This window comes from Scyliorhinus torazame, chromosome 5, assembly GCF_047496885.1.
Source record: "Scyliorhinus torazame isolate Kashiwa2021f chromosome 5, sScyTor2.1, whole genome shotgun sequence".
In the NCBI taxonomy this organism is placed as follows: domain Eukaryota; kingdom Metazoa; phylum Chordata; class Chondrichthyes; order Carcharhiniformes; family Scyliorhinidae; genus Scyliorhinus; species Scyliorhinus torazame.
The window spans coordinates 218,749,127-219,037,484 of record NC_092711.1 but is presented as its reverse complement, the minus strand read 5'-3'; the positions used below and the strand labels follow the sequence as shown (position 1 = coordinate 219,037,484).

Here is a 288,358-nt window from a genome sequence, read left to right as displayed (position 1 = left end):
AGACGGGTTCCTCTGAATTGGCGTCTGGGACAGTACCAAGTCTCTGCGGGCAAGTTCTCAGAGGTTTCGGCCGAAAGGACGTGGGGCTGTGGGATAAAAAAAATTCCGGTCTGACATACATTTAACAGTACAAGTACAAACAACATCAAACATGCTGCAGGTTCCATCAGAAAGAACACCATTTTCTCCCAAGCGGTTCCTTTTAAAACATCATCTGGACACCTCAGTTATCGGTTGCGAACAGGGTCACAAAGGGGTTCTCGTTTTTTGGAGTATTGCGTACAGTTCTGGTCGCCGCATTATAGGAAGGACGTGGAGGCTTTGGAGCGGGTGCAGAGGAGATTTACCAGGATGTTGCCTGGTATGGAGGGAAAATCTTATGAGGAAAGGCTGATGGACTTGAGGTTGTTTTCGTTGGAGAGAAGAAGGTTAAGAGGAGACTTAATAGAGGCATACAAAATGATCAGGGGGTTGGATAGGGTGGACAGTGAGAGCCTTCTCCCGTGGATGGAAATGGCTGGCACGAGGGGACATAACTTTAAACTGAGGGGTAATAGATATAGGACAGAGGTCAGAGGTAGGTTCTTTACGCAAAGAGTAGTGAGGCCGTGGAATGCCCTACCTGCTACAGTAGTGAACTCGCCAACATTGAGGGCATTTAAAAGTTTATTGGATAAACATATGGATGATAATGGTATAGTGTAGGTTAGATGACTTTTGTTTCGGTGCAACATCGTGGGCCGAAGGGCCTGTACTGCGCTGTATTGTTCTATGTTCTATGTTCTATCTTCTACCAGATGCCAAACTCTCGAGTGTATCAGGGCTGATAAGGCTGCTTGGTATGATCTGGGATCGCTCTCGTCATTCCGGACGAGTCTGTACGAATTATCTCTGTGCCAATAGGTGGTGTCTAGTTCTGTGGGGACGCAATCGGGGTCGTCATGGTAGGCCGGTGGTCGGTGGTGGGGTTTGTTCAGGAAAGTGATCATGAAGGGATCACTCGAATCGTGTTCAGATTCACTGGGTGTGGGTCCTGTTGCATGGGGACAGTAGGGAGGTGTGCTGTGGCTATCGTCCGAGTCACAGTCGCTGTCTCTGCTGCTGCAGTCTGTGGGCGTTCCGGGGCGGAGTCTGTAGTTTGGGGGTGGAGTCAAGGTTGAGTCCGTGGCTGGACTGGACGTGTTGGGGAGGGTAGGGTTACATTGGCTGTGGGCGGGGCATGGTCTGCTGCGTCGAGCATGACGTGGTGGGCGTGGTTAGACTGTGTTCCATATGCCTTCAGCTGGTTGATGTGGAACCACGCAGTCTTTCCATTGGGGTACTTTATCTTGTAGACGGAAGGGCTTACTTTGTCCGCAATGGAGTACGGACCCGAGTACTTAGGTGACAGGAATGTGCTGGGGTTGTATACGGAGAGCATGACTTGCTGTCCTACACTGAACTGTCGCATGCACTGTCTTATCGAAACAGGCCTTGCTCTGTTTCTTTCTTGTGCCCAATTTCACTGTGGCTGCTAGCTGAGCCGTTTTAACATTTTCCACTAATTGCTCTACTGCTTTCTCGTGTGTGAGGGCCGTCACTTCGGGGCTGGTCAAGTCCAAACCTAATAAATATTCTGTGCCTTTCATGGGGCGTCCGGTCATGAGAGGGTGTGAGGTGTAACCTGTAGAAGTAGAAATTGTATTAGGCAAAAACATCAGCGCAAAAGGGAGGACTGAGTCCCAAGTGGTGTTGTTTTGCTGGACCATTTCTCTGAGGGTGGATTTTAGGGTCCGATTCATGCGCTCCACGATACCACTTGACTGGGGGTGGTATGCTATGTGGAATTTTTGGGTAATGCCAAATATCGTGAGGACGTTCTTCATAACACGTCCCGTAAAATGGGAACCTTGGTTGGATTCAATGCTGCGGGGGAGTCCCCATCTCGTAAAGATGTGGTGGGTTAGGATCTTGGCTGTGGTCTTTGCCGTGTTAGTTCTGGATGGGAATGCTTCCACCCATTTTGTAAACGTGTCTATCATCACGAGTACATATTTATAACCATTCCTGCAAGGGGGCAATGGTCCTATGAAATCGATTTGGGGTTAGTCCAGGGGCCATTAACGGGTCGGGTGTGACTGAGTTGAGCCTTCTTGGCATATCTGTCCGGATTATTCTGCGCACAGATAAGACAATTCTCAACGTAGTGAGTCACATCTTCCTTCAAACTCGGCCACCAACAGAGCTGCCTGAGGTGGGCTGAAGTGGGATTGATTCCCTGATGTCCATGACTGTAATGGAACAAACAAATCAGTTGATTCCTGTCCTGTTCAGGAACCACATAAAGGGTGTCTTTTAACACCGCACCGTCATGTGTGGTCAGAGCATTTTTAAACCTCTCGTATGGTGCTGGATAGTTTCCTTTTAAATTCTCCTTGAGATTGCTGTCCTGCTTCTGGACCGGCACTAAATCCTCGATATTAGTTTGCAAGACCTGAACTGCATTCACTGGTGCGCTTTTGGGGGGTGTCCAGAAATATCCGTGCCTGGAACCTGCTTTCGCCAGTACGTCGGCTTTTACATTTCCAGGGGGGGTAGGAACGATGGTGACTTCGAACTTTGACTATCCCAAAGGTCCTGTTCTGTGCTCTCTCTAAAATGTGACGGAGTAATGGGGCTGAGGGAAGGGGTTTTCTGTCTGCGGGAACAAATCCTCTTTCTTTCCACAGAGGTAGGAATTCTGTAAGGCTGTTGCAGACATAGAGGCTGTCCGAATATATGTCTGCTGGGCTGGGGAAGGAATCTGGGTGTTCCACTATGTATGCGATGGTCGCAAGTTCTGCTGCCTGCGTGCCTAAGTGTCATGGAAGTTTTATTGCTATTTCTTCTAGGGCGCGTCCCTGCGCGTCCTCAACATAAATACCGCATCCTGTTATGCGCTTCATCCATCCACATATATCTTTATGGGTTCGCACGTGTCTGTGTGCTTGGGGCTCTGGATTGAACTACCTACCTTTCTGGGGGGTGTTTTCACAATAAAGGGGCCTGTGTTGTGGTGTGGAGAGATAATTTCACATTCATGGGGGGTTCCGGGGTACTGTAGGTTGTCGGCTAAAAAAGTGTGGGTCTTTGTCCTTTTAACAGTGATGTCCCGTCGCTGCAAAAGAAGGGTCCATCTAGCTGCTCTAATCTGACTGACTGTACCGTCCTTGAGTCGTCCGTCCAGTAAAAGTTGGGTGGGGGTGTGTTCTGTGAGGATTGTGATGGGGTTCAGTCCGGTAATGTACGAAAAATACTGTACTGCCCAGAATACTGCGAGCAGGTGCCTCTCACAGGCTGAAAATCCCTGCTCCACAGCATCTAAAACTCTGGAGGCGTAAGCCAAGGGCCTTAACTGTTCGTGCCGTTCCTGAAGGAGCACGGCCGAAAGGGTGCGGTCTGTGCTTGCTACCTCTATAGCGTAAGGGGAAAGCGGGTCTGGAACTTGTAGTGTGGGGGCTGCTATGAGTGCTTGTTCCAAAGAGTCCACAGCATCCGTATGCTGCGGAAGCCATTCGCATGAGGCACCCTTGCAGAAATGCTAGACGCGATCGGGTGTATTTAACTGAATTTCCCTTCAGCCTTTGCTGTTCTCCATTTTAAATCGGCAGTTGGCCAACTCAGGTGGCTACACTACCATTAAGTTTTTAGAATTGGATTAAAATTAAAAGAACAGCACTTCCTATGGTGTCTATTTTGGAAAAATCAGGGAGATGCATTATCTGCCAAGAGCATGTGATGGAATGTATTACTTGTTTCCAAAGAGAGGTGCATTCAAAGCTAAATGTCAAATCTCAGCTTTCCGCAGATAGAATTAACATTATGCCGATTTAGATTTAGGCTGACAATTTGTACCAGGCAGTTTAATTTAGATTAGCCGTTGCTTAGCCATGTCTGTGCAAATGTCGACCAATTGTTCATTTTTGCTCATTTTGTTGTATTTTTTTGAGTTACGTCACTTGTTAAAGCCTAACCACCCGCACATGCTATGCACAGGTTGTACTATCAATCTCCCCACCCCACACATACACACCAGCCCCACCACATTTTCGCCCCTCCCCCACCCCCACCCCCACCACTACTCAACCCCATGGAGTGGCAACATAAAAGGAAAAGGCCGGAGGTCAATGTCGGAAACGAAGTCAGTAAATATCAGGGAAGGGAAATAAATGCGAGCCTTGCCAATGACAGTCACATCCTGCGCATGAAAAAAAAATCATATACCGCCTCGTAGTGTGAATGATTCACGAAGATGGCACAGATTTGTTTGCAAAGGGTCGGTGACCAGTTTTTAACATTCAAATATGCAAGATGTAGTGCTTTTCCTTCCAAGGCAGCTATGGGTGTCTGACATGGTGGACATGAGATACCACATATTTATGTACTCCACTACACACATTGGTGAATGCTTATTTTATAGCACTAATGTATGATGTTATAACAACCCACTGTATCCTAGAACCATGCACAATTGTATTTCTGAAGTGCTGACACAGACTGTCATACTACTACCTGAATGCAGGTAGCGTGAACTGCGGGCACAGTGTTAAAAGTACCCCCTCCAATACAGAGCTGGCAAGAAGGCAGGCAGAACGAGAATGTGGACCACCACTGGATCATTTATTGATCCCAAAAGTCCATACATAGAATCATAGAATAGACTCATAGAATCCCTACAGTGGCCCATCGAGTCTGCACCAGCCCTTGCTCTGATAGAGCACCCTTCCCAGACCCCCACTTCTATCCATGTAACCCTACCAAACCTTTTGGACAATATTAGCATGGCCAATTCACCAAACCTGCACGTCTTTGGACTGTGGGAGGAAACCGGAGCACCTGGAGGAAAACCCGCAGACACGCGGAGAAAGGGCAAACTCCACACAGACAGTCACCCGACGTCAGAATCGAACCCGGGTCCCTGGTGTTGTGAGGCGGCAGTGCTAACCACTGTGCCACCGTGGGGCCTATATTGAGAGTGTTTGAGAGGGGGAACCTATATTAATAAGATTAAGACCCGCCCATTGAGCTAGATGATTTAAACATTTGAAAACATAAATTGTGACCTAAGACATTACAAAACATTAGGAGCAATCTAGATTGTGAGAACATAAATACACAAAACCACAGATAACATAAAATACATTGAATTACTATATATATTCAAAAAATAACTAAAATTATAACAATATCCCACTTCGCCCCCACCTTCGTAAATTAAAACCCATTGCACAAGTGTCAATTTCAGGTTTCATTTACTCACAGGCAGGTTAACAACCCTCTATATGCGTAACCATTTTCCCCACTTTGGATCCAAGCCATAGCTCACGAACAACAACACTCAGTGTTCCTCTTATGTCCTTTTGTCCTAAAACAATTGAAAGAAAAAAATGGTAAGCAAACAAGATGGATACTGTGGCACAGGTCGGCCTTTGCAAAGTCAACGCCCAATAATATATATTAAGAACTTTTGTGTAACTAAACAAGATGTTTATACTTTACTTTGGTCAGTGTGTGGGTGAAAGGTCTTTGTGATGGGACTCTCTGTCACACTGATAAATAAACAATTTCACTCACGCACTGCAGTGTCTTATTTCTAATCGTTTTGGCTAGAAACATGGAAAATCCTACGGTCTGGAAAACCACTGGCCCGTCAAGTTCCCTTTCCTGCTGTCCTCTCAGGTGTCACCCACCAATGAACGGCTCTTCAAAATGCTTGCTCATTTGACCTTAAATAGATCTGAGCTACTTGCCTCTCTCGTGCACGCTTGATAAGTTGTTCTGTGAAGCTATGCTGTCAAAAGCCCTGCCTAAATATACCTACATTTCAGCTTGCACTCGCAGTCCCCAGCTATCCCAGGTCAAATCAAATAGCCGTAATTATTTTTTTAAATTCATTTTTGCGGGATGTGGGCATTGCTAGCTAAGCCAACATTTATTCCCCATCTCTGATTGCCCTCGAGAAGGTTGTAGTGAGCTTCTTTCTGGAAACACTCACCTTGGTACACTCGCACTGTTGTCAGGGAGGAAGTTCCAGGGTTTTGACCCAGAATTTTGAAAGAAGGGCGATACATTTCCAAGTCGGGATGGTGAGTGGCCTGGAAGAGAACTTCCAGATGGTGGTGTTCCCATGTGTCTGCTGCCCTTGTCCTTTCAGATGGTAGCAGTCGTGGGTTTGGAAGCTGCTGCCTGCGGAGACTTGGTGAGTTCCTGCAATGGCCCTCTCTCTCCCCCTCATCAGCCACGCCGCCTGTTTCACAATTTTTAAAGCACAAGTGAACCTCGCCATTGGGAATTCCCCCTTGGTTGACGCGGAGAATACTGGGTCAGGCCCGCTAATGATATGCCAACAGTGCTTACGTGCAGAGTGGAATGCATTAACGCCGCTATCGATGCACCAGAGAATTTCTTGTTGGCGTGAACCCGGTGCCCGCCATGATTTCAGCATCAAAACCGATTCTCCGCCCAATCGCCTTTCCTGATTTTGGCATCGGATAACGGAATATCCTGCCCATGATGTTTGTTCCTTCTCCTAGTTTTCAAGTTGAGTGGAAAAAGACTGCATACTCTGTCAAACTGGAGTGAATTCTAGCCTAACCCGAGACTGGGAATCCTGTGGGATCAAGTCGAACACTGATTTTGCACCCTGCCTGATTAGTAAAATCAATGTAAAATCACGGTTGCACTCAATCGCCCCAATTTCCAGAAGGACAGAGTAGATTAAAATTAACCCCACAGTGACCCTGAACTTGAAAGGGTTTTATGAAATACTGCAATTGAGAGATGCAGTCAGTGTTCAGCTGGAGTTCATAGAATCATAGAATGGACAGTGCAAAAGGAGGCCATTCGGCCCATCGTGTCTGCACCGGCCCTTGGAAAGAGCAACCCACGTAAGCCCACGCCTCCACCCTATCCCTGTAATTCAGTAACCCCACCCAACCTTTTTGGACGCTGAGGCCAATTTATCATGGCCAATCCACTTAATCTGCACATCTTTGGACTGTGAATGTTTCAGAGTTCGAGTCAACAACCTAATGTGAGGCAAAAGAATTCATCTCGATCTACAGCCCAAGAGAACAACACTATTGAATTCCGTACCATAAACTGACTCTCAATTCAACAGAAGATCAGTGATATTCAATTTAGTGAATTATGCCGTCAGTCTGCCCTCGTCTTGTCGATTCTTGTTCTATAAGGTTGAAAGGAAAAGTGAGATCCAAATGTTTTTAAAGGTCTCGCTATTCCATGACAACAAGTGACTTGAATATTGCATGATGTGGAGATGCCGGCGTTGGACTGGGGTGAGCACAGTACGAAGTCTTACAACATGTTGTCACTCTTAGCAGAATGCTCCTGGGGGTCAACCTACCCTACAGTGTTATTCCTCTCTGCAGCTTGGTCTGGGGTCACCGCTGGGGCCTCCTTGAAATATCTGGATCCCCTTTGATCCAGCTCCACCACAAGAGCACTTGTGCTGGCCATTGGCTCCAACTGTTCCGAGATTGGTGCTATGGTCCCCCGGCTTCTCATGTGGTCTCAGTGTTTCCTTACTGTGTTGCCATCCAAGTCCACGACATACGAGACTGGCCTGGCTTGGATACAAGTTGGCCTGGTAACCATAGTGAGGAAAGGTTTCTGACAAGGACAAGGTCACCTACTTAGAAAGGTCTGTCACATTTTGTGGGCAGCAAGGTAGCATAGTGGTTAGCAATGTGGCTTCACAGCGCCAGGTTCGATTCCCAGCTTGGGTCACTGAATGTGCGGGGTCTACACGTTCTCCCCGTGTCTGCGTGGGTTTCCTCCGGGTGCTATCATTTCCTCCCACAAGTCCTGAAAAACACATTGTTAGGTAATTTGGACATTCTGAATTCTCCCTCTGTGTACCTTAACAGGCTCCGGAATGTGACAACTAGGGGCGTTTCACAGTAACTTCATTGCAGTGTTAATGTAAGCCTACTTGTGACAATAAAGATTATTATTATAAAAGTATGTCATTTTCTGTGGTAGGCCACCGTGCCTTCACCCTCCCCACCAAATTTGGGGAACCCAAGTCAAACCGGATTCTTAACCGACGGCCCGTCAGTAGATCTGCCGATGAGGTGTCTGTAGCATCATGGGTTAGCATTGTAGGACAAAGGAAAGTTGGTCAACCTAAGATGTAGTGGTCCACTGGACTGCTTCTTGATAGCTGCCTGGACAATTTGTGCAGTTCTCTCCATGAACCCGTTTGTGGCAGGATGATCGGGGACCATTCTGGTTCAAGAATGGCATTCGTCTTGAGAAAGTGCTGAAAGTCCTCACCAGTCAAAGGGGTACAGTTCTCCAAAATTATCACTTCAGGGAGGCCATGTGTAGCAAACACTCACCGAGGTAATTGTTCCCATCTCCTCAACTCCCAACCACTTTGTATGGGGGCTGACCAAAACGAGGAAATGACCAGGAAAGTCCACATGTAACCTCGTCCATGGGCTTATTAAAAGATGCCCAGGCTGCAGCATTCACCACCATCACTGGGATGCCCAAGGTCCCTGGGCCATCAATGGCACGCATGTCATTGTGCAAGCACCGGGGCAACAGGAAGTGCCCTATATTAACAGGAAGGGGCTCTACTCCCTGAATATACAGATCTTGGGTAATCACGGCCTCAGGGTCATGCATGTGCGTGCCCACTACTCTGGGAGTGTGCATGCCAGCTACATCCTGAGATCCCCGGTGTCTTCGAGGACCACCCAGGGTGACAGGTTGGCTCATGACGGACAAGGGATACCCGCTGAGGTCATGATGATGCCAGTGCGGAAGCCTGAGACCGAGTTGGAGACCTGAGACATTGAGGCCCACGTAACCACCCATGCTGTCAATGAGCGGTGCATCAGGCTGCTAAATATGCGGTTCCGCTGCCTGGTTCACTCTGCCCTGCAGCACACACCCCCAGAGGGGCTCCTGCTTTGTGGTGGTCAGGTCTGCCCTCCACAACATGACACAACATGGGGCAACATGCTGGACAAGGAGGAGGAAAGGGAACATGCAACCTCCTCTGAGGGGAGGCGGAGGACCAGGAGCGCCTTGAAGATGAGCCCAAGGAGGACCCAGAGGAAGGAGAACAGGCAGCGGCAAGGGCCCATCATGCCAAGAGAACCAGGGAGACCCTCATAGTCTCCAGATTCACATGTGTGTCCGTCAACTCTACACCCTGTCATGATATTCAAACACACACATCATGATAGACACACCAACAGACAAATCAGAACACACAACACCACAACCAATGACAGAAAGATATAAAAGCACAGACACGACCCCCGGTGGTCAGTATTAGCTGCAGAGGAAAACCAGGACACATCTGTTGCCAAACACACTTAGGGAGACAGCACGTGCAGAGTATCCAGAACGAACTGTATTATAAGAGTTATAATAAAATAGAGTTGTACCATATACAACTGTGTTGGCTCATCTGTGCACCAGAGCACCCAACACCACATGGTACAGGAGTGGATCGATACCTGCCGGCATACCTCCATGTACACAGACAACCAGCAGTGCCCAGGCATGATGTATGAGCTCCCGGTTCCGCAGCCGCTCCAGTGCCACGGCGACCTCCGCGAAAACTGGCGGCGATTCCGGCAAATGTTCGAATTGTTCCTGGTGGCAGCTGAACTCAAAGACCTGGATGATAGGGAAAAAATTGAATTTCTCCTCACCATCGCCGGTGCAAGGGCAAGAGAAATATTCAGAAGGTTCAGGTTCTTCAGGAGGCAGCAAAGGTACGATTACCAGGCAGTCCTGGGCAAATTCTCCAAGTACTGTGAAGAAAACGCAATCCAATCGGCACATAAAGGTAAGAAAAGCTGCAGTACTCACCTCGTGGCTGGGATCCCGGAGCCCGAATTCCCAGAGGCCGAAATCCCGGGCCTGAGAGAAGGCTGGGTCGAGGTCGGCGGCCATCTTGCTAAAGGTATAACGCTAGCACAGTTGCGCGAGAAGTGCGCAGAACCGGAAGTTTTGTTTGCGCATGCGCGAGATGCTGCGCATGCGCAGTCAAGAAAACGGCCATCGGTAAAGGAACAGCGATCTGAGCATGCGCAGTCGCTTCCTACGTGCTACATACCGAGCGTCAGGATGTCAGAGGCCCCAGACTGCACCAATTTAAAAGGGAAATGTCCCAAATCCAATTTAAAAGGGAAACGTCCCAAATCAAAAAAACAAAAATCTGTTAAAGCTGTAAAACAACCTTCCCTCACCTGGAATGACAGCACAGTGCCGCAAATTGACCCAGGAGATGAATTTGACCTCCGAAGAACCCTCCGACAAGCAGTTACCTACGCACAAGCCGATGATTCCGACCTTGAATACTTGGATGACGATCTTTACAGTGTTTCCGGACCTCGCGAGCCCAATGATAGCTCCGTGGTCCTATATGACTATGACTCGGACGAACCTTTCGTGTTGCACATTGGCGGCCCCCACATTGAATCCGACGCAGATGCGGATTCATTTTTCGGATTTGAGGATCTTCAATCCAGCAGATATGACGTTCCAACTTATCAGTACCGGATGATGCTGCAGCCTGACATTAACAGACAGGGAGCGGTGCAAGCACACGGAGAGTGCCCTGCTGCCACACAGAGCGTGGTCCACGTCCCGCTCAACGTTCCCGACTCTATGAAAGAAGACATGCAAGACTCCAGAGTGCAGTCCTCGCATGAACCAGAAGTGACTCCAGTGTCACAAGCTTCCACAGCAAGCTCGTGGACAGACTCCACAATTGCAGAAATGCAAGACTCCAGAGCGCAGTCCTTGCACGAACAAGAAGTGACTCCAGTGTCACAAGCCTCCACAGAGAGCTCGTGGACAGCCTCCACGATAGAAGCAACGCAAGACTCCAGAGCGCAGTCCTTGCACGAACAAGAAGTGACTCCAGTGTCACAAGCCTCCACAGAGACCTCGTGGACAGCCTCCACGATAGAAGCAACGCAAGACTCCAGAGCGCAGTCCTTGCACGAACAAGAAGTGACTCCAGTGTCACAAGCCTCCACAGAGAGCTCGTGGACGGACTCCACGATGGAAGGAGCGCAAGACTCCAGAGCGCAGTCCTTGCAGGAACAAGACCATGAGGGTCTAGCAACCTCTCCTGACCAACCAGCGGCAGACGATGCAAGTCTGCCATGCTCACGTGAACAGCAAGAAGGCTACAACAGCCTACCATGCTCCACTACACAGCAGCATGAACATGACGGTCTCTCATGCTACAATGAAGGGCACAGCGCTGAAGACTGTTCAAGCCCAACTGAAGACAAGCCAAAGGAATCGCCTCGTCCAAGCCCGAAGAAAAAAGGTTTATGCGCTGACCTTCAGGATCATTATAGCCGAACAGAGATTAATAATGCTGCACGGCCACAGAAGGATGCTGAGGATTTGCTAACGAAATTAATTGAATGTTTAACTTGCAAGGAGCAGACTGAGAATTGCCAGTGTTTTAGTACGGATCGAAAAAATGGACAAGACATTGATCCTCAGGGAATGGAAATAACACAACCTGAATCATATCTACAGCAGGGACAAATGTCTCCCTTCAACACAACACCGCAAAATCCCAACTTCGGAGACCAGCAGTTAGTCAGTAATGACTCTTCAAACCTTGAGGGGAACATTAATTGCATTGAACCTATACACGCTCCACTGATTATTGAGCAGAACATTGGAGCAAGAATCCTGAGGACACCGACATCGAGTAGCCAGATAACGAATTTAAAACCCACAGCAGTGTCAAGTGAACCAAGTGTGCTTTCCACTAATGGTGAAGATGCAGATAAGGTCGACCCGATTATCCATTGTACCACACTAACCCCAGTGATTAAGCAGTTATGTATGGGGAGTATAAGGTGGGCAATTGAGAACAGTAAAAGAGAGACTGTGACCATGCCAGTCCCAGCAAAATCAGACCCAGAGACCATGAAGGCATGTACATTAGACAAAGATACACATGAGGCACCTGAGAAGAAAAGTGAAACGGAATGTTCTTTGGAAAATAGTACAATGTCGATAGAAACATTGGATCCTATATTCGAGACCATACCTATGGGAGAATTTGGGGGTAATAAACAAGGCTCTGCAATGTCTGGGGGAAGATTTAAAATTCCAAAGAAGAAAAGCCCAAATGAAGGACAACGGCAAGACAATGACAGTCCACCGACATGGTGTGCACCACCAGATGAAAACTCTGACAATTTACCCAACCCTAGTGAACAGCAAGCTGCTAATGAGGATCTATCCACGGGATGTGAGACGAGTGACGACAGCATCCCACTTCCCATGCAAAAGGTGCAAGGTGACAGACCTCGCCTAGTGCGTACCGAGGCACTCGACGATCACGGTGGGACCACTGACGACTGCGGTGGCAGCGCACCGCTTCCACCCTCGATGGCTCGACCCTCTCCACTGGTTGGTGCATTCCTGCATGTTCCGACTCCAGAAGTGCAGCTTCAGGGAATCTCGGCTGCCTCCAGTGAACCTGTTGGGACTCCGGACGGGGGGCATCGACGGAAGGCAGACCGGACTCCAGATGGGGAGCAGCCAAGCGCCGACTCTGATTCGCGCACGCCAGACCTTGCTCCGGACGGGCGGTGTCGCGGCCTCGGAGATGGCACGCTCAGGGTGACGGCGGATGCCACGGCGACAGGGAATGGATCGCGTGGCAGTCCCACTGGGTCGGCAGTGGCAACCAGCACCGGCGGTCCAAGATGGACACACCAATTCGCGCCATCGCCAGACGTTGATGCGAGCAACAATTCTCTCTCCAAGGCGACATGCTTCGACGTTTCTCTGCGGAGTCGCCCTTCCGGCACAGCAGGTGGCCGGAACCAGCGTACACGGTCTCGGCCAACTTCCACATCTGGCACAGTCATCGCCTTGCATGATATTAGTGATGGTGCTACTTCGATGGCAACGACCCATCGGCTACAAGATGCCGTCCACCACAAACATAAAAAGAAAAAGACTCCACCTTGTTCCTGGCATGCAGGGCGGATGGATTGGTGCGTAGGCGCAATCAGCGAGCTTTGCGCCGCCTTCCACGCTCGCAACTGAACCGTACGCACACGCCGGATCCTCCACTGGTTCCCAAGGATGACTTCGTGGAGATGCCACGGATCATGCCCCTTCCATCGCCACCAGAACCAAATCTCCACAGCTGAACCGGCTTGAGGACCAGCCCATTCTTGAGGCGGTCACCCATTAGACTGGACTTATAACGCTGTTCATACGTTCAAAAAGTCAAACACTTCTGTATTATAACCTGTTGTTGTTTATTGTTCCAGATATCGTCTGACCAGACCAATGTTCAAGTTTTTTTTTTCTCTCGCATCCAAGTTTTGTTATGGTACAACCTTGTTAGTGTGACGCACCCGACATCGCCCCATGTAAATAGTTACGTCATATACACACGCTGTACATAACACACACACACACTCTTCGATGCACTCACGACACAATTATATTTATAACCACGTAGGCACATATCTTTGTAAAAAGGGGGGATGTCATGATATTCAAACACACACATCATGATAGACACACCAACAGACAAATCAGAACACACAACACCACAACCAATGACAGAAAGATATAAAAGCACAGACACGACCCCCGGTGGTCAGTATTAGCTGCAGAGGAAAACCAGGACACATCTGTTGCCAAACACACTTAGGGAGACAGCACGTGCAGAGTATCCAGAACGAACTGTATTATAAGAGTTATAATAAAATAGAGTTGTACCACATACAACTGTGTTGGCTCATCTGTGCACCAGAGCACCCAACACCACACACCCCTCCCCCTCCATCACAATGCCCCTTCCCTGATCTCCCTGTTCCCCCTTTTCCCCCTTCAATATCTCCCTGTCATCTCCTCCCCCCCTCCAAGGGTCTATGTTACATCACAGCAAGGTGATGGCCCTGTGTTAGCACAGTCAGTGGGTCACTATTCAATGTAAGAGGGTGATGGCCACTCACTGTGAGCAAAGCCGTGGTGCGCGTCAGGTTCTGATTCAGTCAGACTTCTGTCTTTCTGCTGGCAGCTGACTCCCATCCTCATGACAGTGACTGCATCAGGAGCTATTTGTTTTGGGCCACTGTGGTGGGGGGTGGTGCATGGGGGGTGGGTCATGGGGCTTGCAGTCCAGGATGTCTGTCACTGTGGGTTTCCTAGGCTCTCACTGGTTCTCTTTCGTGAGGGCCTGTAACAGAAAGCGACTCCAGATAGGGAGGGAGACCCACACTGTTATGAATAATAAAATACAGAGGGGATGTGTGTTTCAGGTGTGAATGTTTTACTGGTGAATATTTTAATGTGACAGATTTCCATTCCCCCTCTCTACAGATAGTGACCTCACCAGTGCCCACTCAGTGCTCCTCACTCTTCTGAATCGTCCGTGGTATCCTGCTACGTATAGGCATGCCCCAGGATGCACATCAGAGTTGGAGGCAGCCGGCTGCCTTCCGTGCTCTGTGGCCTTTGATGCCCTTGGCAAACGTCCTCTGGAGGGCCAAGAGCTGAGTGCCCCAGCCAGCTTACCGGTGTCACAGGTATCACCATGCCACTCGGTTCTGCATGCTGCCCTTGAGATGCACCAATGTCAGGCGGAGGGGATCCGGAAGGACTGGAGGCTGCCTGGGTCTCCTTGGTGGCAGGCCCCAGTGCTTCCTCCTACCTGAGGGCCCTGGATGACTCCATGTGACGGATGAGCGGCTGGAGTGAGCTGCAGAAGTCTCTGAGTCATCTGGCCCTGCCTGTCCTGGAGGACCCCCATTGTCTGTGCCATGGTGTCGACGCCCTCAGGGATGGTTCTCAGTGACTTGGTCGTGCTCTGGAGTGCCTCGGCAATGTCCACCTGTGTTTGGGGCACGTCCCTCAGCGAATGGGACATAATGTCAAGGCCCTCAGCCATGGTCGTCAGAGACTGAGCCATGCCTTGGACACGACCATTCATGACTCGGATGTCATGTTCCAGGCTTTCCACTGCGGTTGCCACCCTAGCAGTGTTGGCCTGGGTGCCACGCAATGCCAGCACCATCTCCTGGGCCTGAAGCCTTTGCGACTCCTCCAATCGGCCTTGCAGTCACAGGAATATCGCTGACACCTCCTTCTGAATCTTATGGCATGGGCTTATCATCTTCATCAGCTCAGGGAGAACCTTGTCCAGAGGCCTGGCATCTGACTGGGAACACTGCTGAGGGTCCCAGCAGACCCTCTGGGATCCAGCAGACCTCCGACTGCTGTCTCCCTTCGATGTACCTGACTTGCATCAATAGCTGTGTGGTGCTCACCAGATAGTGACCCAGAGGCCTGTCTGCTAATCCCGCTCACCGAGGTGTGTGTCTCTGCGATGGTGGAATGTGAGGTGATAGCCCTGATGCATTGTCAGTGTTTTCCTCAGAGCTCTCTCATCCTTGGATGGCAGGGGCAGCAGGGAAGGATAATTGTCTGGGACATTAACAATTCCCTTGAGACAGATCATCTGACTGAAAGAGCAGTGGATCCTCACTTTTCTGGCGCAGGTCGCCCTCACTGTCGGTCACTGCTCTCTCCTCGAGCCAAACTGTGAGGTGAATCGCGCCTTTGGGGTGAAAATCTCCATCCCACCGCACCTGTTTTCGGGTACAGCGTACCCCTGCCGGCAGCGGGATCCTCAGTCCCGTCAGCCGGTCAATGGGTTTTCCCATTATGGGCACCCCCAGGCCGATGGGAAATCTGTGTACGTGAGTGTGCTGCCGGCGAAGCGGAGGATCACGCCGACGGAGAACCCCGCCACTGGTCTTTACTCCTTGGCTCCCGGGTCCACCGTGACTGGGGGCTATCCCCCATTGGCTAGGCATTGCACACTTGCGCACGATAGGCCCCGGGCAGGTCACGTGCCCCGTGAATGACCACCCCTTTAAGGGGCCACTCTAAAACAGGATTCATCTTCACATTAGGGGCAGAATGTATGAAATCAACCAAACATACTGAACCATTGAATAAATGCATGACTGCATGCATGAATGCGTGCTGCACAGTGACACAGTGGTTGGCACTGCTGTATCACAGCTCCAGGGTTCCAGGTTCAATTCCGGCCTGGGTCGACTGTCTGTGTCGAGTTTGCACTTTCTCCCCGTGTCTGCGTGGGTTTCCTCCGGGTGCTCCGGTTTCCTCCCATAGTCCAAAAATGTGCAGGCTAGGTGGATTGGCCATGCTAAATTGCCCCTTAGTGTCCAAAAGCTTAGGTCGGTTTACTGGGTTACAGGGATAATAATAATCTTTATTGTCACAAGTAGGGTTACATGTACACTGTAATGAAGTTACTGTGAAAAGCCCCTAGTTGCCACACTCCGGAGCTTAGGGTGGAAGCCTGGGCTTAAATTGGGTGCTCTTTCCAAGGGCCAGTGCAGACTCGATAGGCCGAATGGCCTCCTTCCGCACTATACATTCTATGAAATCTATGAAATCTATGCAATAAGAGGGTTTACTAAACATGAACTAATTTTTCTGAAGATGAGTCCCTTGCTCCACTTGGCTTCACACAGAACAAGTGACCCTTAGAACAAGTGAAAATGCTGAACAGAAAAGAATATTAATCAGCAGTGGAGCTGGTACAAGTGCTGAGATATGGAGCAACTACGGAAATAAACTCAGGCATGAGAATGTGAGAGCGTCCGGACATGGCAAATGTACAGATGATAAGTAATAGCAAATTGAACTTCAATGCTTTTATATTTAAATACATTGGGTAATTAAGACAGGGCAGAAACAAGCAGCTTGATGAGTCACCCCAGTCCTTTGCTTCAGAAGATGACATGAGTTGAATACAGATCCCAGATTATATTTTTGAGAATATTCAGAAAAGGCACTTATTGTGATAATGACAGGATGAGAATGAAGGAGCTGAATGACTTTGGTGATGAGCAGTGGTTAGTTTTCTCCCTAAACGATAACTCGCGCCTTTAACATATTGAAAAAACTTGCCTCACAGGAATATTCTCAAACAGCATTTGACACCAAGTCGATATTAGTAGAACTGGCAAAAATCTTAGACCAAGAAACATCTTAAAGAAAGAGCAAGAGATATTCAGGTGATATTCCGGAGCTTAGGGCCTTGTCATAGAATCATAGAATTTACTGTGCGGAAGGAGGCCATTTGGCCCATCGAGTCTGCATCGGCCCTTAGAAAGAGCACCCTACCCAAGTCCACACCTCCGTCATCTTAAGGTACAGTCACTGATTGTGGAACAATGACTATTGGGGATGCTTACTCAGGTGTCCAGAATTAGAGGAGCAGATTATGGAGAGTGTGACAGAGATATGGAGGGGCAAGGCCATGAAAGGATTTCAAAATAAGGCTGGGAATTTTAAAATCAAAGTTGCAGAAGCCAATGTAGGTCAATTTTACACAGCCTCCTTTTAATTGTTGTGCAAGAGGGCCAACCCTATGGAGTTTGGTGGTCTTCACTTAGAACATTTTTTATTAAGGATGGGTGTTTATGGCCTGAGCACTTAAAACATCCTTTGGAGCAGATTCTAGCCATTATTATTTGGGGGGGAAATCAATAGAATGAAAGTCAGGCAATTTTGAGATGGATTCTAAGATTCTTTCCTTTCTGTTGGATTATTCCCCGACTGGCAAAGAGGAAACATTCCCCCACCCCCTTATGGCTAAAGGAGGTATTACCCCTCACTTGCCCCCTTAGGGTTAAAGGAGATATTACACCTCACTTCCCCCCTTAGGGTTAAAGGAGATATTACACCTCACTTCCCCCCTTAGGGTTAAAGGAGATATTACAACTCACTTCCCCCCTTCGGGTTAAAGGAGATATTACAACTCACTTCTCCCCTTATGGTTAAAGGAGATATTGCACCTCACTTCTCCCTTTATTGTTAAAGGAGCTATTACACATCACTTCCCCCCTTATGGTTGAAGGAGATATTACAACTCACTTCCCCTTAGGGTTAAAGGAGATATTACATGTCACATCTCCCTTTATGGTCAAAGGAGCTATTACACCTCACTTCCCCCCTTATGGTTAAAGGAGATATTACAACTCACTTCCCCCTAAGGGTTAAAGGAGATATTACACGTCACATCTCCCTTTATGGTTAAAGGAGATATTACACATCACATCTCCCTTTATGGTTAAAGGAGATATTACACCTCACTTCCCCCCTTATGGTTAAAGGAGATATTACACGTCACATCTCCCCTGATGGTTAAAGGAGATATTACACCTCACTTCCTCCCTTCGGGTTAAAGGAGATATTACACCTTACTTCTCCCTTTATGGTTAAAGGAGATATTACACATCATTTCCACCCTGATGGTTAAAGGAGATATTACACCTCACTTCTTCCTTTATGGTTAAAGGAGATATTATACCTCACTTCTCCCTTTATAGTTAAAGGAGATATTACACATCACTTCTCTCATAACGGCTAAAGGGGATATTACCCCTCACTTTCCCCCTCAAGGTTAAAGGAGATATTACACCTCACTTCCCTCATAATGGTTAGAGATATTGGGCTGGCTTCTCCATTTTTACGACTAAATATTGACACCAATGGTGAATCTGTGGACTTTTACCACAGGAAAATTGGAGCCGCACCTGCACCGATTCCACTACCTGTGAGGGGCTAGCACCGGTACCGCGTGGAACACCATTGATTCCCATGAAAAACGGTGCAGGATTCACTCACAGGGCTGACAAGCTGCAGGCGTGCATAAACATACTCTCCCCAAACACACACACTTCCCAAAGCCAAAAAGATGGTTGTGCTGGAGTGTCCATACAGCTGATGGGTCATCTGGGGCCAGAGTGCACCCGGGGGGGAAGCCTAATGGGTCACCTGTACGACCCAGGGCACCAGGATTAAAGCGGACTGTCAGCGACATGCGCAGCTGCATGGCTGCTTTGCCGACTGCGGGAATGATGTTGTGTACCCATCCACCCCAACCCCACAGCCCACCTCCTGGCCACCCCCCACTACTCCCCCCTGGCCCTGGCAGAAGTCCGCCAGCCAGCGGCACGACTGTCGGCCAAGTATGTCGATGCTGGACACTGTCTGTGCGCCCTCTCTCTCTCTCTCTCTCTCTCAGCAGCCACCACGCCAGGTTCACGACTTTTGAGAGCACACATGGACCGCGCCATTGGGAACTCGGCCCATCGGAGGTGGAGAATCGCGGTTGGGCCCAGTAATGATATGCAAACGGTTTTTAAAATATGCGCAGTGTGCATCGCATTGATGCCGCTTTCGAAGTGACGGAACTTCGCAATTTGGCGTCAAACCGGTGCCTGCCGTGATTTTGACTTCGGAAGATATTCTCCACCCAATCGCACACCCCGATTTCAGAGTCGGCTAACGGAGAATCCCGCCCATTACCCGTTGCTTTCCCCCTTATGGCTAAAGGATATATTACACCTCACTTATCTCCTTATGGTTGAAGGAGACATTACATCTCACTTCCCCCCTTATGGTTGAAGGAGATATTACACCTCACTCCCCCTTATGGTTAAAGGAGATATTACACCTCACTCCCCCCTTATGGTTAAAGGAGATATTGCACCTCACTTCCTCCCTCATGGTTAAAGGAGATATTGCACCTCACTTCCTCCCTCATGGTTAAAGGAGATATTGCACCTCACTTCCTCCCTCATGGTTAAAGGAGATATTGCACCTCACTTCCTCCCTCATGGTTAAAGGAGATATTACACACTTTCCATGGAATGGTGTCATGGAAATGTATGAAAGAAAAAAGTGTGACAGGCTTCGAATGATTCTCTCACTATCCATTTGAATTATGTGGCATCCAATTAGAACAGTAAATTCTGATGTTTTTGCTTCACACAATCATCTTATTGCCTGCTTATTTTCCCTGTAAAACAGCAGTAATAATATTTCAGTAAATAATCATTCTTGGTGAAATGCATTGAAGCATCCTGCAATTGTGGAAGGAGCCCTGCCCCTTTACTCGCTCTTTCTGCTTTCCCATAAACCTTGATTGCTGAAAAGAATCCCATGCCAAGCTGGTTTGTGCCCCGGTTGCCCCTGTGTCATCTGGCTCTGCCAGCCCAGGCAGCTTTCCAATGTCTGACGGCCTGGCCGATGCTCCTCAGTGATTGGGCCATACTCTGCAGTGACTCGGCAATGCCCACCTGAGACCGGGACATGTCTCACAGAACCTCGTCAAGGTCAGCCTGGTACTCGGTGACGTCCCCCATCGGGTTGGACAGTCTACCGAGGTCCTCAGCCATGCCCGTCACCGACTGCGCGACACCTTGGACACCTTCACTCATACTAATGACATTGTGTACCAGGCTCGCCACTGCTGTTGCTACCCTAGCAGTGTTGGCCTCAGTGCCACGAATTGCCGCCGCCATCCCCTCCGCCTCTGGGACTCCTCCAATCAACTATGGACCTGCTGGAGTGCCACTGACATCTCCCTCTGGATGTCCCGGATGCTTCCTAATGTCTACATCAGTTCCCGGTAAACCTGTTCCAGAGGCTCAGCATCTGACTGGGATCCAGCTAGGTCCTGGGATCCAGCACTGCTGTCTCGCCTGGGGGTTCCTGCCTCCACCTGATGTACATCAGCAAATGTGTGGTGCTCGCAAGAACGTGCCCCAGAAGCCTGTTCATTAACGTTTCCCTCTGAGGTGCGCATATCTGCACTGTGGAGGGTGGGGAAGACAGCTGTGATACATCGACTGTGCCATCCTTGGAGCTCTCCTCCGAGGTGGTCTCAGCGGAGGCAGAGGAGGGGTCCACCCCAGATGGGCCATCGTCTTCAGCTGGAGGATCTGCGGGGGAATGAACATGTGGTCAGTGGGAGGGATGGGTCAGTCTGTATGGCAATAACAGCTCACGTTTGACAATCCATCCGAGTGGGGCCTGGTGGATCCTCACATTTCCAGCATTCGTCGACCTCCACATTGGTGACCGCTCTGTCCTCGGTCATCCCTGTCACCTCCAGGGCCTGTTCCTCGAAGATCGTGAGGATTCATATGTCCGGCACCCCCTCCGCCTGTCTGGGCCCTCTCCCTGCAATTGTGGGAGAGCTTCTCCTGCGGAGGCACAGAGAGGGTATCATTAGCTACCGGTGTGGTTCATAGTGATAGAAGGGTTGGGGTGAAGGGAGAGGGGTGTGAAGGGTGGGTTGGAGGTGGCGGACAGAGTATTGGCGGGGGGTGGTTGGTCGTATTGGGGGGGGAAGGGGGGGGGAAGGTTTCATTTCGGGGAGGGGTGTGGTGTGAACTCACCCACGTTGCCGGTTGCTGGCCTTCTTGTGGCATAGGAGGCCAGTGGGGGGTCTGCATGTTCTCCCCGTGTCTGTGTGGGTTTCCTCCGGAGGCTCCGGTTTCCTCCCACAGTCCAAAAACGGATTGGCCATGCTAGATTCCCCTTAATGTCCAAAAAGATTAGGTGGAGTTAATGGGTTAGAGGGACAGGGTGGAACTGTGGGCTTACATAGGGCCGGTGCAGACTCGATGGGCTGAATGGCCTCCTTCTGCACTGTAAATTCTATGAGGACATCCCTCCTGCGCATCTAGGAGCCTCCACAGGTCCGTGTCTCCAAACCTTGGGGCCAGTCGTGCCGGCACCATGGTGGCGAGCTATGCGGGGTTTGCTGTGCAAGAACTGTTTAATTGCTGCTCGACTTTGTTAGTGGTGAGCACGATCCCAGCGAGTCGGCTGGAGAATCTTCATTTGTGAAGTGAAGCCTTGTTAAGCGGACCAATTGCCATTGAACAGCATTGCCGGACTCGTCGGGCTGAGCGTCAGGAAGCTTGTGGCAGTTCCCACTCACTGCCACACTTAGAAATCTTTCTGGAGAATCGCGGCCATAAACTTCAAACAATGATACGCAAACCCAATCGTTTTCGAGTCAAAGTTGGTCTTTGTTGGGCACCAATTTTCGCCACATTGTACAACACAGTGAATTAGGATACCTCGCAGCTTCGGAATATGGTGACGTTTTGTCTTATCACTCCATTTTGTTTGTATCCATCCTTCTTTCCCACCTTCTGCCTTCCATATTAGTGGTTGCCTTGGAGACGCTACAAAACATCTGTCATCAACTTAACCAATTCCATCCTCTCATCCACCCAGCCTCTGCCATTCCAACCTTCCCATCGCATCCCTTGGGTGAGATCCTCACCCTCCCACTCCTCCCATGCTATTCCAATCTCATTCCATCCCCATTCCAGATTTCCATATTGATCCTCACCTTCTCCCCGGCCTCCAATGAGCTCCCTGCAGCAGTTCCTTGGTTAACATTTCTTAACTTACCTGATCAAAGTTCAACAGATTTAGGGCAGAAATACTGGAAGCTGAGGTTTCCTGAATATCCCACAATTTTTAACTGCAGGGCTCCTATGAATTTTATTCCATCAGGCTCGAGAGATGTGCCAGTGAGGTGGATTGGGCATGCTAAATTACCTCTTTGTGTCCAAAGATATGCAGTATAGGTGGAGTTATGGGGGTAGAGCAGGGGATTGGGCCTAGATAGGGTGCTCTTTCGCAGGTCCGGTGCAGACCCATTGGGTGAAATGGCCTCCTTCGGCACTAGGGGCTGCTTTAGCACAGGGCTAAATAGCTGGCTTTTAAAGCAGACCATGGCAGGCCAGCAGCACGGGTTCAATTCCCATACCGGCCTCCCCGAACAGGCGCTGGAATGTGGCGACGAGGGGCTTTTCACAGTAGCTTCATTTGAAGCCTACTTGTGACAATAAGTAATTTTCATTTCATTTTTCATTTTAGGGTAGGATTCTATGCTAGAGGTCTGCCTGGCAGGAAACCTGTTTTACAAGGCCGAAGAGCTCAAGGAGGTGTAGTCAGGGCAAGAAGACGATTATTTGTGATTGGGATGGTGGGGAGTGATAGTCGTTGGGGGCAGGCGGTGGTCAGGGGACGTCCGGTGGCCGTTTGGGGTGGGAGCATATAGCGATTGAGGCGGCAGATCGTCTGGGAGAATGTGAATGGTGCGCAGGGTGTAGATTGTCAAGAGCCAGCATTCTCCTCCAAGATGCATTGTCAGGTACATGTGAAATCATCGTGATATGGTTACCAAAGCCAATTCTACACTGTCTGCAAACTAATCAATACCCTACCTTAGTGCAGAGTTTGGAGAGTCACAGCTCCATTGCTGCTTGTGGCTCTTTAATATCTTACTTATGGCCCAAATATTTCCAGTCAGATCCCATTATCATCTTAGGAAAATGTTTTTGAAAGATTTTCCGAGTTAAAAAAGTTTTCCGCCCCTGGCTTAGTGAAAAAACATCACTAAAGCTGAAGTTATTTAAAGGCCTCTATCGGGAACAGTTCATTGGGGTCGAATTCTGAACCTTGAGAAAAAATTGTTTTGTGAAGTAGAATGGGGTCCCTTTAAATAGAAGCATTTGAATCATAACAGAAGGAGGTAATTCAGCCCACCGTGTCTGCACCCCCCCCCCCCCCCCCCCCAAAAGAGCACTCGACCTAGGACCACACCCCAGCCCTAGCCCCGTAACCCCAACTAACTTTTTGGACACTAAGGGTCAACTTAACGCGGCTAATCCACCTAACCTTCACATCTTTGGACTGTGGGAGGAAACCGGAGCACCTGGAAGAAACCCACGTAGACATGGGGAGAACGTGCAAACTCCTAACAGACAGTCACCCAAGGTGGGAATCGAATCCATGTCCCTGGTGTTGTGAGGCAGCAGCGCTAACCACTGTGCCACCGAGGAGGCTGGAACCATTTGGTTAAATAAAAGACTAGTTTCTAATTGCCTTCAGCTTATTGAAACCTCTAAGCGAGTGTGCAAACACTTGGGATTACGTGTTTCAGCAGTCTTCAAAGTCAATTCAATAGCAGTCACTCCAGATCAGCTGTAGGCCAGAGTCAGTCTCCTCAAGCCTGCACCACCTCAGAATGAGGGTACATTAGCTTCACTTCAGCGTGCATGTGACTTTTCTGTCATCCTGCTCTAGTTATTTTTTTTTTTGTCATTAATTCTCAGTGGCTTTTTGACATATAACAGATGTTCACGTTTAATGCCCAGCTAAGCACCTGGAAATATTTCTGACGCATTTGGCTGTCAGCTTCTCCGCGAGTTCCTTCAAAGTGTGTAAGATTAGAATCAGCTCTCTGCTCCAGCAATTTAAAGAAATGCAACCAAGAATGGACCATCTACTCTAACTATCATGGGGGAGAACATTGAAGGAGCAGTATTTCTTAATTGGATTTTAAACCAATAGGGTCAGGAACATGGCAGTTCTGCAACCAACATATATATTTTACCTAAAATCGGCTTCTGCAACTGCTGCTATCCTGCTGGAGCTAACCTTTCAGGTGGACTGAGAAAACCACAGCTGATTGTTCCTGTCACCCTTCATCATGAACCTGTTTGACTGTAGATGAAAGGCGGATCGTACTCAGAATGATCTCGGTACTTGACGCCATTCATTTGTGCGAAGAATTATTGTAAGTGTGAGGGAACCCAGCCATTCAGGAGCTGTCAATTTAGACAATATAACAGTGACCACACTTCAACATGGTCTTTCATTGGGTGCACATAAAGTGCTTTTGAGAGTGTCTGAGGTTACGCAAAGCACAATGTAAAATGCACACACCTTCCTTTTCTTAATTTCCCAACTTTCTTGCAGGCACTTTAAGACGTAAACTCTGAAGAGGTATTTGTCCTTTTTAATCCGACCACTTTCTGTTCAAGAGTTCACTGATCTTCAAATAACAAACTGCTTTATTCATCCAACCAACCTGCTGCTGAAGATTAAGAATTAAATTTCATTCAGAAGTCCAAACTAGTTTCACCCAAAATAGAACTCCTTTCAGTAATGACTCAGCCAGATATAATGAAGACTTAATGCAATAATCGTAGGTTGCTAAGAACTTGAGAATTGTTGAATTAAAGACATGGGGCTGGATTTTCCATTCCGGAGATTAATGGTGGAATTTTCCCAAAAGAGAACAAAGTCCCCTAGCGAGCGTGTTTAGCCACCTATTTCCCAGCACTCGCAGTGCCGAGTAACGCATGACTATTCAATGCGCGGCCTGAACGGGGAACGCACGGCCGAGGCTGCACATAGCCCCGTTTTGTACAGTGGGGAGCTCCGCTCGCCGGAACTCCCCATTGTAGCAAGATCGCCAAGAACCTCAAAACAATCCCTGACGTTCGCCCCCCCCACCCAAGCCTGAATGCAATATGGGAGGGTTCCCGCCCCAACAAGGCAACCCCGGCCCGATCACATACATGCAAAAAAATGCCAGCTTGCCACCCCCAAGCACTGCCAGAGTGGCCAGGTGACACACAGTGCCAGGGCACCACCGTGCCCAAAGAGCATGCAGCTGAGGGCCTCCGATCCCTTTGGAGACCCCGCATGAGTACCATTCTGTCTAGTACCCGTATGTGGGGATCAGTGCTAAATGGCCCTCGCCCAAGGTCTCTGAGGCAAAGGGATTGAATCCCAAAGCCTCAGGTACCTCGGGAATCTAGCGATCTTGCTCTAATATGCAGACTTGCTAAAAGGTGATCCCTCCCATTGTGGGTGATACTCACATCACAATGACCCGTGAGATTGCGTTGAATCTCGCGAGGCTTTGCGAGCCGGGTAGATCCCGGAAAGGGGGTCTCCCGTCTTTCAACGGTCATGCTGAGCTGTGGCGAGCTGCTTTTCCGGCGCGGCGTGGCTGTTGGATCGCGCCCTAAGTGCTGCCGCCGGTGGGGAATCACACTAACTGCGCGTTGCCATTAGGAATAGGAACGGCAGCCAGGAGCGATTCAGGTCATGCAAATTGACCAGCACACACCCGACATGCAGCCCAACCGATTCCCAGTCCCACTGCTATCTGATTCACTGGGTCCGGGAATCGCATTCAGAGCCTGGCAAGCTGAAGCAGCTTTAAAACACTCCTCAGACTGTCATTCCAGCCAAGAAGATGACTGCGAAAAGACCAGCCCCAAAGTTCCTCGGAGATTGACCGAACGTCGGTCGCCGCTGAGGAGAGGAGGGACATCCTCTTCCCCAGGGTGGGGCAGTGAGAGGGTAGTTGCTGCAATTGAGTTTGACACCAAACAAGTGAGAGTCCAATGCAACACAGATGTCCCTATAGCAAGTGAATCACCCCTCTCCCACAGACCAGGACTTCCCAGGTTCTTATCCCATGTCGTTTGTCTTGCAGGGTACCCTTTACGTGAAGCCGGGCCGTCCGGGGTCGCTGCTCCTCATCCAGACCCTCAGACACCCCGGAGTGGTGACGTCTTGGCACTGCACCATCCACCTTCTCAGAGACTCACCTTGGTGAATAATGTTAGTGATCAAGCTCCAGGGTCACCCTCTGGTGAGCCCCACACATGTGTTGCAGCACATCAGGGACTCCCAAGGGAGCGAATGGCTGGAGCGCTCTCTGATCCCAGGGACCAGCTGTCCCCCAGACAGCTGTTGTGGTTCTAGAAAAGATGATCCCAACTCTGCAGAAGCAGAGCCAGAATGCACAGGAGGGGGTGACAGCAACTTTCCAGTGCCTGCAGGTTGCAGCCTGCAGGGCCTGCCCATGCACCACGCCCAGATCCTCCTGGGCACCATCCTCCTCGTGAGATGAGACCTGCCATTCTTCCTCCTTCTCCAGCATGTCGCACCTCTGCTGCGCAATGATATGAAGGACACGATGCTCAAGATCCTCTGGGGGCTGCACAGGAGAGCCCCATCAGAGCGGTCCAGGCATTGGAAGTGCAACTTTGTGCACGCCACTGCATGCTCGATGAAGCTCCTGGTTGCTGAGTGAGCGTCATTATAATGGTTCTCAACCTTAGTGTGCGACTTACACACAGGCATCACTAGCCTTGACCTCAGCAGATTACCCTTGTGGCCCACTAGCCAACCCCCCTGAGGGAGCGCCTCAAAGGTGCTGCATGCTGCCTGGATATGGGGCATAGAGGTGCATGATGTGCAGCTGGTGGTCGCACACCAACTCCATATTCATGGTTGGAAGCCGTTCCTATTGATGAAGGGCACCCCAATTCAAACTGGTACTCGAAGGGTGACAATTGCCCTCTGGACCTTGGGAATGCCAGTGACGGCTGAGAATCCTGTTGCCCGGCATTGCTGTTGGGCCTGGTCCAGGTTGAATGTGACATAGTCTGATGCATGGAGACATAGGGCATCCGTGACAATGAGGATTGTGTTCAGACATTTGCTAGTGCCCACATAGGTTCCCGCTCGAACCCTGGAATGAGCCTGGAATGAACCAGAGACATAAATGTTCTGGGTTCCCGTCACCTTGACTGCCACCTGGGGCTGGTGTCATTCTCCAAGGTCCCATGGTGCCAGGTGCACCACCTTCTGGCACAGGTGGCGCACTGTCTCCCTGGCGAGCCGGAGTTGTCGGTGGCAATTTGGTCCAGCATCTCCTCAAAGGACACATGCCAACGGTATATGCATGGCCTGATGCAGCGCTTCTCCTCCTCGGACTGGTGAATGGCCAATACTTGAAACTCAGCGGCTGGCCCCTGCTTTTCTGAGGCTGGTTGCTCTTATGCAGGGTCCTCCCTGGGCTGGCCCTGGTGCTCGCGCCACCCTGATTCCATACTGGCACCAGCGGCCATGTAAATTGCGAGAATAGCTGCCTGTAGTCTGAAATCTACGTCTCTGCGGGGAGAGGGGGAGAGACAAAGAATATCTGAAAGATGAGCATTCCTTTGACCATCCCATGTCACCAGGTTACATGGTTAGCCCGAGTTGCACTGCTGTGCAACACGCACACACCCCACCCCTCCCCGGATCCTTTGAGACAATGTTGTCCGCGCTGCATCCCTGTGCCCACCAATGACTGGCACCCAGCCTGTGATGTGGGAAGCCTCCATCCTCGCCACATGCCCATGCCAACAGTGGCTGCCACAACCGGTGTTAGCGATAGGCTCTGTCCTGTCCTGTTTCTCCCAGTCCGCTCTCCTGTGGGTCTCCTCACTGGGTGTGCCTTGTACTCTCCCACCAGGAGGCTAATAACTGGTTGTGTGGTGAACTTATTTATACTCTGCAGTCATTAGTCTACATGCTACGAGCCGGGTGTGTGAGAAGGTCCACCAGATGGGGATGAGCGAGGGATATGTGAGTATGCTGGGACTTTAGCTGAAGTGTTATGTGGAGCCTGGGTTCTACACACATTGTGACAGGGAGCTGGTCAGGTTTCCTGACCAGCGGCATGATGGATGGGATGAGGGGCGCGGAGGACAGGCAGGGCTTGGAGACATCTCGTGATCCTCAGGGGTGGGCTAGCAGATAGTGTCACTGGTGATGCTTTTACTCCGAGAGGGGCGATGTGGCAGGGGGGTTCCAGCAGCTTCATTATATATGTTCTTTGTTTGGGGTGAGATCTGCTTATCCCTGCTTCTTCTGCTGTGCGACGATGCTTCTGAAGAGTTTACTGAGGTGTGCTAACATCTGGCGAGCCGGAGATTTAGCATGGCCACACCCATGATACTGCCACAGTCTGGATGATACTGCTGGGGTATGAGGGTTTCCAGATGGCCAGAAGACCTCAGAGAATTTGCAACAAGTGTCAACAGTCTCAACAGCCAGGAGCCTGTGAGTTGCAGCTAGTGGTTGGGCTTAAATGAATTAATACAGCATTGGGTATCTCAGCCAAGGCTCCCCGATCCTGAGGGGAACACCCCGAATCCACACATTTGTCACCAAATGGTGGGGGCTCCGAGCATCAGAACAGGATTGGCACCCGGCACCGATCCCGTTTTTCGGCTCCATTCCTCACCCAATCGGGAAAACCACTACCGGCATCGGGCAATGGAGAACGTTTTGCCGTGCCTCATCGGGACAATTCACAGGAATACCAAATTTATACGGAACAACAATTTATACTGCATGAGAAGAGAGTGCTGATTGGTTGGAGAGTGGGCCCTGTTTATTGGAGGCATTACCATCGAGATTAAACAAATCAATACAATGACAAAGAGTAAAAATGTGCGATTTATTGGAATGCTGAGGGGCACGGTGGCGAGGTGGTTGAGAATCTACAATTCAGCTTTTGATCCTTTTTTTTTTTGTTGGCTTACCCAGGTGGGACAGGAATGCCCACCCTGTGCACTGAAGGCTATGCATAGTCCCATAAACTCTCTAATTCTAACTCTTCTGGGTCTAGGATCTTAGTCCTATTTATGTTAATACTTTTTGTTATGGATGTGAGACTTTATAAGATGGTTATGTTTTAAACTGTCTCTTAATTTAAGGTAAAACAGAATGTCCTGAAAGGTGGAGTTTATGCTAATCATACTGAACGCTGCCTGGAAACAAGCCCATGTTATTTGGTTGCCATGGGTTCAGAGCTGCAGGTTGAAGCTCATAGAAAGAAATACCGGTTTTCTCATCTTGATATGAAAGGTGGGTGGATAACTTTGCGAGCACAGACTTGTGGGGCTGGATTCTCCCAAAATGAGACTATGTCCCCACGCCGGCGTAAAAACGGTGGAGTTTTACTCCAGAAATTCCTACCTGAAAGTTGAACGAATTCTCAGCCCTGCAGGGACCTGGAATGATTCTCGCAGCTTTAGCTGCGGGTACGGGCCCCCGCACTTCCAGTTCCAAGTCCGCGCATACGCACAGCGGCCACGCCGAGTGCCATGGAGGACTTGGACCGTGGACCAACACGGACGATGTAGGCCATCCCGATTGGCCGCATTCCGCGGCATCGGACCGGCCCGATCGCTGCCCCGGCCTCCCATAAAGCCCCTCCCGCACCCCCGGGTGCTCAATCCCCCACCCCCCACCAGGGCGGCCGTGGACTCAGTCCGCAGCCACCGTGCGAGAATCACGACCGGCCTTACCACATTAGTTCCATGCCGTCGGCAACTCAGCTAGCCGGGAGCGGAGTATCGCTGGGAGGGCTTCTGGCAATGTCCCCCCCAGCCACGCGGCGTAATTCGCAGGCGATCGATTCTCCGGGGCCCGGAGAATCGTGGGAGCGGAGTCGGGCCCGATCCGGTCGGGAACTTCGATTCTCTGCCCCTGCGCCAAACCCAATTTCGGTGCAGGGCTGCGGAGAATCCAGTCCGTGTTCTCTGTCAAACACAAACCCCAGTGGAAGAGGGAACACAGTAGCTGCCAGAGAGTTGCTACTGGAAATCGATTCAATTACACCCAGGAGATTGAGGAGATTTCAAAGGATTCTGGAAGTGGGGTCGGGAGAAAGAAGTCTGTTGAATTGTTGGGAAGAATCTGGGATTTTCAGAGGGCTACATATTAATTAGTTAATGGGGGGGGGTACCACTTTTTGTTGCTTGGTGTATTAGTTACCTACTAGGTAACAGTTAGTTGATGCTAATTTTACATTGTTGTAGTAAAAATCTTAATGTGGGAATTTGTCATGTGATTCTTGGTGGTAAATGGAGGATTCATATTTCTTTTAAAAAGTTATTGGTTTCCATGGGGATTGTTACACTTTTTCTAATTGCAGGTTTGGCCTTTTTAGAATTTTCAATTCAGATGTTTGGTAAGGGCCGTTTTAGTGCCACCAGCCCAAGATTTGTCAGTAATCGCAACCTGAGGTCTATGTAAATTGATGAATGAACCTTCATTTGTCCACCGCACAAAAACGGCTAAAGCTCAAATGCCTCTGTCCAGAATCACCTTGCTGAGGCTACTGCAGAAGGATCTTGGTAAACCCGTCAGACTGACAGACCTGTGGATTACTATGCAGTGTTGTAGCTGCCACAGTCACCAGTATTTTATTAAGGGCAGACCAGTCAGAACCAATTTTTGAGAGTTGCAATGTTGACGTGTTTAGCTGGTGCACGTTGATGAGAAGCTGTCAGGCATAAGAAAATGCTGGCAGTGACGAACAATGAAACTGATGGGTTGAGATAGGAGAACATCATTACACCCTGCACCTTGAGCAGTGTTTCTAGCCCCTAAGGACGAGTGGGGGAGGGATCAACTTCTGATTTGCCTTGTATTGATTGCTTCAAAAGACCGAGGTAGACGATTGAGGGGATGTTGTCACTGCCCCTGTGGGTAAATGACAAATGAGGGATTCACAAATTGGTGGAAGGAAATGTAAAATATTTGGTATTAGTCATTCACAAAATAATACTTAAATACATTTTTAATGACAGGTTTCAGACCTTTTTGAAAGGTCTTGAACACACTTTGGTTTGTGTTCATCATCCAACATCTATTAGCCTCAGTTCATCAAACAGGTAAGTACATCATTGTGAGCTTTCAGTATTGTAGCCATATCATTCTTCCCATTCTCAAGTAATGTTTCATGTTGTCACCATGTTCTGGTGAGGTTTACAGTTACTATGTCTTATTGGCTTTCCGAGAGTTTGCTTATTCGATGATTGAATTGAGATAGTCGGTATATACTTTTTCTTGAAACTAAAGATCTCCGCATAAGCACACGGATTCTGAGACCGACTGTTCTGCGTCTTGGTCATCTGAAACTTGACATTATGTTTACATCATTAATATTATCGTGGCCTTATTAACATGACCATTCCTAGGAACGGTATCATGGACACAGCCTCAGCTGTTTGCTGATGGGAGGCTAAAAGAGTAATCATAGGAAACAGTAAAAATAATGGCCTCCATTCAGCAGATTCAAGTTAAAAAGGCCACTGATCGGAGATTTAGTGGGATGTTTCTTGGTAGCTGCAGCACTGAGAAACACCTTGCTATCCAATGACACTTTGCCATTATAGTCGGCATCAGGGCGCTTCTTCGCGCCAAGGCCCTTCAGCAGGAAAGGCTCCTCACAGATCGGGGGGCCATTTTGTCTGGCAGGCCCGATGTTTCTTTTCTTCCCCCCCCCCACCTCGCCAAGGCCTGCTCCCACTCTTTTCACTTCACAATCCACCCACCCTTGGGGAGGCCCCTGGTAACCCCCCCCCCCCCCCCCACCCCTCTGCCTGTCTGTTGGACACTCTGGCAGTGCCAGCTGGGCACCCTGGGAGTTTCCAATGGACTAGGAGACCCACCCAGGTGCCGTTTCGACTGGTTCATGATTGCGTGGACCAGTATTAAATGGCGCCCAGTCTAGGTCTCTGCAAGGCTCATTTAAATATTCAGATCCGGATCTCGCCCAGCAAGGGAATTGAGTGCAGCCGTGCCCAGTGGTGGTAATCTTTGGAGTGTCGGACTTGCCGGGGCTGCAGGGGGGGAGGAAGGTGATGTCTTGGCTTTCGCCTCTCTCATAGCCTGGAGGCGAGTCTTGCTCGGATGGAGGGCACCGGAGCCACCTAAGGCTTCAGAGTGGTTGGGAGATTTGTCGGAATTCCTGTATTTGGGAAAAAAGTAAGTACGCAATTCGGGGATCAGTGGAGGGGTTCTGCTCGAGGTGGCTGTTGTAGGCTATTCTGTATGCGATAACTGAATTTTTTTTTGAAAATTAATAGGAGACCACGCCCAATAAAAACTGCCAGTCTACCTGGGCCTTCCCGGGATGGGGATAAAAGAGCAGTTGGGGCAGGATGAGGTACTTAAATGTCCTTCAATTGATCACTTGAGCGGCTAAATAGGCCAAAAGGTGGGCAGGCCACCCGACTGCCTCCATTGCCCCCATAAAATGGGAGACAGGCCATGGCCAGGTGACTAGGAGACAGGCAGGCCTTGCATTGTATTTTGAGAGACACCCGCCCTCCAAAACCACTGGCAGAGAAGCGTAAAATCAAGCCCCTAATTTTTAAGCTGTGCAACCTTTGTTCTAGATTGCCCTAGAGGGGAAACCTCCTCCTGGCATCTACCCTGCCAGGCCCGCCTCAATCTTGTATGTTTCAATAAGATAACCTCTCATTCCTGTTAACTTCAATGAGTACAGGCCCAACTGGCTCACCATTGCTGAGGGTCATTTATGGTGCATATTTACAAGAGGTACCTGTACAGACTGCTTGCCACGATGGTGCTGCCCCTCCTTTCTAATGGCTGGCAAATGCGGTGCCCACTTATCAAATATCCTGCCTCTTTTCAGTGCTGGGTCAGTGACAGGTTCGCACTTATGGTTGGTTCTCCCTGCAGAGACTAAAAGAGATGAATGTTAGGAGGGGGAGTGCCTCAGAAATGTAAATAGGATTGGTGGCTGCACAATGTTGTAAATGGGTCTCTGCTCTTGTGTCAAACACCAAGTGGCGGTTCAAAGAGTGAGCCCACTGTCACAGTCTTAAATGCATTGGTAGAGCGGCAACGACCTCCTTATAACAATTCTGCACAGGGCTCCTTGAATACACAGGGATTACACTCCTCACCACAGCTGGTCTCACAACTCTGCAAAGTGACTGCCTAATTGTGAACCTATTCCACTTCTGTAATAACGGCCTTCAGGAATTTCGAGATAAAAGTGCCCATTTTGCAAGTTGGAAAGGTGTTAACAGCAGCTGTGACGACAAACTGGAAACAAGGCGTTTTGTTTGAGATAGAATTCGCACTTCATTTCCAGCACTTCATTTCCAGTACTGTATTTGCCACCGACGGGAAATAATAAAAGTGTATAAATGCAAAGGAAATTCAGTCCATAAAGGATGAGGAAAACATCGTTCTGGTGAGGCTATATACATGCAGAGTATGGTTGTTGACTTAAAAAGCAAATCCTTGGATTGAAATGTAAATTATCCTGAAATTATAACAGATTCTTTGTCACTGGAGACATGACAAAAAAACGTGACTAAATCTCTATTGATGCCTAATTGCTTATCAGCAGGGAAAATACAGTCAGTGATAAATACACTGGTAATGAGCAAGCACCAATGCCATAGTCACCCTCGGCGCTCCATCAGTTCATTGTTGAGTAGTCCAAAATCAATGCTAAATTAAGAGTTTTGAAGGTGTTGGCCAAAATTGATTATAGAAGCTTGTTGTAGAATGTTAGCCACTAATTGTAAAATGTTCCTAAGAGGATTAATTTTGTTCATATTGTAATGGGGAAAAAAGAATCACCCCCTTGATTAACTAGCTAGTAATTTTAACCTATTCTCTCTCTATAATCAGCAAAATTGCTTAACGACGCCATCATTATAGCCTATTTGTTGAGGAAAAAAATAGATATCTCAACAATGGTAGTCAGTAAACTGCCTGACTAAGCAGCCCTCCAGCTGGGAACTGTTCTTCGTACTCGAGCCCGGATAATGAATGCCAGCTGTTCAACACTGCGGGGCTTCACAGACAAGCCCAAACCTGTCTTCCGAAAGCGCACACCACAAAGAGATGCTGCTGGGCTCCAGTGAGGACTGGAAATCTGGGCTGATTTTCTCCCTTTTTTGCTGGCTGAGGCATTGAGGTCAGTCATGCTGCTAACCTTATGGTCAGGGTGGGCTAGGTAAACCTGCACAGGTGAGAGAGAAACACTCAGGCTTTCAGGTGGCTCCATAACACACTAGGCAGAGGAGCTAGTCACTTAGTCACTGGGTAGCAGTTGAATTTACAGTTCTGGAATTGAATGCTATTCAGCAAATCACACTAATGGTACCAACTCCCTTGTTACTTTAGCAAAAGACCCTTTCTGGATCAAAGTTTCCAAATGATTCACCAGCTGCACTTCCAATTTACCAATAGATTTCTCAGCTGGTTGACGGCATTATTAAAAATCAGGACTTTCCTTTTTACAGCAAGGAAGCTGTTGGGGAGAGGTCTTTGTTCCATCTGCTGGAAAATGAATTATTTTATGTCCCTGACTATTCTCGGGCCAGTTTCGCAATAGACACTCAGGAGGCTGACAGGCTGCAGCTGCATATACACACTTCACTCCCCACACACACCATCCCAGCCAACAAGATGGCAGCGAGGAGAGCAGCCCTAAGATTCACAGATGCAGAGCTGGAGACCCTCCTTGTCGTGGTGGAGGGGAGGAGGATGACCCTGTACCCGGCTGGGGAAGAATGCTGCAGCCGGTGGTGTTCACCATGCCTGGGCGCAACACCATCCGGACCATGACGGCAGTACCAGAAAAGGCTACATGGCTTCCACAGGGCGGCCTGGGTGGGTAGGCAGCAGTCCCCCCCCCCGTCCCCCCCAACACACCCGTAACCCTACACCCCTCCCCCCACCCGGACTGCGGGCAAACCCCCACTCTGCACGCCATACTGGCACCCATACCGGCCGCCATGGCCGGATGCCTTGGCCACTGAGGCCACCAGCTACCCACCCCCTGGCTGCTTGTGTCGGACTGTCAAACATTGTTGTTTTCTGTTCCCCCCCCCCCCCCCCGCTCCGCCCCAGGAGAAGGCTGCGCACAACCGGCGGAAGCGGGAGAAGCCAGGAGGGGGACTGTCGGATCTGCGGCCCCTCACAGTGGCAGAGCAGAGGGCCCAGGGCGTGGTCGGTAGTCTGGAGGTAAGGGAGGTCGCCGGGGTGGAGTTCGGTTTCGGGTGAGGAAGTGAGAGCCCGCTGAGTTGCGATTCCCCGTGACATGTGTATCAACATGTTGTGCTGAACATTTGCACTGAGTGCTGAATTTGGTGCATTTGAGTGCTATAGTGAGAGTTTGGTGACGGAGGTAGTATAAGGCTTCATTTTTATCTAAAGTCTAGTCTTTCTTTTATTTAGTTAATTAACTTAAAAGTTGCTGTTTGGTTTAGAAGAAGGTGAATTTTCAATCAGCTTTAAACAAAGGTTCTACATGTAGGCACTTGCAGCTGGAGCTTGTTAATTAATTAATTGGATTAGGCCAGTTTTCAGAGGCTAGATTCACAGTATAAAAGTGATCCCTCAACAGTGCAGACTTTGTTTGCAGTGAGTGCTATAGTGAGAGTTTGGTGACTGAGGGAGTGCTGAATTTGGTGCATTTGAGTGCTATAGTGAGAGTTTGGTGACTGAGGGAGTTAGGTGAGGAGGGAGTAAGGTGCTCTTTTCATTTTGTTTCCTACATTTCCGCAAAGAGTGAGAAGAGAGCCAGGAGTTTACAGAGAGTGTAGCTGACTGGGAGCAGAGTCGGAGGGCGGAGATCCAGTTGGTCCACAGGGCAGCTATATTCTGTAAGGTAAGAGGGGATGAAGGCTAGGCCAGTTGCATGCTCCTCCTGTAGGATGTGGGTGGTGAGGGATACCACCGGTGTCCCCGCTGACTATACCTGCGGGAAGTGCACCCAACTCCAGCTCCGCAAAGATCGTGTTAGGGAACTGGAGCTGAAGCTGGATGAACTTCGGATCATCTGGGAGGCAGAGGGGGTGATAGGAGTTACAGGGAGATAACCACACCCAAGGTACAGGACAAGAATAGCTGGGTTACAGTCAGGGGAAACAGAACAAACAGGCAGACAGTGCAGGGATCCCTCGTGGCCGTTCCCCTTCAAAACAAGTATACCGTTTTGGATGCTGTTGGGGGGGAATGACCTACCGGGGGAAGGCCTTAGCGGCCAGGTCTCTGGCACTGAGTCTGGCTCTGGCGCTCAGAAGGGAAGGGGGGAGAATAGAAAAGCAATAGTTGTGGGAGATTCAATGGTTAGGGGAATAGATAGGAGATTCTGTGGTCGCGAGCGAGACTCCCGGAAGGTATGTTGCCTCCCGGGTGCCAGGGCCAGGGATGTCTCGGATCGTGTCTTCAGGATCCTTAAGGGGGAGGGGGAGCAGCCAGAAGTCGTGGTGCACATTGGTACCAACGACGTAGGTAGGAAAAGGGGTGTGGAGGTAATAAACAAGTTTAGGGAGTTAGGCTGGAAGTTAAAAGCCAGGACAGACAGAGTTGTCATCTCTGGTTTGTTGCCGGTGCCACGTGATAGCGAGGCTAGGAATAGGGAGAGAGTGCAGCTGAACACGTGGCTGCAGGAATGGTGTAGGAGGGAGGGCTTCAGGTATTTGGATAATTGGAGCGCATTCTGGGGAAGGTGGGACCTGTACAAGCAGGACGGGTTGCATCTGAACCAGAGGGGCACCAATATCCTGGGAGGGAGGTTTTCTAGTCCTCTTCGGGAGGGTTTAAACTAATTTGGCAGGGGAATGGGAACCGGATTTGTAGTCCAGCAACTGAGGTAACTGATATTCAGGACGCCAAAGCGTGTAATGAGGCAGTGGGGAAGGGAACACTGACAAAGGAGAGTACTTGTAGGCACGGAGATGGGTTGAAGTGTGTATATTTCAACGCAAGAAGCATCAGGAATAAGGTGGGTGAACTTAAGGCATGGATCGGTACTTGGGACTACGATGTGGTGGCCATCCCAGAAACTTGGATAGAAGAGGGGCAGAAATGGTTGTTGGAGGTCCCTGGTTATAGATGTTTCAATACGATTAGGGAGGGTGGTAAAAGAGGTGGGAGGGTGGCATTGTTAATTAGAGATAGTATAACAGCTGCAGAAAGGCAGTTTGAGGAGTATCACCCTATTGAGGTAGTATGGGTTGAAGTCAGAAATAGGAAAGGAGCAGTCACCTTGTTAGGAGTTTTCTATAGGCCCCCCAATAATAGCAGAGATGTGGAGGAACAGATTGGGAAACAGATTTTGGAAAGGTGCAGAAGTCATAGGGTAGTAGTCATGGGTGACTTCAACTTCCCAAACATTGAGTGGAAACTCTTTAGATCAATTAGTTTGGATGGGGTGGTGTTTGTGCAGCGTGTCCAGGAAGCTTTTCTAACACAGTATGTAGATTGTCCGACCAGAGGAGGGGCAATATTGGATTTAGTACTTGGTAATGAACCAGGGCAAATGATAGATTTGTTAGTGGGGGAGCATTTTGGAGATAGTGACCACAATTCTGTGACTTTCACTTTAGTAATGGAGAGGGATAGGTGCGTGCAACAGGGCAAAGTTTACAATTGGGGGAAGGGTAAATACGATGTTGTCAGACAAGAATTGAAGTGCATAAGTTGGGAACATAGGCTGTCAGGGAAGGACACAAGTGAAATGGGGAACTTGTTCAAGGAACAGGTACTACGTGTCCTTGATATGTATGTCCCTGTCAGGCAGGGAAGAGATGGTCGAGTGAGGGAACCATGGTTGACAAGAGAGGTTGAATGTCTTGTTAAGAGGAAAAAGGAGACTTATGTAAGGCTGAGGAAACAAGGTTCATACAGGGCGCTGAAGGGATACAAGATAGCCAGGAGGGAACTGAAGAAAGGGATTAAGAGAGCTAAGAGAGGGCTTGAACAATCTTTGGCGGGTAGGATCAAGGAAAACCCCAAGGCCTTTTACACATATGTGAGAAATATGAGAATGACTAGAGCGAGGGTAGGTCCGATCAAGGACAGTAGCGGGTGATTGTGTATTGAGTCTGAAGAGTTAGGAGAGGTCTTGAACGAGTACTTTTCTTCTGTATTTACAAATGAGAGGGGCCATTTTGTTGGAGAGGACAGTGTGAAACAGACTGGTAAGCTCGAAGAAATATTTGTTAGGAAGGAAGATGTGTTGGGCATTTTGAAAAACTTGAGGATAGACAAGTCCCCCGGGCCTGACGGGATATATCCAATGATTATATGGGAAGCAAGAGATGAAATTGCAGAGCCGTTGGCAATGATCTTTTCGTCCTCACTGTCAACAAGGGTGATACCAGGGGATTGGAGAGTGGCGAATGTCGTGCCCCTGTTCAAAAAAGGGACTAGGGATAACCCTGGGAATTACAGGCCAGTTAGTCTTACTTCGGTGGTAGGCAAAGTCATGGAAAGGGTACTGAAGGATAGGATTTCTGAGCATCTGGAAAGACACTGCTTGATTAGGGATAGTCAGCATGGATTTGTGAGGGGTAGGTCTTGCCTTACAAGTCTTATTGAATTCTTTGATGAGGTGACCAAGCATGTGGATGAAGGTAAAGCAGTACATGGATTTTAGTAAGGCATTTGATAAGCCTCCCATTGTAGGCTTATGCAGAAAGTAAGGAGGCATGGGATAATGGGTAATTTGGCCAGTTGGATAACGAACTGGCTAACCGATAGAAGTCAGAGAGTGGTGGTGGATGGCAAATATTCAGCCTGGATCCCAGTTACCAGTGGCGTACCACAGGGATCAGTTCTTGGTCCTCTGCTGTTTGTGATTTTCATTAATGACTTGGATGAGGGAGTTGAAGGGTGGGTCAATAAATTTGCAGACGATACGAAGATTGGTGGCGTTGTGGATAGTGAGGAGGGCAGTTGTCGGCTGCAAAGAGACATAGATAGTATGCAGAGCTGGGCTGAGAAGTGGCAGATGGAGTTTAACCCTGAAAAGTGTGAGGTTGTCCATTTTGGAAGGACCAATATGAATGCGGAATACAGGGTTAACGGTAGAGTTCTTGGCAATGTGGAGGAGCAGAGAGATCTTGAGGTCTATGTTCATACATCTTTGAAAGTTGCCACTCAAGTGGATAGTGAAGAAGGCCTATGGTGTGCTAGTGTTCATTAACAGAGGGATTGAATTTAAGAGCCGTGAGGTGATGATGCTGCTGTACAAAACTTTGTTAAGGCCACATTTGGAGTACTGTGTACAGTTCTGGTCGCCTCATTTTAGGAAGGATGTGGAAGCTTTGGAAAAGGTGCAAAGGAGATTTACCAGGAAGTTGCCTGGAATGGAGAGTAGGTCTTACGAGGAAAGATGGAGGGTGCTAGGCCTTTTCTCATTAGAACGGAGAAGGATGAGGGGAGACTTGATAGAGGTTTATAAGATGATCAGGGGAATAGATAGAGTAGACAGTCAGAGACTTTTTCCCCGGGTGGAACAAACCATTACAAGGGGACATAAATTTAAGGGGAAAGGTGGAAGATATAGGGGGGATGTCAGAGGTAGGTTCTTTACCCAGAGAGTAGTGGGGGCATGGAATGCACTGCCTGTGGAAGTAGTTGAGTCGGAAACATTAGGGACCTTCAAGCAGCTATTGGATAGGTACATGGATTACGGTAAAATGATATAGTGTAGATTTATTTGTTCTTAAGGGCAGCACGGTAGCATTGTGGATAGCACAATTGCTTCACAGCTCCAGGGTCTCAGGTTCGATTCCGGCTTGGGTCACTGTCTGTGCGGAGTCTGCACATCCTCCCCGTGTCTGCGTGGGTTTCCTCCGGGTGCTCCGGTTTCCTCCCACAGTCCAAAGATGTGCAGGTTAGGTGGATTGGCCATGATAAATTGCCCTTAGTGTCCAAAATTGCCCTTGGTGTTGGGTGGAGGTGTTGACTTTGGGTAGGGTGCTCTTTCTAAGAGCCGGTGCAGACTCAATGGGCCGAATGGCCTCCTTCTGCACTGTAAATTCAATGATAATCTATGATTAATCTAGGACAAAGGTTCGGCAAAACATCGTGGGCCGAAGGGCCTGTTCTGTGCTGTATTTTTCTATGTTCTATGTTCTAACCACCCTCACCCTCCACCACCCCTCCCCCTCACCCTACAGCACCCCACCCTCACTACCATGCTCACCCCCCATCACCCCCGGCCTGCGGTCTAATCATGCGTTTTGTCTTGTGTCTTGCAGGAGCTGCTGTAGATGGGGCAGGTCTATCCAGTGCCCCTCTCCCCCAGTCAGTGCCACAGCTGGGACCCCCTCCCCGTGAGCCGAGCAGCAATGAGAGGAGCTTGTATACCAGCCCTCTACCCGGGACTCGGGACACAACCGGAGCTCGGGTTGGAGGATGACAATGATTTCCCGTCACAGCTGTCTCCAACACCCTCCACCATCCCAGAGACACTGACCTCGGTTGGGCAATTTAGTGAAGAGGCTCCAGGGACACTGTCGGGTGCTCACCACACAGCTGATCCGGTACAGCAGGTGGAGGCAGGAGCACCCAAGGAGGTGGACGGCGGAGGCCAGGTCAGCCACAGGGACAAGCTGCCGCCCAGACAGCTTTAGGGCTTCTGGAACGGACAGTCCCATCAATCGTGGAGATGCAGTCACAGAGCCAGGGACTATAGGAACATTCAGTCCCTGCAGGTACAGTTGGAGGAGTCCAACCACATGCAGCAGCAGGAGGTAGTGCCAACAAATGCGTGCCGCCCCAGCCAACACCGTATGGGTGACATCCACGGTGGAGGCATTGGGGGCGACGGTTTTAGCTATGGATCAGCATGTCCAAGGCCTGGGGCACTCTGTGCAGGTGCTGGCCGAGGCCCAGGGTAGGGTTGCAGCCTCACAGACTACCATGTGCCAGAGCTAATTGGAAATCGCAGCGGTCCTCCTGAGCATGGCCCAGTCACAGCAGGCCATGTCTGGGAACACCAGCAGCAATGCCCAAGCACTGGGTGACATGGCGCAGACACAGAGGGAGGTGGCCCAGTCCCAAAGGGAGGTGGCGCAGTCACTGGCTGATGTAACACAGATCCAGAAGGTGGTGGCACAGTCAATGGGTGATGAGGCGCAGTCCCAGACGGAGATGGTCTGGTCCCTGTGCTTCATGTCTGCAAGTGTGCAGACCCTTTCCAAGTCCAGAGCGGGCCTCCAGGACTGGCAGCGCTGACTCCCCTGCCACCCAGCAGGTGGCAGGGGAGCCTCAGGGTGTAGCTCCGCTCGCATTCCCGTCACATGGAGTAGCCATGGAGTAGCCCGGGGGCCATCGGGTACCCTGAGGGAGGGGGAGGTGAGAAAAGAAACACGACTCACAGTCCGATAATTATTGAGTAAATTAATTGCATTCATAAATACTGTTACAAGCACTGATTACAAGCAGCAGAGTACAGGTCAATGAGTAAAATCAATTTAAACGGGTCTTCGAGTCTTCCCATTTCTAATCGAGCAAAAAAATGGTTTTTGAAGTTAGTTATTTAGCACATTTAATATTCAATACAAATTTAATTAAGTGTAAGCGTCAATATTTTGTTTTAATAATTTACGGGATGTGGGCGTCGCTGGTTAGGCCAGCATTTTTTGCCCATCCCTAGTTGTCCTTCAGAAGGTGGTGGTGATTTGCCTTCTTGAACCGTTGCAGTCCTTGATGTGTAGGTACACCCACAGTGCTGTTAGGGAGGGAGTTCCAGGATGTTGCGTCAGCGACAGTAAAGAAACGGCAATATATTTCCAAGTCAGGGTGGGGTTCGCAGGTATCTGCTGCTCTTGTCCATCAACATGGTAGTTGTGGGTTTGGAAGGTGCTGTCCAAGGAACCTTGGTGAGTTACTGCAGTGAATCTTGTCGATGGTACACATGGCTGCCACTGTTTGTTGGTGATGGAGGGTTTGAATGTTTATGGAAAGGGAGAAATCAAGCAGACTGCTTTGTCCTGGATGGTGTTGAGCGTCTTGAGTGATTTTGGAGCTGCCTTGGTAGCTCGTATTAATATGGCTAGTCCAGCTCAGTTTCTGATCAATGGTAACCCCCAGGATGTTGAATATGGGGGATTCAGCAATGGCAATGCCATTGAATGTCAAGGGGCGGTGGTTGGATCTTCTCTTGTAGGAGATGGTCCTTGCACGGTACTTGTGTGGCGCAAATGTACCTTGCCACTTTTACGCCCAAGCCTAGATATTGCCCAGGTCTTGCTGCATTTGGACATGAACTGCCTCATTATCTGAGGAGCCATGAATGGTGCTGAACATTGTGCAGTCATCCGTAAACATCCCCACTTCTGACCTTCTGATGGAAGGGAGGTCATTGATGAAGCAACAGAAGATGGTTGGGCCTAGGACACCACCCTGAGGAACTCCTGCAGTGATGTCCTGGAGCTCTGATGATTGACCTCCAACCACCACAACCATTGTCCTTTGTGCCAGGTATAACTCCAAACAGCAGAGAGCTTACCCCCTGATTCCCATTGACTCCAGTTTAGCTAGGGGTCCTTGAAGCCATACTTGGTCAAATGCTGCCTTGATGTCAAGGGCAGTCACTCTCACCTCACCTCTGACATTCAGCTCTTTTGTTAATGTTTGAACCAAGGCTGTAATGATGTCAGGAGCTGAGTGACCCTGGCGGAACACAAACTGTGCGCCCGTGAGTAGGTTATTGCTGAGTAAGTGCTGTTTGATAGCACTGTTGATGACTCATTCCATCACGTTGCTGATGATGGAGAGTAGACTGATAGGATGGTAATTGGCTGGGTTGGAATTGTCCTGTTACAATTTTCCTGGGCAATTTTCCACTTTGCCGGGTAGATGCCAGTGTTGTAGCTGTACTGGAACAGCTTGACCAGGGGTGCGGCAAGCTCTGGAGCACAAATCTTCAGTACTATTGCTGGGATATTGTCAGGGCCCATAGCCTTTCCAGTATCCAGTGCCTTCAGCCGTTTCTTGATATCACGTGCAGTAAATTGTCAAAGCTGAATACTGACATCTGTGATGCTGGGGACCTCCGGAGGAGACCGTGATAGATCATCCACTTCTGGCTGAAGATTGTTGCGAATGCCTCAGCCTTGTCTTTTGCACATACATGCTGGACTCCTCCATCATTGAGGATGAGGGGGGTGAGGGTGCAGCACACTAACGCAGTGGTTTTCACTGCTGCCTCACAGAGTCGAGGATCCCGGATCAATCCAAGGCAAGGGCCACAGTCCGTGTGGAGTGTGCACATTCTCCTCGTGTCTGCATGGGTCTCACCTCCATAACCCAAAAAGATGTGCAGGATAGGTGGACTGATCATGCTAAATTGCCCCTTAATTGAAAATTAAGAATTGGGTACTCTCCATTTTCAAAAACTCATTGAGGATGAGGATATTTGTGGAGCCTCCTCCTCCAGTGAGTTGTTTAATTGTCCACCATCATTCATGGCAGGATGTGACAGGAGTACAGAGCTTAGATCTGATCTGTTGGTTGTTGAACCGCTTAGCTCTGTCTATTACTTGCTGCTTATGCTGTTTGGCACTCAGGTGTTGTAGCTTCACCACGTTGACACCTCATTTTTCGGTATGCCTGGTGTTGCTCCTGGCATGCCCTCCTGCACGCTTCATTGGATTAGATTTTGTTTATTGTCACGTGTACCAAGATACAGTGAAAAGTATTTTTCTGCGAGCAGCTCAACAGAACATTAAGTAAAAGAAAAGGAAATAAAAGAAAATACATAATAGGTCAACACAAGGTACACAATGTAACTACATAAACACCGATATCGGGTGAAGCATTCAGGGGTGTAGTGTTAATCAGGTCAGTCCATAAGAGGGTCATTTAGGAATCTGGTGACAGTGGGGAAGAAGCTGATTTTGAGTCTGTTCGTGCGTGTTCTCAGACTTTTGTATTTCCTGCCCGATGGAAGAAGTTGGAAGAGTGAATTAGCCGGGTGGGAGGGGTCTTTGATTATGCTGCCCGCTTTCCCCAGGCAGCGGGAGGTGTAGATGGAGTCAGTGGATGGGAGGCAGGTTCGTGTGATGGACTGGGCGGTGTTCACGACTCTGAAATTTCTTGCGGTCCTGGGCCGAGCAGTTGCCATACCAGGCTGTGATGCAGCCAGATAGGATGCATTCTATGGTGCATCTGTAAAAGTTGGTAAGAGTTAATGTGGACATGCCGAATTTCCTTAGTTTCCTGAGGAAGTATAGGCGCAGTTGTGCTTTCTTGGTGGTAGCATTGACGTGGGTGGACCAGGACAGATTTTTGGAGATGTGAGCCCTTAGGAATTTGAAACTGCTAACCATCTCCACCTTGGCCCCGTTGATGCTGACAGGGGTGTGTACAGTACTTTGTTTCCTGAAGTCAATGACCAGCTCTTTAGTTTTGCTGGCATTGAGGGATAGATTGTTGTCGCTGCACCACTCCACTAAGTTCTCTATCTCCCTCCTGTATTCTGATTTATCGTTATTCGAGATCCGGTCCACTATGGTCGTATCGTCAGCAAACCTGTAGATGGAGTTGGAACCAAATTTTGCCACGCAGTCGTGTGTGTACAGTGAGTATAATAGGGGGCTAAGTACGCAGCCTTGGGGGGCCCCTGTATTGAGGACTAATGTGGAGGAGGTGTTGTTGTTTATTCCTACTGATTGTGGTCTGTGGGTCAGAAAGTCGAGGATCCAGTTTCAGAGTGAGGAGCCAAGTCCAAGATTTTGGAACTTTGATATGAGTTTGGCTGGGATTATGGTATTGAACGCGGAGCTGTAGTCAATAAATAGGCATCTGATGTAGGGTCCTTGTTGTCTAGATGCTCTTGGGATGAGTGTAGCGCCACGGAGATGGCGTCTGCTGTGGACCGGTTGTGGCGGTATGCGAATTGCAGTGGATCAAGGCGTTCTGGGAGTATGGAGGGGATGCGCTTCATAACCAACCTCTCGAAGCACTTCATTACGATGAAGTCAGCACCCCGGACAGTAGTCATTGAGGCACATTCGTGGTTCTTCTTTAGCACCGGTATGATGATGGTCTTCTTGAAGCAGGTGGGGACCTCAGAGCGAAGTAGGGACAGGATAAAGATGTCCACGAACACATCTGCCAGCTGGTTTGAGTGCTGGCTTGAGTGCTGGCTTTGAGTGCACGATCAATGATCCTGTCCGGACCCGTCGCCTTCCGAGGGTTCACTTTCAGGAATGCCGATCTGACTTCAGAAGCTGTGATGGTGGGTATGGGAGTGTTATGGGCTGCTGGGGCACTCGACAGCGGATCGCTGGCTTCCTGCTCAAACCGAGCATAGAATGCATTGAGTTCATCGGGGAGGGGTGCGCTGCTGCTGGAGATACTGCTTGGCTTCGCTTTGTAGTCCGTTATGTTGTTTAGGCCTTGCCACAACCAACGAGAGTCTGTAACACTAGTCTGTGACTCTAGCTTGGTCTGATATCCCCTCTTGGCATCTCGGATGGCTTTGCGAAGGTCGTACCTGGATTTCCTGGGTAGGTCAGGGTCGCCTGACTTGAACGCCTCAGACCTGTCCTTTAGTAGGGAGTCAATCTCGCGATTGAGCAATGGTTTCCGGTTGGGGAACGTACGTACTGCTTTCTTTGGCACGCAGCCGTCCACACATTTGCTGATGAACTTGTGACAGTGGTGGCATACTCATTTAAGTTGGTCGCTGAGTTCTTAAATATGGACCAGTCCACTGTCTCTAAGCAGTCACATAGGAGTTCTTCTGTCTCCTCGGACCAGCACTGCATGAACCTATTAGCTGGATTCTCCCGCTTGAGTTTCTGCTTGTGTGCCGGGAGAAGGAGTCTGATTTAATTGAACCAGGGTTGATCCCCTGGCTTGGTGGTGATGGTAGAGTGGGGGCTATGCTGGGTCATGAGCTTGCAGATTGTGTTTGAATACAATTCTGCTGCTGCTGATGGCCCACAGCACCTCATGGATGCCCAGTCGAGTTGCTGGACCTATCCTATTTAGCATGGTGGTATATAATAATAAGAAAAACACAAAACCTTGAGGCTTTGCCAGCAGGTCAACATGTCTTTGAGGGATTTATTCCCAGGTTGGGGTCGGTGAACTTTCACCTGGATGCACTGACATTGCCATGGTTTTAAACTACATAAATTTCTGTCAATTTGGGCCCCAAATCTGAAGCGGGAAAAACCACAAAAAATTACCAGAACTGTTTAAATCTAAGATTAAGCAATTGCTTGGTTGGGGCGGCGGGTGGCGGGGGGGGGGGGGGGGGGGGGGGGGGGACACGAGTGTCAAATGCTATTCTCTCTTTACTTTACATTTGGTCAGTCAGAATGCAGCTCTTTCTCAGTCACGTAGCTTTCGCTTTGCGTTGATGAGTAGGTCTTTCTTGGTGTGTTGCTCCCTCTTGATTAGTGTGCAGTCTATCTTTCTCTCTCTCTTCCTGAAGCACCCACTCTCTCTTTCAATGTGCAGCTAGCTTTCTTGGTTGTCATGTAGCTCTCTCTCTCTGACCAGTGTGTAACTCTCCAGTGAGCATGTAAATTTTGACAAGCCCAGATCGACTAGATTGGATTATTTGTTCAAAATTTCTACATCTTTTTCAAAGGGCAGGGCTTCCTACGAGAGGCAGAACCACAGAATGGTTACAGCACAGAAGGAGGCCACTCCCATGGTCATGCCCATGCTGACTCTCCAAGTATAACTCACCTCGCCTTTTCCCCATGACCCTGCTAATCTTTATCACCTTTTGAAAGCCGTAGTTGATGCTGTCTCCAACACATGCTCAGGTCGTACACTGCAGATCCAAACCACTCACTGGGAAGAAAGGTTTTTCCTCATGTCGCTTCTATTGTAATACCTTAAATCTGTGCCCCCTGGTAATTGATCCTTCCGCCAATGCAAACAGTTTCTCTCTAACAACTTCATCTAGACCCCCCATGATGTTGAACATCTCTGTCAAATCTCCTCTTAATAATCTCCTGTCCAAGGAGAACAGCCCCAGCTTCTCCAATCTATCGAGGTAACCGCGACCCTGGAACCATTCTCGTGAATCTTTTCTGCCCCGTTTTGGATACTTTCACAAACCAACCAGTCATGTGGTGCCCAGAACTGGACACATTATTCCAGTTGAGGCTGAATCAGTTTTTAGTAGAGGTTTACCAGAGCTCCCTTGCATTCATAGTTTATATCTCCATTGAAACACAATACAGGCACCTGAGTGTATTAACCTCTTTCCCAACCTGCCCCATCACCTTCAATGATTTGTGCACATAAAACCAACTACAAGTCACTCTTTAACCCTTTTATTTTGTATTGCCTCTGGATGTACATGTGCGTAAGTCATTCAAGGTGGAAAGACAGGTGGAGAGAGATTTAGTGAAGTTGAGGATACTGTATGCTTAGAGTACAAGAGCGAGGAGATAATGCTGAACTTCTATAAGACCTCAGTTAGACTTCAGTTGGGCACAACACTTTAGGAAGGATGTGAATGCATTGGAGAAAGTGCCAAAAAGGTTTACAAGAATGGTTCCAGGGATGAGAAACTTCAGTGGTGAAGATAGAATGGAGAAACTGGGACTGTGCTCCTTGGAGACAAAAAAGGCTAAGAGATTTGGTGGAGGTGATCAAAATCATGTGGGGGCTGATGGGGAGAAACATTGCTTGCTCATAAAAGGATGAAGAGTGAGAGATTTAGTGACTTACAAAAGAAGCAAACCTTTTCACATAGCGAGTGGTTCAGCGCTGGAATGTGCTACCTGGAAGTGTAGTGGAGGCAGGTTCTATTGAGGCATTCAAGAGGGTATTGGATGATTAGGAACAACATGTAGGGTTATGGCGAAAAGGATGGGGAATGGCACTAAGTTATAGTGTTCATTTGGAGAACCAGTGCAGAAACGATAGGCCAAGGATGGCACGATGGCAGAGGTTAGCATTCTTGCCTAAGGCGCTGAGGACCCAGGTTCGATCCTGGCTCTGGGTCACTATCCGTGTGGAGTTTGCACATTCTCCTCGTGTCTGTGTGGGTTTCGCCCCCACAATCCAAAGATGTGCATGATAGGTGGATTGGCCACGCTAAATTACCCCTGTGTGTTTCTCTAAGTCAAGCCAATCAAGTAAACTACAAGTGAGTCTTTTGTATACAAATGGTAAAAGTGCACTATTCTCTGACTTTATTTTCCTCATGGTGAAGAGAGAGCGAGTGAGAGCACTCTTGTTAGTTTTTCAGGATGAACACGTGAATAAAAAAATAAATCCACAAAAACCTTGCAGCTGGTTATTCAGGTAGTTAACACACCCAGGGGCTAAGAAACCCACATCTTCCTTTTCAAAACATACCTTGATGAAGGACAATAAGGGACGGGAACAGGGATTTCAATTTTTCTTTCATCCCTGTCCATAATAGGATGCGGTGACATTGGAGGCAATTCAGAGGAGGTTCGCCAGATTGATTCCGGGGATGAAAGGGTTGAAATGTGAGGAAAGGTTAAACAGTTTGGACTTATCTGGAGTTTGGAAGGATGAGAGCAGATCTGATTTAGAAAATACTATAATTCGTTGATAAAGTAAACATAGACCAAATGTTCCCAAATGTGGGGCAATCTAGATCGAGCGGTCACATATATAGATTGAGAGGAGGTATATTTAGAACTGAAATGAGGAGGAACTACTTTTCGCAGAGGGGTGGTGAATTTGTGGAAGTTGCTGCCTCATAGTGCGGTGAAATCTGAATCATTAAATGATTTCAAGGCGATAGATATATTTGTGATTAAAAAACAGGTTAGGGCGGCATGTGGCGCGGTGATTAGCACTGGGACTGTGGCGCTGAGGACCTGGGTTTGAATCCCGGCCCTGGGTCACTGTCCGTGTGGGGTTTGCACATTCTCCTCATGTCTGCGTGGGTTTCACCCCCACAACCCAAAGATGTGCAGGTTAGGTGGATTGGCCAAGCTAAATTGCCCCTTAATTGGAGAAAAAATAATTGGGTACTCTTAAATTTATTTTAAAAGACGGGTCAAAGGGATAGCTCAGTGGGCTAGACAGCTGGTTTGTGATGCAGAACAAGGCCAGCAGCGCGGGTTCAATTCCCGTACCAGCTTACCCGAACAGGCGCCGGAATGTGGTGACTACGGGCTTTTCACAGTAACTTCATACTTGTGACAATAAAAGGTTATTATTATAGGGAACAGGAAGGGAGGTGGATTTGAGACCAGGAAGAGATCAGCTATGATCTGATTTAATGGAGGAGCAGGCTCAAAAGGCTGAATTGCCTACTTCTGTTCTTAATTCCTGTGTTGGGCCTTAACTTTCTTAACAAACCTGATATATGGCACTTTATCAAATATGTTGTGCAACTCTATGTACACCACATTAATTGTTTCTGCTACCTCATCAAACTGTTCACGAGAGAAACACCTTAAAGTTGATTCTGATTAAAGTTCTGCGCAGTAGCGCCCTTAGCCCAATTTTGTTTGCTGCCAAAATTGAGTCAAATAATAAAAGAAAATACACAGATCTGAATTTGAGCCATCATATGAAATTATCACTGCTCCAGATGAAAAAGTCTAACTCACAGTCTGAATTATATCGTTTGGTATCAATGAGCCAGCCACCCATAGCAATCTGTAAAGAAGAAGATTTGGGCTTCAAATAAGCCAGAGGTGAGATAACACGGTTGGGTTAATGACACAGAACCTCCTGAATGTTTTTTAAGACATGAGATTTAAAAGAAAAACACCCTGGAGCTGCAGAACAGATTTTATTGGAAAATACCTTCGGAATTGTAGAAGAAATCACACTTAGTGGCCTCTCTTGAATGTTCAGCCCAGAGATAGTCCTCAGTGGTCGCATAAATCATCCAAGACAAATCGTTAGGATGTTTGCACCAAAAACCTGAATAAATGATTGGAGAAGTCAATTTGGTGACTGCTGAAATGGCCTGCTTTCAGCCTGTCTGCTGCCACAGGACGTGGCTTTTGATGAGAAACAGAGAATGGAACCTGGCACACTCTTTCTGGACACCAAAATCCTTGTACCCAAGAAGGTTCCTCTCCATAATAGTTAGCAGCCAAGATGTTTAATAAAATAATTCAAATTTCTCTGGAGGCAGCACAAACTGTTCTAATCAGTTATCTTACATAACCTCTATGATTATTGAGGAGTACGTTCGATCTCTGGACAATATTGCCAATCATGGATTAATTGATATGGATTCCCGTCCTTCATATCCTCAGACCTCTGGCCTGGTTGATGTGGAATATGTCCATCTTCCAAGAAATACCACTTCTAAACTGCAGCTGATGAATGCTGGAGATTTCAAGCTTCTCGAGGGCCCCCTGTTGGAAATTTCTGGTTTGAGGAGCTACTTACAAAGTCAAAACTAACTTCTTAATCACTTTGCTGCATCCTGTAAAGTTCAGAATTCCAGTCTACTTTCCTCATACGGATATTGTCCAAGGAATTTAAAACAGGGAAACGAGCCACTCAACGTTCAAAACCACGTTTGCAATTATTTCCGAGGAAGGTTTCCCAATTGTTATGGTATGTATCGCGTATATAACAGTAGGCAGACTTGATTGTGTATAATGGAATGAAAAACGTGTTTCTATTCAAACAGATGATCAAGTAATTATATTCTCAGAAAAGGTAATAAATCAAACATCATTGCATAAGACCCCATGATTCATTGTGATGCACTTTGACACCTTTATTTGCAGACACCTTTAGTCAGACATGATAGGGCTCCTTTTAAATGTGTGTTACCTTTAATTAGCAGTGTTTTGACACATGCATCGCCCGATGTCTATGTTGATGTATTTATGATGTCTATGTTTATGTATTTATCATATATTCTGTTTTCATGAATGGAGCGATCTGCCTGGATTGTACACAGAACAATACTTTTCACCGTACCTCGGTACACGTGACAATAAATCTAAATCTAACATGCTTTTCCACAAACTGACTCTTTGGAGTTCAAAATAGAAGGGAAGTTTCTCAAAAAGCGCAGATAAAATTAACAACACTTTCTATAAGATTCACTTCAGTATCTAGGAGACAAGTTTAAACAAGCCAGAAGTGTTTCAAAAACACCAACTCCCAAAAAAGAACTCAACGATGTCTTGATCTCTTGTGCATTTATTTCAACGATCACTGTGTAGGATCTGAAGGACTAATACATTGTAATCCACGTAAAGAACGCCTAATGAAGTTCAGCAAAAGGATTTGTTACAATCGTGGCAGATTCATATTCCTATTCATTATGTTGTTTCTCAGGTCTCATGCTGCCTCCTTGTGTCAAGATATAAAACAGCATTACAAAATGTTATGCATATTTTGGCTTGCAAAGAAGCAAGGTGATTTGGGCGAACAGCTTTATGCCATCATTAATGCACCACACAAGCATGTGCCTGCCCTTCTTCATCTGGCCCCATTAATATATCCGACCAATCTGGGAACGAGTTGATTACAGGGGGGTAGGTTACACTGTGGGAAGGCGGAGAAGGGTAAGAAAGAGAGGCTGATTACAGGGTGTGCCTGTTTGCATGGTGAGAAGAGCTTCACTGGGCTTTCTGTCAGCAGGAAATATGGAGAGCTTTGCTGAAACCTGTGACCAATAACTTTGGAGGGGTGGGGGGGGAAGAGAGAGAGAGAGAGAGAGGAAATAGATAGTAACATAGTGGTAATGTCACTGGATTAGTAATACGAGGCCTAGCTAATGCTTTTTGGGATATGGATTCAAAACCCACCATGGCAGATGGTGACTTTAACTTCAAATTATTAAATCTGGTATATAAAGCTCTCAGCAATAGTGACCATGAAACTATCATTGATTGTTGTAAGATCTCAGGGCTGGTTTAGCTCAGTAGGCTAGACAGCTGGTTTATAATGCAGAACAAGGCCAGCTGTGCGGGTTCAATTCCTGTACCAGCTGAGAATTCTGAATTCTCCGTGTACCTGAACAGGTGCCGGAATGTGGCGACTGGGGCTTTTCACAGTAACTTTATTGTAATGTTAATGTGAGCCTACTTGTGACAACAAAGATTATTTATTTCTAAGAACTCATCTGGTTCAGAGAAGGAATTCTACCATCCTTACCAGGTCTTGCCTACATGTGACTCCAGACCCATAGCAATTGTTTAAGGGCAATCTGGGATGGCAACAAATGCTGGCCTTTCCAGCGACCACCCATGTCTCCAGGTTATGTTCTATGCCTGTTCAGAATCACACCACTTTTCTCATTGAGGCAGGCCCGGGTTTGGAGAAACATGGTTCCACGTTCAGGTAATTACTTACCTTGTGAATTAACTCCATTTTATTTTAAACCTGCATTATGTATAGCAGAATCTACAGTGAAACTGCAGCCTCTCGGACTATGAATATTATTTTTGTCTCATTTGAAATCCTCAGCAGAAAATAAAGTTTATTTGACTCTTTGTCACATTAAAATCGATTATGTCACCGTGGCCTTTAAGGATGCTTGGTGTGATATTGTTATAGGTCAGTTATGCTGAATGTAAATCTCAATAGTATCTGCTGCTTCCTGGCCAAGAACCTGGAGCTGGAGTGGCTAAGCTGAATTATTCACTGGTGAATACATTAAAATATTTTTATATTTATATGATGTAATTGATATTATTTATGTTGATCTTGTATACAAACTTTAATAATTGTGTACCTTAATGTTACCATGTTGCTTTATTGCTGTTTAGTTTTGTTGGCATCAAGGAGCATGTCAATTTTCCAAGTGTTAGGGGCAGCACAGTGGTGAGCACTGCTGCCTCACAGAGCCAGAGACCCAAGTTCAATTCCAGCCTTAGGTGACTGTGTGTGTGTGGAGTTTGCACTTTCTCCCCTATCTGCCTGGGTTTCCTTCCGGAGCTCCCATTTCCTCCGTCAGCTAGATTGGCTATGCTACAATTTTGACCCTTACTGTCCAAAGATATACGAGTTACGGACATAGGACAGGGGAGTGACCCTAGGTAGCGTACTCTTTCAGAGGGTCGGCGCAGACTCAATGGGCTGATTGACCTCATTCTGCACTGTAGGAATTCTATAATAAGAGGGTCATAATAGTTTGGGAAACACTGCCCCTGGTAGCAAATTCTACATTTTACCATCGACTGGGAACAGAATTTTCTCCCGAGTATCCTATGCATGTTCTAGCTACCTTGGGTTTAAAACCCCTCACCTGGTCTCGCCATCAAATGGAAACATCTTCACTGCATCTCTCCAGTACTTTCATTATCTTAGATCCTTAATAAGGTAATGCATTTTGGAAGGTCTAATAAAGGTAGGGAATATACAGTGAATGGTAGAACGGTATTGATAGTCAGAGAGATCTTGCTGTACAGATTCACAGGTCACTGAAAGGGGCAACACAGGTGGAAAGTGTAGTCAAGAAGGCATACGGCATGCTTGCCTTCATTGGTCGGGGCATGGAGTATAAAAATTGGCAAGTCATGTTGCAGCTGTATAGAACCTTAGTTAGGCCACACTTGGAGTATAGTGTTCAATTCTGGTCGCCACACTATCAGAAGGATGTGGAGGCTTTAGAGAGTGCAGAAGAGATTTACCAGGATGTTGCCTGGTATGGAGGGCATTAGCTACGAGGAGAGGTTGAATAAAATTGGTTTGTTCGCACTGGAACGACGGAGGTTGAGGGGCGAACTGATAGAGGTCTACAAAATTATGAGGGGCATAGACAGAGTTGATAGTCAGAGACTTTTTCCCAGGGTAGAGGGGTAAATTACTAGGGGGCATAGGTTTAAAGTGCGAGGGGCAAGATTTAGAGATGTACGAGGTAAGTTTTTTTACACCGAGGGTAGTGGGTCCCTGCAACTCGCTGCCGGAGGAGGTGGTGGAAGCAGGGACTATAGTGACGTTTAAGGGGCATCTTGACAAATACATGAACAGGATGGGAACAGAGGGATAAGGACCCCGGAAGTGTAGAAGATTTGTTTAGACGGGCAGCATGGTCGGTGCAGGCTTGGAGGGCCGAAGGGACTGTTCCTGTGCTGTACTTTCTTTGTTTAGTCCTCCCCTGGTCTTTTAAGATAAAACAGATCTAGCTTACTCGTCTTTCTTGATAGGTGCAATATGCCAGGTCTGATATCATTCTAATTTATTTTAAAACACCTTTTCAAGTACATCTATGTCTTTTTTAATAGCATGGAGACCATAACTGTTCACAGTACTCCAGTATGCTCTCACCAATGTTCGATGCAAATTTAACACCAATTTCCCGGTTTTCAGTTTTATTCATTTAGAAATGAACTCCATTACTTTGCTTTATTTTTATTATTCAAATATTCTGCATCACTATTTTTAGCAATTTGTGTATCTGTAGCCCAGGGGTCTCTCTGATCCGCTACCCTATTAATTTCCAAGGACTATATATCTCCTTAACTTCCTACCAAAATGTACCACTTCTATGGGCAGCACAATGGTTAGCGCTGCTGTAGCACAGCACCAGGGTTCCGGGTTCTATTACTGCTTGGGTCACTGTCTCTGTGGCGTCTGCACATTCTCCCCATGTCTTCATGGATTTCCTCCTGGTGCTCCGGTTTCCTCCCACAAGTCCCGAAAAATGTGCTTGTTAGGTGAATTGGACATTCTGAATTCACCCTCAAGTGTACCCGAACAGGTGCCGGAATATGGCGACTAGGGGATTTCTCAGTAACTTCATTGCAGTGTTAATGTAAGCCTACTTGTGACATTAATAAAGATTATTACATGTTCATTTGTTCGCAGTCCTCCTCCTTTATCCAGAAAAAATTTAAAGCTGAGCTAGCAGAATTTGGGTGTCTCAGGGAATAGAGGAGTGGGTGAGAAAGTGCAATTGACCCTATGAAGATTAGCCATAATCATATTCAATGGAGGAGCAGGCACTATGATCTACACTCACGCCTATTAATATTCCCATATGAAGGGCATCCTCCAATTATATTCTTATATTAAGGGCACCCTCCAATTTGGTGTCATCCACAAATTTTGAAGTTGTAATTCCACTCCCAAGGTCAAATTGCTTGTGCAAATGGTGAACCCAGTAGGCCCAGCACCAATCCTCTGGAAAACCCCTGCCCTTCATTTGCCAAGTTCATTAACCACCTCAAAACTTTTATACTCGGTTTTCTGCTTTATGGCCAGTTTACTATTCATTCTGCTACTTTTCCCCTCACTCCATATGTTCTGACCATCATCATACATCTACAGCACTTCTCTGAAGGACAAACATCGCAGGTACTAGATTATGCTTACCTACCCTTACCCTTTTCAGTTACATCCACTAAGAAGTCCATAAGCTTTTGCTGACTGTTGATTAATTCGCAATTTGTAGGTATTCTTCTGTTCCATCACTGGGTAGGGATTTCACAATCTTTCCTGTGACTGATGTTAATCTAACTAGTTTATAATTCACTGGATGTGTTCTCTCTCCCTTTTATGCATAAGAATCATGTCCTTTGGCATGTCTGCCTTTTCTAATAAAGATATGCAAGAGTTCCTCTGCTATCTCTTCCCTAGCTTTTTGTATTGCACTGATGCAATCTATCTGGACTTATCCTTTTTCATGTTTTATTAGTCAATAATGAATTATTTCCCCTTTTATCATAAATACTTTTTGATTACTTCAAATATCATGTCCATTATATTGGCCTCCTTAGTGAACACGGAGGCAAAGAAATTATTTAATATCTACACCAATTTGCTATCACTACTTGGCAATTTAGCATGAATATTCCTTGGTTGTCCTACCTCTATGACTATGATCAATTTTAGGAATCTGAAAACCTAGGTATTTATTAAAGAATGAAACTCCAAGTTTCATGATTTAGAATCAAACTAATTCCACCACACAAAAATGAAAGAACATGAATACTATTTCAATGTAGTTGACATGGCTGACTTTAAAAGTACAATAAACTCAGTTACTATTATTTTAAATTAAGCTCCTTAAAACGTCTTTCCTTTTACAGCAACCAGTAGAAATACACACCTAATAAAACTTCAAAAATTGGAAGATTAACAGCTTGGTCTGAATACTGTTTCAAAGATTCATACAGCCTGAGATTTCTTGGGACTTCCATTTACTTCTGGCAAGGCTGTTCCTTCAGCTATATGTGGCCTCTTAAGGTGAGAACTCTTGGTTCTAATATTCTTTAACATCGAAAACTCTGGGGTGGCACAGTGGTTAGCACTGCTACACATAGCACTGAGGAAACGGGTTTGGCTCCGGGTCATTATCCGTGTGGAATTTGCAATTCCTCCCAGTGTCTGCGTGGGTCTCACCCCCAAATCCAAAGATGTGCAGGGTAGGTGGCTTGGCCACATTAAATTGCCCCTTGCTTGGAAAAAAAATAAGAGTACTCACTCTAAATTTATTTTAAAAACACATCCAATACGCTCTCTTTTCATCATGGCTATACCAGAAGTCCAAATTATGTTTGGTGTCCTTAAGTTAACAAGAGTTTTAAACTATTTTAGCCAACACAACTGAATTCTTCAAGATTTCCTTCACTCAACCTTGTCCTAAACTAAAAGAAAATCCCTGCATGATCACAAAACTGCATACACACACAGGAGGGGGCAGGGGGGGGGGGGGGGGGGGGAGGAGAGGTGAGGGCGGAGGGGAAGAGGGAGAGAGGAGCGGGGGGAGAGGAGGGGGGGGGGGGGGGGAGGAAGAGAGAGAATTAACGGCCTTCTTTTAACATTGGGTGGCCCTGAAATATCTGGCCATTGTCGGTGCTTCCTCCACTCCTGGCATCTCCACTAACTCCCACCCCAGGCCTCACCTCCTTTGCCTGCTCCAACATCCCCAAAACATGCCTGGTCCCGGACTCCTGGGAGATTCTGGCAACCGCATTCAATCTGTCATGTCCACTGTAGCTTCTGGGACTAGAGAACTGCTGGCCAATCAGATTAGCTGGTAGCTTTCTAACCGAGTCAGAGGCAGAAGTCCTGCCTCCAGTCACTTTATGGGGAAAATGGTGGCATAGTGGTTAGCATTGCGTCCTCACAGCTCCAGAGACACCGGTTCAATTCTGGCCTCGGGTAACTGTCTGTAAGGAGTTTGCATTTTCTCCCCGTTCCTGCATGGACTTCCTCCAGATGCTCCGGTTTCCTCCCACAGGCAAAGATGTGCAGGTTTGTTGGATTGACCATTCTAAATTGCCCCTTAATGACCAAAAGGTTAGGTGGGGTTACTGTGATAATGTGGAGTCGTGGGCTTAAGTAGGGTGCTCTTTCTAAGGGCCAAATGGCCTCCTACTGCACTGCAAATTCTATGATCTATATATAATTAACATTTGTTGGCAGGTTAGATGGCTACAGGGCAAAATATATTTGGCAAAGCGTTCGTCACCAACTCCACAAATAGCAAGGAAAGGAAGCTCTGCAATCTGGAAAATGCTGGCCATAGATTTCCCCCCCTAAAAGTGTATGGGGCATCACACTATCCTGATTTTTCATTCACGTGTATGGAGAAAACTTCACTTTATGCTTCTTTAAGAAATTAATTTGTTTCTTTATGTATTCCTGATTCCTAACAATTTCAAATTCCCTTTCGTCCTCCTTGGTCATCTACATACGTTGCACATGCATGTCTCCAACTTCACATTCTCTGTTTTAGCTGTTCCACCAATCCTCAGATTCCAAGGCCCTAAACTGTACAATTCCTCCCCTCAACCTCTCTTCCTCTTTCTTCACCTCCTTTAATATACTCCCTAAAACCGGGACTAAACTTTTAGTTTACGGCCCAAATATCTCATGCGATTCAGTGTCAAAGGATTCAGTGTCATTTACTGAATGCATATTAAAGTCACACATCAATGGTACTTTGGCAACAATACATGTAATGGTATCTCTCACCAATGTCTCATCAAAACTTCGCATTGTTGGATTGATGAGATAGCCCTTACTGTTGAACTTTACCTGAAGCAAGCTCAAGAAAACAAATGGGATGGGAATGGTGACCAATCCTAAGGTAAAGTCTAAAGTGGAGTTCCAGCTGTTTGTGGGGACAGGAAAAGGGGAAGGAAACAAAAGCACATGTGGGTAGGACGTTTTGTGAATGAAACTGGTCCTTTGATGAGTTAAACTCAAAAAGTCACAAATACTGAACAAACAGAAGACCTCCCACATAAATGAAGTAAAAATATCCCACTGATGATACACGTAAATAACATGTCACATTTGCAATGTTTATACTCAGTTTAGTTGGTATAACCTAACTGTTGATCTGTATATTCACCTTGTGAAATTTCAATTCAGAGCTTGGTCTACTTTCATAGTGATTGAAGCAGTATGTGTGGAAAAGCATATGTTTGTCAAATCACAATAGAATCAATATTCTCCAAGAGAAAAATAATCTTTGCTTCAGATGGGTGTTTCCAGTACCTGGCTCCCCTTTAAACCTTACTGCCACAAATCATAGAATCCCTGCAGTGCAGAAGGAGGTCATTTGGCTCATCAAGTCTGTACCTGCCCCTGCTCTGATAGAGCATCTACCTAGGCCTAATACCCCACCCCCCCACCTTTAGAAACTAGGTGGCAATTTAGTTCAAGGCTTTTACTGTAGCTTCATTCAGGCCTCAGTAGTTTTAGAAGTACAATACTCACAGCCTTTCTGGAGAAAGAGAGAGAGAGAGAGAGAGAGAGAGAGAGAGAGAGAGAGAGAGAGAGAGAGAGAGAGAGAGGGGGAGGTCTTGCCTTTGTCTGCAGCCTGTAATGGTTTTCCTGTAGATTAATTCATCCAGCATCTCTGCAGCTTCAGGAATACAACCCTCACAATCTTTGAGGGGGGTGAAAAAACAGGTCCTTGCCTGTGTGTCCAGATATCAAAATGAAACTCCTTGGGACTTTGCAAATCATCCCACTGGGATATGATCCACCCACCATCTGTTACCGGTCAGAATACCGCCTTTTGCACCAATTAATTGCCCTCCAGTTCTTCCTTATGGAAACCACAATTTCACACAGTATTCCAGGTTCTTTGTCCAGAGAAATGTGTTAAGCTGCATCACACTGGGAGACTGGAGACAAAGACAAGGGGGGTGAACCCAAAAATGGGTTGGGCCAGTTGCTAAAATTTTACAATCCCCAATAATATCAGCTAGAAAAAATTCTGAATACAAGATAATTCTGGGGAAAATAATTCACAAACGCAAGAACTCACACCATTGTGAAGACAAGTATAGTAACTATTTTATAATCAAACAGCTTACAGATGTACACTTTTTACAGTATAAAAATTGTCAAATGTAACTCACAGTAAATCATTGCATATCAACATTACATTTGGTCTGCCATGTGGCAAGAAAAATCCCTGAAATGCTGACTTAAAATATATTTATATGTGTACATATATAAAAAGGGACAGTCACCAAGATTAAGGATTTGACGAAATGATGTCCCCTAAAAGTAAATTTATTGATGCCATCTGGTCCATTTTTAAATCACCTACCTGGAAATTTTGGCTCAAATTGACAGCAAGGACTGAAAGGAGTTAATACATTGCTTCTTCACAAATTAGAAAATGTGCTGCATGATTTTATGGAGAGGACAGGGTGCACACAGTACTTTCCTACCACAAATCTTTGGAGAATAATCAATAAGGCATTTCACTAGAGTTGCGATTCAATACTTGCTGTGAGCAATATATTGTAAATGTATTTCTTAAGATTGAATGTTTGATTGTGCAGACATGATTAGAACATTTACAAAAAAAACCCCAAAATAATTTTCAAAGATTTGTGTAATTTGTACAAATAATTAATCAATGTGCTCAATGTACACATTCTGTAGAAAAATAAGCAGGACCACAGATTTGTCCCGTACAACTTTGATTACATATATGTTACCGTTCCTCAAGCAACTTTAGTGAAACACTTTGCATTACAAAAGCATTGTTTCAACAATTTTATAGCACCATCATGCTAATGTCACATGCAAACTGCAGGGAGAAACTCATTAGTATAATTTGCTAAAGATGTAGTCACATACACTGATAACATCGCGATTTTCTCAGAAAATCTTGCAATCAACTTTTTTCCTACAGAACATTCCTATCATAATACAGCTGGTTCTCTGTATATAAACAAACTGATGTTTTAGGTATGAACCTCCCAGTATTCAAATACATATGAGCAGAAAATGATGAGTCAAATATGGACAGAAACCAGCCATAAAATAAATACAAATTATAATGTTTTAAAGTGTACTTAGCTTTGTTTAAAAAAAAACTTAAAGCGCGACTTTTTTAAAAATTAAGGGGCAATTTAGCATGGCCAATCCACCTACCCTGCACATCTTTTTGGGCTGTGGGGGTGAAACCCACGCAAACACGGGGAGAATGTGCAAACTCCACACGGACAGTGACCCAGAGCAGGGATCAAACCTGGACCTCAGTGCCGTGAGGCAGCAATGCTATTAAAGCGCAGACTTACGTTTTAATTGAAGAAAGAATTTCCCTTGGGGAGAAGAGGTCAGATTCAAGCCCCACATGCACTTCTTGACTGGTGAAAGCCACAAGTCCAATTTCCCATGTAATTCCAACAATCCCAATATTAAATTCTAATGCAATTTTGTATTTGGTTCAATTCTTGGGGGCAGGGGTCTGAAATGAACAAGAAAGAAAAACGGTTGTGCAGACACCGCAAATCATCTCACTTTACACCGACAAATGCCATACAAGGTAAGCATACACCGACTTCAGAACTTTACACTGCTGATTAAGCAGTTTGAAGCCAAAGCAAAGTTCTTAGACAAAACCATATTAGCTACCCATAGAGCTTCCAGATATTGCAAGACTCTCCATCTGACAGGTGATATTAAATCAGATGTCTCTTGTCGTCAAGATCTGTTGGGATGATCACGTCCAGCACTGTCAGCAGCAAAAAGGCAATTATTATCTTGATTTTCTTTGTTGAAGGAAGACAGTGTAAAAATGATGGGTGGAAAAGACAATTATAATAATAGGATTTTTAAAACTAAAACACAAATGAAAAGAGACATTTTTAAATGTTGCAATGTTGGTGGGTGTAAACATTTGAAAAGCATTTCAGAATGCTTTGAAATTCATATTCCTCAATTTATACAGAGTTAATGCAAACATCAAATATCACTCAAGTATTTAAATTAAATCAGCACATTTACAAAGGCACCAACCATTATTTGCTCATTATCTCCAACACTGGTGAAGTATCTCCACCAGTGAAGTAAAATTCAACGTCAAAATATAAACAGGTTAACGTATAACATATATTACAATTCAATCCTAAATTTAAAAAAGCTAGTGCAGATCAAATAAGTCATAAACTTAATTAGTGGAAAGGATATTCATGCTGTAAACCTTTAATGGCTGCCATTAAGACTGGAAGAACTGTGCAAAAACTCTAACAGGCTTATTACTGTATGGTAAGAAGTTATGGCGAGGTCTAAATAAATTCTACCGCGAGTTCAAACTAAGGTAGATCAGGAACACTGCCTAGATATGCTAAAATTTGTCATGGTAAATAAGACAGATATTTGTTTACATAACTGTTATTTGCTTTGAAGCCACTGATGCACAGAGATATTTTTGAATACATTAAGGCTACACCGCCTTTAAGGTTGGATTCAGCAGTTGGTAAGCAATGGTTTGGAAGACCGAAGTGCATTTTGAGAACCGGATCAGCACCACTACAAAAAAAAAGTAAAGATCCTCCCCAACCCACCCACATAAATTAGTAAAAGTAATGTGCATATCGAATCCCTGCAGTACAAATGTAATAAGTTCAGTTAAAAAAGTTCCCAGCTTCAACGATCAGTGACTCCATCCTATTAAATGACTTGCCTTAGCCTTTTCTGTCATTCGGCGCATTCTTCCTGACCTCGACATTCCAAGGTTTAGAGGTTCACCAGCTGGTACAAAGCCATCATCATCAGAGTCATCATTATATAAAACTGTCCTTCTACCTTGGTTTCTAGTTCTAATTGTAGAGCATTTATTCAATCGATCAACACACAATTCATCTTCATCAAACCAGTCATCCAATAACCTTGCTCGTTTATATTTGTTTGTTGGTGTGGAAAATCTGAAGCGTTTCCTCCTCCGCCTCTTCCTTCTTACTCCTACCCGGTCTTTTATATTTCCTTTTCCTGTTGTCTTCCTTCTCAAAACCTTGCTATAATCATGATCTCCTTCAATGTGGTCTTTATCTGATCCTGAAGCAGATTCTGACCCACTTTCAGACCCTGGGCCAGATTTGCCTGATGCATCGCTGCCTAACTGGGCAATGTTTTCCATCTCCTCTTTGTTTGGATTCTCCAAACTACTTTCCTCTGAATCACTCATCATCTTCCTCTTTGTAGAAGTACGCATTCCATGACCATTAACTAAATGACCATTAGAGGATGATTGATCTGAAAAGATGCATTTGCAATAACAGGTAAAATATCTATTTAGCATGTTTTAAATGTTTTTCATACCACACCCAGTGCAAAGGACCAGACTCCACTGTTTTGTCTCATTCTTCTCATCTATCATGAGATTGGACATTAGCACTCTACTTTGACAGATCATATGTCTAAGATTATAAACTATGAAACAACTTTATCAAGCATGATTAAGAACAAACCAGTAGATGTCACAAATTGTACAGTACTGATTTTTCAGTACTTTAGTTTTCCCCAAAAAAATAATGATTATTCGAGGAACATGTCTGAGACAATGTTTGTATGTGAATTGAGATATTCAGAGTTGCTCCTACAAATTCTAATTGATTAAACTTCCTGACAAAGAAGAAATGTCAACTTTCCATTTTTAAGGAGTCTTTAATGTAGGAAAAACATCCTAAAGCACTACAGAGGTGAAATTATAAAAAAAACAGAGCCAAAGGAGATCTCAGGAAGGGTGATAACCAACTTAGTCAAAATTTTGGATTTTGAAAGAGGGGGAGGCAGATGGATAAATTAAAGAGAGAATTAGCTTGGGCTAAGACAGCTGACAGAAAAGTAATGGAATAACGTGGTGGAGTGAGATCAAAGCCAGAGGGGAAAAAAAGTTTGGTAGGGTTGTCAGGCTGAAAGATGTTACAGAGGTAGGGAAGATTAAAGCTATGAAAAGATTTAAATACAAGCATAGCCATTTTAATTTTGAGGTAATGGGGACCAGAAGCCAAGGTAGGTCAGCAAGGACAGCAGTGATGGAGGAGCATAATTTGCTCGAGTACATTACAAGTATCAGAGTTTTGGCTAAGCTACATTTAAAAAGGTGGACGGGGTTGGGGGCGACCCAGAAAACAGAGAAGATATCTTTTCATGGAGCAAAGTACAAATCGAGGGGTAAATGTTAAGATGGAGAAACTTGTTTAGAGAGTGTAGAACTAACTACCATATTGTATTGCTGTCCCAAGTACTATAGCACATTGAGGCACGTGAAAGCTATATAAATGCACGTGAAAAGATGGTGGGAAGAGCTCCATGTGGAGCATAAATGCCGATGCAGACAGTTCGACTGAATTGCCAATTTCTGAACTATAAATTCTATGTAGAAGAATGGAGTAATAATGGCAGATGAGATGCAAGCATCTACTAACTGGATAATTAGTACATTTCTTTCCTGTTCCAAGATTCAGGGCAGCAGGGTGGCACTGATGCGTCTCAGCGCCAGGGACCCAGGTTCGATTCCGACCTTGGGTGACTGTGTGTGGAGTTTGCACATTCTCTCAATTTCTGCATGGTTTCCTCCGGGTGCTCCATTTCCTTCAGCAGATCTGTAGATTAGGTGGATTGACCATGCCAAATTGCCCCTTAGTGGTTAAATGGGGTTACGGGAATGAGGCGGGGGAGTGGCCCTCTTTCGGAGGGTCGATGCAGACTCGATGGGCCGAATGGCCTCCTTCTGCGCTGTAGGGATTCTATGATTTCACCAGGACCTGCTTATAACAGGAAATCCTTGCATGCAGAGGATCATCCACAAGAGACATTTGCTAGATCTCGCAAGAACTTTAGTCTCACAGATTCTTCGCAAAAAGGATCCCGTCCTCTTTTTAAAAATATCCATTAGCTGGATTTGCAATCATTGATGAACGGAGGCTTCACTCCAGTATATCACAGAACATATGGCAATACCTTAGATGTATCGAGTGCCATGAGTCCAAATCTAATTTCTAGGAACATTCAGATTGCTGCTGCAAAGGCTTTGGGAACAAACCTACAAAATGCTTTCTGGTTTGGATTCAAGATGTTGGGAGTGTGGACTGAGAACCTGGAGGTAGGAATTCACAGGCTTTAATGCAGATATGAAGTTTGTCTGGTGTTGGTACCTTAAGCTGTTTTTTCATAATACCATTTTAAACCAATCTAGCATCTAGGGGCCAATGTTATGCCTGAAGCAGTCAGCCATTGAATCATTTTATGGGCCAACACAAGGGCTACCAAAATGTAACCCCACAAAAAGCCAGGAGAGGACCTTTGAAATCCAAATCAATATGTTACAAATGTAGTGACACCGAGGTGGAAATCTGAAGATGGTTCCTTGCCTAATTGTGTCAAGCCTGTTGTCTGCAGCAATGTGCTATAGTACTTGGGACAGCAATACATTATAGAAAGCATTGACTGGGATATCGACATAAAATTGCATAATTATAAAAAGTACAACATAACTTGCAAGCGCTTATAGATAGAATCGACAAACAACTGTAAGATTCTCATTTTTCTCCTTCACCCTCAAGAAACACCCACATAACTGGCAGTCCTTGAGCAATAAGGAACACATTTATTTTCCATTACCTTGTTTTATAGATGTAGATATGTTTCCGGTTACTCTGGTACAGCCACACTCTGAATCATTTCCAATCTGATTCTGTACATCCCACTCAAGAAGTGATGGCACATTTGGACGCTCAACTTCAGCATTCACTGGTCCCAATGGATCGTCTGTTTCTGAAGCTGGAAAATTAAAAATCGGTGAACTCCCTTGCAAATTCATTAGTGTCATGGGGTATTATTATAATTGGCCTCACTGCAAAATCTAACATTCCCTCTGTCCAGCATCTCCTGCTAGAGATGCATGTGACTCAGCTCGGAAGTGATACATGCAACATCAAATAAGACTGCCTGCACACAATGACAGGGCTTGACATTGAAGGACAATCTCACGATTGTACTTGTAGTCGTGTTCCCAAAAAAGAGTTCATGCCTTCAGGAAAGAAGAGGGCAAAAACTGGCACATTTTTCAGTATGCAAGCAAAATCCAATTGCTCTGGAATGATTTTTCAGTCTTGTGAGGAAGACATTTACCTCCCCTTTGGTTCCTTATTACAATGTTGTTAATGCAGAAGTGTACAAATTATTCACATTCCGATAATAAATAAAATTGCAACTCTGGGCAAATTTTTATTCTCACCTCGCGATGATCTTGATGAACTGGCTTGGACTGAACAGGATGGTGAGGTATTCAAGTCTGCTTTAGGTAGACAGTTTGCTAGTTTCTGATTTAGACTAAAAGGCATGAAAAATAATAGTAAGTTATAATTAAATATAAAGAAAGGATTCTGCAGTGCACATATTATCAATTAGTGTTCAATGCAGTAGAACTGTGAAAAATATTTAAGTACACCGAGCGCTTTATGCCCCACGCCATCCCAAAACAGCATAGATGGTGTGAGAGAGGGGCTGGGAAGAAGTGCTTTTCTTTAACAACTGAGAATTAAATGGAACTTTCATGAGGATTTTGTTAATACTTACAACTCACATGTGCTAACAAGGAACCATTGATGTACTAGTATTTGGATTTCCAGAAGGCATTTGAGAAGATGCCACATCGAAGGTTATTGCCCAAAAGAAAAGCTAATGGTGTAGGTGGTAACATATTGGCATGGACTGAAGATTGGCTAGCTAACAGGAAACAAGGGCGAAATGTACCGGCTATTCACACCAGCGGGATATTCCGGTCCCACCAACAGCACATGGGTTTCCCAGTGATGAGGGGTGCAGTCAACGGGAAATTTCAGGACAACGGAGCGACCATAGAATTTTGCTGGCAGACCGAATCCGCCGCTGAAAAAACACATGGCGGGATGGTTGGTAGAATGTATTGCGTAGTGTGCTACAGCAATCAGTGCTGGGGCCTCAACTTTTCACAAATTATATAAATGATTTGGATGAAGGTAGGGTTGTTAAATTTGTGAAGTAAATTATGAGGACAACGCAAGGAGGCTACAAAAGAACATAGAAAAGTTAAACAAGTGGACTAAAATCTGGCAAATGGGAGTATATAGTGTGGGCAAATATGAAATTGTCTGTTTTGGCAGGAAGAATAAAAAAGTATCTAAATGGTGAGATTGCAAAGCTCCGAAGTGCAGAGCGATCTGGGTGTCCTAGTGCATGAATCACAAAAGACTAGTAATGCAGGTACAGCGAATCATTCGGAATGTTAATGGAATGTTATAATTTATTGTGAGTGGAATTGAATACAAAAGTAGGGAGGTTATGTTTCAATTATGGAGGGCATTGGTGAGATCACCTCTGGAGCAGTGTGTAGAGTATTGTTCTTATTTAAGGAAAGATGTAAATGAATTAGCAGTACAGAAAAGATTAGACTATTTCACGAATGGGCGGGTTGTCTTAAGAGGAAACGGTTGGAGGTTAGGTTCTTTACCCACTTGAGTTTAGAAGAGTAAGAGGAAACTTGATCAAAACCTTTAAGATCCTGAAGGACAATGACAGAGTGGATGTGGCGATGAGGTTTTCTCTCATCAGAGAACCTAGAACTTAAAATCTAGAACTTCGCCATAGAATTCCTGCAGTGCAGAAGGAGGTCGTTTGCCCTATCAAGTCTACACCGACCCTCAAAGAACACCCTATCCAGATCCAGGGTTACTTGTTTAAAAATAAGAGGTCGCTAAGACAGAGATTAGGATAATTTTTTTCTCTGAGGTTCGTGTGTCTCTGGAACTCTCTTCCTCAAAAGGCAGTGGAAGCAGAGTCTTTGAATATTTTTAAGGTGGAGCTAGATAATAATCTTGATTAACAAAGGCTGAGAGGTGGGAGGCAGGACTGTGGGGTTGAGGTTGCAAGATGATCAGCCATGATAATGGCAGAGCAGGCTCAAGAGGTCGAGTGGCCTACTTCTGTTTCTAACCAGCATGTACTCGAGGAACCAAGTACCAAAATCAAAGTGGACACTCCCCAGTGCAGTACTGAGGGAGTGCTGAACAGTTAGATGTGACATTAAACTAAGGCCTCATCTGTCTGCTTGGGATCCCCGACACTATTTTGAAGAAGAGGAAGAGCAAATAATTGCTCTGGCTTGCCTAATATTTATCCCTCAATTAACAATACAGAAACTGATTATCTGGCTATCATTACCTGGCTGTTTGTGGAGGTTGCGGTGTGTATAATGGCTGCCGTAGTTCCTACAGTGTCTACAATTCAATACGAAGTCTTACAACACCAGGTTAAAGTCCAACAGGTTTGTTTCGATGTCACTAGCTTTCGGAGCGCTGCTCCTTCCTCAGGTGAGTGACCTCACCTGAGGAAGGAGCAGCGCTCCGAAAGCTAGTGACATCGAAACAAACCTGTTGGACTTTAACCTGGTGTTGTAAGACTTCGTACTGTGCTCACCCCAGTCCAACGCCGGCATCTCCACATCATGGCTACAATTCAATGGTATTGCATTGGCTGGACGATTGAGAAATCTGGTAATTGTGAAATGCATGTCTTTCTATATTTTTTAAATTTCACAAACCAGTCTTTGTCGTCTTCTTTCAGCTTCTCCCATTTTACTTGGGGTCGGCACAAACAAGTAATCATGTGAAACTCAGAGTACGTGGATCGATTTAAAAATGGCCCAGTCTCCAAACTACACTTAGCTTGAACTGAAATGTTCAAACCTTGGTCGCTGTTTTAACTACTGGTACTGGATAAAATACTGGTCATTATAGTTTTTAATCTTCATAGTATTGTATAATCCACGACCCCATTATATATCCATTAGAATTTTATGTACGCCATTTCCAAACCTTGATTCCCAGAGTCAAAATCTACCACACAAAAGGAACATTTTACATCCAAAGGGCTAAACCTGTTCCAATAAAGGGGAATTATGCATCTTGGGAAATTCAATATAATATTTTCTCGGTTGACAGATCCACAAGTTAGTGACAAATAGGTATAGAATTTGCATAATTTGGTAATAAAAGCCAGTCAAACTGCTCTGGGCACTGTGTTACGAGAAGACAACTGTTGTAAAGCAGAAGCAGGGGAATTGCATCCATCATAAAACCTACTTTCCCCATCCCTACTCTCATACTACAGCAACACAAGATTAAGTATCAATACCACAATGTAGAAAACAGGCAACGATCAAACTTGTGTGTACTGGTACTACATTTGGCATGCTAGTCACACAAAAATTCAGCTGTTTACTTACCAGTATAAAAACATGTCAGGAATCTACCAGTCTCCTTAGAACCGGGGACAAATGTATTTATTGTTTTACCTGGATGCTCTACTGTTGCAACGAGAACTGCTCCTGCTGCTGGACCAAGAACTGCTCCTGTTGCCGGACCGAGACCTGCTCTTGCTGCCGGACCGAGACCTGCTCTTGCTGCCAGACCGAGACCTGCTCTTGCTGCCAGACCGAGATCTGCTCTTGCTGCCAGACCGAGATCTGCTCTTGCTGCCAGACCGAGACCTGCTCTTGCTGCCAGACCGAGACCTGCTCTTGCTGCCAGACCGAGACCTGCTCTTGCTGCCAGACCGAGACCTGCTCTTGCTGCCAGACCGAGACCTGCTCTTGCTGCCAGACCGAGACCTGCTCCTGCTGCCAGACCGAGAACTTCTGCTGCTGCCGGACCGAGAAGTTCTGCTGCTCCCGGACTGAGAACTTCTGCTGCTGCTGGACCGAGAACTTCTGCTGCTGCCGGACCGAGAACTTCTGCTGCTGCCAGACCGAGAACTACTCCTGCTACTACTACTGCTGCTGCTTTTGAACCTCTTTCTATACTTCTGCCTTGGCTTATTCTTCTTTTGGCACTTCAAGACGAACTTGTAGTCCGAAATGATTTTTATAATTTGAGTTTCACATAACGCAGATAACCGGAGGGTCATGCTGTATATCTGTAAGCACAATAATTGTACCAGTAAGCATTCATAATTTATAATGCATGATTCACACAAAATACTGGTTGCATTCTGACAGCATCACCTATTAAACTTCATTTATTCCATTATCTTAAAATATATGTAGAGCATTCTAATTAGTGTATTCAGACTGATGTTTACTTTCTCCCTGTAACCACTTGTTGGAGCAAGTCAAATCTATTGCAGGTTCGAGGCATCGAATAGCTATATGACAAAGTCAGATTTTTTTGTTTTATAAAATTTACAGCAACAGTAATTTTGGTTGTGATTTAAAATCAACGGAACAGCTTTGCCATCCTTTCAGTTGTTCTTTCCAGTAAATGGCCACCTTAAATTAATAAAGTGCAGATTACTTGAAAGAAGTTTTCCAAACAGTTCATATTGCATTTATCAGTCAAGATGCCGGTCACATTAGACCACATTATTTTAATTAGTTGATAAAATGGGATATAAAACTAATCTAATATAGAAACATCAATTCGATCAATAATGAAAATATGAACTTTAACTGTGTACCTTCATCCCCCCAAAAGTTTAAACTGTCCCTCGTTGGTAATGCTTTTTGACAACTAGTCTCCCAGTGAGGAACAGGTCAAAAGTATATCAAATGTCTTACAAACCTTTCCAAAAGAAAGTATTCCTTTTACCCTTGATTTCTTGTTGGGTGTGTAGGCTTTGGCGTTGCTGAATATTAACCGAACATCCTTGCAGAATTCCAGAGGAGTGTCATAATTTCCGTCTTCTAGTGTTTCTTTCACAGTGTTGAAGTCCATTGGAGTATCTATGATATCCCTATAGTCCTACAAAGGGAATTGGAGTGTAAGCACACACATAGCAACAAGTAGCAATATCTGTAGCAAATAAGGAACAGATACTCCCAGTACCAGATATTTTCCCCTCAAACTGTACATCTCTGCAGGAAGAATCACATCCTTACTCAATGGAGAATCAAATTTCTAGAATTAATTTTCTCCAAGATCGATTTTGAAACGAAGTTTAAATAAAAACTCCAGGGTGTAATGATATGTATAATCTGAGTGTAAAGGGTTAACAGGGTGATGTTCATATATATCAACACTAGATGGCATCACTGAGTAGTCTTATAAAATGCTGCGTCTCTAAGCATTCTGGGAGAAGTTGATGAAGAAGGATAGTATGAGTTAGAGTGTAGGTTGTATTCGTGAGTGATAATTACTGTAACAGATTCAATACTATTATTTTGTAGCGGTTATTCAGTATAGAGAGTGTGCGGTCCATTTCAAGTAGTGTAAAATAAACTAGCTTTGGTTTAAACATATGGCTTTATGTTCTTTGTAAGCATTACGACTTTGGCTATCTTGGAGAACATTACAAGGAACATAACATGATACCAGTCGTGGAAATTCAAAGCACAGGTTGAGCTAGGTTTGCTGCATTTACACCATAACAGCAATCTGAATCTGGAATCACATCTCCACCCATCCACCAGCCAGCCAAATGAAAGGAGTAAAATACCTTGGAGTAGTCTAATGCTGCCCTGCTTTGTAATCAGGTCCGGCCTTAATATACAATATCGGTTTAACATGAAGTTGCAACTCGCCTACCATTAGCAAAGCTCCAGGTGCTGATGCCATACTACCTAAACTCATCAAACATAGGAAGTCCCTTCAGCATCTGCACAAACCTCTGTCTCCACTAGAGAGAGAGGGAAGTGCCCTAGGATATGCATGATTCAAAGATTGTGACCCTGTACAGAAACAATGATGACCACACGTAATGTAACTATTGTGGGGAGGCAGTGGTGTTGTCACTCAACTAGTAACTCAGATACCCAGGGTAATTCTCTCGGGACCCAGGTTTAAACAGCAGGTGGTGATATTTGCATTCAATGTTGTCAAGATCCACCTGGTCCACTGATTTCCTATAGGGAAGGAATTCTGCTATCCTTGCCTGGTCTAGCTTAATTGTGACTCCAGATCCACAGCAACGTGGCTGACTCTCAACTGTATGTTCTATGTAAATACCCTCTGAAATGGCCTTGTCCGTCAGTTCAAGGGAAATTACAGATGGAAAATAAATGCTGGCCCCAGCATCCATGAGGCTATTATATGTTACCTTCATTAATCTCACCAAGGCAGACCACCATGCAAGTACAGGTGGCTGTTGGAGAAAATCTGATGAGCAGCTCAAGTGTGATCTGACATGGGCAAGGTCAGTTGTGACTGGCAACAACGGAACCCTTGGAGATTTGCAGTGGGGTAGACAGAGTCGGGTAGTGGTGCAAATACGTTTCCTTTTCTTTGGGATTGCCGTATGTTTCATCTAAGATGTCAGAAGGGTACTAGAAGAGGACATAGAACATTACAGCGCAGTACAGGCCCTTCGGCCTTCGATGTTGCGCCGACCTGTGAAACCACTCTAAAGCCCATCTACACTATTCCCTTATCGTCCATATGCCTATCTAATGACCATTTGAATGCCCTGAGTGTTGGCGAGTCCACTACTGTTACAGGCAGGGCATTCCACGCCCTTACTACTCTCGGAGTAAAGAACCTACCTCTGACATCTACTTACACACCAAAACTGACAGGAAGCTGTCAAGCCTTGCCTGCTGGAGATCCAAGACAAAGTGCAAAAGGTCCTCAGAGTTGTTTGATGTCAATGATGCTACATTAGCATTCCATACTTCGGATTACCTCCCATCAGCAAATGGACAGATTCTCTCATGCCTCGTTGGTTTGAGCATGGACATCAAGACGACAAATGTCATGGTTCCAAGATATCTCAACTCCACAAACTGTCACTTAATGCTGAAATCAATACACGCATTGTAACAGAAAGCTGCAGCTGTTATGTCCAAGCCGAATAAGAATGTGGGAAACAACAGCAACCTGACCAAGAGCACCAAACCGTGAGCCCACAATCAGAGTCCTAAGTGCACTCCTCTACAGTAGTTGTTGAGCAACATATGCTAGGCAGGAGAAAAGGCTGCATAATTTCCACCTTCACTGTTTCAAACATATCCTCAGCACCTCTTGGCAGGACAAGGTCACCAACTCAGAGGTCCTGGAGCATGCTAATTCCATCAGTATACCCTCATTGCTAAGCAATGATTTTTGCATTGACACAGCCACATTCATCAGATATATAATATATATGGAGGCTTCTGTACAATGAAATGACCATGGAATCAAGACTAGCTGGGAGTCCTCATCTCCAATATAAGGACAATTGCCTGCAAGATGTGCAGATGGCACACATTGACAATGATAAATAGGAGAACGTCCTGATAGTTATCCTTTCGATTGATTGTGAAAGGGTTAATGAATCAAATCATAGTGGTTTGTGTATAAAACCTACCTATAAAGTTTTTAAATAAAACCAATGAGTGAAGAAGGGCTTGCTAAAGCTAGTACATTTGTACAGGTAGTAGAGAGCTGTTGCTACAGCAACAGATAAGCATTCAAGGCAGCAAAAATGCGTACACACAAAAATTTGCTTGATGATACAGCTGCCGTGATCATCTTAGAATAAAGGACAATGGGAAGGGACTATGAGAACCAGGCTTATGCGTATAATTAATCTATCATGTCTAGAAGCTTCTGGATAAGTAGAGACACCGACGTGCTTGGCGATTTAAAATACTATGTACAAATCTTGATTATGATTGGTAATTATACTCATATGCACTGCATCATGTAATCCTAATTATGAGTTGTGAATGAACATAGATAATTTCTAAACAAATGTATTCTTTTGATTGCTGTATGTTAGTTACCTGAAAGATAAGATATAATTACCCTGTATTTCCTGTGATTGGGGAGCTGGCAAGCCATCTAGTGGTAGCTGAACTCTCCTGCTATAGTTTAGAATAAAGTTCCTCAACTGAAACTTCAGGGTCGTCTGGTCAGTTGGGGAGTGAAGTATGCTATAGTTGAATAACTAACGGAAGCTCCCGCAACAACTGTTTCGAAGGGCACTGGAAGAGGATATAGAACATTACAGCGCAGTACAGGCCCTTCGGCCCTCGATGTTGCGCCGACCTGTGAAACCACTCTAAAGCCCATCTACACTATTCCCTTATTGTCCATATGTCTATCCAATGACCATTTGAATTCCCTTCAGGTTGGCGAGTCCACTACTGTTGCAGGCAGGGCATTCCACGCCCTTACTACTCTCTGAGTAAAGAACCTACCTCTGGCATCTGTCCTATCTGAAAATGAAATGAAATGATATCTATCTCCCCTCAATTTAAAGCTATGTCCCCTCGTGCTAGACATCACCATCCGAGGAAAAAGACTCTCACTGTCCACCCTATCCAATCCTCTGATCATCTTGTATGCCTCAATTAAGTCACCTCTTAACCTTCTTCTCTCTAACGAAAACAGCCTCAAGTCTCTCAGCCTTTCCTCATAAGATCTTCCCTCCATACCAGGCAACATTCTGGTAAATCTCCTCTGCACTCTTTCCAATGCTTCCACATCCTTCCTATAATGCGGCGACCAGAATTGCACGCAATACTCCAAATGCGGCAGCACCAGTTTTGTACAGCTGCAACATGACCACATGGCTCCGAAACTCAATCCATCTACCAATAAAAGCTAACACACCGTACGCCTTCTTAACAAACCTCTCAACCTGGGTGGCAACTTTCAGGGATCTATGCACATGGGCACTGAGATCTCTCTGCTCATCCACACTGCCAAGAATCTTACCATTAGCCCAGTTCTGTGTCTTCCTGTTTTTCCTTCCAAAATGAATCACCTCACACTTTTCTGCATTAAACTCCATTTGCCACCTCTCAGCCCAGCGCTGCAGCTTATCCATGTCCCTCTGTAACTTGTAACATCCTTCCGCACTGTCCACAACTCCACCAACTTTAGTGTAATCTGCAAATTTACTCACCCATCCTTCTATGCCCTCCTCCAGGTCATTTATAAAAATGACAAACAGCAGTGACCCCCAAAACAGATCCTTGTGGTACACCACTAGTAACTGGACTCCAGTCTGAACATTTCCCATCAACCACCACCCTGGTCTTCTTCCAGCTAGCCAATTTCTGATCTTAACTACTAAATCACCCTGAATCCCATGCCTCAGTATTTTCTGCAGTAGCCTACCGTGGGGAACCTTATCAAACGCTTTACTGAAATCCATATACACCTCATCAACTGCTTTACCCTCATCCACCTGTCTGGTCACCTTCTCAAAGAACTCAATAAGGTTTGTGAGGCACGACCTACCCTTCACAAAACCGTGTTGACTATCTCTAATCAAATTATTCCTTTCCAGATGATTGTACATCCTATCTCTTATAAACCTTTCCAAGACTTTGCCCACAACAGAAGTAAAGCTCACTGGTCTATAGTTACCGGGGTTGTCTCTACTCCCCTTCTTGAACAAGGGGACAACATTTGCCATCCTCCAGTCTGCTGGCACTATTCCTGTAGACAAAGATGACTTAAAGATCAAAGCCAAAGGCTCAGCAATATCCTCCCTAGCTTCCCAGAGAATCCTAGGATAAATCCCATCCGGCCCAGGGGACTTATCTATTTTCACACTTTCCAGAATTGCTAACACCTCCTCCTTATGAACCTCAAGCCCTTCTAGTCTAGTAGCCTGAATCTCAGTATTCTCCTCGACAACATTTGTCTTTTTCCTGTGTGAATACTGACAAAAAATATTCATTTCACATCTCTCCTATCTCCTCGGACTCCAAGCACAACTTCCCACTACTGTCCTTGACTGGCCCTACTCTTACCCTTATCGTTCGTTTATTCCTGACATATCTATAGAAAGCTTTAGGGTTATCCTTGATCCTACCTGCCAAAGACTTCTCATGTCCCCTCCTGGCTCTTCTTAGCTCTCTCTTTAGGTCCATCCTAGCTAACTTGTAACTCTCGAGCACCCGAATTGAACCTTCATCTTTGCATAAGCCTCCTTCTTCCTCTTGACGAGTGTTTCGACTGCTTTAGTAAACCACGGTTCCCTTGCTCAACCACTTCCTCCCTGCCTGACAGGTACATACTTATCAAGGACACGCAGTATCTGTTCCTTGAACAAGCTCCACATTTCCATTGTGCCCATCCCCTGCAGTTTTCCTCTCCATCCGATTCATCCTAAGTCTTGCCTCATTGCATCATAATTGCCTTTCCCCCAGATATAACTCTTGTCCTGCGGTATATACCTATCCCTTTCCATCACTAAAGTAAACGTAATCGAATTGTGGTCACTATCACCAAAGTGCTCACCTACCTTCAAATCGAACACCTGTCCTGGTTCATTACCCAGTATTAAATCCAATATGGCCTCGCCGCTCGTTGGCCTATCTACATACTGTGTCAGGAAACCCTCCTGCACACATTGGACAAAAACGGACCCATCTAAAGTACTCGAACTATAGCGTTCCCAGTCAATATTTGGAAAGTTAAAGTCCCCCACAACAACTACCCTGTTGCTTTCGCTCCTATCCAGATTCATCTTTGCAATCCTTTCCTCTACATCTCTGGAACTTTTCGGAGGCCTATAGAAAACCCCTAACAGGGTGACCTCTCCTTTCCTGTTTCTAACCTCAGCCCATACTACCTCAGTAGATGAGTCCTCATCAAACGTCCTTTCTGCCACCGTAATACTGCCCTTGACTAACAATGCCACCCCACCCCCTCTTTTAACACCTTCCCTGAGCTTACTGAAATATCTAAACACCGGCACCTGCAACAACCATTCCTGTCCCTGCTCTACAGGACAGGAGAAACTGAAAGCTCAGTTGCCTGAGAAGCGGGCCCAGAGAAAAACCATGGTCAGGGAGTACGGTCATGCCAGAGTGGGGCTCCTAAGCCATACTAGGCATTATATACATCGAGTTTACCACAAATCATTGTCTCACTAGACAGAAAACCGTCAAGATAGATAGTTTTACTGCATCTACAGCATTTACACAATAATGGCAATCAGAATCTAGAGTCACACACCATCCAACAGTGAAGCAAAATGAGCAAGGCTTCCTAGAGTCTCGTGCTACTGCTTTGGAATCAGCTCTGGCCGTACTTTTTTATTCTTTCGTAGAATGTGGGCACAGTTGGTTAGGCTAGCATTTGTTCCCATTCCCTAATTGCCCTGGAGAATGACATAATCCACCTCTCTGTACAATAAAGTAAGTTAGCGCAGGCAAGAATAATGTAATGTATATATACACAACAGTTTATAAATGTGAGAAACGCCCAAAAAAAATTCATTAAAAAAATGGCATAATCCAATGTAGATTAACATTAATATTACGTTATAATGCTCACCTTATTGTGTAACCACACCTTAAACAAATCGCTCTACTACACTTGTCATGAGCTTTATTTTAACCCGTAAGATGCCCATTACATCTTTTGAACTACGTTGTTATATTTAATCATTCATTAGGATGGAATTTAACTGTCTGATTAACATAACTGATTTTTCTATTAAACCATTCAGTAAATTTTGAAGCTGCAAACGGAACAACAAATATCCTGAGCCATTGTTAAATCAGAGTATGCACTACTTTGTAAGGAAGATTACACCATATAAAAAATATATCTGTCTTTGTTAAAGTGAAGCATATCCTTTTAAGTGCTGTAGACACATCCTAAAGTAAAAACTAAGAATAGCTAACGTGAACTTAAAAATTGCAATGATTTTTTAAAAATACACCACATACAGGATATGCAAAGAGATCCACAGGCTGTCGAAAGGGTTCAGAGTCCTCGCACTGAAACACGAGATTCAGAAACTCTTTGCACTGGTCTTTCCAAGCATTCATGTCAACACTGAATGCTGGTGTTCTGTTCAACTGCCTTGGGAGCCAATGCTGAAATAAAAAAAGAAATACACCCAATTAACTTTGTTGGGGGTGGAAGGGGGAATTGATTGCAGATAATAAACTATTCAAACAGCTTGGTATCATTTTTAAAAATGCATCATCCTGAGAAATAGGGTGATGCAAAGTCATTGTTACTATCTGTTCACTTTTGGAACCTAGCATTCCTATTCAGGGAAAGTGCCATACAGGGGAAGATGGTGGAGTAGTGGTATTGTCACTGGACTAGTAATCCAAAAATCTAGGCTAATGTCCTGGGACATGGGTTCAGCATACTGGTAGAATTTGAATTTTGTGAATAACATCTGAAATTAGAAGTTAGTTTCAGCAATGGTGACCATGAGGCCATTGTCGATTGTCGGAAAAACAAACCCCTCATCTGGTTCACTAATGCCCTTTAGGGAAGGAACTCTGCCATCCTTACCAGGCCTATGTGACTTCAGACCCACAGTAAGTTGACTCTTAACTGCCCTCAAATACCCAAAGACAATATGGATGGACAACAAATGCTGACCTTGCCAGTGATGCCCACATGCCATGAAATAATTTTAAAAAGTGAAGTCTCTCTGATGGCAAGGGGACAAAGGAGCAGTATGAACATAAAATGAAATTGCATAAGTAGTGACTTCACCATTCTTCCACTTCAAGTGGAGAGCTATCACTGGAAGCACGGGTGAGAATTTTTTAAATAGCAGGATTATAATGAATAAGAGAAAGCGGGAAATTCTTAGGAATAGCGAGGTGACATTATGTCACACGGTTAGGGTGCAACACAGAATACAGAATAAAGACTAACAATCTTCGCATACTGAAATGGATGGACAGGAAAATCAATCTAATAAAGCAGTACAATGACTCAAAGTTTTAAACAGATCTATGTTTTTATACTCACTATCGTGTCCGAGGAGGTACCAGGAGCATCAGAATCCAGTTCTGCAGCTAATTCCTAGTTTTATTTTTAAAAAGTTAAATTAAATTTTTTTTTAAAAAGTGTATCAAGTGAAAAAGTCAATAAAATAGTACATTTTGTAGATTAACTTTACTCAGGCAGTAGGTCGGTTTGCATCTTTTGCTAAATAGTGTACTTCTACCCTGTAACATCAAATGACTGTAAATGAATTTGAAAAAATTACATGGTTTCAGAAGTGCATCATTCGACTGGAAACTTTAAATCAGCCTCAGTCAATTTTCGTCATGGTCAGCAATTTCTACATCTGGTTCAGAACAGATTCTGAACACGGACAGCTAATGCCATGATGACTGGAGCATCATTACAACTTAGAAATTTAAAGCATGGAATGAGGCTGTTTGTCCCATCATGCCCAGGATGATAAGGCACCATTCAACCTAACCCACTTTCTGGCTCTTGGTCTTGTACGTTATGGCACATCCTAGTGCGTATCTTAAGTACTTTTTAAAATGTGAAGGTTTCAGCCTCAGCTACTTTTCAAGCAGGGAACTGCAGATCCCCACCGACCTTTAGGTGAAAAAAAACCTCCCCTCAAATCCAGTCTAAACCTGCTACCCTACATCAATACTCCCTTCCGCCGAAGGGAATAGGGCCTTCTTGTCTACTATCTAGACCCCTCATAACTGTCCAGCTACTTTCAGTGACCTGTGGACATGCACTCCAATCTCATGGATGTCCCTCTTAACCTCTCAGTATTCTACTATTTACTGTGTACTTCCATGCCTTGCTAACCTTCCCCAAATGCACTACTCATTTCTCCAGACTGAGCTCCATTCACCATTGTTCTGCTCATATGACTAGTTCATTAATTATCTTCCTGCAGTTTTTAGCTTTCTTCTTCACAATCAATCATAGTCAATTTTGCCATCAGCTGCAAATTTATTCATCATACCCATAACATTCAAGGAAATCCTTGATATATACCACAAAAAGCAAGGGACTCTGTACTGAGCCCTGCTGAACCTCACTGGAAACAGCCCATCAAACAATACTCTCTGCTTAATAAAAACAGAAAATGCTTGAAAAACCCAGCAGGTCTGGCAGCATTTGTGGAGAGAGAACAGAGTTAATGTTGAGTTTAATATGACACTTCTTTGGAGCTCTTATTGCTCTTTGCTTCCTGCCTCAGAGCTAATTTTCGATCCAGATTGCCATTTTGCCTTGGATCGTATGGGCTTTTACTTCCTTGACCAGTCTGCCATGTGGGACCCATCAACGGCCTTGCTAAATTCCATATAGACTAAACATCAAATTCACAGCCCTCATTGACCTTCTTTGTTACCGCCTCAAAAAAAGTGTTAGCCAAATACGGCCTTCCATAAGAACTAGGAACAGGAGTAGGCCATCCGGCCCCTCGAGCCTGCTCCGCCATTTAATTAGATCATGGCTGATCTTTTGTGGACTCAGCTCCACTTTCCGGCCTGAACACCATAATCCCTTTATTCTTCAAAAAACTATCTATCTTTATCTTAAAAAGATTTAATGAAGGAGCCTCTACTGCTTCACTGGGCAAGGAATTCCATAGATTCACAACCCTTTGGGTGAAGAAGTTCCGCCTAAACTTAGTCCTAAATCCACTTCCCCTTATTTTGAGGTTATGCCCCCTAGTTCTGCTTTCACCCGCCAGTGGAAACAACCTCCCTGCATCTATCCTATGTATTCCCTTCAAAATTTTATATGTTTCTATAAGATCCCCCCTCATCCTTCTAAATTCCAACGAGTACAGTCCCACTCTACTCAACCTCTCCTCGTAATCCAACTCCTTCAGCTCTGGGATTAACCTAGGCAATCTCCTCTGCACACCCTCCAGTGCAAGTACGTCCTTTCTCAAGTAAGGAGACCAAACTGAACACAGTACTCCAGGTGTGGCCTCACTAACACCTAATACAATTGCAGCATAACCTCCCTAGTCTTAAACTCCATCCATCTAGCAATGAAGGACAAAATTCCATTTGCCTTCTTAATCACCTGTTGCACCTGCAAACCAACTTTTTGCGACTCATGCACTTGCACACCCAGGTCTCTCTGCACAGCAGCATGTTTTAATATTTTATCATTTAAATAATAATCCCTTTTGCTGTTATTCCTACCAAAATGGATAACTTCTTATAGTTCCCTTGATAAATCCGTGCGGTCTTTGATTAATACTTCTCTTTCCAAATGAAGATTTATCCCATGTCTCAATTCTTTCCCAATAATTTTCCTAGAACCAAAATTAAGATTAACCAAGACCTGCAATTACTCGGCCTATCCCTTTTTAAACAATGGTTTATTTGTTGTCTCCCCCCCTCTCACCAGCACATCCAGTCCTCTGACACCACCTGTAGATTTGCAAAATTTACAGTCAGAGCCTCCACTATTTCTTCTCTTGCCATTCTTAACAGCCTAGAATACATTTCATCCAAGTCTGGCAATTTATCTACTTTTGCTAAATGTCAAGATGTTGAACTCCGAGTGTTTCATCTATTATTTTGCTCTCTTCCCATAATTGCAATGCTTGTATTATTCCTCTCTTTTGGGAAAACAGATTCAAAATGTTCATTAAGAACCATGTCCATGCCATCCACCTCTACACACGGGTTGTCTTTATGAAAAGTCCTTACTCTTTCTTCGGTTTTTGCTCCATGTATTTTTTTTTTTTTTTTTTTTTATAAACTGTTGGATTTTCCTTAATTTCACTTGACAATATTTTTCGCATTCCCTCGATTGTTTTTCAAATTTCCTTTTTAATTTTGCTCCTACACTTCTTATAGTTCTCTTTCCACTAGTATGAAGTCCTCGGCATTTGAAATCAACGTCCCTTCTTTTCTTTATGCTCTCTAAGCTCCTTCACATCCAAGTACCTCTGGATTTGTTAGTACCGCCCTTTTCTCAAGGAAATATTCTTGCATGAACTCACACTATCCTGATTTATGTCACTGATTTACCTTCAGCAGCTGTTTATAGCCCACTTTAGTTTAATCACATCTCAGCTTCATAAAATTTTGTTTTCCCAATTGAGGACTTTATTCATGGTCTACCTTTTTCATAATACCATAAATCTATCTGAATTTTGATCACTTCTACCAAAATGCCCTCCAACTGATGCACCTTCCATCTGCAAAGCTTCATTCGCTAAAATGAAGTTGAGAACCATTCCTATGCCTCCTCAGTGTTGGGCTTGCTATGTACTAGCTAAAAAAGTTCTCCCTAATGCATTAAGAATTCTTCTCCCTCTATGTGTTTCACACCAATTCTATCGCAGTTAATATATTGAGTATTATTGCACTATTGTTTTTGCACTTCAGATTTGCCTAGGTATGTTTCATTTCCCTCTGGGTTTTTTTTGGGTGGGGGGGGGGGGTCTATAGTATACACCCAGTAGTGTATGGCCCATTCTTAGTTCTTTAGTTTAACCTATATGGCCTCATGTGGTGATCCTTCATCCATATCATGCCTTCTTACAACTAGAACTTTTTAAAATCAGTACTGCGATGTCCTCTTCCTTTTATGTCCCCTCTACCTCATCTGAAAATTCCAACTAAAAGTCCAACAAGGAATGCTGAACTGCTATTCATCCCCTTCTTCGCCACATCGCAACAAAAACTAAATCATATCCCCATATTAATTTGTGCTCTCAGCTAATCTGCCTTATTCCGGATACTTCTTTCACTTAGCACTAGCAAACTCCCCCCGTTTTCTATTGTCTAGTCTTGGTTTCCTGTTTCCTCTGTCTTTCAAGCACATTTGCTAACTTTCTGTTTTTCATTTCCAACTTTGTTTCACTTCATTCTGAATCTATTCTTAGATTTCCATCCCCCTAATTGAAATCCTCACCAACTGCACTAGCAAAACCTCCTGCAAGGATATTTAGTTCCAGCCCTGTTGAGGTGCAACTTGTCCAGCTTGTACACATCCAACTTCCTCAAGAAGCAGCCACAATACTTCAGGAATCTAATGATCTCCGTCCTGCACCATCTCTTCAACTATATGATCATTAGGTCTATCTTCCCATTTCTGTACTCAAGCACATGGCACTTGCGTAATTAAATGCATTAATCGGTGAGCCGCTGGGTGCTAAATTAGCAGTCTGTGGCGATTGTAACTTTTAAGATACTGTAATTGTCAATGCTTGTTACATCGGTTCCTGCCTAGTAACAAGGGTGGGGCATGGATAGGTCAAATTGGACAGTTCTTCTTGAGGCACTTTCAAGGAGTCTGCCAGCCACAAGTACCATATAGAAAGGGACAGGCAGACGTCACAGTTGATTTAAAAAGTTCGAAAAAAGGGACAGAAACAAGTCCCAGTTAAGTTAAATGATAGAATTTACAGTGCTGAAGGAGGTCATTCGGACCATCGAGTCTTCATCGGCCATTGGAAAGAGCACCCTACTTAAGCTCACCCGTAACCCAGCAACCCCACCCAACCTTTACCATGGCCAATTCACCTGACCTTCACATCTTTGGACTGTGTGGGGAACCGGAGCACCCAGAAGAAACCCATACAGACATGGGGAGAATGTGCACACTCCGCATAGACAGTGACCCAAGCTGGGAATTGAACTTGGGAACCTGGAGCTGTGAAGCAACAGTGCTAACCACTGCTATCATGCCGCCCCCAGGAGCAGAGAAACAGGCTCCAGGTTATGGGGAGCTATGGGGAGCAGACTTTAAATAAAGTGGGCCGTTGGGACAAAGGTACCCTTTTTGAAAGTGGCCATAGCTTTGAAAGTATGCTTGCGTTGTGTATACTCCAGGGAGAAGGAATCTCAGAAGGCGAGATTGAAACTCTGCGTAGTGGGTCATCATTGTCATTCAAGTGGGAGAGGTGTTGAGAGAAGACAGGATCTTCAAATGTGTAGATTGAAAGCTCTTGTTGACTCACAAATGTGACACGTTTGGGTGGTATTGAGAAATACATAGAATCAGACTTCATACTTACCCTGAATGTTAAGAGTATACGACATAAGAGTATAAGACAAATTTGTAAATTGCCTCATCTTTCTGAACTAGTTTTGTAAAGTTTGGTTTTGTTTGTTCGAAACACAGAATCTTGTTGCTTTATTCCAAAAGCAGGTTTCTTGACTCTCAACCTTAACCTATTTTTAAACAAAACATTATTGGTCACTAACTGGATTTCCCCCCACATCCCGGTTGCCTGGCCAAGGATTATAACAATGGTTACTACCTCAGAGATCCTTCTTTTCTATCTCTCTCAACATGGTCTTATATTTATATAATGGCCTTAATGTAATACTGTGTTCTACAGGAGGGTTATAAAACAAAACATGATAGAGTTACTTAAGGTGGTATTAGGCCAGATGACCTAAAAGCATGGTGAGAGAAGGTTTTAAGAAGTGACTTAAAGGAGGAAAGGGAAGTAGGAAACAGATGTATTGGGAGGAAATTCAAAGAGGTTAGGGTCTAGATCACTTGTTACCAATTCAATTATTATTTTCAGCTTAAGCTGGAGAAGAATACTTCCGCCCCAGTAGATCCCAAGGTATTCTCTTCAGTTCAGAGTTTGTTTCCTACATTGTAACAGTGGTTTCACTTCAAAAATTCTGTTGGCTGCAAGACCTCTTTCTGTGGCTGGCCCATAAAATAGCCAGGACCTGTACTCAATTCGTGCTCCAACTACGGTTTGTACTGGAATATGGGAAGACTGAGGAACAAGCAGAAGGTGAGAGGGGTGTTCCCCAAAAGAGAGGTGGGCAGGAATTGAGCTTGAAGAGAAATATTTAAGCACTGTAGAATTCTACTTCAAGATAGCAAGTCATGGTGGATGATGTGAAGAGGGAATCATGGCAATACCCAGAGTCTTCAGGCTTGTAGATCTGCCTCAAGGATTTGACTGCATTGAAAGAAGCTGTCATTCAATGTTCAAAGGATTAAACATGGTCAGAAGTTTAAATGTTAAGAAAAGTGGAAGCTGTCTCTAGGCACCCAGTGGCAGAGAATTTGAAATCTATACCGAATTTTGCAGCATAGAGATTGAGTGACAGCCATTCAACCCAGTGTATCTGTATTTTCTTCCACAAAGAGCAGCCAGATTTAGTCCCAAATTCCACTTTTTGCCCATAACATTCTCAAATAATTCAGTTCAGTTTAAAAATTATTTGTGGATTCAGATTTTCCCACCTTATCAGATCATTCCAGATCCTGACAATCCAGAGAAAGAATTCTGCCTGATATCCCCTCAATCTATATGACTACTGAATAGCGACAGAATGCAAATATTAGATTTTCTCCATCAAAACTTCTAACCTCCTTGAAAACCTCTATTAGGTCACCAGATATTTTTCTTTGTTCCAATGAGAACAGTCCTAACTTTTCCAACTTTGCCTCATAACTAAAGTTAAATGTGTCACATAATCACCATCTTCAACTAAAGAGGCAGTCATTCCAATTTCTAAAATCTTCTCTTGGATGAATTTAGCACACTGGGCTAAATAGCTGGCTTTTAAAGCAGACCAAGGCAGGCCAGCAGCACGGTTCAATTCCCGTACCAGCCTCCCCGAACAAGCGCCGGAATGTGGCGACTAGGGGATTTTCACAGTAACTTCATTGAAGCCTACTTGTGACAATAAGCGATTTTCATTCATTTCATTTCATTTGATTTTGACTGGATCCTATCTCTAATCTCTCCGAGAAATTATACCAAGTTTGTTTAATATTTTTGTTGCGAGTTTTGTTAATGATCTAAATCTTTAGGAAAGATCTTTTACCTTGTCATTTTTTTCGTCACTGCTAAGATCCTCGGTCTTAACTTTCTCATAAAGCTCTAATATACTGGTGCAGCTCTGGTCCCTAGAAATACAAAAAATTCAGGTGTTAAACCACGGCATAAAAATCAAACATGAATAACAATGTTTGCTGTGTTTTCTTAAAGTCAAAGGAACCCAACTCACCCTATAAACTGAAGTAATACATCAGTAATTAACTTTGCAGACTTGACAATAGGACTATCAAGCTCATTGAAAGTCCTGGCATTATGTTCAATGTATCTTACTTCCCACATCAAGGCAGAAACAGTCCTATAATTCAGATGTTAAGAAGTTAACAGCACGCCTATTGTCAACCCAACATTAATGTAAAATGCTCCAATTACTTGTTATAAGTACTATTTTTCCACTTTATTGTCATTCATTGACAAGAAATAAACCCAAACATATTGCGATGATACCCACACCACTCAATTGCCAACTTCAGCTAATTTGGTCAATAGCAAGAGAGAAGTGACTTGGAAGAAAGAAGACCGCAGGCAAATCTAGAAAACTCCAGGTGGTAACAAAAGTGTTCACCAAAGTATTGCAAGGATCAAAGTGTAGTGCCAAACAAAACATTCTGCCTACTTTACAACATAATCGTTAAGGAGAAAAACATGACTTCTGGTGATGGGGACGTGCTGAGCTGACGCACAGAAGGTGGCTCTTCTCCTGGGAAATCAAATTTAAGCAATTTTACCTGAAATTAGTCTGCCAGATCTGAGGAAAAAAGCATCCCCTCATCACCCTCTCCAGCACACTAAAGATACCGCCAACAATCAAAATGCCAAGCAGCAGTCGCAAAGAGGCGAGAGGCAACAGGAGCCAAGAGAAGCCAACGGGCGAGACAATGGACCCGCGAGGCAAGAAGAGAGGCACCAGAGAGAGGGACCAATGGACTGTGCAAGGAATTCTCCCTCTCTAGACAACGGCTGGAGGAAACTTCTCACCCGAGAGCTGAAGGAGCTCAAAGAGGGAAGAAGGCTTGAAATTCAGGCGCAGTCAAGGAAGCACTGGCCACCATGCAGGCGGCCCTCGACAAAACGGAGAGGCAACTAGAAGCTCAAGAAAACATGATCAGAGAAATAGAAAAGGCCTCCACAGACCAATGTGACCGGATCGTCGCCTTAGATGCAGACATAGCAAGGTTGGTGGTGATCCAGGGGAGCATGAAGGGGAAGGTGGAGGAGCAGGAAAACCAGCCGAGGTGCCAAAATCTTAGAATAGTGGGGCTACCGGAGAGGATCGAAGGCAGAACGCCCATGGAATATGCGGCCAGGAAACCTAGTGGGAAGGGACAGCTTCCCCAACTGCTAGAGATAGACAGGGCACACAGATCGCCCCAACACAAACCCATGTTGGAGAGCAACCGAGGGCAATAATTAAGATGCACTGACTGGTAGCAAGACCGGGAGATAATCCAGAGATGTGCCAGGCAAACGAAAACCTGCCACTGGGAGGGACAACAGATAAGAATTTATCAAGACATTGGAGCAGACCTGGCCAAGCGCTGGGCTGAATTCAACAAAGCCGAAGGCAGCCCTACTTAAAAGTGGGTTAAAGTTTGGGATGGTTTACCCAGCCAAGCTTTGGGTAACCTACCAGCACAAGGAACACGACTTTACAGAGCCAGCAGAAGTGAATAAGATCATCAAAAAGAAAGGGCTCGGAAAGCAGCAGAAGCAGAGGTGAAGCTATCACCCTGAAAAGACAGAATCGGAGAGACAATTTGTGTGGGACAGTACCGCCTCGGTCTAAAACCGAAAGCCAAGGCACAGGGAGGAGTGGGGGGGGGGGCGAGAGCTGCTGTTGCGCAGAAACAGGGAAGCGAGGGGAAGGAAGAAAAGCAGCAGGCCATGGGAAAACTTTGACCAATCCCAGGAGGGGGGCACCACACTAACCGGAAAGTTAGCGCCAGGAAAGGGACGGGGTGGGGGAAACAGCCAGAACAGGGAGGTCTCACCCTCCACATTCTGGGAAGCACTGAAGGCAGTGATAGGGGTGAAATTATTGCCTATAAAGCACGTCGAGACAGGGAAGAGAGGATGGCTAGGCAACAGCTAGTCGACTCCATACTGGAAGCAGACCAGTGATTCTCTGAGGCCCCAACAGTAGAGCTACTGGCAGAGAGGAAAAAGCTACAAATGGTCTTTGGTCTGCTCTCCACGAGGAAGACGGTGCACCAACTCCACCACGCATGGGGGACCCTGTACAAACACGGAGACAAAGCCAGCTGAGAAAACGAGCAGAATAGCACAAATTAGAGACAACAGGAGTAAACTAAAAGCGGTGCCGGAAAAGGTCAACAACACATTTGAGGCCTTCTACTGGGGACTGTGCACCTTCGAGCCCCCCCAAGGGGACTTGAGGATGAAGCAGTTCCTCGATGGACTGGACATGCTAATCGTGGAGGAGAATCGGAAATGGGGGAGGGGGGGTGGAACACCACTGGAGCTGGGAGAAGTCATGGAGAGCATCAACTCCATGCAGGCGGGGAAGGCACCGGGACCAGATGGATTCCCGATGGACTTCTACAATTTGTGACTGCACTGGCCCCACACCCGCAGGAGATGTTCACGGACTTGCTGGCGAGGTGCACCCTGCCGCCTATGCTAACACAATCCTCAATCTCGTTGATACCCAAGAAGGACAAAGATCCAACAGAATGCGGGTCCAATACACCCATCTTGCTGCTCAATGTAGACACAAACATACTGGCCAAAATCCTAGCCAGGCGACTGGTGAACTTCGTACCAGAGATGGTGGGAGAAGACGAGACGGGTTTTGTTAAGTGTAGGCAACTAACATCGAACATCAGGCGTGATAATAACCCCGCCCAGGGAGAGAACACCAGAGGTGATCATCTTCTTGGATGCAGAAAAGTGTTGAATGGATGTATCTCAGAGGTACTGGAGGGGTTTGGTCTTGGAGCAGGGTTCACTACCTGGGTGAAACTCCTGCACAGCTCTTCCATGGCGAGCATGTGGACAAACACCACCAGCTCTAAATACGTCCAACTGTACAAGGCAGGGTTGCCCACTGTATCCGCTGCTGTTCACTCTGGCAATCGAGCCACCAGCGATCGCTCTCAGAGCTGCAAAGAATTGGAAGGCGATCCAGAGCGCAGACAGAGAGCAGAGTCTCGCTCTATGCAGATGATCTGCTCCTCGACATCTCGGACCCACAAAGCAGCATGGAGGGAATCAAGGCGCTCTTGAAAGACTTTGGAGCCTTCTCGGCTACAAACTCAACCTGAGCAAAAGTGAAATCTTCACAGTGAAGGGGAGGAGAAGAGGAGGAGGCGTGCTGGAGGGAACGCCATTTAAATAAGCCCAAAACAAATTCCTCTACCTGGGGATCCAAATCGGCCACAACTGGAAACAGATCCACAAATTGAATCTGATCAGCCTGGTGGAGGACGTTAAAAGGGACCTGCAGAGGTGGGACACACTCCCATTCTCCCTGGCAGGGAGCGTGCAGATGATCAAGATGAATGTACTGTCCAGGTTCCTCTTCCTGTTCCGATCTACATCCGCAAGGCCTTCTTTAACACAGTAGATAAAACGATTTTGCGGTGGGGACGTCCCTCTGGGTCCTGGCCACGACAGCGCTTCCATCCCCATCGGCCAAGCACTCTACAAGTCCAGTGGCAATAGCCGCGCTCCAGTCGTGGAACCAGCTAAGACAACACATCAGTCTGACTGAAATGTCCATCAAGTCCCCCAACTGCAAACGGTGGAGACAGGACGGGAGGGACACTGAATGTTAGGGACTTCTACATGGACAACAGGCTGACAACACTAGAGGAACTAACAGAGAAACTCCAACTGAATGGGGGTAACAAGCTACAATACATATCAATTAAAAACTTCCTGCGGGTGCCAAAACAATCATTATTAAAAGAACTATTAGACGTGGACAACTTTTTTTTGGGGGGGGGGGGACAAACGCGAACGGTGCCAGGGAGGCCTGGACAACACGCCCACATGTTCTGGGTATGCCCCAGACTGATCAGGTTTTGGACAGTCCCATGGCGATGTCCCAAGGTTGTTGTGATGTGGTTGGAACCGTGCCCGATCGTGGCAGTCTTCAGGGTATCAGAACATCCAGAACTCTTTATGGGAAGGAGAGTCGATGCTCTAGCCTTTGCCTCCCTAATCTGCCGCTGAATAATCCTGCTCGGCTGGTGATTATCATCATAGAATTTACAGTGCAGAAGGAGGCCATTCGGCCCATCGAGTCTGCACCGGCTCTTGGAAAGAGCGCCCTACCCAAGGTCAACACCTCCACCCTATCCCCATAACCCAGTAACCCCACCCAATACTAAGGGCAATTTTGGACACTAAGGGCAATTTATCAAGGTCAATCCACCTAACCTGCACATCTTTGGACTGTGGGAGGAAACCGGAGCACCCGGAGGAAACCCACGCACACACGGGGAGGACGTGCAGACTCCGCACAGACAGTGACCCAAGCCAGAATCGAACCTGGGACCCTGGAGCTGTGAAGCAATTGTGCTATCCACGTGCAGCACCATCTAAAGCTGCGGGCTGGCTGGCTGACCTGCCGGAATTTCTCCAAGTGGAGAAAATCAAATTCACCATCTGGGGGTCGGAAGAGGGGTTCCACAAGATGTGGGAGCCATTCACCAACTTGTTCCAGGACCTGTTTGCAACAGCAGCCAATAGGCCAGGGTGAGTGGGGAGAGTGCCTCAGAGTGACCACAGGCACCAATGAAAAGGGGGCGGGGGAGACAGAGAGGAGAATAGGGAGGCACAGAATCCAACCACACCTCACACGGATTAATGTTTATAAATATAAGAAACTAAATAAGAACCTACCACAATGTCACATATGAATCACTATGTCACCCCAGTATATACAGGAAACAAAGAAAACACGCCAGACAGCACGAAGGGGAGGGGATCTTGGGAAAGTTGGGGTTAGGAGGCTAATTCAAATGCTGGGCAGTTGTAAATTGTAACTGATGTGTATAGATTTGCTTATGTTTATTTTGTTCTGCATAAAAAGAAAAAAAACTCCAATAAAAATTTGTTCAAAAAAGGAGCAAACGCACAAAATTGTTTCATGAAGGGGGAAAAATTGCCAGGAATATTGGCCAAAGACATGAAAAGATATTTTCCTCTTTGTAAAAATCATAGTGACAAATACCATTGGAGGATATGGAAAAAGGAAAACATGGTCCAAGACATGTTTACATGAATGAACAGGTGGGAGAAAAAAAACATTCAAGTGTTTTGAACAGCAAATAATCCCCCCTAAAAAAAATGACCTGACACACTGCAGTACCAAAGAACAGATCTTTGGATTGGCAGGACACTGCTTCAATATCCTCCTTCTGCACACAGTTAATCTCAGCTAAAATAAAAATAATAATCTTTATTATTGTCACAAGTAGGCTTACATTAATACTGCAATGAAGTTACTGTGAAAAGCCCCTAATCGGCACATTCTGTTCAGGTACATAGAGGGAGAATTCAGAACGTCCAAATTACCTAAAGTCTTTCGGGTCTCGTGGGAGGAAGCCGGAGCACACGGAGGAAACCCACGCAGACACTGGGAGAGCGTGCAGACTTCACACAGACAGTGTCCCAAGCCGGGAATCGAACCTGGGACTCTGGAGCAACAGTGCTAACCGTACACTGCTCTTTTGAATGAAGTAGGGTGGGCAATAAATAACAACAAATTTCATCATTCTCAATGACATTGCCACTGGCCTGCAAGTAGGTTCATTTAGCTCCAAATGGTACCTGGGTTAATAAGGAAGCAGAATAATTCTATACGATTGCGAAACTTGGATTATGTGACAATGACAATTTTCCGTGGCTGTGATTACTGATTAACAGTAATCACATCCTAGAGTGTGAGTAAAAGGACGGGCCATCTATGTCTCGGTGCCTGAGGCAATCCGATTTATATATATGGAAATAGGTTGGTTGGAATATTTACATCGATTCTAGAAACCAAATACTTGGCATGAAGTCGATGAAATAGCGTGGCCAAGAATTCTAATACTGTTGCTGAAATGTACATGTATTAACGCGGAGAAATACATTTCAGAGAATATTTATGAAGGGAATCGGCCTCGTCTTTCCCACATTGGATAATTGGGTGAATCTGTTTTGAATATGGAGTATACAATGTGGATTAAAATAAATTAAATTTGTTTTAACTGGCAACAGAATCGTGATCTGTGAATAAAAACACAAGTTTGGTTTTGATAATCAGTTTCTTAAACTTGCATGTAACCACATGAACAATGAGAAACAATATGAACTGTGGTGGAAAGCAAAAAAAACTGGAACCCTGAAATTACAGCATACAAGAATAAATTAATTTTTCCACTAGGACAGTAGATAAGGGAAGTCAGATGAAAATCCTGAGGCAGAAATTCATTCGGGCGGAGATGGCGGGTGTGAAGCAAAACAGAGTGCACTGCCGGATTGGCCAGGTACTCTATGCAGCAATTGATGCTTAACCTACTGACGGAAACAGAATTGAATATCAGGCACGGAGTATAATGTGCGGCAATTTCCATAGTTCCTGGGCGCGATTCTCCACTCCCACGCCGGTTGGGAGAATCGCCTGGGTCGCCAAAATTTCCGGGGACGCCGGCCCGACGCCGATTCTCCCAAGCGGCGGGAACGGCCCGGTCGAAGTTTCGCGGGCCGCAGGCTGGAGAATTGCCGGAGACATGGAAAATGGCGATTCTCCGGCACCCCCGCTATTCTGAGGCCCGGATGGGCCGAGCGGCCAGGCCAAAACGGCGGGTTCCCCCCGGCGCCGTCCACACCTGGTCGCTGCAGTTGTGGGCGGTGCGTGAATGCTGGGGGGGATCCTGGGCGAGGGGGGGATCCTGCACCGGGCTTTACCTGGAATGTGGGGTGGCCCCCGATCGGTGCCCACCGATCGTCGGGCCGTCCTCTCTGAAGGAGGACCTCCTTCCTTCCGCGGCCCCGCAAGAACCGTCCCCCATCTTCTTGCGGGGCGGACTTAGAGAAGACGGCAACCACGCATTGGCGCCGGCCAATCCGCGCATGCGCGGATGACGCCCTTTATGCCGCGCTGGCCGCGTCATCTATGCGGCGCTGCTTTTACGCGGGCGACAAGGCCTGGCACGTGTAGCTGACGCTGCCCCGATCCTGGCCCATTGTCAGGGCCTGAATCAGTCGGGACCGGGGCCGTTCCATGCCGTCGTGAACCTCGACGGCGTTCACGATGGCGCGGCCACTTTGGCGTGGGAGTGGAGAATCCCGCCCCCCGTTTTGCACTACTGCTAGAGACAAATTTCCACCCCTTTAAATGTTTTGTCTGCTAACATTTCGCAGCATAACTTCGGCACATGGGTGCTTACATTCAGAAATTAAAAGTGCACTGGACTTGTATCCTGCGGTCTTACATTCACTTTCCACCCGAGTTAAAAATGCACCTGAAACAGAATTCAATAATCTTTGTAATTTGTTCATTAATGTCCTTCAGGTAAGGAATCTACTACTCTACTCAGTTGCGATTACACGTGATTCTAGTCCCACACTACGTGTTGGAATCTTTAACGACATCGGAAGTTGTTCCAATTGTTAAAAAAAAGTTCTCACCATCGACGTTCACGGTAATTAGGAATGGGGAACAAATGCAAAAGAACTGAAGCAAATTTGGTTTCTGAAGCGGAAATGAAAACCCACCTATAAAACCGGTTTTCCAATTTCTTCATGATGGTGCTTAGGTCAGTTGGATATGCAACCACAGTGCAATACAGCGGGTAGGCACAGAGATCCACAGGGGCACAAAATGCTGCAGCCATTTCTGTCAAATAAATTAAAATTTCTACACTTACTGTTTGTTCAGTTGCTCCAAAACAAGCTTTTAATCTTTCAAACTTCTGAAGTATTGACAACATGTGATTGAAAACGGAATTTTAAACTTCTCTACACAATAGATGGGGTTCACGATTTGAATTAAATTGAAACTTCATTGGACAATTACCAATTGTAAGCAGCTGCTCGATTCCCTGAATGATACGATTGTGTTCTTCATCTGCGGAGCCGGATCCCCATTCACCCTCCTGAGGTTTATATAACAAGTCTTCAAGCTCCTCTGGAGTGACAGGAACACTGGCACCAATGTCAGCAGGGTAGGCAGCTGAAAAAGCACACATTGTAGATCAAAAAAGTAGTTGGTAACCATATTTTTTTTTAAATGCTTATCCTCTTGGATTCCATCAAGCAGATTTTCACTCCTTCATAATCATATTAGTAACCTGCAGTGAAGGTATACTAAATTGCAGTTTTGCAACGATTGCAAGTTCATCTTATTTGTAAGGCAATAAGTTTGAAATAGCCAAACTGCTGTGGCATCATGCATCATAATTCAATAATGCAATTTGGATTGCAATTGCGAATTTCAAAACTTTTGTTATGTGCGAAAACATTATACAATAGCTCCTACAACTTTATTTTCCTGCAATTCCAAACTGCACGTAACAGGAGGAAATTACACAAATTTATTAAAACAAAATTCTTATCAGATATACAAAGTAGTGCAGGGATAGCATGCACAATTAATGCTATTGCTTTATATGTATTTTCAACACTGTACTGTCAAAATTAATTTAAATGTCCTACCATTGTCAGGAATTTGTTCCATGTCCCATGGGCTCATCTTCTCCAACTCATTATTATCCCAGCTAAAAATACAACAGAACAATTTTTTAAAAAAGTTGCAACATGCAACTCAAAGCTTTAAATGATGTGCACAATCACATCATAGTTTAAAAGAGGTGCATCAGAACTAACTGATGCCAAGTGAAGGTTGTTCAAGCGGTGCCATCTTGACTCAGCTATTTTTAAAAAATATTTCATTCAAGGCATTTTCATATAAACAAATAAAAGCAAAACCAAACAACATTAGAAACAACCAGCAACCACCCCTCCCCCCCACCTGCTCCCCTAATATCACCCCCATCTCCCATCCTGCCTTCCCCATTTTAACCCCTTTTGCTGACCCCTGAAACCCCCTTAAAGAAATGAATAAACGGTTTTCACCTCAGAGTAAACCGACCCACCGACTCCCTCAAGACAAACTTGACCTTCTCCAGCCTCAGGAATTCCACCAAGTCACTCACCCACACTCTCGCTTTCAGCGGCTCTTAGTCCCTCCACCCGAGCAAGATCCGTCTCCAGGCCATAAGGGAGGCACAGGCCAAAACATCGACCTCTATTGTCCCCTGCGCTCCCAGATCTTCCAACACCTTGAATATCACTGTTTCTGGACTCGGGGCCACCTCCACCCCCAGCACCTTGGACATCACGTCCGCAAATCCCTGCCAGAACCCTTGGATCTTCGGGCATGCCCAAAATATGTGGACATGTTTCGCGGGCCTCCCGCGCACTGGCCATTCCTATCCTCTACCCTCTCAAAAAACCTACTGTTCTGTATGTGCCCTATGTACTACTATAAACTCAATGCTTACCCTCACACAAAATGAGGACAAATTCACCCTCTACAGGGCCTCTGCCCATGTCCTGGCATCCACATCCCCCCCCCCCCCCTTCCCAGCTCCTCCTCCCACCTGCATTTTATATTCCCCTCCTTCCCAGTCCATCAGAGACCTTCCCAACCCCATCTCTATTGTTGAAGCCCTGTCCTGCAACCCCAGGGGTGGCAGCCCTGGAAAGGACGGCACCTCACTCTTTATAAAATCCTGGACCTGCAGTTACCTAAAACCGACCCCCCTCTTGTGCAGTTCACACTCTTCCTCCAGGTCTTCCGACCTCTCAAATTTACCCCCTATGAACATCCGACCCTTCCGCCACGACCCATTTCCTAACCGCAGTGATATTCACCGCCCAGTAGTATTCATGATGTTCGGCAGCGTCAGCAACCTCACCCCGCCACCTCGCTCCCACACAAGGAAAACCCTCCTAACCCATGGAGTCTTCCGCCCCAACAAACACCCTGAGATCAGCGCCTTAACCTTCTTGAAAATGACTTGGGGTCGAAAATTGAAACACGAACAGAAACTTGGCAGCACCGTCATTTTTACTGTCAACACCCACACCGCCAACAACAGTGGCAGCACATCCCACTTCTTGAAATCCACTTTCATCTGCTCCACCAACCGAGCCAGGTTCAACTTTTTTGTACAGCTGTGCCCAACCTTGAGTCACCTGGATGTCCAAGTATCTATAGCTCGCCCCCACCACCCTGAACGTAGCTCCCCTAATCTCCTCTCCTGCCCTCTAGTCTTAATCGGGAACACCTGGCTCTTTCCCTTAGGCAACTTGTACCTAGAGAACCAACCAAAACTGCCCAACGGGTCGGAGATATACAACAGGTCATCTGAATAAAATTAGGCCCCATGCTCGACCCTCCCCTCAGCAGTCCCTCGACACCCGATGCACCATTGCCAGCTGCTCGGTCACCCCTGCCTTGTCCCCCGATGCAGCCCAAAATATCCCAAACTCACTCAGTTCTTCCGCACACTTGTACGGTAACCGTAAACAGTCCACAAACCTGTGTCCGAACTGCCCCAACACCTCAAACAGATACTCCCACTCCACCCAATTGAACGCCTTCTCTGTGTCCATCGCCACCACTGCCCGTAGGCATCATGATTGCATTAAGCAGCCTCCTCACATTCTCCGTCAACTGTCTCACCTTCACAAACCCCGTTTGGTCCTCGCCCAGCGCCCACAGGACCCAGTCCTCGATTCACGACATCAACATCTTCGCCAACATGCAGTAGCGGTATGACCTACATTGCTCCGGGTTCTTGTCCTTTCTTAATATCTGGGAGATGGAAGTCTCCGACAATGTCGGGGGGAGCTCCCTCTTCTCGCTTGCTTCATTAAACGCCCTCACCAGCAATGGCCCCAGGTCCGCCTCAAACTCATTTAAAACTCCACTGGAACCTGGCCGGACCTGGGGCCTTCTCTGCCTGCATCGCCCCCATACTGTCCATCACCTCCCTCAACCCAATTGACTCCAATCCGTGCACCAGCCCATCTCTATCTTGGGAAACCCCAGCCCGTGCAAAACCTACCGCAACCCCTCCTCCCAGGCTGGGGACTCCGACTCGCATAGCCTTCTGTAGAAAATCTCAAACATGCCATTCACCTCGTCCGGGTCAATCACCACCTTACCTTTGTCATCCCTTACTCTGCTAATCTCGCTCACCACCTCTTGCTTCCTCAACACCTTCTCCCAGTATTCATGTACTGCCCCTATGGCCCTCCGTAGCTGCCACCATCTTCCCCATAGACACTAACCCAACCTCCATCTGAAGCCTCTGCCTCTCCTTCAACAGCACTGCTTCCGGGGCCTCTGAATGCCTCCTGTCCACCCTCCGAATGTCAGCTACCAGCCTCGCCATCTCCGCCCACTCTTTCTCCCTGCATGCACGAATTGAGATACACGCCTCCTTAACCACCGCCTTGAGCGTCTTCCAAAGCGCAGTGGCTCCATCACCGTATTAAAATTCCCCCACCCCCCCATAATCAACCGGTGCGAGTCCAAGTCAGGAATCTTCCCCAACAGCCACCTCGGAAAATCTACATCATCCCTATTATAGGCATAAACGTTTACCAAAGCCAATGGCAACCCATCCAACTTTCCACTGCCACAATGTTCCCCACCTCGAACACCACCTGCTTATTCACCAACACCGCCACCCCCCTCGTCTTCATTGTCCTGAGTGGAATACCTGCCCCATCCATCCCTTTCTCAGCCTCGTCTTCAGGTGCATCTCCTGCAAAAAGGCCACATCCGTCTTCAGAGTCCTCAAGTGTGCGAACTCATATGACTGTTTCACCGACCCATTCAACCCCCTCACATTCCACGAACCAAACCCAACCCCTCTACACATATCTCCTGTCAAACCCCCCACTTCATTCCCGTTAACTAGCCCACCCAGCTAGCATGATGGCCCTCACCCAAGGTCTCCAACCTCCCCCAGCAGCCCTCCTCTTCTCCCCCCCACCCCAACCATACATCTCTAAACAACACATAAAGAGTAATAAAAGATGCACTTGCCCTCAATGCTCCCCCATGAGAAAACCTGCCCTCAAGTAAACCATCGAAAGCTTTTAACAAAAACACACATACTCCTCCAAAGTTCAATGTCCTCCCTCTCCTCCCAGTCCATTATCCCTCAAACTCCATTATCTCCTCTGGTGTGTCAAAATAATACCCTCGCTTCTAGAAAGACAGGCCGGATACAATACTCTGAACTTCATCCCCCTTTTAAACAGGGCAGCCTTGAACCCGGACATCACCTTCACCAGTTCTGCTTCCAGGTCTTGATATACCCACAGCTTGTTCCCTTCCAAGGTACATTTCTTGGTATGCCTCGGCCATCAAAGAATCTTCTTGTCCCGAAAGCATTGGAAGCGCACCATCATCGCCGTCAGCACTCGGTCGACCTCTCCCATCAGCTTCTCGAGAATCTTAGCCAAGTACCTCCCCACCTTCGGGGCAGTCGGGCATTCCCACGGTCCTAAGGTTTTGTTGTCTGGAGCGATTTCCCCAGATCCTCCACCCTCAGCCTCTTTTGGGTCTCCTCCAAGTAGGCTTCAATGAAGTTACAGTGGAGAGCCCCTAGGCGCCACATTCCGGCGCCTGTTCGGGGAGGCCGGTAAGGGAATTGAACATGTGCCGCTGGCATTATTCTGCATTACAAGCCAGCTGTTTAGCCCACTGTGCTAAACCAGCCCCTATATGACAACTGGGGATGGGCAATAAATGCTGGCCTAACCAGCGACGCCCACATCCCAAAATTAATTAAAACAATAGGTGCCAATGTTTATATGAAACTTTAATTTAAGCAGAGACCAAATTCCTGGATCTCTTGACTCAGCCATGGCACCACACAACAGGTTGTTCAACAGGTACCCTAGCCACCATTCAGCACGAGCAAAATGCTAACTGGTCATTCATCTTGCCTCTTACAAAGTGTATGCTGGAATTGCTTATAAACCAGTCACAGAATATCAAAGATTTAATAAAGGTTCTGTACAAGTTCAAGTTTTCTCTTTCTTCACTGAAGTATATATGTAACAGATGCATTTTTTTTCAATTACCTGATAGCCTTATTGAATACCATTTCTCATTATGTTACTCCTAAAAACAACCTCAAATGGTATGCATATACAGTCAACATAATTCACTTAATCCTGTCCAGCAGTTGAAACGAACAGTGCTATGAAGCTGGTACCAGGGATCAAGGTTTTGCTGGGTCCCAACGAGTGACCAAAGCTTCCCGATTGTATCTCCAGTGAATCCAGATGTACCAGGCAAAAACAAACTGGAGCTAGCACTCACAGGTTATTGATATTGATTGACTGGGATCACTGGTGTCACAGTTTGGGTCGGCTAGGAGAATCGTAGCTGAATACTGTTCTGGTCAGCTGCCAGGGACTTTTACCAAGAATTCATCACTCAATAGTGTTGCTACAACATCCCACCATACTGTAACTAGTTCTAATCAATCCTAGTTTATTTTTTTGAGAAGTCAATTTTTGGCCCACCCAGTGCATTAACAATTTCCTCTTTTATTATGACTGTGGCTGAGGGCAGGTACAAAGTGCTCAACCATGAACTTCAGTCTTGCCTTCAGCCTCTATGCATATGTCTCTTCTTTGGTGCCTTATTGACCAACTCCACCCTTACACCATTTATATATTGACTGGATACAGCATAAGCACAGGCGAGTAGCTTCAGGAATAGATGGACACTTTAAAAATGACACATGACTGTTGAAAAACAAAAGGGGTAGATTGTTAATCTATAATTATTAAATTGCCTTGTGCCTTTGTTGTATTTGTAGATTTTAAGCTTGGTTAATTTTTGGGTACCCATGTACTTTAAATCTCTGATTTGCCATTAAGTAATTAAGACATTAACTGAGTTACAAATTTATTAATACATTTCTAATTTTAAAATTCTTCATGGCACTTGACTAGCATTGGTCAAAAAAGTTTCAAATGAGAAAAATAGGGAATGAGAACAAATATAGTGCAGGAGGCCATTTGGCTTTCATATCTGTGCAGACAGCCTGCAAGAATTCAACTAGTCCCACTCACCGGCACTCTCTCCTGTAGTTTTGCAAATTTATGATTATCCAATTCCTTCTTAAAAACCATTCAACCCACTTTGTATCCATGCTGCTAGTGCCCCTTTATTCCAAGAACATGAACTTTGCTGACAAGCGTGTTGTGGGACTTCATTAATATTCCTTTTGGAAGTCCATGCACATCACAACAACATTACCCTAATCAATCCGAGTTTACTTTTTTGATAAGTCAATTTTTGGCCCACCCAGTGCATTAACAATTTCCTCTTTTATTATGACTGTGGCAGCATCTTCTACCTTGCTGAGGGCAGATACAAATTGCTCAACCATGAACTTCAGTCTTGCCTTCAGCCTCTATGCATATGTGGCGTCACGAGGGGTTGGCGGGGTACCTGCAGATTGGTAGGAGGTGGAAAATCGAGAAATGGACTTTGGTCGGAAAGGTCCCCTCGAGCCTCCAGGTCTGCGGAGACCAACCCGGGCTGCCGCCCCGCCGGCCGCTCGGCCCGATCGGGCGCGAATTTCTTCCGATTTTCGCCCTTTTTTTCGGGTTTTCGGCCGGCGTTCCAAACGGCAGCCCGACGCCCCGCCGAGGCCGGGGACGGCTCCCCGACGCGCGAGGGACCGGATCTGACCTCGTCGGCACTGGCATTGCCACCGAACGCTCGGACTTAGCCTGGGGAGGCTGGTCGAGGCAGTGGCAAGATCTCCAGCAGGCAAGGCTTGACAGCTTCCTGTCAGTTTTGGTGTGCAAGTAGATGTCAGAGGTAGGTTCTTTACTCAGAGAGTAGTAAGGGCGTGGAATGCCCTGCCTGTAAACAGTAGTGGACTCGCCAACACTAAGGGCATTCAAATGGTCATTAGATAGGCATATGGACGATAAGGGAATAGTGTAGATGGGCTTTAGAGTGGTTTCACAGGTCGGCGCAACATCGAGGGCCGAAGGGCCTGTACAGCGCTGTAATGTTCTATGTCCTCTATGTCTCTTCTTTGGTGCCTTATTGACCAACTCCACCCTTTATTACTTGTATGCCTATAGCGGATTTTGGATTCCCTTTTATAGTGGCTGCCAACCACTTCTCATACTTTCTCCACTTTTTTCAAAGTTCTGGATTCAGCCTGGTTCTTATCAACTGAAATTTGTCACATGCACCCTATTTTTAGTCATGGTCAGCGAGTTTTATAGCACAGCTGGATTCAATAGATCTTATCCCCTTGTAGGAATTTATTTCAACTATGCCCAAACAAACTCCTCTTTAGAGGCAACTCAGTGTTCTGCTAATCTTCCCATTCTAATTTACCTGGAACAAATCTGTTCTCACAACACTGAAATTAATTGGGAGAGGACCAATTATTTATACTTTGGATTACTCCTTGTCCTTTTCCATAATAGCTGAAACCATATAATAGTATGATTACTGTCCACCGGGGACCGCACCACATTTCTATTTTATCCCGCTGGCGGGATGCTCCGTTACGCCGGCTAGTCACTGGGGTTTCCCATTGTGGGGCAGCCCCACGCCATCGGGAAACCCTCGGGCTGCCAGCTAAGAGGAGCATCCCGCCGGTGGAGAATCCAGCCCGATTTCCCACAACTAGATCTAGCAATGGTTCCTTCCTCGTTGGACTAGAAACATACTGAACAGAACATTCTCCTGAAAACACTTCAGAAACTATTCCCTTTCTCAGCTGCTTACAGTATTAACGCAATCTATATTGGGTTAATTAAAGCTCGTAACAGCTATCATATAGTTTTTGCACTTCTCTAATCTTCTTGCAAATTTGCTTCTCTATATCTTTTGCACCACAGGGCCTGTAGAAGATGCCCAGCAATGCATTGGTACCTCTATTGTTTCTTAGCTCAACCAAATAGAGCCTCTCCTCATCCCCTCCAGGACATCCTCTTCTCCAGCAATGAGCAACCTCAGAGGTCTCATTTAATTTAAAACTAAATTGTTGAGTTGTAAATTAGACTATCTGAAATCTTTTCAAGTGCTCTTAGTTTTAATCCCTATCAGTCATCACAAAATTATTTTACTTTGCATTAAAAAATTCTTACTCCCTGCAGTAGCAGATAAAATATTAAATTTTCCACAGGAAGATCAGTTCCCCATTTGTTATTTTCTGCTTAAATAATAACATGCTTAAATAATTCAATAAATAATTTTAGTCTTAAAAAAGGAATGAAAATATTCTATTTGTAACAAACATTTTTAACAAAGGGGAAGTTGGGGAGTAAGACATAAGTCAATAGCAAGTGGGAAGTCAGCCAATAAGAGGGTGCCAGAGGAGCACTGCAATTTATTTGAAAGTGCTGGATATCTGGAGTAGACAGAATGCATATCCTCATAAATAAATCATTCTATGAATAGCATTCCACTCCATCTCAATCAAATTGAATGTAATAACATCAATGCAAGTTATTAACAACATCCAAAAGATAAGAGTTCCTCACCAAACATTGTAACATTGGAATAAACTGTCAGGATATTCAAGCTGAAAGGGATGCTGACTCTGTACTGATCCAAACCACCAGGCATCGTCTATTATACTGCGAAACTTGTCTCCTGGCAAAACAGCAATAAAACTATTTTTAAAAAATCCCTCAAAGTGCTCAATTGTGATTGCAACATAGCCTCCACCTGATTTCTTTTTCATTTGTTTGTAACTGCTGGAAGTCTGCAGCACTACACAGTAGTTCATTGCAATCATTTATTGAAGTAGCAAAACTATTATTAGATAGCTGTGCAGGCAAAGGCAGAAACTTAAATGCGTTGGAAGAAAGTTACAAATTACATTCATTATGAAGCATGCTGAGCGAGGGAAATCATTATCTGTCTGAACACTAGAAATGCAAAGATTCATCACAATAAATTGCTGCACTTCTTAGGCAATGCCAAACAAATGAACACAAAATAACCTTCAGTACAGGTACGGTATCTCAAATCAGCTATTTGAAAACTGTTGATGTTTTATTGGCACATCGACTAGCTCCTTTTGGCTGCCTTTTGGCTAAGGGGAACGCGAGGTCAGGTATAGTGCCTGGATCTGGTATGACAAAGGGTCACCTGGACTCGAAACGCTAGCTCTTTTCTCTCCCTACAGATGCTGCCAGACCAACTGAGATTTTCTAGCATTTTCGCTCTGGTAGGTCTCTCTTGTGGGGACCATGAATTGGATTCAATTTGAATTGGTTTTTGGAGCAGGAATTAGGGGTTTGCCCCTGTCCACACTCTGAGCTCTGATAAAGTAATAAAGAAAAAAGCTAGCGATTTTGCACACCTGTCTTGTCCCACAATCTGAGCAACCCTAACCCAGCCTGAACTACTCAACCCAATATTGCAAGATCCAGTCCCGAGGTTGCTGGTTTTGAGACACTGTACCTGTATTTTAAGAACATTATCGCTGTTTTCTTAGGTTCAACACTGAAAACATACTTACTCTGTTATTTCTAGCATGTTGTTTATATGCTCTCAAACCAGTTTTAAAGCTCAAGTACCTCCCCAATCAATTATTGCATCCTTGTTCAACATTCACCACCACTGCCTCCAAATACAAGCTTGCTGCTGCAGGCTTTTTCAGCAGTTGCGATTTTAAAACAGTAATAAAGGTTTTGAAATGACAGGAACCGCTCTTACAAAATAATACGAGACAAAAATTCTGAAACAATTGCGATTAGAAAACAAAACAAATCCTCTTCTTTCATTTTACTAATTTAAGGGATGAGGTGTCGCTGGTTAGGCCAACATTTATTGCCCATCCTTAATTGCCCTCAAGAAGATGGTTGTGAGCTGCCTTCTTGAACCACTGCAGTCTCTGTAGAGTAGGTACACCCATACAGTGCCATGAGGCAGGGAGTTCCAGGATTTTGACCCAGTGACAGTGAAGGTATGGGGATATATTTCCAAAACATGGTGAACAACTTGGGAGGTAAATTTCCAGGTGGTGGAGTTCCACGTGTCTGCTGACCTTGTCCTTCTAAAATGGTAGTGGCCATGGGCTTGGAAGGTGCTGTGAATGGAGCTGTGATGAGCTTCTGTATCTTGTAGATGCTGTTCAACGGTGATGGAGGATGTGAATGTTTGTGGTAGGGGTGCCAATCAAACAGGCTGCTGGTGCTGAGCTTAGAGTGTTGTTGTAGCCATACTCATCCAGGCAAGTGGGGAGTATTCCATCACACACCTGATTTGTACCTTATAAATGGTAGACAAGCTTTGGGGAATCAGGTGGCGAGTTACTCGCTGCAGGAATCTTCACCTCTGATCTACTCTTATAGCCACCATATTTATATGGTTAGTCCAGTTCAGTTTCTGGCCAATGGTAACCCCCGCCCCTCCCCCACACAAGATGTTGGTAATGGGGGATTCAACAATGATAATGCCACCGAATGTCAAAGGCAAATGATTTATTCTCTCTTGTTGAAGATGATCATTACCTGGTACCCAGTACCCGTGTGGCACAAATGTTACTTGCCACTTGTCAGCCCAAGCCAGGATCTTGTACAAGTCTTGCTGCTTTTGGACGTGGACTGTTTCAATAACTAAGCTGTTGCAAACGGTGCTGATCATCAGTGAATATCCCCACTTCTGGCCCCATGGTGGAAGGAGGATCACTGAAGCAACAGTTGAAGATTGTTGGGTCTCAGACACTGCCTTGAGGAACAGAGATGATTGACCTCCAACCACCACAACCATTTTTCTTTGTGCCAGGTATGACTTCAACCAGCAGAGGATTTTCCCCCACTTCTCATTGACTCCAGTTTTGCGAAGGTCTCTTGCTGCCTTACTCGGTCAAATGCTGCCTTCAGGGCAGTCACTCTCACCTCACCTCTGGAATTCAGCTCTTTTGTCCATGTTTGAACCAAGAGTGTAATGAAGTCAGGAGCTGAATGACCTTGGCAGAATCCAAACTGAGCATCAGGAAGCAGTTGTTGCTAACCAAGTGCAGGAGGCCATTCGGCCCATCAAGTCTGCATCGACCCTCAAAGTGCACCCTACCTAGGCCGAATCCCCCACACTATCACCGTAACTCCACCTAGGAGCAATTTACCATAACCAATCCATCTAACTTGCACATCTTGGGACTGTGGGATAAACCGGAGGAAACCCACGCAGACATGGGACGAATCCACAGTTACGCAAGGTTATAATTGAACCCAGATCTGTGGCGCTGTGAGGCAGTTGTGCTAACCACTGTGCCATCGTTCCACCCTGATGACCGAGAGTAGACTGAGGGAGTGGCAATTGGTCAATTTGACCTGTTGTGTGTACATACCTGGGAAATTTTGCACATTGCTGGGTAGATACCAGTGTTATAGCTGCATCGGCAAGTTCCGGAGTGCACATCTTCAGTAATTTTGCTGGAATATCGTCAGGGCCTTTGCAGTATCCAGTGTCTTTAATTGTTATCACATGGAGGGAATCGAACTGGCTAAATACTGGAATCTGTGATACTGGCATCCAATTAATGGTTTAATTCATGACTGGATGTGGCAGGACTTCAGATCTTAGATATAATCCGTTGGTTGTGGAATTGCTTAGTTCTTTCTATCACTTGCTGCGTTTTACTCAAATGATCCTGCGTTCGTTGAACCAGGGTGACATCTCATTTTTAGACATGCATGGTGTTGCTCCTGGCATGCCCACCTGCGCTTTTTACGGAATCAGGGTTGATTCCCTGGCTTGGTGACAACGGTGGAGGTGGGGCGATGCCGAGCGGCGGTGTATAATTCTGTTGCTGCTGCTCCACAGCGCCTCATGAACGTCCCGTCTTGAGTTGCTAGATCTGTTCAAGGTCTATCTCATTTAGCATGGCAGTAGTGCCACACAACGCGAGTATCCTCAAAGTGAAGATTGCACTTCATCTTCACAAGGAATGTGAAATGGTCACTCCTCCCGAAACAGGCATGGACAGGTGTATCTATGGCAGGCAGGTTGGTGAGGATGAGTTAAAGTATATTTTTCTCTCTTGGTGGTTCTCTCATCACCTGTCGAAGACCCATTCTAGCAGCTATGTCCTTTAGGACCTGGCCAGCTTGGATGTGGCGGTGCTACCAAGCCACTCTTGGTGATGGACACTGAAGTCCCCCACCCAGAGAGTACATTCTGCACTCTCGTCACCCTCAATGTTTCCTCCAAGTGTTGTTTTGGTATCATATTTGTATTATAGTGGTCTTGTTAAAGCACCTTGGCACATTATATTTATACAGCACCTTTACCATAAAAGTCACTGATGTTAGCAGACACTTCAAGCTCTCAGCCTTACTTCCTGTGTCATGCTAATAAAATTCATATTAGAAAAAGGACAGACTGGATTTAATAAGAGCCTGTCACTCTAGGGACCATGGCAGCAAGGCCAACTTATCACAGGAGAGGCTCCACATCAGTCTACTGGTGGCAGGAAAACGTACCCTGATCAAGTTGAAGGGCGTAGGGAATAGACGCAGGATTTCTGGCTGGTGTAATGATGTCAATTAGGCTTATTAATGAGATAATTGGCTTGCATTATTCCCAAAGTTCCCCAGGTGGCCACACGTTCCCAAGGCCTCGGAAGGGCAAACCCTCTTGGCGGTGGTTGTGGTCCTTAATTATCAGGCACTCTTGTGCCTAACTGAGGGCTCTGGCATTGGCAAGGAGAGGCCACTGAAAGCCACCCACCTGCCCTTGTCTGTGAACCCCCTGACCTCTCTCCCACAATGCCCATTCCCACCCTCTTTCACCTTTCAACTGGGGTCCCATGATATTCCTGGGCCTCTGGTGGATGCATTGCTGCCACCACTTCTACTGACGACAATGGACAGCTGTCAACCTCTGGTGGCCAGTAAACATCTCTTACCTCAATCATGAGGAATGCCCCACGGTAGCCAATTGGGCTCCCCGCTGGTTCTCCAATTGTGGATGAGACGGTCATCAGTCTGCTCTGCCAGCTTTCACTAGTTACTTTGATCTACCAAATCATTCAAATTTCTTCGATTTCTAATATCTAAATATGGTCTTAATGATTATACATTTTACAATAACTTAAATTGTCAACTGTATTTTAAATCTCTTTTATTATCTTCATTAAAGCTTTTACTTGAAGACACCAAGCTTCTCCCAAAAGCTGAGTTTTCAACTTTATATCCCAAAAGCTGAGTTTTCAACTTTATATTTATTGTCCACAACTATAGGTCCTACATTGACATGTAGTCTATTCAACATTCTCCAGAACGTATCAGTACCAAAAAAAATTAAATTTAGTGTTCTTTTACTTCTTTCCTCTTTACCCCAGTCTATTATCATGCCTCCTTTCACTTATCTCCTCAGATATTTTGTCGTCCTGATTCCCTACCCTCAACCCATCTAAAATCCAACATTCTTGCTCTCTTGCTGCTGTCTCAGGCTTTACTCACACAGCTTCCTGTGACTCCCTCCACATCCTCCAAAGGGCACATCAAGGCACTCACACTGGATCATTGTGGGTAGCAACGCCACTGACTCTCTTGCCAACCTTCCCACCCAGTGCATCCGTTATTTAACATGATCGCATTGACATCATGGCCTTATTTTGATGACAGTCTCCCAAAATGAATCCACCGCCCCAGGTTATGCTTTCCATCATTTACCCGCACAAAATTGCTACAGGACACACCTTGGCTTGAAGCCCTGCTCCTCCAGCACTTTCTCCTCAGCTGAGCATCTCACCTTGTTTCATCCCTCATGGACAAGATGAACTTGTAGAGGTATGGGGAAAAAGGAGACAGACTAGAGAAAGATGTTCTGGGCTAGGGGCAGGGAGAGCTCATCCTCTACCACTCTCCAAGTATGATCAACATTTTCACACCAAATTCCTCCCTCAGCCTCTGCGTCAATGATTTCCAATCGTGGTTTCAACCTCTACCTTGTTTATCTTTCCTCTCTTCACAGTTCATTACTCTCTTAACATCCAGAAATCTTCCCCCTCCGTGTAAACTCCCAAACTATATTGACAGCCATCTTCCATGGTACAGCCTTCATGTCTGCTCCCTTAAGTTCAGGGGGCATGGAGGCTTATGGAGGACAACTGGTTTAACCATCCACCCCGTAGACCGAATTGAAGCATATAACGCACTATACATCCTCTCTGCTAAAACCACTCACTATCTTTGAATGCAAATATAGCCCCAGGCTTCTTTCTCCAATGAAAAGTCTTTCTTAAACCCTTCTTTCACTTGTCTCCTCCACTCTCGTCTCCTCCACTCTCACCTCCAACAAGAAGTGCAAGGAGTCCATGGACCTATGACCAAGATCAAGATTATCCCATCAGCTACCTCGGCCATCTCCTTCCCATCCACAAGCCAAACTTTCTTTAAAGCTCTCCCTGCCCCAGCCTGAACATCTTTCTCTAGTTTGTCTCCTATATCCCCATACCTCCACAAGTTCATCTTGTCCATGAGGTCCACCTCTTGCTTCCTCTATACTGTCAACTAAACTCCTAACTATCAACTTCACTTCTCCAGCCCATGCATTGTTAACAGTTTTCTCCAGGCACTGTGCTCCTCTCCTTTAAACTACTGTTACCACCCTCTTTTCTCAATAAGCCAACACCACTATTGGGTCAAGCATTTGGTCATCTGACTATTAATGAAATTAATATTTGTAATTTCATAGAAAGTTACATATTAATATGCCATGCCTGGCACATCCCCTCCCACCAGTGCCCACATGCCCCTCCACCTACCCCTTTGTCAACAGACACCAGGAAGCAAACTCTCACTGCTCCCCTGGATCTAAGATCCCAAGATCCAAACTCCAAGATCCCCTCCAAATTTACAATTGAAACACAGACAGTCGATTCTCTGACCTGAGACTAAGTGTTGACCCCAGGGCACAATTCCTGGACTTTCACAACAACAAAACTGGTGCCGTACCTGGACTGATTCAGTGACCGAGGGGCTAGCACCAGCGCCACGGAGAACACAATCGATTCCAATGAGAATAAGGGTGTCGGATGCGCCAGGTCCATGTTGGCACTCAGGAGGCTGACAAGCTGCAGCCGCATATACACACTTCACTCCCCACACACTATCCCAGCCAACAAGATTGTAGCAAGAGGCGTAGCCCCACAGTTAACAGACGTGGAACTGGAGATCTAGAATCACAGAATTTACAGAGCAGAAGGAGGTCATTCAGCCCATTGAGTCTGCACCGGCTCTTGGAAGAGAACCCTACTTACTTAAGCCTACACCTCCACACTATCCCCATAGCCCCATAGCCCCATCTAACCCAAGGGCAATTTAGCATGGCCAATCCACCTAACCTGCACATCTTTGGACAGTGGGAGGAAATCGGAGCACCCGGAGGAAACCCACGCAGACACGAGGAGGGCCATGCTAACCACTGTGCTATCGTACCATGGAGGAGAGGCGGGCGACCCCACACAGAATCACCAAATTACTACAGTGCTGAAGAGGCATTTCGGCCCATCGATTACCCTGAGAGGAGAAGACTGGAGGGGGACCACTGGACTTGCTGCCCATCACAGCAGCAGAGCAGAGGACACTGGACTTGGGTCGGCGGGCCCGTGGTCGGCATGTGGAGAGGAAGTGAGACCCAACTGAGTTGCAGTTCCCTATGGCACTGCAAGAGGGTACGGGGAACGGGCAGACATTCACACTCTCCCCACCTCCACTACCCCAGGGTTCGATGGGATCATGTGCTCGAATGGTCAGCTCGCATGCAGGGATCACCTAGATGAACAGTGGATAGTGCTACCATGGGCAGGAGTCAGATGTTGTCAACAGATGCGGTGCCAGAGCTCACCCCAGAGCAGGTTGTCATCATCCCCCATCCCATGGACCATACCCGGTTATTGCCAACCCAGGGCCCACACTCTGTAGTGCGCAGGGAAACATCACGGAGTGGGCTGCAGGCAGAGGGGCATGTGGGATGCGGTGTCCGTACTCCTGCCTAGTTCTCTCATGTTCTCTTTTTCTCTCTCTCTCTCCCCCTCTTCAGTCCCCCCCCCGGCAGTGTCGACCTGGGGACGATCAGAGTTTGCAGCCTCCCTTGCCTGCCTGGGCCCCATGTCCTGGCCATCCTCCCCCCACACCCTCCTCGTCGGGTGATGATGGACGTTCATTCTCCTCCTCCTCCTCCAATATGTCGTCCCTCTGCTGCACTATGTTGTGGAGGATGCAGCAGGCCTCCCTGAGCTAAACTGGAGGGCTCCAGAGCAGAACCACATCTTCAGGATGCTGAGGCACCATTAGATCACGCACCTGGGAGTCATTGTAGTGGGTCTCACCATCTGTCTGTGGCCTCTGAGTAGGAGCCATCAGCCACGATCGCAGCGAATAACCCCCATCGCCCATGAACCAACGTCCCACCCCACCTCCGAAGGCGTCATGCACTGCTCAGTTATCGGGCACAGACGTGTATGATGCGCATCTGATGGTCACACCAGCTGCACATGCAACGAGTGGAACCGATGTGAAGATCACCCAGTCATCTGAAGGTGCCGCAGGGTGACATGCAGCCCATCGGTCACCCCCTGGACCCGGGGCATCTTGCCGATGGCAGCGAACCTTGCTGCCCAGGCATCCTGGTAGGCTTGGTCCACATTGAAATGGATGTACTGTGCTGACTGTGCATATTGGGCCTCTGTGAAGGCGCGGATACACCTGTGCACTGAGCTCAGAGATTCCAGACAGATCCTCACTCAGCACCTGGAAGGGCCCCGTGGCGTAGATGTTCAGAGCGACCGTTACTTTGACAGCCACCGGAAGCAGGTGTCGTTCCCCATTCCCCCACAGTGCTAGGTGCACCATGATCCCGCAGATATGTCGCTCTATTCCCCCGCTCAGCCGGAGTCCTCGACACATGATCGGTCCGACAGGTCCTCTAATAACGGGTGCTGCCAGTACGGGCACTGCCAGTACACAGTAGGCTTCATACAGCGCCTCCTTTGCACCGCCTCCGTCTCAGCATGTTGGGCACTCCATCCTCAGCGGCTGTCTCTTCCTCAGGGACAGGCTCTGTGGCCCAGCTTTCTTCTCCTCTAGAAGCTCCAGCTATACAGCCGCAGTGCATCTCCCCCTCCTTCCCGCCCCTCCCCCAGGTTGCAGCGACGAGGAGGAATGCCACCATTTCTGGTTATATTCCAATATCCATAGTCTGCAGAGGATGAAAGGCCAACAGGTTAGCATGCTGCGTACTTCCAACCAGGTCCAATCGGGGCTACATTGTGGCTCCGATTGGCACTGCAGACCCTGCCCCCGCGTGGTCCCCCCCCCACCCAAATGACCCCTCCCCTGGCCCTATCATGCCCAATGCCCCCCTGGGGGCCTTTGGCCCCTGCGCCGTCACTGCTGCAAGGCTGGTGCTGCCCTTGCCAGCGGTACGCTCCGCAGCCCCAGTCCAGCATCCCCCTGCAGGGCTACCGTTAGCACTGCCCATGGGTATGATATCCCGCCAGTGGGTTTGGGGATAGGGGAAGAGGAAGTGGCATGGCTGAGGGTGGGAGCTGGGGTGGCTGGTGGCACTCTGCAGAACCAGAGCCCAAGGTGGGTGGTCAATGGGGTGCGCAGCAAGATGGCTGCCTAGTAGGCCACAGCAATGGCGGTATGCGCCTGGACACCGCCCCAGTCCCGTGGGGGTCACCTGGGCCAAGCGTCCTGTTTCTCTCCCACCCCAGCCCGGTGTCATGACCGGCAGCCCACTGTCGCGGCTCTCCATGCCCTTCCTCCTCTCTCTCACGTATCGGCTTCGCGGTCGGTTTCCAGATTTCAAAAAGCACAAGTGAATTCCCCAGTGGAGGCGGAGAATCACGGAGGCTGCAGCGAATACCGTGTCAGGTATTTTCCTTCTCATGGAATAAACAGCCCCATTATTAAGAGTACCTTCCAATTCACGATCAGCAATATTACTACTGGATATGTCGTTTGTTTCAATGTTATAAGACTACTTAGCTGATTATAGATTCAAATCAGTGCCGTTTTGGAAAAACTGGGACTTTATTGTAACTATCAAAGGTCATTTAAAAAAATGCATTTTTGTAAAGAAAGAAATATGAAATATCTTAAAGCTAGAAAATCCCAAACTAATAATAGGAATCCTAGGGAGGAAAACTCACCAACTTGCCAGTTTCTCTTTTTTGCTTCTTCATAAAATTGCCGCAACACTAAAAAGTCAATGACATCTGGCATATCATGGTATCTGTAAAATTTAAAGATATTTTGTAAGACCACCAAAAGGTCACAACAATCAGACACTTAAAAATTAATCCAAAATAATATTTTTTGTCTAATTCAGAACAATTTAACATCCAAACTGGCTCTACGGAATTGACAATGAATGGGGAACCGAGGGAAGAGAAAGTAGTTGCATCATGAGCTATTGTTCCCTTCCTCTTCCCCAACCTGCTGTCAGACACGACTGCACAAACACATAGGATAAAACTGCGGAAAACAGGATCTGTAGAACCTTTTCGCCACAGTTTAATTCAGGAGTTTAACTTGATCATAGTTAAATTCTAGCTGTTCTTGAGCTATCGTCTTCCCATTGAGCATACCTCCATTGTATTGTATGGCACTACCACCAGATTTAGCAACTCAAAACCGGGCATTCATTTCATGAGGTGCTGTGGGCTTCAGCAGCAGAAATGCATTCAACCACAATCTGTAACCTCTCCTCCACTCTACTATAACCAGCAAGCCAGGGGATCAACCAGGTTCAAGAAGAGTGAAGTAAGGTGAACCTGGTCAAATTCCAACACAGAACCATTTTCATGCCAAACAGAGTGAAGTAGACAGAGCCAAGTGATCCCACGACCAATGGATCAGATCTACACTCTGCATCCAGGTCGTGAATGGTGCCAGACAATTAAACAACTGCTCCACAAATATTCCCAAGGGTTTAAGTATTTGTAACCACCTTCAGCCAGAAGTGCCGGGTGGATAATCCATCTCGGTCTCCTCCTGAAGACCCCAGCATCACAAGATGCCAATCTTCAACCAATTTGATTCACTGAACAGGTTAACAAATGAGCCCTGCAGAGGCTACGGGCCCTGCAGAGGCTACGGTAACAGTACTGAATACTTGTGATCCAGAACTAGCAGTATTCTGAGCCACACTGTTCCAGTACAACATTGGTGTCTACATGCCAATGTAGAAAATTGCCTAGCTATGTCCTGTGCATAAAAAGCAGGACAAATCCAATCTGACCATTTATCACCCAATCTCCTCTTGCTCATCAATGATGATGGACGGGGTCAACCACAGAGCTATCAAGCAGCACTTGCTCACTGATGTTCAGTGTGGTTGCATCAGCGTCGCTCAGCTCCTGATCTCATTATAGCCTTGGTCCAAACATTGACAACAAAGCTGAACTCAATGCAAGGCGAGACTGACTGCCTTTGACATCAAAGCAGAATTTGACTCAGCGTGGCATCAAGGAGCCACAGCAAAACTGGAGTCAATAGGAATCAGGTAGAAAACTCTGTGGTCGAGTCAAAATGTGGTTCAGTCAAAGCTAGCACACATAGTTTTGGAGGTCTCAGTTCCCTGACATCAATGCAGGAATCCGTCAGGGTAGTGTTCCAGGTCCAACCATCTCAGCTGCTTTATCAATGATCTTCCTTTCCATAAGGTCAGAAGTGGGGATGCTCGCTGATAATTGCAAGATGTTGAGCCCTATTTGTGACTCCATAGATACTGAAACAGTGTGTCCAAATGCAGCATTACCTGAACAATATTCTGCATTGAGTTAATAAGTGTAAGTAACATTCATGCCACACAATGGCACATAATGATAATTTACAACTAGAGAACATCTAACCATCTTCCACTGACATTCAAGGACATTGCCATAGCTGGCCCCCCACTAACATCATCCTGGGCTTACTATGGACCAGCTACGTAAATACTGTGGCTACAAGAGTAGATCTGAGGTTGGGAATTTTGCAGAGATGGTTTCACCTCCTGCTCCCCCCCCTCCCAAAGTCTGTCCACGATCTACAAAGCATAAGAGTGTGATGGAATACTCTGAAAATGCCTGAAAGAGTGCAGTTTCAACAATACTCAAAGCATGACATCTTCCAGGACAAAGCAGCTCACTTGCTAGGCACTCCATCCATCTTCTTTAACATTCACTCCCTCCACCACTGGCATACAGAGGCAGCATTGTGCATCAGCCACAAAATGCACTGCAGCAGCTCACCAAGTCTCCTTCAACAGAACCTTCCAAACCGACGACCTTGAGCATCGAGAAGGACAAGGGCAGTAGGTGCGAGGGAACACCATCACTTCTATGATGTGGAGATGCCGGCATTGGACTGGGGTGAGCACAGTAAGAAGTCTTACAACACCAGGTTAAAGTCCAACAGGTTTGTTTCAAACACTAGCTTTCGGAGCACTGCTCACCGGAGGAAGGAGCAGTGCTCCGAAAGCTAGTGTTTGAAACAATCCTGTTGGACTTTAACCTGGTGTTGCAACACCACTTCTAAGTTCACATGACATCCTGATTCGGCACAATACTGCCATTCCTTCCACTGTTGCTGGGTCAAAATGATTGAATTCCCGACCAAACAGCTCTGTGGGTACTACCTACACCACATGGAGTACATTCCCTCATGAACAAATAATTTAAAAATCTGATTGAATTCACCCTCTTATTTAGGTAGCTTGATGTTAATTGGTAATTTAAAAGTACCTTCATATTATACTATCTATGGATAACAACTATTTTTTCTCTTACAGGTTAATTGGGAGATGGCTAAAGGAGTCAAAAGAATGGCTATATTCACTTAATTTCTCCGCAGCCCCATAGATTTTGAACTAGCGGCTAGTTGACATGAAAAAATAGCTTTGGCCACTTCTACATTATCATAACGTAAAACCAATCTGCGGTCACATTCTGAATCTTGCAGCTACTTAAGATGCTGCATTGAATGAAAATCGGAATAATTTTGCAAATTGAAAAACACATAGAAAGAGAATTTATAGAACATACCAGTTCAGAAGGCCATTCAGCCCATCAAGTCTGCACCGACCCACTTCAGCCCTCACTTCCACCTTATCCCCGTAACCTAATAACCCCATCTAACCTTTTTGGGCACTAAGGGCAATTTAGCATGTCCAACCCATCTAACCTGCACGTCTTTGGGCTGTGGGAGGAAACCGGAGCACCTGGAAGAAACCCACGCAGACATGGGGAGAACGTGCAGACTCCGCACAGACAGTGACCCAACGGGGAATCGAACCTGGGACCCTGGCGCTGTGAAGCCATAGGGCTAACCACTGTGCTACCGTGCTGTCCCAAATTTCCCCAGTGGAAATGGTTTAAAAAAGTATTAGTCACAAATTAAATTATTGCAGATAAGTGCAGTTTGTGATGTTTTGATAACAAACACTTAGCATCATGGAGAGAACTATCGTTGCAAACGAACATCCTACAATGCGAAGAGGGCAACATCTCAGTCACAGCTATGTTTTTTTTTAAATTCGTCCATGGGACATGGACGTCGCTGGCTGTGCAAGCATTTGCTGCCCATCCCTAATTGCCCCTGATGGGGCAGTTACGAGTCAACCGCAATGTTGTGGGTCTGGAGTCACATGTAGGCCAGACCAAGCAAGGACGGCAGATTTCCTTCCCTAAAGGACATGAATGAACCATGAACCAAAATGAGATTTTAGGACAATCGGCAATGGTTTCATGATCATCATTAGACTTTAAATTGCAGATTTTTATTTTTATTCAAATTTCACCATCTAGCGGGATTTGAATCTGGGTCCCCAGAGCATTACTCTGGTTCACTAGTCCAGTGACAATACCGTTATGCCACCGCCTCCCCGCAGTCACTCCCTCCTTGCCAAATATAATTGGATATATGCATATGGTTTATTAAAAAAATCACAGCTTCTCCAAAAGAGCTTAATTCCAGAGGTGAATGAGATGAAGTACTGAACATCAAAGCAACATTTGACTAAGTGAGACATCAAGTAGCACTAGTAAAATTGAAGTCAATGGGAATCAGGGGGAAACTCACCAATGGTTGCAGCCACACTCAACACAAAAGGAAGATGGTTGTGTTTGTTGGAGGCCAATCTTTCAGTGCTAGAAGATAAATCGTGTTCCTCAGGATAGTGTCCGAGGCCAACCATCTTCAGCTGCTTCATCAATAAAGGTCAGAAGAGGGGATATTTGCTGATGATTACAGCATTCTCAAACATTCAAAACTCCTCAGACTGCTGTCTATGTTTGCATGCAGTGAAACCTGGACAGCATTCAGGTTTAGGTTGATGAGTGGCAACAAACATTCTCACTACATTCTCAAGTGTCATCATGTGGGTGGGGTGGTTACCACTACCAGAAACGTAACAGCCTAAAATAGGAAGAGCTACTTACTTAACGGAGAATGACTCTCCAGTCATTTTGCCATTGTTGGGGTCTAAAAGAGAAAGCTTCAGACAGCATAATGTAGGTGGCCCAACTTCATACTTGATCCCAACAACTTTTACAATTTCTTGTTCCTATGGATTTTTGAAACAAATATGAAAAATGGACAATTAGCAGAGATAAGCTCCAAGAGTTCAATCAAAAACAGTACTAAAGAAATTTTAGACACCCTATCATTTTTCCTGCAACATCATGAAGATGTATGTGATCATGAAAGGGTAATCTGCTTCTGAAAACATTTCCCTAACTTAAATATATCGTGGGTTTTTAAAAAAAAGCTCTTCAACTTAAAGAAATTGCTGCAATTAGCTCGTCAGAAACTGGTGCCCAAAGAAGGAATCAAGTCATTAAGTATTAACATTTGTTATTTGTAACTTTGTCAAAATATATTTTTGATTGGCAGCTCAAGTTTAAAATTACTGGGTTCTAATGATTGGAAATCATCAACCTGCGACCGTTTCCCCCCCCCCCCCACCCCGATCCCAAAATCACCAAATCTGAAATTTTGAAAGCTCCATAGTTTCTGTAGGTGAATATCACATTAACTAATTGCTGCTGTTAAACCACAAAATACAAGAGAAAAAGGAAAATATAGTTGCGATATCAACCAGCTGATACGAAAGGATAGCTGCTGGTTATAAATAAAAGTTATATCTTAAACTTATGCCACTGATTTCTTTCTTTTTTTTAAAAATAGGTTTAATTGGAGGGGGAAGAACAAGTTGTCTTACACTAGAGTATATATGGCAGCTATTTTTGTAAACAGCCACACTCACCCGGAGTTCTAATTTGATCCATGGTTGCTTCTGAAGGTTTACGCTGTAGACTTTTGCTTTTTTAACAGCCTTCACATATGCTTCATGCCCTTGGCGAAAATAGATAACCTAAAATGACAACCAAAATCTTAAAAACATTGGTTTACACTTTGGGTGGATTTTCTCTTCAAGTAACAATTCTCCCTCTACACTCATATACATTAACTTTCATTTTGACTTATTCATAACATATAGAAAAAAATCTTCCTTTCTGCTGAGTCTTTCAGAAAAGCTCCTGCTTCCTCTCATCATGGTCGATAGGATTAGGTCAGATTTTGATTACAAAAGAACTTGCCAATATTAACAGAACATAGCAGTACACATTTACAACACATAAATATACCATTTAGTCCAACTGGCTCAGGCCAGTGTTGAGACTCCAGATGAGCTTTGTTGCACACTACTTCATCTAGCCCAATCAACACCATCCTCCTACTCCTTTCCCCCTCGTGTTTATATAGTTTCCCTTCAGTGCATCTATGCTAGACTTCTCAACTACTCCTTTTGCTCGCAAGTGCCACATTCTAACACCCTCTGGGTAAAAAAGGCTTCCCCTGTATTTCCATTAGATTTAGTAGCAACCATCTTATATTTATGACACTTAGTTCTGGTCTTGCCTGAAAATGTAATCTTCTCTACCTTTATTCAAATTCTTTCATAACCTTATAGACCTCTTTTAGGTCACCCCAGCCATCTTCTCTTCTCCATATTCTTTCTGAAATACAGCACTCCCAAACGTGGTCTCTACAAGTTGAAAACAGCTTCCCTTTTCAATTCTACCCGAGTATTTTGCTTGATTATGGCCTTACTACACTGCATGACTACTTCTAAGGATTTATGCATCTGCACTGGGATTTATGCATCTGAACCGGAGGTCCCTCTATCTCATTTAGGCACTTATTTTCCCGAAGGACAACGTGGCCTCGTCCTTCCTACGAAATGTACCACCTCACGCTTAACTATACAGAATTATTTTATCACCTATACATAGATTTTGCAAGTTTATTAATATCTTCCTGCATTGTATTGCAGTACCGTGTATTAGCTATAGCCCACCTTCCACCCCCTGCCAATTTGTGCCACCTTCAAATTACTGTACAGTACTTTTGATTCCTGAGTCAGTGGTTTCTGGAAATAGTGACTAGCAATGCTTTGCAACACCAATCCATATGGAACATGAATCACCACCTTTTGCCAATCTCAATAACTACCTTGAATATCATCTGTTTTTTTTTAAATTCTGTGGTCAGTTTACTATCCATTCTGATTCGATAGTTATCGCCTGATGTGGTCAGCTTACTATCCAGTTGGATAGTTATCTCCAGATTTCACATGTTCTGACCATGACTTTGCAATACCGACAATGTAAACTGTTCCCTTCTGAGCAGGGAGAATTCTATTAACTGAAGAACAAATTTGCAACATATAAAGTTTGTTTCATAACCTCGGGGCACCCCAAAGAACTCCGTCCATTAAGGACTTTTGAAATTAATGGCAATGTAATATAGGAAGCATGGCAGCCAAATTACACCCAAACAGCAATGACATGATGACCAAGTAATCTGTTTTAGTAATGCTGGTCAAGAAATAAATGTTGGCACCAGGGTGTTATTCTCCCAGTAATACCATGCCATCTTTCACTTCCTCTGATGGAGCAGAAGGCCTCAGTTTAAACATCTCATCTGAAAGACAGTATTCCTCCATCGAATTGCCAGTATAGGTTTTTGTGCTCAAGTGCTTGGAGTGGACTGGAACCCACAATCTTCTGCGTTAGGAGGATGATTATCAATTGAGCCATGGCTAAGGTCCGATTTTAGTAATCTTTCTATTTTTGAAGATAATACTGCAAAAATGTAGAGATCCATTAGGACTATCCAATGGATGTATGCAAAGTGAAGAGTGCAGTCTGCCAATGAAAATCACTTATTGTCACAAGTAGGCTTCAAATGAAGTTACTGTGAAAAGCCCCAAGTCGCCACATTCCGGCGCCTGTTCAGGGAGGCTGGCTCAAGATGCAGACATGTGTTCTAAGCCTTGACCATAAAATTGCAAATTCCTTTTCAGAGAGGGAAATGGTAGTGATAATGTCACTGGACTAGTAAACCAGAGGCCCATTAATGCTCTGGGCACATGGATTCAAATTCCACCACAGCAGCTGGTGGAATTTGAATTCTGTTAATAAATTAGTCTCAGTAATGGTGACCATCTGCACACACGCATTCTTTAGGAAAGAAAATCTGCCATCCTTCCTGGTCTGGCCTACATGCGACTCCAGGTCCACAGAAATGGACTCCTAACTGCTCTCTGAAATGGTATGGCAGTTAAAGTGCAATTAGAGATGGGCAACAAGTGCTGGCCTTGCCAGCGAATCCCACAATCAATGAGAAAATGAAGAAAATCTTGCAGGTGGACAAGTGGTAAGTAATATTTATGGCTAAACCAGAATTCAACATAGCCTAACAGTTAAACAAACTGAAGCTCTTAAAAAAGGAATTTACACAGATACTTCAGTCAAAGCAAATATCTTCTGCTGTAACCTGTGGGTATAATTCCAGTACTTGCTTCACCTAGGCTACAAAAATATTTTTCTTAAGGCAGCAAAAAAAAAAAAAAAAAAAAAAAAATTTAAAAAATTTTTAATTACTGCTGTAGCTAATGTTGAAATGGAGCTCAACAGCTAAGCCAGTCTGTGACAATCCAGAAGCCATGGGTCTCACTGCCGAGTCCCAGTCATGGCAACCACTTTCTTCTGCAAGATGGCAGTCTTCCTTCGCTCAGTGGCCAACCTTAGAAATGGTCCAACTCCAGGGCGTCCAGGCACAGCATCCTAATCTGATCAGGCCCTCCTTGCTGATAGATTCATCTGAGTGAACCAATTTGCCGCTCTCGGTCATGAGGCTCAGGTTTCTTAGTGAATCTATTTTATGGCTAGATGTCGATAATTTATATTTCCTGTGCCAGGCCTTTGTTGAAGATCTTATTTTGTTACTACCACCCCAACCACCTGTACCAATTCCAGAGCTTTGGTGCCCCAATTCAACTGAAGACATCATCTAACAACACAGCTCTTTTCTTGCCATACTAAATGTCACAATGTCTTTGACTCATATCTAGAGCAAGAGGGTAGCCAGAGAAAGGGTTGGTCCATTCAAGGATATTGGAGGGAATTGATGTATGGAACCAGAGGAAATGGGGAGATGCTAAATAAATACTTTGCCTCCGTATTCACCAAAGGGAAGGACTTGGTGGATGAGTATAGGGTAGTGTGTGTAGATATTCTGAGTCATGTTGATATTAATAAAGAGGAAGTGTTGGACATCTTAAAAAGCATCAAAGTAGATAGGTCCCAGGGCCTGATGGGATATACCCCAGAATACTGCAGGAGGCAAGGGAGGAAATTGCCGTAGCCAATGTTGTTCCAATGTTTAAGAAGGGTAACAGGGATAATCCAGGAAATTATAGGCCGGTGAGCCTTGCATTAGTCGTAGGGAAAGTATTGGAAAAGATTCTTAGAGGCAGGATTTACTCACATTTGGAAACAAATGGACTTTAGTGATGGACAGCATGGTTTTGTGAAGGGGAGCTCGTGCCTCACTAATTTGATCGGGTTTTTCGAGGAAGTGACACAAATGATAGATGAGGGAAAGGTAGTAGATGTTGTATACATGGACTTCAGAAAAGCCTTTGACAAGGTACCTCACGGTAGACTGGTACAAAAGGTGAAGTCACATGGGATACAGAACTGGCTTGGGCACAAAAGGTAGCAGTAGAAGGGTGCTTTTCTGAATGGAAGGCTGTAAATAGCGACGCTCCACAGGGATCAGATCAGGGGCCCTTGTTGTTCGTGGTTGGTCTGATTAGTAAGTTCACAGACGACACAAAAATTGGTGAGAGTTGCGGATAGTGAAGAGGATTGTTAGAGGATACAGCAGGACATAAACTGGTTGGAATCTTGGGCAGAGAAATGGCAGATGGCGTTTAATCCGGACAAATGTGAGGTAATGAACTTTGGAAGGTCTAATGCTTGTAGGAATTACACAATAAATGTGAGTACTGACAGGCAGAGAGATCTGGGCGTGCATGTCCATCGATCACTAAAGTGGCAACGCATGTGGATAAGGTGGGCAAGAAGGCCTACAGCATGCTGGCCTTCATCGGTCAGGGCATTGAATATAAAAATTGGCAAGTCACGTTGCAGCTGTACAGCGCCTTAGTTAGGCCTCATTTGAAATATTGTGTACAATTCTGGTCGCCACACTACCAGAAGGATGTGGATGCTTTGGAGAGGGTACAAAACGATTTATTAGGATGTTTCTTGGTATGGAGGGCATTAGCTATGAGGAGAGGTTAGATAAACTCAGTCCGTTCTCACTGGGATGACGGAGGTTGAGAGGCGACCTGATAGAGGTCTACAAGATAATGGACAAAGTGGATAGTCAGATGTTCTTTCCTTGGATAGGAGAATCAGGTATTATGGGACGTATGATTAAAGTGTGTGGGGAAAAGTTTAGAACAGATGTGCGAGGCAAGTCTTTTTTACACAGTGGTAAATATATGGAACACGCTGCCTGGGGAGGCGGTGGGAGCAGGTACGATAGTGACATTTAGACAAATATATGAAGAGGGTGGCAATGGAAGGATACGGATTACACAAGTGCAGACGGTTTTAGTTTCGGCAGGTGCCATGGTCGGCGCAGGCTTGGAGGGCCAAAGGGCCTGTTCCTGTGCTGTATTGTTCTATGTTCAGAGATGAAAGAGTGTTGTACTAAACGTCACAATGTCTTTGACTCCGATGAAAGAGTGCTCATCAAGATGACAATAATTATTGCAGTTTATAATGTGGCATTTTCTGGGTAGGTCAACACTAAACAGAGTCTGTAGCCCACACAAAGTAACAGATAAAGGGAATACAGGCAATCAAAAAAATAATCAAGCTCATCCCTTCAGTTCGAGGACCAAAAATAGACCAGAGGTCTCAATGAATTGATAACACCATGAGGGTACTAACATCAAACATCTGACCAACATTATCATAGAATTTACAGTGCAGAAGGAGGCCATTCGGCCCATCGAGTCTGCACCAGCTCTTAGAAAGAGCACCCCACCCAAGGTCCACACCTCCACACTATCCCCATAACCCCGTAACTCCACCCAACACGAAGGGCAATTTTGGACACTATGGACAATTTAGCATGGCCAATCCACCTAACCTGCACATCTTTGGACTGTGGGAAGAAACCGGAGCACCCGGAGGAAACCCACGCACACACGGGGAGAATGTTCAGATTCCGCACAGACCGTGACCCAAGCCGGGAATCGAACCTGGGACCCTTGAGCTATGAAGCAATTGTGCTATCCACAATGCTACTGTGCTGCGTATGTGGAGGACTGTGTACAAATGTTTACCGTCAATGTCACCAGAATCTGAAGAGTCAGAAGAACAGAATGCGTTACAGGAATGCAACAAAGGCCACAGCAGATCACAATGCACACAGGGTTGCATCTGACAACTCTTCATATTGCAGATTAGGGTAATTCATTGATAACAGGTGAATAAGAAAAATGGAAGAGACAAAAGATCAATGCATAATTTGTTTTTGCATTAAGTGCTTGGGTCCTTTAAACCTTTTGTGTGCTTGCACATGCGTGATAACTTAAGGAATCTCTGGGTTGCTGCAGTCGTGAAGCTTACGGGAACATTGCCAAAAATAGTTTACTGACACTTGAAATGGTCCACTTAAGTCTTTTTTTTCATGCCTAGTTTTTAAAAAAGGCAAAAAATAAAAAAAAGTCATTTAAAAAGTGGTTCAAAGAACTACATTTACCTAGATAGTCATTAGAGAAATCAAGGTGCCAATAAATTTTTGCATCCAAACAATTTTCAGAAGCAAAATAAATTTGGTAGACTGTGAAAAAAGGTAGACATCCTTTATATTTGATAAGAAATAAACATTCACCTCATCGCCCATTTGTGGTACAAATGGTGACCTGCGTGGTGTTGTATCTCTGATCCAAGATGGAGGAACCCATTCTTCAGAGGGTGAACCTTCCATTGCAAGGAGTTCACTTGGTCTCTAAAAATGGAGAAACTTTTTGTTATACATATGAAAACAAGCTTAGGTTGGAAAGTACCAGTGCTATTCTTAATAATGGAAGTAGGGAATGTAAATAAAAGGTAGAGGCAGTAACCCACACAACATTTAAGAAGCATTTAGATGAGCACTTGAAATGCCATAGCATACAAAGCTACAGACTAAGTGCTGGAAAATGGGATTAGAAGATGTAGGCGCATTATGGCTAGCGCAGACACAATGGGCCAAAGGACCTCTTTTTGTGCTGTAAAACATAGACACTATAAATAGGTTTTACTAGTTCACCATGCGCAAGTAAAGAACAGATCATAGTTACATACTTGACTTCTTGGGCGCAATTTTGTGGCTGCAGTGCGCTCAAGCAAGAGCACAATGCGACCAGTAGATCCTGGGAGGCGCGTCTCGTTGACATCCTGGCAGCCTTCACACCTCATGGGATCTACTCAAGTTCCGCACACGAGGCGTCAGAATCGGAATCCCGCCAGCATGATCAAACGGCACGCGCCTAAGAAGGTTTGAAACCTACTTAGTGGGTTTTAAATCTTCTTGGATAAGCGCCTCCCAGCCTCCCCAGGGAGGCTGCAACAAAGCACCATTAGAACTGGTCCACACAAGCATCGACCAGGCGGAATGGAACCCGGGGGGGGGGGGGGGTGGGGGGGGGGGGGGGGGTGTGTCTCCCGGGCTATCGGAGACACCTGGGTGGTCAGGGACAACGCAGGCACCTTGACACTGCCCAGGTGACACAGCCAAGCTGGCAGAGGCACTGCCCAGGTACCAGTGCAAGGGTGCCTGGGTGGTTCTACGAAGGGTCAGGGCCCGAGGGGGACATGCCCTTGAAAGGAGGGTGGAGGGGTGGTTTGAAGCGTTGGTGGGGGGGGCCTGAAGAGGGGGGAGGTCGAGTGACCCCACAGTGGGGTGATGACATTGCCCATGGGTGGGACTGTGGGGGACCCACAAGCTTACTTCGTGATCGGGGCACCCTTTAAAAATGGCAGCCAAATTGAAGTTTTGTTTGATAGCGGTAGGGAACTCGTCAACAAAGCAGGTGGGAAATTCCCTGAAAAACCCGTCACAAATGAATTTAGAAATGTTTCCATTAAATTCCGACCCTTAATGTAAACCAGCTTATTTGATGCAGAAAAATCATTGATAAGATCGTAATGATAGAAGAGAAGTTTTCCCTCTTCCAAGCAACACAGGCAAGAACAGTAAAAATATAATTCAAGTCAGAAACTTTAATTGATTTGGGTTGAACAATTCAAGAGATATCTGGAACCTGATTTAATTTGATGTATTATTGTCACATGTATTCGTATACAGTGAAAACTGTTGTTTCTTGCATGCAAAACAGACAACGCATACTGTATATAGGGAAGGAAGGAGAGACTACAGGATGTAATGTTACAGTCATAACTGGGAGGTAGGGAAAATGTCAACTTAATACGAGGTAGGTCCATTCAAAAGTCTGATGGCAGCAGGGAAGAAGCTGTCCCTGAGTCGGTTGGTAGGTGACCTCAAACCTTTGTATCTTTTTCCTGACAGAAGGTGGAAGAGAGTATGTCCAGGGTGCATGGGGTCCTTAATTATGCTGGTTGCCTTTCCGAGGCAGCAGGAATAATAGATAGAGTCAGTGGATAGGAGGCTGGTTTGCGTGATGGACTGGGCTACATTCACAACCTTTTGTAGTTTCCTGCAGTCTTGGGCAGAGCAGGAACCATACCAAGCTGTAACCAGAAAGAATGTTTTCAATGGTGCATCTGTAAAAGTTGGTGAGATTCGTATCTCTGAACCCTCTTTGCAGATGTAACCAGATGGAATGCCCAAGGGTAATAAAGTTGTCTCGGATGGTGGCATAAAAATGATGCAATCGGATCACCTGTCAATTGCATGCAACGTTGTGTGCACTGTAACTAAATTCCAGAAATTGTGTACAACAGGTAGCCAATCTGCTAACCCCCCATTTTGCGTCAACGAGGGCGATTAAGTTCTAGCTCCAAAAGGCTTTCAGAACTCATCATCAGCTGTAAACTAGATCTTATATTATTCATTTCCTCAAAACCCTTTCCAGGTTATAGAGGTAAAAGTCACAAAACGTCGCACACATTCTTGTACCTTCAGTTTGGACGGTTTGGACTTCTTGCGTTTTGCAGCCAATCTTTCTCCCAACTTCTCATCTTCAGAGCTACTGATGTTGTGACGTACTATTCGTCTCACCAAACGTTTGGGTGGTTGCAAGTTAATACCTGCATCCGCTGTCCAATCTGAATATTCACTTGACGAATCACTAAATTTAGAATTTTAGAGAAGGGAAATTGAAACTTTAAGATCAACATTCAGCCTTTTGTTTCAGGAGGTTACAGTATGATCAGTTATTTACCATCTCTTACCAGGGCCACTGACTGAAAAGGATTCAAAACAAAAAATGCATCACAGGAGTTATTTTCATGGCACTAGCAGAAGGAAACTCTGGAAGTTGTGAATGCTCAAGTATTTCCCTCTTAAAATGGGACACAATCCTTGCCTTCCTCTCCCTGCAAACAGGACTGTTATCACTAAGCTTCGCTAAGCTCCCTTTGTTCAATGGTGACAGAATTAATTGAGGCTACTTCAACACAGGTATCAGTCGCTGCTTTTAACACTAATTTCATACTGTAATTTTTAGAATCCCCATGGATGTTATTTTCTCTATATTAAAAAAAAATTTAAGATAGGTGAGGGATATGTTTGTGATTTGTTTCAAATGCATCAATAGGAAGAAGATATTCTTACAGGAATTCTCTCATCTGATATCTGAATGGGCCACTTCACTAAACATAAAAGGAATTTAAGATCTGACTTTATTTAAACAATCTACCAGAAACACCATGGTGTTTTATCCAAGAAGTTGCTGAGCCACACACACTTGGAATCTCAGGCACTATATTTGATCCGTGCTGAATTTGCTGGTCTCAGTAAAAATATGGACAACCTACATTGAATCAGTAGCCATTAAAATCTCCTGAAACTACACACGCTTGGACTCCTGATAGTGCATATGCATGGACATTGAGGAAGAACTGAATTGGGCTCAGCTGTGCTGCACTTCAAACCCATTGGTCTAAAAGCCTTACAACACTTAATGAAGTACCAATGTATACCCAACAATGATGGGTGCAGGGAAGGCCACAAATAGACAAATCAATTTGGATAAAGAAAAATCTCACTTGGAAGGTGGTAAGCCTTGATTGGAGGAATGTACTTCGATTTCCAGAGAAAGTCAACTACTAACTGGAAAACTGCTCTTAAATCCTAAAATAATTTATCACAGCCTGTTGAGATCAGTCGATTTAGTATGACGTACGATCAGGCTCAGAAAAGAAAAACGTGAAAAAGTAAAGAATAACAGTGAACTTCCACCAGCATATTGCTCGCATATTATTCCAATCTTAAGGAAATGCAACAGCATTTATGCCTTGATGAAAAGTTACACTGTAAGAGGTTTTATTTAAAAAAAAGATATGGTTTTGTTCAATAAGTTGGAAACTTGATATTGATGCATAGGTAGCATTCTTAAATTCTAGCAGTATAGACTTATCAATGCAGTTCAACATTAAAATGTCTGAAATCCAGCACAGTAAGCATTTTCCTCAGCACAATTCTATCGCTAAAACGTCCAAAATGTTTGAAAGAAATCTTCAAAAGTTGGGAGTATATTAACTTAACTGCATTAACTAAAATATTGTTAATTTCATGTTTGACACAAAAATCTAGATTTTTCTGCAAAATAGGCCAACTGGGTGGGGTGGGAGGATTCAAGAAAGAGTAAACTCAAAAGTGTCAAGAGACGACATCCAGACTGTGTCAGGAGGGGACCGCTTTAACAAAGGTAATGTAGCAGTTAGTCATTGGGGTAACAAAGAAAAAATTAAAGCCAAAGCCACTATATTTGAAAGAATACACACGCATTCATAACAAAACAAACAAATCAACAGGACAAATAGAAATCAATGGGTTAATCTAATAGCCATTATAGAGACGAGGTTGCAAAGTGACCAAGTTTGGAAATCAAATACCTCAGGATACTTGACCCTTAGAAAAGACAAGCAAAATGTAAAAAGAGTTGCCCAATATTAAAAATGAGATAAGGACATTAAGGAGAAAAGATCTTAGCTAATAAAATCAAAGATGTAGAATCTATTTGGATGATTCGACGGTTTAGAAAACACTGGAGAGAATAGATTATAACAGGCTCTCTTAACAGTAGTTGTGGTGATGGAAAAAGTACAATTAGGAAAGTAGAGTGCATGTAACAAGAATATTAAAACAATCATGAGGATTAAAATTTTTATTTGACTGGCCAAACCAACTGACCAAATCAAATTTACAATAATTGCGAATGATGAGTGCATGGAATATATTTAAATTAGATTTCCAGATCAATGCATCAAGGAATCAACTAGAGAGCGTTAGGGCTAGTTTTGTGCAATGAAACAGGATAAATTAATAACCTCATAGTAAGGGAGTCTCTGGGGAACAGTGACCAAAATGTGACAAAAATGATAATGGGTTTGGGTGTTTTGAGTTTAGTACAAATCAGGTCATACTTTGAATAATAATAATAAGCTTATTGTCACAAGTAGGCTTTAATGAAGTTACTATGAAAAGCCCCTTTGTTTGGATGTAGCAAACTATATTTTCTTTCATTAATTCATGGGATATGGGTGTCTAATGCCCATCCCTAATTGCCCATGAATCTGGATTCACATATAGACCAGATCAGGTAAGGATGGCAGAGATTCTTCCCTGGTATTAGTGAACCAGATGTAGCTATGAGTAATAAGTTGGCTAAGGTAGATTGGGAAAAGATTAAGAAAGGATGGTGGTTAAACAATGGCAAACATTTGAAGAATAAATCATAATTTAATAACAATTAAACATTCCCTTAAAGACTAAAAAGTCCTCGAGAAAAAAAGTGGTTCAACCATGGCCAACGAGACAAGTTAAAAATAATGTCAGATTAAAAAAAGTCTATAATGTTGCCAAACTAAATCAGAGGTTTGGGAGAGTTTTTAAAATTCTAAGAGTAAACTTACTGGAGACAAATACAGATTTCATATATGAAAGTTTTTTCAAATCAAGATGTGAGCATAAATGTGAATACCTTGGAGGCAGAGGCAAGGGTAATTATAATGTGCAAAGAGGAGACAGCAGAAACATCAGATGAATACTTTGTATCTGCCTTTCTGGCAGAAGACACAAAAAGCACAAATAATAAAGGGTTTAAGGATGTTAATACAAGCAAAGAACAAAGAAATAGTCACCATCTTTCTCAAACATAGAGGAGCCTAAAACTAGAGGGTTTACAGTAAGAAGGGAGAGATACAAAGAGGGGAGAGATCCAACAGGGTCCAGAGAGGCAATATTTTCACACAGAGGGTGGCAAATGTCTGGAACGACCTGTCAGAGGCAGTAGTAGAGGCGGGTACAATTTTGTCTTTTAAAAAGCATTTAGGTATATGGGAAAGCTGGGTATAGAGGGTTATATGCCAAATGTGGGCAATTGGGACTAGCTTAGTGGTATAAACTGGGCGGCATGGACAAGCTGGGCCGAAGGGCTGTTTTCATGCTGTAAACCTCTATGACTAAATGGTACTGATGAAATGAAAGGGATTAAAAGCTGACAAATCCTTGGACTCAATGGTCCACAAAAAAACCCAGAGGTGGATACAGAGATAATAGATACACTGCTTTAAATCTTCCAGATCTCCATCTGTTCTCGAATGGTCCTATGGACTGGAAGGTAGCAAATATAATGCAGCATCAATGGGGGAAGGTGCTACAATACATATTTTTTTTCGAAAATATTTTATTGAAGCATTTAAAATTTTCAGTTTAACACATTAACATTTCTTAAAACAGTCGCTTGGCTGACACATGTAATATATTAAAAAAAAGGAACCCCCAAAAAACACAATGTCCCCAACTGCCCATGCCCTATTTCCTAGCTAGCAGTATACAGGGTTCCCTGTCCTTATTTAACACTGCCATGCCTATTTCCTCCCCCCCCCCCCCCCCCCTTACTGCTGGCGGTTAATTTTCTTTGAAGAAGTCGATGAACGGTTGCCATCTTTGGGCGAACCCCTGAGTTGATCCTTTCAAGGCAAACTTGATTTTTTTTCCAGGCTGAGATACCCTGCCATATCGCTGACCCACACACCTGATTTTGGGGGCTCTGGGTCCTACCATCCCAGCAAAATCCGTTTCCGGGCCACCAGGGAGGAGAAGGCCAGGACATCGCCACCCACCCCCCCACCTAGCCCCCGGATCATCCAATACCCCAAATATTACCAATTCTGGTTCTCGGGGTTACCCTCACTTCCAGGCCTTCTGACATAACGTCTGCAAATCCCTGCCAGGATCCCCTCAACTTCGGACATGCCCAGAACATATGCACATGGTTAGCCGAACTACTCCCACACCTATCCTCCACCTCCTCAAAGAACCTGCTCATCCGGGCTACCGTCATGTGAACCCTGTGGACCACTTTGAACTGGATCAGGCTAAGTCTGGCACAGGACGAAGATTAATTAACTCTCTTCAAGGCTTTTTCCCCACTTTTCCATTTCCAGCTCTCTTCCCACTTCTGCTTCACCTCCCTGATCGGGGCCCCTTCTCACTCCATCAACTCCTTGTATATCTCTGAAGTCCTCCCTTCTCCAACCCCAGTTTTTGACATCACCTTGTTCTGTAGTCCCCTCAGGGGGAGGTGAGGGAAGCTTGGAACCTGCCTCCGGACAAAGTCCCGGACCTGAAGATATCGAAACCCATTCCCACCCGGTAACTCAAACTCCTCCTCTCGTGCCTCCAAGGTCGGAAAGCCCTCCTAGATAAATAAGTCCCCAAATCTCTTGATCCCTGCCTGCTGCCATCTCCTGACGCCCCCATCCAGCCTCCCCGGGATAAACCGGTGATTGTTACAGATCGGAGACGTCACTGACGCCCCCTCTAATCCCATGTGCTGCCTCCATTGCCCCTACACCCTTAGGGCTGCCACCACCAGAGTTTTTAAGAGTACTGAGACAGCGAAAAACGGCATGGGCGCCGTTAGTAAAGCCTCCAAACTCGTGCCCTTACAGGATGCTGCTTCCACTCGCTCTCAGGCCGACTCCTCCCCCATTACCCACATCCTGACCATTGATATGTTGGCCGCCCAGTAATAATTAATAAAGCTCGGGAGGGCCAGGCCCCCCTCCACGCGGCCCCGCTCCAGAAGTGCCCTCTTTACTCCCGGGGTTTTCCCCGCCCATACGAAACCTGGAATCGCCGCATTTATTTTTCTAAAAAAAGCCTTTGGGACAAAAATCGAAAGGCATTGAAAAAAGAAAAGCAGTCTGTCATCTTCACCGTCTGGACCCTTCCCTCTAACGTCAGCGGGAGCATGTCCCATCTGTGGAAATCCCTTTTCATTTGGTCGACCGCTTTGCCCAGATTTAAGTTGTGGAGCTGCCCCCACTTTTTGGCAACTTGAGTCCCTATTTATCTGAAACTCACCGCCACCACTTGAAAAGATAACGCCCTCAGTCTCCTTTCCAGTCCCCGTGGCTGGATCACAAACGTCTCGCTGTTTCCCATATTCAGCTTGTAGCCTGAAAATCACCCAAATTTTCCCAGTACCTCCATGATTTTGGTCATTCCCCCCCACCAGGTCTGTAACATAGAGCAGCAAGTCATCCGCATAAAGAGAAATCCTGTGCGCCAACCCCCCCCCCTCACTATTCCCCGCCACGCACTCGATGCTTTAAGGGCCATGCTAAAGGTTCTATGGCCAGGGCAAACAGTAATGGGCGAGCGGGCATCCCTGCCTTGTCCCTCCTGAGATTAAAATATTCTGACCGTGTTCAGTTGGTTCTCACATTTGCCACCGGGGCCTGATACAACAGCCGAACCCAGTCAACAAATCCCTGCACGAACCCAAACCTGCCTAAGATATCCCATAGGTACTTCCACTCCACCCGGTGGAAAACCTTCTCCGCGTCCATGGCTAATACCACCTCAGCCTCATGCCCCTCGGCTGGCATCATTATAACATTGAGAAGCCGCCTAATATTAGACGTCAGGTGCCTGCCCTTCACAAACCCAATCTGATCCTCACCTATTACCTCCAGGAGACAACCCTCTATTCTGGTGGCCAAGAACTTTGCCAGTAATTTAGCATCCACGTTCAAAAGGGAAATTGGTCTGTACGTTCAACAGCTCTCCGGGTCCTTGTCTCGCTTCAGGATGGGAGAGATTGATGCATGTGATAGCCTTGGGGGAAGCATTCCTAACTCCTTGAATTTATTGAAAGCCTTGACCAACAGCGGTCCCACTAGCCCCGAAAACCTTTATAAAATTCCACTGGGAATCAGTCAGGTCCCGGGGCCTTACCCGTTTCCATTGCCCCCAATCCGTCAATCAATTCACCGAGCCCAATTGGGCCGACCAAGACTTCCACCAGCTCCTCATCTACCTTCGGGAACTCTAGCCTCCCCAGGAATTGGTTCATTCCCTCCTCTCTCTCTCTCTTCCCCCCCCCCCTCCCCCACCCCCTCCTCCCTCCCTCCCTCCCCCCCCCCCCCTCCTCCACCCCCTCCTCCCTCCACATATCTCCTATCCACACGCAAGATTTCTCCTACTACCCTATCAAAGCTCCACCCATTCAGCCCTCTCCTTATGGGCCTGAATCTAAATATATTCCCCTCCGATGACCGCTTTCGATGCCTCCCACACCAACCCAGTCTCGGTCTCTGTGTCGTTGGTGTTTATATACCCCGAAATGGCCTCCCCCAATTGCTTACATATCTTATCGCCTGCTAACAACCCTGCATCTAGCCTCCACTGTGGGCGCTGAGAGCTTCCCGTGTTCACCTGTAGGTCTAGACAATGTGGCGCATGGTCCGATACTACCATTGCTGACTACTGTGTCCACTACCCCTGCTAATAATATGTTTTGTCCAATATTACAAAAAAAGAAAAAAAAAAAACAATCCTGGAGTACACCTTGTGAACATGGGAGTAGGATAAATATTCCTTACTCCTTGGCTTCTCAAATCTTCACAGATCAGCACCTCCCATGTGCTCCGAACCCTCGCAGCTCTTTTGCCATTGCTGACACTTTCCCCGACCCAGAAATCGACCATCCTAAGACCGTATTAAAATCACCCCCATGATCAACCGGTGAGTCAAGATCCGGATTTTTCCCAGCATCTTCCTAACAAACGCAACGTTGTCCCAACTTGGGGCATATATATTCACCAGCACCACTGCCATTCCCTCCAGTTTCCCATTCACCATGATAAATCTGCCTCCCGGGTCTGTCACCGTTTTTCTAACCTCGAACGCCACCCTTTTGTTAATCAGGATGGCTACCCCCCTTGTTTTGAAGTCGAATCCGGAATGAAACACCTGCCCAACCCATCCCTTTTTCAGTCTAAATTGGATCCCCCAGTTTCAAGTATGTCTCCTGTAACACGGCCATGTCCGCCTTTAACTGTCTCAAGTGTGCGAACACACGGGCCCTTTTGACCGGCCCATTCAGGCGACGAACATTCCACGTAACCAGTCTGGTCAGGGGGGCTCTTGCCTCCCTCCCCCTGTTGATCAGCCATGACCTTTCCAAGGCCAGCCCCTAGCCCATGGCCCGCATCTCCCCAGATCCGTCCATTGGCGGCAACCGCCATCTAGTCTCCATCTCCAGCCTCGTCAGCAGTACCCCCTCTCCCTACCCCTCTCCCCCCTCACCCCCTCTTTCCCCTCCACCCCCTCTTCTCCCCCCCATACCCCCCCACCCCCTCTTCTCCCCCCCATACCCCCCCACCCCCTCTTCTCCCCCCCCATGCCCCCCCACCCACTCTTCCCCCCCGCCCCCCCACCCACTCTTCCCCCCCGCCCCCCCACCCACTCTTCCCCCCCACCCCCTCTTCCCCCCACCCCCTCTTCCCCCCCACCCCATGCCCCCCCACCCCCTCCACCCCCTCTTTCTCCCTCACCCCCTCTTTCTCCCCCCTCACCCCCTCTCCCCCTCTTTCTCCCCCCCTCTCCCCCCCCTCCTTACCCCCTCTCTCCACCCCACCCCCTCTCTCCACCCCCTCTTCCCCTTCCCCCCCATCCCCTCTTCCCCCCCCAACCCACCCCCTCTTCCACTTCCCCCCCCACCCACCCCCCTCTTCCTCCCCCCACCCCCCTCTTCTCCCCCCACCCCCTCTTCTCCCCCCCCCCACCCCCTCCCCACCTCGTCACTTTTCAGCTCACCCCCCACTTCGCTTCCGTGAGTTAAGTCTCACCAGCTAACCTAGCAGCTCCACCTCTAAGTCTACCGGCTGCTGGATCTTTTACACCCCAGCTCTTAACATGGTTTTCAGAACAATAGCACAGAGTGCAAAAAGCAAACACACCCTCCACTTAAGGCCCAAACTCAATGGCCCACCCCTACCCCTTTACAACATCTTATCAATCCCATCACCTTCAAACAGAGCCCCAACCAATAGAAGTGTAAACAAACAGGGTAAATGGAGAGACAGAAAAAATTACGTGTGTAAAAACTCGAACAGATGTCTTTCCCTCCTCGGCCATCTTAATTTGAAAATTTTGAAAACTCTTCTTCTCCCCCCCCTCCATTCTTTTCTTCTCCATTATTATTATTTTCCCTATTTTATTAACACAAACAAAAAGGACGAAACTGTACCTTAGTACATACACTGAAAGGTCAAAGTTAGGTAACTCAAAAAGGAAAAAAAAGCTTCTCTTCCCAGTCATCGCAACTCAAGTTAGAGTGCAGCAGCACTTTGATGTAAATCGCTACCGACCAGTTTTCTCTTTTTATTAAGTCCTTATGGGTCCCCCAGGTTGTTGTCTTTCATAAAGCCCGCTACTTCTTTGGGCGAGCCAAAATACAGTTCCCGTTCCTCGTAGGTTACCCAAAGACGGGCCAGGTAGAGATGTCCAAATGTTATTCCCTTCGCATACAGCGCCGCTTTAACTTTTTTGAGACTCGCCCTCCTCTTAGCAAGTTCTGCTCCCAAGTCCTGGTAGACCCTGATCTCAGCTTCATCCCATACAAACCGTTTTGTCTCCCTATCCCATCTCATGATGTGTTCCCTGTCCAGGAATTGGTGAAGCCTCACCACCAACGCCCTCAGGGGCTCACGACCCTGGGGCTTGCGCACAAGTACCCTGGGGCTTGCGCACAAGTGCCCTGTGACCCCGGTCCACCTCCAAAGGCCTGTCGAACGCCTCTGCCCCCAACATTTTCTCGAACAGCCTCACAACATACGCACCGGCATCCGATCCTTCCTTTCCCTCCGGGAGACCGACGATTAGCATAGCATAGGTTGCCACAAATGGTTAGTACACAAAATTAAAACATAAGGGATAGGGAGCAATATTTTTAAACATTCTTTAGTGGATGGGTGTGTTGCTGGCTAGGCCAGCATTTATTGTCCATTTCTAATTGCCCTTGAGAAGATAGTGGTGAGCCACCATCTTGAACCAATGCAGTCCATGTACCCACAGTGCTGTTAGGGAAGGAGTTCCAGTAATATATTTGCATGGATTGTGAATTGGTTAACAGACAAAAAGCAGTGTCCAGAAATAAAACGGTCATTTTCAGGTTGGCAGATATCAGTGGGCTACCACAGGACCAGTGTTTGGACCTAAGCTGCAAGGAGACTGCGTGCAGAGGAGATTGTATGTAATGTATTTAAAATTTCTGATGGTTCAAGTTAAAAAGAAAATACCGCAAGGAGGATGCAAAGAAGTTGGCAAAGGATTTAGACAGGTTAAATAGTTAGCAAGAACATAATAGATGGAATATAGTGTGAAGAAATATGACAATCAATCCATTATGGTAGGATGAATAAAAAAGTAGAATATTTTTTTTAAATGGCGAGGAACAGTTATTATTCAGTGGAATCTAGGTGGCTTTGTACATGGAAGAGGTGAGAGTGGAGCACAAATACTAGCATGGACTGGTTGGGTCAAACACCTATTCCTGTGTTGCATATCCTACATGATCCTAATCACAAAGTTAACATGCAGGTGCAAGCAAGCAAATAGGTCTGTTGGCCTTATTATAAAAGGATTGGAGTAGAAGAGTAAATAAGTCTTACAGTAATTATAGAGAGACTTGGTAAGGCAGCATCTTGAGCACTCTGTATTTGCTTTGGTCTCCTAACAAAGGAAGGACATACTTGCCTTAGACAAAGCACAAAGGTTCACTAAATGGATTCCTGAGGTATGGGAATTTCCTATGAGGAGTGATTATGTAGGCTAGCCCTTTATTCTTGAGGGTTTAGAAGAATGAGAGGGGATCTTATAAGGGCTAGGAGCTCCAGAACTCAGTCTCAGAATAAGAGGTTGGTCATTCACAATTTGGATGAGGAGAAATTCACTCAAAAGGGCCATGAACCTTTGGATTCAGTGCCTCATGAGCTGTGACTGCTCAGTTGTTTACTTTCAAGTCAGAGGTCGACAGGTTTTGGATTCTAAGGGTATCAAGGGACATGGAAATAATGCAGCTGATGTAGAAGATTGAACATATAGAATGGCAGAGCAGGTTTGATGAACGAATGGCTTCTCCAGCTCCTATTTCTTACTTTCTTAGGTCAGTCATCCTGTCTGATAGGGGAGAACATGATCCGTGCTAATATACAGTACAGGCTCATTCAATTGTGCACATTAATTAGTGTTAATATTTACACTCCAGTGACAGAATTCAGAACAAAGGCCTCTTACCTAGAACAGCTCTCGCTCTGCCATTCCTCTTCAGCCTCATCAGATGATCCTTCACTTCCATCTATTGTTTCCATTTCCTGCTCATCACAGAAAGCATGTATTAAAAAAGACAATATACGAACAGAGTTGAAGTAGCTTTTACTTCCTCGTCTCAGAGGGCTCACTGGCATACAGATACCTGGGCTTTTGCTCACCACCTGTGATGCAAGACTTAAGCCCATGATGGTAAAGGTCAGCACCCCACAATAGCGCACTGTTTAGCACTGTTGTCTCACGCCGTTGAGGACCCAGGTTCGATCCCAGCCCGGATCACTGTGCAAGTGGAGCTTGCACATTCTCAGTGTTTGTGTGGGTCTCACCCCCACAAACCAAAAGATGTGTAGGGTAGGTGGATTAGCCACACTAAATTGTCCCTTAATTGGAAAAAAAAATTGGGTACTCCCTAAATTAAAACAAAAAATGGTAAAGGCCACTACTTAAGATGTTTGATTGTTTTGCCCCAGTCAAAGACAGCATGAAGCTATCCAGTAACGTCTGTCTGTACTGAATTTTCAACTTGTATCTATGTTGCTGGTAGCAACAAGGGAGCAAGGAATTTATCCGTGGGGATTCAGTCGATAATTATTCCTCAATCAACATCACAAAAATAGGTTATCTGGTCATTACTACATTGCTGATTGTAGGACCTTACTATATGCAAACTGACTGCCTAATTTCCCGCAGTACAACAACAAATACACCTCAAAAAGTAATTAATTGTGAGCCCACTGGTGCAGTCCACGATGAAGATATGGAATCAGCGGAGGTATTTTAGGATGGAAGGGATGTCTGTGCTAATGCCGCTGTGCAAGAATCATGGGTTTGAGCCGGGGGGGAGAAAGAGAGAGAGAGAGAGAGAGAGAGAGAGAGAGAGAGAGAGAGAGAGAGAGAGAGAGAGAGAGAGAGAGAGAGAGAGAGAGAGAGAGAGAGAGAGAAGAGAGAATGGAGAATCTATACAGGAGGTGGAGGGAAGTGGGACTGGTCAAGGTGAGAGATTTGTAATTGGAGGAAGGGTTCGCCAGTCTGGAGGAGCAAAGGGAGAGTAGAGTTGCCGAGGGATAGTGAGTTCAGGTATCTGCAAGTTAGGGACTTTGCGCGAAAGGTCTGGAGGGGGTTCCCTAGGTTGCCGGGATACACCCTGCTGGAGCGATTGCTGCTTCCGGATGTGGAAGCGGAGGGAAAAATTAAGGATATATACAAGAGGCTGGGGGAGCAGGGAGGTGAGCAGATGGAGAAGAAAAAGGAGACATGGGAAGTGGAGTTGGCACGGGAGATCAATTGGGGAGTATGGAGTGAGGCACTGCAGTAAACGGGACCTCCTCTTGTGCAAGGATGAGCCTGATACAGTTTAAGGTAGTGCACAGGTTGCATATGACTCGGGCGAGATTGAGTGGGTTCTTTCAGGGGGTAGCAGATGAGTGCGAGAGGTGTGGGTGGGGGCCAGCGAATCACGCGCACATGTTTTGGGGTTGCAAAAAATTGGGAAGATTCTGGGCAGGAGTGTTTGAGGTCTTAGCCAGGATAGTGAAGGAGAAGGTGGACCCGGGCCCCTTAGTGACGATATTTGGGGTTTCAGAGAAGCCGAAGCTTATGGAGGAGAGAAAAGCCAATGTCGTGGCCTTCGCCACGCTGATTGCACGGCAGCGAATTTTGCTGGAGTGGCGGTCGGCATCAGCATCGGGGTAGCGGCATGGTTGGGTGACCTGTACGACTTCCTGCGCTTGGAGAAGATAAAGTATGAGTTAAGGGGAGTCTGAGAAAAGGTGGGGGATGTTTGTGACCATGTTTGAGGAGCTGTTCGTCGCGTGCGCGGAGTGGGGGGGGGGGGGAAGAAGGGGGGGAAAATCTGTACAGACTGTATAATTGATTGTTGGGAAGTATGTCTCCTGGGGTGTTTATTTGCTGTAACCTGCTTTGATACATGTTTGTAATAAAATACATTTTTTTTTTTAAGTAATTCATTGGCTGTGATGCACTTTAGGATGCTGCTGGTTGTGAAAGGCACTATACAAGTTCAACAAAAGTGTTCAACTATATTGTATATGCATTCATTACATAGTAGCTTCAAAGTACAGCAAGTTTTGCATCTGCCAGTTAATCAATGTCAAGTGCATAACTGTTAAGAGCGAAGCAGAATACAGAAAATGAAGAATAACTAAAAAGAAATGAGGGGGCAAAGCGATTGTATGAGAACAGATTACTGTTACTTGCTAAAGTACTTCATACATATATACAAACCACAAATTAATAATCAAAGTGCAGTTGTGTTAGATTAAGGATCAAAAAGGAAACCCTCACATAAAGTAGGATGACCAAGGTTTGAACTGAGTAAAAAAAAGAAAAATGTTGGAAATATTCAGCAGGTCTGGCAGCACACCACGCTATGTTTCAGGCCGATGATCTTATCATGCATTTCTATTTTAATTCCATATTTTGCTTTTTCTGCTAAATTAATGCTTTATACCAATTTTTATTAAGGAATGCTGGAAACGTCACAGTAAAGATGGAGGCAACACAGCAACTGAATAGGATAGAAATAGATTGGAGATATTCAGAACGGCTGCAACATTCCAAAATAGCCATGTTACCCAGCCTGGATAGGATCCTAGGTTGTCAATGGAAACAGTGGAGGCTATGGCAACAGCCCTCCCAGTATACAGAAGGACTGCAGGATTGCAAATACTACAAACTTTCCACAAAAAAAAAGAGAATAAACCAGTTAACTACAGGTCAGTGTGAAAACTTTGAGAGATCAGTCGGGATATCAACTTTTAACTTCACAGCGTGCATCTCGAGTCATATTGAATTGGAGACTGCCTGACTGATCAGCATGGCTTCCAGTCAGGCAGTAAGAAGTCCACAAGAATAGGTAGGTTTGATGGGCAGGGATAGGGGAGGTGGGATGGAGAAGTTCCTCCTGGCCATAAGCAGAGCTTTATAGGGCAATCTATCCAAAGGTGTTCTCATTTCCCTCTAGTTGCTGGGTTTTTAGGGGGCTGGGAAACCCAGTCAGCTGCCGAAAAACCTGCAAAGCTGGTTAAAATCACGAGCAATTTTTGAAAGGGAATTGAACAAGTACATAAAAGGAAAGAATTGCAGGCCTTGGGGGAAAATAAGCAGGAAAGTGGGACGAATGAATAGCCCTTTCAAAAAAACGACAGTCTCTTTGTATCTTAAGGTCCTATGATTTTGAAGTGAAGCAGCAGTGGTTACCACAGGATTTAGAACAGTCAAAATCTAGTTACTGACCTCTGAAGAATTATTAGGTTCTTCTAAGCGACGAACATTACAAGCACGGCGTTCCACAGTTGAACGTGTGTGGTAGAAATGTTGGTTACGACGCTGAGTCCGCCTCCCTGAGCGTTGAAAATAATCCTGAACATCGCTCTACAAAGGAATAAAAATAGTCTTCACATTACACATTATGGTTTAATTAATTGAATATACTATACATAGCCTCAAAACTCCAGCCAGTCACCTCGTTGAGTTTTTTCCCTAAATATCAATACCAGAAACCTAGTTCTGAGCAATGTCACTATTTTAATTCATACCGAAATGCTGTAATGTGCAAATCTCAGGACAATTACATGACCATTCACTTTGCTTCTGTAGTAACTAAGTTAAGAATCACAGCTAAATGTAGGAGAGTCAAGGATTCAATAAATCCATTTTCAACTTTTCTTTTAATAAATAGGCCAGTTTCAATGTGAATATTTCTTGACTCTTTAATATATCAAAATCTCTATGTTCGCTAACACTTCGCTCCCACACTGAAAAGCATCTGCAGACCACTAGTGAAGTGATCAGTTGTGACTTGTTTTGCAAAGCTAGTTTGCTTTAACAAAACATAGACATCGGACGTTATAATACAAATATAAAAATGACAATATTCAGCAGCACAGTAGCATAGTGGGCAGCATTGTTGCTTCACAGCTCTGGGGTCCCAGGTTCGATACAAAGCCTATAGACAGAATTCTTAGATGGAGAGTTTCTGCAACACTTCAATATTTGTATGCCACCCTGTAATTCCAGCAAACTTTGAAGCCTCGTTCTCCTCCACCCTTTTCTTTCCTGTTGCACACAAAACATAGTGAGGTTCCATAGATCTAACCGACTGGTTATTTTGAAATGAGAACATTAATTTTTGCGGGCCATCAAGAGCACTATGGTGTAATGCTTCTCCCCACAGATTTTCAGTTGAGGCTCTCACCCCCGTTTGTTACTAGCTGTTCCCATTGGCCTCCAGCAGCTCACAGCTCATGTGCAAAATGCAACAGTGTCAGCCTCTGGTTTATTTCTGGTCCATTGTGCTCCCAGACTGAACTCCGCAGCCTGGTCTCACTTCTTTGTTCTCTGTGCTCCATTAAAACAATGGAGCTTCTAGTCTATTGCTGGCCACTAATGCCGCCTCACTGGGTAAGATTTCTAAAAAAAAACATCTTGCAGCTGGCATTATCAAATTTCCAGTTTATGTATATTTGCAATAATGTGAATTTCAGAGTTCGGGAGCTAAAAGCACAGCCATTAATGGGGAAAATGATTGACTTCTGGCAAGAGTCATGGAGTGAGTGGTTGCACATAAGGTGGCTCCTGCCTGAGGTATCGCAGGTGAAGAAAGTACTCCCAGTACAGAATAAGATACTCTCCTTTGGTGGGTGATCTTGAGGAATAATTAGACAAGGAGCACATTGAACAAGGAGCGCTCTTGGACCAGGACATGTGTGGTGCAGCAGAGGAAAAGATGGGGAAAGACCTTGCCCGCACAGTGGTCAATAGAGCAGTTGGTCCAATTTCTCTTACCAAATGGGATGGCGGCCTCAAGAGGATTTGGCGAGAGTGGCATAGCTGATTCGGAGAGAGTAGAACAGAGGTTGGAGGCGCAGAATGCATCGCTCCAGACGGTGGAGGAGATGGACAATCAGATTGCTTCCTTGTAGAGGCAGAAATGCTGATGATAACGTAGGAGCATAAGAAGTTGGAAGGTCGGTGGCTTGGAAAATCGCTCAAGGAGGCAAAACTGGAGGATTGTGCTGTCGGAAGGTATTAGACAGCATGAATGCCACGGAATATGTGGCGAGGAGGTTCAGAAAGTTGGGGGGAGGGATGGGGGGGGGGAAAAGAGGGTCTTTGTGCACCCTCCAGAAGTTGATCCATCAGTCTTTGGATAAGGAAAGGATCCGGAGGTAGGCAACGGAGACTTGGAATTGACCTGGGAAGGGCACATGGCGGGCATCTAGCGGAACTTGGGCGCAGAACTGGCCAAGAGAAGGGCCGGGTTTAAGAAGGCCAAGGCTGCTCTTCTCAGGGGCAACGGGTGGTTTGCAAATACGTACTGTGGAACTGTATTCGGAAGGGGATGGATGATCGTTTGTATGTTTTCATGTATTATTGCTACCCACTTTGTATTGTTAATGTGTAACAGAGGAGTTTAGTAATGTTTGCCACCCTGTGTTTGGATCATTGGTAACGGGTATTCACATGTGTAGGATTTGGGAGGGGGGTGAAGGTGGGACAGAGTGTTTGGGAAGGGCAATGTATTCTTTGCCTCGGGTGGGGGCCACCTGGTTAGCAGAAAGGCTAATTCATGGATATGTAGTGGGGGATTGTTTTTTCTGGTTCATTTGGTTTCTGGGTGGGTTAGGACAGTGAGCCTGGGACAATGGAGTTTTCTTTGTTTAGCTTGGGGGAGGGAACGGAGGTGGGTTGCTGACATGGGAGACATGGAAGGTTTCTTTATGGAGTAGTTGGTTAAGGTGGGATGGCGCCGGCTATCTTGGGAGGGCGGGGGGGACCCAAGAGGAGGGCGAGATTTGTATCCTGCTGACAGGGGTGGGGGGCTGGGGCATGCTGCCCCCCAACCAGAGTGGTCTCATGGAATGAGAGGGGACCGAATGGGCCGGTTAAGAGTGATATTCGCCCTTTCAAAAAAAAAGTTTGAAGGTGGACTTGGTTTTTATGCAGGAGATTCGCCTGAAGATTAAAGATCAAATGAGGCTGAGGAAAGGGTGCGTGGGATAAGTGTTCCATTTGAGGTTGAATGTGAAGGAGAGGGAGCAGCGGTGCTGATAAAGAGGGTGGATGTCTCAGCAAGTAACATAGTACGGACCCAGAGGGCAGGTATGTGATGGTTAGTGGAAGGTTAGAGGGAACGTCCGTGGTGTTGTTGAATGTATACACCCCTAACTGGGACAATGTGGGCTTCATGAACAAAGTCCGAGAGAGGATACTGGACTTGGATGCACACGGGTTGATTATGGGGGGTGATTTTAACACTGTTCTTGATCCTAGATTGAATCGGTCATGCCCCCAAGTCCTTGAGGATGGCGGGGATGGAGAAAGAGCGAAAAGGTGCATGAATTTTCTTCCTTTTCATGCATGCATCAGATGAACTCTCAGATTGACTTTTTTTGCTATGGACAAGGCTTTGCTGGCAGGGGTCATGGAGAGTATTCAGCAATTATGGTGTTGGATCATGCGCCCCTTGTTGCGGACTAGTGTGTGGAGAAGGCGGCTGCAGTGGAGGTTGAACATGGGGCTTTGGCGGATAAGGGGGACATGCGACAAAGTGCTGAAATAATAGACAATGACAGTAAACTTGCAAGGAACAAAGCAGACTGTAAAAGCTTCTATAAGTATGCAAAAAGATAAAAGACAAATATAGGTCCCTAATAGAGAACAAAGAAATAGCAGAGCAATTAAACCGCTATAATTCTAACTTCAGAGGAAGACACAATAACTTCCCAGAAATGCTACGCAACCAAGGGTCTATTGAGAAGGAGGAACTGGAAGAAAATTAGTATTACTAAAAAGAAAAGTGCTGGAGAAATTAATGGGGCTGAAAGCTCATAAAATCGCCCACCAGGGACTGATAATCTGTATCCCAGGGTACTAAAGGAGGTGGTCATAGAAATAGTGGATGTGTTGGTTGTCATCTTCCAGAATTTTGGAAGAGTCCTTGAAGATTGGAGGGTGGCAAATGTAACCCTGCAAGGAGGGAGGGAGAAATAGACCCTGACATCAGTAGTGGGGAAAATGCTATCGATGAGATAACAGGGTGGCACAGTGGCTAGCACTGCTGCCTCACAGCTCCAGGGTTCCGGGTGTAATTCTGAGGAATTGAACGAACGAATGGGATATAAAATAGTTAGTTCAAATATTAGTTACAGTAATGTAGATGTGGGCCAGTCTAATAGCAGTGAGTTCACAAAGGACAAAGGAATTCAGAAAACATGGCAAGGTGGGGAAAAGGATGCTGGGTAACAAGAGGCCCAGGGTTAAGGAATGCGAAGTGAGCCAATCAGGATGCATGGCCAGGTCAGGAGGGGTATAGGATGACCTATGGGAATTATGTATGTGAAACTTGATACCATTTGAATGTATTTGCAGAGATCTCTGTGTCTCCGACCTCATTCGTTTCGAGGGGTCCAGGAGATAGCTTTTGTGTTCTGAGTCTCCGTGAAGTGAGTCAGACTTGCAAGTTGGTTAGAAATAAATAATACTATACCTACAAAATCCATCTAGAGTTTTATTGAGACCAGACTGACGGGTAAAGAATTCAATATTGTCATGTGCGGCCTTGGGTGACTTGTCTGTGTGGAGTTTGCACTTTCTCCCAGTGTATAAATGGGTTTCCTTCGCTTTCCTCCCACAGTCAGGATGTGCAGGTTAGGTGGATTGGCCATGATAAAATTGCCCGAGGTGGGATTATGAGGATAGGGCAGGGGAGTGGGCCTGGGTGGCGTACTCTTTCAGAGGGTCGGTGCAGGCATGATTGCCCCCGCTTGTTCAAAAGGTTAGATGGGGTTACTGGGATAGGGTGGAGGCGTGGGCTGAACTAGGGCCAGTGAAGACCCGACAGGCCGAATGGCCTCCTTCTGCACTGTAAATTATCAACGGCCTTAGACAAAGTAAACATGGATTTATGAAAGAGAAATAATGTTTGACAAACCTACTGAAGTTGTTTTTGAGGACATATTCAGCAGAATAGATTAAGGGAGAACCAGTGGGTGTGGTATATTCGGACTTCCAAGAGGTTTTTCAATAGTCATGTGTTAGCGTGCAAAATTAAAGCACATGGGATTGGGCATGGATTGAGAATTTGTTAGCAGACAGGAAGCATAGAGTAGTAATAAATGGGTCTTTTTCAAAGTGGTAGGCAGTAACTAGCAGAGTCCTGCAGGGAACAGCGCTTGAGCCCCAGATATTCACAATATACATGAATGATTTGGATGAGGGAACCAAATGTAATATTCCCAAGTTTGCCGATGACACAAAGCGTGGTGAGAACGATGTTAGGAGGTTTCAAGGCAATTTAAACAAGTGGGAAAATACATGGCGGATGCGCGAGTGGGCAAATACATGGCAGATGCAGTAGAACGTGGCTAAGTGCGAGGTTATCCGCTTCAGTAGGAAAAACAGAATAGCAGAGTATATTTAAATGGTGACAGATTGGGAAATGTTGATGTACAAAAGGGACATGGGTGCCTTCTACACAAATAACTGAAAGCAAGTATACAGGTTCAGCAAGCTGTTAAGGTGGCAAATGGTATGTTGGCCTTCACTGCAAGAGGATTTAAGTACAGGAGCAAGGATGTCTTACTGCAACTGTAGAGAGTTGGTGAGCCCACACCTGGCATATTGTCTGCAGTTTTGGCCTTTGCGCAAGAAAAGATATATTTTCCATAGAGGGAGTGCAGCAAAGTCTCAGCAGACTGATTCCCAAGATGGCAGGATTGACGTAAGAGGAGAGCTTGGGTCCAATTCTCTTTTCACTGGAGTTTAGAAGAATGAGGGGGGATCTAATTGAAACATATGTAATTTTGACAGGCTGGAGGCAGGGATACCGTTTCCCCAGGTTGCAGGATACAGAACAATGGATCACAGTCTCAGGATACAGACTAGGCCATTTAGAACTGTGATGAGGAAATTCTTCTTCACTCAGAGGATGGTGAACATGTGGAATTCTCTACCATAGAAGGCGGTGGAGGCCAAGTCACTAAATATATTTAAAAAGGGAAATGGATAAGATTTCTAGACTCTAAAGTTGTCAAGTCATACGAAGAGAGCGCGGGACTGTGGTGCTGAGATAGGAAGTTCAGCCATGATCATATTGAATGGCAGAGCAGGCTCGTAGGGCCAATTGACCTACACTTGAAAGTGAAAAAAAATTGTAATTTTTAATTTTTGAAATGTCCAACAATTAAATTATTCAGGAAGAAAACTCCACACCGTTAGTACTCAACCTCTCTGACACAACTATTAATAACTAACATTCATCACATTGAGAGGGGAACTTGGATTGAAATGGACACGGCTTAACTTTCTCTTTTTAGTGTGCATATATAGTGTAATTACAGCAAAAACACACCACTTTATCTATTTCAATGGTGAAGCAAGATGCTATTTTCACTAAGCTAATGGTGGAGGAGAGTATCTTGGACTGAGTGGAACCTTTGGATTGTGCTTAACTGGACATCTGATCTTTGCCTGAAGTTGTGATACCATTTACCCATAAATAATAACGGAGCGTTATTAGACCCATCATTACTTGCGACAGCAAATTGTGGCCAATATTTTACACTAACAGTGCTATGCATAAGTTCAATGTGCTGATCTGATTTCTTAAAGTGCTTGACGTTGAAATGCAAGTTTATAAAACACTTACTTTTATCAGTAACTGCCACAAACAAAAGAAATGAAAAAGTTGGAAATTTAAATAAAGATGAAGGATCAATACCCAAACATTTGTCTTTCCCATTTAGCAGCTACTTTACATTTTTATCCACCATATCCCAAATATTTTGGATTCCATCAAAATAAGAACATTCTGAATTGTCAAAAATCAGAGTATTCTGTACAAGGAGGCAATAATGAAGTATTTTCCACCTAACAATATGTGGAAGTATTTGCTCAATTTGAGATAAGAAATGCAATTTGTTGCGCCAGTAAATGCTCACATTTTGAATGTTACATTTTTAAATGCTTCTAACAGGTATTGGGCCACCACCTTAAAATGTCAACTCAAAATACATACTAATTTTGTCCTTCAATTGTTACTTAACATCGTGCTACAAAGGGTGGTATGGTGGCGCAGTGGTTATGACTGTGGCCTCACGCACCGAGGACCCAGGTTTCATCCCGATCCATGTCGTGTGGAGTTTTCACATTCTCTCAGTGTCTGCATGGGTCTCACCCCCACAACCAAAATATGTGCAGTGTAGGTGGATTGGCCAAGCTAAATTGCCCCTTAATTGGAAAAAAAGAATTGGGTACACTAAATGTTTTTTTAAAATCACGCCACAAGAATTTGCAGTTACAGTTGAATATTCCAACTGCACCATAAACAAGATGACCTAAATAAATAGGAAGACCCCGATCGAACTATTGTGCAAATTATTGCTGCCAATTAACATTTTTTTCTGTTTACCTTTGGTTGCAGTGGTTTGCGTTTCTTTTCAGTTGTATATAAGTTAACTTCTCCATCGCCTTTACTTTGCCGAAGTTCCTCCTGAAATCTGAAAGGGACAACATCAGGGGATAATATTTCCCCCCCCTTCCCCCAAGGAATGTTCATAATACCTCAAACCTGTGGAGGCCATAGGTCAAGGATAATCAAACTACTGTTAAATGCAAAATTTGTTGGCTAAACATTAAAATGAAATTGGCATTCAAAACATAAAACGGGATTTTATCGTATGTGAATTGCTCCCTGGGATCAAACAAAATTTCCATATTCTTCATGCTGCATTCAAGCCATTCCAGGATGCTCAGGAGAATTCAAGGAACACCACATTAAAATGGTTTAAGTAATGATATCACAAAGTGTCCCCATCTATCCATCCAATATGTTCATCCTAATAATCTACTAATCTTTTCTAAAAGTAAAATCTTCATTTTTGCACCTACAGAGCTTTGTATCATGGCTAAGTGTGCAGTCCAAAGTTGTGCAGGTTGGATGGAGTGCCAGGCTAAAAATAAATTGCCCCTTAGTGTACTGCAGGTTAGGTGGGGTTATAGGGATAGTAGGGGGAGGAGGGAAGAAAGAGAGAGTGGGCCTTGGTAGGGTACTCTGTCAGAAGGTAGATGCAGACTCAATGGGCCAAATGGCCTCCTTCTGTACTGTAGGAATTCTATGGTTCTATGCAAGATGTAATGGGATGTCTGCATCGTATATGGAGGATTTTTCACATTTCAAGAATAAAAGGTGATCTAGCAAATAAGTCATGAAGACCCTAGAATGAAATCAGGCTGATAAGAGTACCTACTGAATCTCAGGTACATAAGCCTTAATCTAGTACTAAAGAACAAAGGAAAGTACAGCACAGGAACAGGCCCTTCGGCCCTCCAAGCCCGTGCCTACCATGCTGCCCGACTTAACTACAATCTTCTACACTTCCTGGGTCCGTATCCCTCTATTCCCATCCTATTCATGTATTTGTCAAGATGCCCCTTAAATGTCACTATCGTCCCTGCTTCCACCACCTCCTCCGGTAGCGAGTTCCAGGCACACACTCCCCTCTGTGTAAAAAAACTTGCCTCGTACATCTACTCTAAACCTTGCCCCTCGCACCTTAAACCTATGCCCCCTAGTAATTGACCCCTCTACCCTGGGGAAAAGCCTCTGACTATCCACTGTCTATGCCCCTCATAACTTTGTAGACCTCTATCAGGTCGCCCCTCAACCTCCGTCGTTCCAGTGAGAACAAATAGAGTTTATTCAACCGCTCCTCATAGCTAATGCCCTCCATACCAGGCAACATTCTGGTAAATCTCTTCTGCACCCTCTCTAAAGCCTCCACATTCTTCTGGTAGTGTGGCGACCAGAATTGAACACTATACTCCAAGTGTGGCCTAACTAAGGTTCTAGACAGCTGCAACATGACTTGCCAATTCTTATACTCAATGCCCCGGCCAATGAAGGCAAGCATGCCGTATGCCTTCTTGACTACCTTCTCCACCTGTGTTGCCCCTTTCAGTGACCTGTGGACCTGTACACCTAGATCTCTCTGACTTTCAATACTCTTGAGGGTTCTACCATTCACTGTATATTCCCTACCTGCATTAGACCTTCCAAAATGCATTACCTCACATTTCTCCGGATAAAACTCCATCTGCCATCTCTCCACCCAAGTCTCCAAACAATCCAAATCCTGCTGTATCCTCTGACAGTCCCCATCGCTATCCGCAATTCCACCAACCTTTGTGTCGTCTGCAAACTTACTAATCAGACCAGTGTCATTTTCCTCCAAATCATTTATATATACTACAAACAGCAAAGGTCCCAGCACTGATCCCTGTGGAACACCACTAGTCACAGCCCTCCAATTAGAAAAGCATCCTTCCATTGCTACTCTCTGCCTTCTATGACCTAGCTAGTTCTGTATCCACCTTGCCAGCTCACCCCTGATCCTGTGTGACTTCACCTTTTGTACAGGTCTACCATGAGGGACCTTGTCAAAGGCATTACTGAAGTCCAAATAGACAACATCCACTGCCCTACCTGCAGCAATCATCTTTGTGACCTCCTCGAAAAACTCTATCAAGTTAGTGAGACACGACTTCCCCTTCACAAAACCATGCTGCCTCTCACTAATACGTCCATTTGCTTCCAAATGGGAGTAGATCCTGTCTCGAAGAATTCTCTCCAGCAATTTCCCTACCCACTGACGTAAGGCTCACCGGCCTGTAGTTCCCTGGATTATCCTTGCTACCCTTCTTAAACAGAGGAACAACATTGACAATTCTCCAGTCCTCCGGGACATCACCTGAAGACAGTGAGGATCCAAAGATTTGTCAAGGCCTCAGCAATTTCTGTCAAGGCCTTCAGTAAATAGATGAGAATTTGAAATCCACAGCTCACAGATTGATTTCTAGATTTTTCCCACATGTAATAGTTTCAAAATAAGGTTTCTCTTATTTAAGGCAGAAATTAGGAGGAATTTCATCAGTTAGTCTTTGCGAAGAACAGCTAAGGCCGGGCCATTGAATATATTCAAGGCTGAGTGGAAAATTCTTCATCTTCAATGGAGACAAAAGATTATGGGAGGCAAGCAGGAAAGTGGAGTTAAGGCCACAATCAGATTAGCCATGATCTTATTTAATGGCACAACTGGCCCAAGGGTCAAATGGCCGACTCCTGCTCCCATTTCTTAATGTTCTTTACTTTCAATTATACTGCAAATAAAAAGGTACATTCTCAACTGATGAGTAGCACAGGGAAGAGTTAAATGGAAACATACTCTGAATTTATTTTTTTTTTTTAAAAAGGGGAAAAAGACTTGCATTTCTATGTGTTTTTAAAATTATCTTAAAAGGATTACATCGAACTTAAGGAACTGTTCTTATGCAAGTTGATTTTGAAGTGCATTTTGTGATAAAAATATCCAACTTATCTCTACCTGCCAATTCCAGATGGAAGCTCCATGACTACAACTCTTCTGCTCCAAGCCATCAGGTCTCTCTCAGTAGCCATCTGACTCCTAGGGGCATTATTATGCATTTGGCGAACACCTTCTATCTGACCACTCCGTCGAAGTCCAATGTTTGGTCGTGTCAGCAAGGCTAAAACATGAAACACTCCTTTTAAATATATATATTTGAAGTGTACTGAAATTTCCAGTCAGAAATCTACTCAGACGAATTACTATTGAACAACAAGATTGCATCAGTGCATCCATAAAATAATTGTTTAAAATGTTACAAGTTGTCAATTAAAACACTAAATGCCACTTAAATTCCAATGTTCTCACAACCAAAGAAGTGTGTTCTAAGTCTAAAACTAATGACTCTGCAAGCACTATAGCTAACTAACTTGAAACTATAATGACACGGCGGCACAGTGGTTAACATTGCTGCTTCACAGCGCCAGGAACGTGGGTTCAATTCCGGCCTTGGTGACTGAGGGGAGTTTGCACTCTCTCCCAGTGTCTGCATGAGTTTCCTCTGGGTGTTCCAGTTTCCTCCCACAGTCCAAAGATGTGCAGGTTAGGCGGATTGGCCATAATAAAATTGCCCGGGGTGGGGTTATGAGGATAGGGCAGGGGAGTGGGCCTGGGTGGTGTACTCTTTCAGAGGGTCGATGCAGGCATGATGGGCCGAATGGCCTCCATCTGCTCGGTTTGGATTCAATGGCTCTATAACAGTTCACCATTAACAAAATTTCATAATTTTAGCAAGTAACATTTAAATTAACAACCGTGTCACATTATTTCCAGGAAATTGAAAAATATGCTACCACAGAGAAATGCATGTTATTTACCAGTCTCTGAAAGGTACCATCCCCCCCATTAAATTAGAGAAGGCACTGTTGATTTCAACTATAAATCATTATACAAGTAGCTGTAGCCATATACATTGCTTAAAACCTGATCACTTTTAAAATTTGATAAAACTGTGAAACACTTCGTTAAAAACAATCTTATTCTTTCGAGCTGTAAAATCTACACCTCTGCTGATGCAGTAATGCATGGGTTACAATACTGAAGTACCTGCATTGCGTGAAATCAGGAAAAGATATTAAGGGGGTAACAAAAGAAATGCAAACAGGCACAATTGAAAAAATCCAAATATTTTTTAAACTATATTTTAACAACATTTTATATGAAAAAGTTTATAAATGCCAGCAACAACAGTAACATGAACCCAAAAAACAGAAATACCACCCAGAACTATCCTCCCCCACCCCCTCCCCCCCCCGCCACTTGCCCCCACTAACATTGACCAGATCTTTAAAGTGCAAAATAAACAGCTGGTATCTACGACAAAACCCATCGATTAACTCCCCTCACTGTGAACTTGACCTTCGAGGTTCAAGAATTCCATCAGATCAAGCAGCCATGCTTTGGCACTGGGTGGCATTGCCTGCCTCCAGCTCTGCAGCATCTGTCGCCGGGCCAACAGCAATGTAAATTCCGAAGCATCCGCCTCCACCCCCATCCTCAACTCTGGTTGATCCGACACCACAAATACATCAACTAATGAACAGGGCTCAAAGTCAATATTCATGATTGCTGACGTAGTGTGAGAAAGTGACCTCCAAAAACTCACTAGCAGGACCAGAACATGTGCGTATATGGTGAGCAGGCCCTCTCGGGCACCTCTCACACCTATCCTCAACCCCCTCAGAAATAGACTCATCCTGGCAAGATGCACCCCCAAACACCACCTATAGCTGTATAAAGCTCAACTTTGTGCAGGATGACATCGCATTCACCCTACGAAGGGACTCACTCCACAACTCCTCCTCCAAAATGGGTCCCTGCTCCTCCTCCCAGACTTCCTCCACCGAAACGTGCTCTGCCCCCATATATCCCAAACGTGGAGCACTCCTCTGACCCCGCACACGAGAGTATCCTTTCCAGCAAGGTGGCGTTGCCTCCGAGAAAGTATATAATAGTCTTTATTGTCACAAGTAGGCTTACATTAACACTGCAATGAAGTTACTATGAAAAGCCCCTACTCGCCACATTCCGATGCCTGTTCGGGTACATGGAGGGAGAATTCGGAATGTCCAAATTACCCAACACATCTTTCGGGACTTGTGGGAGGAAACCGGAGCACCCGGAGGAAACCCTTAAATGTGTACCAAACACGTCCCGCACCTGGTAAAATCGGAATCTATCCAGTCTCCCAAGCCCAGCTTTCTCCTTCAACTCCTCCCAGCTCGCAAACCACCTCTCCAGAAACAAATCCCTCACCCTCTCCAGCCCCTGGTCTTTCCACCCCCCAGTTTCACCGGCTCAAACAGGTGGTTCCTACGGATTGTAGCCCACCTTGATACAGACCTCGGGTTAAAATGGGAGCTGACTCACCAGGCTTTCCCCAATCTGATCTGGTCCCTCACGCGCAGGGCAATGTGGGAACATCACATCAGCTCCCAGCCGTTTTAAATGGGAAAATAACCCTTGCACTCTTCACAGGGCACTGCCAAGTCCCGGATGTTCCAGGTGATCAACTTCGTTGGGGGTGGGGGCAACATGGTGGTTAGCACTGCTGCCTACGGCGACAAGGACCGGGGTTTGATCCCGGCCCCGGGTCACTGTCTGTCTGGAGTTTGCACATTCTCCGTGGGTTTCACCCCTACAACCCAAATATATGTGCAGGTTAGGTGAACTGGCCACACTAAATTGCTCCTTAATTGGTTACTCTAAATTTTTTTATAAAAAACCTTTGTTAGGTGTCTCACTCCTCGAGTCAGCGATTTGCACCAGTGCAAAATCCCAACCCAAATTCCTGGTTCCAATGCCCATCTAAGATGAGCCATCAGCCTCACCCACTGGGTGACAAAATAAAAAGCCCCTAGTCATTGTTAATTCACCCTCCTCCCCCTCCAGACCCACAGACTGCCTGGCGCCACATCCTCCCCCATCCTCCCTCCACAAAAACACAAAATTATAGCTCGACCTGTTGCGCCTCTCCCAACCTTACCCAAACAGACCACAGCCTCTCTCCTCCCTCGCCCGCCTCCACTCCCATTTGCTCCCCTCTCCCCATCACGAGCAAAGTGGCTCCCAAACAGGTTCCCCTTAACATATACCCTCAAACAGCCAATACATCCCTTCTCCTCCCAACCGTACCCAAACTCCGACAAGATCAACAAACCTCTCTCTATTCCCAAGAGGTAAAAAAAAAAGGAACACCTACCAATCTCCTTTTAAAACCACCTCCTTCCCCAACAGAGCAAAATGAAACAGTGGTTAAAAAAAAATATCACCGTCAGACAAACACCCAGCTTCATACAAAGTCCAAAATAGTCCTCTTCACAGCGGTCCCAATTTGTCATGGACGAAGGCCTCCGCTTGTTCCGGCTTGTAATCCGCGCCAGGTACACCACCCCAAACCTCACGCCATTATAAAACACCACCTTTGCCCTGTAGAAGGCTGCATGCCTCTTTGCCAATTCAGTCCCAATATCTTGATTTATTCGGACTGATTATGGCCCCAGTATTTGGAATCCTTTTCACCCACTCCAAGACCCTCTCCTTCCTCATAATTGTGGAAGCGGATCATCACTACCTGCAGTTGCACGGTAGCATAGTGGTTAGCACAGTTGCTTCACAGCTCCAAGGTCCCAGGTTCGATTCTCGGCTTGGATCACTGTCTGTGCGGAGTCTGCACGTTCTCGGTGTGCGTGGGTTTCCTCCGGGTGCACCGGTTTCCTCCCACAGTCCAACGATGTGCAGGTTAGCTGGATTGGTCATGCTAAATTGCCCTTAGTGTCCAAATTGCCCTTAGTGTTTCATGGGGTACTGGGTTATGGGGATAGGGTGGAGGTGTGACTCTTGGGTTTCCAACAGCCAGTGCAGATGGATCGAATGGCCTCCTTCTGCACTGTAAATTCCATGATTCGGTCTTGGCACTTGCCTGAGCACCCGATGTGCTCTGTCCAATTCCAGAGGGGTAAATACTTCATCCATTCCCACCCACCAGCCAAGAAAACTAAATTGGGAGGAATACTGGGTTGGCTTCAGGCCCTCCGCTCCCTCTGGCAGCCCCACCAACCTGAAGTTTAACTGCCGTGACCTATTCTCGGGGTCCTCAGTCTCAGGCCTTTATTGCTTTCCACTGCCATCAGCAACTCTGCCCCCACCGCAGCAAACTGATGCTCGTCACTCGACAAGACCTCCTCCACCCCTTTTGGCGTCTCACCTTGTGCCTTCGCCACATTCGAAGTTCGCGCCAACAGTTCATGGATCGGGCCCAAAGCGTCTTCAATAGTGGGCTTTAATGATTTCTTAATTTCCTGGCCCTGCCGCTCAAGTGTCCATTTGTTTGCCGAACTTTTCAAGCTCCTGCAGTATTACTATGGCCAACATGTCCAATGTAAAGGGTGCAGCGGCCACCTTTCCTCCTTCATCTTCCTGAAAAGGCTCCCCTCCTGAGCCTTATTAATATGGAGCTTCTTTGTCAATGATTTCAACATTCTACCCCAGTCTGGAGAGTTCACATACTCAACTCACTGGGTTTGGGCACCAACACCCCGGGGGGGAAAAAAAAAAACAGGTAAAAGGGATCAAATACCAAGATCTTGCCGGGAGCTACTTTTTGTGCACCTTGTCTTTACATGAAGTCTCCGGAAGTCCTGAAAATATTCCACATTGACCCGGTCAGTATACTTTTCACAACTGTGCATTGGACAATAAAATGTTACAATCAAACCTTTGACTAATATTACTGGTAGAGGATCTTGGTGGGGTGAGGGGAGAAGGACAGTGTCGTTAGCATAACCTCCCAACTGGGAAATGAACAGTTTGGACATGAGCTTTATAGATGTCCAAATTTAATGACTTTGATGGAGAGCAAATTCAAATAAGAGGTGTACAAGCAGTCAACCCAAGTAATTCCTGTTGGATGGGTTATGTTAACATTAGCCGCATTAGATTTGCAGGTCAATTTTCCCTTTACTGTTGATGTTATTGGGACTCAATGCACACGGCAAAATAAAATTTCTGAAACATTTTAGAATTTTCAAGAATAGATTGCAACTATTTGCAATAGACCAGTATTTGCCTTGAACTGTATTTTATACTGAAGTTGCTGTGGTCTTGTGTTGACAAGGACAGATGTCAGCCTCTATGTTAAACAGGGAACAAAAGAAAATCTGCTCCATTTCAAAATGAAAATTGAAAAGTCTGTGGATCAACCTAATGCTGCAGTCAAGATTAAATTTGTGAGCACATTAGAGCTATTAGGCAATCACAACAAAGATTAAAACAGCTACCTTATAACTACAACAGAGTTTCGTACATTAATTTATATAAAGATATACCATATCTTGCACAAAATAAAAATTACTGCTGAATCTGGAATCGGAAACAAAACTGAAAATACTGGACAATAACATGTATTCTACAAACAGCAGGTCTGACAGCATCTGTGGAGAGAGAAGGAAGCTGAAGATTCGAGTCGAGTTATCCAGACTCAAAACGTTAACCCACATCTTAACATAACTATGAATTTCATTTTTTTTTTATTTATAAATCAACTAATTGATCGGTTTCAGTGAATGAGGCAATATTTTGGGATAGAATCATATCTGCAGTGTGACTCACCACTGTTCAGTAAGTTTGATCTATTGTAAGGGCCAACCGATACTGCTGCTCCTTCGTTGCCCTGCCTCAGGTCATGTTCTCGCTGGAGCTCCCGAATAACGTCATCAAGAATGCTGGGTTCCTGACCAGTCTCATACTGGTCATCTGTCTGTTGGCTAATGACCTGCTCCACAACATCACCATCACCTAGAAGAGAATCATAGCTTTTATCTCTTACATTGCCAACGACACGAAAACCTCCTCCTTCCCCTCCTCCCAAATATTAACTTAGTAAATCAATAATTACAGTTGACTGAAGGTATTGAACATCCAACTTTTGAGAGAAAATTCAACCGAATCAGTGTACATTTTATATTAGGGTCCAGAAAAAAAGGGACTATAATTTACAAATATTTCAGCAGTCTCTTCAATTTCACAAATAGTTACCAAAAATAAAAGTATATACAATTAGGAAGTAGCAACCAGAATTGGGCTAGAAAGTGATTGGGAGGTAGAAGGCAATTGTGAACTTGGGACTCTCGAATTGGGGGAAAAGTGGTAGTGTAACAAAGAACAAAGAAATGTACAGTACAGGAACAGGCCCTTCGGCCCTCCAAGCCCGTGCCGACCATGCTGCCCGACTAAACTACAATCTTCTACACTTCCTGGGTCCGTATCCCTCTATTCCCATCCTATTCATGTATTTGTCAAGATGCCCCTTAAATGTCACTATCGTCCCTGCTTCCACCACCTCCTCCGGTAGCGAGTTCCAGGCACCCACTACCCTCTGCGTAAAAAACTTGCCTCGTACATCTACTCTAAACCTTGCCCCTCTCACCTTAAACCTATGCCCTCTAGTAATTGACCCCTCTACCCCGGGGAAAAGCCTCTGACTATCCACTCTGTCCATGCCCCTCATAATTTTGTAGCCCTCTATCAGGGCTACTCAACCTCTGTCGTTCCAGTGAGAACAAACCAAGTTTATTCAATCGCTCCTCATAGATAATGCCCTCCATACCAGGCAACATTCTGGTAAATCTCTTCTGCACCCTCTCTAAAGCCTCCACATCCTTCTGGTAGTGTGGCGACCAGAATTGAACACTATACTCCAAGTGTGGCCTAACTAAGGTTCTAGACAGCTGCAACATGACTTGCCAATTCTTATACTCAATGCCCCGGCCAATGAAGGCAAGCATGCCGTATGCCTTCTTGACTACCTTCTCCACCTGTGTTGCCCCTTTCAGTGACCTGTGGATCTGTACACCTAGATCTCTCTGACTTTCAATACTCGAGGGTTCTACCATTCACTGTATATTCCCTACCTGCATTAGACCTTCCAAAATGCATTACCTCACATTTGTCCGGATTAAACTCCATCTGCCATCTCTCCGCCCAAGTCTCCAAACAATCTAAATCCTGCTGTATCCTCTGACAGTCCCCATCGCTATCCGCAATTCCATCAACCTTTGTGTCGTCTGCAAACTTACTAATCAGACCAGTTACATTTTCCTCCAAATCATTTATATATACAGCCCTGGGATCTGTTTTAGGCCTTCAACTTTTAAACATATTTACTAAATATTTAAATGAAGGAATAGAGAATGGCATATCCAACTCGGGTGGTAGCAAATTGGGAAGAACAGTACTTAGTGCAAACAGGAAGTAAAAGGACAGTCAGGTTTAAGTTAGCAGCAAATGGAGATCAATGTAGAGAAATGGGAGTTCTGCCACTGGACCCATGAAATAAATTGGAATATTTTGTACATAAAGAAACTAGATATTATAGAGGAACAAAGAGATTAGAGAGTCCCAAGTTCACATTTCATTACCCTATTGGACAGGTACAAAAATCAATCAAAGCGGCTCATGAAATATTTGGCTTTACCTCAAATGGGCTGGATTACAAAGGAAGGGAATTATGTTTTAATTTACAGCGCCATGGTCAGCCTCCATCTGGTTTACTACTGCATTCACTTTTGAGAAAATTTCACAAAAGACCCATTGGTCTTGGAGGGAGTGCAGCAGATTCACCAAAATGATACGGAGGTTTATAAGGTTAAGTAACTCAGCTTGCATTCCCTAGAGTAGAGGATTTAGGGCTTATTTAATTGAGATGTTTAAATGCTCAAAAGGATTTGATAGATTAAGCTAAATACAATAGAAACTATCCCCTCTAGTGGGGCAATCAAGAGTTATGGGGACAAAATCTTCAAATTAGAGACAGGCCATTCAGGAACAAAAGCAGGAAGCATTTTTCTTACAAAGAGTAGAAATCTGATGCCACACTCCCAAAAGGATGTGGATACTCGGTAAATTGGAGTATGCAAGACTGAGATGGGCAATTGTTTGTTCGTTATGGTTATCAAGAGATATGGAGTTCTGGTGGAATAATAATAATCTTTATTCGTGTCACAAGTAGGCTTACATTAACACTGCAATGAAGTTACTGTGAAAATCCCCTCGTCGCCACACTCTGGCGCCTATTCGGGTACAGAGAGGGAGAAATTAGAATGTCCAATTCACCTAACAAGCATGTCTTTGGACTTGTGGGAGGAAATCGGAGCGCCTGGAGGAAACCCACACAGACACGGGGCGAATCTGCAGACTCCGCTCAGACAGTGACTCAAGTGGGAATCGAAGAGCAGGTTATCCATCCTCTAATTAAATAGTGCAGCAGGCTAAATGGCCTACTCCTCTGTTGTTTGATAAGACAAAATTGGCTTTGAACCTTTTAGTCAAAAAAGCAGATCTTTCAATGAGGAACATAGAGAATCAAATTACCTCATACACAAGACGTAACCCCATCATCCCCCATTCAAGGGCAAACGCAAGAGGCATGAAAGCTGAAATTCTTTTGATTAGAAAAAATGCATCCAATTCATGCACCTATGTGTACAAATTTAGACTAAGTTCATATTTATCAAAAGTTATAATTTTATATGGAAGTAAATACAAGCTCCAAGCAGTTAAAAGTTCTTGGTGATCAAGAAAAGTAGTTTTGATATAGGAATTATTTGCATTCTTAATCATTAAATATCATGAACTGATGAACATGAGACCTTGCGCATCCAACCCAAAAAGGTGAGTACTGTCTTGCTTAAATGAACTCAAACTGCCTGATACTATGGCCTCACTGTATGACAAAGCATCCATTAGGATTGGAAACAATTTCACTTAAACAAATGACACCTAAGAAGTACAACACAAGATGTCTCAGACTTAAGAAAGCTGCAATTCCCAAGCACTGCAAGTGCTTACGTTGAGTTTCTCAGCAATTAAACTACTTGCCTAGAACTAAACATGGAATAACTTATTTTTATTTAAAAAGACAGAAAGCTCAGAAAATATTTAGATGCAATATTATATTATAACAGCCATCTCACAGCTCCATTCTCACCATTTGCCATGTACCCCAACTGCGGAACAAGTTGCTCATCCATGCAATTTTCCCGGCCAGGCACCAGCCGTTGATATCGTGTTAAATGGGGGTTTCCATCAACATCAACCAGGAATGGAGGAGGCATGAGATGAGGCGCCTGCTGTGTCTGTTCATCCAGAACATAATTGTTGGAATCACGGATAAGAGGACGGTAGTCAGTGTGAAAAAACATTTGGTCCGGAATCTATTGTGGAGAGAAAAAATGGTTACAATAGAATTTAGCTCATAAGTCCGTCAATGTTTGAATAGCCTTTAATTTTAAATTGCATACATCACCACTTCTCTTTTGAAAAAAAACTTACAAAATATGGTTGCAGTTTTATTCTATGTTTCTTTTTTTTTCCATGTCTTCCTTCCCTGAAGGCAGAGATGTCTTATGAGGAATACAATCCAGTGGCCCCCAGTCACACAGCAACAGCCACCTCACCAAAATGAGCACTCTCATACACGAATTTAGTCGAGTGTGCCAACAAAATATTGGATAGGGCTACTAGTCATACCTAATCATCTTCTGACTCAAAATCCACTTCCAGCAGGAAAAAATAGATCATTTGGGACAGAATGTTTTTCTTAGGAAAATTCTGACCAACCCTTAATGTCCTAGATTATGCTCAACTAAGATAAACTGCCAACACAACTTCAGAATTTCCTTGATCATATGGTTTGCATGCTTGCCTTTTATTTTTACTTAATTCATAGAGCATGGGCATCATTGCCCACTTGCAGTTATTACACTCTCGTAATACTACCAACCATTCTCAGCATCTTCACTTGTAAAGTGATAGATATAATCATAGATGATGGAAGTGCATGAACCATAATGTGCAGATGAAATACTCTCGCTTCCGCACACTTAACCATTTCGGTTCGATCCATATCAAATTTCAGGTCATTCCTTACTCCACATCTTCCCTGACTAACTCCACTCTGCTCCTTTATAAGCAACCAGCGAAGTTAATGGAGCACAGTTCAACTGCTTTTTTGTCTCTCTCTCCCCATCTCCAAAATGGAGGATAGGAGATATAAAAACAAAAAAGTAAATGTTTAATGCTAATGTTAGTTAAGAGTTAACAACTGTTAAATTTAGATTTAACAATGACAAGATAAAATGAGAAAAAAAATAGTAGGACAAAGGCACAATGGTATTTGAAGTGTGTTATGTTTCACATTACATGCTTAAGTTTTCGAGATTAAAATACAATAAAAGGTCTTCCAGACACAGATTACTGTAATATTAGCATTTGTTCCAGCATGATGCACAAATTGAACAACCAGCAAGTTTCAGAAGCTTATTTCCTTGTGCCAGCCAGTCTAAGAGTTCAATTAAGCAAAAGTTATTTTCAAAATATATGCACTCACCAACCTACCTTTTCATTTGATTTACTGCAGCCAAATCCAAAGATCAGCAAATGTCCATGAGAGTCAGTACATGCAAAATGCTGCCCATCTGCAGAGAATTTACAATCAAACACAGCACCATGACCCTGACCTTCAATCTGTAGAAAATAAATAAAATCTCTTTTGGTTACACTGATGGATTGAAAAATGCGTTGCATCTTAAACTCCCGTCGGTCTGACAACCCCAGACCACCCACCATTATTGCAAAATTGCGCTGTTAGTCATCCGTGGAACAAATAGTAATATTGTAAAATAAGTACTAAAATTAAAACAGTAATTGATGGTAGAATGAATGAAACACTTGGCTTTTTCAATTCTAACTGATATTGGTGGGATTATGTTTATTCTATGATGGCTGCAAGGACCCATTATGAAACGGGCTTGATTAAGTACTTAAATGAATTAAGACTATTACAGAATGGCACATCTAGATATTTGACCCAGCTAATGTTTCATTTAAACTAGAGAAATGCTTACCATATTGAAAAAGTTCCGAAGTTTGGCACCTTTTGAAAGGTCCCAGATGAATATGTTGCCATCATGCCCTGCAGACAACATAATCCTGGAGTCAAATGGATGAGCCTCCAGAACAAAAACTTCATCATCATGACCCTACAGAAAAATAATAAACACATTCAAAATCACTAATTTAAAGTCTGATTTACATTTATTGGATCACTGTTTGCACCATTTTTAGCCAAAACCATGACTAACGCACATTAAGCAATGAGTGCCATTGTGACACACTCACGACATTTCAACCGTAAATTTACTGTTGGCAGACAGATCACTCAATATCCTGCACATTTTAATTTGCTCCCTGTCAAATTAGACACTGGAGTTTCTGGTGTAATAACTGTGCCCTCAGCACTGTGCAGGGTTTGCGACTGCAGAATCAGTAGATATCAATAGGTCTCCTGCTTCCAGGACTTTCTGATTCAATTATACATCATTCATTTATAGTACGTTTTGGTTTACCTACCGAAAGGATGTGAAGCAGCTGGCCAGTGTAAGAGTTCCACACTTTCAAATTAAAATTATTCACTGCTGTGATGACTGTGCTGTCACATCGATCCCATGCTACCATGGTAACTTTCAACTTACTGACTTTGTCTTCCATAGCAACTGGATTATTCCTACCACAAGAAAAATCAAAAAATTAGACATATGCCACCACACTTCTCATTTAAACATTTGTGCTCATACAGAAGGGGTTAAACAAGCTAAAGAATTGAAATATGCATCACTTTCTGTAGTTGATATATATTGTAAAATGTCCTTAAGATTACAACATTAAATGCAATGCTGTGTTCAGTATATAGAAATTTTGAAACACGTACAACCTTTTCATGTGAACATTCACTTAGGGATCTGGCTAAATGTGCAGAATGATTACATCACTAAAGTAATTAACCCATTAACTGATTATATTTCAAGCTTTACAAGGACATGACTTATACATGAATTGTTCATGTATGTCAATGTTTTTCCAAGCTAAGGAAGTGAAGTGTGAAAAAGAAAAATCTACATTCATAGTCTGTCTTTCACATCCTTAGAACATCCTAAAATGCTTTACAGCCCAGGAAGGTAGTGTGTGTTCATATTGGCTGTCTTGTCAGCCTACAAACAATAAGTTTCCAAAAAACAAATCAACTTTCTGCTGAGATGTTGGTTGAGGGATAAATGTTGGCCACAATCCAGGAAAACTCATGTTTTTCAAATAATGCCACGGAATAATCTGCATCCACTTTAGAGGCCTTAGTTTAATCCCATCTGAAAATCTTCACTACCGAGAATGCAATACACCCTTGGTACTTCACTGGTCCGTAGGCTATATTACTTGCTTAAAACCTGGGGGAGAATGATTCTACTTAGCCAAGGTTTTGTTTCAAGGGTGATCCAAACCATTAGAAGTTAATTTTCAATAACATTTAAAACAATAATCTAAGCACACATATGCAATCACCATTTTCAAACCAGAAGCTCACATTGAGAACTTCACACATTGAATGTCAATAAAGTAAAATCCAAAAAAAGTAGGGAGAACAAGTTCTCAATGCACCACATATATCAGCCAGAAAAAAAGAGATTTCCATTTTTGACAAGGGAAACCATTGTACAAGTGGTGAGCAAAATGGAGGTCGATTGCCAAAAACGAATTTGTCTCCCCCACTTTGGTGCAGGAGAATTAAAATTCAGAAATAAATGCCATCTTTGCCAGCCATGCATACATTCAATAAATCAATAAAACACCAATATTGAGATTCCAAACTTGTCAATAATAAATAATGGAAAGCTAAAATGATGGCTGGAACAAAACACAAATCTTTTAAAGCCAAACAATCATGGAACAAACTGCAGGTACATCTACTTCAGTATTCCGCAACAAAATAGGTGCTGTTATTGTACAGGAAATAAGTTACAAATACCAAAGTCACATCAGCTTGTTAATTGTCGTGTTGGGTGTTCTGGTCTACGAACAGGTCAACACGGCTGGAGATGGTGTAACTCTATATTATTAACAACTCAACTGCAATAACACTAAGCTTGGGTGCGTGCATTACCAGCTTATCTGTGGACCCTGTCCTATCACTATCTAGGTGAGGCACTCAGCACATGGTGAATGTCTGAGAGGCAGGCTGTGAGCTCTGTGCTCTGAGCTGGCTGCTGCTAGAATGAGCGGGAACTCTGGTGCTCCCTGTCTTCATAGTGCGTGTGCTCTCACTGGTGATTGGCTGCGATGTTGTGTATGCTGGTTGGTCCTACTGTATGTCCATCAGTGTGTCAGTGTGTGTGTGATTGCACCATGATATGCTGATGTATATCATGACATGTATTTCTTCCGATGCTGCAAAAAGTCACATTCTCCAAATTATACTTTTGCCACTCAGCTCCAACAATAGGACTTTTAATGCCCACGATCAATAACCATATGAACAGCTTGCTTTAAATTTTCAGTGATGGCGGCGGTAACAAATAGGAAACTCTGCACATCATATTGTGGTATAAAACACTCAATAGATGATACTGTAGTCTTACCCTGGTAATTTTGTAAACATATCCAGAACTATACTCTTCCATTCTTGGTGATGGTACTGCCAGATTCTAGCTGTCCCATCTCGGCTACCACTAACAAATCTCAAACTACCCAGGGTTGGGGAAGAAGCAGAAAGAAAAAGATTTCAAATATTTGGGAAAGTTAACCTTTTACAGTTGCCAGTGCATAAAAGTCAAGAACAGCAAGTTTAAATTTTATTTATTTTCTGACATTCCCCAATTTGCTAGAAAATTTTAAAATAGCAATGTTATCAATTGCAAAAATTAATAAGCAACCAGCAAAAGTAAACAAACAACCCACCGTCACAAAGGCATACTTACCTGTGGCTATTGTTGCAGAACTGAATAGCGATCACTTTATCCTAAAGGAGATTGGAGGGGACAAAAAATATTTTGTTCTTTTCCAACAATTCAATTTAGTTGCGCATTGTTCATGAACAAAAATGAGTTAATGAAACTGTAACGGCTAATGCTCAGCCCCAAGCTAAATCTAAAGGTCTGGCACGTCACGAGGGACACCTCCCCTGAACCAACCATTCTAAAAGTGTTGCATTTTGAATGTCTTTAAATGACATTCTCTTCATTTGAACAGAAAGATTAACCAATTAAAATTTGTGGGTAAGGACGTCTATTAAAATAGCAGACAGGATAGCCATAAGACTATTAAAGACACTTGACCATTGATATGGCCAAAATACTTTCGCTGCTCTATTACATCTTTTAATTTTGCAGTTACTTTTATTTAAAGTAGGTCCAAGAGACACAGCCCAGTGTTCGGTCTCTCTTGGCCCCGGCCTACGCCTAAAACCAAATGTAGCATTATGACCAGAAGACAAGTTCAAGACCAACGATCGCTACCAGACGGATGAGCCCAGCAGAAACGAAGCCACTTCTTCTATCCAGCCACGCAAGATCCGAACAAAGGCCTTGTTCATCTGCAAAGAGCTGGTTGCCCTGAAGCTAAGTATAGGTTATTGCAGTTGTTAGGTGTAGTTTAACTCGTAGTGTTTTATGTTGCATGTCGAAGTAATCCTTGTGTGTAAATAAATTATCTTTGAACTTGAACTGACTAACTGGTTGTTTAGTCTTTGATCGATATCCGGGAGTAAAGCCTTGTGGCGGTATCATTTGATACCTGGCAACTCTGAAAAGCAATATTTTCATTAATAGCTGCCATATATAGTTAATTTGGAAACATTACTGGTGACGCTGGTGGGATAGTATTCCACTCATTAAAAAGAGCAACATTAGTGGCATCTCCGGTGCCGATTGGCAACATCTGACGGGACTCGACCGACCTAGAAGTGATTTTGTCACTCAAGAGAACCCACAAAACTTTGCATTAGAAAACCAATTGAGGAAAAATAAAAGAAACCACAAATGTAAGGCCTGTACCGATCAAATCACCTAGATTCGGAAGTGTGTATTAACCTGCATGCGTTCTAACAGGTATATCAGGTAAACCAGTTAGATTTTGCGTAAAACTATCGGGAGTATCGCGAACAGGAAAATAGCCTAGGCCATAACCGCTGTTCGAATCACCGCCTTATTCCTCCTGTCCCAAACTGACGGTAGGAAAAGAAAAGTTAGAAGCAGAGCAAAAGATAACTTAGAGGTAGGAAAACAGAGATAATAGTAGCAATGGAACGCCTAATGAACCCGCAGGAACCCAAGTTTGCATCGACCAGTGCCCCATATGGGAAGAGGAATTGAGGAAGTATTTGAAGGGGAAAGGATGGCCCCTTTGGTCCGAGTTTTGTACAAATGATGAATCAGGTCCAGGAAGCATAGGACAAACCTGGTGGGACAACCTAACAGAGGTATATAAGAATGCAGCGAATGTTCGTAAGCCGATTGTAATAGTGTCCTGTTTGGCACAGTTGCGAGGCACAGAGGAGGTCGTGAGGATGCTCCGCAGATAGCTAGTTGAGAAAGTGGAGAAGAATGAGGGAAACTATAGTGAATGTGAAAAGATTAATGAGCAACTCCAGGAACAGTTGGCAGCTAAAGATAAAGAGATGGCTTATGTCAAACGGGCACACCAATCTGGTTTAGTTCACCGTAGCAGCTTTCAGACCCTGTACGATAAAGCCTACCAAGATACACAGCGCGCAATCTTGGTTCAAGAGACAGAACAGCAGGTAGCACAGTTAACAAGACAATGCGCAGATTTAAAGGCAGCTTTACAAGCGCTCCATAGCTCCACTACAGAACAAAGACAGAGCACAGTAGATCACGTGAAATGTAGACGACAAAGAGAAGATGCAGTCACTGCTGTCAGTGCAAATCAGATTCAGAGATACCTTTAGACAAGATTTAGATGAGGAGAATGGCCCCAATTGGCAAGAACTAAATGAAACCGCCCATAGATATGTGGAGAATACCGAAAATCACAATAGAGCCCCCCAGACCACGAAAAGGAAAGCACCACCGACTGCACAGGCAGCACACACCCCCATGAATCCAGTCACCACAGCGCAAGTCATCGGATCGGGATGAGCCTGATTTAGTTTACACCACCCCACTGACCATCACCCAATTGAGAGATGCCTGCGCCAAAATTGAACCGTTCGAACCCACCGCAGACCCACATATTTTCTTTGAGAGAGTACGACAGCAAACGGTTTTGTACGGTCTAGACGAAGCGGAGGAAGTTAAGCTTTGTTTATAAGAGATAGGATGTATAATCATCTGGAAAGGAATAATTTGATTAGAGATAGTCAACATGGTTTTGTGAAGGGTAGGTCGTGCCTCACAAACCTTATTGAGTTCTTTGAGAAGGTGACTGAACAGTTAGATGAGGGTAGAGCAGTTGATGTGGTGTATATGGACTTCAGCAAAGCGTTTGATAAGGTTCCCCACGGTAGGCTACTGCAGAAAATACGGAGGCATGGGATTCAGGGTGATTTAGCAGTTTAGATCAGAAATTGGCTAGCTGGAAGAAGACAAGGGTGGTGGTTGATGGGAAATGTTCAGACTGGAGTCCAGTTACTAGTGGTGTACCACAAGAATCTGTTTTGGGGTCACTGCCGTTTGTCATTTTTATAAATGACCTGGAGGGCGCAGAAGGATGGGTGAGTAAATTTGCAGATGACACTAAAGTCGGTGGAGTTGTGGACAGTGCAGAAGGATGTTACAAGTTACAGAGGGACATAGATAAGCTGCAGCACTGGGCTGAGAGGTGGCAAATGGAGTTTAATGCAGAAAAGTGTGAGGTGATTCATTTTGGAAGGAATAACAGGAAGACAGAGAATTGGGCTAATGGTAAGATTCTTGGCAGTATGGATGAGCAGAGAGATATCGGTGTCCATGTGCATAGATCCCTGAAAGTTGCCACTCAGGTTGAGAGGGTTGTTAAGAAGGCGTACGGTGTGTTAGCTTTTATTGGTAGAGGGATTGAGTTTCGGAGCCATGAGGTCATGTTGCAGCTGTACAAAACTCTGGTGTGGCCGCATTTGGAGTACTGCGTGCAATTCTGGTCGCCGCATTATAGGAAGGATGTGGAAGCATTGGAAAGAGTGCAGAGGAGATTTACCAGAATGTTGCCTGGTATGGAGGGAAGATCTTATGAGGAAAGGCTGAGAGACTTAAGGCTGTTTTCGTTAGAGAGAAGGTTAAGAGGTGACTTAATTGGAGGCATACAAGATGATCAGAGGATTGGATAGGGTGGACAGTGAGAGCCTGTTTCCTCGGATGGTGATGTCTAGCACGAGGGGACATAGCTTTAAATTGAGGGGAGATAGATATAAGACAGATGTCAGAGGTAGCTTCTTTACTCCGAGAGTAGTAAGGGCGTGGAATGCCCTGCCTGCAACAGTAGTGGACTCACCAACACCAAGGGCATTCAAATGGTCATTGGATAGACATATGGACGATAAGGGAATAGTGTAGATGGGCTTTAGAGTGGTTTCACAGGTCGGCGCAACATCGAGGGCCGAAGGACCTGTACTGCGCTGTAATGTTCTATGTTCTATAGTCATGAGCCTTGACCCGTCCGTTAGCTCAGCTTTACCAGAACACCAGAACGTAGGAGGAGGAACCCTGCAGGAGATGAAAACGGCTATTTTAGATGCGATTGGGTACAAGGGAGGCCCAGTAGAAGGTTTGAACCGTTGTAGGCAAAAGAAGGCATTTGCAGGTCGCTTTTGGATCCATTTTAAAGCAGTATTTGAGGATTTGAACCACGCACACTTAGATAACGAAGGCACAACTAAATGGGCCGGCACTTTAGTCTCCCACACCACAGAAGCAGGTCAAAAGGCTTGTGTAAATTACGACCTGCAGACGCCACACATAATGAAGTTTGGTTTTTTAGGGACTCTCCAGAGCTTGGGAACAATCCCTACATAGGAAGGCAGATCAGGAACAGGCAGAGGCGAATATGCACCCAATCAGGACCCAGCATGGTAAATGAGGGCAGACATGAAGGACAGCACCCCAGAGCACAAGCACCATGAGGTTGCTATAATTGTGGACACATGGGACATTACGCCCGCGAATGCAGACAAAACTCCCCAAACAGCAACGGCACCAGCAATTGAACGCCCCACCTAGGAACAATGTTAGGCCCATACATAGCATTAGCGCCTGAACCGATAATGCAGTGATTAATAGCAAAGACTGACGGTGTTCGGACTCCCCAATTTGGGTCTGCGACACACTCTGGAACAAATCAGGTAGGCCAGTAGTCACAGGCACAGTCCGGGGACATCCAGTAGAGTTCCTTTGGGGCACAGGAGGATCCCGCACCACTCAACTTCTCCACAATGTTTCAGCCCGACAAATGGCCCACCACAGACACCATCACCCTGGATTTACAGGACATGTACAGCAGGGATACATTACAGCCCCCATAGATATTCAGATAGGAACCATAAACACCAGGCACCCCGCGGTTTTAGTCGACTTGCCCCAAACAGCCGAGCACGTTCTAGGAATCGACTTTGAGCTCCCACAACCTTTCCTTTGACCCCATGACTAGGTGTGTATAGAGAATGGCCAAAGCCATTGGTAGAGCCCCCGCTATGCTCACAGTAGGGGACACACTTAAGCAAGTTTTAGACGGCAACTTCCCAGCCCCCTAAGACAAATTCAAGGACTCACTGAAGGTACAGGTACAAAATTACAAATAATTTTGAGAAATGGAATTTATGTGGTCCCCAACCAGGACAGAAACCAGATAATTTACCAGTTTCATAACAGACACGGACATCAGGGGACAGACAATACCATTGCCCATTTAAGACCTTTGTGCTGGTGGCCCGATTTAAAAGCAGACGTCACGCATTATGTTGAGAATTGTTTAATCTGTGCACAGAACAATCCTGAAAGGTACTCCAAGGACAACTGAGACACACCCGACCTGTTAATGGCCCATGGACAAATTTACAGCTCGTCTACACTGGTTTGCCCCCCTGCAGAAATGGTTTTAAATATGTATTAGTAGTAATCGACACCTTTACAAAATGGGTAGGATTTCCCTCCTGGACGAACAGAGCGAAAGCCACAGCTACGATTTTGACCCATCAGATAATTACATGCTGGGGTCTTCCCCACAACATTGAGTCAGACAAAGGTTCCCATTTCACCGCCAGTCATACAATTATCATAGAATTTACAGTGCAGAAGGAGGCCATTCAGCCCATCGAGTCTGCACCGGCTCTTGGAAAGAGCACGCTTGGGAAGAGTCATGCAAAATGTCCTAACGATTTTTGGAATCAAGCAAAAATTTCACATTGCATATCACCCCCAATCCAGCGGCATTGTTGAACGAATGAATCGCACCTTGAAAGCGACCATTAGAAAAATGGTGCAGCAGCATAACACCACATGGAACACAGTCCTCCCATCCGCCCTTAGGTTTATTAGGAACACAGTATCCAGTTCCACAGGTTTCACTCCCCTCACTCCCATGACCGGACAGCCCATGAAATGAACTGAATATTTATTAGGTCTCGATTTGGCAAGCCCCACAGTCACTGCCCTCACCCATGAAAAAGCAGTCCAATAAGTCACGGAAAATATTAAAGCGGCATAGCTCACTGCAGCTGTCCGACTAGGTGCTAGGAAAAAGCAGAGTAAGGCAACAGTCCACCCCGTAGAGTATACAGTCGGTCAGCAAGTGATGGTTTCCCTGTACAATCCCAGTTTGTTCCTCCCCTAAATTTGCAGAACCTACTCCATTTCAGACAAAGTGAGCCCCTATGGTAAACGTACCCCAATGGTAAAACTGGTTGGTTCCACATCAACCAGCTCAAAGTCTATGGAACCCAATGTAGCCATTCCCACCTCATTTCCCTGGCAATAGCAGAGCATGCCACCCCACCCATCGACAACCTAGTCCAACCCTCCCCCAGCCATGACAGCACGTCCACGCACACAGACCCGACCGTGTCTGCAGCCACAAGTACGACTTTCCACCTTGAGCTCGATTCAGACGATAGCGCCAGTCTCCCCGAATTGACCACGATCACTGACCACTGGTATAACCTCCCCGGCTCCAGTCAGTCCAGCCCCTGGAATCACGACCAGGACATGTTTGGCCCCCAATACCTCTTCCACAGCCAGAGCCACCGCCCGACAATAGTAATTTACCCTTCACTGCCACCGCCCCTACGCCTCATGACAAACGAACCCCTTTTTGGCACCGCGACAACTCTTGTAGCCTGGTAAGACATGACGATTCGAACTCCACAACGGCCCACGCAGCCACGAGCATGGCAACCGGGAGATGGTGACGATTCAGAGTCTGACTCCCATTACGGTAACCCTTTTACAACACTTTTCGATACAGAACCCGGAGGTGTCCAGATGAGGAGAAAAAGTAGCCGCATAAGAATTACGGTGTCCTATTTACTGATGGCGCCTGCCCGCCTTCTTTCTTTCTTATTACTACATGGTTTTAATTAATGTCGGCCTGACACCCAATTACTTGATAGTCATAGTTACTCTTCCGACGCCATTTACTGACCAATGGCCGTTAAAGGAACAATTGTTGGATCTCACATGTGTTACAAATTCTTTCCACTAGTTATGGTCACCCAGGTAGAGAGCAATGGCACTAATCCCCACCCTGCCCAAGGACCCCAAATGCATCCGGTCAGCTAAGCTCGGGTAGTGGAGCAACGGCACTGATCACCCCCCTACCCAGGAATCCCACCCATTCTTGCCCTGCCGCGGCCCATACGCACCTCATGTTCCGTCACTTTGAGTACTCTGGAATGGTTCTTTACACTTTTCACTGTCTTTGGCAGGTCTTAGCTTTCCCTTCTCTGCTTTTCACTGTGGTTTAAAGAATGTCCTTTGCCACAGTCTGTACACTCAACTCTTTACCTTCCGCGACTCTTTGGTCGCTTCCCCACCTGCTATTTACATGTTTGACACACTTGGTTGCCACATATATGCTGCTATACGCGAACTACCTCTGGACCCTGGGACGAAGAAACTGTATAAAACCGGCCGCCGTAAAATTCGGCTAGTTAAGATAAGCCTCAACCTCCCATGGTTGTGATTTTAAAAAGACTGCACGGTGAAATTGTCTGCCCACTCCCTGCATCGACCACAAGCTGCAAGTCTCGGTGCTTTAAAAATTTGCATTTCTCGTCTCTCCAAATGGTATTTCAAAAAACAAAACAAAAAATGAGGGAGTTACACATGGTGACGATTCTAATGGGTAATTGAAGTTAACGAGAGAAAGCCCAACAAAACGAGATGTCAACCAATGATAATAACAGATATAATGCTTGCACCCCCAGGAATATACGAAGAACAGAAGACAAGATGAAGACAGGACTGATGACCTCCATTGTGATCATTGCTGGACTCGTACAACTGCGCGCGTTATAAGCTTTTGTACCCCACACCACACCAGCCCCGAACATGACCACACAATATGATACCCCTAGCCCGGACACCACACCACACAGAAATAAACACTGATACCCCCACTTGGTGCAAAAACATTATTAAATGGTATTCCCTTTCCTACACAGTAGAGGCCCTTCTGGTGATAGCGATAATCTGTGGTGTCATCCAGACACTTAAGACTCTGCAAATGGCGAAAAAGGGCCTCCCGCTCCCCAATATATACACTCCCAGCCCACTGCTTCGGAATTCACCCAACCCAACAAACAATGTAACCACCGATAAAAATGAAGATTGTATATCAACGTTACACCTGTAATGTTGAAAAGTTAAGTAGAAATGTGATGCTGCCGTTGGTTTAAAAATTTTGTATTGTACACAAGTTCCTTTTTATATTTTCCATCAGCACAAGAGTAGCTTAGATAATGATAGTTAGATATTCCCTTGTGCGATTAAGTTAAATGTGTAATAGTTAAATGTTTTATAGTGACCCCTTAGAGATTATGAATGCATGATGTGTTAATAAAATGGAGGTAAATGCTCCAAAACACATGACAGAGTAGTGTAGAACCTGCCTTGACCAGGGGTAACCGGCACACCAAGGACAGATGAGGGATCAACAGTATTATCCACCACACTTCGCGTTCAGGATCAAGAAAGACGGGATCTCAGACCATGCAAAGGACCATGGGAATTATGGCCAACCCAGGACTCAGACAAACTCCGAGCTTGTGCGTGCATTTGCAACCCAGATAGCTAGACCCCGCTCGTTTGCATTCTAATGGCCCATTTCCCCAGAACAAAAGGACTGTACTCAGGTGACCGATACAGATGCAAACTAACCGGCGCCACTCCCTTTGCTAAGAAAGCCCAAACAGCCATGGTCAATGACTGCTCAGGACACGCCCAGCCATCAAGTCACCCGCCCCTTTATTGGCCAAAATCAAAGGCAGTGATCGGAGCCTGTCGAATTATTGGGTCCAAAGCGAAGGACCGCCCCAAAGAGCGCGAAATCCCAGAGGGATAAAAAGAGACACAGCCCAGTGTTCGGTCTCTCTTGGCCCCGGCCTACGCCTAAAACCAAGTGGAGCATTACGACCAGAAGACAAGTTCAAGACCAACGATCGCTACCAGACAGACGAGTCCAGCAGAAACGAAGCCACTTCTTCTACTCAGCCATGCAAGATCCGAACAAAGGCCTTGTTCATCTGCAAAGAGCCGGTTGCCCTGAAGCCAAGTATAGGTTATTGTAGTTGTTAGGTGCAGTTTAACTCGTAGTGTTTTATGTTGCATGTCGAAGTAATCCTTGTGTGTAAATAAATTATCTTTGAACTTGAACTGACTAACTGGTTGTTTGGTCTTTGCTCGATATCCGGTAAAGCCTTGTGGTGGTATCATTTGATACCTGGCAGCTCTGAAAAACAATATTTTCATTAATAACGGCCATATCTAGTTAATTTGGCAACATTATTGGTGACGCTGGTGGGATAGTATTTCACTCATTAAAAAGAAGAACATTATTGGCATCTCCGGTGCCGATTGGCAACACGGTTTAGTAGGATGCAGCAATGCCAGTTTTTTCATACCTTTTGAGTTTATTTTTATTTCAGATGTATTGAGTTTATTTTTATTTCAGATGTATATGGGGAGAAAAGGAGATTCCAAAAAAAAAAAAAACAGAACCATAATACCACTTAGTTATGTATTACGACACCAGACCAGATACCAACAGTGGCTAGGATACTGGACAGAAACCCCAATAGGTTATTTTGATTTTATGAGACTGTGAGGAAAGGATATTTTTCACCAGGTGTGATTGCACAAAGAAATAGGGATATGGTATATTAAAACAAACTTTATTACAAACACAGTATTAAAATCTTTATCACACCAGAAAATAGCTTACAATTACCCCTTAAACAATATACAATTACCCCTTAAACAATACTCTTAATTGCTATCTTTATTCCCACTAAAATAAACATCTCAGCTCTCAATCCACCTTAAATAACAACAGCACAGAGGAATACTTGCTTTACAGAGTTTTTCTCTAGGGAAAGAGACCTCCGACACTGCTTTACAGAAAAGATCAAACTCCGGACCAATGCAAAAACTTTGGCTTTGTCTTCAAAAGCTTTCAACTTGCTTGTTTCAGCTCCCCCTTGTCCCCAGACAAATCTTCACTGCTTTAAATGCAGTTAATCGCTTAACTAACTTGTAGTGAGAGCGGAACTATTTCACTGCGCACAGTTTCAGTTAGATCAGACCGGAACTGAAAATGCTTTCTCAAAAAGCAATGGCATAATCTCCCCAGGCTGAAAATGAATCATCGCCCCAGGGAATCGCCTAATCAGAACAAAATTGCAATAGGCCAAGCCTTTTACAATGGTTAATTGCATCTCTGGCACCTAAAAGCTTTGTTGTCTTTCAACCCAAGAATCTTTTAAAACATGATTTCAGCAGTCAACCACACTAACCCAGGTTTTTATCCTTTCCTTCACCAGATACTAATCATACAATATAGCTGGAATTCCCATTCATCACATATGGAACTGGCACAGACAGGCCTCAAATTTTCTATCAGTGACCAGTGTGCCAGTTTGTCAGAATGCTCCTTTTGCAGGGCCATTTTAGAAACTGATCATTGGGGCACAAGGGACAAATTAAAACCTTTAATGGATCCAAGGGCACAGTGCAAATGCCATATGGAATTTTTGAATAGATGCGTTTCCGACATTAGACCAGTTTTTGGGGATGGTTTGGGGTTGTGTGTAGGGGGCAAAAAAGAGGATGGACATCATTTGAGGCCTGTCTGCCTGTGGCAGTTCCATATGTGATGAATTGGAATTTCAGCAATATTGTATGATAAGTATCTGGTGAAGGAAAGGATAAAAACCTGGGTTAGTGTGGTTGACTGCTGAAATCATGGTTTAAAATATGTGGAGGTGGAAGAGGCTACATGCGGCAGGATTGCTGCACCACAAGGTGCCTTGTGGTGGGGCTCTTCTTCCACAGAAATGGCCTGGCAGCTGCGATCACATTTTTTTTTAATTCTCCTCCTTTTTCACATTTTCTCCCACATTTACACCCATCAACAATAAACAATAATCAGCAAGATATGTCAATCCCCATAATAACAATGATCCCATCCGCCCACCAAAACCCCCAAACCTCAGCCCACATGTTTACATAAACAAATGACAAAGGAATCAGGGATTACCCATAGACACCCTTAATCTACACAGCCCCCCCTCTCAACTAATGTTCGATGTTATCCAGTTCTTGAAAGTGCATAATAAATAGTGCCCATGACTCGTAGAACCCCTCCGAGCTTCCCCTCAGTTCAAACCTAACCTTCTCAAGGGTCAAGTATTCCAACAGGTCCCCCCGCCACGCCAGGGCACTGGGTGGAGAGGCTGCTCTCCATCCCCGGAGGATCCGCCTTCGGGCGATCAACGAGGCGAAGGGTATGATATCTGCCTCCGCTCCCGTTTCCAACCCTGGCTGGTCCGACACCCCGAATATGGCCTCCTGGGGACCCGGGTCCAGTTTCACACGCACCACCTTGGAAATTACCCGAAACACCTCCTTCCAGTACTCCCCTAGCTTTGGACAGGACCAAAACATATGAACGTGATTCACGCCCCCGCCCCCCCCCCCCCCCCCCGCAACGCTCACACACATCCTCTACTCCTTCAAAAAATCGGCTCATCCTCGCCCTCGTGAGGTGCGCTCTATATACCACCTTCAGCTGGATCAGCCCCAACCTCGTACATGAGGTGGAGGCATTCACTCTCCGGAGCACCTCACACCAGACCCCCTCCTCTATAACCTCTCCCAGCTCTTCCTCCCACTTTGCTTTGATCCCTTCCAGTGGTGCCTTATCCTCTTCCAGAATAGCTCCGTACACCGCTGACACTGCCCCCTTCTCCAGTCCTCTTGTCGTCAACACCTCCTCCAGCAATGTGAAGGCCGGTTCCTCTGGGAAGCTCTGTATCTCCTTCCTGGCAAAATCCCGAACCTGCATGTACCTAAACCCTTCTCCCTGCTCTAGCCCATACTTCGCTTCCAGCTCCCTCAATCCTGCAAACCGACCCCGAAGAAACAAATCTTTTAGCGTCTTAATCCCCTTCTCTTCCCATTTCCGAAAACTTCCATCCCACCTCCCTGGCTCAAATCTGTGGTTCCCCCGAATCGGCATTTCCCTTGACCCTAAACCCAACCCGAAGTGTTGGCGAAACTGCCTCCAGATTTTCAATGAAGCTATTATTACCGGACTCCCTGAATATTTCCCCGGAGCTATCGGGAGCGGCGCTGTTGCAAGTGCCTTCAGCCCCGACCCCCTGCACAAACTCTCCTCCATTCTGACCCACTGAGAATCCACCCCTCTGACCCAGCTCCGCACTTTCTCCACATTCGCCGCCCAGTAGTAGTACAAGTAGTTCGGGAGACCCAAACCCCCTGCCTGCCTTCCCCTCTGTAGCAGCACCTTTCTCACTCTAGCCACCTTCCCTCCCCATATGAATGAGGTAATCCTTCCCTCAATCTCCCTGAAAAAAGTCTTTGGCAGGAAAATCGGTAGGCATTGAAAAATCAGCAGGAATCGCGGCAACACATTCATTTTAACCGCCTGTACCCGACCTGCCAGTGACAGAGGAAGGCCGTCCCACCTTGCCAGATCGGCTTTCACTCTCCCCACCAAACTAGTGATGTTGTACCTGCGAAGCCTCCCCCACTCCCGGGCAACCTGTACCCCCAGATACCTAAAATGAGTCCCTGCTCTACGGAATGGCAGACCCCCCCCCCACCCCCGGCCGAGACACCACAAAGTACTCACTCTTGTCCAGGTTCAACTTGTACCCCGAGAAAGACCCAAATACCCGCAGTAGCTCCAATATTCCTCCTATCGACGCACTCAGCTCCGACACATACAGCAGCAAGTCGTCGGCATATAAGGACACCCTATGCTCTATATCCCCCCCCACCCCCCCCCCCCCCCCCCCCGCACTATTTCTGTCCATGCTCCCGAACTTCTCAATGCGATGGCCAATGGCTCAATCGCAAGTGCAAACAGCAGGGGGGACATAGGACATCCCTGTCTCGTCCCACGGTGGAGAGAGAAATATCTCGAACTGATATTATTTGTGCGGACACTCGCCTTCGGTTCCTTATATAATAGCTTTACCCAGTTCACAAACCTTGGTCCAATCCCAAACTGCTCCAGCACTGCCATCAGGTACCCCCATTCTACCCGATCAAACACCTTCTCGGCGTCCAATGCCACAACTACCTCGGTTTCCTTTCTTTCCGCCGGTGCCATAACAACGTTCAAAACCCTCCTAATGTTCGAAAACAGCTGCCTCCCTTTCACGAACCCCGTCTGATCCTCCCCTATTACCGTCGGAAGGTTCACATTTATTTTTACCTGTTCAAAGCCCCAATGTCCCCATCTGAAGATTTCCTTTCTTTTCTATATGTATCAGTAGCTCCCACACTATAACAGCAATGCTGATAGGTCATCTTTGGAGGGCATCCTACTAGTCCTGTTCTTAGGAACTTGCTCATTCGTAACTGGGTGGTGAGCACACTCTGGCCATAATTGGGGAGCAGGTCAAAAATAGTGAGTGGCCTCAGGCACCAATGTGATGTGAGGGTTGGATCCAGAAATAGTTCCAACCACTGAATAAAAATTCAGGCCAATGAATGCAACATTACTAAATTTTAAAAATATATATTTTGGAACAGTACGGTTGTGTTTGTACTCCCTAATTGTGTGCAGACCTTTAAAGTTGCATTGTAAATCCAAAGTCAATCCTCAGCCTCATCCAAGATTGCTTCAAGAAGGGAGTCTCACTTCATTTCAAAGTCAGGTAATTTATTAACTCTGGACTTATACTAAAACTTAATGTTGCAGTTCAGAACCACAGTTGAGAATCTAATGTAAGGGAATTGAAATGAGATGCAAAACTTAAAGAAACTGTTCCATCTACCCAGTTTGCACATCTACATGTGCTGATTCGATCAATTTAACTCCCTCACAATTATTGTAATCTATTTAAATTATTCTTGAATTACCTTTTAAAACTGCATGTGCTCAAGTTAAATTATTTTCATGATTTGTGCAACGTTTCTTTTTTAAAAAGGGAGCGGAACAGAGCAAGAAGATTCTCTCTTATGCATCTTAGTAAAACAAATTTTTTTGAATCATAAGGCGTGTGCAAATTAGCCCAATGTTCAGCATCTTACCGTATGTGACGACAATTCAGAAATTCTCTCTGGTGAACCAGAACCCAAGTAATAAACCCTAATCACATGATCTGTGCTGCCAGTTGCTATGAACATTCCACCTATAATTGCAATAAAAAAAGGTTTAAAACAAAGCAGTGATGTGAACAAAGATTCTCTTTCGCATTCTAACTCTCGAATAACATTGCTATTGATATAAAATGTTAAATTTTGTCTTCACTTTATACAATTTGAATTATTCCGACTCTTAGTTTCCCTGCCCATTTGTGGAAGTCACAATAATAATCTTTATTAGTGTTACATGTAGGCTTACATTAACACTGCAATGAAGTTACAACAATAACAATAATAGCTTATTGTCACAAGTAGGCTTCAATGAAGTTTCTGTGAAAAGCCCTAGTCGCCACATTCCGGCGCCTGTTCGGGGAAACTGGAACAGGAATTGAACCCGCGCTGGTCTGCATTACAAGCCAGTTGTCTTAGCCCACTGTGCTAAACCAGCTCCATGTGAAATTACTAGTTGGCACACTCCGGCACCTGTTCTGCTACACGGAGGAAGAACGCAGAATGCCCCATTCACTTAACACGCATAGCTTTTGGGACTTATGGGAGGAAACCAGAGTACCCGGAGGAAACCCATGCAGACGCGGGGAGAATGTGCAGATTCCACAGACAGTGACCCAAGCCAGGAATCGGACCCGGGTCCCTGGCGCTGTGGAGCAACAGTACTAACCACGTGCTACCACAAAACACAAGCCATTTTGTTTTGGGTACTGTCACTTCTGATTTGGTAATTAAAAAATTCAGTAATAGATCTCATTCCTCCCTTCTTTTGGCCCAGTCTGTGCCACCCCCTCCGCCATGTTATACGAAAGCTCAATTAAGTTAGACAGCTTGCCAAAGGAAATCCCACAGGCTTGGAATTTTATCTCTGATCTCTCTCTACACAAATGATACTGCATTGCACTTGGCAACCATGCTACAAAGATTTACTTACATTTGGTTTCAGGGCTTATGGTAAGCAGAAAAAGGAATGGCACACAGATAAAACTGCAATGCAGGCACTGTCTTGGGTATCCTCACAAATAATTAGGAATCACTGCAATCAAGATATCAGTAACTCACGAGCCCATTTAGTTTTCTTTTGGCTAGGAAAGGCATAGTTAAAAACAGCTAGCTAGCATACTTCATTCTCAAAAGGCAGAGGGAGGAGAAAATGAGAAATAAGGAGGGTGGGAACTGTTTCATTTATCACAGTTTTAATGGACTGTCGACAGTTTGCTTCTTCTTCAGTTTTCTTCAAGTCTCCCTCAGTCCACATGTTATCCACCCATCCAGTTTTCTCCTGCCTCCTGTATTTTCATCCTCAATTTTGCCGCCAACTGTTTTCAAGACAAGGCTGTCAAGTGTCCAATGTCAGTATCTGGTTACCTTTCTCTAACTGCACTTGGCCACCCTTTCGATTCCTGAACTTCCATTCATGATCTAACCAACATTTGTCTTCCTGTCCATCCAGCTGATTCCGACATCATCAGTCTTACCCATATTTCAACAGATGTCATCCTTCTGTCATTGTCTTTCGTCAGACTCCAATTCTCACATTCAAAGAGTGCCTCCCTTCACACACGTGACTGCACTAGATTTATTTCTCACCTTCATGCTGATGATTTTGTATAAACTTCCAGATGCTACTTAAGTCACCTCTCGTTATGTCCACGTTAACCTGGATTTTATTCTTGGATGCAACTTTGGTCTTTATCATTGAGCCGAGGTACTCGAATTTGTTCACAGGCTCTATCTCAGCACTTTCAATATTCACTTTTCCATTGTCATTTACAGCCACACCATTGTATTTTTCTTCATTTAAGTTCAGTCCAAAAGACTCGATGTCCCTTTGGACTAGGCCCGTTATATAGTCTCTAGTTATTTTGTTCTGGCTGGGAGTCTACTCAATAAAATATATTTTAATCTTCTAGTTTCCCTGAGACACTTACCAGAACTGAAAGAGCAGCAAGAAATTTGATTTCCTGGCCTAGATCTGTCTGTAAACTTCACCGGATGTTCACTGTAAAGTAAGAGCATTAATTTAAATCCAAAGCAAATTCACAGCATTAGCAAATTAAAATCATGAACAAGGAATTCTATGTATTTAGGTACTATGTACGAACAGGTCTTTCAGATGCAACATTAGGCAGAGGCTTCATCTGCCCGTTATGGCGAACATAAAAGATTTATGTATTTGATGAAGAGCTGCTAGCTTCCCAGCGACATTGTGTCTTCATTAACAGCAACTGCAAATTACAATGGTGTGTGAAGCTGAAGATATGATGAAGTGTAATTTTTTATTTTTTATAAAAGTACCATATGTGCAACACTGCTAACCACTGTGCACCAATTGAATACTCGGAGTAATGTTAGACAAGCTCTGTTATTGGCTCCTTGTTGCAGTAACAATTAAAATGCAGTTAATAGTTTAACCAGTAGCGCTTGAAACTAAGGATGCCTACAGTTTGGGTCAGTTTTAATGCAGGAATCTGAAACTATTATTTGAACATGTCTTGGTATTGTTCCAGAGGTGCAGAAAAGTCAGGAAGCTCACAAAAAAATTGATTTAATATTGGGTTTTTAGGCCAGTTTTCCAAAGTAAGCTTATTGGTTACTGACAAGTTTGATTTTTTTCCACCCTCACCATCCATCATTGAAAGAGAGGATGAAATTGGCAACAGCTCATTTTTAATCTCCCCTTATGATGTGCCATATAAATGAGAAGCCAACGCACATGTATAAATAATTTATAAATTAGCCCCAGCAATTCCAGGCCAGTCAGTTTATCAGTGTTGGGCAAGCTTCTAGAAACTACTATTTTGGATAAAATTAGCAATCAAATGTGGGTTGATTCAGGGGAAATAGTGGAGTTTTTTTGAAGATGTAACAGAAATGTCTAATGAGGGTAATCCTGTTGATGTAGTGTGTTGGACTTTCAGAAGGCATTCGATAATAATGCCACACAACAGAAGGGACAGTAGCAATATGGATACAAAATTGGCTGAATAACTGGAAGCAGAAGTATTGGTAATGGATATTTTTCAGTTATATATATTTGTGAAGAGGACAGTGTAGAACTTGAAAATGACATAGGTAAGTTGGTGGAATGGGCAGATAAATTCAATGCAGACAAATGTGAGGTGGTATCTTTTGGTAGAAAGTAGTAAAATAAGGGGTAAAATTCTTAAGAGGGTGCAAGAGCAGAGGGACCGGGGCTATAGTGTGCTTCGATTATTGAACGTGCCAGGACAGGTGGAGAGAGCAGTTACTAAAGCATACAGTATCCTGGGCTTTATTAATAGTGACAGAGTACAAGAAGGTTTTTACACTGGAATATGATGTACAGTTCTGGGTGCCATGTGAACGCATTGGAAAGCGTGTAGAAGAGGCTTACAAGAATGGTTCCAAGGATGAGAAACTTCAGATGTGAGGATAGATTGGAGAGGTCAGGACTGTTCTCCTTGGACAGAAGGCTAAGTAGAGATTTGATAGAGGTGTTCAAAATGATAAGGGGACAGAGTAAATAGGGAGAAACTGTTCCCACTCATAAAAGAATCAAGAATGAAAGAGCAGACAAAGTGATTTGCAACAAAAGCAAATGTGATGCGAGCTAACATTTTAACACAACGCGTGGCTCGGGTCTGGAATGTATTGCCCAGAAGTATGGTGGAGGCTGGTTCAATCGAGGCATTAGATGATTACCAAAAGACATTGTTACCTTAACTCAACAGACCAAGTTATATTCAAAAATGTGCAGCAGTGATAAAAACATGAACTAGAATAAAAACAGTATTTTATATAAATGTATCAAGGAATAACAGAAGTTGCAAATGAGCACCAGCAGATTCATAACGACAAAAGCAGCAACAGATATACTTTGCAAGAAACCTACTTAAATTTGATGGTCTCTGTATTCCATTGCCAAAAGCAGATGGTTCCATCAGCCCCTGTGGACGTCAAGTACCGTGTCCTTCCTCTGGTCCCTGGGCTAAACTAGAGAACAGAAAATGGAATCTTACACAGGGCATTTGAATATCCAAACAAGATACAAGAATTTTTAATTTAAACAAAATCTGCAAATTTGATTTACAAAGTTGAGAGAAATTACTTCCAATCCCCCTTCACACCTCTGCAAACACCAACTCCTTAGTTAGGCATGGATCTACTGCAGCAAACATTTTCATATTCATTACCCAAATAGGTTAGGTATACACACTGCCACATTACTTTAGTCAGTCAATCAATACCATTATGGAAAATGCCAGCACAGTCCCTGATGGTTCAGCAAGTTCATCCGGTAATAGATCTATACAGGCTAGCAAAGTTGTCAGTTTTATCCTCGTTCCGGGATTTGTTGCCAACAAGAGATAGTGGCAGAGGCACTGAAATGAACCTCAGCTCCCAGGCTTTCCAAAGACTAGTGTTCGGAGGGAATAGATCTAACTCACCAGTGATGTTTTACTCAGGCAAGGCAAGAATAATGGGCAAGAGGCATGTGGCAAACTCAAACTTCGCTAATAACAACATTACTAAGACAAGAAATTTAGTCTAAAATTCTGCCTGCTCATTTTCACCCCCACCCCAGTTTGTAATAAGTCCATTTTAACAAGCAAACATAAGAATATGTCACTATGCATCCTTTACTGATGGCTGCTTTTGAAGTTTTGCAAACCACACATCAAGACTGCTGTAAAAAATGAAGTGAAAATGAAATAGATCACATTTAAACCTAATGAGGCTCTGAATTTTACAAGAGATTTTCAATTAAATTAGATTAAAATAGTTTGCTGGTATGAAGAATTATCAAATAAGGGAATTAAATGAGACAAGTAAAGTAAGTTTCAGCAGGAGAGCATTCTGGAACAATGATTGCAATATCAGGTAGTTGCCCTCGCCGGGCATGAACCAGATTTGCATATTTAAATAAGTATTTAAACTCATTGAAATTTGGATTTTGGGGTTATAGCGGGAGTCTCCCGGCTCCCACAATACACTGCCCCGCCACCGCAGCGGGTGGTCGGTGGAAATCGCTACTGGTCTCCATGAACGGAGACCAGACGTGATGACAACACCAGGGCGCTTGGGAGCCAGTGAAACCACCGGGTGGTCGGGGATAGGGCAGCACTGGCAGGGACAACTAAAAAATAAATTAAGAGCAGGAAGAATATTAACACCTCACATAAAAGGAATCAAAACATATTTTACAAACACATAAAAGGTAGCCAAAGGAAGCGTGAAGGCAAACTAGGGACCGATATAAATCTTATGGAGGCAGGAGGCATAGCTGAAATAGTAAGTAAGCGTAATGTATAATCGCCATAGTTCCAGATGCTGCTTTCCCAGGGGAGGGCTGACTGGTAGTGATTTAACCACATCTCAGGTGAGGGGCAAGGTTGAGAAGGCGGGCCTTCGTGAATAACCTCAACCGATACGGGAATTGAACCCACGCTGCAGGCTTCGCTCTGCATCATGAACCAGCTGTCTAGCCAACTGAGCAAAACCGGAGCCCCAACTGAGTTCTCTGCATCTGTCTCACTGAAGAGGATGCTGCTGTAGGAAAATAGATAAGGAGGTAATTAAAGATTGGTAGTGCTCAAAGGAGAGACCCCACCCAGTCCAGATGAACTGCATCCTGGATTGCTACGGAAAGCCAGGATGGAAATTGCAAGTGTCTGGTCACAAACTCTGAATCTCTTAAGTACAAGGTTGGTAGAGGAAGATTGAAGGATTGCAAATGTTACATCTCTGAAGGGGAGGGAGATAAACCTGGCAACTGCAGGCCATCTGTATAATGTAACAGATGAGGGAATATTTAGAGGCATTAACTTTGAATAGAACTAATTGCCATTTGGAAGAACAGGTTTAATAAATTAAAGCCAAATGGCAATTAGTTCTATTCAAAGAGTTTATGAAGGTAGTGCAGTTGTGTGCACTGACTTCAGAATTAATATGGTAAAGTGCCATATTATAGATTTGTTAGCAAATTTGAAGCGTAAAGGATTAAATGGGCAATGGATATAAAATTGTTTTAAACGGACAGAAAGCGCAGTAGTGTGAACAGCTATTTTCAAGCTGGAGAAAAGTGTACAGTGGTATTCCCCAAGGGTCAGGGTTTGATCCATTGCTCTTTTTAACATTTTTAACAATGGATATACAGCCTAGATTTACAACTGACATGAATTTTGGAAATGTAAGGAACAGTGAAGAGGATAGTAAAAGTTTTCAGGAGGATAAACAGACTGGCATAATGGGTAGACACATGGCAGATGATATTTCAAGCAGGGATGTGATTAAGTGATGCATTTTGATGAACAAAATGGTACAATTTTAAAGCAGATATTGGAGATGGCAGTGTACATACAAAAATCATTCAAGATGCAGGACAAGTTGAAAAGGCTGTTCTGAAAGGGGTACAGGATCCTTGGTTTTATAAATAAAGGAATAGTACAAGGGCATTAGCTCACTGGGCTAAATCGCTGGCTTTTAAAGCAGACCAAGGCAGGCCAGCAGCACGGTTCAATTTCCGTACCAGCCTCCCCGAACAGGCGCCAGAATGTGGCGACCAGGGGCTTTTCACAGTAACTTCTTTGAAGCCTACTCGTGACAATAAGCGATTTTCATTTCAAGGGAGTTATGCTGAGCTTTTATAAATGGCTGATTAGACTTCATCTGGAGAACTGTGATCATTTATGGCCACGACACTTTTAGGAAGGATATCAAGGCGTGAAACACTTAGTTATGCGGAGAAACTGGGTTTCCTGTTCTTAGAGCAAAAAAGATCAAAGAAGATTTGACAGCACTGTTCACAATTTTGAATGGTTTGATAGAGTAAATAAAGATGAACTGATTCTAATGACAGAAATGGTGGCAACAAGGGATTTAAGTTGATTGGCAAAAAAGAAAAAAAAAAGAGAGGGCCAAGAGAAACAAAGCCTCTCATCCTCCTTGCCCAAATGTTTCACTACACACATCCATACTTTCTTCATCTGACATGTGGAAAGAAAAATCACAGCAAATTGTCAAAGAATGAGTTATGATAATCTGAAATATTGTGCCAAAAAGATTATGGAACAGATTGAATAATTTGCAAAGGGAATCGAATAAATACTTGAAAAGGGGAAAAAAATACTGCTCTATGGAAAACGAGTAGGAAGTGGGACAGGTTGGCTGGCTCTTTCAAAAAAAGCCAACACATGGATTTAGCTGAATGGCCTCCTGCTGTGCTGTGTCAATGATTCTACGATGTGACGGCATGCTATTGAAGTAGTGCAACACGGCTATTTAGAGCTCATTTCACTTTTAATTGTATAGATTGAAAAGTACATGAAAATCGCTTATTGTCACGAGTAGGCTTCAATGAAGTTACTGTGAAAAGCCCCTAGTCGCCACATTCCGGCGCCTGTTCGGGGAGGCTGGTACGGGAATCGAACCGTGCTGTTAGCCTGCCTTGGTCTGCTTTAAAAGCCAGCGATTTAGCCCAGTGTGCTAAACCAGCCCCTATATGGTGCTGTGTCCAAAAGTAGGCAATTCAGAAAACACAAATACATATGGACAAGAATGCAGTTGCATTACCAATAAAGAGGTTATAGATCCAGTATGCCCTTGTAACACAGCAACAGGAGCACATGTTCGTAAGCACCAAACACGAATCACTTTATCACAACTGCCCGCAGCAATCAATGTGTTCTCATAACTAACAGCCATATCAGAAATCTCAGCTGAATGCCCACGCAGAGTAGATAGGAGTCGTCCATCATCCGTGGCCCAAATCTTCACCAAGCAATCATCTGAACCCTAGAAATAGTACAGTAGATGTAAAAGCACTGGAATAGAAGTTGCATATTGTTTAAGTTTAAATCACATTACATGAATATCCAATTATTTGAACAAACTTCAAAAAATGGTCTTGTAATCTATAGTCACTGCAGCACAAATGTACAGAACTTCAAACTTCTTTAAACATAGATAACATCATGTTCATGTACAATAGACAAAAATTAATACAGCCTGAAGTCAACTGGAAGTTAATTGCTGTTGCTAAAAGTTTGTGTATCCACTGCCAACCGCTTGTAAATTCCCAACACCTTCCTTTGTGAAACAGTCAAACAAAACTAGTAGGCATTTGCTGTTTTTGCTTTGTTCATTAGTAGGTCTATTGCATATTATATAAGACATTTACAATAGTGGCCACTCAGTCCAGAATGCCAATGTGCCCGTGCTTATGTTCCACACAAGCCTCCTCCCACATTACTTCATCCCACTATATCTATGTAATTCCTTTCAACCACTTTGTATGATAGGAAAATACCATATTGTTATTTTAACTATAGATTTAAGTCAAGAAGTTTCAAAAGTGATCATGCATGTGCAACACGACTTCCAGTGGAAGCTATGGTGTGAACGGTCACACATTTGGCAGCTCCCACTCGAGGCCGTTTTCCTTCCGGTCATTTTCCCCATTTGGCGAGTGGATGAGTGGCTAAAAAGGTGTAGGAGGGGTCAGAGGAGAATCGAATTCCACTGGTAGGACTGGTGGATTGATCCAAGGACCAGAAGAGGGTTAAGAAGAATGGAGCAGCTGGAACAGGAGAATCTTTGAACGCCACAGCTTAAGATGGTGGAGGGCGTAGGGCCGGTGCTAATGACCCAATGGTCGATGGGCCAACTGGTGGACTTCTTAAATAAGAAGTTCAGCCAACAGAGAGGCCTGTGAGGACCTTGCCAAGACGGTAGACCTGTTGAAGTCTGGGATTGATCGAGAGTAGCAGAGGCTGGAGTCCCAGGGTCAGGCCATCCGGAAAGTGGAGGAGGCGGTGGGGGAGCAGGAAGAGCAGTTGGCTTCGCTGGCGGCCGAGGTGGGAGCAATGAGAGATAACCAGAGGTGGCTGCAGGAGAAGGTGGGGGACCTTGAGAACTGCTCCCGGAGGCAGAAGAATTGTAGGGATGCCTGAAGGCATCGAGGGAGCGGACGCTGAAATTTTGGAGAATTTGATGGGAGAGAGTATTAACACATAATACTTCTGCAATTTAAATGTTTTTTTAAATTAGACAATCTGTTGCAGCAGTGCACCATGTCGCTGAGCAACAGGATTAGCATTGGACTCCCTACAATAACAGATACCATGCTCTTCATTTATTGCTTCTACAGAATGCTCAGCAGTTTTCTCACCGTGAAAATTCTCCTTCCTGTGCGGTCAAAAGCTACACAATACACAGAGGAAAGGTGCCCAAGTATCCTCTTGTACATTTTCACATGCTGATACACAACAACAGGGAAAACATAGTTGCGCCGTCCACACCCAGTCAGCTGTTTAGAATTGGTGATGTTCACTGAAATAGCAAATAATGAGAAATGTTGAATATCTATATATGGGGTTTCACATGATATCAATCTTCTCAAATTGAAAAGAACCATAGCAATATATGCTTTTGTAAGAGAGGGCAAAACATATTTGCTGAATTTTTAAAAAGTGATTTCTAAATGTGCTCTGGTCCTGAAATTAAGTGCACCCCTTTATTGTATTATGAACCTGCAATAGCCAATTCTATATCATAAAATTAAACTAAAGTTACTTTACGCCTTTGATTATTGAATCAAGCTCAAGAATGATTTATTGCAACCCCTTAAACCAGAACACGAAAATAAGTCTTCGACCAGCTTTTATCTGAACTACAACCTGTTAGTCAGCAATTTAATCAAAGAGTAAAATACCAAGTTTAATTGCTTTATTTCCCTTCCCAACCACTAAGTAAATATTTAATTTACTTTTGTGGACCAAATCGAAAGACAACAGAAAATGGGCCAAGTCATTTTATTTTAACCTTTAAATATCCAGTTTGTAATTTTCATTAATTTCATACATTTTATATGTTCAATATGTAATTTCATTTATGATTCTACTCGTAACTCTTCAGCAGCAGCTTAAAAAATTTTAGTCTGACCAGAAGACCTGTCCAAGAACAATTAATTCCCAACTCGCACAGAAAGCCGCCGGAATTACAACTTGGGATTGTAAAGAGATACTTTAATTTACATACTTAAGTTTTAGCAACGGAATAATACTTATCATATTGTACCAGCAGGATGTATTATACTGAAGCCCCCATTCCATCAATAGTTTTATTTTTCTTTCCACTATCATTTCCCAAATAACCATCATAATTTTCCATGCAAAAACAACAAGGCTATCAGAAGTTGGTGAGGTACTTCTATAGCTTTAATTCTGACTTACCAATACTTGGAGATTTTCCATAGTTTACAGGTGGTTCTGGTGGCCTGCCTCGATGGAGGGCAGCAAAGGCTGAACCTTTCCAGGCTACATGTTTGCAATCTGTAAGAAAAGGTTACTACTAAAGAATGTGAATGGAATTAAAATCGGTGTACTAAATATTTGAAAAGTGACTGAACTATAATTCTTAACAATACTTGGAGCTTCAGCCAAGTTGCCTAATGGTGCAAAATAATTTTCCATTTTTATAATTAAGATCATGAAATGTATGTGTGTTGGATTAAAAGGAGATCTGTTCACCGATTATAGGTTCTCATTAAAGGCATCCTTTCAATAAATGTATATGGCGTTTGTTTTTTTTTAAAAAACGATAAATACTACATTTGTTTCCACAAAATAACTAACATACTTAACATGCAATTCATTTATTTTGTCACACGATAGAAGTTTCAAAATTAGTAGCATGCTTTAAAAAATGCATCTTCCATTTGGTATACCTTTAGTAGTCCGCAATAATGACTGTCGCCCCACTCCCAGTAACGTCTGCACTCCAGGGACACTGGGTGGTATCTCTTTATCCAACAGGGGACCAATTCGCTGACAGATTTGCAGCAAGTGGTCTGAGCACACATGTTTATTAGCTACAACCTAAACAAAAATTTAAAAAGTATTATGTTGGCACACTCATTTTCAGCAAGTCCCTTTCAATCTAATAATTTGCACAATGTTGCAAATCGTTAAGAGGTATAGAAAACTAAATTCAAAATAACTTAGTACATCTTAGACAGCTGCAAAAAATTCAATCTTAAGTTCAATAAACTTAAATTTCTTATCACTACAACTAAAGAAATTGACCCCAAAAAAGGTGACACAATTTTATTTATTTTTGCACAACTTCCTAAGAATAATTAAACATAGACACATTGAAAGCTTGCATTAATTCCCAGATATGTTTTTAGCTCAGTGGGCTAGACAGCTGATTTTGTGATGGAGAACAAGGACAGCAGCGCGGGATCAATTCCTGTACCACCTGAGAATTCGGAATTATCCCTCTGGCTTTTCACCGTAACTTCATTGCAGTGTTAATGTAAACCTATTTGTGACAATAAAGATTATTTATTTATTATTTATACTCAAAGAGCTTACCGAACAGGGATCTTGCATTATTTTGATGGAACACAATCTTTCAAATTAGAGTTGAAGTAAATTAGTTAAGCCTATTTATCAATAAGATTAGGGCGACAAGGTGGCAGTGGTTCGTACTGCTGCCTCAGTACTAGGGACCCGGATTCAATTATGGTCTTGGGTGACTGTGTAGAGTTTTCACATTCTTGCACTGTCTGCGCAGGTTTCCTCCTGGTTCTCCAGTTCACAGATGTGCAGGCTAGGTGGATTGGCCATGCTAAATTGCCCTTTACTGTCCAGGGATGTGCAGGTTAAGTGGCATTACAGGGTTGCAGGGTAGGGCTGGAGACTGCTTAGGGTACTCTTTCAGAGGGATGATGCAGAGTCAATAGGCCAAATGGTCTCCTACACTGCAAGGATTATATCTCAATCTTGCTCAAGTGTCTCTCTCACCCCAAGATCTCAAAGTCCAATTGCCCATAGTACAAATGGGCCACCGACTGCAGCAGCTAAGTTGGCATTAAATCTGTGCCTCCTGTCTGGAGTAAATATGCAGATGTCAGAAAGACAGACCAGAATTATACCGTAGTATATTAACAAAGTTGTAGTGGTAAAAATTGTAAGCCCTACGTAGTCACACGTAGTGAATAAAACATCTGCTGGAAATGCCCGACAACGTCAGATAAATCCCATTTGCTGATTAAATGTTTTGGCAAATTCAATCCAAATATCATTTCTTCTATTCACTGCTTGTAACAAAATGCTATAAGTTTAACCACAAAAAATGACCAGAAGTGCAACTTCCTTTGCAATGTCAATGCAAAATTATTTCATTGTATCATTCATTCAGATTGTACTATAAATTAAGAGACCAAGCCACAAAGTATAGTTTCATGTGTTGCATGACCAGGATCCTATTGAAGGATAATTAACTCTGGGGCATCATAATTCCACAATGTTACAAAACAAAATCAGAACCTTAATGGAATCATTCAAATCTCCCTTGTTCCTGGAATTTATATCTTACAACTATTAATCAACCAGAAGAGAATGGGTGAGATTGGTGATTCAGTAGTAACTTTTAAGCCCAAGTTTGATTCCTTTCCAAGCTGCTGGGACAAACATATTCTTAGTAAAATGCATTGGTCTTAGCCCAGCTCACAATAGAAAATTAACCTAATTCAGATGGGAATTAGTGCTGTAAATAAATATAGTCAGCAATTTAAAAACAAATGATACAGGGACTCATGGAAATCAAGGGGAGTAGCCATTACATACAAGCACTATATTCCTATACTCAACTCCTCGGAACAACCTTGATACAAATTCCATTGTTGTTCAACATAATACTTCTAAGAGGGGTGTGCGACTACAAGTAGCTGGAAAACCCACATTATCATGCAGATGACCACTGCAGTTTCACCCCAAGCTGGAGTCATGCTTCACATGGTACAAAGTTTAGATGCTTTGAGATTACTAGTAAAAGCAATCATGCATATCCTGCCTCTGGTGTCAGATGAAATAATTTCTTACAGAGGAGCAGTTACAATGCTGCCTCAAACAGCTTTTCACAAGACATAAAACATACCTTAAAACAAATTTTTCAGATAATCCATTTTTCAATTGAAACAGTTCTATCACCAAAACAAAACTGATGCTAAATTTCAGCACTTTTGAAAATCCACACTTTATAAAAGCAAAAACCAACCTACATCATTTCTTCAGTGTAAGATTTTTGATCAGCCCACAAAAAGCAACAGTTAAAGCTGAGTTTGTCGCATTTTTGTTTAAACAAGCTTTTAATTGTTAGACCAATTAACATAATGGTAATCAGTCACATTTAGTGCTCAATGAAAACTTGCTATGACTAACATGGTGACACATATGACTAAATTAGTTGTCAAATTGAGGTCTACAAGTATGAAAAAACAAATTCAGATTTCAAGGTCAATGTTGGATTCATAAACTTCAAGCCCATTATTCAAAATTGATACTTATGGCCACAAAAAAGTATTGAACAAAAAAAAAAAAAAAAAAAAAAAAAAAAAAAAAAAAAAAAAACTTAAGAGTACATTTCTACAGCGACTAGAGATTTCTGGCAAGCGGCTGAGAATTTTGTTCAAAACATTCAGTTTAAAATTCAGATTCTGATTGCTCGTCTCTGAATAATGAACAAAAATTATATGTAACTTTACCAACCTTTAAATGAAGAGCCGGTAAACATTTATATCCTGCCAGAATTTACGTTACACGATTAGAAGTCGCTCAGAAATTTTAAAACTGCATATAGTAACAGAATAAGGAAAATACCAAATTAATTGCAGACTTGAGCTACTTTGGATTCACAAGTTAGTGCGTCACAATGTTTTTAAAACTTGGTTAATTTCCACAAATTCAGTACAAAAAAGGATTTGTACCTATCATTTGTGCCAAGTGCTCCATTAATACTTTGTCACATGCCCACTCACCCTTGGCAAGTGATTTCTAATGATGTTTTTTAAAAACCTAATCTAAATTATTTATTTTTTTCTTCCTGGAAGTACAATTTCAACCACTTACAGGTTCTTCTTAGTGACCCCCTGGGCTAGTGCGCAGCCAATTCCAGCCTCACTTGACCCGGAGTTGCAACACAAGTGAAATTAGATGCTCTTTTAAAATACCCAAGGACCTTGGCTGAGCCCAATAAACAGCAGTCATCAGGTTTGTAAATTTAACACAAATAACCTTTTACTATTGAAAAGTAATTTAATTAAACTGGCAAATATGCAACTGACTACCTAATACCTCTTACCTAAGCACCCCCCCCCTTTATAACTCACCCCACTCTATACACACACACACACCACAGAAGAGGGAAAGGATGATGGGGGGGGGGGGGGGGGGGGGGGGGGGGGAAATTACGATAAATTAAGGGATAAAAGATCTCAGCTACTATTATGGTTTTCGGGCAGGGTTTTTCAGGACTGCAAGTTTTCACTTTGATGCTTCTTCTAAGCTTCAGAGGGCTTTCTTTAGCAAGGCTATCAACTTTCTTTGTAGATTCAAGATAATTTCAACTATATAGTAGAAATTTGTCAGGCAATCACTGGTTTTAACAATAAAGCAGTCCTTTACTTCAGCAGAAAGAGAGCAGGAGTTCCTTCTTCATTCACAGTCTAATCACTTCAGACCAGCTCTCAAAAGCATCCCTCGCAGGAACGAATCACGGACAGCCAAAATAACTGTCCCTGACCAATTTACAGGTTGCCAACCAGCCAATTGGACAGACTTCCTTGGTTTTTAAGGTTCCCTCACTGCCGACAAACCTATCCTCCTCGCCAAAAAACAAATCCTGGGACACACGGTCCTGACGAGCAGGCTGCCTCAGTTTGTCCATTGCTTAAAAGGCTCATTTCAATTAAGAGTCCACAGACCAAAAACACAAAAGAAATGGGAACAAAAAAAAAAAAAAAGGGCTCTCCAGCCCCCCGCCCCTTTCGAACAGACATCCATTCATCCTTCCTTTGCCAATACCCAAGTTCCTCCAAGTTTTCCATGTCACTTTTCAACATTTAAACACGTAACAATGCATCCGCAATAATATTGTCCTTGCCAGGAATATGTGCAATTTTAGTATCAAAATGTTGTAACAATAAACTCCAACAGAACAACCTTGCGTTCCGAGTTTTAAAATTTTCCTATAAATGCTAGTGGATTATGGTCCTTATTGACTAAGCTTTGTTTATTGTCATATCGGACATATAATTCAAAATGTTGAAGGGCTAGTAGCAATGCTAAGGCTTCCCTCTTAATGGTGGAGTACTTTCTTCGGCACAGACTTAGTTTTTTGAAACGTATCCCCCCAGCCTCTATTCCTGCCTCGTTGTCCTGTATTGGCAGAGCTCCTACCCCCAGGTCGCTGGCATCCATAGCCATTGTGAAGGGTTTGAAACAATCTGGGGCAACCAACATTGATTTGCTTACCAATAAGGCCCTTAATTTTTTTTAACTGCAATTTGGCATTCCGCAGACCATACTAATTTTGTCGTTTTCGCAATATGTTGGTCCAAGATTATCGCTATGGTACTGGAAGTTGGGTACAAATTTCCGATTGAAACCGCAAATGCTCTGGAACCTCAATCTCCAGTTTGGTTTTGGGAACGGGGTTATCTAGTAAAGCCCTTACTTTGGCTGTTCTGGATACTACTCAATCCTGTCCCACAACATATCCTAAGCAGGTAACGTTAGCTTTGGCAAACTCGTTTTGGGCCAAATAGATGAATCAGCCATCTGCAGTTGTTTGAATAACTCCTCCAATTGTTCTACATGCTCCTTCCACGTGATACTGTAAACTACTACATTGTGCAAATAGACCATACAGTTAGGCACTCTACTTGGTACACGAGTCACTGGAATGCAGTTGGTATGTTTTTGAATCCGACCAGCATTACCTCACAGTGATACACACCTCTGGGAGTCACAAAGGCAGATATCTCCCTTACTCTGGGGCAATTTTGCCAATATCCTTTTAATAGGTCGATTTGACAGGATTGAGATACTGCCTATATTATCGATACAGTTCTCCAACCATGGGGCCGAATACAAATCAATTTCGTGATGGCATTGACTTTCCGGTAGAACCAAGTTATCCCATCCAGCTTAGGTACTAACACAACCGGCAAACTCCAGCTACTCTTACTCAGCTGAATTAAATTATTCTCCAACGTGTATTCGATTTCCGCTTCTAGCTGAGCTAGTTCTGTGGGTTCAGTTGATATGGATGCTGTATTATCGAGTTGGAGTCACCGATGTCTGCACCATGATCAGTTAGTGTAGTGCACCCCGATGTGTCCCTACATATCCTTGTAAGATCTTTTTGTTGCTCTTCTTTTAAACAGGCAAACTCATCTAACTGTTCTAGTATTACCGTATTTGCTAGTCGTACAACAGGAAGTGCTCTCGGTGAACTGTATCACTTCCCCGACCTCACTCTTACCATCTCCGCCGTCTCCCACTACTTCTACCACCTGACAAACTTGTCCCTATGATATTTGTTCAACATGTTTATGTGGTAAAATCAGTCATCCTATGGACTGGAGTATCCATTAGGTGTGTCACTTTACTCACCTTCCGAACTACCTTATAGGGGCATCTGATTTTTGCTTTTAAGAGGTTCGCCCTGCAATAGCAACAATACCAGTACCTCATCTCCAGCTTGAAATGTTCTGGACCAGGCAAGTTTGTCTGCCCACATTTTCATTCTTACTCCCAAAACCTTTAGATGCTCTCGGGCTACCTGACAAGCTCCAGAGAATCTTTCCAGAAACAAGGACAGAGAACCCAACATTGGGGGTTCATCCTTTTGTTTTAGAAACTTCTTTCATCAATTTTAATGGACCCTGAACCCCATGGCCATAAAATAATTCAAATGGCTAAACCTAGTACATTCGTTCTGCAAATCACTGGGGCAAATAGTTAAAAAATCCAATCCCTTGTCCCAACCTTTTGGATATTCATGGCAATAAGCCCTAATCATCAATTTGAGAATCTAATGAAATCACTCCAAGTTTGTGGGTGATAGGCAGTTAACTTTAGTTGCTTGATACCTAAACTACGAATTTTGTCCTGGAAAATTTTAAGATAAAGTTAGAACCATGGTCAAATTGTACATCTAAGGATATGCCATAGCGTGTGAAGAACTGCGTCAACGTCTTCATAACTACCTTAGCTGTATTTGCGTGTAAAAGTATAGTTTCCAGAGATCAGGTTGTCGTATCCGTATCTGTAAGAGTGTACTGATGCCTTACCTTAGTTTTAGGCTACGGTCCTATGCAATCTACTACTACCCAACTAAATGGTTATTCAAACACTGGTATGAGTATCAAAGGTGCTGGCTTAATCTGATGTTGCAGTTTACCCATTAGCCGACAGGTATCCTTATTCAGTCCGTCCAATTGCATTACATCCTTATTCAGTCCTTCCTTCATCAAATGTTCATGCAACACAAGTCAAATGGTCCCACAATTCAATAGACTGATTAGGTGTAACTATGAATGCAAACATTGAAGCTCAGTGTAAATTCTTATATAGGCTAAAGTTTCTTATAATATTCAATACAAATTCCAGCTTTCATATTACATAATACTTTCATAATGTTCTCAAATACATTATCTTTCTTCAGGGATGTGATTTCAATCACGGTATAACCTTGCAAAAGAAATATAGCTACATCAGGAAATCACAAGTTATAATCTAATTTTTTTAAGTCATGGCAAAAGGGAATTTGATTCCCATTGCATTATAAATCTTCAATTGCTGATGTGGTTGTAACATGTCATAATACCCAAGCAATATTGTACGCCATTGAAACTTCATGAACCAACCGTGCTTCTGCTATCCAAGCTCAACTTTCAAAATGAATGAATCATCATTGCACCCAAATTGACTTAAGGATTCACCATGACAATTCACCTCTCCAAATCACTGCTAAGCAATGCCAGCAAGTGCATGCATAGAGAATTTCAAAAGGCCTGAAGCAGGCAAACATATTTTAGTCACTATCAAACTAAATGTTCACTTGAGTAAAGCACAATACTCAATCATCTTACAGCCAGAAGAACTCATATGTAAGAATTTGTAAGACATTTCTTATCTCATACAACAAAATCCTCAACGGCTTTTACTTGGTCACCCATAACCTGGCATTTCCTAACAAGGCCAGCTTGTAGCCAACTGCAAATGCAGGATCCAGGTGGACTAGGCCAGTAGTCTTTGGATTTGCAGTTCAAGAAATCCAAATTGATTAAGAGTTACTGCCTAGATCAGACCTAATGATAACTCATGCCCTGAAAAATGTTGGACCAGTGTCAGGAACTGCAGAAAATATGGTCAATGGGGATTAAAGAATGCTGACTGTAAATGCAGTGAACCATAGATATTGATGCGCGGTTTAGAGAAATTCATAACCAGCTGCTTCCTTGCAAAATTTAATAATCTTTATGACTATATATGTGGCTAGGCAGGCAAAGTTGGTAATATGCTTAAGTAACTGCATTTCCAAGCATCCACAAGATAAATATGCATATTTAAATACTTTTCTGACTTTGAGACAGGCTTTTAATGCCCGTATATATACCACAAATGTACAGTTAATTTGTAAACAAAGGATTTGCATGGTTTATATAAACCGTTTGTTTTTTTAGTATAGGAAATCCATTATAATAAATGAAATAAATAATTAATCCTCCTATACAATAAAGGACATTCCTGAAAAAGCATAAATCTATATGAACAAAAAAAAAAATCACTGAATAATTTCATTTTAGTCACCAAACTGAAAACACAATGCAAAATAGGAACAAAAGGAAAAAGGATGCTGTCAATTTAATTAAAATAATTGCATGTTTTGAAATTTGGAAGGAGATAGGTCAAGAATGAAGAGATATAATTTCTATTTTCCTTCCAAATATCTCTGTACATTTTTTTCATACTATTTTCAAGCTATTATATCTATCTATATATAAATATATAGTCATTCTGGACTATTTCTGAAACAATGAGCAGTGTGACAAAAAGCACACATCATCAAACATTTCATTACATATACAGGAACATCTTTGAAGTGTCGCAACACAATTTGCAAAGTAACAAATTGGAATTGGGGGGGGGGGGGGGGGTAAGTGGTGGTGGAAAAAAAAAGGGGGAAAGACGGCAGACAATGGACTAGTCATGGCTGTAAGATATTCCAGCTGTCTATTATGGGCAGTCAGTATAAAGCAATGCTAATGAATTGGCAGACGTGCTCGACATCAGCTTCCTGTATCAGAGCCTACCGGCCAATCGGGGGAGATGACACACCCCAGCCGGCCCCGGCAACACACGAGAGCGGCTTGTTGATTGGAGGGGCTCCCAATATGCCTACGTCACCTCCACCTCACCCACCACCACCACCAGGTCCCCTCCCCCTCCCCAAACAGTAACCAGTTCTCCACCAAAAAAGCGTTTCGTTCTCAATTGAAGACGTTTGATTTTACTTTTTCTTTTTCAATGTATAAACGCCAACAATTTTCAAATCGATCAGCAGCGTGCCGACTCAATTCGGCAATGAAATGTTCATTTTTTTTTTGAAGTTCCCTTTGGGGGAGGGGGGAGAAGAGTGGAAAGAGAGGAGAAAGCTCTCCTTTTTTTTTTGCGGGAGATTCAATCTGACCGAGGATGGTGGGAGGAGGAGAAATCCCAAAAAATAAATAAACAAAGTTCCACCTTTCGGCCTAAAACTCTCACCAGGCTCTGGAAGCTCCTGCGATGCTCCTTTCCTTCCCAGTCCAGACGCTTCGGGATCAACTGGGGGGGGGGGGGGGGAAATGGATGGAGAAAAAGAATTACAAATAAAATAAATCACGGTGCACGGGTTCGACATTAACGTTAAAATTAACCAGAGAGAGAGGGAGGGAGAGGGAGGTCAAAGGGTGGCGTGGGAGGAGAGTTGAGAGACAAGAGATAGACATGGGCTTTATTTCATTTACCTGATATTCCTCCAGCTCCTGGATCAGGACCTGTAATAAAAGGAGAGACAGTCAGCGAGAGGGAGGTTTTGGGGAGGACACAGGTCCACAGCAAAAGGAGGATCCACTCACCCGTGCCGACTTCTGACAGGGTCCAGACAGGAGGAAGCGAGCGATCAGGTAATACAGCTCTGCCGGGTGAGAGGAGGGAAAGATTTGAGAGAGCGAGTTAACGTTAATTAAAACATCTCGGACATCTCTCCCCCCCCCCCCAAATTTTTTTTAAAAATAATAATCCGTAATACCCACCCCGCTCCAGCTGCGAGACTCGGATGGAGTCGGTTCGCCTCCTCTCCATGTCGCCGGCCGTGCCAGTGGCCGCGGTGTTTGGGCGCCGTGTTATGACGGGGATCTCTCACTGGCCCTCTCTCTCTCCGCCTCTGTCTTTCTCTCCGGCCTCCGTCGCCATTCAGGGCACGGCGGCCTCATCACCACCTTCCCCCGACACCACCTCGCGGCCTCAACCTTCCGCCGCCAAAGTAATCCCCGACTCCTTCCCTCTTTCCCGCCCCCCGTTGTTCCTCAGCCCGTCCACACTCGATGACTACTGAGTTTTGACGGGGTTAAAACAGGGTATTGAAGGCCCCTTGTCGGTTACAAGAAGGGGGGGGGGGGTTGGCTGGGTTAGTGTGGCGGAAGGATACGTTCCCATCGCTCCGTCCTCCTCGGGCGGGCGGAACGTGCAGGGGCGGAGAGCAGGCTGTGAGTGACAGGCGAACTGACCAATACGGAGCGTCGCCGCCCGGGTTTAAAGGCTTTAAAGGGGCGGGCGAGCCAATGGACGAAGAGCCCATGGGCGGGGATTGCGGCTGTGACGTCTGCTGCCGGCGTCGGTTTGGCCGGGGCGGCTGGAGAAGGGGGCCGGTCGCCATTATTGCCCGCCGGGTGGACAAAGGGTCCACATTTTATCCCCAGGTGCCAGGCCAACCGGCGGAACTCGCAAGCTCCGTGGTCTAAGTCTACTGTGGCCGGGCGGTGTCTGGTGGGGGTGAGATCCTGGGAGCTCCCTTCCCCAACACTATCTGAGGAAGAGAGCGACAGGCAACTCTTCCCCACCCGCCATTATCAGCCCAAATCGTAGAATTTACAGTGCAGAATTTGGTCACTCGGCCCATCGAGTCTGCACCGGCCCTTGGAAAGAGCACCCTACTTTTTTGTTAAATTTAAGAGTAACCAATTAATTTTTTTCCAATTAAGGGGCAATTTAGCATGTTCAATCCACTTACCTTACACATCTTTATGTTGTGGGGGTGGAATGCAAACTCCACACGGACAGTGACCCAGAGCTGGCATCGAACCCGAGACCTTGGTGCCGTGAGACTGCTGTGCTGCCCTTATGGTGGAAGAGTTTACAGAGCACCATTGTGTCTGCCAAGACAGAAACAAAACGCCGTCCAGTCAAGCTCTTGGCCTGGAGCCCTGTAGGCCCTCACTGGCACATCCAAACGCGTTCAAAGTGTGACCAGGATTTCTGTCCTTACCACCCTTTCAGGCAGCGAGTTCTAACCTCTGAATTTTTTAACTTAAAGCCCATGCCTCCACCCCACCCCATCACCCAGTAATCCCACCTAACCTTATTGGACATTTAGGACAATTTATCATGGCTAATCCACCTAACCTTCTAACATCTTTGGACTGGGAGGAAACTGGAGCACCCGGAGGAAACCCACGCAGACATGGGAGAACTGCAGACTCCACACAGTGACCCAAGCTGGGAATCGAACCTGGGACCCTGGAACTATAAAGCAACTGCTGCCCCACATCCCACCCCAGCTTAAGAAACCGCCCTGAACATTTTATTCACAAAAAGAGCCAGTCGGCTTAATGCATTACAGGTGATTTTGCTCATGGTGGAAGAGTTTTTAAAAATAAATTTAGATTTTAATTATTTCCAATTAAGGAGCAATTTAGCATGGCCAATCCACCAATCTTTTGGTTTGGACCATAAGACATGGGAGTGGAAGTAAGGCCATTCGGCCCATCGAGTCCATTCCACCATTCAATCATGGCTGATTTCAACTCATTTACCCGCTTTCCATAGCCCTTAATTCCTCGAGAAATCAAGAATTTATCAACTTCTGTCTTAAAGACACTCAATGTCCTGGCCTCCACTGCCCTCTGTGGCAATGAATTCCACAGACCCACCACTCTCTGGCTGAAGAAATTTCTCCTCATCTCTGTTCTAAAGTGACTCCCTTTTATTCTAAGGCTGTGCCCCCGGGTCCTAGTCTCCCCTGCTAATGGAAACAACTTCCCTACATCCACCCTATCTAAGCCATTCATTATCTTGTAAGTTTCTATTAGATCTCCCCTCAACCTCCTAAACTCCAATGAATATAATCCCAGGATCCTCAGACATTCATCGTATGTTAGGCCTACCATTCCTGGGATCATCCGTGTGAATCTCCGCTGGACCCACTCCACTGCCAGTATGTCCTTCCTGCAGTGTGGGGCCCAAAATTGCTCACAGTATTCTAAATGGGGCCTAACTAATGCTTTATAAAGCTTCAGAAGTACATCCCTGCTTTTATATTCCAAGCCACTTGAGATAAATGACAACATTGCATTTGCTTTCTTAATTATGGACTCAACCTGCAAGTTTACCTTTAGGGAATCCTGGGCTAGGACTCCCAAGTCCCTTTGCACTTCAGCATTTTGTCACCGTTTAGAAAATAGTCCATGCCTCTATTCTTTTTTTCCAAAGTGCAAGACCTCGCACTTGCCCACGTTGTATTTCATCAGCCATTTCTTGGACCACTCTCCTAAACTGTCTAAATCTTTCTGCAGCCTCCCCACCTCCTCCATACTACCTGCCCCTCCACCTATCTTTGTATCATCGGCAAACTTAGCCAGAATGCCCCCAGTCCCGTCATCTAGATCGTTAATATATAAAGAGAACAGCTGTGGCCCCAACACTGAACCCTGCGGGACACCACTCGTCACCGGTTGCCATTCCGAAAAAGAACCTTTTATCCCAACTCTCTGCCTGACAGCCAATCGTCAATCCATGTTAGTACCTTGCCTCGAATACCATGGGCCCTTATTTTACTCCGCAGTCTCCCGTGAGGCACCTTATCAAAGGCCTTTTGGAAGTCAAGATAGATAACATCCATTGGCTCTCCATGGTCTAACCTATTTGTTATCTCTTCAAAGAACTCTTAACAGGTTTGTCAGGCATGACCTCCCCTTACTAAATCCATGCTGACTTGTCCTAATCCGACCCTGCACTTCCAAGAATTTAGAAATCTCATCCTTAACAATGGATTCTAGAATCTTGCCAACAACCGAGATTAGGCTAATTGGCCTATAATTTTCCATCTTTTTCCTTGTTCCCTTCTTGAACAGGGGGGTTACAACAGCGATTTTCCAATCCTCTGGGACTTTCCAAGATTCCAGTGACTTGAAAGATCATAACTAACGCCTCCACTATCTCTTCAGCTATCTCCTTTAGAACTCTAGGATGTAGCCCATCTGGGCCCGGAGATTAATCAATTTTTAGACCTCTTAGTTTCTCTAGCACTTTCTCCTTTGTGATGGCTACCATATTCAACTCTGCCCCCTGACTCTCCGGAATTGTTGGGATATTACTCATGTCTTCTACTGTGAAGACTATCGCAAAGTACTTATTTAGTTCCTCAGCTGTTTCCTTGTCTCCCATCACTAGATTACCAGCGTCATTTTGGAGCGGCCCAATGTCTACTTTTGCCTCCCGTTTTTAATGTATTTAAAGAAACTTTTACTATCATTCCTAATGTTACTGGCTCGCCTACCTTCACAATTGATCCTCTCTTTCCTTATTTCTCTCTTTGTTATCCTCTGTTTGTTTTTGTAGCCTTCCCAATCTTCTGACTTCCCACTACTCTGCCACATTATAGGCTTTCTCTTTTGCTTTGATGCATTCCCTAACTTCCTTTGTCAGCCATGGCTGCCTAATCCCCCCCTCTGATAACCTTTCTTTTCTTTGGGATGAACCTCTACTGTGTCCTCAATTACTCCCAGAAACTCCTGCCATTGCTGTTCTACTGTCTTTCCCACTAGGCTCTGATCCCAGTCGATTTTCGTCAGTTCCTCCCTCATGCCCCTGTAGTTACCTTTATTTAAGTAACACCTTTACATCAGATTCTACCTTCTTTCTTTCAAATTGGAGATTGAATTCTACCATATTATGATCACTGCCTCCTAAGTGTTCCCTTACTTTAAGATCTTTAATCAAGTCTGGCTCATTACATAACACTAAGTCCAGAATGGCCTGTTCCCTCGTGGGCTCCATCACAAGCTGTTCAAAAAAGCCCTCCTGTAAACATTCAATTAATTCCCTTTCCTTGGGTCCACTGGCAGCATTATTTACCCAGTCCACCTGCATATTGAAGTCCCCATGATCACTGTGACTTTGCCTTTCTGACATGTACTTTCTATTTTGTGATGCATTTTGTGCCCCTGGTCCTGACCACTGTTCGGAGGCCTGTACATAACTCCCATTATGTTTTTTTTGCCTTTGTGGTTCCTCAACTCTACCCACACAGACTCCACATCATCTGACCCTGTGTCATTTAGTGCTATTGATTTAATTTCATTCCTAATTAACAAGGCAACCCCGCCCCCTCTGCCCACCTCTCTGTCTTTTCGGTAGGTTGTGAATCCCTGGATGTTTAAATGCCAGTCCTGAACCCCCTGCAACCACGTCTCTGTGATGCCTGCCAGTCACAATCTGGGCCACAAGCTCATCTACCTTGTTCCGTACACTGCGCACATTTAAATATAGCACCTTTAATTCTCTATTGGCCGTCCCTTTTTGTTTTCTTAGTGTGGTGGACCTTGGTTTACTGAGCCTTTCCATACAGTGTGTCATATTTTGTGGGATGGGGACTATCGTAACCTCTCCTGAGTTCTGACTTTTCGTGCTTTTGTGTATTCCTAAGCAGCTATGCTTCCCACTGATTACTTCACCTCTTGGTTCCCTGACTTTCCCTTCCCCCCCCAATCTCTAGTTTAAAGTCCTATTGACCACCCTATTTACTCTTTTCGCCAGAACACTGGTCCCAGCTCGGTTCAGGTGGAGACCATCCCAACGGTATAGGTCCCCCCTGTCCCAAAACTGATGCCAGTGTCCCATGAAAAGGAACCCTCTTTCCCACACCACTCTTTCAGCCATGTGTTAACTTCCCTTATTCTTGCCTCCCTATGCCAATTTGCACGTGGCTCGGGCAGTAATTTTGGGAGCCGTTCGGATTACTGCCCGAGCCTAATTGGGACCTGTTTTTTAATTTGAATCCTAGCTCTTTATCATTTCTAAACAGATCCTCTTTTCTAGACTTGCCTATGTTGTTGGTACCGACATGGACCACAACAACTGGATCCTCCCCCTCCCTCTCCAGTATCCTTTCAAGCCAGTCAGAGATGTCCCGCACCCTACCGGGCAGGCAACATACCATGCGGGACTCTTTATCCTGCTCACAAATCTGTCCCTCTGATAATAGAATCCTCTACAACTACAACTTGCCTATTTACTCCCTCCCCTTGAATGGCCTACTGAACCATGGTGCCTTGGTCAGCTGACTCATCCTTCCTGCAGCCCTGTTCGCCATCCACACAGGGAGCAGGTGCCTCATACCTGTTTGACAGGGTCAAGGGCTGAGGCTCCTGAGTTCCTGACTGCTGGTTCCCTTTACCTGCCTGACTTGCAGTCACACCCTGCTGTCCCTGGCCACTGGCAGGATTTAAACTACTTACTCTGACAGGTGTGACTGCCTCCTGAACCACAGTGTCCAGGTAAGTCTCCCCCTCCCGGATGTGCCTCAGTGTTTGAAGCTCAGACTCCAGCTCATCAACTCTGAGCCGGAGCTCTTCAAGCAGCCAACGCTTACTGCAGATGTGGTCGCTGCAGCTCGCAATGAGATCCGCCAGCTGCCACATCAAGCAGCTCAAGCACATCACCTGACCAGCCATCACTAATTAATTAATTAGTTTAATTGAAGTTTACGAGTTTAGCTGGGTTTTTTTTAAATTTGGGGCAGATTTGCTATCAACCAATCAGATCACAGCTTCCCTCTGACGTCACTTTTGGAAAAGAAAACTGGAAAACAGGAAGTTACCGTTAGGTTTTTATACTCACAGAGACTGCTCCTCCTCTTCCGAACGGCTCCCAAAATTAGGCCCGAAGAAAGAGAGAGAACAAAACAGTCGGGATAAAAGCACCTTCTCCCACTCTTCACCGAATTACCTCACTGCACCCAATTACCAAATTCTCACTCTGTCTGTGTCTCCTTGACCAGCGCAACGCTTATTCAGTGCACTTTCTGTCTGTCTTTTATGCAGACTTTAGGATGACTCACTAAAACTTCAAAGAGAAGAATACAATGTGTACCTTTGTGCCCCTTAACAGGCCTCAGGTGACTGCCAGATAACTGCCTCTCAGCAATTAGGGTTTGGAGGGGTGAAACCCACACAGGCACTGGGAGAATGCAAACTCCACATGGACAGAGACCCAGGGCTGGGATTCGAACCCGGGTCCTCAGTGCTGCAGTCCCAGTGCTAACCACTGTGCTGCCCTTATGGTGGAAGAGTTAACAGTATCCCGCTATGTCTGTGCCAAGAACAGAAAAAAAAAGCCGTACAGTCCAATCCAACTCTTGGTCTGGAGCTCTGTAGGCTACTGTGCCTCACGGGCACATCCAAACACGTTACACCCTTTCAGGCAGCGAGCTAAAACTTCGGAATTTTTTTTGGTCAGCTTTCTTTCAATCCTTCCATAATTTCCTCCCACCAAACCCCCCCCCCTCAAGTTATTGACCTCTACTGAGGGAAATGGAAAGGGATGGGAACCTACGCAAGGAGTCCGAGAAAGAGGGAGCAAGGACAAAAGCAAAAGTTGGAAAAGTGATAGGTGGAGAAACCAAGGACAAAATTCAAACGGCAGTAGAGAAAACTATTGGAAGCAAGACAAGCATTGTGAAAAAGACAAACTTAAAGGCTCTGTGCCTTAATGCACGGAGCATTTGCAATAAAGTGGATGAACTAATCGCGCAGATAGATATAAATGGGTATGATATAATTGGGATTACGGAAACATGGCTGCAGGGTGAACAGGGATGGGAACTGAATGTCCCAGGGTTCTCAGTATTTAGGAAGGACAGGCATAAAAGAAAAGGTGGTGGTGTGGCACTGCTGTTTAAAGAGGAAATTAACACAGTCGTGAGAAAGGATATTAGCTCTGACAATGTGGAATCTGGGTAGAGTTGAGAAATACCAAGGGTGGGTGTCATATATAGACCCCCAAACTGCACTGGTGAGGTTGGGAATGGCATTAAACAAGAAATTAGTGATGCATGTAATAAGAGAATATCAGTGATAATGGGTGATTTTAATCTTCACATAGATTGGGGAAATCAAATTGCCACAATGCCGTAAAGGAGGAATTCCTGGAGTGTATACGGGATGGTTTTCTTGACCAATATGTGGAGGAACCAACTAGGGAGCAGGCCATCTTAGACTGGGTACTGTGTATTGAGAAGGGAATTATTGCCAATCTGGCTGTACAACACCCCTTGGGGATGAGCAAGCATAACATGATAGAATTTTTTATCAAGATGGAGAGTGAAGTAGTTGATTCGGAGACTAGGCTGGTAAAACTGATGGGATTGAAGGCAGATAAATCCCCAGGGCCTGAGAATCTGCATCCCAGAGTGCTTAAGGAGGTGGCTCTGGAAATAGTGGATGCATTGGTGGTAATCTTCTGGGATTCTATAGACTCTGGAACTGGCCCTGTAGATTGGAGGGTAGCTCCGATATTCAAAAAGGGAGGTAGAGAGAAAGCAGGGAATTATAGACCAACATATAGCCTAACATCGGTAGTGGGGAAAATGCTTGAATCTATTATCAAGGACTTTATAGCGGAACATTTAGAAAGCAGTGGCAGGATTAGTCAGAGTCAGCATGGATTTATGAAGGGAAAATCATGCTTGACAAATCTGTTGGAACTCTTTGAAGAGGTAACCAGTGCAGTCGACAAGGGGGAGCTAGTCGATGTATATTTGGACTTTCAGAAGGCGTTTAACAAAGTCCCACATAAGAGATTATTGTGCAAAACTAAGCGCATGGGATTGGGGGAAATGTATTGAGGTGGATAGAAAACTGGTTGGAAGAGAGGAAACAACGTGTAGGGATTAATGGGTCCTTTTCAGATTGGCAGCCAGTAACCAGTGGGGTACCACAGGGACCCCAGCTATTCACAATATATATTAATGATTTGGATGAGGGAACAAAATGTAACATCTCAAAGTTTGCAGATGATACCAAATTAGGTGGGAGGGTGAATTGTGACGAGGATGCAGAGATCCTACAGCAAGATCTGGACAGGTTGGGCAAGTGGGCAAACCAATGGCAGATGCAGCATAATTTGGATAAGTGTGAGGTTATTCATTTTGGAAGCAAAAACAGGAAGGCAGATTACTACCTGATGGTTGTAAATTGGGAGAGGGGAGTGTGCAGCGGAACCTGGGTGTCCTTGTGCACCATTCGCTGAAGTTAACCATGCAGGTGCAGCAGGCGGTAAAGAAGGCTAATGGTATGTTGGTCTTCATTGCAAGAGGTTTTGAGTATAGAAGCAGGGATGTATTGTTGCAATTGTACAGTGCCTTGGTGAGGCCACACTTGGAGTATTGTGTGCAGTTTTGGTCTCCTTCTCTGAGGAAGGATGTTCTTGCTCTCGAGGGAGTGCAGCGAAGGTTTACCAGACTGATTCCAGGGATGGCGGGACTGTCATATGAGGAGAGATTAACTAGGTTGGGATTATTCTCGCTGGAGTTCAGAAGAATGAGGGGGGATCTCATAGAGACTTATAAAATTCTAACAAGGGTAGATGCAGGGAAGCTGTTACCAATGATAGATGTGTTCAGAACCAGGGGTCACAGCCTGAGGATTCAGGGTGAACCATTTCGGACAGAGATAAGGAGACACTTCTTCAGACAAAGAGTGGTGAGCCTGTGGAATTCATTGCCACAGGAAGTAGTTGATGCTAAAACTTTGAATATATTCAAGATGCAGCTGGATAGAGCACTTGGGGAGAATGTGATCAAAGGCTATGGGGAGTAAGCAGGATTAGTCTATTGAGTTGGATGATCAGCCATGATCGTGATGAATGGCGGAGCAGGCTCGAATGGCCAAAAGGCCTCCTCCTGCTCCTATCTTCTATGTTTCCATGTATCCACTTTAGGCCTCAGAATTTTATGCACAATTATTCGCATTTTCCACTTTTCCCTCAGTGATTTTTCTACCTTGGACACTGCTGGTCTTTTGATACCTCCCTGGTTATTTTTATGCTATCCGATATCGTTACTGCCTCGTTTACTGCTTAATTGTCAGCGATTATATTGACTTTTAACTGCCTTCTGAAATGACCTACATGCCACTCATTTGTATTCAACCACAAAAAGAAAGCAAAGAGGAATAAAATTGGGTGGACCACCTGACATTACCCTAGGCACTGAAAATGGCAACAGAAAACCCAGCCCTATTGACCTTGCAAAGCCCTTGCTAACATATGGGGGCTCGTGTCAAAATTGGGAGAGCTCTCACAGACGAGAAAAGCAGCAGCCTGACACAGTCATACTCACAGAATCATACCTTACAGATAATATCCCAGATGCCGACATCACCATTCCTGGGTATGTCCTGTCCTACCGATTGGACAGACCCAGCAGAAGTGGCGGCACAGTGGTAGATAGTTGTGAGGATGTTGCCCTGGGAGTCCTGAATATGGACTCTGGACCTCATGAAGTCACATGGCACCAGGTCACACATAGGCAAAGAAACCTGATTACCATGTACCAACACCGCTCTTCCATGTTGAACACCATCTGAAGGAAGCACTGGAGGATGACAAGGATGCAGAATGTAGCTGCAGCGAGACCTGGATAATATCCAGACTTGGACTGACAAGTGGCAAGTAACATCTGTGCCACACAAGTGCCAAGCAATGACCATCTCCAACAAGTGGAGATCTAACCATCACTCCTTCACATTCAATGGCATTGCCATCACTGAACCCCCCCCCCCCCCTCCCGTATCAACATCCTGGGGGTTACCATTGACCAGAACTTAACTAGCCATATAAACACTATGGCTACAAGAGCAGGTTAGAGACTAGGAATCCTGTTACAGGTAAGTCACTTCCTGGCGCCCCCAAAGCCAGTCCACCATCTACAAAGCACAAGTCAGGAGTGCAATGGACTACTTCCAAGTTGCCTGGAACAGTGCAGCTCAAACAACACTGAAGAAACTTGACACCACCCAGGACAAAGCAGCCGGCTTGATTGGTACCCCTGCCACAGACATTTAATCCCTCCACCACTGGTAGCCATGTGTACCATCTACAAGATGCACGGCAGGAACTCACCAAGTCTTTGTCAGCACCTCCCAACCTACAATGCTACCATCTAGAAGAACAAGGGCAGAAGATACGAACACCATCTGGATGTTCCCTTAAACTTACTCACCATTCTGACTTGGAAATAGATCACCATTCTTTCACTGTTGCTGGGTCAAAAACTTAGAACTCCCTCCCTAACAGCACTGTGGATGTATCTACACCTTACAGACTGCAGTGGTTCAGGAAGGCAGCTCACCACCACTTTCTTTTTTTTTAATAAACATTTTATTGAGGTATTTCCTTAGCATTTCAACAACAACAAAATCAACAATAGTAACAATAATAACAAGAAAAATATAAGCGTAGTGCAAATTCCACCTCCCTCTCCCACAGGTCTTGCCATTACTTACCCCCCTAACCTATGCTAATCTAACCCCCTTCTCCCCCATTTCTGCTGACGATTAGTTCTCTGCGAGGAAGTCGACGAATGGTTGCCACCTCTGGGCGAACCCCAGCAGAGACCCTCTCATGGCAAACTTGATTTTCTCCAGGCAGAGGAAGCCAGCCATGTCTGAAAGCCAGGTCTCCAATTTCGGGGGCTTTGAGTCCCTCCATGCCAGCAATATAGGCCTCCGGGCTACCAGGGAAGCAAAGGCCAGAACACCCGCCTCTCCTGGATTCCCGGGTCCTGCGATACGCCAAAAATCGCCACCTCCGGACTCATTGCCACCCTCATATTTAATACTGTGGACATGGCGTCAGCAAACCCCTGCCAAAATCCCCTCAGTTTTGGGCATGCCCAGAACATATGGATATGATTCGCTGGACCCCTCCGTGCATTTCGCACACCTGTCCTCCACCCCAAAGAATCTGCTCATCCGGGCCACTGTCATGTGAGCCCGGTGAACGACCTTGAATTGGATAAGGCTGAGCCTGGCACATGTTGCGGTAGTATTGACTCATCCTAACGCGCCCTCCTCTATCTCTCCCCCCAGCTCCTCCTCCCACTTTCGCTTCAGCTCCTCAGTCTGCGTCTCCTCCGAACCCATAAACTCTTTATATATGTCCGAGACGCTCCCCTCTCCTATCCATCCTCTAGAGACCACCCTATCCTGAATCCCCCTTAGCGGCAGGAGTGGGAAGGTTGGTACATCCGCAAAAAGTCCCATACCTGTAAATATCAGAATTAATTTCCCCCAGCCAATGTAAACTTCTCCTCCAGCGCCCTCATACTCGGGAAGCTACCTTCCAAGACCCCCATCCTCTCAATCCCCGCTCATGCCAAATTCGGAACCCCCCCGTCCATCATCCCCGGGGCAACGCGATGATTGTCACAGATTGGGGACCATACCGATGCCCCCTCTGCTCCCACATGTCTCCTCCACGGCCCCCAGACTCTCAGGGCCGCCACCACCACTGGACTGGTGGAGTACCGCGCCGGCGGGAACAGGGGCACCGACACCAATGCCCCTAAACGTGTGCCCTCACAAGAAGCCGCCTCCATGCGCACCCACGCCAGCTCACCCCCCACCAGCCGCCTCCTAACCATGGCTATATTAGCTGCCCAATAGTATTTACTGAAATTCAGCAGCACCAGCCCACACTCGAGCATTGCCCTCTTTACCCTCAGGGGCTTGCCCCCCACACAAAGCCCACGATAATCTTATTGATCTGCTTAAAAAAGGACCGCGGGATGAAGATGGGGAGGCACTGGAAAACGAATAGGAACCTCGGGAGGACCGTCATTTTTACCGACTGTACCCTACCAGCCAGAGACAATGGGAGCGCATCCCATCTCCGGAATCCTCCTTCATCTGGTCCACCAACCGGGTCAGGTTCAATTTGTGTAGCCCATCCCAATCCCTCGCCACCTGAATACCCAAGTACCTAAAACTGTCCCCTACCACTCTAAACGGCAGTTCTCCCAGTCGCCTCTCTTGACCTCTCGCCTGAACCACAAACAACTCGCCCTTCCCCATGTTAAGCTTGTACCCCGAAAACCTTCCGAATTCCCCTAAGATTCCACTAATTTCCCCCATCCCCTCCATTGGGTCTGAGACATACAACAGTAAGTTATCCGCATACAGCGAGACTCTGTGCTCCACCCGCCACCCCCCCCCCCTCCTCCCACCCCACCCCGGACCAACCCCTTCCAGCCCCTTGATGCCCTCAGAGCAATTGCCAGCGGCTCTATCGCCAGCGCAAACAGCAGTGGGGAGAGGGGACATCCCTGTCTCGTTCCCCCAGTGTAGCCTGAAATATTCCGAAGTCGTCCTGTTTGTCCATACACTAGCTACTGGAGCCCGGTACAGCAACCTAACCCAGTCAACAAAGCCCCTTCCAAACCCGAACCTCTCCAGCACCTCCCATAAGTAATCCCACTTGAGCCGGTCGAAGGCTTTTTCTGCGTCCATCGCCCACCACTTCAACTTCCCTACCTTCCAGGGGCATCATGATCACGTTTAGCAACCTTCTTACATTGGCCACCACCTGCCTACCCTTAACGAACCCTGTCTGGTCCTCCCCTATAACATCCGGTACACAGTCCTCAATCCTAGAGGCCAGAATTTTGGGCAGAAATTTGGCATCCACGTTCAGCAAGGATATCGGCCTATAAGAACCACACAGCTCCAGGTCCTTGTCCCTTTTCAGAATGAGCGAGACCAGGGTCTGTGACGTTGTCTGGGGTAAAACCCCTCTTTCCTTGGCCTCAACGGTACCGGCCCCAATATTCCGGAGAACTTTTTATAGAACTCGACTGGGTACCCGTCCGGTACCGGGGCCTTACCCGACTGCATGGCCTTCAAACCCTCCACTATCTCCTCCAGCCCGATCGGGGCCCCCAGCCCTTCTACCAGCTCCCCATCCACCTTCGGGAAAGTCAACCCATCCAAAAGGTGCCTCATCCCCTCTGGCCCGCAGGGGGTACAACCTACTATAAAAGTCCCGAAAGGTCTTGCTCACCCCCGCCGAGTCCCCAACTAAGTTCCCATTCCCGTCAACAACTTTCCCTATTGCCCTAGCTGCCTCCCTCTTTCTGAGCTGCTATGCAAGCATCCTACTGGCCTTCTACCCATGTGCGTAGATCACCCCCTTCACCTTTCTGAGCTGTTCCATTGCCCTCCCAGTGGTTACTAAACCAAATTCCGCCTGCAGCCTCCGGCGTTACCTTAACAGCCCTGCACCTGGAGCCTCCGCATACCTCTTATCCACTCGTAGAATCTCTTTTACCAGTCGGTCCATTTCTGCCCTATCCATCCTGTCCCTGTGAGCCCGGATCGAGATCAGCTCCCCTCTCACCCCTGCCTTCAGCGCTTCCCAGACCACCGCTGCTGAGACCTCCCCCATGTCGTTTACCTGCAGGGTGTTCAGCATGCACTTCCTCAACCTCTTGCACACCTCTTCGTCCACCAACAGCCCCACATCCAACCTCCATTGTGGGCGCTGCTTGCTATCCTTACTGACCTGCAGGTCCACCCAGTGCGGAGCATGGTCCGAGATCGTAATCGCCGAACACCCCGTGTCCACCATCCCCGCCAACTGAGCCCTGTCTACAACAAAGAAATCTATCCGGGAATACACCTTGTGTACGTGGGAGAAGAAAGAAAATTCCTTGGCCCTCGGCTACCTAAATCTCCATGCCCCCACCCCCCCCCCCCCCCCCCCCCCCCCCGCCATCTGCTCCATGAACCCTTTCAGCTCCTTTGCCATTGCTGGCACCTTGCCCGTTCTCAAGCATGACCGGCCCAAGCCTGGACCAATAACCATGTTGAAATCCCCACCCATAATCACCCTGTGCGAATCCAGGTCCAGAATCTTCCCCAGCACCCTCTTTATAAAATCCCCATCATCCCAATTTGGCGCGTATACGTTAACCAGCACTACCTTCATACCCTGCTTGCCACTAACCATGATATATCGACCTCCCACATCCGAGACTATCCTCCCCACCTCAAATGCCACCCACTTGTTAATCAGAATCACAGCCCCTCTTGTCTTTGAATCCAGCCCCGAGTGGAAAACCTGACTAACCCAACCTTTCCTCAACCTGACCTGATCCACTACTTTAAGATGTGTCTCCTGCAGCATTACCACATCCGCCTTCAGTCTCCTCAGGTGTGCAAACATACGTGCCCTCTTTACCGTCCCATTTAGCCCTCGAACATTCCAGGTGACCAGCCTAGTTGGGGGGCAAAGTGCCCTCCCACCGGTCAGCCATCCCCTATCTTGGGCCCGCCTCTAGCCCATGCGCTGCACCTCCTCCGGCCCGCCCCACGGCAGCCCCCACCCCAGACCCCCTCAGTGACCTTCCATCGAAGTTCCTCCCATGTCAGCAGAAACCCCCCCCCGCCCCCAACAACACTACTCTAAATCCCAACCCAGCTAATAAACTGAGCATATACCCCCCCCCCCCCCCCCCCCCCACTGTGCTTCCATGAGCTAGCTCACCCAGCTAGCTTGGTGACCTCCGGCGCCAAGAAGTCTCCCACCCATTGTTCCCTCGCTCCCCTCCCCCCGCTCCTGTAAACAAGTTCCCTCATCCAACAATCCCCAAACAAACACCCGCAGCAAGAAAACACAAAGAACAAAAGCACCACCCACTGAAACCCAGGCAGGCACGTCTCCATCCCACGAAAGTGCATATCACTAAAAACACACAAGATAGGGGCAGCACGGTGGCACAGTGGTTAGCATTGCTGCGTATGCCGTTGAGGACCCGGGTTCGAATCCCGGCCCTGGGTCACTGTCCGTGTGGAGTTTGCACATTCATCCCGTGACTACGTGGGTTTCACCCCCACAGCCCAAATATGTGCAAGGTAGGTGTGCAAGGCCATGCTAAATTGCCCCTTAATTGGAAAAAAATAATTGGGTACTCTAAATTTATAAATAAAAAACAAAACAAAAAAAAACACACAAGATAAAACACAAAAGGAACATTGCCAACATCTACCCCGAAAAAGAAACAAAAACAAAATGGAAAATCGACCTTGCCCCCCCCCCCCCCCTTTCCTTTTCCCCGAAACAGAGCTCCAAAAAAGACTGACACAGAACAATATGAGAAGGCATAGTCAATTTTAACAACAGAAAAAAAAACCCACCAAAAAAACCAAGGGGGAGAAAAGGAAAACAAACAAAAACCCCTAGAGAAAAACAGAAAAGGAAAAAGGTCCCAATACAGGCCAACATATTGTCACTGAGTCCAAAAGTTCTTAAACTCCCACAGTCCTTTTCTTTTTGCAACATCCAGTGCCTCATCGGGCAACTCAAAATAATGATGTTGTTCTTCATGCCTAACCCACAGACGCGCCGGGTACAGCAGACCAAACTTCACCTGCTTCTTAAAGAAAATCACCTTGACTTGGTTGAAGCCTGCCCTCTTCCTCGCCACCTCCATGCTCAGGTCCTGGTACACCCGCAGGATGCTGTTATCCCACTTGCAACTCCGCTTGCGCTTGGCTCACCGAAGAATGCATTCCTTGTCCAGGAACCTGTGGAATCTCACCACCATCGCCCTTGGAGGGTCCCCCGCCCGTGGCTTCCTGGCAAGCGCCCAGTACGCCCTGTCCACCTCCAGCGGTCGGGGGAATGCCCCCTCCCCCAGCAGCTTTCCAAACATACCCGCCACGTATGCTCCAGCATCTGCTCCCTCAGCTCCCTTCGGGAGCCCGACAAGTCTTAGGTTCTGCCGGCGGACCGGTTCTCAAGGTCCTCCACCTTCTCCCAGAGCCTTTTCTGCTGTTCCCGAAGCATCCCCACCTCCAGCTCCACTGCTGTTTGGTGCTCCTCTTGTTCCAGCAGCGCCTTCTCCACTTTCTGAATTGCCCGGTCCTGGGCGTCCAGTCTACTCTCTTTGGGCGATCAATTGATTCTTTGATCGGGTCCAGGCATTTCCGCTTCTGTCTGGCGAAACCATCCTGAATGGCCTGCATCACTGGGTCCATTGATCGCTGCTGCCACCCCAGGGGTCCGTCCCTCAGCCAAGCTGTCTCCCGTTGCAGCTTCAACACAGCTCGCTGCTGCTGGCTTCTTGTTTCTGCACTTTCGCACACTTCTGATCCTTTTTTCCATAAACCAATGCAAGGAAACAGTGCCCAGCTGCCTCAACCTACAAATTTTTTGTTTAAAACCGGAAACAAGTCTGGGGGAAAGGTCCAAAAGTCTGGCCAGAGCGGGAGCCACCAAATGTGCAACTTACCCCTCCATAGCCGCCACCTGAAGTCCTCACCATCACTTTCTGAAGCGCAGCACAGTAGCACAAGTGGCTAGCACTGTGGCTTCGCAGGGCCAGGGTCTCTGGTTCGATTCCCCGCTGGGTAGCTGTCTGTGCGGAGTCTGCACATTCTCCCCGTGTCTGTGTGGGTTTCCTCCGGGTCTCCAGTTTCCTCCCACAGTCCAAAGATGTGCAGGCTAGGTGGATTGGTCATGATCAATTGCCGTTAGGTTAGGTGGGGTTACTGATTTATGGCGTTAGAACATAGAACATAGAAAATACAGCACAGAACAGGCCCTTCGGCCCACGATGTTGTGCCGAACCTTTGTCCTAGATTAATCATAGATTATCATTGAATTTACAGTGCAGAAGGAGGCCATTCGGCCCTTTGAGTCTGCACCGGCTCTTGGAAAGAGCACCCTACCCAAACTCAACACCTCCACCCAACACCAAGGGCAATTTGGACATTAAGGGCAATTTATCATTGGCCAATTCACCTAACCCGCACATCTTTGGACTGTGGGAGGAAACCGGAGCACCCGGAGGAAACCCACGCAGACACGGGGAGGACGTGCAGACTCCTCACAGACAGTGACCCAAGCCGGAATCAAACCTGGGACCCTGGAGCTGTGAAGCAATTGTGCTATCCACAATGCTACCGTGCTGCCCTTGAGAACAAATAAATCTACACTATATCATTTTACCGTAATCCATGTACCTATCCAATAGCTGCTTGAAGGTCCCTAATGTTTCCGACTCAACTACTTCCACAGGCAGTGCATTCCATGCCCCCACTACTCTCTGGGTAAAGAACCTACCTCTGATATCCCTCCTATATCTTCCACCTTTCACCTTAAATTTATGTCCCCTTGTAATGGTTTGTTCCACCCGGGGAAAAAGTCTCTGACTGTCTACTCTATCTATTCCCCTGATCATCTTATAAACCTCTATCAAGTCGCCCCTCATCCTTCTCCGTTCGAATGAGAAAAGGCCTAGCTCCCTCAACCTTTCCTCGTAAGACCTACTCTCCATTCCAGGCAACATCCTGGTAAATCTTCTTTGCACCTTTTCCAACGCTTCCACATCCTTCCTAAAATGAGGCGACCAGAACTGTACACAGTACTCCAAATGTGGCCTTAACAAAGTTTTGTACAGCTGCATCATCACCTCATGGCTCTTAAATTCAATCCCTCTGTTAATGAACGCGAGCACACCATAGGCCTTCTTCACAGCTCTATCCACTTGAGTGGCAACTTTCAAAGATGTATGAACATAGACCCCAAGATCTCTCTGCTCCTCCACATTGCCAAGAACTCTACCGTTAACCCTGTATTCCGCATTCATATCTGTCCTTCCAAAATGGACAACCTCACACTTTTCAGGGTTAAACTCCATCTGCCACTTCTCAGCCCAGCTCTGCATCCTATCTATGTCTCTTTGCAGCTGACAACAGCCCTCCTTACTATCCACAACTCCACCAATCTTCGTATCGTCTGCAAATTTACTGACCCACCCTTCAACTCCCTCATCCAAGTCATTAATGAAAATCACAAACAGCAGAGGACCCAGAACTGATCCCTGCGGTACACCACTGGTAACTGGGATCCAGGCTGAATATTTGCCATCCACCACCACTCTCTGACTTCTATCGGTTAGCCAGTTCGTTATCCAACTGGCCAAATTTCCCACTATCCCATGCCTCCTTACTTTCTGCATAAGCCTACCATGGGGAACTTTATCAAATGCCTTACTAAAATCCATGTACACTACATCCACTGCTTTACCTTCATCCACATGCTTGGTCACCTCCTCAAAGAATTCAATCAGATTTGTAAGGCAAGACCTACCCCTCACAAATCCGTGCTGACTATCCCTAATCAAGCAGTGTCTTTCCAGATGCTCAGAAATCCTATCCTTCAGTACCCTTTCCATTACTTTGCCTACCACCGAAGTAAGACTAACTGGCCTGTAATTCCCAGGGTTATCCCTAGTCCCTTTTTTGAACAGGGGCACGACATTCGCCACTCCCCAATCCCCTGGTACCACCCCTGTTGACAGTGAGGACGAAAAGATCATTGCCAACGGCTCTGCAATTTCATCTCTTGCTTCCCATAGAATCCTTGGATATATCCCGTCAGGCCCGGGGGACTTGTCTATCCTCAAGTTTTTCAAAATGCCCAACACATCTTCCTTCCTAACAAGTATTTCCTCGAGCTTACCAATCTGTTTCACACTGTCCTCTCCAACAATATCGCCCCTCTCATTTGTAAATACAGAAGAAAAGTACTCGTTCAAGACCTCTCCTATCTCTTCAGACTCAATACACAATCTCCCGCTACTGTCCTTGATCGGACCTACCCTCGCTCTAGTCATTCTCATATTTCTCACATATGTGTAAAAGGCCTTGGGGTTTTCCTTGATCCTACCCGCCAAAGATTGTTCATGCCCTCTCTTAGCTCTCCTAATCCCTTTCTTCAGTTCCCTCCTGGCTATCTTGTATCCCTCCAATGCCCTGTCTGAACCTTGTTTCCTCAGCCTTACATAAGTCACCTTTTTCCTCTTAACAAGACATTCAACCTCTCTTGTCAACCATGGTTCCCTCACTCGACCATCTCTTCCCTGCCTGACAGGGACATACATATCAAGGACACGTAGCACCTGTTCCTTGAACAAGTTCCACATTTCACTTGTGTCCTTCCCTGCCAGCCTATGTTCCCAACTTATGCACTTCAATTCTTGTCTGACAACATCGTATTTACCCTTCCCCCAATTGTAAACCTTGCCCTGTTGCACGTACCTATCCCTCTCCATTACGAAAGTGAAAGTCACAGAATTGTGGTCTCTATCTCCAAAATGCTCCCCCACTAACAAATCTATCACTTGCCCTGGTTCATTACCCAGTACTAAATCCAATATTGCCCCTCCTCTGGTCGGACAATCTACATACTGTGTTAGAAAAGCTTCCTGGACACACTGCACAAACACCACCCCATCCAAACTATTTGATCTGAAGAGTTTCCACTCAATATTTCGGAAGTTAAAGTCGCCCATGACTACTACCCTGCACCTTTCCAAAATCTGTTTCCCAATCTGTTCCTCCACATCTCTGCTACTATTGGGGGGCCTATAGAAAACTCCTAACAAGGTGACTGCTCCTTTCCTATTTCTGACTTCAACCCATACTACCTCAATAGGGTGATACTCCTCGAACTGCCTTTCTGCAGCTGTTATACAATCTCTAATTAATAATGCCACCCCCCCCCCCCCACCTCTTTTACCACCCTCCCTAATCTTATTGAAACATCTATAACCAGGGACCTCCAACAACCATTTCTGCCCCTCTTCTATCCAAGTTTCCGTGATGGCCACCACATCGTAGTCCCAAGTACCGATCCATGCCTTAAGTTCACCCACCTTATTCCTGATGCTTCTTGCGTTGAAGTATACACACCAACCCATCTCCGTGCCTGCAAGTACTCTCCTTTGTCAGTGTTCCCTTCCCCACTGCCTCACTACACGCTTTGGCGTCCTGAATATCGGCTACCTTAGTTGCTGGACTACAAATCCGGTTCCCATTCCCCTGCCAAATTAGTTTAAACCCTCCCGAAGAGTACTAGCAAACCTCCCTCCCAGGATATTGGTGCCCCTTTGGTTCAGATGCAACCCGTCCTGCTTGTACAGGTCCCACCTTCCCCAGAATGCGCTCCAATTATCCAAATACCTGAAGCCCTCCCTCCTACACCATTCCTGCAGCCACGTGTTCAACTGCACTCTCTCCCTATTCCTAGCCTCGCTATCACGTGGCACCGGCAACAAACCAGAGATAACAACTCTGTCTGTCCTGGCTTTTAACTTCAGTTAGGCTGGAGGAGTGGACTTAAGTGGGGTGCTCTTTCCAAGGGCCGGTGCAGACTTGTTGGGCCAAATGGCCTCTTTCTGCACTGTAAATTCTATGGTTAATTCTATTCTATGATTAATCTAGGGATGGACAATAAATGAAGAACAAAATAAAATCTTCAGTGTTCTCAGTATTTTGTTAATCGCTCCTGCAATGAACATTGTCTACTTTTATTAGCCGGCCTTTCACCCATTGGTTTACTTTTCTCTAATCTTTGCATTTTAGTGCAAAAACTTGTTAAGGTGTTTAACAATTCATCTTAACATTTTAAATATATACTGGTATAATGTTTTATGAAATTAATCCATTGAGAATTAACATTTCAACATTTCCAATTCTTCAATTTTAGTTCCCTTGGACAGCACGGTGGCACAGTGGTTCGCACCGCTACCTCACGGCGCCGAGGTCCCAGGTTCGATGCCGGCTCAGGGTCACTGTCCGTATTGGAGTTTGCACATTCACCCCGTGTTTGCGTGGGTTTCGCCCCCACAACCCAAAGATGTGCAGGGTAGGTGGATTGACCACGCTAAATTGCCCCTTAATTGGGAAAAATGAATTGGGTACTCTAAATTTTTTTTTTTTTAAATTTAGTTTCCTTGTTACCTACAGTATTTGGTCATTATTGCATTGCTGTTTGTGGGGATTTGCTAATATGCAATTAAATCCAGGACCGCCCCCTCTCTTGCAGGACCTTCTATGTACTAGCTCAAACATTCTCTTTGATGCATTTTAAGAATTTCACTCCCTCTAAACCTTTTATACAATGAGTAACCCAGTTAATGTTGGGGAAGATGAAATCCCCCATTATCATTACCCTATTACTTTTGAACTTCTCTGAAATTTGCCTACATATCTACTCTTCTATTTCTCTCAGACTGATATTTGGCTTATAGAACACTCGCAGCAATGTAATTGCTCCTTTTTTGGTTCTTAAGTTATACCCATATGGCTTCAGGTGAAGTCTAAAAAGTCAATCGAGAGTCCGTAACAAACTGTGCCAAATGAAGACCTAGACATTCCTGAGAACCTGACAATACCATAAACAACTGGGGAAGACAGGACCACAGTTGAGGTCACTTCAACACTGAGCGAACCTACAAGCACGATGCCGACTCCAGTTTGAGACAACTACGGAACTCGTCCAAACTAAACCAAAAATGCCAGAGGTTGCCGTCAACATGAAAACGCAGACAATTTGGGCTGCATTCTCCGACCCCCGGCCGGGTCGGAGAATCGCCGGGGCCGGGGGGGGGGGGCATAAATCCTGTCCCGCCGCTTCGCACCGGCTGCCGAATTCTCCGGTGCCTGTTTTCGGGTGGGGGCGGGGATCACGCCACGCCAGTCTGGGCCTTTGCCAGTGCCACCGCCCGGCAATTCTCTGGGCCCCAATGGATCGAGGGGCCACCTGTTTTCGGCCAGTCCCGCCGGCGTGAAATGGACATGGTCCATCTCGGCGGGACCTGGCTTGGAGGGCAGCTAGCGGGGTCCTCGGAGGGGGGGGTGTATCCGGCCCCGGGGGGGGCCCCCTCGGTGGCCTGGCCCGCGATAGGGGCCCACTGATCTGCAGGTGGGCCTGTGCCGTGGGGGCACTCTTTCCCTCCGCGCCAGCCTCTGTAAGGCTCTGCCATGGCAGGCGTGGAGAAGAAACCACCTGCACATGCGCAGGAAACACGGCGGCGGTTCTGCGCATGCGGCAACATGTGTGCCCTTCACCGCCAGTTGCCGTGGCTCCAACCCCTCCGGCACCAGCCTAGCTCCCAGAAGTGCGGAGGATTCTGCAACTTCTGGGCGGCCCGACGCTGGAATAGTTCGCGCTGCTCTTGGAGCTGGCGTTGGACCATCCCGCCAAGTGTTGGAGAATCATGCCCCTGAAGTTTGCCGACAACCATGCAGAAATCGACATCCTCCAAAACGCCTAACTTATTGACTGTAGTGTTTCTAAATTATTCATATTGTAAATTTTGATTGTTAACGTTATATTGTTTCATTGCAGGAACCTTTAATGTCAGGGGGAGGAAAATGTTGTATTCATGTTTGTTCCTAGTTGGAACAAGGTCACTTCAATCACGTGATGTACTGATGAGCGTGTTTGACTGCTGCAGCCATGTTTTAATCATCGGCACTTCAGCGGGCTAACAGTCAAGTCTATTCTATCAGCCTGTTAGAAAACACTTTTCGAATAAAGTTCTTGCTTGTTTTGTACCTTCGTGGTCTGCAAGCTTCTCTTTTAAAAATACCACCGTCTGCATGCCATGGTATCTGTCATAGAGGAGTCCATGCAGAGCATGACCACTGAATTTACCTTGAGCACCCAGCCTCCTCTATTGAGAGAGTGATGGCTCTCATCTCCATGAACAGAATCTGAGTTCCTGAGGTCATGCTCAGACCTGCAAGCCCACAGACCAGCTGTGACCTCAGGAGGTCATTACCAATGTGTGAGATGGATGAGGCACCTAATCTCTGTTAGGTGCACATCCATCAGTGCTGAGCATGGAGGTCCAGACACACCTCACACTGGAAGACTGTCATCTCTGTGGGCTCCTTTCACTATCCTCCGAGTGAGAGAGGCAGCTCCTCTGTCCCTCTGCCAGTGACTGTGGAATCTTCTGAGGCCATTACGACTAAGGAGTACCCAGCCATGTCTTTGGTTGCACCCTCCCAGGCAGAGCTTGCGCAAGCCCCGCCAGCCAGAAGACAATTGTGAAAGTCAACAGGGCCGACATGACAGCAGGACCATCAATCTTCCTCCATTGCCATTGCCAGCGAAAGGGGGCACCAAGAAGTAGCACTCGAGTGTGTAAGTTTAAGACACTGTGAGCACAGGATGGAGTTTTCATCGGTGACATGAATTTATTTCATCAGTGCTATTTATTGTCTCTGTGAGCCTTTGGCAACCATATTATGTTTTGTTCCTTGTTTGCAACTCTGGTGAAGATATAAAGCAAAATTTTGTTTCCGTGCCCTCAGTGTTCCAATGATGAATGTAGGAAATTCAGATGTATTGTATTCTAGGTATTTGATGCAGTAATGGTTAAAAGCCTGGGGTAATGTGTTTGACTGCTGCAGCCATGTTTTACAAGACGTTCTAATTTGAAAGCCAAGTATATTTTGGAAGCCAGAGGTGCAATTAAACTATCGTACAAAAGCTTGGACTAATGGAATTTTGTTTTGATTAAGGGCATTCTCTGTGGAGTTAATTAGGTTTTGGCTTGGTAGGGTGATGTCGTCACTGGGTAGAGCTAAGGTATCAGGCATTTTTGAAGGAATAGCAGGTCAGTGCAGTTCTGGGTGAAGCTATGACCACAGGTAAGGCAGCTTGCTCTCTGCAGTTCAGTTGAAAGAGATTGACAGTCTTTAAAGCAGTGTAGATTTGTCTGAGAACTAGGGGGAACTGAAGAAAGCTGATAAACAGATCCTGAAGATATTCAGTCAGAGCTTTTGCATGGGTCTGACAGGAGTCAGATCTTGTCTTTAAAGCAGTATCAAGAGATCTCTCTTTCTCAAAGAACATCTCTGTAAAGCAAGTATTCCTAATGTCATTGGTAGTTACAGTGGATTGAGAGCTGAGATGGATTTTTTTCATGCTGTTTTTGTGGGAATAAAGAAAGCAATTAAGGGACAGTATTCACTGTGTTGAGTACTATTGTTTAAGGTAGTTGTAAGCTATTTTCTCATGTGATGTTAAAGATTTTAATACTGCATTATCAATAAAGTTTAATATACCATATTCCTATTTGTTTGTGTAATCTCCTTGAGCGACGTATCCTTTTGCTCACAGTCTTACAAAATTAAAATAAAATATTGGAGTTTCTGTCCAGTATCCTAGTCACTGTTGGGGCTGGACGGGATCGTAATATTCCTTCGTGTTTCCCATTGGTTCAGGCCTCATCAGCACCTTATGATAGATGGCAGAGGCAGTAAACTATGACAGAGGTTGTGAAGCAACATTGGGGTCATGGCATTGCCTTCTCAGAAATATGGAGGCTGAGGCCTTGCACAGAGATGGAAGCCAAGCCCTGGCAGCCTTCCTGAAGGACCATTTATTCAAGGTCTCTTTAGTCTCCCTGCCTGCCTACCTGAAAGTTCATTAAGTCTGCCTCCTCTTCCTGAACTGGTGCCTGCCCGGACTTCACATCAGATCTATCTGTCGAGTCTTCCTCTGAGCTGTGTGGAGCTGCCTCGGTATCCTCATCCTCATGTGGGTCCCGCTCGCCAGATTTTGCAGAGCGTAGCAGACAATAACGATAAGGGACACGCTCTGTGGGAACCCGCAGAGCCATCCAGCCATCGCCGTCAGTAACCTATTGTCCTCTCAACCATTGCCCTCGTGGAGACATTACTAGGATTCCACCTCTCTTCTGCATCTTTCCTCGGAGTGACATCCCGAGCCACCATTTCAAGAGATCCTCGTTGCTACCCAGTAACCATTTATTGTGAGGGGAATTGATTAAAAGGTAGGGAGGTTATGCTTCAGTTGTATGGGGCATTGATAAGACCATATCTGGAGTACTGTGTTCAGTATTGGTCTCCTTTTTTAAGGAAAAGGATAAATGCTATAGAAGCAGTTCGAAGAAGGTTTACTAGACTAATGTCTCGGATCGTGTTTTCGGGATCCTTAAGTGGGAGGGGGAGCAGCCCCCAGTCGTGGTCCACATAGGTACCAACGACATAGGTAGGAAAAGGGATAGGGATGTAAGACCATAAGACCATAAGACATAGGAGCGGAAGTAAGGCCATTCGGCCCATCGAGTCCACTCCGCCATTCAATCATGGCTGATTTCAACTCCATTTACCCGCTCTCTCTCCCTTAATTCCTTGAGAAATCAAGAATTTATCAACTTCTGTCTTAAAGACACTCAACGTCCCGGCCTCCACCGCCCTCTGTGGCAATGAATTCCACAGACCCACCACCCTCTGGCTGAAGAAATGTCTCCTCATCTCTGTTTTAAAGTGACTCCCTTTTATTCTAAGGCTGTGCCCCCGGGTCCTAGTCTCCTAGTAAGACAGGAATTCAGGGAGCTAGGGTGGAAACTTAGATCTAGAACATACAGAGTTATTATCTCTGGGTTGTTACCCGTGCCACGTGCTAGCGAGACGAGGAACAGGGAGAGAGAACAGTTGAACACCTGGCTACAGGGATGGTGCAGGAGGGAGGGTTTCAGATACCTGCATAACTGGGGCTCATTCTGGGGTAGGTGGGACCTCTACAAACGGGATGGTCTACACCTGGACCAGAGGGGTACCAATATCCTGGGGGGGAAATTTGCTAATGCTCTTCGGGAGGGTTTAAACTATTTCAGGGGATTGGGAACCTGAATTGTAGCTCCAGTATACAGGACGTTGAGAGTAGTGAGGTCCTGAGTAAGGTTTCAAAGCTGCAGGAGTGTACCGGCAGGCAGGAAGGTGGTTTAAAGTGTGTCTACTTCAATGCCAGGAGCATCCGGAATAAGGTGGGTGAACTTGCGGCATGGGTTGGTACCTGGGACTTCGATGTTGTGGCCATTTCGGAGTCATGGATAGAGCAGGGACAGGAATGGTTGTTGCGGGTGCCGGGGTTTAGATATTTCAGTAAGCTCAGGGAAGGTGGTAAAAGAGGGGGAGGGGTAGCATTGTTAGTCAAGGACAGTATTACGGTGGCAGAAAGGACGTTTGATGTGGACCCGTCCGTCTACTGAGGTTAGAAACAGGAACGGAGAGGTCACCCTGTTAGGGGTTTTCTATCGGCCTCCGAAAAGTTCCAGAGATGTTGAGGAAAGGATTGCAAAGATGATTTTGGATAGGAGTGGAAGTAACAGGGTAGTTGTTATGGGGGACTTTAACTTTCCAAATATTGACAGGAAACGCTAAAGTTCGAGTACTTTAGATGGGTCCGTTTTTGTCCAGTGTGCAGGAGGGTTTCCTGACATAGTATGTAGATAGGCCAACGAGAGGCGAGGCCATATTGGATTTGGTACTGGGTAATGAACCAGGACAGGTGTTAGATTTGGAGGTAGGTGAGCACTTTGGTGATAGTGACCACAATTCGATTACGTTTACTTCAGTGATGGAAAGGAATAGGTATATACCACAGGGCAAGAGTTATATCTGGGGGAAAGGCAATTATGATGCGATGAGCCAAGACTTAGGATGCATCGGATGGGCAAAATTGAAATGTGGAGCTTGTTCATGGTACAGCTACTGCATGTCCTTGATAAATATGTACCTGTCAGGCAGGGAAGAAGTGGTCGAGCGAGGGAACCGTGGTTTACTAAAGCAGTCAAAACACTTGTCAAGAGGAAGAAGGAGGCTTATGTAAAGATGAGACGTAAAGGTTCAGTTCGGGCGCTCGAGAGTTACGTTAGCTAGGATGGACCTAAAGAGAGAGCTAAGAAGAGCCAGGAGGGGACATGAGAAGTCTTTGGCAGGTAGGATCAAGGATAACCCTAAAGCTTTCAACAGATAAGTCAGGAATAAAACAATGACTAGGGTAAGAGTAGGGCCAATCAAGGACAGTAGTGGGAAGTTGTGCGTGGAGTCCGAGGAGATAGGAGAGGTGCTAATTGAATATTCTTCGTCAGTATTCACACAGGAAAAAGACAATGTTGTCGAGGAGAATACTGAGATACAGGCTATTAGACGAGAAGGGCTTGAGGTTCATAAGGAGGAGGTGTTAGCAATTCTGGAAAGTGTGAAAATAGATAAGTCCACTGGGCCAGATGGGATTTATCCTAGGATTCTGTGGGAAGCTAGGGAGGAGATTGCTGAGCCTTTGGCTTTGATCTTTATGTCATCATTGTCTACAGGAATAGTGCCAGAAGACTGGGGGATCGCAAATGTTGTCCCCTTGTTCAAGAAGGGGAGTAGAGACAACCCCGGTAACTATAGACCAGTGAGCCTTACTGCTGTTGTGGGCAAAGTCTTGGAAAGGTTTATAACAGATAGGATATATAATCATCTGGAAAGGAATAATTTGATTAGAGATAATCAACACAGTTTTGTGAAGGGTAGGTTGTGCCTCACAAACCTTATTGAGTTCTTTGAGAAGGTGACCAAACAGGTGGATGAGGGTAAAGCAGTTGATGTGGTGTATTTGGATTTCAGTAAAGCGTTTGATAAGGTTTCCCACGGTAGGCTATTGCAGAAAATACAGAGGCATGGGATTCAAGGTGATTTAGCAGTTTGGATCAGAAATTGGCTAGCTGGAAAAAAACAAAGGTTGATGGGAAATGTTCAGACTGGAGTCCAGTTACTAGCGGTGTACCACAAGAATCTGTTTTGGGGCCACTGCTGTTTGTCATTTTTATAAATGACCTGGAGGAGGGCGTAGAAGGATGGGTGAGTAAATTTGCAGATGATACTAAAGTTGGTGGAGTTGTGGACAGTGCGGAAGGATGTTACAAGTTACAGAGGGACATAGATAAGCTGCAGAGCTGGGCTGAGAGGTGGAAAATAGAGTTTAATGCAGAAAAGTGTGAGGTGATTCATTTTGGAAGGAATAACAGGAAGACAGAGTACTGGGCTAATGGTAAGATTCTTGGCAGTGTGGATGAGCAGAGAGATCTCGGTGTCCATGTACATAGATCCCTGAAAGTTGCCACCCAGGTTGAGAGGGTTGTTAAGAAGGCGTATGGTGTGTTGGCTTTTATTGGTAGAGGGATTGAGTTTTGGAGCCATGAGGTCATGTTGCAACTGTACAAAACTCTGGTGCAGCCGCATTTGGAGTATTGCATGCAGTTCTGGTCGCCGCATTATAGGAAGGATGTGGAAGCATTGGAAAGGGTGCAGAGGAGATTTAGCAGGATGTTGCCTGGTATGGAGGGAAGATCTTATGATGGAAGGCTGATGGACTTGAGGCTGTTTTCGTTAGAGAGAAGAAGGTTAAGAGGTGACTGTGGTAGTACCAGGTATTGCGGTACCTAAGAGGCTGATGACCATTGGTTAGACCCTGGAGTCTACCATTGGCTGTTGTACGATACAAAAAGAACGACATGACGCTTCACCTCCAGCGTATTCTTCTCAAGCTCCGGCGATATGACTTCAGGCTGGTATACACCCCAGGCAAAGACCTCATTGCTGACGCCCTCTCCAGGGCAGTCAACACTCCATGTGACCCAGCGGGATTTGTCTGCCAGGTTGACGCCCATGTGGCATTCGCGGCCTCCAATCTACCTGCCTCAGGTGAACGCCTCGTCCAAATTCACCGCGAGACGGCGGCTGACCCCTTGCTGCAGTGTGTCATGCGCCACCTAACGGACGGGTGGCTCAAGGGCCAATGCCCTCAATTCTATAATGTCAGAGATGATCTGGCGGTAATAGATGGGGTTCTTCTAAAACTGGACCGCATTGTCATCCCGCATAGCATGCGCCAGCTTGTCCTGGAACAACTACACAAGGGCCACCTTGGCGTGGAAAAGTGCCGCCGACGGGCCCGAGAGGCAGTGTACTGGCCCGGCATTAATGAGGACATAGCCAACAGTGCTCAACTGCCCCACTTGTCAGCGCTTCCAGCCGGCCCAACCACGTGAGACCCTGCAGCCCCGTGAGTTGGCCACGTCACCATGGACCAAGGTGGGCATCGCCCTGTTCCACGCGCTGGGTAGAGACTATGTCCTGATCATGGACTACTTGTTGAATTACCCGGAGGTGATATGGCTGCACGACCTCACCTCGTCTGCAGTCATTCGTGCATGTAAAAAAACCTTTGCTCGACACGGCATCCCGCTCCCGGTTATGTCGGACAATGGCCCCTGCTTCGCAGCCAAGAATGGTCTAACTTTGCCAGGCGGTACAATTTTGCCCATGTAACATCCAGTCCCCTGTACCCCCAATCCAACGGCAAAGCAGAGAAAGGAGTACATATCATCAAACGGCTCCTATGCAAGGCTTCCGATGCTGGGTCTGATTTCTACCTTGCTTTGCTGGCCTATCGCTCCACCCCACTGTCCACTGGCCTGAGTCGCACCCTGAGAACGACGGTACCGTCCATCCATGTCCCAGACCTCGACCATTTTCCGGTCCTTCGCACAGCACAAGGCGGCTCATGACTCCCGTGCAGCTGATCTCCCTGCTCTGGCTCCAGATGACAACGTCCGTGTCCATCTTCCAGATGGTGGCTGGACTGCAACCGCTGTTGTCCTTCGGCAGGTGGCCCCCCGCTTGTTCCTGGTTCGACTACCGGATGGCTCTATTCTGTGCCGCAATCGACGCACCCTTCGTCTCATTCCATGCTCGCCACGTGATCCTCCACTGTCGCCTCGCCCTCCTGCTGACCCTGCCACGGACTATGCAGAGCTCCCTGTCACTCTGCCTCTCCCTGACTTTGACGCAGTCCAGCCCGCTCCTGAACCGGCGGCTCTCGACCCACCCTTGAGCCGGTCAACCAGAATTCGTTGCCCACCTCAGAGACTAAATTTATGAACTTTTCGAATTTATGGACTCTCTGAATTGTTTTGTTGCTTTGTTTGATCGTTTCCCCGGTTTGTATATAGTGTTGATCTCGTTACTCTTGTTGCATACTGCTTCTCTGCACCAGGCACTTTCCCATGTAAATAGTTTTGTTCTCATGTACGTAGTCCTGTAAATATGCCTTCGCACCCCACACATAGTTAGGAACATTCTCACCACACATTATTTATTGCCACACACATACATTTTTTTATAAAAGGGGGGGATGTCATAATATACACCAGTATATCATGGTGCAGACACACACACTGATGGACACACAGCAAAACCAATCAACACATACAACGCCGCAGCCAATCACCAATTAGAGCACACTCACTATAAAAACAGAGGGCATCAGTGTTCCCGCTCATTCGGGATGCAGCCTCTCAGAAGGACAGAGCTTACAGCTTACAGCACAGATCTTCACCATGTGCTGAGTGCATAGACTGGTTAGGACAGTCATAGGTCTTTAGTTAAATCTAACATCACGTTAACCCACAGTGAAAGTATGTTCAACAGTTTCTAACTTAATAAAATAGTGTTGCACTATTTTTAGTGTTGGTGGCCTGTAAGTGTTCCACGGATCCAGAGCACCCAACACATCAGGTGCAGCACAGCACAACACAGAGTACAGCCTCTCCTGCAGTTGGTGCTCAGACCCAGTCAAGGCCCCCATTGGCGCTCCACCAGCCGCCACTGAGCCAGAGCCGTCTACTGACTTAGCCTCCAGATGGGCCTGCTTCTTGGAGCTTGGCCCTTTCTCCAGCTCCAGGTCGTTCCAACTCCCAGCTGCTTGTCCTTAAGATTGTCTGAGGCTGTTTGGTGAAGGTGAGGGAGTTGCAGGCTCCCCCAAACTGCCAGTCTCCATCTTCCTACAGCTGCTTCCTCACCGTGTGCTGAGCCCTACTCTGTACTTGGTTCAATGTACATTCAGTGCGAATATCTGAGCTGGTGTCTTCGAGTGTCAGATCAAAGTGAAGGGTGCTTCTTAATTAGTGTTGGACTCTCTTCCTCCCTAGGCTGCTGTGGTTGGCTGACAGCAGTTTTTGGGTGTCTGAAAACAAGAAATCAGAAGGGAAAGGTTAGGGTTAGGAATGGAGGGGTGGAAAGCAAAAGGTGCATGGTTATACCATCAGCCGCTTGTCATCATATCAAATAGCAGGAAGAGGGTGAGCTGGGCGTTGTCTAGATGCCTAAGGCAGGATTATACTGTTTTTCTCAGTGCCTCTGCGATGCTGAATTACAGGGGCTCTATTGCAACCAATCCCACAATGCTGAGAGGTATCAGGAAGTGCAGGGTCCCGTGCCACCAGTTCCCATTTATTGTGTGCCACCTTGTCATGTTCACCCAACAACAGCACGGTAGCATAGTGGTTAGCACAATGGCTTCACAGCGCCAGGGTCCCAGATTCGATTCCCGGCTTGTGTCACTGTCTGTGTGAAGTTTGCACGTTCTCCCCGTGTCTGCGTGAGTTTTCTCCGGGTGCTCCGGTTTCCTCCCACAGTCCAAAGATGTGCAGAGGTAGGTGGATTGGCCATGCTAAATTGCCCTTAGTGTCCAAAAAAGGTAAGGTGGGGTTACGGGGATAGGATGGACGTGTGGGGATAGGGTGGAGGTGTGGGCTTAGGTAGGGTGCTCTGTCCCCTACTGCACTGTAAATTCTATTGAGAAACTCCACTAATGCTGTCAGCCACATAATCTTCTCACTGCCTCCACATGTACCTCCAGTTATCCGGCTTTGGCAGGCACCAGTACCATCATTAAATGCATCTTCCTTTTAAGAGGGACAGACTTGGCTTTAGGAGGATCATGCCGACTGCACCTCATGGTACCGGCATAAATTGTTCAGCCCCCTGCAAACTCAGAGGCAGCGGGGAAAGGAAACCGACTGGAGAATGAGATGCTTGACCATATACTACAAATATTCATAATGAGATGGGAGCACCAACTTGTGAGCTTCCCACCTCCCATGACCATGCATCGTGACACCTGCACCCCAAAAACAGGCAGATAAATTTATAGACCTTGGAGACTACAGCTGTCACTCTAATTCGTGGTTTCAGTAACTTCCTTCCGATTTCATAAAAGAAGGTTGAAAACTGTCCCATTAATCACACAGCAAGTCAGGCCACCCTCAGAAAACAAATTCTAGCATGGGATTACGCCCCACATAAGAACTTGCAGGCAACAAGAATTTGCATACTCCAGAGTATGCCCACAATTGCTGCTGAATCTAACAGCTATTCATTCCCTGCACCTTCCTTTCTACTTTACATGCGTTTGTCCATTAGAGGGCGTGCAATGACAGACTTTGAATCACCCGAACAGTCATCAATCTGATTTCCACATGAATCACCATGCGTATCTTCATTTCAGTAATTTCATTGCTTCTGATTTTATAAATAACATTTGCTTTAAATATTAAGAATTGTTCAACCCTATATATATTGCTTTTCATTAAAATAAAAGCAAAATACTGTGGATGTTGGAAATAAATAAAACCAGAAAATGCCAAAAATTGCATTTCACTTTTTTTATAAATGAAAATCCATTTTTATTTTAAACTTGTAGCTACATCACTAGGAGTTTCTTTGCAAGGTGTTATCTTTTAATTCCAATGCTTTCTGCTCACCTTGTTGATATACAGAATTAAATGAATTCATTGCAATCCAGCACAAGGAGAGGAAAATGACAAGAGTGAAACCAAATGCATATGACATATCTTTGATGAATGGCAAAAAAGTTTACTCTGTATGGTACACCATGTATTTCATTAGCACAACAGAGAGAAGTCAATCTAAAGTATTGAAAATTTAGGCTAAAATACACCGCAATACACTTTACACTTTTAAAAATGTGGATGTTACTGATAGAGAGGGTTAGCACACTATCCTTTCACTTTGTGGTTTTGAATTGAGATGTAGCCCAGTCTGGTTAACCAATCCCCTAGTTGAAATTGATTGATTGATTTGATTTATTGTAACATGTACCGAAGTACAGTGAAAAGTATCTTTCTGCGGCCGAGTGAACATAAACAGTACACATATAGAAGACAAAAGAATAATCAACAGAGAACATTGGCAAATGGTACATCTACAAACAGTGATTAGTTACAGTGCGGAACAAGGGCCAAACAAAGCAAATACATGAGCAAGAGCAGAATAGGGCGTCGTGAATAGTGTTCTTACAGATCAGTCCAAGGGGGAGTTGTTGAGAAGTCTTGTAGCTGTGGGGAAGAAGCTGTTTCTATGTCTGCATGTGCGGGTCTTCAGACTTCTGAACCTTCTGCCTGATGGAAGGGTCTGAAGAAGACAATTCCTGGGTGGGAGGGGTCTCTGATAATGCTGTCTGTCTTCCTGAGGCTGCGGGAAATGGCTGAAAAACAATCTTGGGCAGGTTAAGTCTTATTACAAGGGGCGGGATTCTCCGGTTCGGAGAATCGGCGGGGGTCGGTGTGAATCCTGCCCCCGCCGTCTTCCAAATTCTCCGGGCCCCCAAAAATCAGAACGGCGTGAGTTGCGCCGCCCGCCTCGGAGAATGGCGGGGTCCGGCGCGATTCAATGGGCCCGGGGCTGCCCGAATTCTCCGGCCCGTCCGTCTTTTGTCGGTCCCGCTGGCGTAATTTGGAGTAGGTCCCTTACCGGCGGGACCTGGCGGCGCGGACGGCCTCCGGGGTTCCTGGGAGGGTGCGGGGGGATCTGGCCCCGGGAGGTGCCCCCGCGGAGGCCTGGCCTGCGATTGGGGCCCACCAATCCGCGGGCGTGCCTGTGCCGTGGGGGCACTCTATTCGTCCGCACCGGAGGCTGTACCGGTTCGCTATTCCCGATGCGGAAGCGAAGCTCTCTGCGCATGCACGGGGATGACGCCAGCACGTGCTGGCGCTCCCGCACATGCGGCAACTCGCGCCGGCCGGCGGAGGCCTTTGGGCGCCAAGCCCCTTTCCCGCCGGCCGGCGGGGCGCAAACCACTCCGGGGCGGGCCTAGTCCCTGAAGCTGCGGAGGATTCCACACCTTTGGGCGGCCCGACGCCGGAGTGGTTCACGCCACTCCGTCCCGCCGGGATCCCCCGCCCCGCCGGGTACGGGAGAATCCCGCCCATGGTTTCCCAGCACTGCATTTCTTCGAATTTGCTTCTAATAATCTTTTATTAATCTTACATTGAAGTCATTCAGAAGGCTTGAGTCGGCAGTAGAAACAAAATCAGATTGATATTGAGGTAGAAGGGGGAGAAATTGTTTGGGACTGGAGTTTAGATACACTGTTGGCATTACTCCAAGTCCAGTTTGTGTTAAACTTGATCTTGAAATGTTGTTCCAATGTCGGATTCAAAGGGGGTAAATATTTCTTAGTGCTGGTGTTCATTACCTTAAACGGTACAAATTCAACCCTCACCTTTCCTTTAAAAAATTTAAGTGTGGCTTGAACTGAGTGAGAAATTAAGAATTTGGTGAGTGAGGGAGTTCAGGGAAGATGTGGGGGTTGTGGAAGAAGGTGCTCCTTTTCTCTACCTTTTTCTACCTCCAGTAGTTGGTTCTGGGGAGCCTAAAACTAGAGCGCATAGGTTTAAGGTGAGAGGAGAGAGATACAAAAGAGACCAGAGGGGAAATTTCTTCACACAGAAGGTGGTGAGCATCTGGAACGGGCTGCCAGAAGCAGTGGTAGAGGCGGGTACAATTTTGTCTTTGAATAAGCAGTTAGACAGTTACATGGACAGGGTGGATATAGAGGTACATGGGCAAATGCGGGCAAGCGGGACTAGCTTAGTGATAGAAACTGGGTGCATGGAGAAGCTGGGCCGAAGAGCCTGTTTCCATGCTGTAAATATCTAAGACTCTATGACTTCTGTAAAGCAGAAGAAGCTCATTTTGAGTAACCAGTATGCTAATTTACTTATAATAAATCGTGCTGGGGGATGGAATTTTAACAAGAACATGAAGGTGTTTTTGATTTGCTTCCCACTTTATAAGAGGTGGCACATTTCCCAACTCCTCAGTTTTGGTGGGATTAATTTTCTATTAATAACCCCACCGCAACCCGAGATAGGATGAACTCAAAGGGTTAGTTTCTATGCACATGCTCAAAATGTAGGAGGAGGGTCACAACATTGCCACTTTTGCATTCATACAGTAGGAGCGGGATAGAGGAAAAAAAGATCTCCAAGGCAGAGATCATTGAGAAGAGAAATATTGTTTCTTTTGGATACCTGGGGCGGAATTCTCTACAATCGGCGCGATGCCCGCTGACCGGCGCCAAAAACGGCGCGAATCAGTCCGGCATCGCGCCGCCCCAAAGGTGCGGAATCCTCCGCATCTTGAGGGGCTGAGCCCTAACCTTGAGGGGCTAGGCCCGCGCCGGACTGATTTCCGCCCCGCCGGCTGGCGGGAAAGGCCTTTGGTGACAATATGAAGATGCATTCAATCATTGACTACTTGTGTGAGGTCACTGAACCTCTGGCACTGAATTCAGGCCCTTGCTAGATTACTGACATTTACTGTGACGGCCACCTGTTCCCAGTGCCTTTGCAATGTCTAACCGAAGGGAAGTCATGGTCCAGTGAGGGAAGAAGATATCTCTCCCCCTTTTCACCCCTTGCACCAAGGTCTGCAGTGATGCCTTAGAAAAACTTGAGGTACATTCTTTGGCCTATTATGCCATTTCCAAAAATCGCTGCTAAACCTGTTTTTAACCATTGCACACAAAAGCCGCAACCAAAATTCACCTCAACTTTAAGAAGCACAGGCTGGCTTGCAGCAGTGTAGGCTAACTTTAGTGCTGCTACTTTTTCCACAAACTTGGAACCCCGGTTGAAGAGTGCAGGCACTCAGTAGGCAGGGCTCCATGTCACTGCCATTTAAATTGGCAAGCAGCATGAGATTTGCGATCCTGCAATCCCCACAAATCATTGCCCGGGAGTCTCCATTGTGAGCCAGTGCTAATGAGGACGGAGAATTTGGCACTCAGCCAATTCTCCCATTCACTGCAGCGAGACTGGAGGATCTCACTGCCATGAACAGACAGAGAATCCCGCCCCATGTATCATGATCCCTGTGCCCAATTACTGGCCTTATCCAATTTTCCCCCCTTAGTTTCCTGAACTCTAAAACATCAAGAGAGTGCACACAGGACATCACTAGCCCTATATTTTGATATTTAAATGATTCCATTTCCCACCATAATCCAATCAGATACAAGGACTGTATACAAAATGGATAGTGATCCATCAGGGACTTTCTTCTGCTCTGTTGTATCCTCTTAGCCCCTTTTTGAGACATCAGAAAGGTGACAAATGCCAACCAATTCTAGCAATGTCAGTTTCATTTGTTAAGTTAAAGTATGCAGGCTACAGTTTGCTTCTTTAAGTACAAACTTTGTCGCTATTCTACACCATCAGCTGAAGCACCAACAAACGATGCCTGCTGACATTTCAATCCATTCCATTGTACATTTTAAATACAACAATGTGCTGGCCAAAATAACATTTTTAGGCGTATTTGACGCAGTGCAGAAAGTGATTTTTATAAGTCAACTAGTTTTCCGAGTAGAGATGTAAGGCTCATTTTTCAAAGTGTCGGTTCCGGTGAGAAAACCGGTGAGAATCCCACCAATGCCAACAGTGGGAAAATACAGTGTATATTCAACCTCTTTAACAAAAATTATTTTTCCCCATGTGATTTACACCAAGCCCATGGCAGCTAGCTTCGAACTTGCTCGCCCTGAGAAAACAATCTCTGTAATCAATGGGGCGCCCCTTTTAAACGTCTCCCCAGCACTCCTTTGCATTTACCCCAAGTCCAATCAGGGGATGGCTGCCAGGAAGACAGCACCAAGACTTTTGGAATGCGCCCTCACCAAACTCCTGGATGGTGTGGAGAAAGGCGCGACATCCTCTATCCGTGAACGTGCAGACATCCATCAAGTAAGGTCACCACCCCTGCCTGGGAGACGGTGACCACAATAGTGAGTGCCGGTTCACTCCATAGAGGACGGGGTAACAGTGTCGGAAGAAGATGAATGACCTTCGTGCAGCCAGGGTAAGTCTTCATCCTCATGTCTTCTGCTGCATCGCTACACACAGCCATCACACCTCCATGGTGATCTCTCACCCAACCACCTCACGGATTCCCAACACTTGTCATAGCACCCTCCTCCTACTTCTCCCCCCCCCCCCCCCCCATGGTCCCCACAGTAGGTAATCTGCTTCTCACATCCCTGCTCCCACTCACGTCCCACGCATGCCAGCTTTCATCACCACCTGACATGGCAGGACTCCCACCTACACTCTCCCCATCTATTTCAATGCAAGACAAACCTGAGGCCAACTGCAGTTAATGGGCACCATCGGCTGGAGTCATACCTCAACTGAGAACCCTAATGCCCTTTGAGGAGAGAGCCCTCTGCTGGCACTCGAGTAGGACCGCACCTGTACAGAGGGCGAGGCACCATACAAAACTGATAACCCTCAACACATGCAGTCATAGTGAAAACGCCACGCGAGTTAACTTTGTCCTATCAGTCTCCTCAATGATGCACTAATGCCATCTTGCTTTCCTTGCAGGTTAATCATTTGACCAGCCAGAACATCCTTGCACCCTCTAGAGACCATAGACCAGAGTAGCTCCGATGGAGACATCTTGGAGATGAGCATTGCGAAGGCGTCATAGCTGTGACACGCACCCTCCACCAGCGCAGATACTCACACCTCGGTGGGGTTAACTAGGAGGCTTCTGGGACAGTGACTGGTGAGCACCTCACAACTGGTGAGAACCCAGGGATCCAACACTCGGAGGGATGCTGGAGACCAGGACTCTGCTGCTGATGTGCTCCTTGGTCCAGTCATCCAAGAGCTGCTGGAACTGCAAAGGCAGAGTCGCGAGCATCAGGAAGGCATGACAGTATCCCTCCTCGAATGTAAGGCGAACTGGAGGATTCTCATTGCCTTGCATCCACGGATATGGTGCCAACACTGCGAGAGTAGCATCCGCAGTAATAACATTGAGACAGGGCATGCACTCCATGGCGGGGCAAGTCCGCTCCATGATTCAGCTCCTGACGTCTATGGTGCAGGCCATCAACTGCATGGCACAGGCACTATTGGGAATCCACAAGTGTCAGTGCCAGAAGTTGGCTCAACAAAGGGTCACCTGGACTTAAAACGTCAGCTCTTTTCTCTCCCTACAGATGCTGCTAGACTTGCTGAAATTTTCCAGCATTTTCTCTTTTGGTGTGGGGGTACATTCTCACTGTAGTCATCCTCCCCCCACTCCTCTGCCCCACCACCCTATATGAAGGTCTTCAGGCCTCAAGAGGCTGAAAAACACCCTTTCTCTGTTCCCCATTCTACCCATGTAGCCTGGCCTCTTTTGGGACCCCAACCATAAACCTCACAGTCGCCCATAGTGCTGACCCTATGGATTCACCTCCTCCCACCCACTTTCCAGCTGCCATTCTGGAAGAGCAACCCCTCAGCGGTTGCCCAGCAAGAAGTACACGGGGAGTACACTGCCTGCAAACCAACTGCCAGACCCCTTTAAACCTAGAGGCTCAGAGAAAAGAAAGGCCGTGCAAACCTATGGTTGACCCCAGCCCTGAAATGCTGAGGCTGAAACCCCTCTCCTGACCCCGAGTTGAACTTATCTGGGTCTCCCGCATCCTCTCCCCTGCCCCCTCTGGGACTGGCATGGTAATGGCAACTTGAGCGCTTACCTCCAATATCCCCTTCAGAAGTGAGGTTTTTGTTTTGATACAGCTGTTGTAAATCGTACCGCATGCCAGCAACATATGAATATTCAATGAGGGGGAACATCTCAGAATGAGGGCTCACTAATAATATTATAATGTATTAAAATGAGGTTCCTGGCCTTCCACAGCTGATTTCTCATTCGGCTGCCAGTGAGGGACCTGGAACATCGGAAATCATGATCCCACTGGAGAGAATTACATCTTCAGATTCTCACCAAATTTTCTGCCTGCATCGCCGTTCTCATTGGCGACCAACGCAGACTCAAAATTGTCCCCATTAACTGATTAGCAGTGACTTTAACTCTACATCTCGGACAATGAAAACTCACTGATACCTCCCATGGATTCTATAAATGTTACCTGTATTTCAGAAGTGTGTCAGACTTACATCTGCTCAAAATCTAATTGCATCAGTACATCCAGCCCAGGAGGTAACATTACTGGGTCAGACACCACTGAGTTCAGGGGAGTAGGACTTGATCCTTGTTCTACTCCTTGTTGACCAGGTTAAAATTGGGGCTATGAATACCTTAATAATAATAATCTTTATTATTGTCACATGTAGGCTTACATTAACACTGCAATGAAGTTACTGTGAAGTTACTTCCCACACAGGGAGAATTCAGAATGTCCAATTCACCTAACAAGCACGTCTTTTGGGACGTGGGAGGAAACCCAGGCAGACACGGGGAGAACGTGCAGACTCTGCAGACAGTGACCCAAGCGGGAATCGAACTTGGGACCCTGGCACTGTGAAGCAACAGTGCTAACCACTGTGCTACCGTGCCACCCTGTATATAACTCCAACACTGACAGGAGTATGGAACTCTGACAATCTTCAGGAGCCACATCCTCCATTGCTTGTGATGCATCAGTAGCAGCGATATTATACTGCTCCTTACCTTTACAGCACATTCTTTGCCACTGTGCAAGTCGACACAGCTTTGGAACTTGGCGTAGGCTCTTTCTCGATTTGATTTGATTTGATTTTGATTTGATTTATTGTCACATGTACCGAAGTACAGCGAAAAGTATTTTCCTGCGGTCAAGGGTTAGTACACAGTATGTACATAGTAGACAAAAGAATAATCAACAGAGAGCATTGACAAATGGTACATTGACAAACAGTGATTGGTTACACCTAGTTGTTCATCAGTCAGTTTGTACAAATCTTCAATCTTCACACCTATGCAAACTCAGAAGGCCCGAGAAGGTAAGTTAAACAATATTTAATTAGTTAACATAAAGTAAAGGCCGAACACGGCTTACAACTCGAAGGTCCGAGTCAGTGATTTGTTGTGTTGTAGGTGTAACATAAGTGGCTTCCTTGTGGTGCCATTGACAAAGGAAGGTTCAGACGTGGAGATAACTTCAACACGTTTATTAAACTATTTACACTTCCATTACTCGGGTTCGACGCTACTGCTAATCCCACTATAGCTACCCAGACTGACTAACCAGCTGCTGCAATCCAGGTGGTGGGTGTAATATTGAATCAACCCTGTGTCTGTACTCACTGACTGGCTCCGCTGGAAAGAGGCAGATCATGTGTGTGGTGCCCTTTATATATGGGTTGGTGTAATGCCCCCCTGTGGTCGTGTCACCTCCTTGTGTATCGTGAATGTCTATTGGTCCTGTCCTATCTAATTGATCTATTGGTTGAGTGTGTGTGTGTGATGTTTCTGGTGCTCCCTCTAGTGTCTAGCTAACCGACATGCATTTACATTGATGCACAGCACCACTGTCAGGACTAAAGAACGGGCAAATTCTACAAGCCCCGGGGGCAGATCGATCAATGTGGCTCTGTGGGTCTCGTCAGCGCTATTCCTTCCTCCCCCCAAGGCCGAAGATTCCTCTGCAATGGATTGTTGAGGTGGTGTCCTTCACCGTTTTGCCCATGGCTGTGCTTTACCAGCTGTGGGGCCAGATTGGGGGTAAATATCATGACGGTGAGCGCCTTTCTCATGCAGAATGACAAAGGGATGTTGGGGCCCATCTCCAATTGCGACATCCTCCAAGAGCACGGAGGGTTCCGTATCCGTAACCAAGACCGAGTCATCCACGTCCTGGTGGTCTGGACAGCAGACATGGTGGTTGAAGCATAGATTCATCCTGTGTGGCTTCCTGCGGACAGGTTCTCTGCCCTTGAAGTGGTCCATGTGCCTCCGCACGGTCCACTCCCTAGTCTTGACTGTGTATGAAACTGGCCCTGTTTTCTCCACTATAATCCCTGGGACCCATTCGATGCCGTCCCCAAATTTCCGAACATGAACATGTCCCCTGGTTTAAAACCTCTGGCACACATTTGATGATCATTGTATCATTTCTGGAGGTCTTGCTTTATTTCTACCTTCCCGCCAATACTCGGGAAGGTTAAACTCAGGTAGGTCCAAAGGCGTTGGCCTAGTAGCAATGCTGCCACCGCTACCCCGATTGTGATGTGTGGCGTCATTCGGTAGTTGAATAAAAACTGTGCCAGCTTTGTTTCAAGGAAACTCATGTTCTGCTTCCTTAGACCGTGTTTAAACATTTGGACAGCCCGCTTAGCCAAACCATTTGAGGATGGATGGTATGGAGCGGTTTGGACATGTTTCACTCCATTGACACACATAAACGCCTGAAATTCCTCACTGCTAAAGGGGGTTCTATTGGCTGTGTCAAGCACCTCTGGAATTCTATGGGTGCTGAATGATTGGCGCAATTTTTCCACAGTGATCTGCGAGGTGGTGGAAGACATTCAGTGCACATCCTTCCACTTTGAGTTAGCGTATGTAAGGAGCACAAATATTGCCCCCATAAAGGACCCAGAGAAGTCAGCATGGAGGTGCATCCAGGGGTGTACTAGCCGTTCGTAAGGGTGGAGCAAGGCTGAAAGAGAGAGCTTCTGGTGTTCCTGGCAAGCTGCACAGTTCGCTTGATGTCGCCGTCAAAGAAATGTACAGAAATGTACAGCACAGGACGGCCCTCCAAGCCCGTGCTGAGTCTTGGTCACCACACATAACTCCTTGCCAGCATTTTCATCTTGGAAACACCCGGGTGTCCGCTATGCAAATCTTGTAAGATCATGTGCTGAACCGTCTGCAGGACGACCACATGGAGGGGGCCCCAAGGGGGGATGCCATCTCCACACTGTGCTCTTATTTGCATGATAGGCCTCCAGCAGCTCTGGATGTTTCCCTTGTAGCCCACCTTGCAGGAAAACATGGCATAATTCTGTCAGCATAGGGTCCCTTTGGGTCCATGGGCAGATTTGTGTGGGTAGGCTGTCCATGAAATTCAATGTCAACATGACTTTGTCCACTACTGGTAGGGCTGGGTGGGCTTACAGGGAATGGGAGTCGGCTGAGGGCATCTGCATGTGCGATCTGTGCTCCTGGACGATGTTCAAATGTATGCTCATTAGCCACCAACAGCAGTGCCCAGCTCTGGATTCTGGCAGAAGATATTGGTGGAATCATCTTGTCTTATTTAGGCCAAGTAAGGGCTTATGGTCCGTGATCACCGTGAAATGGTGCTCATAGACATACTGCCGAAATATCTTTACTGCGTATATCACAGTCAGTCCTTCTTAATTTGCACACAGCGACCATAAGACATAGGAGCGGCAGTAAGGCCATTCGGCCCATCGAGTCCACTCCACCATTCAATCACCGCATTCAATCAGCGACATTCTGCATCAGCCAGGGTCCTGAACGCTATTGGATATTCCATCCCACCAGTGGGACAACATTTCCCCAATGCCATACAGGGATGTGTGACATGTGAGGACAAGTGGTCTCGATGGATCATAGTGTGTCAACAGTTTACGTGACAAAAATTGCCATTTTGCTCTGGCGAATGCTTCCCTTTGCAGTGCGTCCCATGCCCATATTTGGCAATTCTTCAATAGCGCATGCAGGGGTACCAACACTGTAGCCAGGTTCAGGAAAAACTTCCCATAATAATTTACGAGCCCCACAATCGACCTCATCTCCTTCGTGCTTTCAGGTTTCGGGGCTTCATGACAGCCTGGACTTTTTCCTCAACTGGGCGCAACCCGTCCTTATCGGTGGGGTACCCAAGGTATGTGACTTCTTTCGTCTGGAAGTTGCACTTGCCCCTCTTCAGGTGGACGCCCGCATCAGAGAACCGTCAGAGAACCTCTTCCAAGTTGCCTCGCTAGCTCCTGTCATGAGCACATCGTCTAGGTAGACAGCTACGCTGGGAAGCCATTTTCCACCATCTGTTGAAAAATCACACACTGACAACACCCCAAAGGGAAACTGTGTGTACTTGTACAACCCTCTGTGGGTGTTGATGATGACATGCTTCCATTTTTCTTTTTATTTATTTATTTATTTTTAAATAAAAATTTTAGAGTACCAATTCATTTTTTCCAATTAAGGGGCAATTTAGCGTGGCCAATCCACCTAGCCGGCACATTTTTCGGTTGTGGGGGTGAAACCCACGCAAACACGGGGAGAATGTGCAAACTCCACACGGACAGTGACCCAGAGCCGGGATCGAACCTGGGATCTCTGCGTCGTGAGGCTGCAGAGCTAACCCACTGCGCCACCGTGCTGCCCGGTGACATGCTTCCATGATGCCATGTCTAACTCCAACTGTAGGTACGCCTGGCTCATATTGAACTTTGTGAAAGAGTGGTCCCTGGCAAACTTTGTGAACAGATCTTCTACGGGCGGTATGGGGCACCGGTCTGAACGGGAGGCCCTGTTTACTATCATCTTATAAACACCACACAGGCGGACCTGTCTGGTTTCAGCACTGGGACCACTGGCGGTGCCCGCTCCGCGAACTGGACTGGGCGTATGATGCCCAAGCTCTCTCGCCTCTCACTTCATTGTCTACTTTTGAAAGCAGACTGTATGAGACTGGTCAGGCCCTGAAGTATTTAGGCTGGACCTCTGGGTCAACATAAATGTTTGCTCTGGCTTCCTTTATCTTTCCCAGGTGCTCCTGGAAAACATCCAGAATCTTTCCGAGGACTTCATGCAGACCGCCACTACATATCCAGAAGATCTGTTGCTAGTCCAGGCGGAGTCTTTGTAACCGATCACGGCCTAGAAGACTGGGTCCTGGTACTTCCTCCGCCACCAGTGATAACCTAACTGACAGTTGACCATGGGTGACTGGGGTCACCCTGGCACCGATGATAGTCAACAATTCCCCATTATATGTTGCCAGCCGGGTCTTGGTATCCCTCAAGACCAGGGTCAGAATTGCCAAACGGAACCTACTGAAAGTTTGTTGTCCGATAATAGAAACAGCAGCCCCTGTGTCGATTTCCATTTCTAGGGGGTTACTGTTGACTTGAAGCTTTAACCTAATTGGAGCTATTTCAGGGGCGTGAATGCAATTTAGCTGCATCAGGTCTTCTTCTTCGGCAGGGCGATGCGCAAGGTCCTGGCTCAGGGCGGCTGTATCACCTGGCCTGGGCAACAAATTTGTTGTTGATTCTGGTAGCCTCGACTGGTTCATACACCCACAAGCGCAGCACTGTTGTTGTACACCTCATCGTTCTCCGGGGAGATGTCCCGTCGGACCGTGATGATCCTTGGCCATCGGGTCTGACCGCGATGTTATTTTGGTGGTGGTTGGGTCAGGTGAGCCCTGTCTTTGGGAGGTGCTGCTGTTCGCAATGAGGGTCGCCTAACACTGTGTATGCCGTAATCCACAGAGCCCTGGAGCTTCTGGACCCCCTTATCCGTATTCTCGCAGGAGAGTGAAGATTCAGGTCTAGGGACAGCTCCGCTAATAGCTTTCTCTGGGTCACCATATTGTTGATTTCACACCAAACAATCTCCTAACATCTCGGGGAGGAACAGACCAAAATCACAATGTTATGCCAACTTACGAAGGCGCAACAGAAATTCCATCACCTATTCCCCAAGGGTTCGTCAGGCCATATTGAACCGGTACCTCTACATTATTGAAGTTGGCTTGGGCTCGTAATGATATGCGCCAAGTTCCACAAGCTCGTTGAAGGATCTCGAGCCAGGAGCCAATGGGTAGGTGAGGCTCTTGATTACCCTGAATGTCGGGGTCCTGCAGGCAGTCAGGAGTGTTACCTTCTGTTGCTCACCAACAATACCATTCACTTGGAAAAAATATCGCATTTGTTCGGTATACTGGGTTCAGTCTTTATGCCTGCATCAAAGCCTCTAACCTCCTGAAAAGTGGCATTTTCAAAATCCCGCTAACCTCGCTCCACTGGGGTATTCCGGTGCAGTCAGAACGTCCAAAATCACAGCTCCTGTTTTTTTCCCTCGTCACCAGTATAAAAGCTCAGAAGGGCCGAGAAGGTAAATTAAACAATATTGAATTTGGTTAACATAAAGTAAAGGCCGCCACTTAGCTTACAACTTGAAGATTCCAGTCAGCTCTACCAGACATGCTGGTTACAGTCTGGGCCAACTTTTAAAGGGTGAATTTACGAGCCCAGTCTCCACCCATTAGCAGGGGAGCCCATATTCTACAAGTTCCACAGGGAGATTGATCGATGTGTTCCCGTGGGTCTCATGAGGATTGTTATAATACTCCACCACAAGAGCAGAGATAAGCTACATAGGACTACAACACCCCTCTCTGAAATTCCTCTCCATGCTATTGTAGCTGTTTTATGTTCCTTTACGAACAAATAAAAGCTTTTATGTGCACCGTTTACATTTAATTATTAGTTTTTAAAGTCAGTTTTTAATCAGTTTAAGGAACATTGCTGTAAGAATATAAATAATGTTAATGCTACCGCAAGGGATTTTTGATTCCCTATTTACTTTAAACAAAAATGAGTGACATTGCCTTGCAGTCACATGATTTATCTTTTGTACATTAATAAATACATGTGCAGAAACCATGTTCTCCTGCAGGGGGAATAAAAACACCAGAAAACTCCCTTCTAATCTTGCTGTAGCCAAGAAATACAGGAGAAAAGGGAAATCTGCCTTCATGTTCAATACTTATAGTTCCTTTTGCAGTAAAATAAATATGAATCACAGGGTGTTGTAAAGGAAGGATTGGCGATTACCAGTCAGTATCTGTATTGAATTAAAATGGTTTATTTACAATGGTATTTATTCAGAGTCTTTCACAATGTTATCACTCTTAGCTCTAAGATCTACTCTGGCTGCAAACACCTGTGCTCTGCACCAAGAGCCCCGCGCTTTATTTCCATTGGGTGATGAGGTCACATGTCGTCGTCCCCTCCCCCCATGTACGCCCCTTAAAGGGGCCAGCTACTACAACCCTCCCCCTTTGAGTACCTTACACATGACATGAAATAGTTTAACCATGGACAAAATAGCAGTACCGAGAAACACTTACTGAACACAGTTCATCAAAACTCAGTCTGGCAGGGGTTTTCTCTTCCTCTGGAAGCGACGTAGCTCAATTGGCTGCAGCTCGACAGTCGAGGTAGATTCTGCTGCAATTATCTCACTCAGACTCTCCTGGAATCTGTGTCTCACTTTCTTCAGTTTCAATGGGAGCAGCACTTTGGCCGGTCACTGGCACATCAGCCACGTCATCTCTTGAGTAAACCATCACAGTACCTTTGGACGCAAATGGATTAGTCAGCAGCACTAGCTCGCGGGATGGCTCCCGCCTTCTCAAATAGTCCATGTGCTTCTTCACTAATCTGCCTTGCACTTACATGTTGTACGATAGTGGCCCCATTCTGGCCACCACAACTCCAGGAACCCAATTTGGAATACTTGCAAAATTTTTCATGAGGACTGGGTCATCTATCTCGAATGCCCTCTCTATTTTGATAACTTTGCCTTGTCTCCATCCTCCCAGCCAAATTTGGAATGGCGAAGCTTAATCTGGTCCTTAAGCGACGGCTTAATAACAACTCGGCTGGAGCTATTCCTGTCGTAGTATGCAGGATGGTTCTTTAAGCCAGGAGAAAACGTGCCACTTCGGTCTCATCCCATTTGATGAGGGGTGGTATGGTGCCATGCAAATGTGTTTAATGCTATTGAAGGCCATGGACATTTGGAGCTCATCACTGGTGAATGCTGTGCCATTGTCTGAAACTAGCACCTCTGACACACCATGGGTTGCAAAACATTGATGCAACTTCTCAAGTGTAGCATGCAATGTTGTAGACCTCATTTTGAATGGGCTCCATCAGCAGCAGGAACATTCTGTCATAAATGAGCCAACATAATGGAGGTGGACTCTCACCCATGGCCGACCTAGCCATTCCCAAGGTTGTAAGCGAGCAGTGGCAGGTAATTTCTGTTGTGGTTGGTACTGGCCACACTGTTTTACCATCCATTCTATGTCTGTACCAATCCCAGGCTACCAGACATAGCTCCTCGCTAACATGCTCATCTTTGATATTACCGAATGAGCACAATGTAACTCCACTAGCAACACCTGTCTTCCTGGGTTTGGGCGACCACTCTAGATCACTAAATGATGTCATCATCCCCACAACTAAGCTCATCTTAGGGCTGGTTTAGCACACTGGGCTAAATCGCTGGCTTTGAAAGTAGACCAAGGCAGGCCAGCAGCACGGTTCAATTCCCGTACCAGCCTCCCCGAACAGGTGCCGGAATGTGGCGACTAGGGGCTTTTCACAGTAACTTCATTTGAAGCCTACTTGTGACAATAAGCGATTTTCATTTCATTCATTTCATTTCATTTCATCCTTTCTGAGCTAATACGGCTCTTAAGAAGCTTTCACGTTTTATCAACCGTCATGTACTTGATCCTTGGCAATAAAAAGTCCCTGTAGCCCAGCATTTGACTTGCTGCACTGTGACGAGCAAGGAATCCATAAAGTTGAGGGCCATCACAATCTCTTGTGGTACTAAGGGTGGGGGGGGGTGAGTAGTGTGCTTTCAGGTAATGGAAGCAACTTAAGGCATAATGGCCGATGCTCAAAAGTATACTCATAGGCTGCTAGGAACAACTCCCACCGCTGAATTTGGCCAAAGCGATTGGGGGTACCATCTTGTCTACTTTGGAAAATCCAAAAAGCCGCTGATGGTCTGTAATAATGATGAAGTGGCGGTCATATACATATTGGTGAAGTTTCGTACTCCCATAAATGATTGCCAAGCATTCATATCTATGAATATCTCCGTTCTGCATCAGATAAAGTTCTTGATGCATAATCCGTCTTCCATTACATGGGATAATACTGACCCAACGCCTTACGGTGACGCATCACAAGTAAGCTTTACTTTTTTGCTTTGAACCAAAATGTACTAATAAACTTGAAGATTGAAGCGCTTGTTTCTCTTAATTGAACCTTTATTTTTGTGGATAGTTCCAGTTGCATTTATGGCATTTCTTCAACAACACATGTAACGGAGCCAACAACAGTGATAGGTGAGGAAGGAACTGTCCGTAGTAGTTAACCATTCCCAGGAAAGACCTGAGCTCTGAGATGTTCTCAGAGGTCCGTGCTTCTTTAATACATTTCTTTAATCTTTAAAGTGCTCAATTCTTTTTTTTCCCCAATTAAGGGGCAATTTAGCATGGCCATCCCACCTACATTGCACATCTTTAGGTTGTTGGGGTGAGACCCACGCACACATGGGGAGAATGTGCAAAATCCACACATGCAGTGACCCAGGGCCGGGATCGTACCCGGCCACCGTGCCGCCCATTGGCGCTTCTTTAATAGCTCACTTTATCTTCCATTGGGTACAGCCCTTGAGCATCCAACCTATACGCAAGATAAGCCACCTCATTCTCCTGAACAATGCACGTTTTTCTGTTCAGGCGCACTCCTGCTTCGTGGAACCTCTTAAAACTTCATCCAGCTTTATCAGATGTTCCTCCTTGGCGAACCCTGTAATTAGGGTATTATCCAAGTAAACAAAAATTTGGGCAAATCTTGCAATAAGCTCTCCATAGTCCGCTGGAAGTTGTAAAAGCTGATGAAACTTCAAAGGGTAAATGAGTATATTGATTTAGTCCTTTGTGCGTGCTTATGCTGTCATAAGGCCTCAATGCCTCATCTAATTCTAGTTGTTGGTAGGCATGGCTCTTGTCCAGCTTAGTATATGTCAGGCCCCCAGCCAACTTTACATACAGGTCTTCTATTTTGGGTATGGAGTACCTGTCCAACTTTGCAGCTTGATTCACCGTTAATTTATAATCTCCACAAATTCAGATTGTCTTGCACAGTGGGTGCGGCCCACTTAGCAAATTGTTTGGGTTTGATGAAGCCAAGATTGTCCATGTTCCCTACACTCGATTCCCATTGGGTGATGGGATCACATGACCTTCCCGATGTACACCCCTTAAAGGGGCCAGCTACTACACAGGGTTAACAAAAAAACAGGGATGAATGGATTTACTGAGAATCCTGAAGAAAATCAACACTCAAAGCACCATCTGGCTGGTAAGATCATAATGCCATCTGCCGGGATTCAGTCACTGCTTTGTGTCAGTCAGTATGGCATCTAATAATTGTAAGCTCAGGAGTATGTTTTCACTTTCTTTTAAAACAGAATTGGATATTTGTAGTATGTTAAAATGCTTATATTTATAAAAAGTTGCTATTTTAATTACAGAAATTGCATTTCAATCAAGCAAAAGCTGCCTATTAGTGCCTGTCTTAACTATTACTGTATTTCACAGACCTTCTGAGAAAAAAATGATGTTTCTTAACAAACGGGGCACTTGCATATCCTAAAAACGGCCACTGCAGTCCAAGAAAACATTGCGGTTAATTTGACTTGGAAAGAGAACGAGCCAGCAACCCGTTTTACATTTCTCCCAATATTGAAGTATTATAAATCAGGAGAGGTATAATAAAATGGGCTGGAGTGATTTTTTTTGTCATCCATTTGTATTATTGCACTAAGTCAAAATTCCCCCCCTTGTGTAGATAATTCTACATTAGATATGCATTTAAATGAGAATACACTCCGATTTGCATTGTCCTTTTTAAATAGGTCATTTAACTTAGGGCCTGTTTAATGAGCTGTGATACAGGCCCATGAGCAGATGCAGCTTACTGTTGTGTAGATTAATATGAAATGATATGCACTAAGTTATCAAGATCCAGCTAGCTTTTTGTGAGCTGCCTTGTGATCATGCAGATTAAACAGTGAAAGGACAATGTTATCAATGTTGGTTGAGCTTTACAATTATGGATGATATTGACATTTTTCAATTGCGATTTAGCATTCCTGAATTTAATTGGAACAGTATAATTGCATTATTTATTGATGAACATTATTGACATTTCATTTATATCTTTATGAATCGTTATGAACCTTCACCATAGAAGGGGCCCGTCGGTGCTGATGAAGAAACCCACATTTTGATTATATCCATTTGGCACAGTAACATGCTGAACATGAGAATGAAGACAAATACAATTAACTAATATCAATTAAGATAAATTTAATTTAATATTTCCTGGGTTGTGAGGTCAATTTATGTTGGAGACAGGAGACAGTTCACTAAGGTAACTACTTGTGCAAGTCTTTGTCCCACAAATTAAATTTAGAGCATTGTTAATGGAGGTCCTGTTGTCTAAAAATAATCTTAAATTAACAAATTAGGGGAATATTGATATTGCTGTGTCTGACATCAGAGACTTATTTTTACAGAATTAATCTACCTCCTATATTGATCAGCATTTCAGGCTTTCAACCAAACATATTTTTCATCACAATATGATCAAGATTTTAAATTAGTATTCAGATCCAGTACTGTGGGCAGGATTTGCTGATATGCCCCAGAGATGTAAGTGCATATGCCTTAAGGCATCGTATTCATGGAGTTGATACAGGGATTCCTCTTTCTTTTAAGACGTTTTATATTTAGATTGATCAAATAACTCGAATATTTCTGTTGAATAGTTGCAGCCTACAGAACAAACGTTGAGGGTGTTAAAGATCAAAGTTCTTTTGAAACTGTCATGGAATTTAATTGTAGCCATTGTCATTCAATAGATTAATGAATATCTATAAATAATTGCAAAATTAAACACTCAGTGTAATCATGAAGTAAAATAATTAATCGATGGAAAAATGATACTGCAAGATCGGCCCCACGTGTTAAATTGCACTTACTTCATAGGTGTCTAAACCTGCTGCTGATATAGGAACACAGGAACAAGAGGAGGCCATTTTGCCCCTCAAGCCTGTTCCCGCCTGATCTATGCTCAACTCCCTTTGCTTCAGTATAGCCTGGCCTACCAAAAATCGATCCGTCTAGATTTTAATTTTTTAATTTTTCAATTCACTATTTAGGGGGAGAAGGTGTCAGATCTTACTATCCTTTGTGCTTTCTGACATCACCCCTGTACAACCTAGCTCCAGTTTTAATGCTATGTTTCCTTGAACGAGACTCCCCCATCAAAAGAAATACTTTCTCACTTTCTCTACGTGTAGACATTGATGCACGATCAATTACGATTAAAGACGAGGTAGTAACATAACTGAAGGCTTTAATAGACTAGAACTGTTCCACAGCAGCTTTGGTACAGAATGAGGGCTGCTGGGACGGCACCGGTTCTTATACCCTGCCTGTCAGGGCGGAGCTACATACCAAACAGGCAATGGTAAACTCCTAGGTTTAACCAACGGTCTTCAGCCTCTAGGGTACTGCAATACCTGATAATACCACATTCACCCCCTGTTAAAAAAAGAGTCCGGCGGGGGTGGTGGCCAGTCAGTGGTTACAATTGCATTTAACATGGTATGATCAGATATGGAGGTACCGTGATACCTCCTTACAGAGTTGTCGAGAATATTTACAAGCATGGAAGATATATACATTCAGTGTTCATTTACAGTTACAGTTACACTGAAGCAATCAGTCAGTCAGGTGGCCTGGTCGTCCTGCTGGATCGTCTGAACTTGGGTGGTGATTCTGGTGGGGGTCCGGGCGTCTGCGACTCCGGGAGCGTGGCTTCGGCCTCCACGGCAGCTTTCTCACCCCTAGATGGCGCTAGTGGGGCAAACGGTTGACACAAGAGGGGGGGCGCTTGTAGGGGGCGTTTGTGGGTGGGAGGGCCTAGGCAGGAGCGGCGGGAGGACTGACCCTCCTATGAGGAGCTGTGGACGGGGGCGGGGGGGGGGGGTAATGGTGCAGGTGCGCGTGGGGTTCCGGCGGGCGCCAGGTCCCGAAGGGAGACTGTATCTTGCCGGCCGTCAGGGAATGCCACGTAGGCGTACTGGGGGTCAGCGTGCAGCAGGTGGACCCTCTCGACCAACAGGTCTGACTTGTGCGCCCGCAAGTGCTTCCGGAGCAGGATGGGTCCGGGTGTTGCTAGCCAGGTTGGGAGCGAGGTCTCGGAGGAGGACTTCCTGGGGAAGACAAGGAGACGTTCATGAGGTGTCTGGTTGGTAGTTATACAGAGCAATGACCGGATGGCGTGGAGGGTCTCCTGGAGGACTTCTTGCCAGTGGGAGACTGGGAGATTCCTGGATCATAGGGCCAGTAGAACGGTCTTCCAGACGGTTCCGTTCTCCCTCTCTTCCTTCCCATTTCCCTGTGGTTTGTAACTGGTCATCCTGCTTGAGGCAATGCCCCTGTTGAGCAGGAATTGACGCAGTTCGTTGCTCATAAAGGAGGACCCTCTATCACTGTGTATGTACGCGGGGAAACCGAACAGTGTAAAGATACCCTGGAGGTCCTTGATGACGGTGGTTGCAGTCATGTCTGGGCAGGGGATGGCGAATGGGAACCGGGAGTACTTGTCAATCACGTTCAGGAAGTACGTGATGTAGTCGGTGGAGGGGAGGGGGCCTTTGAAGTCCATGCTGAGGCGTTCAAAGGGACGGGAAGCCTTTATCAGGTACGCCCTCTCTGGCCGGTAGAAGTGCGGTTTGCACTCCGCGCAGATTTGGCAGTCCCTGGTGGCTGTCCTGACCTCCTCGATGGAGTAGGGCAGGTTGCGGGTCTTAATGAAGTGGAAAAAAATGAGTGACCCCCGGGTGGCAGAGGTCCTCGTGGAGGGCTCGGAGGCGGTCCACTTGTGCAGTGGCACATGTGCTGCGGGACAGGGCATCAGGAGGCTCGTTTAGCTTCCCGGGACGATACAAGATCTCGTAGTTATAGGTAGAGAGTTCTATCCTCCACCGCAAGATCTTGTCATTTTTTATCTTGCCCCGCTGTGCATTATCGAACATGAAGCCACCGACCATTGGTCAGTGAGGAGAGTGAATCTCCTGCCGGCCAGGTAATGCCTCCAATGTCGCACAGCTTCTACTATGGCTTGTGCCTCTTTTTCGACCGAGGAATGGTGAATTTCGGAAGCATGGAGGGTACGGGAGAAGAAGGCTACGGGTCTGCCCGCTTGGTTGAGGGTGGCGGCCAGAGCTACGTCGGACGCATCGCTCTCGACATGGAAGGGGCGGGACTCGTCGATGGCACGCATCGTGGCCTTTGCAATGTCTGCTTTGATGCGCTGAAGGCCTGGCGGGCCTTCGTCGACAGAGGGAAAGTTGTGGACTGGATTAGGGGTCGGGCTATGTCCGCATAGTTAGGGACCCACTGGGCGTAATAACTGAAACTCCCGAGGCAGCGCTTCAGGGCCTTGGGGCAGTGAGGGAGGGGAACTCCATAAGGGGGCGCATGCATTCAGGGTCGGGGCCTATAACTCCCTTTCGCACCACGTAGCCTAGAATGGCTAGACGGTCGGTGCTAAACACGCATTTATCCTTATTGTATGTTAGGTTAAAGATTTTCGCGGTCTGGAGACATTTTTGGAGGTTGGTGTCATGGTCCTGCTGGTCATGGCCGCAGATGGTGATGTTATCAAAATACGGGAACGTTGCGTGTAAGCCTACCGGTCAACCATTCGGTCCATCTCGCGTTGGAAGACCTAGACCCCGTTAATGGCGCCAAAGGGAACCCTTACAAAATGATAGAGCCGCCCATCTGCTTCGAAGGCAGTGTATTTGCGGTCACTAGTACGGAGGCGTAGCTGATGGTAGGCGGATTTGAGATCCACTGTGGCGGAGACCTTATATTGCGCGATCCTGTTTACCAGGTCGGATATGCGGGGGAGAGGGTACGTGTCCAGCTGCGTAAACCTGTTGATGGTCTGACTGTAGTCAATGACCATCCTATGTTTCTACCCGGTCTTTACCACCACTACTTGAGCTCTCCAGGGACTGTTGCTAGCTTCAATGACCCCTTCCCTCAGTAGCCTTTGGACCTCTGACCTGATGAAGGTCTGGTCCTGGGCACTGTACCGTCTGCTCCTGGTGGCGACGGGTTTGCAATCCGGGATGAGGTTCACAAACAGGGAAGGCGGGTCGACCTTAAGGGTCGCGAGGCCGCAGACAGTAAGGGGGGGGTATAGGGCCGCCGAATTTGAAGGTCAGGCTTTGCAAGTTACATTGGAAGTCCAACCCCAGGAGTGTAGCCGCGCAGAGGTGTGGCAGGACATAAAGGCAGAACTTGTTGAATTTCCTGCCTTGGACAGTGAGGTTTGCTAGGCAGAACCCCTTTATCTCCACCAAGCGTGACCCGGAGGCCAGGGAGATTCTTTGGTTTACAGGGTGGGTAACAAGTGAACAGCGCCTTACCGTGTTGGGGCTTATAAAGCTTTCCGTGCTCCCAGAGTCGATCAGGCTGAACGTCTCGTGGCCGTTGATGAAGACCGTCGTCGTTGCTGTTGCGTGTGTCCGAGGTCAATTTTGGTCCAGAGTCACCGAGGCCAGATGAAGTAGTTGCGGGTTTTGATCGGGCAGCATGTAGTCGGCCGTGCTGGGGTCCTGGGGCCGCATCCAAGATGGCGTCTTCCATGGGTCGCACATGGTGGTCGGGATGGACAAAATGGCGGCGGGGATGGACAAAATGGCGGCGCCCATCCATCCCCCGTGGTGTCCGAGGGGCAAGTTGGCCGTGCCCGTGGGTCGCACGTGGCGCTAGGATAGAGGGGTGGCGGAGAGTGCTGGCTGCCTGAGGTCGAAGGGGTGGTTGCCGCGGCGGTCCGGAGTCGCTGGAAACCACGGCCACGGCTCGTGCCTGGCAGACCCCCACAAATTGGCCCTTCTTGCCGCACCCTTTGCAGGTGGAGGTGCAGGCCGGGCATTACTGGCGAGGGTGCTTTGCCTGCCCGCAGAAGAAACAGCGGGGCCCGACGGAGTTAGCGGGCCGTCTTACAGCGCAGGCCTGCGGGGACACGGGGAACGTATGTGGGGCTGCCGCTGTGGTCGGGCACGCAGCCCAGGGGGCCGCCGCGTGGTCGGGCACATAGGATTGCGCGTTTCTGGAGGCAACATCCATGGACCCTGCCAGGGCCCGTGCCTCTCTAAGTCGCAGTGTGTCTTTTTCTAAGAGTCTTTGGCGGATCTCTGAGGAGCTCATACCTGCTACGAAGGCATCCCGGATTAGGAGTTCCGTGTGCTCGCTCCCCGAAACTTGCGGGCAGCCACAGTTTCTGCCCAGCACCGGTAGCGCACGGTAGAACTCCTCCAACGATTCCCCGGGGCTTTGCCATCTAGTTGCAAGCAGATGACATGCGTAGACTTGATTTACAGGGCGGATTTAATGTCCTTTTAACAGATCGATCGCAGCATCGAAATCCTCCGCCTCCTTGATGAGGGTGTGGATCCCACGGCTTACCCTTGAGTGCAGGAGATGCAGTTTCTGTTCTCCTGAGGGGGTGCCTCCGGCCGTCTCGAGGTAGCCTTTAAAGCATGCCAGCCAGTGCTTAGATATCGCCGCCGAGTTCTCCGCGTGGGAGCTGAGTTGTAGACACTCCGGCTTGATTTGGAGATCCATCCTTTCAGCTTATGTGTAGTCTATTAAATTGATGCACGATTAATTATGATTAAAGACGAGGTAGTAACATAACTGAAGGCTTTAATAGACTAGAACTGTTCCCCAGCAGCTCCGGTACAGAATGAGGGCTGCTGGGACGGCACCGGTTCTTATACCCCGCCTGTCAGGGTGGAACTACATACCAAACAGCCAATGGTAAACTCCTAGGTTTAACCAATGATCTTCAGCCTCTCGGGTACTGCAATACCTGATAATACCACAGACATTTAACATTTTATGCAAAGTAACTGTGGTGAACCACTGTACTAGGAGATGTAAGGTCGGACCTACACTACAGGTTCGCCGGTAGCTCCTGCCGACTGGCTCCGCCCACGGAGAACTGTATAAATATGCATGACCTCCAGTGCCCTGCCTTTTCGCCAGCTGCAGCAGGAGGCCATGCATCTGACTGTAATAAAGCCACAGTTGTACCCTACTTTAGTCTTTGTGCAATTGATCGTGCATCAGTAACACATTTTAACTAGGGGCTATTAACCTCTGAAACCCTTTTGATCACCTTAAATACCTCAATTTACCCATTATAAAAGCAAAATACTGTGAATACTGGAAATCTGAAATAAAAATAGGCCGTGCAGCCAAAACTGAGCTGGTCTGTCAGTTTCGAAGAAGTGATACATGGGGCGAGATTCTCCGACCCCCCACCGGGTCGGAGAATCGGCGGGGGCTGGCGTGAATCCCGCCCCCGCCGGTAGCCGAATTCTCCAGCACCGGATATTCGGCGGGGGCGGGAATTGGCGGGCCCCCCCCCGTGATTCTCCGGCCCGGATGGGCCGAAGTTCCGCTGCTAGAATGCCTGTCCCGCCAGCGTAGATTAAACCACCTACCTTACCGGCGGGACAAGGTGGCACGGGCGGGCTCCGTGGTCCTGGGGGGTCGCGGGGCGATCTGTCCCCGGGGGGTGCCCCCACAGTGGCCTGGCCCGCGATCGGGGCCCACCAATTCATTTGGGTGGGATCTTCCGGTCTCGCTGACAGCACCCCCCGCCATGGGTTCCCCTGCGGCTGGGGTGGATTTAATGGGAAATTCCATTGACATAGGCAGGACCAGAAGATCCCGTCACCAGCCAACGTCAGACCGTAGGGAGGCCAGAGAATCTTGCCCATCTTATATGCTTAGGGGATCAGAAGACTAGACTGTGCAATCTATCCTCATAACTTAACCCATGTATAATTCTGGTGAATCTGTGCTGTGTCCTGTCCAAGTTCAACATATTCTTTCAAGGCGTGAGGCGTCTAGCAGTCTATGCCAATTAATGATGTTCAATCGCTAACCATTGTGCAATTGTGCAATCTTCATTGTTAAATGTATAATCTATCATATGTTGAGTTCCAGTCTTGTTTGTGCCATCACAGGAAGTTTGAACATTTTTGCAGATACCCTTTGGCCACTGTTTTGTATATCATACTAAACATTAGAAGAACTTTCTGAGAGAAGAGTGGGACAATAAAGTTAAATGAAAATATCCAACACTTGCAATTTCCATGTGTGTTCCCTAGTGGGAGGTTGGTGGAAACATTGAGAAACAGTGTGAAAATGCAAGAAAATTCACAGTACTGTCATGATATCCATATTAACATATCATGGTGCAATCACACACACACACACACTGATGGACAGGTAGACGGACCAACCAACACACACACAACATCACAGCCAATCACCAGTGAGAGCACACGCACTATAAAACAGGGAACACCACAGTTCCCGCTCATTCCAGCAGGATATATCTCAGAGCAGAGCTCACAGCGTGCCACTCAGACATACACCATGTGCTGAGTGCCTCACAAAGATAGTGCAAGGGATGGATCCACAGGTTAGCTGGTAAAGTACGAACCACAGCCAGAAGGTAACAGTTATTATTGTACAGAATAATAAAACAGAGTTGTACCATCCACAACCGTGTTGGTTCGTTTGTGTATCGGAACACCCAACACGACACTAACGTTCACCAGAAGTATCTCAGCACAAGTCTCCAACTGTGTGTATACTGTATATGATATATTTAAGATCACTAGATAATCAATAATGAGGATTTTCTTTCAGCCCATTGTTGCTAACCTTTGTCTCAGTTTAATTGCTCTGTTTTATCACCTTTGCTCTTGAGTCGCCAGGTATCTTTATGATACCGCCACGTGGTTCATGTCCAAGCAATGATCAATAACCCAATACACCGCTTAGTAAGATTTAAATCAAAGCACATTTATTATACACAGTAATCACAACTCATGTACAAATTCTACGTCTAAGCTACTTCTACAGCTAACAGGCCAATACTTAACTTGGAACTGGCCCACCAGGTCAGGGAAACAAATGGCCTTTTGTTCGGGTTCTGAGCCTGCGGGATTCGAAGTTGGTACAGATTGGTAGCTAGGAGCGCCCATCTCGTAGCGAGCGTTGAAGTAAGACTTACAGTTTTGAGCGGCTGTTGAAGAGTTAAGAGAGCTGGAAGCGGTTGAAGAGCTGAAGAGAGCTCCTTGAACTTGGGGCTCAATTCTTATAGTCCCCAGGGGCTTCCCGCCTTTGCTTCCCGCCTTTCGGGGCGGACCCTGTACCTGGTTCCAAGTGATTGGACTTTGTCCCAATCGCTTGGTTCGATTTTCTCCAATGCTGGAGCGGTTCCCTGATCGATGGGCAGTCCTGAGGTGGTCGTTCACCTCCTTTTGTGTAGGCTTCTGCTGGTGCTGAAGAGTCTGGTTTTTCTTTATGTGTCTAAATGTTGCTCATTGTTCCCAGGGATTGCTCATTAGTATGCAGATGGCTGGTGTTTTGTTATGCTGATGGTTGCTGGTATCGATCTTGTCTGGCCTTTCCAGAGGTAAATACACAGTCAACCTTCAGCTGCTCATTTTTGTCCTGTTGGCTGACTTTCCCATCAGACTTTGCCGTTCGCCATTTTAAATCGGGAGTTGGCCAATTTAAGTGGCTACATACCCTCCTTGTGATCCTAACGCGAAGCGTGAAGGATCACATAACTATGTTGCTTTCCATTCCCTGACCTGGGGGGGGGCACTTTCTTCATGGCCTCTGACCATAGCTATGCAAAAACATTTTAACTGACAATTCTAAGGGCGCTATGTCAAACAGGGACATGCATTACAAAGCAATAAACTGGGAACCTCTAACTATCCTGAATACACTACACTCACTTAAACATTTCATTCTCCTAACTTCCTCAACCATACAACAAAATCATAGCAGTTTATACATCAGTCTTCCTGGCTTGGCAGTCAAGCTCAGGATCATACAATTTGCTCATGAACAGTTCTTTACATTTCTTTATTTACAATAAACGAAAGTGAATGCACTTTATTATAGATCGCGGGTGTCGGGGGTCTGGTCGTATCTGAAAATAGGGGATCTGATCCTATATACCGGGGTTCGAGCGCGGTAGGCTCTCCTTCTCCATTTCCGTAGTCGCATAGTCTGCACTATGCAGCAGAGTATCGCTAATACCAGTAAGGTTTCTATTACATAGGACAGGGAGTACCAGGTTATGAACCTGGCACACCAAGATGATGTGGTGTCGCTGGTGACTGGGCTCTGGGTACTGCAGGGAAGTGAAACATTAACGGCTGGGGGCTCGAAGTCATGGGGTTCGCGTTTACACGCAACCAAATGTCCATAAAGATGATGCTGATCCATGTGAAGGAAGTCTTCATCGCTCTTCTCTTTCCTTTTCTTTCTTCTCTTCTCCGGTCCTGGAGCTGCTGGAGTTCTGTGGAAACAAGCATAGTGTCTGTAACTATCTTTGTTTAATATCTCATACGATAGTGTGTGTGTCTGTCATTTAGTGCCAATTACTCCCTTTATAATTGGTCACTATGTGTGACTCCCTCATTTTTTTCCCCCAAAATCGAATTTTTAGGATAAGACACACTTCCCAATAATGAACCAGTGTGAGCCGTCTCGCAGACTGTGCAATTTACCATCCAAATGTTTCAGGATGTAAATAGCATGTGGTTGGCAACCTAAAGGTTACCGAAAACAAAACAAAACTTTTTTAACGAAAAGTGCCAAAATGAGGTGCGTATGGGCCGCGACGGGTAAGAGTTGGATGGAGTCCCCGGGTAGGACGGCTACCAATGCCGTGTCTCTCCTACCCGAGCGTAGTTGACCAGAGGGGGGGTTCCCAGGCAGGGCGGGTCCCAAGACGTTTCCCCACTGCCTGAGCAACCAACAAGAACGGGCAAGAAATGTAGTCATCGTGGTGGGGCTGCCGTAGTGGTTCTACTTTCGAATCAGAAGGGCAGTTATGAGCGGACGTCTGGTTCCTTAACCAGTCTTTGCAGACAAGCTAGTTCCGCTGAACTAGTGTCTGGCAATAGTGAGTCTCTGTAGGCAAGTCCTCAGAGGTTTCGGCCGAATTGGCGTGGGGCAGTGAAAGAAATTCTGCTGTCGGACATATAACATTTAACAAACTTACAAACAACATAAAACATTCTGCAGGTTCCATCAGAAAGGACAACACTTCTCCCAAGCAGTTCCTTTTAAAAAATCATCTGGACACCTCAGTTCTCGGTTGCGAACAGGGTCGCAAAGGGGTTCTCGTTTTCTCGGAGTCAGACCCAAGATCGTCATCTTCTCCCGGGTGCCAAACTCTTGAGTGTATCAGGGCTGCATGGTGTGAGGTGGAGTCGCTCTCGTCGTTGCGGAAGAGTCGGAATGAGTTATTTCGGTGCCAATAGTTGGTGTCTAGTTGTGTGGGGACAGAATCGGGGTCGTCAGTGTAGTTCAGTGGTCGGTGGTGGGGTTTGTTCAGGAAAGTGATCATGAAGGGATCACTCGGATCGTAGTCGGAATCGCTGGGTGTGGGTCCTGTTGCATGGGGATAGTAGGGAGGCGTGCTGTGGCTATCGTCAGAGTCACAGTCGCTGTCTCTGCTGCTGCAGTCTGTGGGCGTTCCGGGGCGGAGTGTATATTTTGGGGGTGGAGTCGAGGTCGAGTCCGTGCCTGGGCTGGAGGTGTTGGGGGATGGTAGATATACATTGGCTGTGGGCGGGGTGTGGTGTGCTGCGTCGGGCATGACATGGTGTGCGTGGTTCGACTGTGTTCCATATGCCTTCAGCTGGTTTATATGGAACCACGCAGTCTTACCGTTGGGGTACTTTATTTTATACACGGAAGGGCTTACTTTATCCGCAATGGAGTATGGACCCGAGTATTTTGGTGACAGGAATGTGCTGGGGTTATATACAGAGAGCATAACTTGCTGTCCTATACTGTACTCAGTCGCATGCACTGTCTTGTCGAAACAAGCCTTGCTCTGTTTCTTTCTGGTGCCCAATTTTACTGCGGCTGCTAGCTGAGCCGTTTTAACATTTTCCACTAATTGCTCTACGGCTTTCTCGTGTGTGAGGGTCGTCACTTCGGGGCTGGTCAAGTCCAAACCTAATAAAAATTCTGTGCCTTTCATGGGGCGTCCAGTCATGAGGGTGTGTGAGGTGTAACCTGTGGAAGTAGAAATTGTGTTACGCAAAAACATCAGCGCAAAAGGGAGAACTGAGTCCCAAGTGGTGTTGTTCTGCTGGACCATTTTTCTGAGGGTGGATTTTAGGGTCCGATTCATGCGCTCCACGATACCACTCGACTGTGGGTGGTATGCTATGTGGAATTTTTGGGTGATGCCAAATATCGTGAGGACGTTCTGCATGACACGTCCCGTAAAATGGGAACCTTGGTCGGATTCAATGCTGTTGGGGAGTCCCCATCTTGTAAAGATGTGGTGGGTCAAAATCTTGGCTGTGGTTTTTGCAGTGTTTGTGTGGGCTGGGAATGCTTCCACCCATTTCGTAAATGTGTCAATTACCACAAGTACATATTTATAGCCATTCCTGCAAGGGGGCAATGGTCCTATAAAATCAATCTGGAGGTTAGTCCAGGGGCCATTAACGGGTCTGGTGTGGCTGAGTTGAGCCTTTTTGGCATATCTGTCCGGATTATTCTGGGCACAGATAAGACAATTCTCGATGTAATGGTTTAAATTCGGCCACCAACAAAGCTGCTTGAGATGGGCTGTAGTGGGATCGATTCCCTGATGTCCATGACCGTCATGGAACAAACAAATCAGTTGATTGCTGTCCTGTTCAGGAACCACATAAAGGGTGTCTTTTAACACAACACCGTCATGTGTGGTCAGAGCATTTTTAAATCTCTCATAGGGAGCTGGATATTTTCCTTTTACAATCTCCTTGAGATTGCTGTCCTGCTTCTGGGCCTCGACTAGATCCTCGATCTTTGTCTGTGAGACCTGAACTGCACTTACTGGTGCTTTCGGGGGGTGTCCAAAGGTATCCATGCCTGGAACCTGCTTTAGCCAGTGCGTCGGCTTTCACATTTCCAGGGGGGATGGAACGATGGTTACTGCGGACTTTGATTATCCCAAAAGTCCTGTTCTGGGCTCTCTCTAAAATGTGACGGAGCAATGGGGCTGAGGGGAGGGGTTTTCCGTCTGCGGAAACAAATCCTCTTGCTTTCCACAGGGGCAGAAATTCCATGAGGCTGTTGCAGACATAGAGGCTGTCCGAGTATATGTCTGCTGGGCTGGGGAAGGAATCTGGGTGTTCCACTATATACGCGATGGCCGCGTGCTCTGCTCCCTGCGCGCCTAAGTGGCCTGGAAGTTTTAACGATATTCCCTCAAGAGCGCGTCCCTGCGCGTCCTCGACATAGACACCGCAACCTGTTATGCGCTTCCCATCCAAGACTGTGGAAGATCCATCCACATAGATCTTTATGGGCTCACACGTATCCGTGTGCTGGGGGCTCTGGGTTGAACTACCTACTTTTCTGGGGGGGGGTTTTAGCAATAAAGGGGCCTGTGTTGTGGTGTGGAGAGATAATCTCACATTCATGGGGGGTTCCGGGGTACTGTAAGTTGTCTGCTAAATAGGTGTGCGTCTTTGTCCTTTTCACAGTGATGTCCCGTCCCTGCAAGAGAAGGGTCCATCTAGCTGCTCTAATCTGGTTGACTGTAACGTCCTTGAGTCGTCCGTCCAGTAAAGTTGGGTGGGGGTATGTTCGGTGAGAATTGTGATGGGGTTCAGTCCGGTAATATATGAAAAATACTGCACTGCCCAAAATACTGCGAGCAGGTGCCTCTCACAGGCTGAAAATCCCTGCTCCACAGCATCTAAAATTCTGGAGGCGTAAGCTACGGGCCTTAACTGGTCTGTGGTCGCTACCTTTATGGCGTAAGGGGAAAGCGGGTCTAGAACTTGTAGTGCGGGGGCTGCTATGATTGCCTGTTTTAAAGAGTCCACAGCATCCGTATGCTGCGGAAGCCATTCCCAGGGGGCTCCTTTCTTTAGGAGGTCTGAGAGGGGTGCTGCCTTGCTGGGAAACCGTCAATGTGGTTTCGGCAGTAGCCAACCAGTCCTAAAAACAACCGGAGGGCTGAAACATTCTGGGGAAGGGGCAATTTAGCAATCGAGTAATCCTTTTATGCTCGATCTCGCGTTTACCATGTGTGATAATTGTTCCCAAATATATCACTTTTTCTTCCAAAACCTGGGTCTTTTTGGGGTTGACTTTACAACCGATTGAGTGTAAGAGTTCCAGGAGTTCGGACAGAAGCTCAATGTGCTCTTCCTTGGTGTCTGTCTGCAGTAGTAGGTCGTCTACATACTGAACGAGACATTCGGGGCGAGAGAATTTGGCTCAACCATTTGCCAGCTGTCGGTGGAAAATGGAGGAGGAGTTGTGGAATCCTTGTGGCAGGCATGTCCACGTGTACTGCTGATTTTTAAAGGTGAAGGCAAATTTGTACTGGCACGCCTTTGCCAATGGAATGGACCAGAATCCATTACTGATGTCCAAAACCGTAAAGAATCAGGAATTGAGTCCCTGCTTGAGCATGGTCTCGGGACTTGTTGCTACTGTGGGGGCTGCTGTGGGGTGACTTTGTTGAGTTCCCGGTAATCGATGGTTAGTCGCCATGATCCATCGGGCTTTCTCACTGGCCAAATCGGGGCATTATTAGTGGAGGCTACTGATCTAAGTACGCCCTGCTCTAATAAGCTTTCTATTACCTTTGAGATTTCTCCCTCTGCCTCTTGGGGAAATCCATACTGTTTTGGGGGTCTAGGGTCAGGTCCTGTTATTTGTACGGAGCCAGTCATCCGTCCACAGTCGTGCTGGTGGGTCGCGAATGCTGCCCTGTTCTTTTGCAGAACTGCTCTAACCTGCTTGTCCGTACTAAGCATGGTCGGGTTGAACCAAAATTCGCCTACTGCGCTAATTTTGTTTGTGTACTCTCCTATGTTGAGGGTTGCGGGGGCTCTTGCGGATTTTGCCATCTCCCAGACACACTGGTTGACTGGATCGAACAAAAGATTATGGGAATTCATGAAATCGATTCCCAGAATGTGTTCTGCTGTGTGGGGCAGGTCAACTAAATCCACGGGGTGCTTGGTGGTGATGTTACCGATTTGAATGGGTACAGGGGCTGTGATGTGTCCCTGCTGTGAGTGGCCTGTAAAGCCGCTGAGGGTGATGGTGGCTGTAGTGGGCCACGTGTCTTTTTGAAACAGGGTGGAGGAATTTATTGTGGTGCGGGACCCTCCTGTGTCCCAGAGAAATTCGATGGGCTCTCCCCGAATTTTCGCTGCAACTACCGGTCGTCCGACCTATCCCAAAGGGTGTCACAGACCCAACTGGGGGAGCCCGTACAGTCAGTCCGTTCCGGTCAAGTCCGTCTGATCTGAACGGTCGCTAACGCTATGAATGGGCTCTGTCTTTTTCTTACTCAGAGTGCCTGTCTGCTGGGCTCTCTGTGGCTTTTAAGGGGCATTGCACTCTCTTGCGAAGTGTCCCAACTGTCCACAGTTGTAACACTCCCGTGGCTTGGGTGGGGGGCTGTTCTTTCCTTCATTCACCCATGCGGGGTTCTGGTGTGTTTTTACTGCCTGCATATCTGCGCCGGCCTGCTTTTCCTCGGTATCCTTAACTGCGGGTTTACTTTGAACAGATTGCTCCCAAGCGCGGGACAATCTTTTCACTACCCACTTCTCGTTATGAGCCTCCTCTGAGGGATCATAACTCGTGCAGGCTTTCTGTCCTGTTTCTGTGGCATGGGAGATAAGGGTGCGGGTCCATATGGCCATGTTGTCTGGGGACAAATGGGCACGGTCTAAGACTCCAAAGACTGCTGCAAAGTGGATCCACAGGCATCCGCCAAACGCTGTGGGGTGCTCGGATTTCTATTGCCTGCATTTGTTGAGGCCATCTACGGGGTCACCCCGGTTATACCCAATTGCATCCAGGATCGCGGTATGCATTTCTGCAAGGGTGCCTCCCCCTACATTCTGTGGGTCGGGAAGGGCTGCTGCAACTGAAGGGTCTAAACTTAAAACTGTGAGCTTTACATGCTCTCGCTCATCCAGGCCGTACATGGTCGCCTGATGCTTAACTGTGGCAAAGAAATGGTGGGGGTCTGAGGTGGGGAGGAACGGTGTGATCTTATCGCACGCGTCCCGTAATTGGGTCACTGTTAAGGGGGTGGAACATAGAAATTCCGCATTGTCCGATGTGGCTGTGCGGTGGGTGGTTACTGGGTTCATTGGAGCTTGAACTATCTGCTGTGTGGGGGGGTTGGGGCGCTTTTCTCTTTTGGGGTTTTCCCTGCGCACATGTTCCCTGAACATATCTCTGCGCTGTTTTGTTCAATTCTTCCCAATCAGGGCCGTCTTCCTGATCTAATTTGTCTCCAAAGGTTTCCTGGAAATCTTTTTGAACTGAAAGCAGCGATTGCAGCTCTGAAATCTGCTTCCGGCACTTTGCGTGGTCTAGTGAGCTTTGTCTTTGTTCTGTGGTGGCAGCATGGAGTGCTCTTAATGCTGCCTTGAGGGCACTACACTGTTTCTGTAATGCCTCTACCTGCTTTTCCGTTTCTTCACGTACCAGGACTGCACGTTGCGTGTCCTGATAGGCCTTTTCGTATTGAGACTGGAAGTTGCTTAGGTGCGCCAGACAAGACTGGTGTGCCCTTTTGGCATCCTCCACCTCTACATCTTTTGCTGCCAACTTCCTTCTCAATTCTAAATTCTCCTTTTCTACCTCGCTTACATCGACCTTACTCATTCGATGTATGCCCTCAACTTCTTTCCGGAGCGTCCTAACGACCTCCTCTATGCCTCGCAATTGTGCCAAGCAGGACATGATTGCCATCGGCTTGCGAGCTTTCCCTGAGCTCTTTTTGTGGTTCTCGCTCAGGGTCTCCCACCAAGTATGTCCTATACTCCCGGGACCTGATTACTCGTTGTCACAGAATTCATTCCAAAGGGGCCATCCTTTCCCTTTGAGATATTTCCTGATCTCTTCCTCCCAAATGGGACATTGTCCCACTCTACTGCTGCTGGTCGCTGCAACCGCAAATTCCTCTGGGTTCATGAGGCGCTGCATTGCCTGTGTTGCCATCTTTCCTATCCGAATGCTGCTCTTCAAATTTCAGGACAGGGGTTTTAATCCGAATGCTGCTCTTCAAATTTGGGACAGGAGTATTAAGGCGGTGCTGTAAATACGGGTACGGCTTTCGCTACTTTCCGAAATACAAACTTCCGACAGTTTTGTCGCAACAAAAAATCTATCAGTTTTACCTTATTGCCCTGTTAGTTACGCATGCATACACACACTTACGAATTATGAGTATTGATCAGAACTGCTTGAACACTTGTGGTCTTCTGTTTCCAATTTGATCTCTAATTCAAATTCTTGGGTTCTCCTGGAGTGGTTTTCCACTTCTAGATCGGGTCCCGTCAGGATGTCGCCAAATAATGTTGCTAACTTTTGCCTTAGTTTAATTGCTCTGTTTTATCACCTTTGCTCTTGAGTCGCCAGGTATCTTTATGATAACGCCACGTGGTTCAAGTCCGAGTAATGATCAATAATCCAATACACCGCTTCGTAAGATTTAAATCAAAGCACATTTATTATACACAGTAATCACTACTCATGTACAAATTCTACGTCTAAGCTACTTCTACAGCTAACAGGCCAATACTTAACTTGGAACTGGCCCACCAAGTCAGGGAAACGAATGGCCTTTCGTTCGGGTTCTGAGCCTGCGGGATTCGAAGTTGGTACAGATTGGTAGCTAGGAGCGCCTATCTCGTAGCGAGCATTGAAGTAAGACTTACAGTTTTGAGCGGCTGTTGAAGAGTTAAGAGAGCTGGAAGCGGTTGAAGAGCTGAAGAGAGCTCCTTGAACTTGGGGCTCAATTCTTATAGTCCCCAGGGGCTTCCCGCCTTTTGGGGCAGACCCTGTACCTGGTTCCAAGTGATTGGACTTTGTCCCAATCGCTTGGTTCAATTTTCTCCAATGCTGGAGCGGTTCCCTGATCGATGGGCGGGCTTGAGGTGGTCGTTCACCTCCTTTTGTGGAGGCTTCTGCTGGCGCCGAAGAGTCTGGTTTTGCTTTGTGTGTCTAAATGTTGCTCATTGTTCCCAGGGATTGCTCATTAGTATGCAGATGGCTGGTGTTTTGTTATGCTGATGGTTGCTGGTATCGATCTTGTCTGGCCTTTCCAGAGGTAAACACACAGTCAACCTGCAGCTGCTCGGTTTTGTCCTGTTGGCTGACTTTCCCATCAGCCTTTGCCGTTCGCCATTTTAAATCGGGAGTTGGCCATTTTAAGTGGCTACACCATCCATTCAAATGACAAGTCATTGCGACCACTGCAGAATCCAAATGTTTTTTATATAATTTCAGGATAGCGGCCTCCACTCTCCTATCCAGGTATCAATCACCTTTTATGTGAAGAAAACTTTCCTAACATCAATTCTGAATTTATCTTTACATGTGTTCAACTCTTGCGAATTCATTTTAAATAACTTTCTGCTTTTGCGCCTTATTTACAATCTTACATCCCTCTTTCAGATCATCTCTCAGACATCTCCTTTCCAGCTCAAAGACCTAAATTGTCTCCAATACTTCCACGTAACTAAGGTCAACTTTGTCGCTCTTCTCTGCAAAACATCCAATGCACAAATAAAGTTTCATCATGACCAACTTGTATCCTACAGTTTTGGCTTATATAGTTCACTATTCTGTTGGTGTTGTTGATTTCTGGCCTGTACTGATTGGACAGATTGTGCGTGAGCTGCCTGTGTCTCTTTTAACTTCACCTTGGGCTATTTCAACAACATTCACAAATTACATTTTTCATATATTTTGCCTTCCTGTGTGACATGCCATAAATTTGGCTGCATCAAATGTTATCTGCCATTGTTCATCCTGCTCATTTATAGATTTTGTGCAATGCATTTCTGAGTTGCCTCCTCCAATTCTACTACCTCTCCAAATTTGCATTGGTTTTCTGAGTCAAATTCATTGATGTGAATTAGAAAGAGTGGTCCAAGACACACTCCTGAGACATTTCACTCTCAGCTTCACCCCTAGCCAAACATAATTTCTCTAATGAGTCCCTGTTGTTTTTATACCCTGCAGCCAATTTCAAGCCCTCAGCCAAAATTTACCCTGAATCCTTACAGCTTTGTGCTTAACTATCCTTTTGTGGGGATTTTGCTAATTAAGTTATTAACTTATAAGAATTCAGCAACATACAATGGTGGTGTGGAATCTGACCATTTCAGTGACCTACAAGTGCTGCAACTACGCCAAAGGCCAAAGATTCATCGTGACCAGAGCTAGGAAGGATTACACCGAGAGGTGTGTATTTAGTTCTTCAGCCCTGTTGTGGGTGTGTTATTTACTTAAAACCAGATTTTTCACAATCTCCACAGGTCTTGTGTCCACGAAGGCACTAAGCTATCACATTAGCCTCGCTCAAACCTTGCATGGGACCATGCCTCATGGGGAGGAGTTTGCTGGTGAAGCTTGTACTTCAGTGCATAATTATAAATAATGATTGTCTCAAGCCGAGCAAATTGCTTGCACATTACACTGTGCCATTCTGTAGAAAAGAGTGATAAACTGCAGCTGAAGTTACACAATGTGTGCATACAATTTCCTAAATATTGTAACAAATCCTTTAGAACTATTGTACAGTAGATTTTCAGTGTTTGTTCAGGATCTGCCAAGAAATATTTTCATGGCACCTAATGCATTCCTTTTGGAATATTATGCTTATGCTTAAGCACTTGTTATGGAAATCTTTTCTGGATAATGTGAAATTATGTTTAGGTTATTCTGTTTTAATGATTTTGAGTGATACTGTTTCATACTTTCTTCTTTCATCCAAATTTTGATTAACTTGAATCTGTTTCATATTTACTTTGTTCATGAAATGATACACAAAGGAGTAGTATTAAGACATTGCTTGGATGGATAGGGTGGACTTTCCTGAACAAGCAACAGGAATCCTAACAGCTCTCTGTGGTGCACCGCATGGTGTTAGCTGGTAATGGTTTCTCAGTAATTATGTGCACAATAGGAATCCCTAAATCCTCTGTCCAACTTAAGAGTGGGCACATTCACTAATGATTGCATAATGTTCAGTACTATTCACAACTCCTCAGATACCAAAGCAGTCCATGTCCATATGCAGCAAGATCTGGACAGCATTCAGACATGAGGTGTGAAGTTTCAGTTGGGGCGATGGATAGTTACAAGGTAGCGAGGAAGGATCTAAAGAGAGAGCTAAGACAAGCAAGGAGGGGACATGAGAAGTATTTGGCAGGTAGGATCAAGGAAAACCCAAAAGCTTTCTATAGGTATGTCAGGAATAAGCGAATGACTAGGGAAAGAGTAGGACCAGTCAAGGACAAGGATGGGAAGTTGTGAGTGGAGTCTGAAGAGATAGGCCAGATACTAAATGAATATTTTTCGTCAGTATTCACTCAGGAAAAAGATAATGTTGTGGAGGAGAATGCTGAGACCCAGGCTAATAGAATAGATGGCATTGAGGTACATAGGGAAGAGGTGTTGGCAATTCTGGACTGGTTGAAAATAGATAAGTCCCCGGGTCCTGATGGGATTTATCCTAGGATTCTCTGGGAGGCCAGGGAAGAGATTGCTGGACCTTTGGCTTTGATTTTTATGTCATCATTGGCTACAGGAATAGTGCCAGAGGACTGGAGGATAGCAAATGTGGTCCCTTTGTTCAAAAAGGGGAGCAGAGACCCCGGCAACTATAGACCGGTGAGCCTCACGTCTGTAGTGGGTAAAGTCTTGGAGGGGATTATAAGAGACAAGATTTATAATCATCTAGATAGGAATAATATGATCAGGGATAGTCAGCATGGCTTTGTGAAGGGTAGGTCATGCCTCACAAACCTTATCGAGTTCTTTGAGAAGGTGACTGAACAGGTAGACGAGGGTAGAGCAGTTGATGTGGTGTATATGGATTTCAGCAAAGCGTTTGATAAGGTTCCCCACGGTAGGCTATTGCAGAAAATACGGAGGCTGGGGATTGAGGGTGATTTAGAGATGTGGATCAGAAATTGGCTAGCTGAAAGAAGACAGAGGGTGGTGGTTGATGGGAAATGTTCAGAATGGAGTTCAGTTACAAGTGGAGTACCACACGGATCTGTTCTGGGGCCGTTGCTGTTTGTCATTTTTATCAATGACCTAGAGGAAGGCGCAGAAGGGTGGGTGAGTAAATTTGCAGACGATACTAAAGTCGGTGGTGTTGTCGATAGTGTGGAAGGATGTAGCAGGTTACAGAGGGATATAGATAAGCTGTAGAGCTGGGCTGTGAGGTGGCGAATTGAGTTTAATGTAGAGAAGTGTGAGGTGATTCACTTTGGAAGGAATAACAGGAATGCGGAATATTTGGCTAATGGTAAAGTTCTTGGAAATGTGGATGAGCAGAGGGATCTAGGTATCCATGTACATAGATCCCTGAAAGTTGCCACCCGGGTTGATAGGGTTGTGAAGAAGGCCTATGGAGTGTTGGCCTTTATTGGTAGAGGGATTGAGTTCCGGAGTCAGGAGGTCATGTTGCAGCTGTACAGAACTCTGGTACGGCCGCATTTGGAGTATTGCGTACAGTTCTGGTCGCCGCATTATAGGAAGGACGTGGAGGCTTTGGAGCGGGTGCAGAGGAGATTTACCAGGATGTTGCCTGGTATGGAGGGAAAATCTTATGAGGAAAGGCTGATGGACTTGAGGTTGTTTTCGTTGGAGAGATGAAGGTTAAGAGGAGACTTAATAGAGGCATACAAAATGATCAGGGGGTTAGATAGGGTGGACAGTGAGAGCCTTCTCCCGCAGATGGAAATGGCTGGCACGAGGGGACATAGCTTTAAACTGAGGGGTAATAGATATAGGACAGAGGTCAGAGGTAGGTTCTTTACGCAAAGAGTAGTGAGGCCGTGGAATGCCCTACCTGCTACAGTAGTGAACTCGCCAACATTGAGGGCATTTAAAAGTTTATTGGATAAACATATGGATGATAATGGCATAGTGTAGGTTAGATGGCTTTTGTTTCGGTGCAACATCGTGGGCCGAAGGGCCTGTACTGCGCTGTATCGTTCTATGTTCTATGTTCTATGGGCTTATAAGTGAGAGTAACATTTGCGCCACACAATAGCCATGCAATGATCATATCCAGGAAGAAGGAATCTTTAACTATCTGCCCTTGACATTCAATTGCATTAACATCACTAAATCCCCCACGACCAACATCCTTGGGGTGACCATAATTATTATATGGCAGGTGGTAACTACCAGGCTGACCAAATCCCAAAGGGAAACTTGATCACACTATTGCAACAATTTGACAGTTGCATTTTATTATGACAAGGTATGGGTACTGAAGTCAGAAGTAAGAATTCCAATGCCACTTTTTGGAGATTTGAAATATTAAGTTAAAACATTTATTAAGAAAAGAAAATGTAAACACACAAGATAGTATACACATAGTTAAAACTGCATACAAACATATGAATTAGGAGCAGGAGTAAGCCACTTGGCCCTTCGAGCCTGCTTCACCAAAGGCTGATCTGATTGTAACCTCAACTACACATTTCTGCCTACCCCAATAACCTTTTACCTCCTTGTTAATTATAGATCTATCTAGCTCTGCCTTAAATATATTCAAAGACTATGCTTCCATTGCCTTTGGAGGCAGAGAGTTCCAGAGACTCTTGACCCTCTGAGAGAAAAGATTTCTCCTCATCTCTGACTTAATGAGTGACCCTTTATTTTTAAACATGACGCTGGTTCTATATTCTCCCACAAGAGGAAACATCCTCTCCATATCCAAACTGTCAGTACCCCACAGGATCTTAAAAGCGTTGATCAAGCCACCTCTTCCTCTTCTAAACGCTAGTAGATACAAATCTAACCTCTCCACCCTTTCCTTATAAGACAGCCTACCCATTGCTGGTATTAGTCTCGTGCACCTTCTCAGAACTGTTTCTGAAGCATTTACACCTATTCTTAAATAAGGAGAGCAGTACTGTACACCATACTACAGATGTGGTCTCACCAATGCCCTCTACAACTGACACATAACCTCCCTACTTTTGTGATCAATTCCCCTCACAAAAAACAATAACATTCTATTAGCTTTCCAAATTACTCACTGTATCTGTATACCAGCCTTTTGGGATTCACGTACTGGGATACCCAAACCTTTCTGCACCTCAGAGCTGTGCAAACTCTCACCATTTAGATAATAAACTTCAATTTTATTCTTCTTGCTAAAATGAACAGTTTCACATTTGTCCATATTATAATCCATTTGCTAGATCTTTGTCCACCTCAGTCCCTTAGCAACCTCCTTACATCCTCTTCCCAGTTTACCTTCCTACCTATCATTGTGTCGACAACAAATTTAGCAATCATACCATCAGGCCCTTTTTCTAAGTCATTTATATAAATTGTAAAGAGGCCCGAGCGATGATCCCTGTGGCAATTAGTCTTACAAATATTTCGCAAATAATTCCTATATAGTCAGACTCAACAAATCAACGCCCTTTTTCAGAAAACAGTTCCAATCAATTCATAACCTATAAATAATTCAGTAATATTATCATTTTGCCAAAGGGGGAGGTATTTTCACAGGGCTTCTCCCTCTCACTCGACAACGCATATCCAAAGTTGTAACAAAACCATGCCTTCTGGAACCAAAGAATTATCTGGGAATGGCATGAGGTTGCTTACTTCACAGGTCTGTCCAGCACCATATCACGTGGCCTGTCCTCAAGAATTAATCGACAGGATCCCTATGGGGGCACAGAGGTAAGTAGAGCCCCCGGGGGAGTGGGACATGTCCAAGGTACTGCCCCTTGGCATAGATTGGCACTGCCAGGTTGGCACAGTCCCAGGAGCGGGCCCTAGTGGGAGCCCTATGGTGGGAGGGGGGTTAATTTATGTGTGGTGTGGGAAGATCGGAAACTGATGTGTGGGGCGCAGTGCTGGTGATGCCTTCGCGATGGTGGTGTGTTTGCGGGGGGAGGGAATGCTGCCAATGATTGTCATGGGGGGGGGGGAGAGCCCCCGATACCTCCGTGGTGGGGACTGGGGCTATTAGGTTGCAGTGCTGATTGAAGCACCTTTCAAAGATGCTGCCGCATCTCTGTGGAGCTGGTTGCAGGCGCTATCAGACCCCGTCCCACTAGAGTAATGGCATAAACCATGCCCACTCATTTTTTTCTCTTTAGAGAGATTCGATATCAGGAGAGAATACTAGTCTGTGCAGCTGAAGAGTTACATGCCAGTTTTCAGTCTGAGCCTGATACTTTGTCAAATTCTGGTAAGATTCCACCCAATGTTAGACATTGCATTCTGAGTGTTGCAAGCACAGGTTGGTTGAGTACGGTCCATAATGTGCCTATTACAAACAACCAAAGCGTTGCGCTCTTTGATATAATCCGCCAGTTGTTGGAACTTCATAACCAATCAGAGCCGACATGCCGACCAATCAGCCCTTTTCTCCTGCAGTATAAATTTGAAATTCTCGCATTTGTCCTGATTAGTGCAAGATGAAAAGCTTCAACAGCATGTCTGATTTTTCAACAATGCTCAAGATCTATACTACCGAGCGACGATATCATTGTCGAAATCCATCAGCCTTTCTTTTGTAGCTAGGCTCACCAAAGTCCTCATCTGACAGCATCTGTGGAGAGAAAAGGGAGCTAACGTTTCGAGTCTCAATGACTCTTCGACTCTGGACGACAAAGTCCTCATCTGACTCCTCTGCAGCCAAACTAGTGTGTGACATTGCTAGTACTTGTTCGATAATTTCCCCTGCTCCATGTATGCCAGTTGGAAATTCTGCCTGTATGCTATCCACTTAATAATGTGTGCCACTTATCTGAGTTGGTGACTGAAATCAAGTGACAAAGTGTCTTCATCTTCTTCCACCATCTGAAAAGGTTGCAGTGCTTGAGTATCTGAACTGAAAAGGAACTATGATTGGATTGTGGTGAAAAGAATAGAGAAATCAAGAGGCGCACCCTTACAACACCAGCAGCTTCTCATAGAATTTATAGAATTTACAGTGCTGAAGGAGGCCATTCGGCCCTTTGAATCTGCACCCAGAAAGAGCACCCTACTTAAGCCCACGCTCCACCCCATCCCCGTAACCCAGTAACCCCACCTAATCTTTTGGACACTAGGGGACAATTTAGGATGGCCAATTCTGCACATCTTTGGACTGTGGGAGGAAACCGGAGCACCCGGAGGAAACCCACGCAGACACTGGGAGAAAGTGCAAACTCCATACAGGCAGTTACCAGAGGCCGGAATTGAACCTGGATCCCTGGAGCTGTGAGGCAGCAGTGCTAACCACTGTGCCACCGTGCTGCCCATTCTCTGTCAGAAGAGTTTGAGAGATGAGGGAGAGGTGGGATGAGAGAAGGATTATTAGATATGAGGATACAATCATCTTCAATTGCCTCAGCCCTTCCAGTGGCTCACCCGATAATGACCAGCACTATCTCCACCATAGAGTTTAGAGCATACTGGTGTGTTCTCATACCTCTAGTCAGTCGCTGCTGATATTGTGTATTGAGGAAGGAACCATTGGTAATCTAATTGTTCAAACCCATTGGGGTTGAGTGACCATAATATGATAGAATTCTTCATGAAGAATGAGAGTAACGTAGTTGATGCTGAGACTGGGGTCTTCAATCTAAATAAAGGAAACTACGATGGTATGAGGCGTGAGTTGGCTATGATGGATTGGGAAACGTTACTTAAAGGGACGACTGTGAATAGGCAACAATTGTTCATTACTGACGGGTGTAAAAATAAAATGGGAAAGGTAACCAGACCGTGTCTGATAAGGGAAGTTGGAGATCATATTAGACCCAAGGAAGAAGCATAGAAATTGGTAGAAAAAACAGCAGACATGAGGATTGGAAGCAGTTTAGAATTCAGTGAAGGAGGATAAAGGGGAAAATAGAGTACGAGAGTAAGCTTCCAGGTAACGTAAAAATTGACCATAAAAGCTTCTATAGGCATGTGAAGAAAAGAAAATTGGTGAAGACAAATGTTGGTCTCTTTTGGTCAGGAACAGAAATTTATACTGGGGAATAAAGAAATGGCTGACCAACTAAATACATACTTTGATTCTGTCTTTACATAAATAATGTACCAAAATGTTTGGGAACACAGGGTTTAGTGAGAGGGAGGAATTGAAAGAAATCAGTATTAGTAGGGAAATGGAGTCGGAGAGACTGAAGGCCGATAAATCCCCAGGGCCTGATAATCTACATCCTTAATCTACAGTACTTAAGGAAGTCGCCCTGGAAATAGTGAATGCATTCGTGGTCATCTATGGACTCTGGAAACGTTCCTACAGATTGGAGGGTAGCTAATGTAGCTCCACTATTTAAAAAGGGAGGTAGAGAGAAAATGGAATTCTAGACCAGTCAGCCTGACGTCGGTATGGGGAAAATGCTAGAGTCCATTATTAAAGATATAAGAGCAGAGCACTTGGAAAACAGTGGCAGGATCGGACAAAGTCAGCATGGATTTAAAGGGAAATCATGTTTGACAAATCTACCGGGATTCTTTGAGGACGGAAGTAGTAGAGTCGACAAGGGGAAGCCACTGCATGTGGTTTATTTGGACTTTTAGAAGGCTATCGACAAAGTCCCACAAAAGAGTGTAAAGTGTAAGTGCGTGGGATTGGGGGTAGTGTATTGAAATGGATAGAAGACTGGTTGGCAGACAGGAAAGAGTATGAACAATCGGGTCTTTTTCCAAATGGCAGGCAGCGACTTGTGGGGTACCACAGAAATCAGTGCTGGGACCCCAGCCATTCACAATATGTATTAATGATTTAGATGATGGAACTAAATGTAATCTCTATAAATTTGCAGATGACACAAAGCTGGGTGGCAGGGTGAGCTATGAGGAGGATGCAGTGATTCTTCAGTTTGATTTGGACAAGTTGAGTGAGAGGACGAAAGCATGGCAGATACAATATAATGTGGATAAATGTGAGGTTGTCCACTTTGAAAGCAAAAAGGGGAAGGCAGATTATTATCTGAATGGCTATAGTTTGAGAGAGGGAATGAGACCTGGTTGTCCTTGCACACTACTCGCTGAAAGTAAACATGCAGGTGAAGCAGGCAGTAAAGAAGGCAAATGGTACGTTAGCCTTCATAGCAAGAGAATTGAGTATAGGAGCAGGGATGTGTTTATGCAATTATACAGGGCCTTGGTGGGAGCACAACTGGAATATTGCCTGCAGTTTTGGTCTCCTTATCTGAGGAAGGATGTTCCTCCTATCAAGGGAGTTCAGCATAGGTTTACCAGACTGATTCCTGGGATGACGGACTTGACGTATGAGGAGAGATTGAGTCAGCTAGGATTATATTTGCTGGAACATAGAATGAGGGGGGAATCTCACAGAAACCTATAAAATTCCAACAGGACTAGACAGGGTAGGTGCAGGAAGGATGTTCCCGATGGCGGGGCAGTCCAGAACCCATCGTCACAGTCTAAAGATATGGGGTAAACCATTTAGGATTGAGATGAGGAGAAATCGCTTCACCCAGAGAATGGTGAGGTTGTAGAATTTGCAACCACAGAAAGCAGTTGATGCCAAAACTTTGTATATTTTCAAGAAGGAGTTAGCTATAGCTCTTGGGGCTAAAGGGGTCAAAAGATATGAGGAAAAGCAGGAACAGACTATTGAATTGGATGATCAACGATGATCAGAATGAATGGCAGAACAGGCTTGAAGAGCCAAATGGCCGACTCCTGCTCCTATTTTTCTATGAATTTATAACAAGAAAACCTTCTGAGAAAATTGACATAGGAACTTGAAATGAGTAAAACTGCTGGAATATGCGATCAGAAACTATGGGCGTCATTCTCCGACCCCCTGCCGAAGTCTCCGCTCCCCGAGATTGCGCGGGGGCGGGAATCTGGCCGCGCCGGTTGGCGGGACCCCCCGCTGGATTCTCCGGCCCGGATGGGCCGAAGTCCCGCCCAGGAATTGCCTGTCCCGCCGACGTAAATCAAACCTGGTATTTACCGGCAGGACCAGGCGGCGTGGGCGGGCTCCGGGGTCCTGGCGGGGGGGGGGGGGGGGGGGGGCGCGGGGCGATCTGACCCCGGGGGGTGCCCCCACGGTGGCCTGGCCCGCGATCGGGGCCCACCGATCCGCGGGCGGGCCTGTGCCGTGGGGGCACTCTTTCCCTTCCGCCTCCGCTACGGCCTCCACCATGGCGGAGGCGGAAGAGACTCTCCCCACTGCGCATGCGCGGGCAACTGACAGCGGCCGCTGACGCTCCCGCGCATGCGCTGGGAAACTGACAGCGGCCGCTGACGCTCCCGCACATGCGCCGCATTTCCGCGCCAGCTGGCGGGGAAACAAACGCCATTTCCGCCAGCTGGCGGGGCGGAAATCCCTCCGGCGTCGGCCTAGCCCCTCAATGTTGGGGCTAGGCCGCCAAAGATGCGGAGCCTTCCGCACCTTTGGGCCGGCGCGATGCCCGTCTGATTGGCGTCGGCTTTGGCGCCAGTCGGCGGACATCCCACCGTTGGGGGAGAATTTCGCCCCATAACAGAAAATATCCTGGTGACAGGAAGTGCACACAGAAGTAAAAGTTTTATTACAGTTTAAATATTGAAATAGCCTTTGACTTAAATTTCATTGCTTTTCATTTAGTGAACTGGATACAGTATTTATACCAAATATTTGTGCACTTATTCTCCTTTTATGAAATAAATTTGCTCAACAGTTTAAACCTAAAACCCAACATGCTTGACTATTTATCACAGAGAGAGATCTAATAAAATCTGAGGATGATTCCAGCAACTAAAATAGACAGAGAGCTTATTCCCTTAGTCATCCTGGACAGGATAACAAGATATAATAATATTTATTATTGTCACAAGTAGGCTTACATTAATGCTGCTATGAAGTTACTGTGAAAATCTCCTAGTCGTCACATTCCGGCGCCTGTTCGGGTACACAGAGGGAGAATTCAGAATGTCCAATTCACCTAACCTTAGGTCTTTCGGGACTTGTGGGAGGAAACCGGAGCATCCGGAGGAAACACGCGCAGACATGGGGAGAAGGTGCAGACTCCGCACAGACAGTGACCCAAGCCGGGGATGCAACCTGGGACTCTGGTGCTGTGAAGCAACAGTGCTATACAGAAGCTATTGTCGAAAGCATTGTGAGATGCGAGCGAGCGAAGAAAAATATGAAATAACAACGGTAGCTACTGGAATGCACGCAGGAGATGAATCTCCATCCACAGAAAGGACAGATAGGTCAATGTTTTGGATGGTTTTACAGAATTGAGAAATGCAAGATGAACATTAATAGAATCACAAGAAAGAAGTCACGGAGAAAGAGGGAGATAAAAACAAATGCACACTCAAAGAATGCCTCCAAAATAATTTGGTGATGTGAAAGATTATCCCAGCCAGACTGCAGATATAAACTCTCAGGAGATAAATGAAACAAGGAATGCATGATTAGCTGTGGCAGCGAGAAGCACAACCAAAGAAAAAGTAAATGAGAAAATGGGACTAATGAAGAAGCTAGAAAGCCTTCTGATCAGCTACAAATTGAAATAGAAACTGCTGGCAAACATAATGGCCAGTATTCTCCATTTGGGAGAATATGGGTGGAGAATCGGTCTTGAGCTAAAATTGTGGACCGCGGCGGGCTCATGCCAAATCGCAATTCTCCAGTGCCTCGACAGCGGCGTCAATGCGTTCTATTCCGCACATACTGTAAACGGCATTTACATATCATTAGCGGGCCTGACCCGGTATTCTCCGCGATACTCCGCCTCCACCAAGGGGAATTCCCAATGGCGAGGGTCACTTGTGCTTTAATCGTGGCTAATGAGGGAGAGTGAGGAGGTAGGACATGCAGAGGCGTGATCGTGGGCTTCCAGTCCTGACACTGGCCTGGCTGGCTTGCGGGGGGAGTGGAAATATGATGGGAGGTGACCAAAGGACAGATTGTGGGGCCGGGGCCACAGGCACGGACTGCCACTGTCGCAGCCTGCAAGGCAGCCATTGCTGCGCACCCCACTGACCACCCACCTTGGCCCTTGGTTCTGCAGATTGACACCGGCTGTATGGGTGCCCCCACCCCACCAACCCTGCACCCCACCCTCCACCATACCCTCCCAACTGGTCACCACCCTCCAGCGGGCATCACAAGGCCCTTCCAAGAGCAATGCCCACAGTAGCCCATATAGGGGGGCACCGGATGGGGGCTGCGGAGTGCACCACTAGCAAGGGCAGTGCCAGCTGATGGTAACCCAGGCAGCAGGGACGGACAAAGACAGGATCCAGGGTGTGGAGATGGGGGAGGAGGGGGACATGTGAGAGCAGGGTCCACTGTGCCAGCCGGTGCCACCGTATATCCCCTTGGACCTGGTTGGACGCGGGGGTACGCACCACGCTAACATATTGCATTTCACCCTCTGCAGACAACATGGATATTGGAATTTGACCAGCAATGGTTGCCTTCCTGCTAGACACCGCAGCCCTGGGCTTGAACTGCGGCTTTACAAGCTGGAGCTGCTCAAGGAGGAGGACCATGCAGCAGCGGGATATGCCCCAAAGGAACGGAGGCAGCCGGTGAGGATGGAAAGCCGGCCGCCCAACAGGCTGAGCAGGAGGAGAAGGAAATGCAAAATGGCACCACATGTGGCCTCGGGTATACTGGCAGCACCTGTCATTTGAGGACCTGCCTACTGGACATGCCAACAAAGACTATGGCTGAGCAGGGGGACAGTGTGGTACATCTGCCGAATCATGGCACATCTGGCACTGCAGGGGAATGGAGGAGGACACCCACTCCCGGTGGCCGTCAAGATGACGGTCACTCTGAACCTCTAAGCCACTGAGTCCTTCCTGACGTCGAGTGGGGACCTGTCCGGGATCTCACAGACCTCGGTGCACAAGTGCATCTGCGCCGTCACGGAGGCCCGATATGTCCAGTCGACACAATACATCCATTTCGAGGTGGCGCGTTAGCTCAGTGGTTAGCACTGTTGCTTCACAGCACCCGGGTCCCAGGTTCGATTCCCAGCTTGGGTCACTGTCTGTGCATATTCTGCACTTTCTCCCTGTGTCTGGGTGGGTTTCCCGCAGTGCTTCAGTTTCCTCCCACAGTCCAAAGATGTGCAGGTTCAGTGAATTGGCTATGCTAAATTGCCCTTAATTGTCCACAAAAAGGTTAGGTGGGGTTACTTGGTTACGGGGATAGGGTGGAGGCGTGGGCTTCAGTAGGGTGCTCTTTCCAAAAGCCAGTGCAGACTCGATGGACTGAATAGCCTCCTTCTGCACTGTAAATTGTATGATTGTATGGTTCAATGTGCCCTGGGTGCAGGGGATGATCAACGGGATGCATGTCACCCTATGAGCACCTGCAGCTGACAGGCCGATCTTCACAAACCAAAAGGGGTTCCACTCGATGAACGTGCAGCTGATGTGTGACCATCAGATGCACATCATGCACAGCAATGCCCGACACCCGGGCAGTGTGCATGATGACTTCATCCTGGCACACTCAACAGTTCCTGGCCTCTTCGAGGCGCAACCCCGGCTGGGGGGTCGGTCCCTGGTTGACAGGGATTATCCGCTTCAGCAATGCCATTCAACGGGCAGCACGGTAGCATTGTGGATAGCACAATTGCTTCACAGCTCCAGGGTCCCAGGTTCGATTCCGGCTTGGGTCACTGTCTGTGCGGAGTCTGCACGTCCGCCCCGTGGGTGCGTGGGTTTCCTCCAGGTGCTCCGGTTTCCTCCCACAGTCCAAAGGTGTGCAGGTTAGGTGGATTGGCCGTGATAAATTGCCCTTAGTGTCCAAAATTGCCCTTAGTGTTGGGTGGGGTGACTGGGTTATGGGGATAGGGTGGAGGTGTGGACCTTGGGTAGGGTGCTCTTTCCAGTGGCCGGTGCAGACTCGATGGGCCGAATGGCCTCCTTCTGCACTGTAAGTTCTATGAAAATCGATGAAAAAATGCCATGCAGCGACCAGGAGTGTGATCGGGCGGTGCTTCGGAATCCTGAAGATGCGGTTCAAGTGCCCGGACAGCTCTGAAGGGGCCCTCCAATATAACACTGGTGGGTCTCCCACATCGTGATGACCTGCTGTGTCCGCCACAACATCAGAGAGCAGCAGAGGGACGCCGTGCTGGAGCAGGAGGATGAACGACAGTCCTCATCCGGCGAGGACGATGCGGGGGAAACGAGGATGGGCAGGACATGGGACCAGGGCAGGCACCGGAGGCCGCACAACTTGTGCGTCAAGGCTGATAAACAAGGGATGCTCAGATCGACTCCTGGTTTACCGACTAGGGATACAGGTCAGGGACATGGACATCATATCCCACCTGCCCAGCCCCTCCTCCCAGTGCCACCTGCCCGCCCCCCCCCCCCCCACCCCCCACCCCCACACTTGCAACCCCCACCCCATGATTCCTACCTCCCTTACTACGCAGGTCTGGTCCATGGGATGGTGAATGATGACAACCCGTTCTGGGATGAGCTCTGGTGCTCCACACCACTTGACAACACCTTACCCCTGCCCAGGGGATCACTTTCCACCATCCATCTCGGTGAACCCTGCATGCAAGCTGGCCATTTCATTTTGCAGGCCCATAAGACCATAAGACATAGGAGCAGAATTAGGCCACTCGGCCCATCGAGTCTGCTCCGCCATTCAATCATGGCTGATATTTTTCTCATCCCCGAATCCCTGGGGTGGCGGAGGTGGGAACGGTGGGGGATGAGGGGGGCGGGGCACTGGGGCGGTGAGCACTGGCTGAACAGCAGTCCCTGGGCCAAGCCCACCCACAACATCACCCATTCCCCCTGCTCCTGCGCCCTCTCTGTGGAAAACCCAGACCAGCCCATCCTCACACCCATCTATATACAAGTTTGTGCCCCATCCCCTAACGCTATACTGTGCCCTGCACCTGAGCCAACGTAAGTGGTATCTACCTTTCTGGCCTTACGGGCCCTAGTGCTATGTCTAGGTAGATCCCCAGGCGGTACATCAGGAGCAGTGGCGGCCCTGTGACATGGGTCCCCTTTGGCGTTCGTCTTCTGGGGCAATCGGGCCTGGATGAGCCCGACTATTGCTTGGGGGTCTCAATTGGCGTGGTGCTGTCTGCTCTCCCCCTCCCGTATGTTATGCACCAGGGACAGGATGGGCGGAGTCCGAGGCACTGCGTTGTCGGTATGGGCCCATTACCTTCTCCTCCCGCGGGGTGCTCGCTCCTGCAATCTGACACTGCCAGTCCTGGAGGCCTGCTCTCGTCTCGATCAGGGTCTGCATGCTCACGACCATGGGGCACAGTGGGCGGTCCACCTCCGTCTGGGACTGCCCCAGAGCACACAGTGACTGTGCCACTACCTTCTGGGTGTGTGACACATCAGCCAGTGACTACACCAGCTCCCTCTGGGAGTGGGCCACCTCCCTCTGTGTCTGTGCCACGTCGGCCAGTGCCTGGGCAATTAGGCCGACGCTCTCAGCCATGACCCGCTGTGACTGGGCCTCGCTCTGGAGCAACGCTGCAATTTCCAGTTGGCTCTAGTAGGGAAGCCCTGTCTTGGGACTCGTCCATACCTGCACAGATTGCCCCAGGCCTTGGACACGTTGACCCATGACTGAAACCTTCACCCCCAAGGCCTCCAACACGAACTCCACCTTGTGGTGTTGGCCTGGGTGGCATGCATGGCCAGCACCACCTTCAGCTCCTGCACACGGTTGGACTCCTCCAACTGCACCTGCAGATGCTGAATGGTTGCCGACAACCCCTCATGTAGTCACTATCCTGCGTCTGCATCATCACGATCAATGCTCTGAGCACAATGTTTACAAACATAAACCACTTTGAAGAGAGCTAACTAAGTGCTGTCACTTTCCTGCTCAGCACTTCAAAATCACTCAAGCATGAAGTGGGGGGTGGGGGTGATTGGAATGCACTTAACTCTCTTTGATGTGCATGATGTTTGCAAACATTGAGTCCAGAGAGTTCCTCATCCATGAGGGAAGATGAATGAAGCAAGGCTAACAACTCTGTTGGTGGAAGCCGTTAATCATAGCACACATATAGAAATGAATGAATGCTTGCAGCTAAAGGATCTGAGGGGTTTAAATACATGTGACTGCTTTTCTCTTTCCAAGAATGGACAAGTGGTGCATCCTCTGTCTGAGCCAGCAGGTGGAGGCCCAGGTGAGTGTTGCAACTGTAGTTTTTTTCATTGCACCTGTCTGGACTGCTCTCTAGCTTCCAGACTGGGGTCTCTTTTCTGGGCGATCTGTGAGGGTATTCCTTTAATTAGGGGGTGTCTGTGAGGGGGTCCCTTTAGTTAGGAGGTCTCTGTGGGGGAGTTACTTTAGTTAGGGGAATAGGGGAATTGAACCCATGCTGTTGGCGTCTGCATCACAAACCAGCCATCCAGCTATCTGACCTAACCAACCCCCCAGCAAAATAACTCAGGTAAGTAATGAAAAAGACTTGGGAAAGATGTACACAAAAATTATTTCTCAAAAGTGGAGAAAAGTAAATGGAAAGTTAATGTAATCAAAGGGAATGGTTAAGTTTAAGTTGACAGTGTTAATAAGGCAAATGATGAGCATTATCCTGTGTGGGGCCACAGTGTGACCACTGCAAGGCTTCAGTGTTTGCATAACTAGGACAGGCTCCCATAATTCCTCTTGAAGGCCCGAACTGCTCCAGATGTTCAACATCTTTTTATAACTGGCCCTTCTGCAAAGTTTTCCTCTATCGCTGGCTGCTCGTAGAATGGCAGAATCACAGAAGTTACAGAAGTATTAAATACTTCTCGCAAATCACCTCTCAACTTTCTCACCTTCAAGGAAAGCAGTGTCAACTTCTCCAATCAAACCACGGAACTGATGTTATTCATCCCTGGATCTTTTCTGTACTCTTTCTCATGCCTTTTCTAACATGTGGCTCCAGAACTGAACACAGTACTCCCATTGAAGCTGTGTCAGTGTTTTATACTAGTTTTATATGGCTTCCTTGATTTTGTCCCCTATATCCCTGGTATAAAGCAAAGGATGCTGAATGTGTCATTAACCACTCTGTCAACCTATTCTGCCACCTTCACTAATTTATGTATATGTACACCAAGGTCCCTCTGCTCCTGCACCCCCCTGTATAATTGTACCCTGTGGAGCTGTACTACAAAACCTGTTCTTTTATTCTTAATTTTGGTGCTTTTCCACAGAGTTGGCCAGTTGTTTGTCAGCTTTTCAGTTTTTCTGCTTAGGACCACAGGGACTTTAATCTGTACACTCTGCCTCTTAAAGCTCCACTCCATCTGTTACTGCATTCCATCTGTCACCTCACTCTCTGGTCCAAGAGTGTGCTGTACATGCGGAAGTGCTTCTGAATATGGCTCAATTCTTTTTTGCAAGTGGTAGGAGGAGGAGAATAATTGAAGACACGACCGGCAAATGCTTTCCCATCTTTCGTGCTCATTTGGAATTAACCGGTTAAATTTCTGCATCTTTTCCACCCTACTTCCTTCATCACCAGTCAGCTATCTCTCAAAATAGGAAAGCAGCCTATGGTCCTCAGGACTATGGTGACATTTCATTATTTGTGCTCCTGTAAACTTGTAATGCTTTTCTTACACATTATCTACCAACTTTCACTATTTTCCAATTTAGGCGAAACATGGTTGCTGTCCATGAAATTCTACAATCCTTAAATAAATAACCTTTATTGTCACAAGCAGGCTTACATTAACACTGCAATGAAGTTACTGTGAAAATCTCCTAGTAGCCACATTCCAGCTCATGTTCGGGTACACAGAAGCTGGTAAAGGAAATGAACCCACGCTGCTGGCCTTATTCTGCATCACAAACCAGCTGCCTAGTCCATTGAGCTAAACCAGCTATCCTTCTCTCTATGGCTAGAGTTTGCACCTTCAGATTAGGGTGGCCAATGATCCAATTTCATTACCAGGCAGTCCAGTCTTCAGGTGATCCCTGTCTTGTACCCAATGTGAACCAAGCTTTTTATAAGTCCATAAGACATAGGAGCAGAATTAGGCCATTTGACAATTCGAGTCTGTTCCGCCATTCAATCATGGCTGATATGTTTCTCATCCCCATTCTCCTGCCTTCTCCCCAAAACCCTGATCCCTTTATTAATCAAGAACTTATCTATCTGCCTTCTGTGGCAATGAGTTCCTAAGATGAAGTGCTCAGGCTCCAGGAAAATATTTAAAATCAAATTAGTCCTGTGAAAGCCCGTTCCAGGACTACTCCCCCAAAGATCCTGTTGGACCTACAATAAAAACAAAATACTATGGGTGCTGGAAATGTGAAGTGAAATCAGAGAATGCTGGAAGGACTGAGCAGGTCTCACAGCATCTGTGGAGAGAGAACAAAATTAATGCTTTGAGTCCGTATGATTCTTTATCAGAGCTGACAAAGGGAAGCAATGTGATTGATTAAAAAATTGGAGAGGGGGTTGGAGAAGGAGGAGCATAATAGAAAGTCAAGGGGACGTGGGAGCTTAGGAGAGATAGCTAAAGATGTCATGGACACAAGACAAAGTGAGTGTTAATGTTAGTGTTAAAGACTAAAGAATGTGCTAATAGTGGCATAAAAGTAAGGTAGCAGAATGCAATAATAGCAGAACAAGGGTCAGCACTCTGTGGAAGAAAAGCAAGTTACAAATGGACCTGTGGGGAAGGGGTTTGGGGGAATAAGATCAACATGGAGGAGAGGTCTGAAATTGTTGAACTCAAATGTTAAGTCCAAAAGACTGTAAAGTGCCCAGTTGCCGCAAACTGGGGGCTTGTGCCATGATTAACGCAAGGCCACCCTGATGCTGACTGCTCTCGAGTAGCTCCCATGGGGACAGACACACAAACTTCCTGGGAAAAGCTCCCATGTTTGTCTGTACCTTGTTCCTGTTCACAACTGACATTGCTGCCCTCTGGATCGGGTTACTAGGCAACCTCGACATTTGTATACACAGCTGCTGATTACAATCACTACTTCATTTTATTAACCTGTTTTAGCTCCTCCAAGGTTGATTAAATGCTGGAAATGTACAAGCACCCCATGTTTAATATTCCCTAAGATACTGGTTTCATTATGTAAGGCATTCTTCACACATCTTTGAGCAAAAGGTTTGAATCAATAGTTATTATCAATTTATTTTAACAAAGGAAGTGTGCAAATACAGTACATAGGAAAATGAACTTGTGTACCTTGCAGGAAGAATCGAAAAGCAGTATATTATTTGAATAGAGAGAGATTGCAGAACTCTATGGTACAGAGGAATCTGGGTGTTCTGGTACACAATTCGCAAAACCTTGATATGTAGGTGCAGCAGGATATTACGAAGGCTCATGGATATGTTTGCATCAATTGAGTATAAAAGTAGGAGTAATGCTGCAGCTGTACAAGGTCCGAGAGAGACTGCATTTGGAGCCCATGTGTACATATTTGGCCTCCTTACTTAAGAATGGATGTAATTACATTAGAAGACGTTTGAGATGAATGAGTTATCTTATGAAGAAAGGTTGAGCAGGTTGGGCAGCACGGTAGCATTGTGGATAGCACAATTGTTTCACAGCTCCAGGGTCCCAGGTTCGATTCCGGCTTGGGTCACTGTCTGTGCGGAGTCTGCACATCCTCCCAGTGTGTGCGTGGGTTTCCTCCGGGTGCTCCGGTTTCCTCCCACATTCCAAAGATGTGCAGGTTAGGTGGATTGGCCATGATAAATTGCCCTTAGTGTCCAAAATTGTCCTTAGTGTTGGGTGGGGTTACTGGGTTATGGGGATAGGGTGGCGGTGTTCACCTTGGGTAGGGTGCTCTTTCCAAGAGCCGGTACAGACGCGATGGGCCGAATGGCCTCCTTCTGCACTGTAAATTCTATGATTATAGTTTAGAAGAATGAGAGGTGATCTTATTGAAATGTAGATGATCCTGAGAGGACTTGACAAGGTGGATGCTGAGAGCATAGTTCCTCTTGTCGGGGAGTCTTAAGGGGACACAGTTTAATAATAAGATGTCTCCTGTTAAAGATTGAGATAAGGATTTTTTTTTTCCTCTCAGTGGCTCATTAGTCTCTTCAGAGAAGAGTGGAGGCTATGCCATTGAATATATTCAAAGCTGAGTTGGATAGATTTTTTGATCAATGAGGAGGTCAAGGTTTATGGAGTACAGACAGGAAAGTAGAGTCCAGGCCACAACCAGATCAGCCATTTTTACAATTTATAGCAATGACATAGATGAGGAGAGTGAAGGTAGGTTAGCTAAATTTGCAGGTGACAAAAAGATGGGTAGGAAAATAGGTTGTGAAGAGTACATAAGGACGTTGCAGACGGATATAGATAGATGTGCGAGTGGGCAAAAATCTGGCAGATGAAGTATAATGTGGGAAAATTTGAAGTTGCTCATTTTGGCAGAAAGAATAAAAAAGCAGAGTATTACTTAATTGGGAATGGCTCTAGAATTCCAAGGTGCAGAAGGATCTAGATGTTCTAGTGCATGACTCACAAAAATGTAATATGCAGGTACAGCATGTAATTAAGAAGGCTTTGGAATACTATTCTTTATTATAAGAAGATTTTTTTTTTAATGTGTCATGGGATGTAGGTGTCGTTGGCTGAGCCAGCATTTATTGCCCATTCTGAGGACATTTAAGAGTCAAACACAAGGGAATCAAAGGTTATCGAGGGTAGATAGGAATATAGAACTTGAAACACAAACAGATCAGGCATGTTCTTCTAAAGTGGCAGAGTAGGCTCAAAGGGCTAAATGGCCTAATACTGCTCCTAATTCTGCTCTTCTTATGCATGTGTGCATGGGAGTTATCAGGGGTGTCTTGCATTAGAACATAGAACATACAGTGCAGAAGGAGGCCATTCGTCCCATCAGGTCTGCACCGACCCACTTAAGCCCTCACTTCCACCCTATCCCCGTAACCCAATAACCCCTCATAACCTTTTTGGTCACTAAGGGCAATTTATCATGGCCAATCCACCTAACCTGCACGTCTTTGGACTGTGGGAGGAAACCAGAGCACCCGGAGGAAACCCACGCAGACACGGGAAGAACGTGCAGACTCCGCACAGACAGTGACCCAGCGGGGACTCGAACCTGGGACCTAGCGCCGTGAAGCCACAGTGCTATCCAATTGCCCATTCTTGACATCTGTCAGTGATCAGTGACTATTTTATAATTTAGATTAGCAGTCAGACTGGATTTGGATTTGTTTATTGTCACGTGTGCCAAGGTACAGTGAAAGGTATTGTTCTGCATTCAGTCCAGACAGATCATTCCACACATGAGAAAAAAAACATAAGGCAAACATAATGTAAATACATAGACACAGGCATTGAGTGAAACATACCGGAGTGTAGCATTACTCAGTAGAGACGATGTGTGGAGAGATCAGATCAGTCCATAATAGGGTCATTTAGGAATATAGTAACAACGGAGAAGAAGCTGTTTTAGAATCTGTTTGTACGTATTCTCAGACTTTTGTGTCTCCTGCCCATTGGAAGAAGTTGGAAGAGTGAATAAGCCAGGTAGAAGGGGTCTTTGATTATACTGCCCGCTTTCCCAAGGCAGCGGGAGGTACAGACAGGGTCAATTGATGGGAGGCGTGCTTGTGTGATGGACTGGACTGTGTTCACGACTCTCTGTAGTTTCTTACGGTCTTGGGCCGAGCAGTTGCCAGTGAGGTCTTCTCTGGTGCATCTGTAAAGATGGTAAGAGTCAATGTGGACATGCCAAATTTCCTTAGTTTCCTGAGAGAGTATAGGCGCCGTAACGTCAACGTGGGTGAACCAGGGTGCAGTTAGGAAGATTATCTTCTATCGGTCCTCTCCGCTGATGCCGCTAGCCTGGAAATAGTACCTCATTTGATCTGCGTATAGGGCCTGATCTTCCAGGCCTGCTTCAAAGGCCTCTAACTTCTGAAAGGCTGTCATTTTCAAGCACTATTGAACACATTACTGCACGGCAATATCCAAATGTGGCTGGGACATCCAGAATCATAATCACTGCTTTTTACTCGCTGTCAGTATAAAAACCCTGGTCGCTGAGTAGTCAAGTAAATGCTAGTTTATTCATGGTCAAAGTAAACAGCCGCTATGGTGGCATATACACACAGTATAAGTCCCAGCCAGGTCAACCTCAAGGCAGCCTGTGTCACAGCAGCCACCAGGAGTACCGTAAGATGACTAATGGCCTCCACCGGCCCTATGCGCACCGACTGGAAAGAATGTAGATGACAGCCACCATCTCTCCTGAGCTCCATCCTCATGACAACAGCATATCTCGGAGTTAGCACCTGGAACAAGGTGGAACAGTGAGGCATGTGCAGACGGGCCCCCAGAGGACACCCAACAGGGGCATCGAATGCCACATGTCACTTGGGGGGAAGGGGTGGGGGGTAGGGGGTGGGGTAGGGTCCCCCCCGCCACAGACACAGCAACTCCCCTACAAGCATCAGGGCAACCCCCATTCCAGCAAACACGCATCGGGAAACCTCGTCCCATATATAAGGGGAACCCTCCCTCCCCATGGGGTTCCCCAGAGGGGCTGTGCTCTCTCAGGTTGGAGCTCCCATATTGGCACTGCCAGTGTGGCACTACCAGGGGCAGTACCAGGGTGCCAGGGGTCTTTCCCCCCCCCCCTTCCCCCAGGACTATACGTACCTCTGTCCCCCCAGATGGGTTCCCCTCGATAGTTTCACGTTTTGCAAACCTCGGGACGAGATGTCATGTCGGCAAGAGGATAATTCCCTTCCTGGGGGAAACATATGTTGGGGAAGCCCTTTAAATACATTTAAATTTATTTAAATTAATTTTAGAGGATGGGCGGTCATCTCAGTGCGTCACCCGCATGGGGCGGGGTTATTGCGAGAATGAGATCTCGCTGGCGAGATTTGTGTTCGTGCGGACTCACGGGACTTTCCTTCGGCATCACCATTTTCTCCTGCAGCTGGAACCCACCCCCCCCCACCTTGATGGTAAAAAATGTCTGCCAATTTTGAAGAGCTCAGCTGGAATACCATCGGTGCCGCAGGCTTTGTTGTTTTTCATCTGATTGCTTGGTGCAGCTGTCCACACATAGATTCTACCACATGGTCCTGGAGAATAGCCTGGAGAGTACCAGCTGCCACTGTGGATTCGTGGTTGAGTTGCTCTTTCAGGCATTGGGTATTGTCATTCTAAAGAAGCACCTGGATGTCCTCAGTCTGGCATGGACAAGATGGGCCGAATGGAGCCTTCTATGCTGTAACTTTTCTATGATCCGAGGATTTTATGATTTTATGGCACGCATATCGCCTTGCACGCACCAGGCTGAGGACATCCAGGTGCCCTCTCTAATTCCACCTTCCTGCACTCGGTCCATAGCCCTGTAGCTTAGAGCACTCCCGCTGCAGACCCCAGGCACCTTTTGAAAGAGTTTAGAGTCTCTGCCTCTACCACCAACACGAGCAGCGAAATCCAGACTCCCACTATCCTCTGCGCGAAAGTTTTTCTTCATGTCCCCTCAACACTTTCTGCCACTTATCTTGAATCTATGCCCTACATCAACAGGAAGGAATTCCATTCCGTGAATGTCCAGCTCGTGTGCAACCACCATATGAGGATCATGCACATTTGTGCACGCTTCCCAGGGAGTGTGCACGACAGCTACATCCTGGAATAGTCGGATATCCCCCCCACCTCTTCGAGGACCACCCCGGGATTGCCGGTTGGCTCTTGGACGTGAAGGGGTACCCGCTGTAGACTTGGCTAATGACGCCAGAACAGAGGCCAGTGACCGATGGGGAGATCCGATACAACAAGACCTATGCGGCCACCTGGGCTGTCATTGAGCGGTGCAACGGAGTCCTCAAAATGCAGTTCCGTGACTCGACTGCTCTAGTGGTGCACACCCCGAGAGGGCTGTCCGTTTCATGGTGATCTACCGTGCCCTCTACAACATGGCACAGCAGCGGGGCGATCTGCTGGAGGTGGAGTGTTGCTCGTTTTAGCCTTAGTTATCTTATTCTTATTCTGTCACCTTTGCTCATGAGTCGCCAGGTATCTTTCTGATACCGCCACGTGGTTCAAGTCCAAGTAATGATTAATAATGCAACACACCGCTTAGTAAGAGTTAAATCAATGCTCATTTATTATATACAGCAATTAATACTTATACAATAATCCTACTTCTAGACTACTACCTACCACTAAAGGCCAATACTTAACTTTGGAAATGGCCCACCAGGTCAGGGAAACAAATGGTCTTTCGAATTGGTTCTGAGCCTGCGGGATTCAAAAGCTGGTACAAGTCGATAGTCAGGAGCGCCTATCTGGTAGCGATCGCTGGAGTAACACTTACAGTTTCTTGTAGAAGGGTCTCGAAGGTGGCGAGCAGGAAGAGAAGGGTCAATTTGAACTTGGCCCCTATTCTTATAGTCCCCCGGGGCTTCCCGCCTCTCGGGGCGGACCTCGTACCTGGTTCCAAGTGATTGGACTTGGTCCCAATCACTTGGTTCGATATGCTCCAATAATGGGGCGATTCCTTGATCGGGGGGTGGTCGGTTTCCTTTCTTTGTGTCAGCCCCTGCTGGCGCCGAAAGGTCTGGGTTGGCTTTCAATCGCTAATTTGTAGCAATTGTTCCCGGGGATGGCTGATTAAAATGCAGATGGCTGGGGTGTTGTTATGTTGATGGCTGCAGGTATCGGTCTGGGCTGACTTCCCCAGAGGCGAATACACTGTTTTACCTGCAGCTGTCCGTTTGAGTCCTGTTGGCTGATTTTCCCATCAGCCTCTTTCATTCGCCATTTAAAATCGGGGTTTGACCATTCTCATCGGGAATCAGCCATTTTACGTGGCTACAGACCCTCCTTGTGATCCTAACGCGAAGCGTGAAGGATCACATCACTTTGTTCCTTTCCATTCCCTGACCGGGGGGGACACCTCCTACATGGCCTCTGCTCTGACCCTAGCTATGCACAAAAAATTTTACCTAACAATTCTAAGGGCGCTATGTCAGACAGGGACATGCATTACAAAATACCAAACTTGGAACCTCTAATTTATCCTTATTACAATATACTCGCTAAACATTGCATTATCCTATCTTCCTAAAACAATGCCGTATCTCCCCTACCCGAGCGTGTTTGACCAGCGGGGGGCTCCCCAGGCAGGGCGGGTCTCACGCCATTTCTCCACTGCCTGAGCAACGGACAAGAACGGGCAAAAATGTAGTCATCGTGGTGGGGCTGCCATAGTGGTTCTATCCCTTGAACCAGAAGAGCAGTTACGATCGGGCGTCTGATACCCGAACCAGTATCAGCTGAAAAGCTAGTTCCACTGAACAAGCGAACAAGCGTGTGGTCTCTTGATCAGTGTCTGTAGACAAGCTAGTTCCGCTGAACAAGCGTGTGGTCTGTTGACCAGTTATCTGCAGATAAGTTGGTACCGCTGAACAAGCGGCTGGAAAAAAAATTCTCCTGTCGGACGAACAACACAAAACAAACGTACGAACAACATAAAACATCCTGCAGGTTCCATCAGGAAGGACAACACTTTTCCCAAGCGTTTCCTTTAAACATC

At 45.8% G+C, this 288,358-nt stretch overlaps 1 protein-coding gene across 2 annotated transcripts; it reads right to left on the bottom strand.

Moving 5' to 3' along the window:
• Positions 1-59,328: 59,328 nt before the first annotated feature.
• Positions 59,329-196,551, bottom strand: brwd3 (bromodomain and WD repeat domain containing 3). 2 transcript variants are annotated; one of them, XM_072505140.1, is made up of 40 exons: positions 196,233-196,551; positions 196,056-196,114; positions 195,945-195,974; positions 195,703-195,762; positions 186,813-186,963; positions 186,319-186,417; positions 185,256-185,416; positions 183,659-183,880; positions 179,979-180,079; positions 178,036-178,106; positions 176,042-176,142; positions 162,254-162,294; positions 161,915-162,019; positions 159,858-160,011; positions 159,353-159,487; positions 158,844-158,972; positions 157,435-157,660; positions 154,059-154,244; positions 148,407-148,569; positions 145,436-145,523; positions 138,259-138,396; positions 134,971-135,047; positions 124,333-124,504; positions 122,083-122,199; positions 116,087-116,194; positions 115,260-115,384; positions 110,988-111,070; positions 101,353-101,464; positions 93,451-93,512; positions 92,813-92,968; positions 92,512-92,632; positions 84,953-85,078; positions 84,770-84,851; positions 77,985-78,038; positions 76,934-77,083; positions 69,912-70,064; positions 68,621-69,240; positions 65,525-65,619; positions 64,909-65,067; positions 59,329-62,538 (listed from the first exon to the last, which is right to left on the bottom strand). In XM_072505140.1, the coding sequence occupies exons 1-40, from the start codon at positions 196,279-196,281 to the stop codon at positions 61,940-61,942; spliced, it is 5,640 nt and encodes a 1,879-aa protein (XP_072361241.1). In that variant the 5' UTR covers positions 196,282-196,551; the 3' UTR covers positions 59,329-61,939. The 2 variants fall into 2 exon arrangements, with proteins under 2 accessions (XP_072361241.1, XP_072361240.1); XM_072505139.1 differs by having other exon boundaries at positions 69,885-70,064; positions 196,233-196,550.
• Positions 196,552-288,358: the final 91,807 nt, after the last annotated feature.

What these genes read in the sequence shown, in the direction of transcription:
- brwd3 (XM_072505139.1), bottom strand. Translation starts at nt 196,281, where the DNA reads ATGGAGAGGAGGCGAACCGACTCCATCCGAGTCTCGCAGCTGGAGCGG. An exon ending in ATTATTGCGGACTACTAAAG is followed by an intron (nt 186,418 to 186,812) that starts GTATACCAAATG and finishes CTTTTCTTACAG; the next exon opens with ATTGCAAACATGTAGCCTGG. An exon ending in CCAAACCGTCCAAACTGAAG is followed by an intron (nt 122,200 to 124,332) that starts GTACAAGAATGT and finishes CTCCATTTTTAG; the next exon opens with AGACCAAGTGAACTCCTTGC.